General features: G+C 42.6%; 7 protein-coding genes across 11 annotated transcripts in view; 5 read left to right on the top strand and 2 right to left on the bottom strand.

Moving 5' to 3' along the window:
* The first annotated feature begins 15,042 nt into the window (after positions 1-15,042).
* LOC106571389 (discoidin, CUB and LCCL domain-containing protein 1) lies at positions 15,043-63,124 on the top strand. The gene is made up of 15 exons (XM_014144414.3): positions 15,043-15,330; positions 18,679-18,897; positions 23,325-23,468; positions 24,140-24,191; positions 26,170-26,242; positions 32,539-32,672; positions 34,857-34,897; positions 36,790-36,987; positions 50,879-51,000; positions 51,218-51,365; positions 53,409-53,504; positions 53,609-53,693; positions 59,279-59,328; positions 60,025-60,144; positions 61,234-63,124. Exons 1-15 carry the CDS (start codon positions 15,258-15,260, stop codon positions 61,800-61,802), a joined length of 2,124 nt encoding a protein of 707 aa, XP_013999889.2. The 5' UTR covers positions 15,043-15,257; the 3' UTR covers positions 61,803-63,124.
* A 1,902-nt stretch (positions 63,125-65,026) lies between these two features.
* Positions 65,027-87,246, bottom strand: LOC106571388 (Golgi-associated PDZ and coiled-coil motif-containing protein). 2 transcript variants are annotated; one of them, XM_014144411.3, is made up of 9 exons: positions 86,709-87,246; positions 72,109-72,273; positions 71,833-71,856; positions 70,377-70,552; positions 70,129-70,294; positions 69,929-70,024; positions 69,627-69,791; positions 68,908-69,082; positions 65,027-66,798 (listed from the first exon to the last, which is right to left on the bottom strand). In XM_014144411.3, the coding sequence occupies exons 1-9, from the start codon at positions 86,976-86,978 to the stop codon at positions 66,680-66,682; spliced, it is 1,356 nt and encodes a 451-aa protein (XP_013999886.3). In that variant the 5' UTR covers positions 86,979-87,246; the 3' UTR covers positions 65,027-66,679. The 2 variants fall into 2 exon arrangements, with proteins under 2 accessions (XP_013999886.3, XP_013999887.3); XM_014144412.3 differs by lacking the exon at positions 71,833-71,856.
* Positions 87,247-87,409: 163 nt separating this feature from the next.
* LOC106571387 (nephrocan) lies at positions 87,410-90,664 on the top strand. The gene is made up of 3 exons (XM_014144410.3): positions 87,410-88,375; positions 88,613-89,514; positions 89,826-90,664. Exons 1-3 carry the CDS (start codon positions 88,175-88,177, stop codon positions 90,232-90,234), a joined length of 1,512 nt encoding a protein of 503 aa, XP_013999885.1. The 5' UTR covers positions 87,410-88,174; the 3' UTR covers positions 90,235-90,664.
* Positions 90,665-94,038: 3,374 nt separating this feature from the next.
* Positions 94,039-104,294, top strand: ngbr (Nogo-B receptor). The gene is given in 5 exon segments (NM_001139769.1): positions 94,039-94,572; positions 96,055-96,189; positions 100,086-100,238; positions 101,284-101,383; positions 103,149-104,294. Coding segments are annotated over 5 exon segments (846 nt in total). The 5' UTR covers positions 94,039-94,205; the 3' UTR covers positions 103,240-104,294.
* Positions 104,295-113,045: 8,751 nt separating this feature from the next.
* LOC106571386 (solute carrier family 35 member F1) lies at positions 113,046-249,012 on the top strand. The gene is made up of 8 exons (XM_014144409.3): positions 113,046-113,499; positions 168,768-168,943; positions 202,282-202,409; positions 215,461-215,620; positions 216,632-216,788; positions 218,318-218,370; positions 230,709-230,863; positions 247,294-249,012. The coding sequence occupies exons 1-8, from the start codon at positions 113,375-113,377 to the stop codon at positions 247,516-247,518; spliced, it is 1,179 nt and encodes a 392-aa protein (XP_013999884.1). The 5' UTR covers positions 113,046-113,374; the 3' UTR covers positions 247,519-249,012.
* Positions 249,013-256,327: 7,315 nt separating this feature from the next.
* Positions 256,328-266,795, top strand: LOC106571384 (F-box protein). Of its 3 annotated transcripts, none has more exons than XM_014144406.3 (8): positions 256,328-256,627; positions 258,017-258,296; positions 258,565-258,705; positions 259,662-259,919; positions 260,345-260,436; positions 262,175-262,356; positions 263,524-263,693; positions 265,697-266,779. In XM_014144406.3, the coding sequence occupies exons 1-8, from the start codon at positions 256,370-256,372 to the stop codon at positions 265,876-265,878; spliced, it is 1,563 nt and encodes a 520-aa protein (XP_013999881.1). In that variant the 5' UTR covers positions 256,328-256,369; the 3' UTR covers positions 265,879-266,779. The 3 variants fall into 3 exon arrangements, with proteins under 3 accessions (XP_013999881.1, XP_013999882.1, XP_013999883.1); XM_014144407.3 differs by having other exon boundaries at positions 258,583-258,705; positions 265,697-266,772; XM_014144408.3 differs by lacking the exon at positions 256,328-256,627 and adding an exon at positions 257,426-257,880 and having other exon boundaries at positions 265,697-266,795.
* A 2,380-nt stretch (positions 266,796-269,175) lies between these two features.
* Positions 269,176-288,358, bottom strand: part of LOC106571383 (centrosomal protein of 85 kDa-like) — an 83,065-nt gene continuing 63,882 nt past the window's right edge. For both annotated transcript variants that reach the window (XM_045695691.2, XM_014144405.3), the window contains exons 4-13: positions 284,121-284,206; positions 279,996-280,113; positions 279,539-279,814; positions 279,207-279,359; positions 278,211-278,365; positions 277,953-278,070; positions 277,566-277,616; positions 276,204-276,305; positions 274,261-274,444; positions 269,176-271,844 (exon numbers count right to left, since the gene is read on the bottom strand). In XM_045695691.2, the coding sequence (XP_045551647.1) occupies positions 271,681-271,844; positions 274,261-274,444; positions 276,204-276,305; positions 277,566-277,616; positions 277,953-278,070; positions 278,211-278,365; positions 279,207-279,359; positions 279,539-279,814; positions 279,996-280,113; positions 284,121-284,206 (1,407 nt within the window). In that variant the 3' untranslated portion in view covers positions 269,176-271,680. The remainder of the gene's footprint in view (positions 271,845-274,260; positions 274,445-276,203; positions 276,306-277,565; positions 277,617-277,952; positions 278,071-278,210; positions 278,366-279,206; positions 279,360-279,538; positions 279,815-279,995; positions 280,114-284,120; positions 284,207-288,358) is intronic.

The raw sequence follows: 288,358 nt of genomic DNA, 5'->3' as shown, positions 1-288,358 counted from the left end.
CGTTCACACAGAGTTGATGGTTTATGGGAAGGGGGGGTCAGGGACGCTGATTAAATGTGTTTTTAATGTCAACCCAAACCATGCAACACAGTCACACCCCACTCTGTCTGTTACTGGGCAGCTCATTGGTACTGTAACTGTACGGAATTGGATTTGCAGTCTTCATTCATACATAGGGATTTTAAGTCTCGAGGTTGGGCTCATTCAGGAGAATCACCTTATGATCTTAGCAGCAAACATGGGACTCTGTTTTCTGTGTATGTCAAGTTCAGGGACTGTAACAACAGCCTGCTAAACATTTAATTCAATGGTATGATTTATACATGAACATTTATAACTGACTGGCCAAATATCAAAAACATGATCCGATTGGGCCATATCTCATGTAAGACAAAGGGCATTTTGTGAGTTATGTCGGCTGTTATGTACAACCTTTCCGTGCTAGAGCTATGCAGGTTGGAATTACAGCGACAGGGTTGAAAGTGAGAACACGTGGTGCAAAGTGAAGGAGTAAGACAACACAGGGGCAAGGATGATGCTGAAATGCTACTGGCTGTGACACACGTAGGCCCAGTGTTGGCCAGGACACAGCCGGGCCGCGGCCGGTTCTGATGAACAGGTGGGCATAGCGCCTGTCAGCCTGCTGGAGATTGATGCTGTGGGTTAGAGCGAGGCCGGGTATTCTCTTACAGCGTAGACAGCTGTGCTGGGCTCTGCCTCGATGTGTTGTCTTTTACCACAACGGGACACTCTGGAGCCTTGGGTAATGGGCCAGTTGAACTCTGAGGGCCTTCTGAGTCAGGGACGGATTGTTGCACCCTCTCTCTCGTAGTTTATTTGATTGTCTGAAGGTTGATATACAGTGTGAAGGGGATAGTTGCCATTGAGAGACAGACACTTCTAGAATAAAGGAGTCATACAATAATAGTCCTCATTATTCGCATGAAGATTAATTTCAACATGTGTTGTACCCAATAAACTGGGCCTATGTTACTAAACTAAACCAAACTAGCATTATAGAATATTTTGGTCACACTTTGCAGTACACAGGCCTTGTGCCAGAGGTACAGCAATAGAATATCCTATGTAATTACTGTGTTATATTACAGGAATGAAGCATGTAGTTACAGAATATCTATTGCATTTTTTTCTATATGTTATACAGAGCATTTTTGCTTTCAGTTGTTTGTATTTACTTGTTAAACCAAATTAGCAGAAGTAAGTTCTATGTAATCACATACTTGCTTTGGCTTACATTATTTTCTTTCTTTGACGATTTTTTTTCCTTCTATGATCTGGAAACAACATGGTCTGTCTGCTCTGCCATTCTACCTTTATGTGCTACAATGAATAACAAGAATATAATTGATTTTGTTTATTGGGAGTGCAACATTCTTAGAATTACTTGTCGTATTTGACAGCAAGGCAATTACAGTATAGAGGTACAGAACCATCAGAAACCCCATTTCGTGTCATAAATAAGTGAAAATAGGTTATCTTTTGAGTTTCTTCTATCAAAGCTTTGTAATTAAGAAACCTGAGCAAGTGAATTTGTGTGGCTGACTGGTAATGATCAACATGCTTTCATGTCCAGTTTGTGGGTTTGCAAGCTAGGGTGAATTAAAATTCCATATCCCTCAAATGTTTACAGTAGCTTGTTGCCTCCTGTCTCTACTGCAGAAATGAAGGTGTGCTGGGGACAGCTGTATTTAAACTCTCCTTTGGTGTTGTCCCATCTCAACAACAATATCTCAAAAGAGGATGCACTTGATTGTTGCACACAGAGGAAGGCTATACACAGGTCTGGGAGAAATAAATAATCCACTTATTTTTGTCAATGGAACCTATAGGAACACATATGAACCCCTGTAAGAGATGCCAGCATCACAGTAATTACACAAGTAACAGCTTCTCTATGGCATGGAATGTCTTTGTTGCCAGTTGAGGCCTTCACCCGTTTTCAGTCTGAAATGAAGAATTCAAGAATTCTAAAACCTCAGCCGTATTCGGCTGCAGTGGTGCCTCTCTCTGGTTCAGTCCCAAATGGCACCTTATTCCCTATATAGTGCACTACTTTTGACCAGAGCCCTAGGGCCCTGGCAGTCTCTACACAAATTAATACTGAAAATGAACAGAGGAAGATTTTCTGAAGAGTTCAGTGAACTACAATTCTACATGAAATCTTCCCCCACACATATTTTTTTAGCTATTCTATCTTTGCATTGATCTTGTAACTTGTAATGATAAAAGTTCATCACAGTTTACTACTCATATCTCAAATCCAGATCTCACAAACCAATGTGGCATTGTTGGAACACTGGTTTACAGGCTACAATATTACATTATTATTTCTGAGCTGCTGCTGCTAACAATGGGACAGCGTACCTTCAGACTACCTGTCCTATGTCAGCTCACGCTTCCTCCATCTCAAGGCTTTTATTGGTTAACACAAAATCCTTCTATCCTTCAGTCTTTTCCATATTCAACTATTGAAATCGTGTAAAATATATTGCTGCAGTATAGGGCTGAGTTCAAAGATGGAAGTGGATGTGGATGAAAGCATACAGCATTGTCCAATGCATCCCTTTCATCCCTGGAAGACAGTCCCTTCTCCTTCTGTTGGCTTTTAAAAAGCCTCATCTGAAAGTCCAAACAGATAGGAGAGTTGTACGACAGAACAGCACCAATCAGTATCTTATTCCTAATCGGCCATGTGATAACATGTGGTTTGTATTTTACTTACATCTGTCTTGTATTGTGTATTGACCTTTCTTCATCGTTATGCCTTTAATATCCGGTTTGATTCCAAACCGAACAAGACAACAAACAAGCACTGTCTTAATGATAACGGTAGTCGAAGTCTATATGAAAGATTTAGCTTACAGCTTTGACTTGCATTCCACCACATGGTGGTTTATGTAACAAGCACTTATCAAGTGGAAATATTTTCATTGCCAGTTAAGAGGACTTAGTGGGTAGTGTGAGATTGTTTACAGATCCCTGTAATTATCTGGTACAATAGCTGCATTTGTAAATTTTTCGGCCGATTTTCAACACAATGTGAGTGTGTGATGGCTTCAAGACAACGAAATGAATTAGGTGTAAGTAAATCGTTTTGTATGATAAAGGGGGGACCCTACCAGGTAAAATACTCACTCTGCCACCCTTCTTTTTCATGCCCACTCATCTGTCTAAAACAGAGATACTGTAGGAATTAAGTTAATGAGAGGTCAGTAAGAATAATGGCAAGGCTAAAAAGATATAACCCCTGATGCCCCTATCAGAGAAGTGAGCCCCACTCAGCCACCTCCAGCAATGACTGAAATGGCAAATGACTCTGTAAAGCCCAAAACCAGCGAGTCACGCCACAAATCTTCTTGTCAAGAAGCTGTTTTATGTCATGGACAGCTTTCGTGTTTCAACTACTGCCAGTCACATAGAAAGAGACATAACAACCAAGGTCTCAACAGCATTCCATCTTTGTTTTCAGAGAACTGATATATTGCAGCTTGGTCTGCAATCTTCTTGCTAATTAAGGGGAAAATGTGCTCAATATACCAATGTACAAACAACATTTAAAAAAGTAGAATTCAGAGGTGCTGGACAGTTCACTTGTAGATATGATATGGCATTTGTCCATGCATTTTTGTGCTTTGGAAGTTTTGTGCCATTCTATTTTCCATGGCTTAGCATATATAACCAATATAGCTATTCCCAAGTTGAATTTAAAATAAACTGGATTTGTGATTCATAGGGGCAATCTGCAGTTGCAATCTGCAGTTGCTGCATCCATTTCTGGACTCTTATTTTAATGATATATACCCATTGATTCTTGAAGGATATACACTGTACCTTACAAATGCCCATAGTCGCGGGAAGCAGGGGTGCTGATGGTTCTGCAGCACCCCCTGAAAAATCAGAATAAAAAAGTTAATAAAACAACAAAAATTGTTACAAAAAAATAAACAACAAAAAGTTGTGCACTGGGACCTTTACTAGTTCTGTATTAGCAGACTGATATAGCCATCTGTAGTGCACTCAACAACAACAACAAAAATATTCTGCCATTTCTCCAGCCCCATGCTTCAGCTATTTACCAAAACATTGGCTGGGCAACCGCTTTGTTGTATTTTGAACTGCAGATTGTCCCTTTAAGGGAAGTTTATGCAGTTGTCCCAAGATGGGTGGGCTTAATGCTTTAGGTGGTTTACCAGTATGAAATAAATTATATTGCAATTAGATTTGAGGATATTTCTTCAAAGAGTTCAGAAACTAATCAGATGGTGTCTTTTTTTAGATTTCTTTAAAATAATTTCAAAAATCTATTTCACTTACGAAGCACTGCTTTATGATCTATGGCTGTGGACTGCAGCCAAGGGTAAGAAACAGCGCAGCCTAGTGTGAAAATATGGAGGACACACATTTTCAATGGTACCAGCAAGTCAAGGACTTTCAGTAAACTATACTGTAGGTTCTCAACGTTTCATCATTCCTACATGAATTATATGGAAAGCAGACATTGTAACAGTTTCAAGTGTGTTTTGATATTGAAAATTATATCCATGATTTGTTTATCGAATGTAGGACTATTCATGTTTTTCATGTGGGCAAATTGTGAATGTCAAAAATATTCCATCAAATAATGCATGGAGAGTATGCACAGTAACAAGAACCAACGAATTCTTAGGCTCAAAATGTGGGTGAAGAAATTAGGTTTGTAAACAACTTCACTGCTGAAAAACAAGTGAACAGGTTAACCATTTTCTTAACTGGTGGATATAAAAACAAAATTAAACTCCTCTCCAAACAAATAAAATAGCAGACCATTGGATACAATTATAATTGTGTCGTGGAATTAACATTAAAAAGTGTTTTGGCTTTTGTATAATAAAAATGAAATGTAACCTTGAGCGAGACCATTGCAAAGAAAGCCTCAACCCTTCTTTTCATTAAAAGAGAGACACTTTAAATTGTGGTCTGAAAATGGGATATTGATTTAGCACAAGCCTTGAATAGCGAAGTGCCCTCACCTCTCTACTGAAACCTTGGAAAAAGTACTATTGTACTTTTGTCATTATAGGACAGACATTGGTGCCCTTGAACTTTAAAAACTACAACAACATGGACGTGTGTATTCTCTCCAATTCTATTCAGTTTAAACAAGTCATATGAAGACCCCTAAATCTAGTGTTAGAATAGCGAAATCAAATGCAATTTCTTCATTCATAGTGCTTCATTTCACCCACCATTTCTGCTCTCAGAGTCATAACATTAAGAATGCATGATAGAATGCGCAAGATGTGTAAAAAAAAAACTCACACGTGGAAAGATAACCAGCCTTGATTCAGTCTAACGAAAGAGAAAACAGGCACAGTATGACAAGAACTATAAGATAAATCTTCACCAAAGCTGTTGGTGCATGAAAGATAACCATAACCATCTAGACATTATTATCGTCATTATTTTTATTTTATTGATGGTAATTTCATTTTGTTATTGCAATCTGCTTTCAGCTGGCAATCGTTTTGGGATAATGGTGAATATGCTGCAAGCTTGGTGCATATTGAGAACCATTCAGCTGTAATTGGTGCATATTGAGAACCATTCAGCTGTAATTGGTGCATATTGAGAACCATTCAGCTGTAATTGGTGCATATTGAGAACCATTCAGCTGTAATTGGTGCATATTGAGAACATTCAGCTGTAATTGGTGCATACTGAGAACATTCAGCTGTAATTGGTGCATATTGAGAACATTCAGCTGTAATTGCAGGGATATAATCTAGTAAATCATCTTTGAGTTCCTCTTAGTTTTCTCCTTGTACATGTAAATACGCTGCATAGATCATCAGTAATGGAAAATCATTGCCTTCACTTATCAACAATGGCTCTACAACATACTGTCTGATTAGCATTAAGTGCAATATGAGCAGGTATATGAATATGTTCGGGGGGGGGGGGGTTAATCCTGCAAACGCATTTCTTTTTTTATTGTGGCATGGCGTCAGTGAGATTCAAAGCAATGATCTTCTGTTCTCTATCCATGGAATTAGTCCACTGCACCACCAGGATGGAGCATGGAATGTTTTTTTTTTACTCAAAGCTTGTCAGGAGCGTCGGAAAAAGTGGACCAAGGCGCAGCGGGTCTCGTGCTCATCTTCCTTTTTTATTTGGATAAACGTGAACACTTAACAAAAAAAACAGCCGACGAGTCCTGTAAGGCTACACAGCTATACATGGAACATAACTACCCACAAACACAGTGACAAAAACCCTCTACTTAAATATGGCCTCCAATTAGAAGCAACGAAGAACAGCCGCTTCCAATTGAAGGCCAAACCAAACCTGAACATAGAAATAGACTAAATAGACATTTAGAAATAGAAATAGACAACATAGAACATTACCCAAAAACCCAAGACACATAAATCAAACACACCCCTGCCACGTCTTGACCATACTATAATAACAAAATTACCCCTTACTGGTCAGGACGTGACAAAGCTGTTCATTTTTACGTTGTTTCTTAACATTCTCGGAACGTTCTGAGAACATAACTTTGAATAGAACATTGAGGAAACCTGTAGAAAACGTTATGCTGAAGTACTGAAATTCCCATAGTATTGAAACATATGGTTCTCAGAACATTATGTGCTAGCTGGGTATTGTGCATCATTCCCTGAATGTTGTGGGAAGGTTGAATGCAAAATAACCATAGGACAACCAAGCTCTTACCAAGCTCTAAGAAGCATATGGTACTCAGAACGTTATGGGCTAGCTGGGTTAAGATAGCCTACAATTAGGTGGGTTGGTCAGGGAAATGAGTCGGAAAACTCCACCCAAAAACTACATTTTGGTATTTGTTTCATTAGTCCATTGTTGACATAGTCCCAAAAATGTTTTCCTTGTCGCACTCATTTTTTTTTAAATATGTAACTTTCAAAATACAGACATCATCTCCATATGATGCATTTTGCATTTGCTGTGTTTGGAACATATTATGGCTGATTTAAGATGAAAGCGTTAACCCTGTTATGGTCAACCCTTTTACTGTCATGCCGGGATCTGTTTCACCTGTCCTTGCGATTGTCTCCAACCCCTCCAGGTGTCGCTGATTTTCCCCAGTGTATTTATCCCTGTGTTTCCTGTCTCTCTGTGCCAGTTCGTCTTGTATGTTTCCAAGTCAACCAGAGGTTTTTCCGTTCTCCTGCTTTTTGCATTCTCCTTTTTCTAGTCCTCCCGGTTTTGACCCTTGCCTGTTTCTGGACTTTCTACACGCCTGCCTGACCATTCTGCCTGCCTTGACCACGAGCCTGTCTGCCACTCTGTACCTCCTGGACTCTGATCTGGTTTTGACCTTTTGCCTGTCCCCGACCATTCTCTTGCCTACCCCTTTGGATTAATAAACATTGTAAGACTCCAACCATCTGCCTTCAGGGTCTGCATCTGAGTCTCGCCTTGTGGCTTGATATTTACTTTATTTGGCCCTTACTATAGTTCTCACCAAGGTACACTACTGACAAGGGACTCATTTAGTGGAACCATCTCCCCTGAGAGGACAGCACTGTGGCAGTGTGACAGTGGAACTCCTCTGTCTTAGGCAAGAGATCAGCAGGGGGACAATTTGGAGGTGGCCCTAACAGTAAAGTAGGCCTACTGTACAGTAAAGACATTGACTAAGGATCAAAAAGATCTTTGTTGAATTATCATTATCAATGACCGTCAGCTACACTGTACAACCACAGTAATGTGCATGTTCTATTCACATTTGTCTATAAACAAACAATTGAAAATAATCCAGACAAGATCTTGCCTGTCCCCTGTGAACACATTTACTGAATACTGTAGGTCAATGTCATTCGAAAATAAAATATAAACTTTCTGAGGACGGAGGAGAGTAACCAGCCTTATGGACTTTCATGAAATGTAGGCTACTGTAAATTACAGCCATAATCTATTGAGTCTGTTCTAGTGGCAACCAACGACTGTGCTATTTGTTCAGGCTTCTCCCTTTTATTTTATTTAGGTTCAATAGAATGTGCAGGTAATAAGCACTGAGACAAGAGTAGTCGCCAATGAAATGGGTGTTATTCCCTGTATAGAAAAGAGGAAGAGATCCCTTCCCAATCAACATCGCCATCTGCAGGCTGCTATATTCTATCCATATTTGTTTCAACATAGCGGGCCATTTAGCAGATTATTTTATCCAAAGTCAGTGATTCAATCAATTACAGATAGTGAATTTCCAGAGCGCTTTCAGAAGTGTGTTTGATTTGCACAGCAAGTGTAATGGGTGACACATGAAATAGTTGTGTAAAAAAAGGAAGTCGATGCTTTCTCTGCCTTCAGTACAGAAAGTCACATACTTCAGAGTGACCTCAAAATAACCTCAAACCATTTTCAGACTCAGTTCTGTAATAGGAACATCAACAGAATGAAATATTTGCTGTAGATCACTCCTGTAGAACCTCTCATGTCTCTCCTGTGCCTACAATTTTTGAAGTTTTCCCAACATGTAGTTCACAGAAACTCCACTAGGATGAGATATAGTTCCACTATTCAATTTATGGACCGAAGATAAACATTAAAGCACAATCTGTAAGATTCCTTGCTGTTTAATAATCAAAATAAAAAAGGAGAAAAATAGAGAAAAAGATACATCAAGGGGATGAAATATATGACTAACAAACGATGGTCCACAACATTAAGACAGTCTGCCCAGAGCCTTATGAGTCTGCCTATCTGGATACTTCCTTCTGTTTTAAGTCATTACTGCAGAATTCTGTCACTATACCACTTTATGTGCCTTTGGTCCCCGCACTTAGTTCCAGCCAGCTAGTGATTTACTCTGCTTGATGTGATCTATACCAGGTAGTAAGCCTAATCCCCAGCTGCATTTGCCATTATCAAAACCATAAATGTTTATGGATTCTCTGGTCAGTCTATGGCAGAAGTGTTTTGTCTCATAATTTATTGTGATATGATATGTGATAGGAGCCCATGTAATAGAGGCAGTGTCTAATGGAGCTCAGATGTAGACATGTCGACGGGTTTGTTGCAGCTAGCAGCAGGCCCAGAAACAGGGATAGGGGAGCTCCCACAGTCACTCATCATCTCCCCTGAGAGGACAGCACTGTGACTGTTTGACAGTGTATAACTGCTCTGTCTTTGGCAAGAGAGCAGCAGGGGGACAATTTGGAGATGGCCCTTACAGTAAAGTAAATCTTTGTTTAATTATCATTATCAATAACCCTCAGCTACACTGTACATCCACCAATAACAAATGTTCTAGTCACATTTTTGTATAAACAAGGGATAAAAAAAAAAAAATGGATTTCCCTAAAACGGCCCCAACAACAGTCAATCCAAACGGCATTTGAATGTCTGGATAAAGACTTACAGAGACAGGGCAAAAGAGAAGCATGCATAAGGGTATTTGAACTCTATGAGTGTGAGAGAAAACAATGTGTGACATTATTTGAAAAGTTAAACTTCATATAAACATGATCTAATCAACCCATTATATACAAAACATTAAGAACACCTTCCTAATACTGAGTTGCAATCCCCCCGCGAAAGCGTATCGAAAGAATTTTACAGGGATGCTGGCCCACGTTGACCCCAATGCTTCCCACAGTTGTGTCTAGTTGGCCTTTGGGTGGTGGACCATTCTAGATACACACAGGAAACTGTTGAGTGTAAAAACCTAATTGCAGTTCTTGACACACTCAAACTGGTGTGCCTGGCACCTACTACCATGCACCGTTCAAAGACACTTCCATTTTATGATCTTACCACATTCACCCTCTGAACGGCACACATACACAAACCATGTCTCAATTGTCTCGAGGCTTAAAAATCCTTCTTTAACCTGTCTCCTCCCCTTCATCTACACTGATTGAAAGGGATTTAACAAGTGACATCAATGAGGGATCATAGCTTTACCTTGTCAATTTATGGCATGAAAAGAGCAGGTGTTCTTAATGTTTTGTACACTCAGTGCATGTCTTTCACATATACTGCACAAAAATATAAATGTAACATGTCATATTGGTCCCATTGACATAAAAGTTCCCAGAAATGTTTAATACGCACTTCTCCATGAGCATTTCTCCGTTGCCAAGATAACCCATGTGACAGATGTGGCATATTAAGAAGCTGATTAAACAGCATCCTCATTACACAGGTGCACCTTATGCTGGGGGCAATAAAAGGCCACAAAAATTTGCAGTTTTGTCACACAACACAATGCCACAGATGTCTCAAGTTGAGGGAACGTGCAATTGGCATGCTGACTGCAGGAATGTCCACCAGAGCTGTTGCCAGATAATTGAATGTTCATTTCTCTACCATAAGCCACCTCCAATGTCGTTTTAGAGAATTTGGCAGTACATCCAACCGGTCTCAAAAACGCAGACCATGTGCAGACCACGTGTAACCACTCCAGCCCAGGACCTCCACATCAGGCTTCTTCACCTGCGGGATCGTCTGAGACCAGCCACCCAGGCAGCTGATGAAACTGTGGGTTTACACAACCATAGAACTTCTGCAGAAACCATCTCAGGGAAGTTCATCTGTATGCTCGTAGTCCTCACCAGTGTCTTGACCTGACTGCAGCTCGGCGTTGTAACCAACTTCAGTGGGCAAATGCTCACCTTCAATAACCACTGGCACACTGGAGAAGTGTGCTCTTCATGGATGAATCCTGCTTTCAACTGTACTGGGCAGATGGCAGACAGCATGTATGACATCATGTGGCCGAGCGGTTTGCTGATGTCAACATTGTGAACAGAGTGCCCCATGGTGGCGGTGGGGTTATGGTATGGGCAGGCATTAGCAGTGGTTGAAAAATTACTCAATTGCAATACTTGAGTAAAAGTAAAGGTACCTTAATAGAAAATAACTCAAGTAAATGTGAAAGTCACCCAGTAAAATACTTGACTAAAAGACTAAAAGTATTTGGTTTGAAATATACCTCACTGGGCCTCCCGAGTGGCACAGCGGTCTAAGGCACTGCATCGCAGTGCTTGAGGCGTCACTACAGACTACAGACTTGAGGCGTCACTACAGGCGTCACTCACAATCGGCCGTGACTGGGAGTCCCATAGGGCAGCGGCATCCGGGTTAGGGGAGATTTTTGGTTCCAAACGCTTTGTCTTTGTAAGATGCAGAGTAGGTGAACGGATAATCTCCGCATGTGTGGTTCCCACAACGAAGCATGGAGGAGGAGGTGTGATGGTGCTTTGCTGGTGACACTGTCTGTGATTTATTTAGAATAAAAGGCACAATTAACCATCATGGCTACCACAGCATTCTGCAGCGATACGCCATCCCATATGGTTTGCGCTTAGTGGGACTATCATTTATTTTTCAACAGGACAACAACCCAACACACCTCCAAGCTGTGTAAGGGCTATTTGACCAAGAAGGAGAATGTTGGAGTACTGCATCAAATGACCTGGCTTCCACAATCACCCGAACTCAACCCAGAGCGAAGGAAAAGCATTGACTGACCTTCTTTCATGTCTTAAAGTAATGATGGACTGTCGTTTCTCTTTGCTTATTTGAGCTGTTCTTGCCATAATATGGACTCGGTCTTTTACCAAATAAGGCTATCTTCTGTGTACCAACCCTACCTTGTCACAACACAACTGATTGGCTCAAACGCATTAAGAAGGAAAGAAATTCCACAAATTAACTTTTAACAAGGCACATCTGTTAATTGAAAAGCATTCCAGGTGACTACCTCATGAAGCTGGTTGAAAGAATGCCAAGCGTGTGCAAAGCTGTCATCATTTTGATTTGTTTAACACTTTTTTGGTTATAACATGATTCCATATAAGTTATTTCATGGTTTTGATGTCTTCACTATTATTCTACAATGTAGAAAATAGTCAGAATAAAGAAAAACCCTTGAATAAGTAGGTGTGTCCATGAGTAGGTGTGTATATGCAGTATCAAAAGTAAATGTAATTGCTAAAATATACTTAAGTATCAAAACTGATACTTATTTTTCATTTCATTTTATGGTTAGCCAGAGGCACACTCCAAAACTCAGACGTAATTTACAAACGAAGCATGTGTTTAGTGAGTCCATCAGATCAGAGGCAGTAGGGATAACCAGGGATGTTCTCTTGAAGTGTGTGAATTTGACAATTTTCCTGTCCTGCTAAACATTCAAAATGTAACGAGTACTTTTAGGTGTTAGTGAAAATGTATGGAGTAAAAAGTAGAGAATTTTCTTAAGGAATGTGGTGAAGTAAAAGTAAAAATCTAAATAGTAAAGTAAAGATAGATTGCCAAAAAAACAGCTTAGGTAGTACTTTTTTACTTAAGTACTGAACACCACTGGGGCTCCCGAGTGGCGCAGCGGTCTAACACGTTCCCAAACCGGCCACACGCATGCGCCATAGTGCGCAAAGTGCTTTTGTCCCACAACACCAAACGCAATCACGACAAAAAGGTTGAAATATCAAAAACAAACTCTGTACCAAATATATTAATTTGGGGACAGGTCGAAAAGCATTAAACATTTATGGCAATTTAGCTAGCTAGCTTGCAGTTGCTAGCTAATTTGTCCTATTTAGCTAGATTTCTGTTGCTAGATAATTTGTCCTGGGATATAAACGTTGAGTTGTTATTTTACCTGAAATGCACAAGGTCCCCTACTCCAACAACTAATCCACCCATAAAACGGTCAACCGAATCGTTTCTAGTTATCTCTCCTCCTTCCAGACTTTTTCTTCTTTGGACTTTGTATGGTGATTGGCATCCAACTTTCATAGGTGTATTACCACGACTGGCCGACCGAAGTTCATCTTTCAATCACCCACGTGGGTATAACCAATGAGGAGATGGCACGTGGGTATCTGCTTCTATAAACTAATGAGGAGATGGGAGAGGCAGGACTTGCACCACGCTCAGCTTCACAAATAGAACTGACTTCTATTTTAGCGCTTGGCAATGCAGTCGCTCGTTGGCGTTTGCAAGCAGTGTGGTCAGCATGTAAGGCACTGCATCTCAGTGCTAGAGGCGTCACTATAGACCCTGGTTCGATTTCAGGCTGTATCACAACCGGCCATGATTGGGAGTCCCATAGGGCAGCACACAATTGGCCCAGCATCGTCCGGGTTAGGGTTTGGCTGGGGTAGGCCGTCATTGTAAATAACAATTTGTCCTTAAAAAACGTATTCGGGATCGGTGTCCTGTCCACGGGACAGTTAAGCTAACATAGGCTAATGCGATTAGCATGAGGTTTTAAGTAACAATAACATTTCCCAGGAAATAGAAGTATCTGGTATTTGCAGAAAACTTAAATTCTTGTTAATCTAACTGCACTGTCCAATTTACAGTAGCTATTACAGTGAAAGAATACCATGCTATTGTTTGAGGAGAGTACACAATTTTGAACATGAAAAGTTATTAATAAACAAACTAAGCACATTTGGCCAGTCTTGATACAACATTTTGAACAGAAATGCAATGGTTCATTGGATCAGTCTAAAACTTTGCATATACACTGCTGCCATCTAGTGGCCAAAATCTACATTGCACCTGGGCTGGAATAATACATCATGGCCTTTCTCTTGCATTTCAAAGATGATGGTAAAAAAAAAATACAAAAGAACGGTTGTTTTTTTCTTTGTATTATCTTTTACCAGCTCTATTGTGTTATATTCTCCTACATTCCTTTCACATTTCCACAAACTTTAACGTGTTTCCTTTCAAATGGTACCAAGAATATGCATAACCTTGCTTCAGGGCCTGAGCTACAGATGTCATTTTAGGCAAAAATTGAAAAAAGGGGTGGATCCTGAAGAGGTTGACTTGCCTAGTTAAATCAAATAAAAATAATAAGCTACGAACACAATTGCATTGTATCGATGGCAATTTGGTCTTGCCATTCATCTGCTGCCATCACTTAATATTTCAGAATGATAATGTACGGTCCCATGTCGCAAGGATCTGTACACAAGTCCTGGAGGCTGAAAATGCCCCAGTTCTCCCATGGCCTGCATACTCACCAGACATGTCACCCATTGAGCATGTTTGGGATTCTGTGGATGAACCAGTACGACAACGTGTTTAAGTACCCGCCAAATATACAGCAACTTCGTACAGGCCACAATCAACAGCCTGATCAACTCTATGCTAAGGAGATGTGTCACACTGCATGAGGTAAATGATGGTCACACCAGAAACTGAATGGTTTTCCAATCCACGCCCCTACGTTTAAGGTATCTGTGACCAACAGATACATATCTGTATTCCCAGTCATGTGAAATCCATAGACTAGGGCCTAATGAATGTATTTCAATTGACTGATTTCCTCATATGAACTCTAATTCAGTAAAATCTTTGAAATTGTTTCATGTTGCATTTATATATTTTTTCAGTGTATATAAAATTGATCTAATCAACCCATTAACGGGGGTCTTCCACACCTCACTGCCCTATGATCACCTTAAATGTTAATGAAAACAAACATCAGCAATTAATCAGCTAGCCTAAAAACACCTCACCTGAGCCCGTTTTTATGTCATTAAATAAATAGCTAGAATAGCCAATGACCAATAGCATTGCAATTTATTACAGAATAGTAGGCCTGTATGAAGTAGGCCTACTAGTACCTCCTATTTGGCTGTTTTATCACTGCTGAAAGTCACCCATCTTCTTAGGGATTAGTTAAATTACATTTGGTATGTAGCCTATGTAAGCCTACAGGCTTCATGGTTAACTATTGAACTAAGTACTACTATACTTACTTTCAATATTCACCTTCTAAGATAAAACAGCTCAGAGTTAAGGAGTAATGTTTGAAAGACAACTGTAAAACATGACTGGTTCTATTTTAGTCTGAGTTCTCAGTACCTCCTATTTGGCTGATTTGAGTTAGTATAAAATATCATAGACCTATCTTTCAGCAGGGGTGTGCAGTTGAACTCAACAACAATTATTTTGATCAAGTGTTGCCTCTTGCCTGTCTTGGCTGCTCAACAAATATACTCCTCTCCCCAACGACACCGTGGCTGTCAGACTGGTTGGTCGACCTGAGCACTGGGTGCCGCCTGTGGATGAAACACGGAAGAGTTCATTCAAGGAATCTACTGTGGAGATACAGGCAGGATAGAAGCACACGGAGCGCATCGAGATCCTTTGATTTACAGCAAACCTTCCTAAAGACAATTATCCCATGAAGACGAGACTAATGTGTCTCCATATGCGATTTCGTTGCGTTACTTTGGATAAAATCTGAGATGTTGGGAAAGGAGAAACTTAATGGATTCTTTGTCGTTTGGACTATACTTTCCGCGTTTGGCGAAAAACTCGGTAAGTAAACTAACCGTCGTTAAAGCAACAACGATTTACACGATTACCCATAACTTATTTTTTTTTACTACAACAGATTGTAGGTAACAGGTCTCGCTACTTTATATTCGATGGAAACTGAATATTCTTTAATTCAGCATGGCACCGATAATTTGAAGTTTTACTAGACTTTGGTGTGCCATGTGTTGAAAGCACACCAGACGGTTTTTATGTGCCTTCAACACATGGCACATAAAGGGTTAATAACACATTGTGTGTTGCTTGTTCAATAAGCCTCGAAGGTTAATTAAGTACTTGTGTCATAACTGGTTTGCCAATAATCAAATGTAACAATAGTGTGTGTCGTGTAATTACAATGAATCATGTATTTGTTACATTGAATCACTGTTAGGCTACATTGAGTTGAGATCAAACATGCAGGACGTTGTGAGAACTCAGACTAAAATAGAACCAGTCATGTTTTACAGTTGTCTTTCAAACATTACTCCTTAACTCTGAGCTGTTTTATCTTAGAAGGTGAATATTGAAAGTAAGTATAGTAGTACTTAGTTGAATGGTGAACCATGAAGCCTGTAGGCTTACATAGGCTACATACCAAATGTAATTTAACTAATCCCTAAGAAGATGGGTGACTTTCACCAGTGATAAAACAGCCAAATAGGAGGTACTGGAGCTGAAACCATAATTGTTGTGTGATTATCATCCTCCTGTACCACCACACTAATGGACGGCATGGCTCGATGTTGTAGTATTTAGCCTGATAGGCTCATAGTAGGCTACGTGCATTATAATGACAATGGAGCAGGGCCATCCTTTTGTGCCTGTGCTCCTGTGGTATTGTCTCTCAGTACCAAGGAGGCACCACTGGCTGCTGAACAATGCCCTACAGCGCCACGCATGCCTTAGCACTCAGTTTAGGAGCCAAAGCTCTCCCACTGGCTGCCTTTGGGATCCTTGTATGGATCCATGCAGTGAACAGTTTTGGTCTGATGCACATTGTAGTCTGACAGAGCTGGGAAGAATTGATTCCTGTCATTATTTGATGGTGTTTCCCCCTCTACCTGGTATTACTGTATGTTGAGCCTCCCTGCCTGTCACATTGCATCTGCTCGCACCGCTCCCCCTCTGAGTGTGTGAAGTGAATATTTCATGGTTGTCCCGAGGGCAGGAGTCAGCCAGGTGTTCAGGAGAGACGATGAGAGATGCACTGGCATTTAAAATTGAAATAGCATAATTATATTCTCTGTAAGTAAAAATAAATGCATGTGTTTGCTGGTGTATGACAGAAGTGAAGAAAGGATGCATAAAGGTTTTACTCTAGTGAACTATGTGCACTGCATAGAGAGAAATGCAACCTTGCTATAAATGAGGAATCTTAAGGAACAAAAAAAAGGCAATAAGTGAAATCTGACTGAAACCTCCAACACATGAGCCCATATCTGAGAGGATCAGATAAATGTCTAGGACATTGAAGATATAAAAAAAAAATGTCTTATTAGGTCTATCTGCTGGGGACGCTGTCATGTAACCATTTTGTTGTACAGTAGGTATTTAAAGTGCATGTGGGCTGAACCTTGATTTTTATTGTTCCAAACAAACCACTACCTGAAAAGGCTCTTGAGTGGATCTTAAAGGGCCCACTTTGACCTTCTCCTACTTTACCGTTGTGTGTCGATGCCACCGCTCCTGCGCTTGCCCCCAGGTGAGTAGCTGCATCTTGTTTACATTTTTCCGTCCCGTGGTGGTGTCCGCCCAGCCTCACATCTGGACTGAGTCCAGCCTTGGACCACAAAGGCCGCTGTGTGTGCCTGCCCAGTGTGTGACGCTGACGTAACCATCGCTGCATGGCTGTGGACTGTCCAGTCAAGTCAAAGCTGCCATCATGTGTTTAATAGCCTCATTCATTTGTCCACAGGCCAACTAATGTTCTTTAAATGTTTTTCCATGAAATGTGATTTACCTTCCTTGGAAAGGAGAGATCCTTTAGAGATCCTTATCCAGAAACCAGTGTTATTTCATGAATGTTTTAGGCCTATGTGAAATGTTCCAGCACTGCACAGATCCTGCCATTGGTGTCTGGACTATGTGTTTCTATTCTACATACATCTAAATTCAAGGGCAGGTCCAAACACTAGCCCCTGCCTCCAAGCCCCAACCTGCTAGGCACTTCATGTAGGCTAGATCTGAAATAAATTGAATAGGTATGATGTATCGGGGATAGGTGTAAGCATAAGACGTGATAGCAGCGCAACCTTGACCTATGATAAGCTAGGTAGAATTTTCACCATATTGTTAATAAATATAGCTAATAATTTCACATCTACATGAAGTCTCTAGGGATTAGAGGGACAGGCTCTAGGTCTGTGGGAAGCAGTCCGTTGACTGGTCTCTAGGGGCCACAGCTGCCATGAAGCCCATGCAGGCCTGTTAGTGCTGTCACAGGTATTAATGCCACACCCAGGGGGACAGTGGATTAAACTCTCTGTAAACAGTGTCCACCGTGTCACCAGGGTGCTGAGCTAAGCCCGAGCCGTGGGAGCCACTGACACACCACACACACGAAAGGGAAGCCCCACACCTTCTGAAAGAGCCTGGAGTTGGCCTAGCCCAAGCAGCTGAGCATCTCAGACAGACACCACACCTCTCGTGCAACCCAATAGGAATCTCTAGAGAGCGAGAGCATTGCCTTTCTTTGGAGGTTGTGCTTTTTTTGCTTGGCTGTGTCTGCGTTCTTAAGCAGAAGTGCATCAGCCAGGTATTTCTGTGAAGTAACTCCTATTTGTTTTGACTTGTCTGTTTGAGAAGATGTCCGCTCATTGAGACATTGGCAAATTTTTACTGACTTTGATTGATGTAATTAAGACTGCCTTCCAATAGCTCTTATCAGAGCTTGTATTTGTCTGACACAATGCAATATGTACAGTGTCTTTTGTTTTGCTTGTCTTGACTTGTCTCCCTCCCTCAATGTCTACTTAACATAATTGATTCCTTTCATATGTACTGGCACATTCTCTATGTAGACCTGCTGCTTTCCTTGATTCATTTCAAACTGTTAGCTTAGTAAAATGAGTCATGTTGGCTAGCTAGCAAACTGAACAATATGTCTCATTTACTGGTGAGGTTGTTTGGCGTGTTTGTGGAGTGAAAGTTGAGCCTTGAATGGTGAATGTTCTTATTTGCCTTCCAGTTTGAGAGAGGTGGAGAAAAACACAAATTAACTCCACCATCACGTGTGTTCCTCATATCATGGTTTAACTAGTCTTAAACAATGTAACAGAAATACAACACCAAAATGGAGACGGAACTTCTTCTGATCTAACTTGACTTCTCTCCTATGGTTTTGTCCAGATGACGGTTGTGGCCACTCCGTGCTGGGCCCAGAGAGCGGAGTCCTCTCCTCCAAGAACTACCCGGGAACCTACCCCAACAACACCTGGTGCGAGTGGAAGATCCGCGTGCCAGAGGGCAACAGCCTGGTCCTCAGGTTCGGAGACCTGGACGTGGAGGCACGGGACTGCCAGTCGGACTACGTCAAGGTCCTCAAGGGTGTCTACGGAGGCGAGCATGGTGAGTCTGAGTCAGCCGCCCTGGCCTTGGCTATTGTCTCTCTGGTTCTATGTGGTGATGAAAGTGTGACCTAGCTAGCGGTGGTGCTGCCCAGACCACAGTCTTCATAACATACCTTCTCCACAGATGAAAAGCACATGTCAGACTGAGCTTCCCTATTCACTGAGTCAAGGACAGAGTTTCTACTGGGGGATTTTTGTATATATAAAGAGCCGGAGGAGAGGGCGGATGTCTTTGTTGTACTTGAGAATAGCCTCACACAAAGAGGAAGTTGTGGGTGATCCTGATGGTCCGAGGACATCCAAGCCAACAGAACGACATTGAGCTCCAAAAGTATTAGGACAGTGACATTTTTTGTTGTTGTTTTGTCTCTGTACTCCAGAACTTTGGTATTTTCATCCATATTGGGTAAACTGTTTACAGCACTTTTTGTACATAATCCCCCCATTTTAGGTGAACAAAAGTATTGGGACAAATCCACATATATGTGTATTAAAGTAGCAAAACATTACATATTTGGTCCCATATTCATAGCACACAACATGTAAAGTGTTGGTCCCATGTTTCATGAGCTGAAATAAAAGATCCCAGAAATGTTCCATAAGCCCAAAAAGCGTATTTCTCTCAAGTTGTGCACCTTTCTTTACATTGGCTAGTGAGCATTTCTCCTTTGCCAAGATAATCCATCCACCTGACACCTGGCAAATGCTTACCTTCGATGGCCACTGGCACGCTGGAGAAGTGTGCTCTTCATGGATCAATCCTGGTTTCAACTGTACCGGGCAGATGGCAGACAGCGTGTATGACGTTGTGTGGGCGAGTGGTTTGCTGATGTCAACGTTGTGTAAAGAATGTCCCATGGTGTCGGTGGGGCTACGGACAACGAACACAATAGCATTTTATTGATGGCAATTTTAATGCACAGAGATACCATGACAAGATCATGAGGCCCATTGTCGTGCCATTCATCAGCCACCATCACCTCATGTTTCAGCATCATAATGCACGGCCCCATGTCACAAGGATCTGTACACAATTCCTGGAAGCTGAAAATGTCCCAGTTCTTCCATGGCCTGCATACTCACCAGACATGTCACCCATTGAGCCTGCTTGGGATGCTCTGTATCGACGTGTACGAAAGCATGTTCCAGTTCCTGCCAATATGCAGCAACTTCGCACAGCCATTGAAGAGGAGCTGGACAACATTATACAGGCCGGGCCTCCCGAGTGGCGCAGTGGTCTAAGGCACTGCATCGCAGTGCTAGCTGTGCCACTAGAGATTCTGGGTTCGAGTCCAGGCTCTGTTGCAGCCGGCCGCGACTGGGAGACCCATGGGGCGGTGCACAATTGGCCCAGCATCATCCAGGTTAGTGGAGGGTTTGGCCGTCAGGGATGTCCTTGTCCCATCGCGCACTAGCAACTCCTGTGGCGGGCCGGGGCGCAGTGCACGCTGACACGGTCGCCAGGTGTACGGTGTTTTCTCCGACACATTGGTGCGGCTGGCTTCCGGGTTATGTGGGCAGTGTGTCAAGAAGCAGTACGGCTTGGTTGGGTCGTGTTTCAGAGGAAGCACGGCTCTCAACCTTCGCCTCTCCCGAGTCCGTACGGGAGTTGCAGCGACGAGACAAGACTGTAACTACCAATTGGAAACCATGAAATTGGGGAGAAAAAGGGGTAACAAATAAATAAATTATGAAAAAAATACAAAAACAAAAAAATACATTACACAGGTCACAATCAGCACCCTGATCAACTTTATGCAAAGGAGATGTGTCACGCTGTATGAGGCATATGGTAGTCACACCAGATACCGACTGGTTTTCTGATCCACACCCATATTTCTTTTAAGGTATCTGTCACCAACAGATGCATATCTGTATTCCCAGTCATATGAAATCCATAGATTAGGGCCTAATTAATTTATTTCAATTGACTGATTTCCTTATAAACTGTAACTCAGTAAAATCTTTGACATTTTTCGTTTATATTTTTGTTCAGTATACATCAAGCTTGTGACTACAAATTTGTTGGAGGCATTTGCTGTTTGTTTTGGTTGTCTTTCAGATTATTTTGTGCCCTATAGAAATGTATTGTGAATAATGTATTGTGTCATTTTGGAATCACTTATTGTAAATAAGAATATAATATGTTTCTAAACACATCTACATTAAATGTGGATGCTACCATGATTACCAATAATCGTGAATGAATCGTGAATAATGATAAGTGAGGAAGTTAGACGCACAAATATCATACACCCAAGACATGCTAACCTCTCATTATTACAATAACAGGGGAGGTTAGCATTTTTGGGGGGGTTATGATATTTGTGCGTCTGTAACTTTGTCACTCATTATTCCCGATTCATTCAGGATTATTAGTCATTGTATGCTATGAATATGGGATCAAATACTAAACCTTTTACAGCTAGTGAATTTGTCCCAATACTTTTGGTCCCCTAAAATATTATGTACAAAAAGTGCTGTAATTTGTAAACAGTTCACCTGATATGGATGAAAATTTCCCCAAATTAAAGCTGCCAGTCTGCACTTTAACCTCAGTCATTGTATCATTTTAAATCCAAAGTGCTGGAGTACAGAGTCAAAACAATCAAAAATGTGTCACTGTCCCAATACCTTTGGAGCTCACTGTATTCCATTATAGGCTCTCTTTTACCTTGAGATCTCTATGGGGTTTGACCATATTTGTTTGTGGGTTTGACAAGTGCTCAAAAAGCTCAAGAAAGTGGATTTCGACACCATCCATATCAGATTGTTCTGAAATCTTTTCTGTTGTTAGAAACAGATAATATTAGCATTCCTACAACATTATTTTGTTTCTAATATTATTTTTTCTTTGAGAAATTAAGCTAATTGATTGCATCTAAATTGGCAATTTTAATTTATAGGATTCATATAATATTACAAAAATATAGTACCTAACATTCGATTTGGACCAAGCCGTTTTCTAACAATGAGTTAGACCTGAGGAATCCAAAGGAATGGTCAAAAGCCACCTACAGACCCCCCACACCCCATGCCAATCCCACCTAACGAGTGTATATAGTATCAGTTCTCTGTATCTGACAAGTAGTATGGAGCTGCGGCTTGGAGTATTGTTTCTTTATCCTATGAAATGTATTCCCAGTTAATTTGGTGACGTTTTTTTTCCCCCTTTCAGAGAAATTAGTCATTGAATGTGTTAAGTTTATGTCCCATCCTACATCCTGATATCACCAGGTTCTGACCCCCCTTAGTCATAGTATTTCTGACAAGTAATGAGACGTCTTGGGTTTTCTCCATGTTAGCAGCGCGTAGCACCACACAGAAAGCATTTGTCATGCAGCACTATAGCAGGATGTCTCTCTTCCAGCCTGCCACTACTACTAAGAATTACTGGGCTGGAGGGAGGCTGGTGTGAAGAGCAGGATATGGGCTGAGGGTAGTGTTGAGCTGCTATATCCATCATGCTGTAGTGAATGATCATCATGCCCACTTTGCAACCCACCCACAGCTGAGGTTACCAATACAGAGGCCAGGGTGTCAGAGGCCCTTTGAAACCTCAGTGGTGAAACACTGCATGCCTTGGCTTCTCTCCTCAACAGCTTCCTGGTGAAAGTATTCCATCACTGACCAGGTTTCACAACATGTTTTGCTCATAAATATCCATAGGAATTAGTGATATTTACAGTATGCCATTCCCGGTCATACTTTGAAAGTTGTATTTTCACACTTCTTTGAAACTCCTTATATGACCCTTCAAATGTTCCGTAGGGCAATAGGACTGGGGAATGTAATTATTTGTTCATCATGAAATTCCTCAGTGTTGTTGACGTGTAGTTCAGTGAGGGAGTGGATATAGTGATTTCCACCCAGAGGATGTGGTTGCCATGGAGCTGACTGGTGGAGGCATCATGTTTCATCATGGTCGTCAGTTAAAAGCAAAGCCACACAGGCCATTGAGACCAAACATAACCAGCACTGGCTGCCTGGCTGAGACCCGGTCTTTGGAAAGGGCCCTGGGCACTGTGCTGGGTTTGAGCGTCTCTCTCTCTCTCTCTCCCCCTCCCTTTGTCTGCCCTGCAAATTATTTACAGTGAGATTCCTGTCACTGACAAAAGGGAAGCATTTTTTTCCTCTTGTGTGTGAAAGAGGAAGAGCGGTTCTGATGACATGATGTGGTTTGGGTTGTTGGGGCTGAAAATAGAGAGCCTGTCAGGGAGACCTGGAGGGACAAACAACCCCTGTGGGGTGGTGGGTAGGGGGGACCCTGTAGATGCCAGGTCAGAACCTGTCTGCCTCTCTGACCTCAGATATGGTCGCACCATCTTGTGTTGGTCATTTGGAATATGAAATGAGGTCACATTGCTGTCAAAATGCAGATGAATGGTGGTTATGATACACCTAATTCCATCTCTCCTGTTGCAGTGTATGGGACGTTCTGTGGCAGCCTGAAGTCCTACCCCAGAGAGGTACACACGGACTCCAATGAGGTCATCGTCCAGTTCCGCAGCGGGCGTCACATCTCGGGCCGAGGGTTCCTGTTCTCCTACTCCTCAGGGGACCACAGAGGTTTGAGCCTCTCCCTCTCTAGATCTACACCTAAACTAATAATTCAATGCTGTTTCATGCCAAAACAATGATCTTGATAAGAATACACCGTTGTCTGAATTCTACATGTGTGTTTTTATGTGCGGTCCTTTGGTTGGCCTTCTCTTTCCACTGAGGACAGTCAGTGCTACTGGTTAATCAATCAGCTGTGCCACCACTTTCCTGTCCTGTCCTGTCCTCTCCTTGGGGTGAACCCAGAAGGGTTGGGGCTGTTTCTACATGCAGAATTATCAAACACAGCATAGACTGCTGTAAGTCAGACCATATTGAATGACACACAGTCACGCTGTGTGTGTGATGATCCAGGAGTTTACAAACTGGTTTTGGTGGTTATGCCTGTTTCCACCATTATGATGTTGTTGACCAAAACATCATGTAGTTGATCACTAAGACCAATGAATGTGTGCGGTGCGTGTGTTCGTGTCTGTGCATGTGTCTGTGTCTGTGCGTGTGTTTGTGCGTGTGTGTGACATTAATGTTCATCCCAGAGGGAGTGAAGGAAGCAGGTTCTACATCCTGTTGTGGTCCTTTCTGCTCCACAGGGCTGGTTTCCTCTGTCTGCTCTACTACTGCTCACATGGTATTTTCTCCCCTCATTGTCTCTCGGCTCCTCCCCTGTTTTCTCCCCTCAGATCTGCTCACATGTTTGGATAAAGGCAGCCATTTCTCAGACTTAAAATACAGGTAAGGTTGTTTCGTATGTGGCTGTGTGTCTGAGACAAGTCAAATGTCTTGCTTTGAGTCCTTGATGAACTGTAATGGCAATAGATTCCTAGATTGATTATGGAACTTAATGAAAAATATGACCCCTCGTTATCTCTCAGATAGTCAATTAACTAATTTCCTCAATATGCTGATATTTACAGTTGAAGTCGGAGGTTTACATACACTTAGGTTGGATTCATTAAAACTTGTTTTTCAACCACTCCACACATTTCTTGTTAACAAACTATAGTTTTGGCAAGTCGGTTAGGACACCTACTTTGTGCATGATGCAAGTAATTTTTCCAACAATTGTTTTCAGACAGATTATTTCACTTATAATTCACTGTATCACTATTCCAGTGGGTCAGAAGTTTACATATACTAAGTTGACTGCCTTTAAACAGCTTGGAAAATTACAGAAAATTATGTCATGGCTTCAGAAGCTTCTGATAGGCTAATTGACATCATTTGAGTCAATTGGAGGTGTACCTGTGGATGTATTTCAAGGACTACCTTCAAACTCAGTGCCTCTTTGCTTGACATCATGGGTAAATCAGAAGAAATCAGCCAAGACCTCAGAAAAAAAATTGTAGACCTCCACAAGTCTGGTTAATCCTTGGGAGCAATTTCCAAATGCCTGAAGGTACCACGTTCATCTGTACAAACAATAGTACGCAAGTATAAACACCATGGGACCACGCAGCCGTCATACCGCTCAGGAAGGAGACGCGTTCTGTCTCCTAGAGATTAACGTACTTTGGTGCAAAAAGTGCAAATCAATCCCAGAACAACAGCAAATGACCTTGTGAAGATGCTGGAGGAAACAGGTACAAAAGTATCTATATCCACAGTAAAACAAGTCCTTTATCAACATATCCTGAAAGGCCGCTCAGCAAGGAAGAAGCCACTGTTCCAAAACCGCTGTTATAAAGCCAGACTATGGTTTGCAACTGCACATGGGGACAAAGATCATACTTTTTTGGAGAAATGTTCTCGGGTCTGATGAAAAAAAAAAAAAAAAAGGACTGTTTGGCCATAATGACCATCGTTGTGTTTGGAGGAAAAAGGGGGAGGCTTGCAAGCCGAAGAACACCATCCCAACCATGAAGCACGGGGGTGGCAGCATCAGGTTGTGGGGTTGCTTTGCTGCAGGAGGGATTGGTGGACTTCACAAAATAGATGGCATCATGTGAAGGAAAATTATGTGGATATATTGAAGTAACATCATTCAGGAAAGCTTGGTCGCAAATGGGTCTTCCAAATGGACAAAGACCCCAAGCATACTTCCAAAGTTTGTATTGGAGTGGCCATCACAAAGCCCTGACCCCAATCCTATAGAACATTTGTGGGCAGATTTGAAAGCGAGGAGGCCTACACACCTGACTCAGTTACACCAGCTCTGTCAGGAGGAATGGGCCAAAAGTCACCCAACTTATTGTGGGAAGCTTGTGGAAGGCTACCTGAAACGTTTGACCCAAGTTAAACAATTTAAAGGCAATGCTACCAAATACTAATTGAGTGTATGTAAACTTCTGACCCACTGGGAATGTGATGAAAGAAATAAAAGCTGAAATAAATCATTCTCTCTACTATTATTATGACATTTAACATTCTTAAAATAAATTGGTGATCCTAACTGACCTAAGACAGGGATTTTTTTACTAGGAATAAATGTCAGGAATTGTGAAAAACTGAGTTGAAATGTATTTGGCTAAGGTGTATGTAAACATCCGACTTCAACTGTATATATACAATTTAGATACAAGTATCTTATACGTCTCCATTAAGTCCATTTTGCCCCATTAGAGTGTAGTAATATTGATGGTGTCAGCAGAGACCATCTCTGGTGTGAAGAGATTACTTACCACTCCACTGAACCTTGTCCATCTGGGGAAATTGACAGGATGGGGCCAATGCGTTGTCAACAAGTGTGTTCTATTGTTGTCTACCCTCACAGGAAGTACTGTCCGGCAGGATGCAAAGCAGTGGCAGGCGACATATCCGGGGACATTTCCCAGGGTTACAGGCATGTAAGTAAAATTCTAGTCCTCCTCAAAGGTAGCCTATTCTCTGGCTTTTTTCCAGGTTTATAAAGCGGATAGAAATGCTGTTTGGTCTCTGCCTCCCCCCTGGGGAAAGTTGTTAACCACAGATGTTGGTTTGCAGAGCAGGTATTTACGAGGCATCGTTGTGTTGTTGGAAGCCTTGGCAGCAGTTCAATCCTAACAGGTTCTAGTCCCCTGAAGCAGCCAGCCAACGACTTGTTTGTTTACCCTTGATTACATTGTCCTGTCTTCTGTCAGAGGAACACGACTGCACCTCAGCCCACAGGTGCTTCAGAGTGGTAGTAGGTCTGAATGGGCCCTTGTTATGCGCAGAAACAGACACACCAAAAGCTGGACAGGAGAAGTTGTCCCCAGGCTAACCAGTTGTTGCTGGTGCTTTTGTCTGGCTGCTGCTGTGGAACACACAAAGTGGTTGTGGGGGTATATTGGATGGGTCATCTGTTTATGTAACTGTGGTGCATTTTTACTCAGCAGCAGAGCTGGGCTTTGCTGTTTGGTTGCATCACAGGGCAGCCAAACCACAGGGGCTAGGCAACTGTAAAACCTGGTCCAGTTGGGCTGTGTGAGTGTGTGTGTGTGTGTGTGTGTGTAACTCGGTCTGCTTTGTCTTAGGGCTTGTGTACTGTAGAATGCTTTGGGATCATTACACATAGTTAGAGCTAGAGATGTCCACCTCTCTTTGTAAGGCTGTTTCATTAGCTACTATTTCCAGGTATTACAATGTGTAATACCATAAGATGTGTAACACTCTGAGGTGAACAGCCAAACACACATACAGACTAAGCTCTGTGAGAAGATACTGGTCACTGTATTCACCAAAATAATCCAGAACTGTAGTTATACTAGTCCTCCTCTCTATGGGGCTCAGGATGCATTTCATGTGGGTCACCTGGATGGGTCAATCCCAGTGGTCCTCTGGCTCTGCTACCCTGGCCAGCCCTGCATGTGGTTCAGTATCTATAAAGAGAGGGGCTTTCCAGACCAGGGTCTTTCCAAGCCTCCTGAGGTTTTGCTCTCTCTGGGGTTTGATCAGGGCTACTGAGCGGCCGCCCGGTCAGTGTGACAGACAGCTCCAGGCTTAGGAAGCCCAGCAGGGAGCCCCAGCCCCACAACAATAGGCCTGGAGGAGCACAACAACAGAGAACCTCCCAACGCTCCACCGTCTGCTGGGAAGAAGGATGAGCGTTGGCTTGAGTGCATCCCAAATGGCACCCTATTCCCTTTATAGTGCACTGCTTTTGAACAGGGCCCATAGGGATCTGGTTAAAAGTATTGCACTATATAGGGAATAGGGTGCCATTTGGGAGATACTGGGCCAGAGCGATTGATTAGTCCGCGTAGGCTATTGTATAGGGAGGGTTTGGTGGAGGGCCTAGATTATGAGGAGATGATGCCTGTGGAACAGAAGGTGTTTATCTGTCCATTGTGTTTATCTGTCCATTGCACCCATTCAATAGACACACTCATTAGCATTTAGACCAACAACAGTTTGAATGAGTTCTGGGCGGTTTGTGGTATGGCATTAATGGTTCCTCAGAGTGTATTTATTATAACCATACAAGACCTCCACACATTGTGGCTATGTATTTGATACACTGTATATCTGTAATTAATGTGGTTATCATACCATATGTCATCATTCAGTGTTAATAAGCACTAAGTGAATTAATAATTTAGTCAAATATTTTGTTGGTTGAAATGTCTACTTAGTTAGTGCTTATGACCCTTGGGAAGTGACAGCAGGGAAGTAAGTGACAGCAGGGAAGTAAGTGACATTTTGATAGTTCCTCTCCTACTCTGTAGTATTTCACCCCCTGCTGCTAAGATGAAATAGTCCGCAGAGGTTTAGACAAGGAGGTTAACAGAGGCAGGACACATGGCCAATCTCAGTTAGAACCAGGCGGTCTTTGGCTGATGTATTCAAGCCATTATCTAGTCTAATACGCTCCTACTAGTAGCAGCAGCCTTGAACCCAGCCCTGCTCCAGCAACAATCCATGATTAGTCTCTAGCCATAACTCTGCCTGGGGCCATGATATCATATACAAACTACCAGAGCCTATCCATCTGCTCCACCGGCTGACAGACAGGCAGGGCAGAGTTCAATGTATTTACGGTGCGGTAGTCGGCCCACCCGGCAGTGTATAAATGATCAGGGTAATAATAATGAGACAGTTAAATCTGACCCAAGAGCAGCTGTTAGTCCAGATAAGCGACAGCCAGGCCTCTGTAAAGCAGCTCCTCAGGGCCCCAACCACTGGCCCCCGATCTGTACCATGGAGCTGTGGAGCAGCCTCTCCCCTTCCCACCCTCCCTCCCTCCCCCACTCAGAGGAGAATAGTGCTCACCTATAACACCTAGTCACCAGACCAGCCAGTCTGTAATGGCTTTTTACAGGGAAAGGGAGAAAATAGCTGCAGGCTGAAATGAGCTGTAACTGATTTTAACACTGAGCTTTCACCTTGTATCCGTGTTGAAGTTAGAAATATAAATATATAATCTTTCAGTCTTTTTTATCATGAATGAACAACAATACTTCTTCAGAAATTCAATTTTCACCTATATTAGTGTTTGAGTGCTTGTTTCAATAGATCCTTGATAGACTTTATGGAGAATGTTATCGGCAGAGCTACGGTTCATTTTTACAGCACTCCAGTGATTGCCATGTTAATTGTAAGGCATTTCACGTTGTCTTGTGGAGGAAATGCCTGTTTTTATACACTTATCCATCAAAGAGCTCCTTTTAACCTGTCCCAGCCCTTCATTTCAGCAGCAGGGTGGGGCAATCTCAGAGGTAGGCATCTAGCTAGTCCAAAGGTACTGAATGTTATGTGACAAAGTACTGCTTTCCTAAGTATCTGTCAAGGTTGTGCGCTACTGGTACGAAGTCAGGTGCAGGAGAGCAGTGAGTTGTGATCAGGCCCACTTTATTTGGCAGAAGCACAAATGACAGACGCAACTGCGTCCAAAATCCTCCAGCCACAGGTAAAAGTAAATAAGCGCGAAAACACTCACAAATATACAAATGTATGACAAATACATACAACGGGTCAAAATACGATACCCAGGGGAAAAACCAGTCTGGCGCATAACTAAACACGTAACAAAACAATTTCCCACAAAGACATGGGGGGGAACAGAGGAATAAATACATGCAGTGTGATTAGGGAATGTAAACCAGGTGTGCAGGGAACAAGACAAAACAAATGGAACAATGAAAAGGTGGAGCGGCGATGGCTAGAAATCCGGTGTCGTCGACCGCCGAACGCCGCCCGAACAAGGAGAGGAGCCGACTTCGGCGGAAGTCGTGACAGTACCCCCCCCCCCCATGACTGCGCGCCGGTGGAACTCCCGCAGCAGTTCAGGGTCCAACACATCCGCCACCGGAACCCAGCACCTCTCCTCCGGACCGTACCCCTCCCACTCCACGAGGTACTGAAGGCCCCTCGCCCGGCGCCTCGAATGCGGGATGGAACGAACGGAGTACGGCGGGGCCCCCTCGATGTCCAGAGAGGGCGGAGGAACCTCCCGTACCTCAGATTCCTGGAGCGGACCAACCACCACCGGCCTGAGGAGAGACACATGGAACGAGGGGTTAATTCGGTAATCGGGGGGTAGCTGTAACCTGTAACACACTTCGTTCACTCTCCTCAGGACTTTGAATGGCCCCACAAACCGCGGGCCCAGCTTCCGGCAGGGCAGGAGGAGGGGCAGGTTTTGGGTCGAGAGCCAGACCCGGTCCCCGGTGCGAACACCGGGGCCTCACTGCGGTGACGGTCCGCGCTAATTTTTTGGCGCAGCGCGGCTCGCTGGAGGTGAACATGGGCGGCTTCCCATGTCTCCTCCGCACGCCTGAACCAGTCGTCCACCGCAGGAGCCTCGATCTGACTCTGATGCCACGGTGCCAGAACCGGCTGGTACCCCAATAGGCACTGAAAGGGGGAGAGGTTAGTGGAGGAGTGGCGGAGCGAGTTCTGTGCCATCTCGGCCCAGAGCATGAACACCGCCCACTCCCCCGGCCGGTCCTGGCAATAGGACCGCAGAAACCTGCCCACATCCTGGTTTACTCTCTCCACCTGCCCATTACTCTCGGGGTGACACCCTGAAGTAAGGCTGATCGAGACCCCCAGACGTTCCATGAACGCCCTCCAGACTCTCGAAGTGAACTGGGGACCCCGATCAGACACTATATCCTCAGGCACCCCGTAGTGCCGGAAGACCTGTGTGTAAACAAGGCCTCCGCAGTCTGTAGGGCCGTAGGGAGACCGGGCAGAGGGAGGAGACGACAGGACTTAGAGAAACGATCCACAACGACCAGGATCGTGGTGTTTCCCTGTGAGGGAGGAAGATCGGTCAGAAAATCCACCGACAGGTGTGATCAAGGTCGTTGTGGAATGGGTAAGGGATGTAGCTTACCTCTGGGCAGGTGTCTAGGAGCCTTACACTGGGCACACACCGAGCAGGAGGAAACATAAACCCTCACGTCCTTTGCCAAGGTGGGCCACCAGTACTTCCCAGTCAGACAGCGCACCGTCCGACCGATCCCCGGATGACCAGAGGAGGGTGACGTGTGGGCCCAATAGATCAACTGGTCACGGACAGTAGATGGAACGTACAGACGCCAGACAGGACACTGGAGTGGAGCGGGCTCTGTACGCAACGCCTGCTCAATGTCCTCGTCTAGCTCCCACACGACCGGCGCTACCAGGCAGGAGTATGGGATTCTGATCCATGGGTCGCGCCTCTGTGTCATACAGCCGGGACAGTCTGCCTTCATATTCTGGGAACCTGGTCTGTAGGACAGGGTAAACACAAAACGGGTAAAGAACATGGCCCACCTTGCCTGACGAGGATTCAGTCTCCTCGCTGCCCGGAGGTACTCCAGGTTGTGGTGGTCAGTCCAGATGAGGGAAGGGTGTTTAGCCCCCTCAAGCCAATGTCTCCACGCCTTCAAAGCTTTAACCACAGCCAACAGCTCCCGGTCCCCACAATCATAGTTCCGCCCCGCCGGGCTGAGCTCTTCGAGAAGAATGCACAGGGGCGGAGCTTCGGTGGCGTGCCCGAGCGCTGAGAGAGTACGGCTCAATGAAAAGGTAGAGCGGCGATGGCTAGAAAGCCGTGACGTCGACCGCCGAACGCCGCCCGAACAAGGAGAGGAGCCGACTTCGGCGGAAGTCGTGACAGTAACGCACCACAGAGTAGTATGTTTGACATTCCTCCTACAGCTGCAATTACTGTAAATATCGACCCTGAATGCAATCACAATGTGCCTTTTTTTCCCACGTGTAAATGAAGTGTGACGTGATTGAGAATGCATGGGGCTTATATTAGATTAGCGTCTACTGTGGCTCCATGTCATGAGATTGCCTTTTTAATCTGGGATGAGATGCCTGCACTCCCACTGCTGACACAGATGAATGACGGGGAGCTGCATTGCTCTCCTATGTGCCATGTTGAAGGGAACCTCAGACATGAGAGGAATGGTGCACTGATGGAAGCAGTAGTCCAAGCTCATTCACTTTTGTTGAAAGTCCAAGTTTTATGTATGTATTTCGTGGCCCACACTCTCTTGGTGAAATGTTTTTTTTATTTTTTTTATGTCTGAATGGTAGCACCACACAGTTTGGCTAGCTCATTACAAGAGTGTCTGGAGTTTTACACTTCTCCTACCTTCTCTGTGTTCAGCTCTGGTTGTTATCTGAGCTGTGTCTGTCTGTGTAATAGCATATCAGTCTCTTGTTTCAGACCTCTATGATGTGTTTGTCTGTCTCTGTATCACACCTGTGGTTTCAGACCTCAGTTCTGTATGTCTAATATATCATATCTCTCTGTGGTTTCAGACGTCCGTTCTGTATGTCTAATATATTATATCTCTCTGTGGTTTCAGACCTCAGTTCTGTATGTCTAATATATTATATCTCTCTGTGGTTTCAGACCTCCGTTCTGTATGTCTAATATATTATATCTCTCTGTGGTTTCAGACCTCCGTTCTGTATGTCTAATATATTATATCTCTCTGTGGTTTCAGACCTCCGTTCTGTATGTCTAATATATTATATCTCTCTGTGGTTTCAGACCTCTGTTCTGTATGTCTAATATATTATATCTCTCTGTGGTTTCAGACCTCCGTTCTGTATGTCTAATATATTATATCTCTGTGGTTTCAGACCTCCGTTCTGTATGTCTAATATATTATATCTCTCTGTGGTTTCAGACCTCTGTTCTGTATGTCTAATATATTATATCTCTCTGTGGTTTCAGACGTCTGTGCTGTGTAAGGCTGCCGTCCATGCAGGGGTTATCCTGGATGAGTTAGGAGGCTGGGTATCCGTGGAGACCCACAAAGGCCTGAGTCACTACCACGCCACCAGAGCCAATGGGATCCAATCCAAAGAGTGAGTACTGGGGAATTACAGGCCATGATTCAGAGGATGGGCAGTGCAACAGCAGTAGACTTGAATGTTAGGCCTCACATGTTGCCCTTCACAGCACTATAGGTTTCCGTAAGCAGAGGTACCAATTGGTGTCCACAAACATTAGCCATTGGTTTAGGATTTATCTTTTTAACAGTCTGATGAAAGTTGTTGATAATAACTCTCCTAAGAGGAATAAACCTGCATGATGGGACAACTCTTATTTTTTGTGTCATCTCTGCTTCGAGTCTTAAATAAATGTCTGCTGCCCCAGACCTTGGCCAGGTTTACCTCGGTAGAAACCGGATTAATCAGGCAGGGCTAGCGGGCTAGCATTCCTGCACTGATTCAATGATAGATTAGCCGGCTTCTCACAAATGTCAGAGACAGTCAGTCTTGCCTATGGCATTCATAGAGATTTATGATGGAGTTCTGAGGTGGGGGAAGAGAGAATAATAGTGTCCATCAGTCATAATTCACTAAAGTGTGTAGTCGTATAGTCAGTTTTTATACATGTAACACAGTGATGCATCACTGATATTATGACAACAGAGTGAAGGCAAAGGGGCTTGAAATAATTTGATTTGATTCTTAAAGAAATGGCCATCACTCAAGCTGTCTTTAATGTTCAGTGGGGGAGGAGGATTTTGTCATTTGAAGTAATGCATGCAAACCTAACGTGATAAGTCGTTCATATCAAATAGGCTTCAGAGCCCCTAAGCCTAGCTATGTGAATGCATTGGTGCAGTGATGGCAAATCAAATTGTGACATTTAGAAATGTATAGGTTCGGTTTTCACAAATTACCCTGTATTGATTTGCCCTCTAAACATATCGAGCACTGCCCATCAATCAATCACTTTCTAAATGTGAACTCTTATTAAGTGTAGCAAATAAATCTTAATTGTAGCAGTACATAAACCTTTTGTCCTACTGAACCTGTGTATTAACATGTTGTACACTGACATTTTCTTTATAGCCATGTAACAACATTGTATGAGCTTTGCTAACATATTCTATACAAAGGAAACATGCATGGGGTCTTTACACATGTTATTCATTGCATTCACTGGCTGAACATGCACTGCTGAATTGAATATGTTCAGTGTTGTTCTCTGGCTCCTGATAGAACTTTCTCTTGAAAAAGAGCGGTATCATAAATGGACAACCCCAGCCTAATACAAGTCTAATTCTCCAAATACTTGGCCTTTGCTGAAGGGGATGAATACTTGGGTTGTGTTAGAACATGAAGTTAACCTACACTCCAACGGTATGTATAAAATGCAGCAAGGATTGGATGCTGTTAAGCCATTGTGATAATACAAGTTTGACTTAACTTGACTTCCTAATTGGATTCTGCTGGATTAAGACATGAACAATATTTACTCAGACAAGACCCATGCTCATACTTTTCTCTCAATCAACCACAGCACCATGCTTCCCACTCCCAGGAAGGCTGAACTTGATGATGTAACAGTCCCCTGAGCCAGTCTCTGTCCAATTTGGAAGAAAGGATCAATATCTGGTTTGATTATGACTCTGTTATTGGAAATGGATCAGCTCAAACCAAGATGGATACCTGTGTATGTTTTTATTCATGTTGTAGCAGGGACTGTTACTTTTTGACTGTTAGATAATAGATCATTTTGACACTCCCAGGTGCAGGTGAAAGTCAGTACCCACATTAAAGTGTTTGATCTTTTGTACTTTGACACACCTCTCTTATCGCCCATAAATAGAATTTAACCACCACGTCTGCTTTTCTGAACTGTTCAAAGAAAGAAAAATCTGATCCAGGAAGCTGGTGAAAATGATAGATTGTTGAGTGATGGTGGAGAAATAGAAAATTCTCCCAACTAGCCCCTTGTAATTAACACCAATCCTGGTGTCTCAATGTGTTCAGGTTTATCCCCCAGCTATAGGGCGCTAGGAGAGAAGAGACTACACAGGGAAGGGCAGGGGCAACAAAGCACAGGGTCCTCGGTGAAGGCTGATTTGGGAAGAGAAGGGGGGGGGGGGCAATCTGGTGATGCTTCTTTGTGGCCACAATGGGTGTTCCTCCACAATGGCAGGCCCTCCACAATGCCAGGCCCTCAATCTATCACTGTAATTGTAATGGTTGAAGCTAACGGCCCGCCATTGATGGATATTATTTTTCTTCTTCCAGCGGCTCTTTGTCCGAAGCTCTCTTCACGTTCCTCACTAATGGTAACATTTGTTTTGTTCTCTTTCTCTACTGATTTTATGCTCTTAAATTGTTGTTTCTCAAACTACAGTTTCTTAGGCCATTGTTTTTATCACGTAATAAAATGTGCTGCATTTTCACCAGGAAGGAATGTATCAAAGCCTACCACTTACTAAATGAAACATTTTATGGCAGCATTTCTGATGACTTACTGATAGTTGTTGAAAAAGGAAGTCATTCACAGTCAAACGGAGTAAAAGATCTGGTTTGGAAAATGAAAGCTGGTGTAGTCACACCTTATCTTGGCGTGACGCGTGGGAACCCTGTATCTCTTGTCTGTGTGATATTTTCATACAGCTGTTTGCAGTCTGGCACAGTTTCATCCAGTCAGTCGGCTATAGCTGTGGAGGTTCTGGCTATCTATATCACAGGCAGGCAGGCCTGGGAAAGCTCACAAATCAACTGTTGGTGTCACAGTACAGATGTGTTCAGACACTTGACGGTACAACAGCTGTGTCAGAAGACAGACTGCACTTATTAGGCTTATTTACTCTCAGTTACTCTGGACAACAATACACATTTTCAAAGAAGTTGTGATGTAAAATGTGTCTCGTTCCCAATTTACAGTTGTCATGTTTCTTGTAGACACTCTCACATAGGCCTTATGTGGTAAATTGTTTTGCTCAAAAGGACTGCTCTTTCTAAAAGATCAATAGTTGCACGAAGGGATCTTTGCTCTCCGATCAACTCAGACAGCATCAATGGTCACATGACAAATGATGCCATGACATGTCTGACATATATGTTCCCTAATCTGGACACTTCATGACCTCATCAACACTGTTGATGTCCTGCACTTTAATTAAGACTAGCTCCTTATTGACTTTCCTCAAAACTCCACTCTCATTATGTTGGAATGGTGAGGAGGACAAGAGTCATAGCTTCTTTACACAGGGTTTTAATTGGTTGCAGATTTAACGGATTTAGTCAGACTAGTTGCTCCTGGGGCTGTTCTGACAGGATGTCTCCTGTGGGGACGACGTCGTCGATGCACTTATTAATGAAGCCGGTGACTGATGTGGTAAACTCCTCAATGCCATCAGATGAGTCCCGGAACATATTCCAGTCTGTGCTAGCGCATCAGTCCTGCAGCTTAGCATTCGCTGATACTTCCTGTTTGGGTTTTTGTTTGAAAGCAGGAATCGGGAGAGTAAAGTTATGGTCAGATTTGCCAAATGGAGGGTGAGCAAGAGCGTTGTATGCGTCTGTGTGTGTGTGGAGTAAAGGTGATCTAGAGGGTTTGTTTGCCTCTAGTTGCACAGGTGACAGAAATGAGGTAAAACGGATTTCAGTTTTCCTGCATTAAATCACTGGCCACTAGGAGCCATTTTCTTGTTTGCCTATGGCCCTATACAGCTTGTTGAGTGTGGTCTTAGTGCCAGCATCGGTTTGTGGTGGTAAATAAACAACTACGAAAAATCTGGATGAAAACTTTCTTGGTGAATAGTATGGTTTACAGCCTTATCATGAGGTATTCTAACTCAGGTGAGCAGAACCTTGAGACTTCCTTATTATTTGAGATTGAACACCAGCTGTTGTTGACAAAGATGCACACTCCACCCCCCTTGAGCTTACCCAACGCTGCCATTCTGTTTTGCCGGTGCATAGAAAAAAAGAGCTAGAATATTATCCATGTTCTTGTTCAGCCAAGTTTCCGAGAAACATAGTATATTACAGTTCTTCAGATCCCGTTGATAGGAGTCTCGAACAGAGCTCTTCCCGTTTGTTCTCCAGTGATTATACATTTGCCAATAGAACAGAGGACAGAGGAAGTAGTGGGAATATTTTGGTAAAATCTTATTCAGTTAGAGCAGCAGAATTGTTGTTATTTACTTTTTCTTCTGTTGTTTTCTAGACTGTAAGAACCAGTCAGTGTTGCAGCATGTGTCTGTTAGTGCCAGTTCGTGGGGAGAAGCGATGGGTTGTCAGTCTGACTGGGCACCCAACAGCTCCCAGGCTGACCCAGGATCAAGGGGCTGCACCTGGGCTGCAGATCAGAACGACAGCCTGCAGTGGCTCCAGCTGGACCTGGGGGAGAAGAAAAGGATCACAGGTGAGATAAGAGCCCTACTCAGGGGAACCTGCCCTCAAACATAAAGCTTCCAAAACTACTCTCTACCTGACTCTACCAATAGAAGCTAAGTAGCACTCTGACTTTTTCCTCAGGGCTTATTCATTTATTTGGATCCCCATATTGTCTCCACACAATATTGGGGATGTCCGGCTTGCTGTACTTTCAGTGCCTTTATAAAGTATTCACACCCCTTGACATTTTCCACATTGATTAAATTGAGATTTTTTTGGGCCACTGGCCTACACACAACCCTGTAATGTCAAAGTGGAATTATGTTTTTCGAAATGTTTACAAATGAATTACAAATTAAAAGCTGAAATGTATTCAACCCCTTTGTAATGGCAAGCCTAAATAAGTTCAGGAGTAAAAATGTGCTTAACAAGTCACATATTAAGTTACATGTACTCACACTGTGTGCCACACATACAATTATCTGTAAGTTCCCTCAGTCGAACAATGAATTCCAAACATAGATTGAACCACAAAGACCAGGGAGGTTTTCCAATGCCTCGCAAATAATGGCACCTATTGTTAGATGGGTAAAAATAAAAAAGTAGACATTGAATATCCATTTGAGCATGGTGAAATTATTAATTACACTTTGGATGGTGTATCAATACACCCAGTCACTACAAAGATACGGGCATCCTTCCTTAGTTGCCAGAGAGGAAGGAAACCGCTCAGGGATTTCACCATGAGGCCAGTGGTGACTTTAAAGAACTTAGAGTTAAAAGGCTGTGATAAGAGAAAACTGAGGATGGATCAACGACATTGTAGTTACTCCACACTACTAACCTAATTGACAGAGTGAAAAGAAGGAAGCCTGTACAGAATACAAATATTCCAAAACATGAATCCTGTTTGCAACAAGGCACTAAAGTAAAAGTGCATAAAATATGGCAAAGCAATTCACTTTTTGTCCTGAATACAAAGTGTCATGTTTGGGGCAAATCCAATACATTACTGAGTACCACTCTATATTTTCAAGCATAGTGGTGGCTTTATCATGTTATGGGTATGCTTGTAATCGTTAAAGACTGGGGAGTTCTTCTGGATATAAAAGAAATGGAATGGAGCTAAGCACAGGAAAAATCGTAGTTGACATTGTGTTTATGAATGACATAACCAAGAAGTAGAATGTGTGTGTGTGTGTGTGTGTGTGTGTGTGTGTGTGTGTGTGTGTGTGTGTGTGTGTGTGTGTGTGTGTGTGTGTGTGTGTGTGTGTGTGTGATATATACAGTGGGGGGAAAAAGTATTTGATCCCCTGCTGATTTTGTACGTTTGCCCACTGACAAAGAAAGGATCAGTCTATAATTTTAATGGTAGGTTTATTTGAACAGTGAGAGACAGAAATACAACAAAAATATCCAGAAAAACACATGTCAAAAATGTTATAAATTGATTTGCATTTTAATGAGGGAAATAAGTATTTGACCCCCTCTCAATCAGAAAGATTTCTAGCTCCCAGGTGTCTTTTATACAGGTAACGAGCTGAGATTAGGAGCACACTCTTAAAGGGAGTGCTCCTAACCGCAGCTTGTTACCTGTAAAAAAGACACCTGTCCACAGAAGCCATCAATCAATCAGATTCCAAACTCTCCACCATGGCCAAGACCAAAGAGCTCTCCAAGGATGTCAGGGACAAGATTGTAGACCTACACAAGGCTGGAATGGGCTACAAGACCATCGCCAAGCAGCTTGGTGAGAAGGTGACAACATTTGGTGTGATTATACGCAAATGGAAGAAACACAAAAGAACTGTCAATATCCCTCGGCCTGGGGCTCCATGCAAGATCTCACCTCGTGGAGTTGCAATGATCATGAGAACGGTGAGGAATCAGCCCAGAACTACACGGGAGGATCTTGTCAATGATCTCAAGGCAGCTGGGACCATAGTCACCAAGAAAACAATTGGTAACCCACTACACCGTGAAGGACTGAAATCCTGCAGCGCCCACATGGTCCCCCTGCTCAAGAATACATATACAGGCCCGTCTGAAGTCTGCCAGTGAACATCTGAATGACTCAGAGGACAACTGGTGAAAGTGTTGTGGTCAGATGAGACCAAAATGGAGCTCTTTGACATCAACTCAACTCGCCGTGTTTGGAGGAGGAGGAATGCTGCCTATGACCCCAAGAACACCATCTCCACCGTCAAACATGGAGGTGGAAACATTATGCTTTGGGGGTGTTTTTCTGCTAAGGGGACAGGACAACTTCACTGCATCAAAGGGACGATGGAATCTTGGGTACTCATGTACCGTCAAATCTTGGGTGAGAACCTCCTTCCCTCAGCCAGGCCATTGAAAATGGGTCGTGGATGGGTATTCCAGCATGACAATGACCCAAAACACACAGCCAAGGCAACAAAGGAGTGGCTCAAGAAGAAGCACATTAAGGTCCTGGAGTGGCCTAGCCAGTCTCCAGACCTTAATCCCATAGAAAATCTGTGGAGGGAGCTGAAGGTTCGAGTTGCCAAACGTCAGCCTCGAAACCTTAATGACTTGGAGAAGATCTGCAAAGAGGAGTGGGACAAAATCCCTCCTGAGATTTGTGCAAACCTGGTGGCCAACTACAAGAAACGTCTGACCTCTGTGATTGCCAACAAGGGTTTTGCCACCAAGTACTAAGTCATGTTTTGCAGAGGGGTCAAATACTTATTTCTCTCATTAAAATGCAAATAATTTTATAACATTTTTGACATGCGTTTTTCTGGATTTTTTTGTTGTTCTGTCTCTCACTGTTCAAATAAACCTACTATTAAAATTATAGACTGATCATTTCTTTGTAAGTGGGCAAATGTACAAAATCAGCAGGGGATGAAATACTTTTCCCCCCACTGTATATGTGTGTGTATATATATATATATATATATATATATATATATACACACACACACACACACACACACACACACACACACACACACACACACATACAGTGGGGGGGAAAAAGTATTTGATCCCCTGCTGATTTTAATATATATATATTTATTAGAGGTCGACCGATTATGATTTTTCAACGCCGATACCGATTTATTGGGGCCACACAAAAAAAAAACGCTACCGATTAATTGGCCGATCTTTTTTTATATATATTTTTTTTTAATTATTATTATTTTATTTTTATTTTTTTATTATTTCATTTTTATTATTTTTTTATTTTATTTTTTTATTTATTTGTAATAATGACAATTACAACAATACTGAATGAACACTTATTTTAACTTAATATAGTACATCAATAAAATCAATTTAGCCTCAAATAAATAATGAAACATGTTCAATTTGGTTTAAATAATGCAAAAACAAAGTGTTGGAGAAGAAAGTAAAAGTGCAATATGTGCCATGTAAAAAAGCTAACGTTTAAGTTCCTTGCACAGAACATGAGAACATATGAAAGCTGGTGGTTCTTTTTAACATGAGTCTTCAATATTCCCAGGTAAGATGTTTTAGGTTGTAGTTATTACAGGACTATTTCTCTTTATACGATTTGTATTTCATATACCTTTGACTATTGGATGTTCTTATAGGCACTTTAGTATTGCCAGTGTAACAGTATAGCTTCCGTACCTCTCCTCGCTCCTACCTGGGCTCGAACCAGGAACACATCGACAACAGCCACCCTCGAAGCAGCGTTACCCACATAGAGGAAGGGAAGAAACTACTCCAAGTCTCAGAGCGAGTGACGTTTGAAACGCTATTAGCGCGCACCCCGCTAAATAGCTAGCCATTTCATATCGGTTACACCAGCCTAATCTCGGGAGTTGACAGGCTTGAAGTCATAAACAGCGCAATGCATTGCGAAGGGCTGCTGGCAAAACGCACGAAAGTGCTATTTTGAATGAATGCTTACGAGCCTGCTGGTGCCTACCATCGCTCAGTCAGACTGCTCTATCAAATCATAGACTTAATTATAACATAATAACACACAGAAACATGAGCCTTAGGTCATTAATATGGTCGAATCCGGAAACTATCATCTCGAAAACAAAACGTTATTCCTGTTACATTGCACAACCTTCAGTGTTATGTCATAATTACGTAAAATTCTGGCAAATTAGTTCGCAAGAGCCAGTTGGCCCAAACTGTTGCATTTACCCTGACTGCGTGCAATGAACGCAAAATGACACCATTTCACCTGGTTAATATTGCCTGCTAACCTGGATTTCTTTTAGCTAAATATGCAGATTTAAAAATATATACTTCTGTGTATTGTATTGATTTTAAGAAAGGCATTGATGTTTATGGTTAGTGCTTTTTTTGTGCTTTTTTCGCAAATGCGCTTTTGTTAAATCATCCCCGTTTGGCGAAGTTGGCTGTCTTTGTTAGGAAGAATAGTCTTCACAGTTCGCAACGAGCCAGGCGGCCCAAACTGCTGCATTTTCCCTGACTCTGTTTGCAAGAGAAGTGACACATTTTTCCCTAGTTAAAGGAAATTCATGTTAGCAGGCAATATTAACTAAATATGCAGGTTTAAAAATATATACTTGTGTATTGATTTTAAGAAAAGGCATTGATGTTTATGGTTGGAGCAACGTCTACCTAAGCGATTATATGCAACGCAGGACAGGCTAGATAAACTAGTAATATCATCAACCATGTGTAGTTAACTAGTGATTATGATTGATTGATTGTTTTTTATAAGATAAGTTTAATGCTAGCTAGCAACTTACCTTGGCTTCTTACTGCATTCGCGTAACAGGCAGGCTCCTCATGGAGTGCAATGTAAAGCAGGTGGTTAGAGCGTTGGACTAGTTAACCGTAAGGTTGCAAGATTGAATCCCTGAGCTGACAAGGTAAAAATCTGTCGTTCTGCCCCTGAACAAGGCAGTTAACCCACCGTTCCTAGGCCGTCATTGAAAATAAGAATGTGTTCTTAACTGACTTGCCTAGTTAAATAAAGGTCTAAAAAAAAGGGAAAAAATTATAATAAATCGGACAAATCGGCGTCCAAAAATACCGATTTACGATTGTTATGAAAACTTTAAATCAGCCCTAATTAATCGGCCATTCTGATTAATTGGTCGACCTCTAATATATATATATATATATATATATATATATATACTGCTCAAAACAATAAAGGGAACACTTAAACAACACATCCTAGATCTGAATGAAAGAAATAATCTTATAAAATACTTTTTCTTTACATAGTTGAATGTGCTGACAACAAAATCACACACAAATAATCAATGGAAATCCAATTTATCAACCCATGGAGGTCTGGATTTGGAGTCACACTCAAAATTAAAGTGGAAAACCACACTACAGGCTGATCCAACTTTGATGTAATGTCCTTAAAACAAGTCAAAATGAGGCTCAGTAGTGTGTGTGGCCTCCACGTGCCTGTATGACCTCCCTACAATGCCTGGGCATGCTCCTGATGAGGTGGCAGATGGTCTCCTGAGGGATCTCCTCCCAGACCTGGACTAAAGCATCCGCCAACTCCTGGACAGTCTGTGGTGCAATGTGGCGTTGGTGGATGGAGCGAGACATGATGTCCCAGATGTGCTCAATTGGATTCAGGTCTGGGGAACGGGCAGGCCAGTCCATAGCATCAATGCCTTCCTCTTGCAGGAACTGCTGACACACTCCAGCCACATGAGGTCTAGCATTGTCTTGCATTAGGAGGAACCCAGGGCCAACCGCACCAGCATGTGGTCTCACAAGGGGTCTGAGGATCTCATCTCGGTACCTAATGGCAGTCAGGCTACCTCTGGCGAGCACATGGAGGGCTGTGCGGCCCCCCAAAGAAATGCCACCCCACACCATGACTGACCCACCGCCAAACCGGTCATGCTGGAGGATGTTGCAGGCAGCAGAACGTTCTCCACAGCGTCTCCAGACTCTGTCACATCTGTTACGTGCTCAGTGTGAACCTGCTTTCATCTGTGAAGAGCACAGGGCGCCAGTGGCGAATTTGCCAATGTTGGTGTTCTCTGGCAAATGCCAAACGTCCTGCACGGTGTTGGGCTGTAAGCACAACCCCCACCTGTGGACGTCGGGCCCTCATAACACCCTCATGGAGTCTGTTTCTGACCGTTTGAGCAGACACATGCACATTTGTGGCCTGCTGGAGGTCATTTTGCAGGGCTCTGGCAGTGCTCCTCCTGCTCCTCCTTGCACAAAGGCGGAGGTAGCGGTCCTGCTGCTGGGTTGTTGCCCTCCTACGGCCTCCTCCACGTCTCCTGATGTACTGGCCTGTCTCCTGGTAGCGCCTCCATGCTCTGGACACTACGCTGACAGACACAGCAAACCTTCTTGCCACAGCTCGCATTGATGTGCCATCCTGGATGAGCTGCACTACCTGAGCCACTTGTGTGGGTTGTAGACTCCGTCTCATGCTACCACTAGAGTGAAAGCACCACCAGCATTCAAAAGTGACCAAAACATTATATATATATATATATATATATAATGCGATGACGGCTATTCATCGAATAATTACATACTAATTAAGTAGTAATCTGGGGCACCACGGCAAAAGTTTAACAAGTTACCATTTCCCAAATTAACTCAAATATCAGAATCTCGATATACTATCCGTCATCCATCAATCATTTGCTCCTATTTCAGTCTCATTCTGAACGTCGTAATATCCTGTAAATCTGCACGATCCCTAGTCTCCATGATGAATCAGTTTACACAAATTGTCTTAATTATTTATTTACTAACTAATGAAATAATCCCACAGAAATACATAAACACACACACAGGATAGATTATACACTGATTATTAACATGATGCGATGAAAGGTCCCTAGTGGACTAACTCAATATGACGGCTGGTTACACAATGATAGGGGGTGGGGAACGAAAGAGTGGGAGAAGGAGAGACAAAGGAATTCAACTATTGTACATACAGTTGAATAATACGCTCATCGTAAATATGGATATTTAGCACCCTAACAACCGCTCATTCAGAATTACAAAAAGCAATGTACATATTTACGCTTGTATGTCTTTGTCGTTTCTCTCTCTTAAAATCGCCCGGTCCATTTTCTGTGGAGTCAGTGGACAGAAAGTCTCTGGTTGTGTAAGTCTCCGGTTGTCCACCAGAGGTAACCATGTCCTTTGTAGTTGTAGCTTCTTGGTCTAGGAGTGTCTGTTAGAACAGATCTTCCTTAGGTGTACCACGCAGTGTTCAGTGGGCCTTGTCCTTCACTCAGTTTGTTTAGAATAAATACCACCTATAGTGGTGAGAGGAAATTGTTCTTTGTCTCTCGTCTTTGGTAAAGTTTCCTAGGCTAACAGTGCATAAACAGCTGCAGACTAAATGTTCCTGTGTAGTCTTCTTCGAGAGAGTTTCAGAGGGTCTTACCATATACTGGTATTGTAGTTCTTAAACCAGTTCGTAAAATATTCAGCTCACGCTGCACATATACTGGTCTTTAGTTTTAAACCATTTCCCAGCTGTGTAGCCACCGCTCCACGCTGTCTGGTCTCTAGAGATTCCAACCAATTCAACATGTGGATGATCCTCACATTCTCTGGTCTAATGTAAATTTCATTAGGAGTCCTTGTATAAACACTCTGGGGAAAAAGGGGCGTTCCCTCCTTTTGGCATAATGTCTGTACTCACGTGGGCCTGGTTACTGACTGGGTAAAACTTTGCAGGAAAAACAATTATCCAATTTAGAAGGCTAAAATCACATTTCGTCTTCTCACAAATAGTTTAATATTTAATCATGTAAGTTCCACAACATTTAGTTGTAAATCTGATAACTGGGACGTATACATTTTTGAGTTACCGTTATTTGGTTCAACCATCCTTAATGATATCACAAAACAACAACTTATTTGACAAGATTATTGTTTAGAGCCCCACCAACCATTTCCCACATTATTTACGTTACTCATCCACCTCTGGCCTGCTCGCCTCCCTACCTCTGAGGAAGCACAGTTCCCGCTCAGCTCAGTCAAAACTGTTCACTGCTCTGGCACCCCAATGGTGGAACAAGCTCCCTCACGACGCCAGGACAGCGGAGTCAATCACCACCTTCCGGAGACACCTGAAACCCCACCTCTTTAAGGAATACCTAGGATAGGATAAAGTAATCCTTCTACCCCCCCCCCCCCTAAAAGATTTAGATGCACTATTGTAAAGTGGTTGTTCCACTGGATATCATAAGGTGAATCCACCAATTCGTAAGTCGCTCTGGATAAGAGCGTCTGCTAAATTACTTAAATGTAAATGTTTCAATGTCCAACCTTTTGATGTTAAAGTTTTGGACAAGTGTCTACCTGTTGTAACACTCAGACATTCCATTCTCAATACTGCAGAGCCCAAAGGCAGAGTTTCTGCAAGGTATTCATGATCCGGTTGTTAACCTCTCTTGGGTATGTGGGACGTGACCGTCCCACCTGCGGGAAACACTATTCAACAGCCAGTGAAATAGCAGGGCGCCGAATTCAAAACAACAAAAATCTCATAATTCAAATTTCTCACACATACAAGTATTTTACACCATTTTAAAGATAATCTTCTCGTTAATCCAACCACATTGTCCAATTTCAAAAAGGCTTTACGGCGAAAGCATAGGATTAGATTATGTTAGGACGTCACCTTGACAAGAAAAACCACACAGTCATTTTCCAAGCAAGGAGAGGCGTCACAAAAACCAGAAATACAGCTAAAATGAATCACTAACCTTTGATGATCTTCATCAGATGGCACTCATAGGACTTAATGTTACACAATACATATATGTTTTGCTCGATAAAGTTCATATTTATATCCAAAAACCACATTTTACATTGGCGTGTAATGTTCCGAAATGTTTTGCCTCCCAAAACTTCTGGTGAATGAGCACATCAATTTACAGAAATACTCATCATAAACGTTGATAAAATATTAAACTGTAATTCAAAGAATTATAGATACACTTCTCCTTAATGCAACCACTGTGTCAGATTTAAAAAAAACTTTACAGCGAAAGCACACATTGCAATACTCTGAGTACAGCGTTCAGACACGAAACCAAACCCGCCATTTTGTGGAGTCAATAAAACTCTGAAATAATATTATAAATATTCACTTACCTTTGATGATCTTCATCAGAATGCACTCCCAGGGATCCCAGGTCCACAATAAATGTTTGTTTTGTTCGATAAAGTCCATCATTTATGTCCAAATACCTCCTTTTTGTTTGCGCGTTCAGTCCACTACTCCAAATGCAGGAAGCGCGTGAAAATGTCACGACGAAAAGTCAAAAAAAGTTCTATTTACGTTCGTAGAAATATGTCAAACGATGTATAGCATCAATCTTTAGGATGTTTTTAACATAAATCTTCAGTAATATTCCAACCGGACAAATCCAATGTCTTCAGAAAAGAAAAGGAACATAGCTCACACTCACGTGAGCACGCGCCTCTGAGCTCATGTCATTTCCTCACTCATCTGACTCCAGGCCCTCTTGTTTGCTCCATATTCACAGTAGAAGCATGAAACAACGTTCTAACGACTGTTGACATCTAGTGGAAGCCATAGGAAGTGCAAAATGAACCCTAAGTCACTGTGTACTGTATTGGCAATCACTTAAAAAACTACAAGCCTCAGATTTCCACACTTCCTGGTTGGATTTTTCTCAGGTTTTTGCCTGCCATATGAGTTCTGTTATACTCACAGACATCGTTCAAACAGTTTTAGAAACTTCAGAGCGTTTTCTATCCAAATCTACTAATACTATGCATATCCTACCTTCTGAGCCTGAGTAGCAGGCAGTTTAATTTGGGCACGCCTTTCATCCGGACGTCAAAATACTGCCCCCTACCCTAGAGAAGTTGTCATAAAACCAGGCCAAATTCATCCCTCTCCCCCTCTGCGGAAGAGAGAGGGTGCTGTAGAGCTGACCCACTGTAACCTGATCCTTCGGATCCTCACAGGAGAGTCATGACACTTTATTACTGCCACTTTTAGTGAGTTTGGTACACATCCGGTGGATAGGGAGCCATTTATTATGTTCAACATAGGAGGGCCAAGCACAAGAAGCAGCTCTTTCAGTAGTTTAGTTGGAATAGGGTCCAGAATGCAGCTTGACGGTTTAGAGGCCATGACTATTTTCATGAATGTCTCAAGAGATACAGGATTAAAAAACTTGAGTGTCTCCATTGATCCTAGGTCCTGGCAGTTCTGTGCAGACTCAGAACAACTGAGCTTTGGAGAAATACGCAGATTCAAAGTGGTCCGTAGTTTGCTTTCTAATGATCATGATCTTTTCATCTAAGAAGTTCATGAATTTATCACTGCTGAAGTGAAAGCTATCCTCTCTTGTTGGATGCTGCTTTTTAGTTAGCTTTGCAACAGTTTCAAAAATACATTTTGGATTGTTCTTATTCTCTTCAATTAGGTTGGAAAAATAGGATGATCGAGCAGCAGTGAGGGCTTTTTGATATGGCGCGGTACTGTCTTTCCAAGCTAGTCGGAAGACTTCCAGTTTGGTGGAGCGCCATTTCGGTTCGAATTTTCTGGAAGCTTCCTTCAGGGCTCGGGTATTTTCTGTATACCAGTGAGCAAATTTCTTGTGACAAATGTTTTTTGTTTTACTTTATTATGCAAGGTTAAATAAAGATCCTCGGTTAGGTGGTTAACCGATTTTTGTACTCCCGACGTCCTTGGGTAGGTGGAGGGAGTCTGGAAGGGCCTCTAGGATTCTTTTGGTTGTCTGAGAATTTATAGCACGGCTTTTGATGATCCATGTTGGACAAAACCCACTGAGTCAATGATGGTGCCGAAAGCCTTTTGGAGTGGGTCTGTGGACTTTTCCATGTGAATATTAAAGTCACCAAAAATGTGAATATTATCTGCCACGACTACAAGATCCAATAGGAATTCAGAGAACTCGGTGAGGAACGCTGAAAACGGCCCAGGAGGCCTGTAAACAGTAGCTATAAAAAGTGATTGAGTAGGCTGCATAGATTTCGTGACTAGAAGCTCAAAAGACGAAAACGCAGTCATTATTTTGTCATAAATGTTAGCAACACCTTCGCCTTTGCGGGATGCGCAGGGGATTTGGTCACTAGTGTAACCAGGAGGAGAAGCCTCATTTAACACAGTAAATTCATCAGGCTTGAGCCATGTTTCAGTCAGGCCAATCACATCAATATTATGATCAGTGATTAGTTCATTGACTATGACTGCCTTGGAAGTGAGGGATCGAACATTAAGTAGCCTTATTTTGAGATGTGACATATTACAATCTCTTTCAATAATGGCAGGAATGGAGGAGGTCTTTATTCCAGTGAGATTGCTAAGGCGAACACCGCCATGTTTTGTTTTGTTTTGCTCAACCTAGATCGAGGCACAGACACGGTCTCAATGGGGATAGCTGAGCTGACTACACTGACTGTGCTAGTGGCAGACTCCATTAAACTGGCAGCCTGGCTAACAGCCTGCTGCCTGTCCTGCCTGTACCCTATCTCATTGTGAAGCTAGAGGAGTTAGATAAGATGAGATCACCCCTCCAGCTAGGATGGAGTCCGTCACTCCTCATCTTTCTAGCTGATTTGTAAAACGTCTTTCAAGCTGATTTACACGCTGAAGCTATGTTGCGCTTTGGGACCGCGGGTAATGGAGTCGCCAATAACTAGGGTTTTCAATTTGTCAGAGCTAATGGTGGGAGGCTTCGGCGGCTCAGACCCCATAACGGGTGGAGGAGAGACCTGAGAAGGCTCGGTCTCTGACTCCGACTCGTTGCTTAGTTGAGCGAGAAAAAAACTAAGACGTTGATAAATATATTAAAAGTAAAAACCGAAGAGTTTGGCAGATAGTCAAGTAGCAACAAACAGCACGACAACAAATCTGGAAATTGAAGGGGGGGGGGCTTTACCTCTTAGTGCCTTCCCTCCAGGTCCTGACATCTCAGATAAATACTGTCTGTGTCTGAAATGGCACCCTATTCCTCATTCAGCGCACCACTTTTGACCAGAGCCCTATGGCGCACTAAATAGGGAATAGGGTGCCATAAGGGAAGTCCGGCACTGTGTCTATTCTTTATACCCGTGGACGGACGGACAGAGAGGAGGAGGAGGAGAAGTCAATTTGTTCCAACCATTCTTAGCAGTGTGTAAACTTTTTTTTTTTCTCTCTCTACACTGGAGTTTCTTACCAAGATGACAGGGAATGTGCCTGAGTGACCAAGTTACAGTTTTTACTTAAATCTGCTTGAAATTCTATGGCAAGACCTGCAAATGGTTGTCTAGCAGTGAGCAACAAGCAATTTGACAGAGCTTGAAGAATTGTAATACTTTCTGAAGGCACTGTACCTTTTAGTTTACCAGGCTAAGCTTATTTGAAGGTGTTTTTCACATCTGTAATTTCGAGATTTGGTTGTATTCTACTGGTACAGATTTCCACCGTTGCCAATCTCTCTCTCCTGATGAATGGCAATCCCTTCTTACTGGGCCTGCTCAATGCTCAGCATACTATTAACATTACAGTTAACTGTAATAAAGTAGAAGCCTTGGTGTTCTTGGCCAAGTCTTTTAGGATCAATGGCAATTTCCTCCCCCCGTGGTATCAATTAAAAACAGGCGTTTAGATTTAACCCTCTCCTACCTGGCTGCTAACCCCATTCGTAGCCCTCTGTAGAGGATGGTAATAGGATTAAGGCTCCACACACACACACACACACACACACACACACACACACACACACACACACACACACACACACACACACACACACACACACACACACACACACATCTGTCGGAAAAAGCTGAGAAGGGATAGAATGAGATCTGATCCAGGGGGTTGTTTAAAGGGGGTAATTTCTCTTATAAATGGGCCTTTCTTTTGATTTAACTCTGGAGGGCTCACCACTAAAACTGTAGCACACACACACACACACACACACACACACACACACACACACACACACACACACACACACACACACACACACACACACACACACACACACACACACACACACACACAGCATTAGACCAGTAATCTAATGTATTAGACCAGTTCTCAGTAATGCATGAAGGGAGAGAATGCCCCTCTGTGCTGCTCCTCCACAAACAAGAAAGTGACTTTCAAAGGCCTGTTTAAGTGTAGCACAATGCAATAGTTTATTTTGAGTGTGGTGTGTGAAGTCAGCAAGTCCCAAGTTAATTTCATGCTACTTTACAACACATTGGTTTCCAGTCAATGAAGAATGTCTAGCTTTGTCTGCTGGTTCAGAAATCCAGAGCTAAGGGGAACATCGTTTTGATTGGAATGCGGTTCCTTGAAAATGGAAGCACTGTTTGGAAGAATTGTTGTTGTGCAACAATCGTAAGACTCTATAGCCGGAAGAATACAACCCTTTCTTTCCTTAAGGATCCTGCCTTTCTGATACTCGTATTATGGCAGATTGGATCTCTGTTGTTGTCGGTGTCAACAATTGTGCATTGGAAACCCCTGTTGCTCTTTATGCAACAAAAGTCCATTTTAGCCGTGAAACCAAGAAATACCTTGAGAGTCTGCGATTCTGTCTTTGAAATATGACAGTCATTTCCTATAATGATAGGTTGCACTGTGTCTCCATATGAACCACAATGCCCTGTGTAATGACATGTTGCGGGTCCCCCGTCTGCCGCCATATTGTTCTGGCCCTGTGTCAGGCGCTCATTTGCCACAAAAATGCTCATCATGGCTGTCTGGGAGCTGCAAATGTCTGGGAGGGTTTCCCCTTGGTGTTTCAGTCACTGTTCTGCTCTCTGAGGTGATGTCTCCTTTCCCTGTTCCAGCACATTCCAGGGCTGACCAACGGGTGACATCACTGCCCTGGAGACAGACAGAGAAAAGGGGATGAAAAATGTTGAACAATAGAAAGTGAGATTTAGAGTTTTTACCTTCTCTATTTTTTGTTTTCCAGGGATTATCACGACTGGCTCTACTATGTTGGACTATCACTACTATGTGAGGAGCTTCAAGATAATTCACAAGGAGAGGAGTCGGTGGAGGACGTACACACAGAACAACAGCACACAATACATGGCGAGTACTCCAGATTCAATTATCTAATATCTGACTACAATAATGAATTGCCTGATCATGGAACAATATACATTTCGGTATGTGTTATTGGCCAACAATTTCTTTAAATGTAATCAATGAGTTATGTTGCCGATGAATCACAAGAATGCATGCCTTCCATTAAACCTTGTGACCACCTCCCCCTCACTCCCTCTGTCTCTCCCTTCCTCCCTGTCAGATATTTGAGGGGAACCAGGACAGTCTGCATCAGACCAGGAACACCTTCCACAATCCAATCATAGCCCGCTACCTGCGGATCATCCCTCAAACATGGCACCAGAGGATCGTCATGAGGGTAGAGCTGCTGGGCTGCACCCATCTCAGAGGTACACATCCTAACCCCCATCTCAGAGCTACACACCCGAACCCTAACCCCCATGTCAGAAGTACTCATCCTAACCCTAATACCTATGTCAGAGGTACTCATCCTAACCCCATGTCCAGAACACAGTACTGAGTGTGTGGGTCTGGCTACAATACCAGATAGTATTATCAGTGAGTTAGTAGATAGTGATTGATGACTACATGTACAGTTGAAGTCAGAAGTTTACATACACTTAGGTTGGAGTCATTAAAACTCGTTTTTCAACCACTCCACACATTTCTTGTTAACAAACTATAGTTTTGGCAAGTCGGTTAGGACATCTACTTTGTGCATGAAACAAGTCATTTTTCCAACAATTGTTTACAGACAGATTATTTCACTTATAATTCACTGTATCACAATTCCAGTGGGTCAGAAGTTTACATACACTAAGTTGACTGTGCCTTTAAACAGCTTGGGAAATTCCCAAAAATTATGTTATGGCTTTAGAAGCTTCTGATAGGCTAATTGACATCATTTGAGTCAATTGGAGGTGTACCTGTGGATGTATTTCGAGGCCTACCTTAAAACTCAGTGCCTCTTTGCTTGACATCAAGGAAATCAAAAGAAATCAGCCAAGACCTCAGAAAAGAAATTGTAGACCTCCACAAGTCTGATTCATCCTTGGGAGCAATTTTCAAACGCCTGAAGGTACTACGTTCATCTGTACAAACAATAGTACGCAAGTATAAACACCATGGGACCACGCAGCTGTCATACCGCTCAGGAAGGAGACACGTTCTGTCTCCTAGAGATGAACGTACTTTGGTGTGAAAAGTGCAAATCAATCCCAGAACAACAGCAAAGGACCTTGTGAAGATGCTGAAGGAAACAGGTACAAAAGTATCTATATCCACAGTAAAACGAGTCCTATATCGACATAACCTGAAAGGCCTCTCAGCAAGGAAGAAGCCACTGCTCCAAAATCGCCATAAAAAAGCCAGACTACGGTTTGCAACTGCACATGGGGACAAAGATCGTACTTTTTGGAGAAATGTCCTCTGGTCTGATGAAACAAAAATAGAACTGTTTGGCCATAATGACCATCGTTATGTTTAGAGGAAAAAGGGGGATGCTTGCAAGCTGAAGAACACCATCCCAACCATGAAGCACGGAGGTGGCAGCATCAAGTTGTGGGGGTGCTTTACTGCAGGAGGGACTGGTGCACTTCACAAAATATATGGCATCATGAAGAAGGAAAGGTATGTGGATATATTGAAGCAACATCTCAAGACATCATTCAGGAAGTTAAAGCTTGGTCGCAAATGGGTCTTCCAAATGGACAATGACCCCAAGCATACTTCCAAAAGTTGTGGAAAAATGGCTTAAGGACAACAAAGTCAAGGTATTGGAGTGGCCATCACAAAGCCCTGAGCTCAATCCCATAGAAAATGTGTGGGCAGACCTGAAAAAGTGTGTGCGAGGAAGGAGGCCTACACACTTGACTCAGTTACACCAGCTCTGTCAGGAGGAATGGGCCAAAATTCACCCAACTTATTGTGGGTAGCTTGTGGAAGGCTACCCGAAACGTTTGACCCAACTTAAACAATTTAAAGGCAATGCTACCAAATACTAATTGAGTGTATGTAAACTTCAGACCCACTGGGAATGTGATAAAATAAATAAAAGCTGAAATAAATCATTCTCTCTACTATTATTCTGACATTTCACATTCTTGAAATAAAGTGGTGATCCTAACTGACCTAAGACAGGGAATTTTTACTAGGATTAAATGTCAGGAATTGTGAAAACTGAGTTTAAATGTATTTGGCTAAGGTGTATGTAAACTTCCGACTTCATCTGTAGATAATCCTTCTGAGAGGACAATTATGAAACAGTTTCATATTAGATAACTACTGATCTGTTGTTTTACAGTACATTACAATAAAGTGGGGAAGTAAGTTAGTTCTGTTATTTTGGTTTTGGGCTGTATCAAGTTTTTGTCAAACCTGCTCACAGCTAATCCCCCCCGCTCTCTTCCTCTTCGCTCCCTCTCTCTCCTTAGTGAACATGTCGTCTCAGGTCACATTACCCACCAAACCCAAGCCTCCGGTGGGGGACGAAGAGATCACTGAGCCAGTGCTCTCCCAGGCAGACCGCGGTACCCATCTCATTAAAACACTGCATTAACCATCCACCAGATGCCTTCTGTTTGTTTATGTAATAGCTGGCTAACATGCTCGCTCCTCTCATCTCTATTCTCAGGGAAGCTGGCCATCATCATCGTACCCATAGTCTTATCTGTGGTGCTCCTGCTGGTTGGGATTTGTGTATTCAAGATGCTGCAGAAGTAAGCGACTTGTTCATGTCATTTGAATAGATAATGTAATGTTTTTAGAGAAGGTTGTGTAAGGAGAGCTTACACCTTCATAACTTGTGCATTTCCTGTCCCCATGACAACATGACTGACAAACTCAGATTAGCCTGACCTTATACGTCCCCATAGCAGCGGGTTATCTCTACCGTGTGCCTACTCCCTAAAGTATGTCTGTTACGTATGTGTGGGAGATGTTGTCTGTCTGCCTCTGTCAGTATGCATGAGAGGGAGATGTTTTCAGGAAATGGGAGAGTGGAAGAGAAGAAATAGATTAGAGTGAGGGAAGATATACTGTAGGACAATGAGGGTCAGGGAGATTCCTAGAACGGTCCTTTGGAATGGCTGCCTGTCTGTTGCTCAGATAGCATAACGAGCCTGACCTGACTACCAACACAACCACAGTCGTCAGAACACTATTTTTTTTATTTTACCTTTATTTAACTAGGCAAGTCAGTTGAGAACAAATTATATTTTCAATGATGGCCTAGGAACAGTGGGTTAAGGTACAGAATGACAGATTTTTACCTTGTCAGCTCGGGGATTCGATCTTGCAACCTTTCGGTTACTAGTCCAACGTTCTAACCACTAGGCTACCTGTCGCCCAAGGAGGAGGATACACCACACGTACCATGAATCTCTTTACTATCAGCCTTCATTGTCTTTGGTTATTATTTACCTTTAGTCTCAATATGACTTCCCTGTTGAAATAAAGTCTCTTTTGCAAATGAGCCCTGCACAATACAAAAGTGAACACGTCAATTAAAACAAACGCATTCTTCATTCTAAAATAATTGCCCTAGGGACACCAAAGCATCCAATCGAAGCTGCTGGTTGATGCTTATTTATAAAAGCCCTCATCCTCCACATACAACACCCGTTCTGCCAGTCACAATCTGTTAAAGGTCCCCAAAGCACACCCATCCCTGGGTCGCTCGTCTTTTCAGTTCATTGCAGCTAGCAACTGGAACGAGCTGCAACAAACACTCAAACTGGACAGTTTTATCTCAATCTCTTCATTCAGAGACTCAATCATGGACACTCTTACTGACAGTTGTGACTGCTTTGCGTGATGTATTGTTGTCTCTACCTTCTTGCCCTTTGTGCCGTTGTCTGTGCCCAATAATGTTTGTACCATGTTTTGTGCTTCTACCATGTTGTATATATTTATTTTTAAATCCCAGCCCCCGTAGGAGGCCTTTTGCCTTTTGGTAGGCCGTCATTGTAAATAAGAACGTGTTCTTAACTGACTTACCTAGTTAAATAAAGGTTAAATAAAAAAATATTCCTAACATAGAGTAGTGGCAGCTGCAATTTAATAAATAGTTTCACCGTAATCAAGAACCGATAAAAAGGTTGACTGCACAATCTGCTTCTTGTTGACTAGAGAGAGGCTAGATCTGTTTCTGTAAAAAAAAGCCCACTTTAAATGTTAGCTTCTTAACAAGCTCAATCGTATGTTTATTAAGCTTTAAATCATTGTCAGGGACTCGTTCGATTATAGAACCATCCGATGAGTGTCTCAGATGGATTACATCTTCAATCTTACAAGAACTTGAAAACAATATGTATTTAGTTTTGCCCCTGTTAAAACCTGTTACGGCTAGACGTTCCGCTAAATTAAATTATTAGAAATATTTAACTTTCATAAAATCACAGGTGCAATACACCAAAATAAAGCTTAACTTCTTGTTAATCCAGCCACCGTGTCAGATTTCAAAAAGGCTTTACGGCGAAAGCAAACCATGCGATTATCTGAGGACAGCACCCCACCATACAAACACATGAAAATCGTATTTCAACCAAGCAGGTGCGACACGAAAGTCAGAAATAACGATATAGTTCATGCCTTACCTTTGAAGATCTTCTTCTGTTGGCACTCCAATATGTCCCAGAAACATCACAAATGGTCCTTTTGTTCGATAGACTCCTTTTTTATATCCCCAAAATGTCCATTTATTTGGCGCGTTTGATTCAGAAAAACACCGGTTCCAACTCGCCCAACATGACTACAAATGATCTAATAACTTACCTGTAAACTTGGTCCAAACATTTCAAACAACTTTCCTAATCCATCCTTAGGTATCCTAAAACGTAAATAATCGATAAAATGTAAGATGGAATATACTGTGTTCAATAGCGGATAAAATCAAAGTGGAGCAAGCTCCAGGGCGCGCGCCCCAAACGAAAGAGTCCACTTGGCTTCACACTCATTCTGAATAGCCGTACTTCTTAATTTCTCAAAGGAAAAACATCAACCAATTTCTAAAGACTGTTGACATCTAGTGGAAGTAATAGGAACTGCAACCAGGTGCCTCATAAATCTAGTTTCCCATAGAAAACTAATAGAAAACACAGTGAACTCAATCTTTTTTTCCTGGATGGTTTGTCCTCGGAGTTTTGCCTGCCAAATAAGTTCTGTTATACTCACAGACATTATTTTAACAGTTTTAGAAACTTTAGTGTGTTTTCTATCCAAATCTACCAATTATATGCATATCCTAGCTTCTGGGCCTGAGTAGCAGGCAGTTTACTTTGGGCACGCTTTTCATCCAGATGTGAAAATACTGCCCCCTACCCAAGAGAGGTTAAGAAGCGCAGCTTGGCGGGTAATGTTTCGGAGGACGCATGATTCCACCTTCGTCTATGCCGAGCCCGTTGAGGAGTTGCAGCGATGAGACAAGATCGTAATCACGAAATTGGGGAGAAAAAAGGGGTAAAAATTACAACAACAAAAAATATAGGTATACAGTACCAGTCAAAAGTTTGGGCACACCTACTCATTCAAGGGTTTTTCTTTATTTTTTACTATTTTCTACATTTTCTACGTCAAAACTATGAAATAACACATATGGAAACATGTAGTAACCAAAAAAAGTGTTAAACAAATCTAAATACATTTTATATTCTTGAAGAAGTTCCCACATATGCTGAGCACTTGTTGGCTGCTTTTTCTTCACTCTGCGGTCCAACTCATCCCAAACCATCTCAATTTGGTTGAGGTTGGGTGATTGTGGAGGCCAGGTAATCTGATGCAGCACCATCACTCTCCTTCATGGTCAAATAGCCCTTACACAGCCTGGAGATGTGTTTTGGGTCATTGTCCTGTTGAAAAACAAATGATAGTCCCTAGGGATGCACAATATATCGGTCAACATATCAAAATCGGACGATATTAGCTAAAAATGCCAGCATCGGTACTGGCCCGATGTCTAGTTTAACGCCGATGTCAAAGCTGACGTGCATACCTATATAACGTAGGTACATGACATAATGACGCCATATAAAATTTAGTGCTACACGTGCAACACAGCATTCCTGACCTAGCCCACTATGTCTGCTGTGTGGATTGAGCAGTCATTTGAAAGAGTAAGAACATTTCAGCGAGACAACTCAAAGGCGAAATCCATTAATGCTAAGATAATGGAATTCATTGCCCTTGAGAATCAACCGTTCTCTGTCGTGGGTGATGTTGGCTTTCGCTGACTGGTCGAGCACCGGTACACACTACCAAGTGCGCTATTTTTCAGATGTTGCCCTACCGGAGTTACACAGTAATATCATCACTGCTATTAGCTTCACGACTGACATTTGGACCAGCGATATCAGCCCTATGAGCATACTGAGTTTGACAGCAGGGTGGGTCGTCGAGGATTTCGTACTGAGGAAAGTTGTATTGCCTGCTCATGATTATGCTGTTTGTCATACCGCTGCTGCCATTTCAATGGCATTTGAGAACTTATTTGAAACTTGGAAACATGAACACTCCTAGCTCCTTCAAACAACTGACTCGAGAAATAAGCTCATCAACTGCACCTGCAGTAGATGTGATACCCTTTGTCATGGCATTGAGACGCCCGCTCAACAAAACTGCCAACACAGGCTGTGAACAAGCAATTCGGTGGCATTTTCTCTTTACTGTGTCTCCACCATGCTCGATGCTATGTACAAGGACCGCTACTTCAATGCAGACAAGAAACAGGGTTTACGTGAAATGTTACATACACAGCTGGACAAGATGGAAATGGACACAATGACAGTGTGCTCCGAGGAAGAGAGGCAACGGACAGACAGAGCTGAAACTTCACTGCTTGACATGTATGATGAAATCCTGGTTGAGAATGAAACGACTGAACAAATGAACAACGAAACAGCACAGCAAGTGAAAGAAATAGGTTTTGATTAGGTTTTACTGGTAATGGAGACATGCGTAAATGCCAACAAAATAACTTTTTGGTGTGTGTGTGTGTGTGTGTGTGTGTGTGTGACGTTTATTTAACTAGGCAAGTCAGTTAAGAACAAATTCTTATTTACAATGACGGCCTACCCCGAACGACGCTGGGCCAATTGTGCATCGCCCTATGGGATTCCCAATCACGGCCGGATGTGATACAGCCTGGATTCAAACCAGGGACTGTAGTCACGCCTCTTGCACTGAGATGCAGTGCCTTAGACCACTTGTCCATCTGTGTGTGTTAACTATTTAACTGTACTAGAATGCTTAAAAGGCCGCTAAAAATGTTAATATCGGTACTGTTTTTTTGGCAAGGAAAATATCGGATATCAGTATAGGCCAAAAATGTCATATCGGTGCATCACTAATAGTCCTACTAAGCGCAAACCAGATGGGATGGCATATCATTGCAGAATGCTGTGGTAGCCATGCTAGTTAAGTGTGCCTTGAATTCTAAATAAATCACAGACAGTGTCACCATTAAAGCACCATCATACCTCCTCCATGCTTCATGGTGGGAACCACACATGCAGAGATCATCCGTTCATCTACTCTATGTCTCACAAAGACACAGCTGTTGGAACCAAAAATCTCAAATTTGGACTCATCATACCAAAGGACAGATTTCACCCGGTCTAATGTCCATTGCTCGTGTTTCTTGGCCCAAGCAAGTCTCTTCTTCTTATTGGTGTCCTTTAGTAGTGGTTTCTTTACAGCAATTTGACCACGAAGGCCTGATTCACGCAGTCTCCTCTGAACAGTTGATATTGAGATGTGACTGTTACTTGAACTCTGTGAAGCATTTATTTGGGCTGCAAATTCTGAGGCTGGTGACTCTAATGAACTTATCCTCTGCAGCAGAGGTAACTCTGGGTATTCCTTTCCTGTGGCGGTCCTCATGAGAGCCAGTTTCCTCATAGCTCTTGATGGTTTTTGCAACTGCAGTTCTTGAAATGTTCTGGATTGACTGACCTCCTTCATGTCTTGAAGTAATGATGGACTGTTGTTTCTCTTTGCTTATTTGAGTTCTTGCCATAATATGGACTTGGTCTTTTACCAAATAGGGCTATCTTCTGTATACCCCCCACCTTGTCACAACACAACTGATTGGCTCAAATGCAATAAGAAGGAAAGAAATTCCACAAATTAACTTTTAACAAGGCACACCTGTTAATTGAAATGCATTCCAGGTGACTACATCATGAAGCTGGTTGCGAGAATGCCAAGAGTGTGCAAAGCTGTCATCAAGGCAAAGGGTGACTACTTTGGAGAATCTCAAATATAAAATATATTTTTGGATTTGTTTAACACTTTCTTTCTGTCACAGGAAGAAGACAAAGGAGAACTCATACGGATCCTCTGATACCCAGATAACAGGTCAGTGAACAATCTCTCAACTCATCTCTTTGTCATAGCAATGAAGCCTAATGTTAGTCTTTGCTTTGTCAAAGATGTCACACGTACTGTACATCAAATGTAATCATTTATATGGTGAAGATGAGCCTTAGAAATAAGCCATAGGCAGGAAAATATAAGCAATAGAAAAATCCACGTTGTTATGCTAATACCCAGTCAGCTAACAGGTTGTATATTGTTCCTTATCATCATGACTGCTTTAATGAAACTGACAGATGCCAGCTTTATTGATCTGTGACAACATGTCTGTGCGGTGGGGGGTTGTGGGTAGTGAAAGCCGGTCAGGGCTTGTCTCTGAGAGCAGACAGATGCGCTCCAGCAAGCACACCGGGCCACATCCATAAGCATAGGTCCAACTGCCAGCTTCTCTCTCACCCCCCTTGCCCTACCCTCATCCACTTCTATCCTCCACATGACTAAAGCAGACAGAGAATTTGAAACAGAACCATATCTATAGTAGAGCATGACTCCCGTTCCTGGCGTCTTTAAAAGAATAGCTCACATATGGAAGCCTCAGCAGTTTAAGCAAGCCAGTCAGCTGTAATTTGGTGCTTATCTCTGTGCTGTCCTTGCTAGATTCCTGTCATTATGTCTGTCTGTCTGTGGAGTTAACCATTGTCTTTTTACTGTCTCTGCCTGCCTGCCCTCGGCGCTCAGGTTGCTGGAAGCAGATCAAGCAGCCGTTTGCCAGACACCAGTCCACAGAGTTCACCATCAGCTACAGCTCAGAGAAAGACCCCATGCAGAAACTAGACCTGGTCACCAGCACCATGGCAGGTGAGGACACATGCACACACAGTATGTCCATACACCCACACACCTCCTGTCATCCCAGCTCAAGAGCCTATGGAGGCACCACCACCTATTGAACTTCCATTTTCCTCCATGAGTATCTGAGTTACTTGTATTGATTCATAATAACTCCACAGCCCAGGCAGTGTGTCGTGAAGCTCTCCATTCTTTACAGACATAACTCCACTCACAGTAACCGTGAAACACTCTGTGGTGATTAGTTTACAGTTCTCTGCTCAGTCCATGGCCAAAGCAATCTAGAACGCATTGTAAGCTCCTGTCTCAGTGTCTGAACGAACCATACAAAGAAGACTTCATTAATCATCCCACAATGGCCTGAAAAACCAGTGACAATCCTCTCTTCTCTGGCTCGTATCAGTAATTCAATGTAATTCTGAGTGAGATGGAGAGGATTGATCATCAAAGCTGGAGCCGGCAGGAGGCTAGCTAGTGTAATCCTTGACTTTGGAAAGTCCTCTAGTAGTCTGTTGAACAGTTCCTGATGGGCTAAGAGTCAGCCAGATGAATAATGGCCTTCTGCTGCTGTTAATAATCCACAGCTTTCCTTTAGGGCACCAATTATTGATGATTCACATACTCTGCCAGGGTTGAATATTGAGATAGATCACTAAAAACCTGCTACCAGTAAATGCAGATCAATGAAAGGGATCATGTCTGTGTTGAAAGAAAATGGTGTCCTTTTGATATATAAAGGAGTCGTATTATTCATTATAGGTCGCAATTGTAAATGAGAACTTGTTCTCAACTTGCCTACCTGGTTAAATAAAGGTGAAATAAATAAATAAAATAACTTAGTGAAACAATGAAGTTGGTGTTTTAAAAGCTCTGACGAAGGCCGTGAGGCCGATACGTAGGGCTTGATAAAGAGCAGTGATACTATCAAGAGCAGTGTGCGGGCTTCTTCTTTTTTCTCATTTTGTTCAGCTGTTACTATGCACCTGCAAAAAAGGTAGCTCAGATGTGCAAGTGCCTTTTGAATTTTGAATATGCTTATTCCAAAACAGTCACGTTTGATCACCATGGCACTGGTAATAAAATTATTGTGTTCTCCAGAGTACCAGCAGCCTCTGATGATTGGGACGGGCACAGTGACCAGGAAGGGTTCTACGTTCAGGCCCATGGACAGCGAGACCAAGGAGGACCCTAGCGACCCGTCCACCCACTACAACTACCTGCACACAGCCAACCAGTACGCCCTGCCCCTCACCAACCAGGAGCCAGAGTACGCCACACCCATCATCGAGCGCCACACCTTCCACAAGGATGGCTTCCTGCCAGACCCGGCCAACTACTGCGTTCCAGGGGTTGTCCTCAGCAAGACTCCCTCCTTTAAAACCATGGACCGGAAGGCAGGGGTGGGCTCCTCCAGGGGCTACCAAACCCCCCAGGTCAAAACAGACCGGGGACACAGTAACTCTGAGGGGGTCTACGACAGCCCCAAGGTGAACAAGCCTGTGGCCCAGAGCAAGAGCAATGGTTGCTCAGACTACCAGAGACCCCAGGCCAAGCCAGCAGCACTGGAGAGCTACTCCACCCCCAGGGACTGTGTGAGGTTGGCCCCCACCATTGGCCACAGGCTGGACCATAGACCAGACCCTGAGGGCAGCTCTGGAGGAACCTGATGATGGAACATCTATGGGACTACAGGACAAACTGTCAAACTGTGATTTCTATCAGTTCACGGCCATTTTAGACTGACCTCACTGTAGCAAACACAACCAATCTCATCTAAATGGTCAAATATTTCTCAACTGACTTCCGGGCATGCAGGAGACAAGTGTTTGTGTTTGCTGTGTGAAACGGACCTACAGGATGAACTGGATGCATCTCTGAGGCTGTGCAAGCAGACATGAAAATACAGATGGTTACTTTTATTTTCCTCTTTATGAGGTGATTTATTAAAAAGCAAATAGTGATGGAGACAGGACATGTCCCTAAAAATGGGAAAATACCTCCCCTCATTCTCAACTGTGACTGATGTTTGTGACTGTAACATAAGATTGAGATAATGTGATTCGGTTCCTTAACTGTACAGTATATTTTGAGGTCATGATAAAGCTTTCAGAATCTCTCGGTCTGAGGTGAAGCTGTTTTCAGCTGGAAGACATAGAGGAAGCAGAGTGCTTGTTAAGTAAAGCAGCACCCAGTTTAAAGTGGCAGATTTGTGTGTCCCCAGCAGGTCCTACTATAGGGCGATTTATGCAGTCAGTGGAGTTGGCTCTTAACCGAGAACTGTAAGGACATACTGTGAATGAAGGGACTGAAAGGACTGGTGTCACCGCATGGGGTCCCCCACAATGGGGGTTCTGTTACCATGTTGCAGGTGGCTCTATGCTCTAAAGCCGAGCGGCTGCATCGCTGCTCTGTATCAAAGTCTGGAGGCAGATCTGGCCAGTGTGGGCAGAGAGCCCATGAATAGGCAATGGGAGAGAGTGTACAGTTAGTCTGGCATATTTAGAAACACCCAGCTGGGGATTTAGGGGAGTACAACTGGACTACAACACATCACAGAGCTGATTTTAGATGATCTGTTTAACTGAACTAGATCAAGAACTACTGTAAAGGCCTGTTCTTTTTTAAATGGATGTTGAACACAAAGCCATTTTAAATGGGACCATTACTACACTGTGTACACACGTGCATAGTTTGAACATGTTTGCCAAAAGTAAAGAAAAAAAGAAATAGAATTGCTGTCCTGTGCTGTCAACTATATTAAAAGCACCAGTGAGTGTGGTGTTGCTGCTGTGTACGAAAGACAGACCTTAGGATGTAACTAAGAACTCTTTCATTTCTGTGAAATATTTTGTGGAGATCTTTCGAGCGGGGTTGTATGTAAGTACAGTACTCCGTCTGATCATTGCAAAAAGTTTGTCACTCTCATTCAAAGTGTGTCTACTGACTGTTGGCTGTAAACTGAGCCCTGAATAAAAACACCAGCAGTTGACCTCCACATGTCAAGGTCTCTTTACTATGTGAAAATGTGTCTCAGCAGCCTCGGCCCTGGGACAACCGGCTTTCCAGTCCCAGCGCCCAGAGAAGCAGGAAGTCACAGGAACACCCCACCTCCACCACACTCCGACCTGTTTCTGTCTGCGGAGGAATGTGGTAGTTTGGTGTCAGTCTGGGAGCAGCAGCTGCTGCCCAGTCCTCCCAGCTCTGGGCCCAGCTGAGGAGAAGAGGGGGAGAGGGCTGATTTGGGGGTATGACAGCCTCACTGAGGGCCCTGATAACACATTACTGATCTCTCCATAAGCGGGGGTTAGAGTGATGGTCTGGTGGAGATAACCCTAGTCTGAGAAGAGACTGTTTGTGGCTATGATCCTTAGTGTGTGATGAGAGCGTGTGTGTGTGTGAGGTCATGTCTGCCAGTGGGCTGGGCCTAGTCCAGCGCGTTCACACAGGGGTGTGGAGCACCATTTACACCTCCAACCCAAAGCTACCTGAAAGCTCAGACTCAGAGCAGCTCTCTCTGTGACCACACTGCTCCTGGCTATTCAGTTTATCCCCACAAATTCCTGTCAATGCTCTTCTTGCGGACTGACGACTTTGTGGTTTTAGCTTTGTTCATGTGAGCTTTTTTCAGCAGGAAGACATAGAGGTATCAGTTTTGTACTGTGTCCCATTGGTAAATTCTAAATGGCAGGAAAAACGTTAACCTAAAAAAAACTCTGAATGCACTACCAGTGGTTCTAGTGTTTACATCTCCCCCTGGTGTTCATTGTAGTTCACTGAAAAAAAGCAATAGCATTAGTAACAGTACACATCAGAAAAATAACTTCCAGTTTCATCATTGCCTGCTTCTCATTGTCAGAAATGTGGATCTTCACATTTCAACCTAGTGAAGATGAAGATCTCCCTTTCATATATTGAAGGAAGGCTATACGCATACACTGTACAGACCAGATTGGGCAAATACATTGAAGTTTATTCAAAGGTTTAATGTTATACATTAACTACAGATAAGACATTTATACCAAATCGTCCAAGATTTCAGAAACACATTTTATGACAAAAATAAGTTTAGCAAAGAAAACAAGGTCAGGTAAAACCTGTGTCTAAAAAGGGAGCCTTTGTTTCTTCAGTCAAAAGCACTGGCAACAAGCGATGTGAACATTCTCTATGACATGCTGCGCCAGTGTTCCGATGACACACGATGTCTCAGTGTCTAGTGCCACTCTGTGTCTCATTTCACTAACGTTTAGCAGGGAACTGTCCTTGGCTTGGACACGTCCTTCATGAAGAGCATTTGAGTTTGATCAAAGTGCAATTTCTACTGACCAAATATATAAACGCAACATGCAACAATTTAAATGATTTTACTGAGTTGCAGTTCATATAAGGAAATTAGTCAATTGAAATAAATAAGGCCCTAATCTATGGATTTCACATGACTGTGCAGGGGAACAGCCATGGATGGGCCTGGGAGGGGATAGGTCCACCCATTTGGGAGCCACGCCCAACCAATCAGAATTAGTTTTTCCCCACAAAAGGACTTTATTACTGAAATAAATACTCCTCAGTTTCATCAGCTGGTCTCAGACGATCCCACTGGTGAAGAAACCGGATGTGGAGGTCCTGGGCTGGCATGGTTACACATGGTCTGCGGTTGTGAGGCTGGTTGAACGTACTGCGAAATTCTCGAATACGACGTTGAAGGTGGCTTATGGTAGAGAAATTAACATTCAAGTCCCTGGCAACAGCTCTGGTGGACATTCCTGCAGCTTCTTGATATGCCATACCTGTCAAGTGGATGGATTATCTTGGCAAAGGAGTAATGTTCACTAATAGGGATGTAAACAAAGTTGTGCACAACATTTTAGAGAAATACGTTTTTTGTGCATATGGAAAACTTTGAGGATATTTTATTTCAGCTCATGAAACATGGGACCAACACTTTACATGTTGCATTTACATTTTTGATTAGTGTAGATAAAAAATTAAATAAACAGTACTGCAGATTAGCTATGAATGAGGTCAAGATTGGAACACAAGGCTGCAGGTTGTCATGACCACCTCAACCCCTCAGTCCCTCTATGGGGGTACATTTGTAATGAGTACAGTAGAGATGCTAGCTACTACAGTAGCTAAATTCCAATATGATCTACAGAAATGCACTGATTTCATGTTTTAAAACAGCTAATACATTTATATAGTATACACAGAACTTTCTATAGTTTCAAAGATGAGTGTGGATTTTATTTTTTAAATTGATCTTCAGTGCATAAAAACCTGTTTGCATGTACACAAACCTTTTGTTTGTGTAAAATTCATAGATTAAAGCTGGAAACTCCCATCCCTCAGACAGGTTGATAACCATCTGACAGCTCTTAATATCAGAACACAGTGCAGCCGACACGCTGCGGTCAGTCATCTTTGGGTCCTAACGAGTCTGAAAACACAGCCACTGATACAAGATCACAGCACACCAGTAATAGAGAAGGGTGGGAAAACAATACAGCGAAGGACTTCGGGGACAAGCAAGATATGTACCTTGCGTGAAAAGGGACAAGAACAAAGGCGGTAAAGGAGAAACCCTAGTTGAGATTAAAGATATTGCACTTCTAAATTCTGGCAACGGAGCTTGTGGTAATATATATATTTGTGAAAGAAATACTTCCAGAGATACCAGTAACTTTGTCATACATATCTTGTTTTCAGAGAACATCAGTCAGTGAACAGTATGAAGACAATGAGGTAGCACACAAGATGCATTGCTCAGAGTGCCCCATCTTTAAATGAAAATGTTGTGTAATGAGGACTGTGATACATTGATCACAGATGGAACACCCTAATAGTTGAAATCCTTTGAATTCTGACAAGTCTTTCCCTGACTGTACATTCTGTTTTGACATCCAGTAGGTGAATGTGGCTGTTCTATATTCTGAACACTTGAGGGCTAAGCCTACTAGTAGGTGGATCTTAGAGCGGTGCAGGTTTGGGAATAAACATTGAGATCATAATCAGTGGTAGAAGATGAACATTACAGTTGAGGGAAACCCCTCTACACAAGCTACATGTGTAAGAGATAAATAAAAGCCAACATTTATGAAGGGAGAAGATTTCCTCAGCCTAGTAAAACAGTATTCATTACCAGCAGGGCAGTCTCACAGTAAGGAAGTGTAGTCTTAATGTGGGGGCAAATAGGATCAGTAACTATACACACAGAAAAATACCACTCAGTCCATCCATTCAATCATCTAGACCCATATCTTCTCCTCAATCTGTGGTCTTCTCTCATTGGTTCCTCACCGTTGCACAAAGATAGTAACATGAATTCAACAGAGCTTTGAGTGCGTTTCCATGACGACTTAATGAGGAGTCGACTTTATCCCCATTTCTCCCCTCATACATCCTCCAGTGGACTCTGATGCTGTCCAGTCTCTTAAATCTCATACAGTATAGTACAAAAATACATGTGCAGCCCAGTCTTTCAGCTCTTCTCCCTCCTCTGCACCCCCCATCACCCCTCCCCCCATTCCTCCAGATCCTCCCCGCCTCTCTAGGAGGTGCTCTTTCCGGACACAGCAGTCTTAGACGGGGTCTCCTCCGATGGCGTCTCACTGAAGATCCCTGTGTCTCCGTTCTCTGGGCCGTCACCCACGGACATCTTTTCCAGGGCTGCAGCAAGTACATAGAGAGACAAACATGAATCTCTCTCCTTACTGTTGCATCTTTCACTCTTGTACCAGCTGAAATGCCATATTTTCTGTTCATTCACATATGCTCATATGGTACTGTGGCTTGGGCGGTATACCGTATATCAGGGTATTTGGAAATAGCCACAGGAGGCTTCTTAACAGCTTCTACTAACCCCAAGCAATAAGACTCCTGAACAGCTAATCAAATGGCTACCCGGACTATTTGCATCGTCTCCCCCCCACCATCAATTTTACACTGCTGCTACTCTGTTTATTATCCAATGTACATATTACCTCAATTACCTCGACTAACCTGTGCCCCTGCATATTGACTCTGTACCGGTACCCCCTGTATATAGCCTCCCTACTGTTATTTTACTGTTGCTCTTTAATTATTTGTTATTTTTCCTTCTATATTTGTAATTTTTATTTTTTTACTACAAGATCTATTCTGTTGTATTCGGCCTATGTGACAAATAAAAATTGATTTGATGTTTTTTTAATACCGTCAAAATTTCTTTCAATTTTTTTTATACATTGAATATTTTTTTCCTGCTTTTTAAGTAAACACCTGTAGTCAACTTGTGCAATATGTTAGATGATAAAAAAGGTTGCGTTCATTTCACCTGTCACATTATTTTTCATTCTGAAGCTTACCAGTGTTCCCCAGTCATGTTGTGTTTGTTTACAAGCACACAACGATGAGAAATTGGAGACTTGTGAGTCACTCACTGTTGTGCAGCATACGCCAGTTGATCGAGTTACAACTAAATGTTTGCCAGCTAGTTATCTTATAACTATAAAGTTAACTGTCTAAAATGCTCCTCAGTTGTGCTAAGTGGTTAGCGTCTTCCAAAATCAAGTATTGCTTGGTAACAGCAGAGAATCCCTTCCTGGATCAAGAGCCTTAATGTCTAATATTTGATTTGCGCGTGCAGCCAACTGTGAGTAACATTTTTGAGTTACTTGTATAACTTTATGAGCTGCGATGTCTGTCCTGCAAATACTTTAGATCAGAGACTGTATAAAATGTTTGCAATGCACTTGTTAGCATTAAGTTAGCATTCTCTATGGGATGTTACATGTATATTGAACAAAAATATACATGTTTCATGAGCTGAAATAAAAAAAATCCAGAAATGTTCCATACACACAAAAAGCTTATTTCTCTCCAATTTTGTGCACAAATTTGTTTACATCCCTGTCAGTAAGCATTTCTCCTTTCTCCTGCCAACATAATCCATCCACATGACAGGTGTGGCATATCAAGAAGCTGATTAAACGGCATGATCATTACACAGGTGCAACTTGTGCTGGGGCCAATAAAAGGCAACTCTAAAATGTGCAGTTTGGTCACACAACACAATGCAACACAGATGTCTCAAGTTTTGAGGGAGCATGCAACAGGCATGCTGACTGCAGGAATGTCCACCAGAGCTGTTGCCAGATCATTTAATGTTCAGAAGCCAGCCCAGGACCTCAACATCTGGCTTCTTCACCTGTGGGATTGTCTGAGACCAGCCACCCAAACAGCTGATGAAACTGAGGAGTATTTCTGTCTGTAATAAAGCCCTTTTGTGGGGAAAAACTCATTCTGATTGGCTGGGCCTGGCTCCCCAGTGGGGGGGCCTATGCCCTCCCAGGCCCACCCATGGCTGTGCCCCTGCCCAGTCATGTGAAATCCATAGGTTAGGCCCTAATTTATTTATTTAAATTGACTGATTTCATTATATAAACTGTAACTCAGTAAAAATCGTTGAAATTGTTGCATGTTGCATTATATTTTTGTTCCGTACTCAAAGGCTCAATGGTGTTTCAAAATGGCACCCCATGTGCTTAGTGCAGGTACTACCGAATATCCGGGTATGGCACAAGGTCAGTATGAGTATGACAATCTGGATACCGCCCAAGCCTACCATTTACACATTAACACAAAGACTCCCATTTGTATAATGCAAGTGAATGTGAAGTAAAAACACTGTTTAAAATACACGTACATGAAAATAAAGCCCTACTGCTGTGAAAACTACGTGTGTGTTTTTTCTGATCAATGAAAGCCCAGGACTGAGGTACAGCAGAGATAACTTGCCTTGTAGTGATGCTGTGTCTGCTGTGCCATTGTCCCTGCTGGTGGCTGACCCCTCCTCCAGCTCATCCAGGTAGAGCCGGTAGCGATGGCCGCTGTCATCCTCATACTCCACGTTCTCATCGTCAGAGTCCACCTCCGGGGCCACGTACACCACCTCAAACTCTATCTCTCCCCTCTGGGGGACACAGAGGCAGACACACACAGACACACGCAGACACACACACACACGGACAAACACAGACACGCGCCCACAGATACACGCACACAGACACGCGCACACAGACGTGCACACAGCAGTGTGAGAGAAAACTTAACAATAGGTTACCTAAAAGCTTAGTTGGTTTGTTTGTCGAGGCATGATTAACTGTTTTCCCCAATCCACAGCAGCAGTCCCACAGGCTAAATTAACTAACCCCAGCATGAACCTCCATTCAATTACTCTATAGAGTGTGGGCTGACTAAAGTTAAGGAAAGACATGACTGACTCAGTAAAAATTGGAACCCCCAGGCTAAACACTAACTGGGTGTCACAGAGAGGGTGACAAAAGGCTTTTGAAATGTGGATCACAAAAGGAACGTATTCGCTTTTTACTATGGTTTTACTTAGCCTGGTCCCAAGCTGTATATGCTGTAGTCGACTCTTCCACTGTTGCTAGTCACGTCAGAATACATACAGTCATAAATTCAAGATGCAACCCTTCTCTCTTCCTGAGTCTGACCTGTTGTGAGAGGATGGTGACAGCCTCCTTGTGTTTGGCGTCCCTCAGGTTGATGCTGTTGACAGCCAGGATGGCATCGCCCACATGGAGCCCCCCACAGCGCTCCGCAGGCTGGGTAGGATGGATCTCTGAGATCAGGATGGGCACCCCGTGTTCCTTACCACCCTGTCCATCCAGACATAACACACAGATATGCACACAAATATTAGGGCATGGACCATTACAGATGAGCAACACACTATGGGTTGAGACATAGCATTTAACACTTTCTGGTTTGGCCAAAAATTGGTGGTGGAGTTTACCGTGATTGAAATTCCAAGTCCCTCGTGATCTTCTTTGGCCAACACTACTTTACGAATAGGACCAACTCCTTGGGTCTTCTTCAGTATATCTGTTTCCTGAGGGAGGGATCAAACAAGCAAACAATTAGCGATACATGAAGAGGAAACAAATATCTTCACTACATTGAGAATCAAACCCCTCTACTCTGATGTCCACTCACATGCCCCACTGGAGACGCTAGGGGTTTCTTGGGGTCGTTGCGCCCCCTGCAGGCCCGGATAACTGTTTTGTGGCGGTGGAGGTGGATCTCAGCCTCCAGCTGGTTCCACAGCTTGTCGTGAGCGGGCCCCTTCATGTCCCGACCAAGCAGCTGAATCTGCTGTACTCTGGAGATGATGGATCCAAAGACAACTAGTTACCACAGTCAGCATTATTGGTTATTTCAGTCTAAGCTAGGGTTAGGGTTACCTTCCAGCCAGCTCCTTGTCCAGGTACTTGGCTGCCAATCTGGCCCCATAGACCTCAGCCTGCAGTACAGCGACGTGCCTACGGAGGGCCTCATTCTCCTTCTTATGCAGCTTGACCTCTGCCTCCAGCTTCACCTCCTTCACCTTCTCCTTCTTGTTGGCCTGCAGCTCCCTCTCCTGTCACACACAGGCAGGTGGGAGGGCACGCACACACACACACACACACACGCACACGCACACACGCACACACGCACACGAAGATAAATGGTTGACTTAAACTCTACAGAGAGAGCGAGTGCTGTGGTACATCCACAAATACCATGTCAAAGACAAACATGAATACAGTAAACAGTAGAGATGAAAGTTAAATGAAATATCTACTTGAGGACAAGACACACACATGACACACAAGATATGTAACTGTGGCTTTGGCTATTATAAGTTCAAAACACTAACCCTTATGGTGACCATGATGAACAAGTTATCCATAGTGGTTAAGTTAGAGATTGAACAAAGGGTCAAAGATTTGAACTTAATCTTTAGAGCACAGGTACAGCCAGTTGGTTCATTCAGAACTTGGCATCAAATTGAACCCCAGAACAATTGGTAACTTCCTTTTAGGGAAAATCTGCTTACATTTTCTGATTTGTTATGATGAAAACATGACCACAATCACATATCAATTAAGCACAAAAACTGTTTTAAGTGAGAAGTAGGCATTGGTCTGAAGCCAAAAAAGGAAATTCATGTCACATGAGCACCACAATGCCTACTTCACCCATGCTCTACCAAGGTTTTAGAGCACACAGCTTTGACTTACTACAGTAGCGAAGTTGGTCTATTGTAATTCAAACAATGTGTAGGCAGGTTGCTTAGGATACAAACCTTCTCAAACAGCCTAATTCATATATAGGTGCTCCCACAATAATGTGATTCGTACCACAAACTTACAAAATAAAGTATTGAATGCTTTTCACCTCACACCAAGACATTATCCCATTCTACTACTTTTCAAACTTTTTAAATTATATGAAAGTAAGCTTTGCTTTTATACGACCATCTGGCTTGATTGAATGAGCTTTTTTGACTTGTAGTAATTTATGTGGTACCCATTTCCCTTTGCGCTTTGTTGACTATTGAGACAAAACTCTTTGCAAGTATCAAAACATGCATTTTCCTATCAAATCGGGCAACACGAATATACATGAATAGGCAATAACAAACAACAAAGCTACAATAATTCCATATCTGATATCACTGTCAGTCATTTCTAGCACAAGCCCCATAGAGGGCCTGTTGGACTTATTAATGAGCAACTGTTGTTAGCAAGAGCAGGAAAAGACCAAACTTGAGGTTAGGATGAGTACACAGACCAAGGCACAGACACATGCAAGACACAGACGCACAGCTATCACTTACCACAAAACCAGACACACAGACGACATGCACACACTTACCATCTCCTCCACTGAGGGAACAGGCTTAAGGTGAGAAGAACAGAGAAGGGGTCAAAGGTTAGAAAGGCAGAGTTAAAATCACAGCCAAGCAGTGGGGAAGAATACGACCATTTACCACTTTACAGACACACTGGAACCTCGGCAGGTATACCCAAAAAATATATTAGCAGTCGTGTGTGTGTGTGTGTGTGTGTGTGTGTGTGTGTGTGTGTGTGTGTGTGTGTGTGTGTGTGTGTGTGTGTGTGTGTGTGAGTGAGTGTGTGAGAGACGCCCTACCATCCTGTCTTTGATGGAGTCAGAGTCCACAGTCTGTCCAGCCTTGGCATGAAGCTGCAGCTGCATGGCATGAAGGTGGAGAAGCTGGTCGTGGACCTCCCTCTCCACCACCACCTTCTCCGCCTGCACGTCAGTCAGCTCCGAACGCAGGTCCACCAGCTGAGCCTGGAGGAGGGAGAGAGTTACATAATTGTTCACTTCTTCTGACTTCCAAGATTCTTAGGAACCCTCATCATTTATATATAGCGCAATCAGTGTGCCATGCCCATGCCATTGTCCCAGCACAGATCAAATTAGATTTTGGATTGGTCTGTTTTACATTCTCTCTCTGTTCTCTTTCAGATTTTTCAACAAAGTTTTTTCTTAGAAAGCACTAGAAAGCTACTATTTATTCAAGCCTGAATGAATTTTGCCAAAATGAATAGGCCTACAAATCCTGCGCTCAGGGTTGTCTATTGTATGCGAACAAAACCCCGAAAAAAATTCAATCACATTCGTGCTGGTCTCTGGAGCCTATTGAGCTTGGCAACATGGGAAGCAGACTTCGGTTCAGAGACAAATCATGTATTTATTTATGCCATTGAACTGGGGCCACCTGCCTGTCACAGCTGTGGGAATGAATTAGTCTATGATATGAATGAGGTTCATATTTTAGGATTCACTCCACCTATGATGATGATGAAAGAAGAGTGTGCTTATCATGCGAATCTGACTGAATACTAAACAGCCTCTGTCTCCTAAATGATTTATCATCATCCTCAGAGACTCATCTATCACTGTTATAGTCAGGCCTTCATTATAGGAGACCCAGTCTAAGTCAAATAGAATAATCTATAGTACGAATATTCTATAGCTTCTCAAATGTAAGATAGGTAGGAGAAAACAGTGACACACACACACACACACACACACACACACACACACACACACACACACACACACACACACACACACACACACACACACACACACACACACACACACACACACACACACACACACACCAAAAAGGGCAGGACATCCTGATTGTGACAGTGTGGAACGTGGGCATCTCGTGGCTGGAGGCTGAGTCACTGAGAGTGATCTTTATATTCAATTTAAGTTTCAATTTAAGGGCTTTATTGGCATGGGAAACATATTTTTTATTTAACTAGGCAAGTCAGTTAAGAACTACTTCTTATTTACAATGACAGCCTACACCGGCCAAACCCGGACGACGCTGGGTCAATTCTGCGCCGCCCTATGGGACTCCCAATCACGGCAGGTTGTGATACAGTCTGTATTCGAACCAGGGTGTCTGTAGTGACACCTCTAGCACTGAGATGCAGTGCCTTAGACCGCTGCGCCACTTGGGAGCACCAACCATTGCCAAAGCAAGTGAAAAAAAAAAATCAACAGTAGACATTACACTCACAAAAGTTCCAAAAGAATAAAGACATTTCAAATGTCATATGTCTATATATAGTGTTGTAATGATGTGCAAATACTTAAAGTACAAAAGGGAAAATAAAGTATTTAGTATTTACAATGGTGTTTGTTCTTCACTGGTTGCCCTTTTCTCGTGGCAACAGGTCACAAATCTTGCTGCTGTGATTGCACACTGTGGTATTTCACCCAATAGATATGGGAGTTTATCAAAATTGGATTTGTTTTCGAATTCTTTGTGGGTCTGTGTAATCTGAGGGAAAAATGTGTCTCTAATGTGGTCATCAATTTGGCAGGAGGTTAGGAAGTGCAGCTCAGTTTCCACCTCATTTTGTGGGCAGTGTGCACATAAGCCTGTCTTCTCTTGAGAGCCAGGTCTGCTTCGGCTGGCTTCCTCAATAGCAAGGCTATGCTCACGGAGTCTGTACATAGTCAAAGATTTCCTTCATTTTGGGTCAGTCACAGTGGTCAGGTATTGTGCCACTGTGTACTTTCTGTTTAGGGCCAAATAGCATTCTAGTTTGCTCTGTTTTTTTGTGTCTATATCCATGCTCTCTAATCTAATCAGAAAGGCTAAGACACGGGTCTGGCTGACCTGTCCTCTTCCTGATAAACTATGCCAGAGTAACAGTCCGGAGCCGAGGCTGAGGAATTCTTAATAGCTGAGTGATCACTTTATGTTTTGTTATTATTCTACAATCTATTCTGTTTGCATTAAAAAACCTTGCTCCCTCGACAAGAGACACAGTTTAGCTTTTTGCTCAAGTGTCAGCAACATAATGACAGAAAGCAATTCCCTGAAGCTTGGCTTCCCCGGCAGACTTACATCTTCCACAGTTAAGCTTTTTAAGTGATTCACACACATGCAAAACTGATTCATCTCACATAAGGGGATAAAGCCCCCATTGAGGTCTCAGTAGCTTTATGGAGAAAATAAAGAATAGTTTTAATAGATTTTTAACGGAGGGGGTAAAGTAGATTACACCAGCGGACCCCATCCTCATGGGGTCTGAAACAGGCACCAGTCAAGGCACTAAATGTCCTTAGCTGTAGAAACACTAAGTCACTGAACATCTGGGTACCAGAGAGAGGCCCCGGACCTGAAGACATTCTTCCTCTTCAGTCTTACGGTCTTCAGCAAATACAGATCCAAATATAAATCTAGCCGATTTACACTCGTATTCATATGGGTTCTGAGTTAGCCAAAATACTGAATCTAGAAATGGATGCCCACAATGGGTTCCAGTGGCTGGGCAGGAAAAACAGGCTTGACTCACCAATCTGAGCCTTCAAGGTCTAGAAAACCTTCTACTCTACTTTCATGAGTGTTTACTAGCTATTCTGACAGCACAGCAGCATTGCTAAGAATAACATGCCAACAGACCACATACAATGGGTTAAGGTGCAACTACACTAGGTCATTTTTAGCCAACACTAGTTTATATGCTGTTATAAACTGGGTGGTTCGAGCCCTGAATGCTGACTGGCTGACAATTGTGGTATATCAAACCGTATACCACAGGTATGACAAAACATTTGTTTTTAGTGCTCTAATTACATTGGTAACCAGTTTATAATAGCAATAAGGTACCTCAGGGGTTTGTGGTATATGGCCAATATACCACAGCTAAGGGCTGTGTCCAGGCACTCCACTTTGCGCCATGCTTGAGAACAGCCCTTAGCCATGGTATATTGGCCATATACCACACCCCCTCTGGCCTTATTTCTTAAGTAAGGTCCCAATGAGTAGAAGGCAGGGGTGTCAAACTCATTCCCTTGAGGGCCTAGAGTTTTGCTGGCTTTGGTTTTTCCTTTCAATTAAAGATCAAGACAACCAGGTGAGGGGAGTTCCTTAGTACTTAGGTTGCGGTCCAAACACGTAAAATACACACCCTATCCCCTCAGCCCTCAAATTAAGTGGACACTTCAGATGACGTATCATGACGTCTGACGAGTATACCCTTGCAGGGCAAGGGAGGAGGGAATGATTTTTAAATGGACTGCCCTTGTTCGGAAATTCGGCACTTGTTCATCCCGCGATGATTATGTTTTCAGCCACTGGTAGCTTGTGGGTGCTTTATATGTGCTACAGTCAATTATGATTGCATGTATACTTATATTAACTATATAATTATTAATATGCCTACTGTATGATAGCTAGCAAATTATATGGCCTGCCTAGCTACTTCTGAAGAAGGATAAAAAATATTTCTACAATTTCCAAAAGCTAATCAAACAAAAACATCTTACTTTTACGAGACGCGTTTGTGCATTAGTAGCACAATTTCTAAATTCTTTACATTCGTTTTTACTTACACTTGTACGTTGACTCCATATTGAGATTTAAAGTTTTTCCGGACTTTTCTTAGCGGATGTACAATCGTCACGAATTGAATTATGGGGCGTTTTAGGCCCCGGAGTGAACATAATTGTACACTCGCAAACTCGACTAAAAACGAGGGCTGAGGGAATTACGTTGCAAACTTCCCTTGCTTGGCTAATCATTTGGACCACCCTCCAAGATGGTGACGGGGATTCCCCCAAGAGCATAAGGCGATGGTAAGTGGACGAGGGTGTGTCTATTACGATTTTGAACCGCAGTCCTGGCGACCTTAATTCATCAATCAAGTACAAGGGAGGCAAGAAAACTCAGTGACACAGCCCTCCATGGAATGAGTTTGACACGTGATATAAAACCCTATTCGCACGGGAATAGTATTAGCAGAGAACATGGTTATGTATTTCGACAGGATTCTTTTTTTTTTTATTCAACAGATTGACAATTACAACAGAAACAGAGGTTTTTTATTTAACTAGGCAAGTCAGTTAAGAACAAATTCTTATTTACAATGACGGCCTACCAAAAGGCCTCCTGCGGGGACCGGGCCTGGGATAAAACTGTATTATTATTTTTTTTTTAAATACTATATAAATATAGGACAAAATACACATCACAACAAGACAACAACACAACACTACACAAAGAGAGAACTAAGACGACAACATTGCAAGGCAGCAACACATAACACAGCATGGTAGCAACACAACATATAGCAACACAACATACAGTTGAAGTCGGAAGTTTACATGCACTTAGGTTGGAGTCATTAAAACTCGTTTTCCAACTACTCCAAAAATTTCTCGTTAACAAACTATAGTTTTGGCAAGTCGGCTAGGACATCTTCTTTGTGCATGACACAAGTAATTTTTACAACAATTGTTTACAGACAGATTATTTCACTGTATCACAATTCCAGTGGGTCAGAAGTTTACATACACTAAATTGACAGCTTGGAAATTTACAGAAAATTATGTCATGGTTTTAGAAGCTTCTGATAGGCTAATTGACATCAATTGAGTCAATTGGAGGTATACCTGTGGATGTATTTCAAGGCCTACCTTCAAACTCAGTGCCTCTTTGCTTGACATCATGGGAAAATCAAAAGAAATCAGCCAAGACCTCAGAAAAACAATTGTAGACCTCCACAAGTCTAGTTCATCCTTGGGAGCAATTTCCAAACACCTGAAGGTACCACGCTCATCTGTACAAGCAATAGCACGCAAGTATAAACACTATGGGACCACGCAGCCGTCATACTGCTCAGGAAGGAGACACGTTCTGTCTCCTAGAGATGAACGTACTTTGGTGCGAAAAGTGCAAATCAATCCCAGAACAACAGCAAAGGACCTTGTGAAGATGCTGGAGGAAACAGGTACAAAAGTATCTATATCCACAGTAAAACAAGTCCTATATCGACATAACCTGAAAGGCCGCTCAGCAAGGAAGAAGCCACTGCTCCAAAACCGCCATAAAAAAGCCAGACTACGGTTTGCAACTGCACATGGGGACAAAGATCGTGCTTTTTGGTGAAATGTCCTCTGGTCTGATGAAACAAAAATATAACTTTTTGGTCATAATGACCATCGTTATGTTTGGAGGAAAAAGGGGGAAGCTTGCAAGCTGAAGAACACCATCCCAACCGGGAAGCACAGGGGTGGCAGCATCATGTTGTGGGGGTGCTTTGCTGCAGGAGGGACTGGTGCACTTCACAAAATACAGTGGGGGAAAAAAGTATTTAGTCAGCCACCAATTGTGCAAGTTCTCCCACTTAAAAAGATGAGAGAGGCCTGTCATTTTCATCATAGGTACACGTCAACTATGACAGACAAAATGAGAAAAAAAAATCCAGAAAATCACATTGTAGAATTTTTTATGAATTTATTTGCAAATTATGGTGGAAAATAAGTATTTGGTCAATAACAAAAGTTTATCTCAATACTTTGTTATATACCCTTTGTTGGCAATGACACAGGTCAAACATTTTCTGTAAGTCTTCACAAGGTTTTCACACACTGTTGCTGGTATTTTGGCCCATTCCTCCATGCAGATCTCCTCTAGAGCAGTGATGTTTTGGGGCTGTCGCTGGGCAACACGGACTTTCAACTCCCTCCAAAGATTTTCTATGGGGTTGAGATCTGGAGACTGGCTAGGCCACTCCAGGACCTTGAAATGCTTCTTACGAAGCCACTCCTTTGTTGCCCGGGCGGTGTGTTTGGGATTATTGTCATGCTGAAAGACCCAGCCACATTTCATCTTCAATGCCCTTGCTGATGGAAGGAGGTTTTCACTCAAAATCTCACGAATCATGGCCCCATTCATTCTTTCCTTTACACGGATCAGTCGACCTGGTCCCTTTGCAGAAAAACAGCCCCAAAGCATGATGTTTCCACCCCCATGCTTCACAGTAGGTATGGTGTTCTTTGGATGCAACTCAGCATTCTTTGTCCTCCAAACACGACGAGTTGAGTTTTTACCAAAAAGTTATATTTTGGTTTCATCTGACCATATGACATTCTCCCAATCCTCTTCTGGATCATCCAATGCTCTCTAGCAAACTTCAGACGGGCCTGGACATGTACTGGCTTAAGCAGGGGGACACATCTGGCACTGCAGGATTTGAGTCCCTGGCGGCGTAGTGTGTTACTGATGGTAGGCTTTGTTACTTTGGTCCCAGCTCTCTGCAGGTCATTCACTAGGTGCCCCCGTGTGCTTCTGGGATTTTTTCTCACCGTTCTTGTGATCATTTTGACCCCACGGGGTGAGATCTTGCGTGGAGCCCCAGATCGAGGGAGATTATCAGTGGTCTTGTATGTCTTCCATTTCCTAATAATAGCTCCCACAGTTGATTTCTTCAAACCAAGCTGCTTACCTATTGCAGATTCAGTCTTCCCAGCCTGGTGCAGGTCTACAATTTTGTTTCTGGTGTCCTTTGACAGCTCTTTGGTCTTGGCCATAGTGGAGTTTGGAGTGTGACTGTTAGAGGTTGTGGACAGGTGTCTTTTATACTGATAACAAGTTCAAACAGGTGCCATTAATACAGGTAATGAGTGGAGGACAGAGGAGCCTTTTAAAGAAGAAGTTACAGGTCTGTGAGAGCCAGAAATCTTGCTTGTTTGTAGGTGAGCAAATACTTATTTTCCACCATAATTTGCAAATAAATTAATAAAAAATCCTACAATGTGATTTTCTGGATTTTTTTTCTCATTTTGTCTGTCATAGTTGACGTGTACATATGATGAAAATTACAGGCCTCTCTCATCTTTTTAAGTGGGAGAACTTGCACAATTGGTGGCTGACTAAATACTTTTCTTCCCCACTGTAGATGACATCATGAGGAATGAAAATTATGTGGATATATTGAAGCAACATCTTAAGTCATCTGTCAGGAAGTTAAAGCTTGGTCGCAAATGGGTCTTCCAAATGGACAATGACCCCAAGCATACTTCCAAAGTTGTGGCAAAATGGCTTAAGGACAACAAAGTCAAGGTATTGGAGTGCCCATCACAAAGCCTTGACCTCAATCCTATACAAAGTTTGTGGGCAGAACTGAAAAAGTGTGTGCGAGCAAGGAGGCCTACAAACCTGACTCAGTTACACCAGCTCTGTCAGGAGAAACGGGCCAAAATTCACCAAACTTATTGTGGGAAGCTTGTGGAAGGCTACCCGAAACGTTTGACCAAAGTTAAACCGTTTAAAGGCAATGCTACCAAATACTAATTGAATGTATGTAAACTTCTGACCCACTGGGAATGTGATGAAAGAAATAAAAGCTGAATTAAATCATTCTCTCTACTATTATTCTTACATTTCACATTCTTAAAATAAAGTGGTGATCCTAACTGACCTAAGACAGGGAATTTTTACTAGGATTAAATGTCAGGAATTGTGAAAACTGAGTTTAAATGTATTTGGCTAAGGTGTATGTAAACTTCCGACTTCAACTGTAACAACATGGTTACAACACAACATGGTAGCAGCACAAAACATGGTACAATCATTATTGGTCTCAGACAACAGCTCAAAGGGCAAGAAGGTAGAAACAACAATACATCACACAAAGCAGCCACAACTGTCAGTAAGAGTGTCTATGATTTAGTCTTTGAATGAAGAGATTGAGATAAAACTGTCCAGTTTGAGTGTTTGTTGCAGCTCGTTCCAGTTGCCCTTGATTCTAAGCAATATTGTGCTGCTATTATTATTGACCTGGCCAAAGCTTTGGCAGCGAACTGAAAATAGGAGCGGCCCAGGGATGTGTGTGCTTTGGGGACCTTTAACAGAATGTGACTGGCAGAACGGGTGTTGTATGTGGAGGATGAGGGCTGCAGTAGATATCTCAGACAGGGGGGAGTGAGGCCTAAAAGGGTTTTATAAATAAGCATCAACCTGTGGGTCTTGCGACAGGTATACAGAGATGACCAGTTTACAGACTTGGGGTGGCAGGTAGCCTAGTGGTTAGAGCATTGGTCCAGAAACCGAAAGGATGCTGGATCGAATCCCCAAGCTGACAAGATAAAAATCTGTCATTCTGCCCCTGAACAAGGCAGTTAACCCACTGTTCCCCGGTAGGCCGTCATTGTAAATAAGAATTTGTTCTTAACGGACTTGCCTAGTTAAATAAAATGTTAACAGAGGAGTATAGAGTGCAGTGATGTGTCCTATAAGGAACATTGGTGGCAAATCTGATGGCCGAATGGTAAAGAACATCTTTAACTGCCGATCTATAAATTATGTCTCCTTAATCTAGCATGGGTAGGATGGTCATTTGAATCAGGGTTAGTTTAGCAGCTGGGGTGAAAGAGGAGCGATTACGATAGAGGAAACCAAGTCTAGATTTAACTTTAGCCTGCAGCTTTGATATGTGCTGAGAGAAGGACAGTGCACTGTCTAGCCATACTCCCAAGTACTTGTATGACGTGAATAGCTCAAGCTCTAAACCCTCAGAGGTAGTAATAACACCTGTGGGACGAGGGGCATTCTTCTTAACAAACCACATTTGTTGTAGAGCATTTAACACAAAATCCAGGGAGGGGCCAGCTGAGTATAAGACTGTATCATCAGCAAATAAATGGATGAGAGAGCTTCCTACTCCCTGAGCTATGTTGTTGATGTAAATTGAGAAGAGCGTGGGGCCTAGGATCGAGCCTTGGGGTACTCCCTTGGTGACAGGCAGTGGCTGAGACAGCAGATTTTCTGACTTTATACACTGCACTCTTTGAGAGAGGTAGTTAGCAAACCAGCCCAAATACCCCTCAGAGACACCAATACTCCTTAGCCGGCCCACAGAAATGGAATGGTCTACGGTATCAAAAGCTTTGGCCAGGTCAATAATAATAGCAGCACAATATTGCTTACAATCAAGGGCAATGGTGACATCATTGAGGACCTTTAAGGTTGCAGTGACACATCCTTGACCTGAGCGGACACCAGATTGCATATCCGAGAAAATACTATAGACATCAAGAAAGCCAGTCAGTTGATTATTGACAAGTTTTTGCAACACTTTTGATAAACACGGCAAAATAGAAATAGGCCTATAACAGTTAGGATCTTGGTTTCCAAATTTCTAAACCATACCAAACCACCTTTGGTATAGCGTCGCCATAATATTTGAATTTAGAAAGTGTGTTCATAATAGAGGTCGACCGATTATGATTTTTCAACGCCGATACCACTACCGATTATTGGAGGACCAAAAAAGGCCGATACTGATTAATCGGCCGATTTATAATAAAAAAAAAAAATTTCTTTGTAATAATGACAATTACAACAATACTGAACGAACACTTATTTTAACTTAATATAATACATCAATAAAATCAATTTAGCCTCAAATAAATAATGAAACATGTTCAATTTGGTTTAAATAATGCAAAAACAAAGTGTTGGAGAAGAAAGTAAAAGTGCAATATGTGCTAATGTAAAAAAGCTAACGTTTAAGTTCCTTGCTCAGAACATGAGAACATATGAAAGCTGGTGGTTCCTTTTAACATGAGTCTTCAATATTCCCAGGTAAGATGTTTTAGGTTGTAGTTATTACAGGACTATTTCTCTTTATACGATTTGTATTTCATATACCTTTGACTATTGGATGTTCTTATAGGCACTTTAGTATTGCCAGTGTAACAGTATAACTTCCATCCCTCTCCTCGCTCCTACCTGGGCTCGAACCAGGAACACATCGACAACAGCCACCCTCGAAGCAGCGTTACCGATGTAGAGCAAGGGGAACAACTACTCCAAGTCTCAGAGCGAGTGACGTTTGAAACGCTATTAGCGCGCACCCACTTACTAGCTAGCCATTTCACATCGGTTACACCAGCCTAATCTTGGGAGTTGATATGCTTGAAGTCATAAACAGCGCAATGCTTGAAGAATTGCGAAGAGCTGCTGGCAAAACGCACGAAGGTGCTATTTGAATGAATGCTTACGAGCCTGCTGCTGCCTACCATCGCTCAGTCAGACTGCTCTATCAAATATCAAATCATAGACTTAATTATAACATAATAACACACAGAAATACGAGTCTTTGGTCATTAATATGGACGAATCAGGAAACTATCATTTAGAAAATGAACCGTTACGTATTTTATCTAACGGGTGGCATCCCTAAGTCTAAATATTCCTGTTACATTGCACAACCTTCAATGTTATGTCATAATTATGTACAATTCTGGCAAATTAATTACGGCCTTTGTTAGGAATAAATGGACTTCACACAGTCCGCAATGAGCCAGGCGGCCCAAACTGGTGTATATACCCTGACTGCTTGCACGGAACGCTAGAGAACAAATTCATGTTAGCAGGCAATATTAACTAAATATGCAGGTTTAAAAATATATACTTGTGTATTGATTTTAAAGAAAGGCATTGATGTTTATGGTTAGGTACATTGGTGCAACGACAGTGCTTTTTTTCGCAAATGCACTTGTTAAATCATCACCTGTTTGTCGAAGTAGGCTGTGATTCGATGAGAAATGAACAGGCACCGCACTGATTATATGCAACGCAGGACACGTTAGATAAACTAGTAATATCATCAACCATGTGTAGTTAACTAGTGATTGTTAAGATTGATCGTTTTTTATAAGATAAGTTTAATGCTAGCTAGCAACTTACCTTGGCTTCTTGCTGCCCTCGCGTAACAGGTAGTCAGCCTGCAGGCTCCTCGTGGAGTGCAACGTAAGGCAGGTGGTTAGAACGTTTGACTAGTAACCGGAAGGTTGCAAAAACGAATCCCCCCTGAACAAGGCAGTTAACCCCCATTCCTAGGCCGTCATTGAAAATAAGAATGTGTTCTTAATCTGACTTGCCTAGTTAAATAAAGGTGTAAAAATAAAATAATAATAATAATAATTAAAAAAAATTAAAAAATTAAATTAAAAATTCGGCAAATCGGTGGCCAAAAATACCGATTACCGATTGTTATGAAAACTTGAAATCGGCCCTAATTAATCGGCTATTCCGATTAATCAGTCAACCTCTAGTTCATAATCATTAGGATATTTTAGCAATCCGCAATATAAAACGTCCTAAATATCCCTTAGCCTTCAGATGTGAGCAAAACAATGCACTTGCACTTGATATGCGTTTTTAGACAATGAATGAGGAAGTGAACTTATAATTTCCAAACATTTAGCTCTGTTGTATGCTGCTTTGCGATCTATTAAAACCAAGTGTTGCATTAAATATGCGCAATAGTTTTTATTGATGCATTTGGCAATGTTCAACTCATTCGCACATAACATATAAACAAAAGCATTCGCAGTGAAAGTTGATACATCTAGGCCCTTCATATATAGGCTATGCACAGCACTGTTCAATTTATCGAGTCAGTTAGTTTCCTTGCTCAAAGTGCGAGCAACACCTGACAAACTCAGACATTTCTCTCAAAACACAGGGATGTCGATTCACACGGGACTAGTATTATCAGATGATTTTGGAGTGTTCCAAAAAAAACAGTAGGTTATTCTGGCTGGAATTGTTACTCTCCTGCCATGTAAAAATGAGTGACATGACAGATTCAGACAGGACTAAAATTACAAAGACGTGGTGTTTTGTGTTCATGCACATATTTACCCTACCCGACCTTCCCAGTAAAACTAATCCAGTCCGAATAGGGTTTTGGGCAACCTAAAACTCTTCTTGAGCCCTATTCGCACGGGACTAGTATTACTAAAGAACATTGGTTATGTCTGGTCTTCTGTGTGAGAACCTAGATTAATATTGGGCGATTCCACGACAGCTGAAAATATTTTGGGCATCTCAGATCTGTTCTGGCAATTCTCACATAGGAACTTCATTCGGAGGAAGGATGTTTAACATGCTTTTTACATTTCTTTTTTTATCATGATGAAATTGTCGATTTTAGGCCCTTTTTAGACTTATACAGGCCTCCTGTAAAACCCTATGAACTGTGAATTGTACATGATACAGACATCTGGGTGTCATTATAGTCCTTATTGTGCTCCCTCAAATATGGAGTAGCCTATGTCCAGTTCATGAAAGACATTTTCAAATTCATTTATTCAACATAAAAAAAATCTCAAAACTACCCTTTTTGATTTTGCCTATTTTTAGACATATTGTTTCAAGGCTCTACAGTGCCACCATTTGACTTGCATATGCGCCTAAATATTTTGCTGTGCGACCTGGAATTTTAATTTAGGAGCACCGGTGCGCCTAGAAGAATTAAGGATTCTAGCTTTAATAACTCCGTTTTTATTGCGCTCCTAAATGTCTTTGTGTGCACCTACATTTTTCAAATGAGGCACAGAAGTGCTCCTCGTAAACTAAGGTTAGCATAGAGCCCTGTGTTTGTAACAATATACTCTTCAAACACATCACATTTACAGAGTGGGCTCTCTGCTACTTTTAAAGATATGACCCATTTTTTGTTCTTCTTCATAGAAATAGACATTACAGGTCATTAACCAATCACAGTCCTCCTTTAGGATTGCACATTCAGAAAGTCACCAGCAGTGGGAGAACCCTTTGAATCCATTTTCCCATTCACAGTGTTGGTGGTGCTCATAAAATTGATCACACCTTCAAAATTAGCAGAGAGCCCACTCTGGAAATGTGATGTACTTGTAGAGTATATTGTCCCAAACAATATGTCTTAAAATCAACAAGGGTAGTTGTGGTGCTGTAAACAGCAAACCCTCTTACCATGCCCTTCCAGCACCTTCCAAGTTAGGAGGCTAATAGAGCCCAGCTGAGGTTCATTAGTCAATCATGTGTGTGATTGTTCAGCCAATCAGACCAAACAGTTGAGTAGGCTGCTGCTGCTCACATTCGGGGGAGAAAGGACTGGAGACAATAGCAGACAGGTTGGGAGCTAAAATACTTTGAGAGACCTTAGTTACTGAAGTTTTGTATTAAGTAACTTAATCTTGAGCCTTTATGTTTGTAAAATGTATTAAATCTGACATTTTTACAGTTTACTCTTCCTCTACCCTGAGACCCCTTCTAGTTCTGGTCTGTGACATTGGCCCCTCCCATGGCTCTGCTGCAGTAGTTGAGATTCATATTTTTGAAATTGAATAAATTAAAATTGTATTAAAGAATGAAGAAACTTTATATTTAGAGAATAATAATACCAAGACGTCTGTATCATGTAGTCCTACAGTTCACCGATCAAAAGGGTCTCACAGGAGGCATGTATAGGCCTAAAATGGGAACTTACTTTCATGATATTCTCAATGGTTTGTGAAAAAAGCATTTCAAACATCCTTCCTCCCATTGACGTTTGAGAATTGCCAGAACAATCTGCAATACCAAAAATATGTTCTGCTCCTGCTGATGTGGAATCTAACAATTATTAGTGAACTTCCCATGCTCCAGTATTTGACATTTCTATGCTCTTACCTTGGTGCCTTTGATGTGTTTTATCATGGGCTTTTGACCTGCCCTTCCTGCTGTAATGTGACCATTGTGTCAACCTGTCATTAGCTCAAAGCTACCTTAGGTAGGTGGAAAACATGTAGGCCTAGTTAAATGTAACAATACAGATCTAACCTACTTTCTCTAAATAGATCTTAACATAATTCTAATTGGTCACACAGCAACGGCCGTAACCAGTGGACAGAAAACAGGTATTTCACAAATCCAATCATAGCTGATTTTCCACAGATTTGGTTTACTTTAGCAATGTCATATACCCTTAGGCCATGACTTTGTAGTGGGTGTTGTTGGGTGCCAACTGGTTGTGTAAAGCCAGAATTCCTGGTCTCAGCACTATACTGCGCTGAAGGTAGAGGCTGAAATGCAGTATCAATTTACATACAGGCAGTAATAGGAGCTCTACGGTAGTCTTAAGAATTGTTGGGAAGGTGTTGACTGAGTCAACTACACCACTGACCAAACAATGGCTATTGAGCATGGTGAGGTCATACATGGTGGAGTAAGGGTCAGGATGATCCTTGTTTCTCTCATCAATAGATTTTACAACGAAGTGGCTGTCAAATATTGTGTGTGTACTGTGGTCTAATTCTTATTCTGTCAATTGCCAGAGCAGAAATGCAGATTGTCAACACAAGTTACACAACAGATATTGATAGTGGGTGGTCAATTTCAAACTTTTAGGAAGGGACAAAGTACGGAAGTTGTTGTTTGAGATCATGTCGAGCCATCTACCCTCGACCTGTCACTCAACTGGATGTCCAGAGACGCACTGTCATGCATGGAGAGAGTTATGGAGGACATTCTAATTCTGACAGCTATTTAGCTAACTAGGAGCTAGCTTGTTGGCCTACACAGCATAAGTATACCATTAACATATCAAATGATCATGCGCATCCTTTTTAGCATTTATACAAGACAAGTTTGCGCTCACCTCTACTTTGTGATTAAGTTGAAAAATCGTCTGGGCTTTGTGGCAAAGCTGAGCAAAACAGGAGCTGAGACTTGTCATCTTTTGACGACCCTCGTATGTGATGTCAGCTTGATCTGGGTCGATTTCTCCAAGTAGTAAATCGACGTCAACAAACGCCTTGTCAAACTCCTTCTCCAGAACCTCAAGCCACCGAAACATAGACATCCCCGTGCCTGGACTGACCAGGGCCGTGGCCTGGGCTGACGGAGAGGCACCGGCCGAGGCAGACATGTCCAACAGTGCAGGCTAAAAGCTAAAGCTAGCTGACTAACCGATTCCCTTCACAAATAAAATCAGCGCTTTGTTTCCACCACCCTGTATAAGTTAACTGAGTCGTAATACCAGAGTTACACTGTACTCTAAATGCCCTAATCATACGAAACTGTTTCTTTTCAGAAAAGACTAGCAAAAATAAATGTATTTGGTTCTTTCCCAAAACCCTAATCCTACCAGGAAACCCGAAATAGGATACGGATCATAGCTATGAATCGACTACAACAGTCTGCCACACAACAGAGAAAAAGCAATCGATAGCATATCTAGTCAATCTTGTGTCGAGTTCTTGGGGGCAGTTTCCTGCCACTCCTTATACTGGCAGACAGTAGCACATATTATTGTACCTTTGTCGTTAACAATTGCAGTTAAATGCTTTGCTTTTCACTCTTGTTTTTGTTGGCCACTCCCTGTGTCTAAAATATCTTGTTGGAGAGTGTAAACATTTCTTATGTCATTGTAGACATGGTGTGAGTGGCTATGCAGACAGTATTACATATTTTACATAGCTACTTTTTGCATGAAATAAATTACTTTTAATTGTATTTGCTAACCTCTTATCTCACACCATTGTTGTTGGAATAATCAGACAAATATTGTATTTATTTCATGTTCATGAGAGATAAATATACATTCCCTGGGTGGCACTACAGAAGACTATCCTTCAGTTAAAAGACACGTGGTCGTTATTCATTAATCTGTATTAAATGTTACCAATAATATATGCCATTTAGCCAACGCTTTTATCCAAAGCGACTTAGTCACACGTGCATGCAGTAATCAGGGTAAGGTAGTTCATCTAACATATCTTAAAACATAACATGCAAATATATGGCAACTCCTTCAAGATAGTGGCAGACAGAGTATTCAAATAGACAGAGGAGGAAATTGTATTGTTTAACTGAATGGGTTGTAAATGGTTTATCAGCAAGTTTCTCACGTCCGCAAACAGAAGGGCTATCTATTACTGTTTGTGTCAGTTCCTTGTCGGTGTCAAATGTTGTTTTTTAACCAAGATAAACATCTCTGCCATTGTTCCAAATGAAACAGAGCACCTACTCTCTCCCACATAATCCTTGCTGAGGTATTTAAACCCCAGAGCAAGAGGGAGTGCTGTTCTTTTTCACTGAGATGCCCAACTTGGCTGGGTGTTCATGATGTGGTTTCTCATGATCTTGCTGGCAAGTATTACATTGCATACTCTCGTGTGCATCTGTAGCAATGTTTGTCCAAAGAAGTGTGTGTGTGATAGTGCAAAGTCAGTGCAGTGTTTCAGGTTGCAGTCTTTTCCCACTGGAATCACTAAAGATGTGAGGAAACTAAACCTGGGATACAACCACATCAAGCAACTAAAGGTAAGAGTGGAATTGCTAATTTGATAATAACCATCAATTATCAGTGACATTGGTAACAATAGATTCTCTATCAAACCATTTTCAGACCTTTCATCTTAGCAATCTTGTAATTAATCCTTAGAAATCACTTTGATTTAAACACTACTGAGTGATAAGTTACTTCTGATTAATAGCATATTGTTTGTATAATGGCGCACATTAGTTCATATCTTCTCCTGATATGTTTGTGTTTTCCAGGGTAGAGACATATCTGGCCTGACAGGGCTGGAGGAAGTGATCATTTCATCCTGTGGAGTGGAGGTGGTGGAGGCCAATGCTCTCAGGGCTCAGGGGCTACTAAGAAGCCTGGATCTACAGAAGAATAAACTGCATCAGATCCCCCGTGGTCTCCCACCCAGCCTGGAGACCCTCAACGTGGGCCACAACAGGATCACAGGCCTCCAGGAGTCTGTGTTTGAGGGGCTGAAGAAACTACGTCTGCTTGATCTTCAGAATAACCAGATCACCAACCTGCGTTCCAACACCCTCTCCACCCTGGTGAAGTTGGAGTGCCTTTACCTGGATGGAAATCAAATTGAGACAGTGCAAGGTGCTCTGAGACTCCCCCAACTGAATCTGTTGAGCTTGGGGAACAACAAGATCCGCTGTTTTCCCTCAGCCTTTTTCACACCACTACAGTCCTTGACGACACTGCGTTTACCAGGGAACCTCCTATCAAGAGTCCCACTCGATCTCCCTCACGCCCTGTCCTACCTGAACTTGGACAGGAACCAAATACGAGCACTGAGAAACCGAGAGATGGGCCAACTCCGCAACCTCACGTCTCTGTCTGCGTCCTACAATAGGTTGGTTTCTGTGGACGGTGGCCTTCGCTTGCCCAACCTCACAGTGCTGGAGCTGCCAGGAAACCACCTGAGGGTGCTGCCCAGTAGACTGAGCCCCAAACTGGAAAGACTGGACTGCAGACAGAACTCCATCCAGGAAGTCACCTTCCAGCACCTGTCTGGAATGAAACAGCTGAAGCATCTCTTCCTAGAGAATAACACCATCTGGAACTTTGAAGCTAATGCTCTGAGGAACAGCGTTCACATAACCAACCTGGCTCTGGAACAGAACCTCCTCTCCTCTATTCCAGGCGGGTATGTATTTCATCCCTTTATTAGCATGTTGTAGACTAACATTTGTGATCATATTTATGAATTCATGAAATACATTACAGATGTGTTGTACATTCAATTGAGTATTACTCATTTGTACAATAATCTTTGTACAATACATCGGTAGAATAGCGGCCTAACCACATTGTAGGTCTTTGGTTAAACATATTTGAGTATAAAACCACAAGATGATAGAGAAACACATCTTAACTGTAGATCCATGTTGCTCCTTTGGCCTTTTGGTGAGAGCAGACACCACTGTCCACTGTTCTGTTTACATGTCTCTCTGGCAGGCTTCCAGAGAGTCTGATCCGCCTGGACTTGAAAGGGAACCGCATCGAGGCCATCCAGGAGCAGGAGCTGAGATCCCTGAAGCGCCTGCAGGTGTTGAACTTGAGGAGAAACAAGCTGACCTCCCTCCCCCAGATCACCCTGGATCTGCTTCCCCGGCTGAGGACCGTCTACCTAGACGGGAACCCCTGGAACTGCAGCTGTGAGCTCCTGGGGGTCAAGAGGACCCTGTTGGCCAGGAGGGTGGAGATCCCTAAAGAGCTGTGTACCGAGCATATGAGTGCACCAGGGGACAGCTGGAGAGCGTACCTGATGGCCCAGGACAGATGTGAGGAGTACTTCATGGAAACCACACCTGAGGACCAAGTGGAGCAGACAGACACTGAGGAGTATTATGACTATGATTCGTAGATGGAGAAAATAAATGTAGCGGGGGAATTTCATGTTTAGCTGAACATACTGGGTATTTTGAATGTTTTAACATTTTACTGTAGTTTGGTAATTAATACTAAGGAAGTTACCTTTAGCTGTGTAGTCTATAGAAAAACATTGAACTACTGTATTAACAAACAGCCATTGCAATATACATTGGTGAATAGGTATATATAGAATATACCTTAAATACCTAATGTATAATAACATAATAATAAATAAACAAGTATATCATTACAGTTTTCATTTACTTGGCACAAACAGATGCAAATAATCTGCTATAGGATAAGCCACGTAATTACTTGTGTGTGTGTTTTGTTCTGAATTTAAATGGCATCTTAGTTGATACTGTAAAAAAGTGTTATGCACACTTTGCAAAAACAATAGACAAATAAATAATTGACCTGCACGGTTTCCACTAGTTACCACATCCACAAAGTCAAAATTGTCTATATCATAAAAATGTATCAAATCTAAAATGTGCTTTTAGATCTTCTTTTAAAGTTAGGGTTAAGGTTACGGGTAAGGTCTATACATATTTACCTCTATCACTACAGTATAGTATCCCTGCACATTGTACATTTGGTATTGGAACTGACCCTGTTTAAAGCTTCTTGCCTTCTCATATTCTTCTTATTTCTTATTTGTATTACACGTGTGTTTTTGTTCTACCTTATTTTCTAGTACTACATTGATATTGATCACTGTATTGCTGAGTTTAGAGTTTGCAAGAAAGGCAGTTCACTGTACTTGTGCACGTGACATTAAACTTGAAGGTCCCATTTTAGGAAGAGAAGTTCAAATCAAATTTTTTTGGTCACATACACATGGTTAGCAGATGTTAATGCGAGTGTAGCGAAATGCTTGTGCTTCTAGTTCCGACCGTGCAGTAATATCTAACAAGTAATCTAACAATTTCACAACAACTGCCTTATACACACACAAGTGTAAAGGAATTAATAAGAATATGTACATATAAATATATGGATGAGCGATGGCCGAACAGCATAGGCAAGATGCAGTAGATGGTATAGAGTACAGTATATACATATGAGATGAGTAATGTAGGGTATGTAAACATTATATAAAGTGGCATTGTTTAAAGTGACTAGTGATACATTTATTACATCCAATTTTGAATTATTAAAGTGGCTAGAGATTTGAGTCAGTATGTTGGCAGCAGCCACTCAGTGTTAGTGATGGCTGTTTAACAGTCTGATGGCCTTGAGATAGAAGCTGTTTTTCAGTCTCTCGGTCCCAGCTTTGATTCACCTGTACTGACCTGGCCTTCTGGATGATTGTGGGGTGAACAGGCAGTGGCTCGGGTGGTTGTTGTCCTCGATGATCTTTTGACCTTCCTGTGACATCGGGTGGTGTAGGTGTCCTGGAGTGCAGGTAGTTTGCCCCCGGTGATGCGTTGTGCAGACCACACTACCCTCTGGAGAGCCTTACGGTTGTGGGCGGAGCAGTTGCCGTACCAGGTGGTGATACAGCCCGACAGGATGCTCTCGATTGTGCATCTGTAAAAGTTGTGTGAGTGTTTTTGGTGACAAGCAACATTTCTTCAGCCTCCTGAGGTTGAAGATTCTTCACCATGATGTCTGTGTGGGTGGACCATTTCAGTTTGTCCGTGATGTGTACGCCGAGGAACTTAAAACTTACCACCTTCTCCACTACTGTCCCGTTGATTTGGATAGGGGGGTGCTCCCTCTGCTGTTTCCTGAAGTAGTAGGAATGGCAAGGTTTGTGACTTTGTATTTGTGGTAACTAATGACGACCTGCCTGCACTTTTACCTCTAGGTTCTGTCGTCACTAGTTATTACAGCCATAAAGTAATAAACCCCACATATTTCTACAATTTATCTTAAAATGTGATTTTAAACCTAACCCTAACCTTAAGCCTAACTTTAACCACACTGCTAGCCTTATTCCTAACTCTAACCTTAAATTAAGCACAAACAGCAAATGTTTTGTTTTCATGTTTGTTAATGAATGTTTACAATATAGCCAATTGTGACATTGTGGATGTGGTAACTAGTGGACACCTCTAGGTTCTGACAAAAAGAACAACCCAGAGTATCTCGGCATGCGTTTGAGGGGATGGGCGGACTGGCAGTGGGAAGATGGCGGAAGTGGATGCTGAGTTCGAATCCAGTAGCGTGTCGAGCAAATTTGGTGAAGATGAATGTTCTGAATGGACAACAGTAGTATCAAAAACTGGAACAAAAATGACATTTTCTAAAATTGCAGTGGATAATACATGTGTGAATGATAATGAATCGCTTCTTATTGGGATGCGTTTGTTGAGTAAGGATGCATATGTGGGAAACCCATTTGAGGTGTCGAAGATTGTGAAATATGGGCTTGGAAAAGTGGAGTCTGTCAGAGTGACCAGGAGTGGTCTTATTAATTGTATTTCTGAAGAACAGGGGAAGATTGCAGTGGGGCTCAAGAGAATCCGGACAACAGAAGTGTTGTGTTTTGAACTTGAATAGAGCACCCGTCAAAGGAGTCATCTCGGGCGACGAAGATCATTCCTGGTGTGGTTGGTGCCCTGCGTCTGACCCGCTGGGTGAATGGGAGAAAAAGAAGAAAGTCTGTCGGTCCTGTTGTTTTTTGATAAAGAGCAAATACCTATGCATGTGAAGCTTGGTTATGTGAGATAGGCTGTAAGAGCTTTCGTCTCCAAACCACCGCAGTGTAAGAATTGTAAAGGATTTGGCCATGTTTCAAGTGTGTGCAGACAAAACAGTATACTGAAAAAAATGTGTGTAGAAGGACGACAGTGTTGCAATTGTGGTGGGGATCATGATCCTGAGTTACTGGAGTGCCCTTTAAGGGTGAAGGAGATTGAGGTGGCAAAAGCTAGAGCGGTCAATCGAATCTCCTATGCGGAGGCGATTAAAATAGAGTGACTAGTGATGCTAGTGAATATATGGTAGTGGATACACCACAGCCTGTGGTAAATGTTTGCTGCCAGACAAAAGATACCCTGTGTGTTAAAAATGTGGATTTTGTTGCGTTCAATAACACATTTATAAACTGTACAGCACAAGTCTCAAAGAAGTCTATGAAACTGGACATTATTGTGGCTGCGGCAGAAAGGTTGTGGGGATTTAAGGATTTTACATCTGAAGACTTGCAAGGGCTACTGGCGCCAGAAGACCCGCCCTACCAGATTCGCCTTGAGCCTGTGTAGGTGTAACAGATTTTGCTTCCGTCCCTCTCCTGGCCCCAAGCAGGGACCCTTTGCACACATCAACAACTGCCTCCCACAAAACATCATTACCTATCGCTCCTTAAAAGCCGTGGCCCTTGCAGAGCAAGGGAAACCATTTTTTAAAATATATTTTTTATTTTTTTATTAACAATTATCAACAAACAAAAGAGGAATAGTCACATGCAAACAAGCATACAAACAAACAATTTACATTGCCAGGAATCCTAAACAAACAAATCATATTCATTAATAATACAACAAGTTTTAATTGTCTTTTTGTTTTTCATTTTAGTTAAAGTGGTGCCATATTGTTTAACTATTAAACTCATTTATAAAGTTAAAAAAGTGAGAAAAAAAACCCTACGTATATCGTCCAATCAGTGAGCTACGTGTATCCTTCGGTTCAGAGGGTAAAGGTTGGATGAAGATGGCAGCCGTGTAAACTGAGGCGTTGGACTGTTTCGTTACATAGAAGAAAAAAACAACCCTACGTAGATCTCGCGTGATTTCATATTTGCCGAATCGTCCAATCAGTGAGCTACGTGTATCCTTCGGTTCAGAGGGTAAAGGTTGGATGAAGATGGCAGCCGTGTAAACTGAGGTGTTGGCAGTAAGCTAAATGGCTCACAGGAGTAGATTAGTGTGCATCCATATCTAGACTTGAAATGCAGAGCTCGATAGATACCTGATAATTATTCAATTTCGAGATTTTGTCGAGGAGTGCGACATAATGGCAATAGTGTACGAGTTCGTGTGGCAAGTTCTGCATGTCCTTCTCCACATTCATAGAACGCTTATCACTTGGTTCCGAATCCGTCTTCGGAATTGGGATGGGAAACTGTGGTCACGAGCCTTAACAGCGCTTATTGTGCCATTAGCTATCTCGTTTCCTAACCAAAAAAATATTGTCCCAGCACCCGGTAAACGCGTTGGTCGTCGGTATCGCTGGGGGGCGGATGGGAAATCTCTGGAGAAGCTGCCTTACCATATCGGCTTATTGATAGCGGAAGAGGAGCCACGGTTCACAGATATAGCCAACCTTGTGGTGTGGTGCATGGCAGTCGGCATATCTTATGTCAGTGTGTACGATAATTACGGTAAGATTATTTAATTTCTTCGTTATTTTATTTAGAATAATTGACACCAGGAAGTGTTGCTAAATACAGCACCACCAGACAGTCACGTGCGCTGCAGTGCAGACCCTTGCCAGCCAGCCATATTTTGATTAGCTTGTAATCAGCGATTGTTGAACTTTCCTATTCATGGTACTTTGTTAGTTGCCTTGGATAACTGTTACCTAGCTATCTATTATCAATTCTCATAGTCAAATAGCTTTACCCAGCCTTCTTCCCTAATGTGTGCCATTTCTACTTAGGCCTCAGGTGCCTTATTTCTATTATAAACAGGTTACCCACGTAATTACAGCAGTGCAATTTAATGTTTTGTAATTACCAGTAAAAAATATATATTTTGTCATACTGTGGTGTATATGGTCTGATCTACAACGGTTGTCGGCCAATCAGCATTCAGGGCTCCAACCACCCAGTTTATAAATTGACTTTGGGCCCTGCCCTGGTTCCCAAATGGCATGTCTTGTCATTAGAGAAACCGCTGGAGTGTAATAGTTTATTTTCTATCAACTGTAACAATGTTGTATAGCTAGATTATAGAATATGATTTCAACTAGTGGAGTCCCGACTCTCAATAAGCTTTCAAGATTTTCCCTGTGGCTTTTTCACCTATTCTGTGAGCCTAGAGGGAATTAGCTTAACTGAAGGTTACACACACAGTATTTCTGTTCTTGCTTCCTGAGTGGCGCAGCGGTCTAAGGCCCTGCATTTCAGTGCAAGAGGTGTCACTACAGTCCCTGGTTCGAATCCAGGCTGAATCACATCCGGCTGTGATTGGGAGACCCAAAGGGCGGCGCTCAATTGGCCCAGCGTCGTCCGGGTTTGTCCGGTGTAGGTCGCCATGGTAAATAAGAATTTGTTCTTAACTGACTTGCCTAGTTAAATAAAAATAAAATTCACCACAGCCACTCTTACTGGGTCATGCTAGTTGTTTGAAAATATTGTTTACGCCTTCTTGAGTGCTTTCTCAGTGGTGTGGTTCCTCAATGTCTGCTGACTTGTGTCATCAGTCTCTCACAGCCAAATCTGGCATATGATGCATTATTTCCCCCTAATTGCTAGACTTATTATAGTATTATGTTAATTTTAGGTATCAGTTTTGACAGGTTGCAAATCTTCTTGTTTTTTCGTCTTTCAGTTAAGTTCGGATGTGCCCAATGTTCCTAAACCCCAGTGAGAGGTTGAAACTCCCCCCAACAGATAACATATCCATTTTGGTTGGTCATGGCTAGAAGGGATCCAGCTTTTGTGAAATGAATGTCAAAAGTAGATTTTATTTTATTTATTTTAGCTAGCCCTTTCCCTAACCTTAACCTAATTATCCTAACCTGCTATGTTAATTCTCCTAAACTGCTGCATAAGTTCTCCTAACCTGTTACAAAAAGTAAAATCTGACATTAATTTGACTAAAGATGGATCCCTTCTAGCCATGACCCTTTTGGTTCCCAGGTGTCTTCAGGAGGAACAATTCGAGGCTGATGGATGAGATCCTGAAGCAGCAGCAGGAGCTCCTAGATCTAGAAGGCTCCAAGCATCTCTCTGTGGAGTTCCTTAACAATGGCACTGACAAACAGGACCAACAAGGTGAGACACTTGAACACTGAACAGCAGGGGCTGTATGCATCTAGCATCTCAGATTGGGAGTGCTGGTCTAAAGCGGCACTCCACAAAAAAAAAAAATAATTACACACAAACAATCCTCCCCCAGTCTAAGGAAGCTGGCATAATGCTAATCGCGAACTAAATGCCAAACTTTAACTCTAATACGGGTTGCTACCAGTGGTGGTGTAGATCAGAATGTTTGTTCAAGGGAATGTTCTGAATCAACTGAGCAGATCTTCCTTTATGAGGAGATGTGCTTCAAATGTAAGTAGGATTCATATAGGCCTAATATAAGCTATATCCATCAATTTAATAATACATTTTTCTGGTGCTCTTAAATTTTATGTGGTGCTCCTAACTTTTCAAAATTAGGAGCACCAGTGCTACCAATAAAACATATTAATTTAGAGCCCTGAGCGCCAGGGCAAAAACTAAAATGTGCACCCCTTTCGGTCCCCGGGACCAGGATAAAGAAACACTGCACTAAACTGATCTTAAATCAGCACTCCTACTCGATACTTGATACATTCGGCCCCTCAACAGACATCTGGAACAATGGGACATGCCCTGTGGTTTCTCTGCTATTCTCCGTCCTTACTCATGTAGTGTGCCATAATCGGGTTAAACCAGAAGAACTAGACGGACTACAACCGAGAAGAGAACAGAGTCATTCAGAATTCTGCCATGTGTAGTATGAATAATCAATTCAATTCTATTGGATACTAAATAATATATGAAACCCTTTAGGGCAATTTTAGATTGCAAGGCTTAATTGGAGTAATATTCACAATTCATCATCACTTATTGAATGAAGTTTGAAATGGATTACGAATATTGTAGTTAACTGTATTTTTTTAGATGGATTCCAATTACAGCAGGCTTGAAAGCATGATTGCATCATCATCTGTGGCATTTGTTTATTGAAGAGCATGTGGACTGCAGCCAGCCTGTATTGACTGATTAAGATCTATTCTATTGTGTAGTCTTACTGGCCGTCTGCTGTTGGCAACTACACCATTATCCCCTGAGCAAATCAATCTGTTATGACACATGGTCACACACACACAGACCGTATAGAGTAGTAAAGGAACACAACCCAGAATAATTCTCTTCAAGGAATTCTTGTTTTTCCTGTTCATAGAACCTATAATTCACTTGTATAACTTACGAATTATAGGATCTCTATGTTCTCTTGTTGTTCAATTGTTTTGTAATCCATAAATGTCATATTAATATGGAACGCCGTTTGGGTCTTTGCGTGTCAAAAAAATACACAAGTCAAATAACACTAACGCCTCAAATAAGCTTGTTGGCCAATCAGGATCTGAATATGACTGCACGTCACGTAATAATTTAGCATATTCATACATTTTTTTACGTAGTTATGACACATTGATTACACTATCACTCGTATTTCATATGTCACAACGATTCACCTGTTATGTATCGTATGATGCTGGTAAAGTTGTCTCGTGCACCTTCTGCTGTCACACGTGTGCAGACACTTTCCCAAGCTCTGGACAGTGCTGGTCATAAAAAAAGCTAGCTAGCTGATGGATGCAAACAATGTTCTTTCCCAAAAACATAACAAAATGACAATCTGTTTCAGTAGCTATAGTTAGCTAGCTAACTATCTAGGCTAGGTGTCATCTAAAATACCCCTAATTTATAAGACAGTTCTTACATGCTGACCAGACCGCTCGCGCATGTTGATTTTTGTCCATCCACTCCAGATGCGATTAAGACACGCAGGTTGAAATATTAAAACTAACTCTGAAACGGCTATATTAATTTGGAGACAGGTCAAAAAGCATTAAACATTTATGGCAATTTAGCTAGCTAGCTTGCTGTTGCTTGCTAATTTGTCCTGGGATATAAACATTGAGTTCTTATTTTACCTGAAATGCACAAGGTCCTCTACTTCAACAATTAATCCACAGATCGAAGGGTAAACCGAGTTTGTTTCTAGTAATCTCTCCTCCTTCAGGCTTCTTCTTCTTTGGACTTTATACGTCGGTTGCCAACCAACTTTAAGGTGCATTACCACTACCGACTGGATTGTGGACCTCAGTTCATCCTTCAATCACCCATGTGGGTTTATGCTCCTTAAAACCAATGAGGAGATGGCACGTGGGTATATGCTCCTAAAAGGATTAGCCGCAATAGTGGAATTTTGTGGTTTGCCTTCAAAATAAAAGTCTGTAATTGACAGTGATGCAAATGAATACAAAATAGTGGAATTGTGCCATAATTTAATAGATCATGCTAAACAAGGTTGGGATGTTATATACATTTAACAAAAGGCAGTAATGTGACTAAAATATGTTTTAATCACACTGGATATATTAGACTAACAAATCAAATGTTATTGGTCACATAGACATGGTTAGATGTTATTGCGAGTGCTTGTGCTTCTAGTTCCAACCGTGCAGCAATATCTAACAAGTAATATCTAACAATTCCACAACAAATACCTAATACACACATATAAGTAAAGGGATGGAATAAGAATATCTAAATATATGGATGAGCAATGTCAGTGCGCATAGGCTAAGATGCAATAGATAGTATAGAATACAGTATATACATATGAGATGAGTAACGTAAGATATGTAAACATTATTAAAGTGACTAGTGTTCCAATTATTGAAGTGGCCAATGATTTCAAGTCTGTATGTAGGCAGCAGCATCTCTGTGCTAGTGATGGCTGTTTAACAGTCTGATGGCCTTGAGATAGAAGCTGTTTTTCAGTCCCTCGGTCCCAGCTTTGATGCACCTGTACTGACCTCGCCTTCTGGATGATAGCGGTGTGAACAGGCAGTGGCTCGAGTGGCTGTTGTCCTTGATGATCTTTTTGGCCTTCCTGTGACATCGGGTGCTGTAGGTGTCCTGGAGGGCAGGTAGTTTGCATTGGGGACATACCTATTTCACTATACAGCCTGACCTATGGATTGTGGATCAATGACATGGGGTATCAGTCTACTCAGTGACAACCACAGAACACAACTGTGAAGCGTGTACACAAATATTATCGCCATAGCTCTTATCGGGGACTTTGAGGGAAATCACCTGCCCAGTCAGCTTATTGTGCATACTGACAATCATATTTCACTGTACAGCCTTACCTATGGATTGTGGATCAATGACATAGGGTGTCAGTCTACTCATTGACACCCAGAGAACATTTGCGTTGTAGCTCTTATTGCGGGAATCTGAATTGAGCTACATTTATTGTATCAGTCATCCTACTATGTGTATTGAACATGCTTCCAGAGGAAAAACAAAACAACGTGGCTGTTTTGGAATCTGAGGAGGACGTTGGGGGGGGGAGCACTTGGGTACTGAGTACACTGCTAAAGCTAGCTAGCTACCGCAGAAGTTTCTAATAAAATCTGTATCAAAGATATTCGCAAGCATTTTTTTATCCTGCTCGTTTGCTCCTGACCTTATTTCAAATGCTCACACAAACGTTTTCCTATACGGTTGAACACATAATGCCTTATTACCCACGCGGTATTGTGAACACATCGTTCGTGGCCGGTGTGTGCTTGTTTGCAGACGTATTTTTTTGTACAGCTTTGACAGTGCTACTGATCGTGGTGGTGTAGCTTGGCTTGCTCGTGCAAATTCGTCACACCCAACCTTCTATAATAGAATTGTTTTATTTGACGTTTATAGTTTTTGACACCCAAGACCCAAACGGCGTTCCATATATTAAAGCGCAACAGCAGGATTGTAAAGCAGGCATTCCCACCCACTAACCTTCAGTCAAACAGACACCTGACATGTTTATCATTGATTGTTATTAGTGTGTGTGCCTGAGTACCGATATGTGTGTTTGTGGGGCGCATTATGACTGTATTCCTCTGTTTCCACAGTGCTGTCGTGTCAGTCTGTGTTGAAGGTGCTGTCTCCAGACGATGGGAAGCTGAGGATCGTGCAGGCAGCACAGCAGCTGTGTAGAGCTGTGGAGCAGAGGGAAAAGACATCCAAAGACATCAATGTCACTGTGTTGGACTCCCTACTCAGAGGTGAGGAGGCCCCAAGATCAGGAGGAGGACATGCCAGTGGTTCTTACCGGTCTTTAGTGTATTGTTATTCGTTGGCTGGGACAACACCTTTATTTAATTGCTTAATCGTCAGGATTAAACCCATAGACATTCTATTGATCATATCAGTATTAATCATAGACTGTAAATCATCTGGTATTAATCTGTGCTGCGCTATTACAAGCTGGAGTACAGTGACGCTTAGCTCACCAGCTCTCCTTTGGCATGATGTTCAGAGTAGCAATTTCACTCTATTTGAAGCTCAGGAAGGATGGAGGACAGAAATTGGGTAAAGGTCAAGGAGCCCCCTGTTAGAGCAGCTCCAACAGTGTTTGATCAAAAGATGAAGGGAAGATGAAGCACTCTGAGCCAGAGCTCCTCTCAATGTGTGTTTTTTGACCTGAGCCCTCTGCCCGCCCCGGCTCTGCCCGCCCCGGCTCTGCCCGCCCCGGCTCTGCCCGCCCCGGCTCTGCCCGCCCCGGCTCTGCCCATCGTTAGCCCCTGGCTAAGACTGATCACCCTCACTAGCTGTAAAGCACATCACCATTACTTTAGTGGAACACATCCGTTTGCACTCACAAATCAAAACTCTTGTAGAAGGTGATGGATGAGACCGAAGGCAGAAATGTGAACAACTGATGAGAAAGATGGTCTCCAGACAGAATATAAACTACAGGGGATAGCAGAGTTCACTTCAGTGCAGTTGAGTCGAATCCAATCAAATCCAGTGTAGTGTACAGTGAAGTTATTGTGTGTTTACTTCTCAGGGCCAGTGAGTGCAGCTGTTCCTCAGCACAGTCAGTGTCTATGGGGCTTGGCAAGCTGCTGCTGTAGCTCTCTAACACACCCCCCCACCCCACCCCACCCCACCCCAAAAAAAGAAAAGGCATTTCAGATGGTTATCTCTTAATCTTTTCCACAGTCCTTATGCAAACCAACCTCTGACATGCTTGAAAGGGTGCACTCTGAAATTTCCAGTGATTGGTTGTTCCATTGATCTCTCTCCATGCTGTCTCTGTATGTGCAGAGTCGAAGAGTACACCAGATCCAGACCTGGTTCTGAAGTTCGGCCCAGTAGAAAGCACCCTGGGATTCCTGCCCTGGCACATTAGACTGACAGAGTTCATGTGAGTATTGTACAGTGTCTGTCTGTGTGCACACGTTCGATAAGGCTGCCTCACTCATGTGGAAGACTGCTGGGATAGCCGCTGCTCTGAAGAGCTGGACATGAATGACAATGAGGTTCCTTTCTTATTCCTCATAACCACTCTGTGTGTGTGTGTGTGACAGAGAGGGAGAGTTTGTGTGTGCGTGCCTTTGCTTTACCTCCTGAGTAGAATTGATATGGGCCTGTTGTGCTTATCTGTGCAGATTAACTGGTAAACCTGCCTGCTGCCTAATTTGTCTCCTATCTTGACAGATTGACAAGGCTTTTTAAAATGCTGCTGTGAATCCAGTATAAATAGCAGTGCTGTTTTAATGGAAACGGAGAGGAAATGATGCAGTTCAGCCTTCGTAAGATGCGACTTTGACAGATGATGATGCATCACTAACAATTGCAGAAATCCTATTTCTAGACATTAGCTATGTTTCCATTAACTGGTCCAGTGATTTAAAAAAAAAAAAAAAAAAAATCATAGGAAATCGGCAATTGCCTGCTAGGCTGTGTTTCCATTTAACTACCTTGTGTTGCTAAAAATAGCTGGACGTGATGGCATTACTCTGAAGAAGAAAAAAAAACGAGTGTTGAATAAAAATGTAGTGGTTGAAGTGTTTCCATAACCCATGTAGGCAAATTGTGTATTAATAAGTTGGTGACAGCCTGTTTGATGTCTCAGGTAGGCCTATAGCCCGTGAAAGCCAGCATGTAGGCTATAGAATGCAATAATTGACTAATATTTGCTGGACATTCCTTTTGTCGAGTAAACTTGGGGTCAATGGAAACCTGACTATAAATGTATCGTTATTTGGCAGTCGTGAAGTTCAGTCAGAATGGCCCACATTATTGAATGTAGGTCTTTACAAAGCAACATTTATTTTTTCCAGAAAGACTATTTGCAACATGAGAGAAGACTTCTTTGTATCTGTCACATTATGGCATCTGGGAGCACACAGGCTCCATTTTGAAGTCGTCAATTTTCTTCTACTATTTCCATTTATTTTATTTTATTTTTATTTAACCTTTATTTAGCTAGGCAAGTCCAATAAGAACAAATTCTTATTTACAATGACGGCCTAGGAACAGTGAGTTAACGGCCTTGTTCAGGGGCAGAATGATCCATTTTTACCTTCGATCTAGCAACCTTTTTGTTGCTGGCCCAACGCTCTAACCACTAGGCTTCCTGCCGCCCAAAAAGTTGGTTAACAAACTGAAAGTTTGCATACTGCCACCTACAGTTATGGAATGTTTGCGCACAAGTTTAATTAATTGGCTGATCCCTCCTGATGACCTGGATGGAATTATGTGAACCTTCCTTAACCTATAGGCAGTCCCACCCCGTTGACTACTTCAAAATGGTGAAAGTCCTCAATGGCGCTGCCCATGCTTAAACAGGCTTTTGGGCACTAGAGTCCTCTATCATTGTCAATGATTTGCAAGGACATTTTGGGCCTTGACCGCCATCAAACACTAGATGGCCATATAGTGCTGTAACTGTTTTAGACATTAACTAAAGCAGCAGCTTTCAGGAATCACAGGAGATTATTTTAAGTAAGCCTTTTAACTAATGTAACATGGTGACATTTCTGTTCATCACTTATTGCTTGGTATCTATTTTACCAACATTATTTTATATTAATAGATTTTACTCTACTGCCCATAGCTACTGCCGTCTGAGGTAGGCTAGAAGTGTCTGTAGTATATCTCTGTAACATCCTCCCTCTCTCCTGCAGCTCCTTACCCTCCCATGTAGACGTCTCCTATGAGGACTTATTCAGCGCCTTGCAGCGCTATGCCTCCTGTGAGCAGCGGCTGGGGAAGTGAGTGATTGGCCCCGCCCCTCCAGAGGAAGGGGAACGACAAGGGTGTGGGGGTAGGGGTCCGCCCTAGCCCCTCTTCCTCCCGTGTCTCTCTGTTTGCAGTACAGGCACTAGAGAACAAGCAGCCAGCCAGACAGCGTACTGCCGCATCACATCGAATCTCACCTCCAACCCCCGCTCACTCGGACTCACTGCTCCTCCGCAACGTGAAAGGGTCACCAGACTGCCTCTGTGAGGCATGCTGGGTAGTACGGACCCTGACAAGGTAATGGCACGCACTGAACATCTGCGGGCTTGGAAGAGATCGGCCAATGCCCCCTCGTCAGCTGTATTAACGAGGAACCAACATTACCTGAAGGACATTGTTAGCCATATGGTGTAAATCTAGTGTTGCTTTGCTTCTCGCTCTCTCTCTCTGTTTGCTGTAGATCCTGCTGTGCCCCTGAGGTATGAATGAGGGTAATGGATAAAGCTTTCTGCTGCTCTGGAAGGGAGTGGCATGTTGGGAGGAATGTGCCAGGCAGAATGTTTAATGCTAAACAACATTGCTCTTCAGGTCTCGCCATCTCTGTGAAGGACTGCATGGACGACCTTGGGGTTTTTCTGGAAATATACTTTATATAAGTGTGCTTCAAATGTAGCGCTTGATCAATATGGTACGGGAGGATGTGGAACGAGAGCTCTGTGATACGTGACTATACTCTGCATGTTAAGGATGTCTGACTACATGGTTGTGCTGTCTTCATTCAGAGTTACTATTGGTGGACTGTGTGTGTCTGCTTTTGTACATGTGTGAAACTCAGCCAGCAAGTTACACAAAATCCAATCTTTGCCATCAATCAGGATGAAAAATAAAGCAGTTGTCTGTATACAATTTCCCCCATGACCAACACCAATTTTAGTTTTTGTTGAATTAATACGTTTTCACTCTGTTGTCCATAACATTAAGATTTTTGCATGTTGAGCCCCTTAATCCTCAATGGTGCTGTCTGTTGTTGTTAATCCATGTGAAGATTGACTGACTAACTCTTGTATTAAAGTGTTTTGCTATTTCTTTCATCTCATGAACTTGTTTAAAACCCAGATTCAAAATTGTATTTTCCTTTCTCTCTGGTTAGGTGGCATACAGTAGCATTTACACTGTAGGGATAGCCTAGATAGAAGACTCTAGTGCCCAATTTTAGCATGGGCAGTGCCATTGAGGACTTTAACCATTTTGGATGTAGTTAACTGGGTGGGACTTCCTATTAGTTAAGGAAGGATCGCATGATACCATCTTGGACTTCAGGAGGGATCAGCCAATGAATTATACTTGTACGCAAACATTCCATAACTGCAGGTGGCAGTAAATTGCCAACCTGGGCTTTATACCTGTTCAAACAACACTCCAGGTGGCAGTATGCATTTACACCATAATGCTAACTAGTTACCTGTGGGACCGAAACTCCCAATTCCTCACTAGTCAGTCGTTGGGTTGTCATAGGAAGGTTCATCAATAAATGTTACTGAAAACCCCATATATGCAGTACACCTATATGCTTTGTTTAGGTTGGATTCCCTCAGCATCTTCTAAAGGTAGACTGATCAGCTGATAATGTGTCTTCATAATCTTCCTGCGAGCTAAATTGAATCGATGTGAAAGGTTGATTTATTGAGTTGTTGTCTGATCTTGTTCTCTGCATGTCCCCTCACATGTAATGTGTTCTATGGTGAGGTGAATAAGTGTTTTACGTCCTGTAATGTATGCACCGAAAGGCCTGCTGGATTTAACCTCAAATGATCAACTATTGAACAATGGACTGAGAGTGAAGCTGTAGTAACTTTGGATGTGTTAGATATTAATTGAATGTTTTATTTGCACTGACACCGGTGGTTTGCAGTTCTCTGATCATTGCGTCCCAACCCATATAACCAAGTATGTGTTTCACCATCTGAAAGCTGTGTGCCTAGGGAGAGCCACTCGGATGCAGGGTTCAAGTCATTATGAATTGATATGCAGCAGTCATTCAAATGCATGATGGACTGCACCATCATTCAAAGGGAAAGCAACTTCAAACGCTTTGTAAATGCTTCATTTTAAATACTGTGTGTTGTGTTTTCGATACAGGCAGGCTTACACACCTGCAGCTGAGAGCAGCTCAAACCACTGTACTTCTACTCTCTCTGATACAGCACTTTACACAAGTCTTAACATCCCCCTCAAATGGAAGATGGTAGAGTGTAGTGTTGAGATGTGGCAGCTGCGTGTAAACATTGAGGCAGATTTTCTTTAAATCCGCGCTTAATGTCTGTCTTTTAGACCAAGTGAAGGCATATGGGCTGCAGAAATGGAGAACTACATGAAATTACGTTATGGTCATAACAGGGTTGGGCGACGTCAACCTTTTGTCCTTTCGCGATTATGTACCCATACAACATTGTGATATACGATGCTATCGCCCCCCCTATCGGCCAACCCAAAACATTTAAATACATGTTGAAAACGCCAGTCATTGAGAACAAAGTGAAATTGCATTATGTTGATAAAGCATCATTGCAAGGGAGAGGATTTTCCTCTAGTAAGCTTAGGAATTTTTTAACACTGACATTTTGGTGTCTCATTTATCCAAAATGCCATATTTACTTCTCTAACAACCCTAGCGATGCCTTTCGGAGATTTGATCCAGTGTAACATGAGAAAAGGTGACAGACTATGAGCTGCTCTCTCTCTCTCAAAACAATAAATTGGTTATTTTGTAGAGGTTTATTGTCTTAAAAGATTCCTTTCTATCCATGAGAATTTAGCTGTAAAAAAAATAGTGTCTTAAAGTGATGCTCCGGAACATTTCTATAATTTCAGTAGTTTTGAAAGTGGTGCTCACGAGCCAAAACGGGTGCCTGTTTTCAGTTCACTACTTCATCCAGTTAGTACAATATGTTAAGTCATGCAAACATTTGTTTTTGTGCTAAAGATTCCGGACTGCATCTTTAAGTAGGATATCAGTCAGATATGAAGGACGCATTGGGAGTAAAATTATTGACATTGACCCAAAGTATTCCCCTATGTGCTGTGCTGACATGGCCTCTTAACCTGAGGGGATGAAAAGAGAAGCCAAACTGAAAATATTCTCATACCCATTCTAGAACCAACCAGGAGTTGTGTGTGCTAGATTCATGCTCATTTCTGTTTTTATGCAATAGCATTGTGGGGCCACTGAACCACAGGAGGTTGGTGGCACATTAATTGGGGAGGACGGCTCGTGGTAATGTCTGGAGCGGAATAGGTGGAATGGTATCAAATACATCAAACAGGTGCTTTCCATGTGATTGATGCCATTCCATTCGCTCCATTCCAGCCATTATTATGAGCCGCCCTCCCCTCAGCAGCCTCCACTGCTCTGCAACAGAAAGTCTTATATGCGACATTAACATAGTTTTTACAGCTGATGTAGAATGACAAAAGCATATTTTAATTACTCCTTCCTTTCAGTTGACTGTTCTCCCTGCTGATTGATCAACAAGGGGATGCCAGAAAGCAGTGTCAGTTTCCAGTATGCTGGCTATAAGCAGCTAATAATAAATAGGGCTGTGAGTGCATTAATTAACAATTATGAACATGTGACCTTGTAGGAGGCTTGTACTTAATTTGTGAATGTTTATTTTAATCTTCATGTTCAGTCTGGTGGGGAAATAAACACATGCACAGACATGGGCTTGTAGTTGTAAACAGTGCCAAGCCACTGTGAGCTGGGGTAGGGCCTGGTAGGGGTTTTCACATTGTGAATAATGTTTCCTGTGTAGCGCTGAAGTAACCATGGCAACCATGTTGTTCATCTGTGTATGATTGTAAATAATATGTCAAACATTTCTTATTGATTTAGAAAAATGATATAGAAACCAATTACATGTGTACCTATTTTAAATGAAGATGGAATTTAAATGGAAAACTGGTTATAAACTGCTAATTTATGATGTGGGATCCTGCTGTCTTATTTGTTCACTTCTGTAGTTTCATCCTTTTAAGATAAATGACTCAATAGTTAAAGGCAGCATTAATATACCTTGGTCTACTACTACAATAAACAGCACTCCTTGTCTTTATCAGTGATAACCTGTGGCAGTCCCCCATTTTGACTCGATTCAGTATTAACAGTAAAACTGCAGTGAATATCCATTGGGTTTAAGTTGAGAAATATCACAGTATGTTGGTACTATGAATAGTATCAGATCAATCTATGGAAAGAGCAAAGCCCAACCCCAGTGTTGGTAAATCTACATGAATTATTCACAGCACATTGATTCAGAATAATATCTTGGTGGATTAGTCCAAGGCTAAATCATTTCAGGTCCCTTTATATACACACAAGCCCAGTCAGGACACATTAGGGAAGACATAAATACATGCAAGGACTATTGGGTTTTATTAAGACCTGCTAGTGGCCTCTGTTTTATTCATTTGAATGATTTAGCCTACTATATTTAGTGCCTACACAGTTGGGTCGTTATTTCTTTGCCTTCACAGGACGTCTGTCATGCTCCACTAACACACCAGATAAGATGAATACCCCTGATGGATCACTACACAGGGTTTGAAATTGGAAATAGGGTTTGGCTACTGATAGCCTTTCAGACAGCGCCACAATTATCTGGCAGTGACTGATTCCTCTGTGTGCTTATTCCTCTAATAATGCATCTCAGCTTACGAAATCGACAACGAGAACAAAAACAGATCCTGCTAACTGCCACACTGGCTGATTTGTTACTGTTTTATTAATGCCTAGTTATCATGAATAATCTATGAGTACCTTGAGGGCTGCCTCGAGGAATGCTAAAGAAAGACTGGCGCTCGAAAGGATTGTACTGAATATGAACAGACAAAGCAGCATAGTACCAAAACAACACGTTGAAAGAAATGATCAGTCCTTGAACATGCACAAGGCTGCACGTGTGTAGAGTACATGCCACAAAATAACCACGGACGTGGACTGGGAAGGGACCAGCTACTGTATCTCTGAGGATTCCTTCCTGTATTGTAAGTCACTCTTGAGTGGAGTAGACACACAGAGACCATAGAGAGTGTGTGTGCCTGTGCGTCTGGAGGTGTTGTGTGTGTGGCAGAAATACTACAACTCCCCCAGATCGTTGTATGTTTCCATGACAACTCTGATAGGTGATAGCTGGAGTATTGGTGCAGGACAATGTTTCGCAGTGCCTTTTCAACCTCCAGCGGATGGATGATTAGTGCTGTCTGGGAACATGTAATTGTAGGAAGCAGCCATTCCAAACATGTACCAGCAAACGTAAATAAACCACATCTGAATGACTACATAATAATAATGTAATATGTAGCCTAATTAAAGTGTGTGTTAGCAGATAATATCTAGAGTGTTCTAACTGGCATCGGTCCGTTTAACAAACAGTTGGATGGATTTATTAGCTCCACAGGTATATTGTTCGGAGCAACACAGGTCAATACATTGACGAGGTACATCCTTGACCGCACCCGTCTCTCGGTGTACTAACAACCTGCTAAGGTTCTGAGGGACTGAGACGGACAGTGGAAGAGTGTGTCATCAGTTCAGCCCATGAACAAGACTATGGCTATGTTTCCACACGCAGCCTAATTCTGATATTTTTCCACTAATTGGTATTTTGACCAATCAGGTCAGCTCTTTTGCCAATAATTGGGAAAAAGATCAGAATTGGGCTGCCTGTGTAGGACCCATCCCAATAAAATGACTACATTCATTTCACAAATCACATCATAAAACAGAATTAAACATAAATAGCTTACATTCTGAGTAATTACTGTTTTCTTCTGCATTTCATGCTGCGACCAAAATAGAGGAAGGAGAACACCCAGCATAGTTAAATATAGTCAGATATTTATAAAGTAATTTAAGTCCATTTGTACACATGGCCCCGGGAGTACCCCCCATATCAGGAATACAAGGCCAAAGCTGTTTCATTGTCTCTAAGTCCGAATAGGATGAGAAGCAGCGGTCTAGGACGGACTAAATCTTACAGACGGACTAAATCCTCTCACAAGTATTAGAGGTCTAGGATGGACTAAATCCATAGCTGCTATCAGCTACCCTGAGCGTTTTCCTCTGTTCCAGTGAAAAGAGATCTGTCCTCAGCTAATTCTGGTACTTCCAGCATACAAAGAATAGGTTACTGCAATATGCTATTGCGACAGAGATTCAATGGCCATTCACAACTTCCACAGCAGAATGTCTGTATTGTTACGCAGAAATATTTATACATACATGCAATACTCTCCTATCATGGCTGTGGTTCTGCTGACAGACTCAGCAACTAATATCGAAATAATCCTCTAACATTAGGAATTCCAGGTGAATTTGGCAGAATACTTTCTACTTAAATCCTGGGTTGGGGTCAAGTTGAATTTCAGTCAATTCAGGAAGTAATCTGAAATTCCAATTCCAATTCTTATCAATGCTTTTCAATGAGGGAAATTTGGAATTTGGTTCACTTTCTGAATTGACTGGAATTTAAATGGAATTGACCCCAACCCTGCTTAAAACTCTGCCTGGGTGAAACAATTTACTTAATCAATTTCCCTGTCAATTACCCTTTAATTATGTGTTTCATTCTGCCTAATTAACAAGAGGGGTGAGAATGAGTCATCCTGATTTGTGCAGCAGCCAGCAGGTTGACAGGAAAGTGCAGTTACTTTCCAGATGCACAGGTAGTAGAGAGACTTCCTCAAACTGTTAAAGGCTGTGGAGGCACTTGATGTGAGCCACAACGACCCCAAGAACCCCCTGCCATCTCCAGTGGGGCATGTGAGTGGGCTGTTGGAGCCAACACTAGGGATAATATACTGCTCAAAAAAATAAAGGGAACACTTAAACAACACAATGTAACTCCAAGTCAATCACATTTCTGTGAAATCAAACTGTCCACTTAGGAAACAACACTGATTGACAATAAATTTCACATGCTGTTGTGCAAATGGAATAGACAACAGGTGGAAATTATAGGCAATTAGCAAGACACCCCCAATAAAGGAGTGGTTCTGCAGGTGGTAACCACAGACCACTTCTCAGTTCCTATGCTTCCTGGCTGATGTTTTGGTCACTTTTGAATGCTGGCGGTGCTTTCACTCTAGTGGTAGCATGAGACGGAGTCTACAACCCACACAAGTGGCTCAGGTAGTGCAGCTCATCCAGGATGGCACATCAATGCGAGCTGTGGCAAGAAGGTTTGCTGTGTCTGTCAGCGTAGTGTCCAGAGCATGGAGGCACTACCTGGAGACAGGCCAGTACATCAGGAGACGTGGAGGAGGCCGTAGGAGGGCAACAACCCAGCAGCAGGACCGCTACCTCCGCCTTTGTGCAAGGAGGAGCATTGCCAGAGCCCTGCAAAATGACCTCCAGCAGGCCACAAATGTGCATGTGTCTGCTCAAACGGTCAGAAACAGACTCCATGAGGGTGTATGAGGGCCCGACGTCCACAGGTGGGGGTTGTGCTTACAGCCCAACACCGTGCAGGACGTTTGGCATTTGCCAGAGAACACCAAGATTGGCAAATTGGCCACTGGCGCCCTGTGCTCTTCACAGATGAAAGCAGGTTCACACTGAGCACATGTGACAGACGTGAGACAGTCTGGAGACGCCGTGGAGAACGTTCTGCTGCCTGAAACATCCTCCAGCATGACCGGTTTGGCGGTGGGTCAGTCATGGTGTGGGGTGGCATTTCTTTGGGGGGCCGCACAGCCCTCCATGTGCTCGCAAGAGGTAGCCTGACTGCCATTAGGTACCGAGATGAGATCCTCAGAACCCTTGTGAGACCATATGCTGGTGCGGTTGGCCCTGGGTTCCTCCTAATGCAAGACAATGCTAGACCTCATGTGGCTGGAGTGTGTCAGCAGTTCCTGCAAGAGGAAGGCATTGATGCTATGGACTGGCCCGCCTGTTCCCCAGACCTGAATCCAATTGAGCACATCTGGGACATCATGTCTCGCTCCATCCACCAACGCCACATTGCACCACAGACTGTCCAGGAGTTGGCGGATGCTTTAGTCCAGGTCTGGGAGGAGATCCCTCAGGAGACCATCCGCCACCTCATCAGGAGCATGCCCAGGCGTTGTAGGGAGGTCATACAGGCACGTGGAGGCCACACACACTACTGAGCCTCATTTTGACTTGTTTTAAGGACATTACATTAAAGTTGGATCAGCCGCTTTTCCACTTTAATTTTGAGTGTGACTCCAAATCCAGACCTCCATGGGTTGATAAATTGGATTTCCATTGATTATTTTTGTGTGATTTTGTTGGCAGCACATTCAACTATGTAAAGAAAAAGTATTTAATAAGATTATTTCATTCATTCAGATCTAGGATGTGTTATTTTAGTGTTCCCTTTATTTTTTTGAGCAGTCTATATTCATTGACATTCATTGTGGTTAAGGTATTTTTTCCACTGTTTGATTATCACTGATTATTTATTTGCCTGTTTGATCTCTCCCTCAGGAAACACATGTACTGAAGAAGACCCAAGGAGTTGGTCCTATTCGTAAAGTAGTGTTGGCCAAATAGGGACTTGGAATTTCAATCACGGTAAACTCCACCACCAATGTACCCCAAACCAAATCCTTTATATTACCATAATGTGTTGTTCACCTGTCATCGTTCATGGCCTCATGATGATGTGTGTGAGACAGGCTGACGGGTCCACAGGGTGTTCCAGGCTAGAAAACCCCCACAGTTCTCCAGGACATAGGGACTGCTGAGCTGAGCCATGAAAAAGGCTTAGAGGCTGTAGTAAGCCCTCTGACACGGTGTAACATGGCCATTTGAATGACAATAATGACACCCGATTATTCAACAGTATCTAGTTTCTCATACACTGTGCTGCTGTAGAATTACATCAGAGAGAAGAGGCCCTTCCCTCCCATTGCTGCTCAGATTACATTTCATCATTCATAATTTCATTATTCATGGGACATGCTGTTTTTCTCCCTGTAAACATTGTGATTGTCACTCTGAGTGACTCATGTGGTTTCCACCAGAAGATTGACAGCTCCAAAACAAGCCAGTCTTGACTATCTGTGAAAATGTCCCTGTGTGGGCAGAGCCAAGCAGAGAGATAAAAAAAAAAAAAGACTAGGTTATGTTGAGGTGTCTTTCTGACTAGAGGAAGCAAAGCTCAGCTCACTGTTTTTAGTTGTGCTTAAGTTCCAAACGGTCTCATCACCACAAACCCATCTGTTGTTTGTGACAGCTTTCCTTGACATTTGATCTTGTGACAGGTAGCTTCGGTACGGAGTTAGGGAGGGTGGCAACACGAGACTATGCAACAGCTAACTTGACTTCAAGGTAGAGAGATTTTAAGGTTTGGTGAATAAAGTAGACATATTCAAAGGCACTGGAAACATTGCTGTGATTCAACTGATATGGATGACATGACATTTATTTGAATGAATATACAAATATTTCCTTTCTTTTATCCATTAAAATAGAATCATTAGGTTATATCCCTATGGAATATTCAGCCAGTCCAGACCCTTTTGAAACTGAAAAAGTAAAAATTGGTTTACAGTATGGCATTACTGAAATGATGTTACATTTCCATAATGCTTATTTTCGCCAATGAACACCTGCATTGCTTATTTGTTATAACCCCACACCAGACTATTTGTAGGGACTATGTATATAGAGCACAACTATCTGCTTTATCTGCAGGCTATTTCCAATGCTGTATTCCAACAGTAGACCTAAATCAGTGGGTTTATTCCTCAGGTTCAACAGCACTAACTGTGGTGAAAGCACTCTCCCTGCTGGCTAATAAAGGTAGTTCACGTCCCTTCCAAAACCAGTCGCCTCTCATAATCACCGCACAGTCTGAAGCAGGGATTCAGAAAATGCACACTGACGAACCGGGGTACCTCTGCAAACATTTCACTAAGGAACAGGTGCATCTTTCATGAACTCCCCGCGTGTGTGGCCAACACACATTCTTCACTTTTTGTAAATACAGCAGCGTCATCATCTTCACCTGTGTGAACCATGGAATGAATGCTGAGGCTGTCCATCGCGCGCACCGATAATCGGATCTAGTCCCTCGTGGAGTACCCGAGCCCCTACGTCCTCTCCGTGCACGGAGCAGAATGCACCCTAGTTTCTGATCGTTAAATGTTTAGTTCAGAGATGATATCGTCGCAGCAGAATCATGTTGTCACCACCATTGAGACTATGCCTCCTGAAACCATCACGGCATCGCCGACCCTGGTTCAAAGGATAAGAAAAGTGTTTAGCAGGTAAGAATGAGAAATGTTAGGCTACTCCCGACTTGATTGGACCAATGTGATAAAATGCATACAATTCAAGCATAGGCTATGTATAATTATTCGTTTTTACATCAAACACTTGACATAGCGTATTATTGTTGCTTCATTCGTTTCTTTTGTAAAGCACCACTTGCCAAGTTTAAATTCTGCGCACGTTTATTAAAACGTCATTTTCTGAAACAGCGGAGCAATTGGTCAGAGCAAGAAAAACATATTTCAGCAGTGTGTGAATGCAGTTTTACATTAGCCTACAGTGTCGTATTTCAATAAATATTGAAATGCTGTTTTTGGTTATGTGTTTTTGATATTTGTATGGAAACAATAGTGTTGTAGCATGAAGATTCAGCAATCAACCACCTGCATAAATCACAATTACCTAAAGTAGTAGCCTAGTGGTTCCCAAATTGTGGTTTCCAGTTGGGTCGCGCGGGTAGCCCATTCATAGGCGCTGTCTTCTGCCATTGGGAGTACTGTTATCTTTTGGCCGGGGGACGCATATTTTTGCCGTGAGGCTTGGACTGAACTTTAAGCATCACTTCGGGGGTACGGTTTTGGAAACATACCTATATTTCATATCAGCAAGAAATCGTTTAAAAAAAATCTAAAGGTTAAATTACTGCACACCGTTATAGGGTTAGTGTTCCAACACATCTCCATGTTAAAGCGCTTGTTACTGATTAGCTACAGTATCTAGCGTGCTTGAACACCTGTTTGTAAGTGTAACTGTGTAGCGTAAGTGTAGTTAATCACCTGGAGAAGGCACCAGAAACCTGCTACAGTAAGTGTAACTTTCTTATTTGAAAGGTTATTTCTTGCTGATATGAAAGGTAAGTTCCATATGTTTCGAAAACCATATCGCAAGTGATGATTGACATTTCTAAACGTTAAAACAAAGCATTGGGATTGTCGTTCCCATGGTCCCACCTGTATGGCTGATAACCCTATAATGCAGAATGCCTTGGTCCGTTGTATATTTTTTTTTTGCATTGTAAATAAAACTTTAAAAAATAATTTCTATACATGTTCGAGATGACAAAAAAACGCTTTCAGTGTAAACTTAGACTAAAACAAAATAAAGTATAGAAAAGATAACGGACCCATATTTTGAAATAATAACCTAATAATACATATACAATCAACAAAATAAAAGCTACACAGTCAGGTCCCCATTGATTTTGTTACAATGTTTCAGCATAAGAACACATAATTGAGACATGCTTCGGGAACTTCGGGGGCGACTAAGTATTTTTGAAATCTCCCGCTTTGGGCTGGATGTGTCATTGTGTAGTTCATACATGCAGAATTACTATTCTACCTCAATTCAACACAAAATACCTAGTTTGAAAGCAGTTTATTATATGGAAGCTGTGCCATTTTTCCCACATGGGCCAGCCCCCTTGCAATTCGAGTTCTAGCCAATGAGGTTCAGGCCCTGGCCATTTGAGTGACAGCTAGCAAGATGCACACACAGCAGAGAGAGAAAAAGCAATGACGTGATGTACATATCTGCACACATGTGAATGTAGTATGCAATTTTCGAAGACTGCTTTTGGCTTGTTAGTGCTACTTTAAGAATGACTGGTTAAGAACTATACAAAAGTACTGGAAAATCTCTAGAATTTCTGTAGAATTTCAGGAAATTTGTTTAAACTGCAACATTTTATCTCAGCTCCATTTCAGAATGGATAGAATTGCAGAAAACTTGCCTTTAAAACTGCATCACTTTATTTCAGGTCCATAGCCAAATGTTCTCTCCGCTGCCAAGATTGTTTTTGACTTATTCTTTGGTCTGTGTTTGTTTTTCACCGCTGAACCCTTTTGGTGGGTTGCGAATCAAAAGACACCTCAATTGGCAGGTCACGAAGCAAAAGAGTTTGGGAACCCCCGATATAAACTTTTACAACCTATGGAAGAGTAATGTTTTGATTTTCATCCTGCTTATGTTATGCTTTTAAAAGGTGTTACTTTTCTCTCAAATTATGTCCAAAGCCCAAAACCAGCATTCCAGACTCTCTTAAGGGTTCATATTAGCGCCGTCCTATGGCGGCCTATGGCATGGTCCGGCCAAACCCGGACCACCCTATGGGACTCCCAATCACGGCCGGTTGTGATACAGCCTGGATTCAAACCAGGGTGTCTGTAGGGACGCCTCTAGCACTGAGATGCAGTGCCTTAGACCGCTGCGCCACTCGGGAGCCCAACATGGGTCTTATAGCAAAGCCTATCCAAACCAGTTGGAGACTCATTAATTGAAAACAAGGGTTATCTTGAGTCATCCAAACCCCAGGACCAGAGTTGTTAAATTAATACTCTGTTGCTTTTCTTTATTCCTCTCTCTGCTAAGATTTGGTTTGGATCAACAGTGTGTGTGTTTGCCAGTGCCATATCACCTTAAGAAGTGTGTTTGTGTGTACACTCTATACTCGAGCAAGTGGTGCTTTGTGTTGGTTCCTCTCTTGTGGAATGTCTGTGGCATGTGCTTGTGTATCTGCTTGTTGTGTGTGCCTCTGAGCCTCAGACAGGGGTAATGGAGGTCCAGCTGCGACAGTGAGAGGTGGGGGATGACAGCTGGTGGTCTTGCCTTGGTCTGCCTACTCTCTACTTTCTCCCTCTCCTTGCCATCTGCTGCTCCTCTTCATCCCTAGAACTCCCATATAGCCAGAGAACAATGTCCCGCAAGGTGTAATCTGTGCAGGCCCAGATCGGGCTGCCCACTCGGCTGCTTTGGGGCTATTGTTGTCCTGGAGGGATAGAATTCCACTCTCACTGTGAAAGTGACTCGCTGTTGTTTTTGTTATCAGGATGTTGCTAAGGGCTGCCCCAAAGAATCAGGCTTCAAGGTTTCTGTGACCAGCTGGGAGTTACTGTACTGAACTGTCCAAGAATACAATAACACTCTATGCCAAGAGATATGAAAAAGGCCATCTCTGAAATGGCTGGATGGATGCAGATAAATATGCTTCTGATGGATTGGAGCATCCTTGTATCAGGTTTGTGAAGTGTTGTGTTTGCGGAAGCTTGGATTAGCTGATGCCATGACGGAATATCAGAAAAGGGAGTCTGCTACACCACTAGATAGACTCACCGATGAGTAATCAATCAACTACTCCTGTTTTTTTCCCATCATCTCTCTAACCTTTTAGCTATAGGCTAATGGCAGCTTCAGGATCTATTTGTTTTGATAAGGCTAAAAGTTTACATGCAAATCAATATTTGAAACAGAAACATTCATCAGGTAGTGTAATGTAGTGAGCAGGTAAACAATAGCTTGTAAACTGCAGTATATAAATTATGTAAAGATGTACTCTATCCTAAAGGGGAATGGTGGACAATTACAAGCAATACAAGTTTCGGAACTGATTTTCCCTTTAGGGACTGTGCAGTTTTATTGTTTTGCAGCATGTCACAGACTAACTTGAGGGAGTTCATCAACACAACAACAGAGAACAACAGAGTAGCACCAGTGCACCAAACTTGATTTCTGTGCCTCTACTTTATTCAGTCGAAGCAGATCTTTGGCTCTGTGGTAATTTCCCACAACAATGCGTTTACTGCAATGATCCATCTTTTTTCGCAGCTTTTGAGCTTTTCTTGGCTGCCTGACACACGTTCTATTTTTTCTAAAATATTACAAGAACTGGAATAACAGTCATTGATTGCATGGTGGGTTGTAAGATGAATGAAAAGAGACATGTCCTCTGAATCCATTATCTTAAGGGTCATTTTTGTCCAGCCTGGCTTCAGGGCATAAACAAGACACATTTTATGCTTCACTGTAGAAAATGGAGGCTCCGTCTCCTTCAATGGAGCTCTTTTATTTCAATTACCAACCTTGTTGCGTTCTCTCACCTCATAAGATGTATTACTTTGACTATCTTGCAATGGTGCAACTGGGCAATGTACACTGAGTATACCAAGCATTAGGGCCACCTCCCTAATATTGATTTGCAAGCCCCCTTTTGCCCTCAGAACAGCCTCAGTTCATCAGGGCATGGACTCTACAAGGTGTCGAAAGCCCATGTTGAGTCAAATGCTTCCCACAGTTGTGCCAAGTTGTCTGGATATCCTTAGGGTCGTGGACCATTCTTGATACACACAGGAAACTGTTGAGTCAAAAACCCAGCAGTGTTGCAGTTCTTGACACAAACTGGTGCAACTGGCACCTACTACCATACCCCGTTCAAAGGCACTTAAATCTTTAGTCTTGCCCATTCACCTTCTGAATGGCACACATACACAATCCAAGGCTTAAAAATCCTTTAACCCGTCTCCTCTCCTTTATCTACACTGATTGAAGTGGATTTAACAAGTGACATCAATAAGGAATCATAGCTTTCACCTTGATTCACCTGGTCGGTCTGTCATGGAAAGAGCAGGTGTTCTTAATCTTTTGTATACTCAGTGTATATCTGTAATGACAGTACTTTAGGCTGAGATCGATAACACACAGGATTGCGAGTGATATAATCAGTTATGAATATAGTAGTAAGGACAGATTCTGCCAGACATAGGATCTCTTTTACTCATTAGTTGTTGTCATTCAACCTTGTGAAAGTCAAGCAGATGGAGCACTTCAATAGGGAGATTCATCGTTTCAACTCCTGAAAAGAGCTCCTGAGCAAATTTTAGGCAATGGCACTCTTCTTATCTGCAGCTGGAAACACAAACTTGTTCCACCTCTTCACACAACAATAATTAAACATGGATCAAGAAATGTGTGTGCTGAAGCAAAATTCTATTTTTTCCTGGTTCCTGCATTGCAAAAGAAAAGACTGTTTGATAGAAATAGCTAGAAATTAATGGTGGCTTTGAAAAGGTAGTGGCCTGCCGGTGGTTATTTTCATGGCTTTTAAACCAATGCTCTTTGGCAGGTTGTAATGTGTGATTGAGGCTCCAATAGGAGGGTTCCACTGCCAGGCAACCTGGGGTATAATACATGGAATCTGGGCGGCTGTCTGAGGAAACGGCAGGCGGCGAGCATTGTTCTGGTGCATCCAAGCCATTCACATGGCTAGGCAACACTTCCTGGGTCTCACAGCGCAACTTTGTTCCTCTTTCCTATGGCAGCATGACTAGGCACTGAACAACTGAAGTTAAAATGGTTAGAATGTCTGGAACTGTTAAAGGGAACCCCAGAATCTATCTGGCCCTTTAAGATGGAATGTGAAGACTGGTGCTTGGTTGAATCAAATACTTTCAAATATAAATTGATAACATTTTGTGAAATATTTGAAATACTTAACTCAGCATGATATAGATAGTAATACAGAGCTTGGTCTAACAAGCAATCCTAGTCACTGTCTCTGCAAGCAGAACATTAATACTAAAGCTCTTTGCTGATCCATGGTTGAATGTCACTTGCAGTTTTGTAGTTTAATTTCGGAGTGTAATTTCAATGTGAGTCAGGTCAAAGGGCCTTACATGGCTCATGAGCGTCACACTGACGTCAAATGGAACCATATAGAGTCAGACAAAAAGTTCACTCTGAGCAAAAGTTGAAACTGAAAATGGGGTATCCAGTCCCAGCAGGGCTAACCCTTGGCAAGTCTCAGATGGACAATGTCCTGTTTGTGTTTAGTTTAATACTGGCAAATGCTGCATTAGGGTGATTCCTCATGAAACTAGAACAAAAAAAGACCATGATTTTGGAGATTTTCACGAAATGTAATTAAAGGGTCCTTGTTAAAGGGGCAGTGCAGTTTTAAAATGTGATTTCCTGTTTTTTTAATGATATTTCCACACTGAGGTTGAAATAACACTGAAATTGTAAAAATGATAATAATGCTATTTTTGTGTAATTTCAGCCTGTTCAGGTGGGATGGTGTTTTTGGCCCAGATCATGGCATCACAATCTGATCTGATTATTCTGACCAATGACCAGTAATCTTTTATTTGCATATCTATCCTCCTCCTTTGAAGGGGTAAGCGGGGTAGGCTTTAGAGCAGGCGTATTCAACTCTTACCCTACAAGCTTTTTTTCAGTTCTTCCTGATAATTAATATTATCCACCTGGTGTCCCAGGTCTAAATCAGTGCCTGATTAGAGGGGAACAATGAAAAACCACAGTGGAACTGGCTTCTAGGTCCAGAGTTGAGTTTAAGGGCTTTAGACGATCCTATCCGCCAAGCAGGGCTGTGTATGTAAATATATTTATATTTGTATGAACAAGCCCACACTATCAGAATGAGCATTTCAATGGCAAAAGGAGGCTCAGAGAAATAAACACTCAGTGATGTATTAGACACACAGTGATTTAAAAAGTGCATGGGTGCTTTAACATATACACTGCTCAAAAAAAAAGGGAACACTTAAACAACACAATGTAACTCCAAGTCAATCACACTTCTGTGAAATCAAACTGTCCACTTAGGAAGCAACACTGATTGACAATAAATTTCACATGCTGTTGTGCAAATGGAATAGACAACAGGTGGAAATTATAGGCAATTAGCAAGACACCCCCAATAAAGGAGTGGTTCTGCAGGTGGGGACTACAGACCACTTCTCGCTTCCTGGCTGATGTTTTGGTCACTTTTGAGTGCTGGCGGTGCTTTCACTCTAGTGGTAGCATGAGACGGAGTCTACAACCCACACAAGTGGCTCAGGTAGTGCAGCTCATCCAGGATGGCACATCAATGCGAGCTGTGGCAAGAAGGTTTGCTGTGTCTGTCAGCGTAGTGTCCAGAGCATGGAGGCGCTACCAGGAGACAGGCCAGTACATCAGGAGACGTGGAGGAGGCAGTAGGAGGGCAACAACCCAGCAGCAGGACCGCTACCTCCGCCTTTGTGCAAGGAGGAGCAGGAGAAGCACTGCCAGAGCCCTGCAAAATGACCTCCAGCAGGCCACAAATGTGCATGTGTCTGCTCAAACGGTCAGAAACAGACTCCATGAGGGTGGTATGAGGGCCTGACGTCCACAGGTGGGGGTTGTGCTTACAGCCCAACACCGTGCAGGACGTTTGGCATTTGCCAGAGAACACCAAGATTAGCAAATTCACCACTGGCGCCCTGTGCTCTTCACAGATGAAAGCAGGTTCACACTGAGCACGTGACAGACGTGAGAGAGTCTGGAGATGCCGTGGAGAACGTTCTGCTGCCTGCAACATCCTCCAGCATGGCCGGTTGGGCGGTGGGTCAGTCAAGGTGTGGGGTGGCATTTCTTTGGGGGGCCGCACAGCCCTCCATGTGCTCGCCAGAGGTAGCCTGACTGCCATTAGGTACCGAGATGAGATCCTCAGACCCCTTGTGAGACCATATGCTGGTGCGGTTGGCCCTGGGTTCCTCCTAATGCAAGACAATGCTACACCTCATGTGGCTGGAGTGTGTCAGCAGTTCCTGCAAGAGGAAGGCATTGATGCTATGGACTGGCCCGCCCGTTCCCCAGACCTGAATCCAATTGAGCACATCTGGGACATCATGTCTCGCTCCATCCACCAACGCCACATTGCACCACAGACTGTCCAGGAGTTGGCGGATGCTTTAGTCCAGGTCTGGGAGGAGATCCCTCAGGAGACCATCCGCCACCTCATCAGGAGCATGCCCAGGCGTTGTAGGGAGGTCATACAGGCACGTGGAGGCCACACACACTACTGAGCCTCATTTTGACTTGTTTTAAGGACATTACATCAAAGTTGGATCAGCCTGTAGTGTGGTTTTCCACTTTAATTTTGAGTGTGACTCCAAATCCAGACCTCCATGGGTTGATAAATTGGATTTCCATTGATTCTTTTTGTGTGATTTTGTTGGCAGCACATTCAACTACGTAAAGAAAAAAGTATTTAATAAGATTATTTCTTTCATTCAGATCTAGGATGTGTTGTTTTAGTGTTCCCTTTATTTTTTTGAGCAGTATATTTAAAATGTGTATCTTAAAGCATGACTGAGAAATAATTAATTGTACATTGGAATATTTGTGATATTTTTCTTTAAAGAGATTCTGTTGTACATTTGTATACTTTTTAGCCAGTAATTCTGAAAGTAGCACTCACATGCCAAAAGTAGTTCCAGAAAATGGTGTATTAAGCCACATGTGCCAATATGTGCACCACGTCATTGCTCTCTCTCTCTCTCTGCTCTGTGGGCATCTTGCTAGCTGTCACTCAAATGACAAGGGGCTGAAGCTAGAACTTGAATTGCTAGGGGACTGGCCCACGTGAGGGAAAATGGTGCAGCACAGCTTGCAGTAAACAGACGCTTTCAAACTAGGGATTTCATGGTTAATTGAGGTAGATTATGCATGTATGAACTACACTTTATCTAGGTATCCATCCAATTGGCGACAGATTTTCAATCCAAATATTCAAAAATATGCATAAAGAAAATTGAAATGCGCCATTTCCCACCAGTGGTGTGTTTCCACCAAACTGACTTGTTGCGGGTAAAAATCAGTGCGTGATGACATAATAAAAATCTAAAGTTCAATGTGTTTCCATCACATTTTCCACTCTAGGCTAGGTAGGCTAGTCTACATAATGAGATCATTAAGGATAATATTTTTATTTGTCAAATGTCAGTCAAGCATTGATCATCATGTCAACAGGATAAGACCCTCTATTTATTGGAAAGGAGCATCAAGCTCATTACCGTGCACGTTTACTTCCCTGTGAAGTTCATCATAATTTATCGTAGTGGGAGGACCACACTCCAAAGTTTACTTTGATATGATGGATATTATATCAGTATTTCCACTGCCATTTCTCGTATAATTCATTTTACAGACACAAAAAGATCTCACCATGTTGAACGAACAAATTATCTGTCTGCATTTATAAAATTGCACCAAAACTTCCTGTTTCTATCACAGCTGTTGTGATTTTTTTTTTTTTTTTTTACTGTATGACTTTACTCACATGAAAACTGTGGATATTGACACATCCAGCCCAAAGCCAGAGGTTTAAAAAATACCAAAGTTTGAAAGCATTTTTTAAGACTCCATAATGTTTTATCTGTAGGTGCTGCAAAGAAAAACTTGGTGTCATATGAAGACTTACCGCTTGCTCTGTAGGCCTATGAATAGTATTTTGATGTCAATAATAACTTTCGTACATTAATTTACTAATATTGAAAATATAAACCTGAATATTGAAAATATTACATTTTTGATTTGGCTAATATTTCAGTTTAACATAATATACTCTACGGACATATCAAAGTTCCAGAGTGGGATCTCTGCTACTTTTTAGCGTTATGATCCAATTTGTAAACATTACCAACAGAGTGAAGGTGAAAATGGATTCAAAATGGTCGCCCTCTACTGGTGATTTGCAGGATTTGCAATGATATATACAGTAAGTGAAAGGAGGACTGTGATTGGTTACATTGTCTACTATGACAATGTCTATGTATAAAATGGGCCTGACTTTAAAACTAGTAGAGAACCCACTCTGGAACTTTAATATATGCCCGTAGAGTAGATTATGTTCAACAATATATGAAAACGTTAGCCAAATAATTTTTTACATATTTAAAATATTAATGTTCATATTTTTCAATATTCATTAATGAATGTAAGATAATGTATATTGAAATCAAAATTCTATATTTTCTTTGTAGCATTTACCGATGTAACAGTAGAGTCATCAAGGAGGCCTGGGTAAGGCCAGAATGTCACAAATATTTAAACTTCAATAAATTATTTCTAAATTATGCTTTAAGATACAAATGTCAAATACAGTATATGTCAACAATCCTTCCTCCAAAGGACCATTCTATGGATTCAATTACGTGAAAATCAAATAAATCATGGTGTTTTTTTTGTTCTCATTTCATGAGGAATCGCCCATTGCATCACGCTCTAGTGTGACCACTTCACTGCTCCTTTTGCAGTTAAATGTCATTATTCACAGGCTGCCACACTCCTCAAAATAAAATAATGAGTTAAGGAAAAGGCTGTCACAACTATGAGATTCATGGTCACGCCAGTGTTAGTTTGTTAAAAAATGAAGGATGCTGTCTGCCATTTACATCTGCATTTGTCTCTGAAAATAACCTTGTTGTCAGCCAAGAGTTACAATAGTTAATTGACTGTACAGTGCATTCTGAAAGTTTTCAGACCCCTTGACTTTTTCAACATTTTGTTACATTACAGCCTTTTTCTAAAATGGATTAAATAGTTTTTCCCCCCTCATCAATCCACACACAATACCCCATAATGACAAAGCAAAAACAGATTTTTAGAAAGTTTTGCAAATGTATTAAAAATTAAAAACCAAAATGTAACATTTACATACACTACCGTTGAAAAGTTTGGGGTCACTTAGAAATGTCCTTGTTTTTGAAAGAAAAGCACATTTTATGTCTATTAAAATAACATCAAATTGATCAGAAATACAGTGTAGACATTGTTAATGTTGTAAATGACTATTGTAGCTAGAAACGGCAGATTTAAAAAAAATGGAATACCTACATAGGCATACAGAGGCCCATTATCAGCAACCATCCCTCCTGTGTTCCAATGGCACGTTGTGTTAGCTAATCCAAGTTCATCATTTTAAAAGGCTAATTGAAAACCCTTTTGCCATTATGTTAGCACAGCTGAAAACGGTTGTTCTGATTAAAGAAGCAATAAAACTGGCCTTCCGACTAGTTGAGTATCTGGAGCATCAGCATTTGTGGGTTCGATTACGGGCCCAAAATGGCCAGAAATAAAGAACTTTCTTCTGAATCTCGTCAGTCTATTCTTGTTCTGAGAATTGAAGGCTATTCCATGTGAGAAATTGCCAAGAAACTGAAGATCTCGTACAACGCTGTATACTACTCCCTTCACAGAACAGCGCAAACTGTCTCTAACCAGAATAGAAAGAGCAGTGGGAGGCCCTGGGGCACAACTGAGCAAGAGGACAAGAATATTAGTGTCTAGTTTGAAAAACAGACACCTCACAAGTCCTCAACTGACAGCTTCATTAAATAGTAGACACAAAACACCAGTCTCAACGTCAACAGTGAAGAGGTGACTCCGGGTGCTGGCCTTCAAGGCAGAGTTCGTCTGTCGAGTGTCTGTGTTCTTTTGCCCATCTTAATCTTTTCTTTTTATTGGCCAGTCTGAGATATGGCTTTTTATTTGCAACTCTGCCCTAGAATGCCAGCATCCCGGAGTCGCCTCTTCACTGTTCACCTAAGAAGCTTCTAAGTGACCCCCTAAGAAGCTTGATGGGAGGCAGCTAAGGCAGTTATTTAACAAAACAAGTAAAAAATGAATCCAAGATTGTTTTGATGTGGTTATATTCTGCTAATCAGACATTGCAGTGCATTTCAACACTGCTGTATCGGATGCCTTGCAAATAGCTTGGGGCTATGGCTCAGTGAACTCGTGCTTTTTTCCCCAGTGGAGTAATTCTGCTTTTGTTCTGTTTCGCACCAATGGAATCAGGAGATTTTTTTCTGTTTGGAATTTCAACCCCTGCACATTTTTAAAAAGCATTCCTGCAGGCAACTCTTTTAAAACTACCCTTAAACAAGGCAACAGTAAACATTTAGTCCCCACGAATGATGCGGTGCACCTCCCCCCCATGGGCCAATTAGTGACAACAATTCAAATTTGACTGTTCTGAGAGTAACAAAACGTGCCCATTGCAGCGCCCCCGTCTAGCCAATATGAATGTTCTTGCATATGTTGAGTTTTGACAGTGTTTGCAACATGTATTGTAACAACATTTGGTATACAAATATCTGTAACTGACTTATATGAATGTATATGCCAGACCACTTCCATGTGAATGTTTATTGGTCATGGAGGCCATGTTGTTTTGGGTACTAGTCTGGAAAATATTGCGTTGAGACCTTTGTCCATAGATGCCACATATCAAGTTTCGGTCAGTTGGTTGCAGAGAAATAGTGTTTTAAGTGTTTTTTGCAAAATTAAAGATGGCGGAAAATCCATAATGGCGTACTTTATGGGTCCCTGAGGAAAATGTTTTCCTTGTGAGGAGAGGGACCTATAGTGCCTTCAGAAAGTACTCATACCCCTTGACTTATTCCACATTTTGTTGTTACAGCCTGAATTAAAAATGAATTAAATTAATCTACACACAATAACCCATAATGGCAAAGTAAAAACATGTTTTTAGAAATTGTTGCAAATTTATTGAAAATGAAAAATGAATATCTAATTTGCATAAGTATTCACAACCCTGAGTCAATACATGTTAGAATTATCTTTAGCAGCGATTACAGCTGTGAGTCTTTCACGGTAAGTCTCTAAGAGCTTTACACACCTGGATTGTACAATATTTTCACATTATTATTTTTGTAATTCTTTTAAGCTCTGTCGAGTTGGTTGTTGACAGCCATTTTTAAGTCCCGTTTTCAGGCAGATTTAAATCAAAACTGTAACTAGGCCACGTCTTGTATATTTGGCCTTGTGTTTTAGGTTATTGTCCTGCTGAAAGGTGAATTTTTCTCCAAATGTCTGTTGGAAAGCAGACTGAACCAGGTTTTCCTGCAGGATTTTGCCTTTGCTTAGCTCTATTCCGTTTCTTTTTATCCTAAAAAAACTCCCTAGTTCTTGCCGATGACAAGTATACCCATAACATGATGCATCCACCACCATGCTTGGAAATATGAAGAGTGGTACTCGGTGATGTGTTGGATTTGCCCCAAATATAACACTTTGTATTCAGGACATAAAGTTTTTGCAGTTTTACTGTAGTGACTTATTGCAAACAGGATGCGTGTTTTGGAATATTTATATTCTGTACAGGCTTCTTTTCACTCTCATTTACACTGAAAAATATATAAATGCAACATGCAACAATTTCAAAGATTTTACTAAGTTATAGTTCATATAAGGAAATCAGTCAATTGAAATAAATTCATTAGGCCCTAATCTATGGATTTCACATGACTGGGAATACATCTGTTGGTCACAGGTACCTTAAAAAAAGTGGATCACTAAACAAGTCAGTATCTGGTGTGACCCATCTGGGTGGCTGGTCTCAGACAATCTCACAGGTGAAGAAGCCGAATGTGGAGGTCCTGGGCTGGCATGGTTACATGGGGTCTGCGGTTGTGAGGCCGGTTGAACGTACTGCCAAATTCTCAGAAAAGACGTTGGAGATTTGTGGTAGAGAAATGAACATTCAATTCTCTAGCAACAGCTCTGGTGGACATTCCTGCAGTCAGCACGCCAATTGCACGATCCCTCAAAACTTGAGACGTCTGTGGCATTGTGTTGTGTGACAAAACTGCACATTTTAAAGTGTCCTTTTACTGTCCTCAGCACAAGGTGCACCAGTGTAATGATAATGCTGTTTAATCAGCTTCTTTTTATGCTGCACCTGTCAGGTGGATGGATTATCTTGGGAAAGGAGAAATGCTCACTAGCAGGGACGTAAACAAATTTGTTCACAAAAATGTAGAGAAATAAGCTTTTTGTGGGCATGGAACATTTCTGGGATCTTTTATTTTAGCTCTTGAAACATGGGACCAAACTTTACACGCAGCGTTTTATATTTTTGCTCAGTGTAGGTTCGTATTGTGCAGTAACTACAATGTTGTTGATCCATCCTCAGTTTTCTCCAATCATATCCATTAACTGTAACTGTTTTAAAGTCACCATTGGCCTCATGGTCAAATCCGTGAGCGGTTTCATTCTTCTCCGGAAACTGTAACTTTGTAGTGACTGGGTGACTGGGTGTATTGATGCACCATCCGAAGTGTAATAACTTCCCCATGCTCAAAGGGATATTCAGTGTCTGCTTTTTATTTTATTTTGACCCATCTACCAATAGGTGCCCTTCTTTGCAAGGCATTGGAAAACCTCCCTGGTCTTTGTGGTTGAATCTGTGTTTAAAATTCACTGCTCGACTGAGGGACCTTACAGATGCAGTGCATTACAAAAGTACTGAGAAAGTTACAGATGCATAAATATCATAGCCCCCCCCCCCAAAAAAAATGCTAACATCCCCTGTTATTGTAATGGTGAGAGGTTAGCATGTCTTTGGGGTATATTTGTGCGTCTAACTTTCTCACTCATCATTATTCACGATTCATTCAGGATTATGCGTAATCATGGTAGCATCCACATCAATGTAGAAGTGTTTAGAAACATATTCTATTCTTAGTTTGAGGGTTCTAGAGGATCTTACCAAAACACAGCGTTTTCTCATCATGTTTGAACGTGAGGGAGATAAGAGAAATGAAATGGCCTTTTTTTGTTGGCTGCTGTCTCCTGAATTTGAGACACAGTCCTCCCTGGTGTATTCAGCCACTCTCAAACTGCAACAAGGGAAGATTACAAAGATGGGGGCGTGGGTGGGGGGGACAACTTATCACAGCTCTGGGGTTAATTAAAATGGCAGAATCACTGTGCCTGTCTTGCTGGGGTTTGACTTTCAGGACCTTACTACTGTAGCGCATGCTCGGCATGGCAGTGATTTTCCATTTCTTGCTTCCACACCAGCCTGTGATAATGTGGCGTAGCTTAGATGGCAGGGACATTTCAGGGCCATGAGTCATTCCACAAGACACGTGCTACATATATTCTCAGGCTGGACATGGAAATCAACACACACAGTGAGAGTATGATGAGGGGGTGGTAAAGGCATGATCTTACCATCATGGAGGTCTTCTGTCAGTTCCTGTGTTGTATTGTACTAACTTGTGTTGGTACAGTACAGGATGTTGCTAGAGAACACTGTTTTCAGTGAAGGAAATATGAGGGCACCACTGTGCGAGTGCTTCAGCTTGTAGCATTAAGGAACTTATGCAACAAATTCAATTTCGATCAGGAACATTCTGAACTTTGAGGAAAATGCTTTAGGAAGTGCTGCTGCCGGAGGTTTGAGTAGGACCATTCTCTCAGGAGTGTCACAGTGACTCCTGAGGAATAGTGTGGAAAGTGTTGAGGAGGGACAATAACTAGGACCTCTCCGTCTTTATAATCAGTGGCACTAACAACAGAGAACAGACATTCATTTCTAGAAGATGGTAGATATAGTTTTATACTATCAAACCTCATTGACCGAGATTTGTAAAGAAAATTAGATGCTTGGAGACATCTATTCAATGCAATGATTTAATGTTGACTGTCATTTTATTGATGATAGGTTTCTATTGATCTCACTATGATTGAGCATGTGCCATACCGAATTGGCAACAACATACAATGTGCCACTTCACATTAAACATACCAGCCGGCATTTGGAGAGACATTTGTCAGAGTGAAACCTAACACTGCACGGATTCATCATGGCATATGCACTATTAAACCTTAAGTTCCCTTGGTGCCAGGCGTCACATAACACACTTATCTAATGGTGGAGAACAACGGTCGATTAACTGCTGAGGAAGTTTACATTTAAAAAAAAACATTTTGTTAGCAGACAGAGCAACAATTAAGGTTAAGTGCTTTGCTCAAGGGCACATGGACAGATTTTTCCTCGAGTCGTTTCTGTGATTCAAACCAGCTTCCTTTCGGTTACTGGCCCAACGCTCTTAAGCGCTAGACTACCTGCCACCCCTAAGTTTGCTTGATATTCCCATCCTGCCTGACAGTTTTTTTACATGCAGAGTGACAACTCACTCAGACAACCACACCAGGCCATCGACATTCCCCCAGGACCCAGGGAGTTTAGCAGGCTCCGAAAACACAGCCCCACGGATGAATAGGGATCTGTGGGCGAGAGAGCTGAGAGTGCTGGGTATAATCCTTGAATGTGACTGTCTGGATGTAACTAATTAGCTAGTGGTGCTAGCCAGGTCTACTCCGGCACACCACAGCGCTCCCCAACTATTGAGGCCAGGCTTAGTGAAGTAGGTCAGCCCTGTGAAACAAGCCGTCAACCACCATGGACCCAGCAAGTCCATCCCCTGTGACACTGGTGGAACAGCCTTCATTTGACCAGACAGGGTGAGACAAGGGGAGGATGATGAGAGAGAGGAAGAGGGAGAGAGAGGCAGAGAGAGAAAAAATACTTAGCATTTTGAGAAGAAATAGAGAGACAGAGCCTGAGACCGGAGGAAACAGAGAGAACACATTATCTTTCTTCCATGTCTCAATAAGGACTTTTCCCATGCAAGCTTCCTCACACAGAGGCGATGAATGGCCATGTGTGTGAAGAAGTGACCCCCCCCCCCCCCCCACCCCACAAAAATACTGGTTTACTCCTCCAGGGGTCATGAATTCGGGATAAGGGGGAACAAAGAGGGATTCTGTGGACCGCAATGATGAGATCACACACAGGACACACCAGCTCTGTCCCTGACTGTTATTCTTAAGGCACCGAGCAGTGAGGCGACTGAGTCACACGGCCTCAGGTCTAGAGTATAACCCGCAGCAATACAGGGGGCAGTGTAGCCTGATTCTGTCCGTCTGTCGGTTGGTCTATTAAGCAGTCACTTTCTGTGTTTTTCTGTCACTGTATCTGTCTGTCTGTCAGGCAGGCAGGAGAGAAGGTAGCTATCCTTTCCCTGGCTGATAGCTGATTGAGATAGCATTGGCAAAGTGCAATGAGGAGAGACTACAAATGGAAGGATTCTCTACACTGATAAGAAACCTCTGTCTTCAAATAAATCACTGAGCAGTGATTGCTCTGTGCTTGAATACTGCAGGCCACTAGTGTTTTACCTTATGTTCAGTGTGATATAAAGATATCTCATCCAGTAAGAATTGATATGTTTTATGTTTGAAATATAGGTGGATTCAAAGCTATTAACTGAGGTAATTTATCATACTGTGCATAGCTTTTATATTCAAAGTTTGGCACAGCATTGTGTTAGACTAAATCATAGCTCTGGTTAAAGACTTATTTTTACCATTATCACAATTATCAGACCCTCTCTCACATACCACTGAAATGTGGAAAGCCCTGCTGTGTTATGTGAATGTCTTCCTATAATGTCATCCTATGGGAGCCATTATTCTGGCTATTTTAGGGTAACACATTTTTGGAAGGGAACATTGCCTTGATTATTTCTGATGTTTGCATGCTTATACACATCAACACAAAACTTGATTGCAATCACGGCCCGGTTGATGACAATGCATTGCATTAGGAGGGACATCCTAATTACTTATTTATTTCTGCTGGTATCTCACAAATTCACTGCTCAGTTGATGACAATGCATTGCATTAGGAAGGACTCATAGTATGTTTGTGGCATGCATTCTTTCCTGGAACTGGGAGTGCTGTTTGTGTGGCAGAGTCTATTGATTACTGCCTTGGACTCTTTATTCATTCCCTTTTGAGTGTGAAGGTTTCTGAGGGGACTTGAAGTTATCGAAGGGTGTCAATACCCAATTCATTACCATATTACACTGAACAAAAATATAAACGCATCATGTAAAGTGTTGGTTTCATGAGCTGAAATAACTAGTCCCAGAAATGTTCCATACGCACAAAAAGCTTATTTGGTGCACAAATTTGTTTACATCCCTGTTAGTGAGCATTTCCCATTTGGTATATCAAGGAGCTGATTAAACAGCATGATCATTACACAGGTGTACCTTGTGCTGGGGACAATAAATGGCCACAGTAAAATGGGAAGTTTTGTCACATAACACAATGCCACAGATGTCTCAAGTTTTGAGGGAGCGTGCAATTGGCCTGCTGACTGCAGGAATGTCCACCAGAGTTGTTGCCAGATAATTGAATGTTAATTTCTCTACCTAAGCTGCCTCCTATGTAATTTTTTTCCCCCCAACCTGCCTCACAACCACAGACCACGTGTAACCATGCCAGCCCAGGACCTCCACATCCGGCCTCTTCGCATGCGGGATAGTCTGAGACCAGCCACCCGGACAGCTGATGAAACTGTGGGTTTGCACAACCAAAGAATTTCTGCACAAACTGTCAGAAGCGTCTTAGGGAAGCTCATCTGCATGCTCGTTGTCCTCACCAGGGTCTTGACCTGACTGCAGTTCAACGTCGTAATCGACTTCAGTGAGCAAATGCTCACATTCAATGGCCACTTGCACGCTGCAGAAGTGTACTGTGAGAAGTGTACACGCTGGAGAACTGTACCGGGCAGACGGCATATGGCGTGTGGGTGAGCGGTTTGCTGATGTTAACATTGTGAACAGAGTGCCATGGTGGCGGTGGGGTTATGGTTTGGGCAGGCTTAAGATATGGACAATGAACACAGTTGCATTTTATCGATGGCGATTTGAATGCACAGAGATACCATGACGAGATCCTGAGGCCCATTGTCGTGCCATTCATCCGCTGCCATCAGCTCATGTTTCAGCATGATGATGCACGGCCCCATGTCGCAAGGATCTGTACACAATTCCTGGAAGCTGAAATTGTCCCAGTTCTTCCATCACCTGAATACTCACCAGACATATCACCCATCGAGCATGTTTGGGATGCTCTGGATCAACGTGTACGAAAGCGTGTTCCAGTTCCCGCCAAATCCATCAGATAATTCCTGGGCTTCAATACCTCTTTTGCCAATTGGCCTGGACCCTTTGCTGCCGACATGGAGCCCCGCCGATCCATCACGACTGGTCTGCCGACGTAACCGTCCGAGGGGGTTTCAACAGGCTCTCCTGTTGCGATGTCCCCCTGAGGCCCATCTGCTAGCCTGCTGCTAGCCCCGGCCCGCCAACTGTCTGATCGCCATGCCTCCAGCTCGCCTAGCTACTCACTGGAGTAGCTAAAACAGAGCCTAAAGTGTCTTGTTCTGGAAAAAGCTACAAGACATAAATTATTGATCCATTCCGTCTATTTGCTTGTATTTTTTTGTACTTATAATTTTTATCCCAACACATTGAACCGGTTGAAGTACTGTGTAAATGTACGTTCCATAGAATTTGTAGACTAAGAATTTATAAAAAATGTAAACCATACTGAACAAAAATATGAATGCAACATGTAACGTGTTGGTCCATGTTTCATGAGCTGAAATAAAAGATCCCAGAAATGTTCAATGCTCACAAAAAGCTTTGATCTCTCCAATTTTGTGCACAAATGTGTTTACATCCCTGCTAGTGAGCATTTCTCCTTTGCCAAGATAAGTAATCCCCCTCTGTAGGTGTGGCATATCAAGAATCTAATTACACAGCATGATCATTACACAGGTGCACCCAGTGCTGGGGACAATAAAAGGCCACTCTAAAATGTGCGGTTTTGTGACACAACACAATGCCACAGATGTCTCAAGTTTTTAGGGACCGTGCAATTGGCATGCTGACCCAAGGAATGTACACCAGAGCTGTTGCCAGATAATTTTGTGTTTATTTCTCTACCATAAGCCGCCTCCAACAACGTTTTAGAGAATTTGGCAGTTCGTCCAACCAGCCTAACAACTACAGACCAGGTGTAACAATGCCAGCCCAGGACCTCCACATTTGTCTGAGACCAGCCACCCCGACAGCTGATGAAACTGAGGAGCATTTCTGTCTGTAATAAAGCCCTTTTGTGGAGAAAAACTCATTCTGATTGTCTGGGCCTGGCTCCCCAGTGTGTGGGCCTGGCTCCCAAGTGGATGGGCCTATGCCCTCCCAGGCACACCCTTGGCTGCGCCCCTGCCCAGTTATGTGAAGTTGATAAGAGAAGTATCTAATGAAGGTAAATGAATCAGTAATCCATCATTAATTAGTAGTTATGTAGCATGGGTAATTAATAATTAGTGTACTGAACGTTAGTCTCATAAAGGTCTAGTAGAGGCTGGAGAGGGAGAGAAATGTGTGTGAGATACCAGGAGTAGCCTTCAATGTTCTCCTAATCTATGGGGAAAGGAACAAGGAGTGCTGGAACAGTGGTAGGAGGTCAAGGAAGAGATACTGTTCACCTACTGTCTGTGCGTATGTGTGTGCATAGGTTATCTACTTTTGGGTGTGGATGTGTGTGTGTAAGCGGAGAGAGGATAAACTGAACATCTTTGTGTATGTTGGGCAGAACGTTCTCTGAATAAACTGTACAAGACCTTTTGCAGAAAGCTGAGTCCTTGCCTAATTATTAACCCAGTGTCTTACAAACCCTGGGGGTTAGTCAAGGCTTATTGATTGTTAATTATTAGCATTAGGATATAAAATTCCTTTGACAGATGTCCATAGATTAGGGCCTTATTAATTGATTTCAATTGACTGATTTCCTTATATGAACTGTAACTCAATAAAATCTTTGAGATTGTTACATGTTATTGTTCAGTATAGTTGCATGTTAGGTTTACATGACCTGTACCACATACTGAACCATGTGTCATAACTACCATTTACTCAAAGTAGCCTACTAATCTACAGTAGGTGATGGATGGAAAAGAACAAGCGATGGAAGCATGCCTGGCAGTTGAATATGCTAGAAATATGCACCATCATAGGCCTGCCCACCTGCTGTGTCTGGCTGCTGTGTCTGCTATTGGAACAGTGATGTATTTCAGAACTCATGGAGCTGCCAATGCATGGATTAAATATGCATCTCTTAAAGCAGGTAGAAAGATGAAGGGCTCTGCTCAACACTGGCTTCACTCGCCTGCCCATGTTTGACAGGAGGCCAGACTGATGGGACAGTGGAGAAGTGCTGAGGGCTGCTGACTTTCTATTTGAAAAGCTGCCATAGTCCTACTAGTCAGAGGTCCAAAGGCCTAGTGGCGCTGTCTGTAAAACCCTCTGAGGGGAGATACTGCATACATAGACATGGTGCACGGACCATTTTTTTATTCCTTTGTTCTAGTCATGTTTTCTCCACCGCATATGGCTTTGTGCTTTTAAAAACAGCTTGTCTCGGCAGTAGCTTGTTTGAACTAATGACTGATTCCTCTGCTTGCAGACTGATGAAACACTCGTGTGTGTTCTTTTTTTAGAATGGCTATCTGCTTTTTTATCTAGACAGTCCTGCTTGATGGTGCCTCTATCACTATGAGTAGAGATGTTGAAGGAAGACAACCAAAAAAAACTAGCTTTTTGGTAGCTTCTTTCATGATGAGAATAAAATGCATGGTTTCATTCTGCTTGCATGCTAGACGATGTGTACAACAGTCTTTGATGCTTTTGTCAGTCTTATCCCAAGTGCATGTGCTATTCCTTTTGACATGTTTAAATCAGAACATTCATTGCTTCAGGTGTCTATACATTTGTCAGCGCAAGACACAGTACATCTTTGAAAGAAAAAAAATGTCTGTCACACTAGCAAACAGCACACGTCTCCTGTCTAAGCACAGCTCTCCAGTGCCTTTCAGTGTTTGCTCTTCTCAGAGAAAGTGTCTTGGAGCCAAAATAATTTCCATTTGAACTATCTTGGCTACACCTCTGACGCCAAGGCTATGGGTTTTTGTTTATATATTTTTGGGATAAATATTTCAGGTTCGGCAGTCATCGTTTGTTTTATGTGCGCAGACAGTTGGGTGAACAGTCGAAAGGGAATGGGAGAGAGAGAGAAAGGGAGTCAATTGAAATGGAAACTGGTGTTCTTGCCTTCCGGGCCTCAGCAGGACAGTTCAGCTTCATCTGGATGGGGCTCAGAGAGCACCAGGGAACTCTGCATGTTAACTGTGTCTTTATCTTACACTACCTTCTGCTCTGAATTGATAGGTGCATACTAGAGCAGAAGCAATGGGGGAGACTGAGCTCTCTGAGATTCATTCCTTTCTTCCTGCTGGTGTCAGGAGATGCACTGTTGCAGTTCTTGACACAAACCGGTGCGCCTGGAACCTACTACCATAGCCTGTTCAAATAAAGGTTAAAACATTTTTTTAAAGTACCATACACTGTTCAAAGGCACTTAAATATTTATACTTTCCCAGTCACCCTCTGAATGGCACACATACACAATCCATGTCTCAATTGTCTTAAGGCTTAAGATGTCTTCTTCATCTACACTGATTGAAGTGGATTGCTTTTCTTCTTGTCTTTAACTCTGCATTGTTGGAAAAGGACCCGTAGGTAAGCATTTCACTGTTAATCTAAATCTGTTGTCTACGAAGCATGTGACAAATAAAATATGGTTTGATTTGAAGGAAATAAGCAACAACCCTGCCCTCACGACTGTGGAAGGAACGATACAGCGTGTCTACACGACACGCTGTATAATGTAAAACTCTAACAGATATCAACAACTCTTGACCAAGCAATGGACCTACATGGTAAGGGAGAGGGGGGACGGCATTTTATTTTCTGACAGAAATATTGAATATTTCTTACTGTAAACTCTACTTTCTTCCTGGAAATTTCATTTTGTGTACTCAAATAATTGACTCCTGACAGTACGTAAATAGTTTTATGTTTGTACAAAAGATTGTTAGTCTTGTCATGTCGGTTAATATGTGTAACGAGGTCCTGCGTTATGTGTTTTGTATAATGTGAAATCGAAATAAAATATTGATCACAAAAAAAAGGACTGGGACAATGTTTGAGGTTACACCGGAAAGTACAATAATATTTGCCAGCCGTATTTTTTTTTTTATAGCTAACTTGCTATGTTTTTAGCAAGGCGAAAGCCAGCTAACCAGGTTGCCAGTGTGGCTACCCAATGAGCTTGGGCTACATGCACAGGGTCCGTTGTTGCAAGGTTCTGTTGGACCCATAGTGACGAATGGGGTTGTTTTGATAGCTACGTTGCTCTATGTGGCTACATTAGCATCAACTATGTGTAGCTACCGCGAGAGTTTGAACTTCTGTTAATGTTACGACAAGGGAAGTAGCTAGCTTGCTAGGACACTGGTACACGGTGTTCTTCGCCCCCGCACCGGAAGTAGCAAGTCCACTTGTATACAAAAATGTTCTATAACAGCTAGCTATCTAGCTTCCTTAACCTTAAGGAAGTCATTCATCACTATGGAACCCGTGCAAATTAGGTAGCATGATCACGGAGACAGACACCCCAATACTACCCTATCCATACAAGGACATCCAATCAGTGGACGCCACTTGTGAAGCTCAGACCCCCTGACCAGTGCATCTGATTCAATAAAGGGACAATACTGCAGTTGCAAATACCTTCCACACAGTATTACAATTTCATTGATTCCCTACAGGTAAACAGAAATGAAACGAGCTTAGTTGCTGCCACTTCCCAGACCAGTCAGGAGGGAGTGTGTCAGTGTGTGCGGTGTAAGACTAGTGAGAGTGAGAAAAGCAGTCAGCCGCAGCCCAGGGGAGCTGGTTTGAGAGTGTGAGAGACACTCCAGCCCTCTCCCTCTGCCCTCGCAGGGAAAGAGTGTGTTCTGAGAAAAACAGAGGCAATGGAGAAACAAATGTAATGCGAGGGAGAGAGGCAGAGACTGATTTATTGAAATGGACCCGGCTCTTGACATCCCACGACCAGTAGTCCATTCATGATTCAGGCCTAACTTCTCCCTGATAAAAATATATGACACTTAACTTTTCTTGTACAAGTTTACATTCTCACATCAAACCCCAGATGTTCTTGTTATGCTCTACTCTCATACCAGAGTACTCATACCAGAGTAATTGCCAGACTTCAGAATTTAGGTACGGTATCCAGATAGGTACGGTATTCAGATAGGTACGCTATTCTCGGGTTCAAATATTCATGACAGTAGTTCACCTGAGTACCCTTTGATTACACTGTGGGAGCACATTAATTATTAATTGAGAGTTTCAGATTGTATCCACCAACCGATGGAGTGAAGTCTCTGATATATCGTGTCTGGTAGAAAACTTCTGAAAATTGAACCACAGGGCAATTATGAGAAACACAGATTCCTGGAGATGACTGAAACATGGTTCCTGTCTCCTCTGTCCTTGGTGCTCCGGACCTAGACAAAGATCAGGATAGTATAAGGTCACCTTAGGCCAGATACACTTGATCATCCCCTGACAGCCAGACCCTCTCCTCTCAGAGTTCCATCGGAGGCTGTGTTCTCATTCCCTGTTTGGGCAATCAATTCAGTGAAATCTGGTCCTGGGGGTCTGCGGTTATGTGGTAGTTACCCGTGTTTGAGAGAAGAGACGTGTTTGAGAAAAAAACTCCAGAGGCAGTAGCCCTTTGATTGCATTGACAGCTATTGATCTGATGGGGGCTTCTAGTGGCACACTTTTCACAGTCATTAACACCATAAGCTTTAATCAAACTGCTTTTAGCTCGAGGCTGAATACCATACTGTTGCTGAGAGATGTTCATTTATCTGAAGAAATGACACGTCCCGGACCCCTTCTCACCCTGTTGTCCTGCTGTTCTGTTCATATTGCAGCTACTTCATAATAGCTGCCTTGTTACTTCAGTCATTGTTATGTGGCACCAATCTTCTCAGCTTTCACACTTTCATTTTCTATAGAGACAGTGTTATTATGTTGACACGAGGTACTGTGTTTATCAGACCTCTATGCCTCCAGGGGAAACGTCTTGTGTGGCATGATTGCTGAATGGGATTTACCTAATTATTACTACAGTGCCCAGTGGAATTCTACACGTGTTATAGTCACAGTCCCCCAATTGCCAGGCATTGACACTGAAACAGAACAATGAGGATTTTCTGGTCAAATGTTATGCGCTGTGTGGCATCCTCCTCAGGGAGTGGGGTCAGTTCATCGGGCAATCAGCAGATGCTACATCCATTAAAGAATATATACAGTTGAAGTCAGAAGTTTACATGAACTTAGGTTGGAGTCATTAAAACTCTTTTTTCAACCACTCCACACGTTTCTTGTTAACAAACTATAGTTTTGGCAAGTCGGTTAGGACATCTACTTTGTGCATGACACAAGTAATTTTTCCAACAATTGTTTACAGCCAGATTATTTCACTTATAATTCACTTTATCACAATTCCAGTGTGTCAGAAGTTTACATACACTAAGTTGACTGTACCTTTAAACAGCTTGGAAAATTCCAGAAAATGATGTCATGGCTTTAGATGCTTCTGATAGGCTAATTGACATCATTTGAGTCAATTGGAGGTTTACCTGTGGATGTATTTCAAGGCCTACCTTAAAACTCAGTGCCTCTTTGCTTGACATCATGGGAAAATCAAAAGAAATCAACCAAGCCCTCATAAAAAATATTGTAGACCTCCCCAAGTCTGGTTAATCCGTGGGAGCAATTTCCAAACGCCTGAAGGTACCACATTCATCTGTACAAACAATAGTACGCAAGTATAAACACCATGGGACCACGCAGCCGTCATACCGCTCAGGAAGGAGACACATTCTGTCTCCTAGAGATGAACGTACTTTGGTGCGAAAAGTGCAAATCAATCCCAGAACAACAGCAAAGGACCTTGTGAAGATGCTGGAGGAAACGGGTACAAAAATATCTATATCCACAGTAAAACGAGTCCAATATCGACATAACCTGAAAGGCCGCTCAGCAAGGAAGAAGCCACACTTGACTCAGTTACACCAGCTCTGTCAGGAGGAATGGGCCAAAATTCGCCGAACTTATTGTGGGAAGCTTGTGGAAGGCTACCTGAAACGTTTGACCCAAGTTAAACAATTTAAAGGCAATGCTACCAAATACTAATTGAGTGTATGTGAACTTCAGACCCACTGGGAATGTGATAAAATAAATAAATGCTGAAATAAATCATTCTTTCTACTATTATTCTGACATTTCACATTCTTAAAATAAAGTGGTGATCCTAACTGACCTAAGACAGGGAATTTTTACTTGGACTAAATATCAGGAATTGTTAAACTGAGTTTAAATGTATTTGGCTAAGGTGTATGTAAACTTCCGACTTGAACTTTATATATATGATATGTTCTCATTGATTCTTCAATAATAAAACGTTTAAATGCCTTATGAGCTTAGTTCAACTGTCGTACCCCATCAGAACCCAAAATATAAGCATGGTTTACTTCAATCTCCGTAAGCAAAGTAAATATTAACAAACACTATATAGCCTGAAAACATGGTTAAAACTATAATTGTGATATGATGGATGGTTAGTCCTTGCATACATAGCTCTGTCTATGAATTTGGGAGTGGTTCAAATTCTCCATCCCCATCCCTTAGGTTTATACACAAATCGGCAGGGAGAGGTTTTGCTATTGTTTCAACTGCTGATTCCCACTTTAAAGGGTACATGTTCATTTTAGGGGAATAATTGACCATGCTTGTGATACCTTAGAGATCACCTTCCCCTCTCTCTCTTTCTCTTTGTCTTCATTCTGTTTTTAGATATGCTCAATGTATTTTAATGACAACCATGTCTTTTTTGACGCCTATTCATTTGGTTTGATGGTGCCTTTTACTGTCACAGTATCAGTGTGCTGCTGGGAGAGCACGTCTGTCCGTGGATGGCCTGTTTGTCTGTCTCTCCATCGCTTCATCCCAGCCTGCCGCTCAGACTGATACTTTTCACCTGTCATGTTGACAAGGTCATTACAGATCAACTCTATTAATGTGCCCTCAGGGGGTTTATTAAAGCAATTAACTGGAACAGCTACCAATTAAAGATAACAGCCAATAACAAATGTATCTCTGCAAAGCTTAATTGGCGACTGATGAGCATCACCTATATGTTAGCATTGTCAAAACAGGAAGAAGACGTTGAAGTGTGACAAGCTGTCGAAGACACACTACTTGGGGTTTATATGCTGTGCTGCTCTTCCAGTCATGTTTTTCTGGAGCTTCTCGAGAGGATATAGCATAGCTAAGAATATCCATATCACAGTATATGGACACCATTCTCCTCTGTTAGGGAAGCAGTACCTGCACTGTCTGACACATAGGCCTAGTTTGGTGTTTGGTGTTATTCAACTGTACATCTTTAATACCAGAAGGGTAATTTCAGAGCATTACTTTTTTAACAAGCAATTATGATGTTAATGCCATGAGCTTTTTAGAATGAATCACTGTGCTTCAAATAATCTTTTAATGTGATGAGCTGTGAAAAAGTGTGTGACTTCAGTGTAGTGTTTGATGAGCAGGACTAAGCCGAGCAGGACTAAGCCAGAGGAGCATCAATGTTACGCAATCAGAGGTGGTTATCTTTTCACAGTAAATTATCTTTATACCGCAAGTCCAATTACTCTTAAAAGTCATTGTCAGTTAACGTTTACTGACTTTTACTCTTTGAGTACCTGCTACAGTATAACCCTGGGCAATTTCATGATAATTGCGTTGAAACTCAGATTTTTCACTCACAAATGTATGCCAAACAAAAACCATTGATTTTCAGCTCTATGCACAAGGACAACTTAAAAATGTTATTATTATTTTTTTTTTACATGGACACATTTATTGGAACTGTGCAGACATAAAATTTGGTAACAGAATAAAACTGAGGGAGATGTGTCACGTCCTGACCAGTGAAAGAGGTAATTTGCCATAGTAGAATGGTCAGAGCGTGGCAGGGGGGGTTTGTTTTGTATGTATTTTGGGTTTTCTGTTTCTATGTGGGTTTGTTCTAGTTATCTATTTCTATGTGTTGATTTTCATGTTCGGCAGGGTAATGGTTTCCAATCAGAGGCAGGTGTCTTTCGTTGTCTCTGATTGGACGCCATACTTAGGCAGCCTGTTTTTCCTTTGGGATTGTGGGTAGTTGTTTTCCGTTTAGTTTAAGTGTACCTGACGGGACTGTGTTGGTCGGTTTGTTATTTTGTCAAGTGTCTTCATTAAAGTATTGAAAACGGAGCACTATCCACGCTGCGTCTTGGTCTCCATTTCACGACCCCTGTGACAAGATGTTACCATAATTCTCTTACCAAACTTTGCATCTGCACAGTGTTTCCAGTAAATGTTTAAAATGTTTTATTTACTGTGTAAATTGTTCAAAATAGTCATTGTGCATAGAGTTGTATGGTTTGTTAAACTTTTAAAGGTTTTTGTTTAGCATACATTTTAAAGGTCAAATGCAACCATTCTTATCTCAATATCAAATCATTTCTGGATAACAATTTAAGTACCTTACTAACCACATTTCCATCCCCAGTTTTTATGCAAGTAAAGTCATACCATCTAAAGCTGTGATGAAACGAGAGGTTTCGGTACAATTTTCTAACTGCTGACAGATCATTTGTTCGTTCGACATGGTGGGATCTTTTGTGTCTAAAATGTATTATGTGATGACATGGCGGTGGAAACGCCTTTATGCTCAAATATTTATATAATAACCATCATATCGAAGTAAACTTGGAGTCACACGATTATATGGTGTGTGTGTGGTCCTCCCACTACGACTCGTTTATTAGGCTACAGATGAAATAAGTTATGAACTTCACAGGGTGGTGAAAGTGCACGGTGATGAGCTTGATGCACCTTTCCAATGAATATCGAGGGTGTTATTCTGGTGACATGATCGATGCTTGACTGCCGTTTGACAAACAAAAATATTCTTGCTCTCATCCATAATAATCTCATAATGTAGACAGCCTACCCACACTGTATCTGCAAGCTGTTGGCCTGAGCACACGTGCCAAGCCCAGAGTAGGCACATTTGCTATTTAACGCTCCAGTTTTTGTGACAAAACTATCGGTAGAGTTGCAGCTACTATGATTGATTGTTTTCAATTAAAATAGTCAAAAAGAAACAAAGTCAGGAGGGCAAAACAGAAAAACAGCTGTTATTGGCAGAGAGGTTTGGAACTCCCTTTCTTTTTGGTCTATTACCAAATTTCAGGTGGCCTTTTCAAACACCTCTTAAACTAAAAGGGCATTATCATAATTTTCACAATTTCACAGTATTACACTGAGTATACCAAACAGTAGGAATACCTTCCTAATATTGAGTTGGGTGGTGGACCATTCTTGATACACATGGGAAAAACCCAACAGCGTTGCAGTTCTTAACATAAACCGGTGCTCCTGGCACCTACTACCATACCCCGTTCAATCTTTTGTCTTGCCCATTCACCCTTAAATGGCACACATACACAATCCATGTCTCAGTTGTCTCAAGGCTTAAAAATCCTTCTTTAACCTGTCTCCTTCCTTCATCTACACTGATTGAAGTGGATTTAGTGACATCAATAAGGGATCATAGCGTTCACCTGGATTCACTTGGTCAGTCTATGTTATATATGTTCTTAATGTTTTGTATACTCAGTGTATATAAAACACAGGAAAATCATGTTGTTGAATGCACTGGGCCTTTAAAGTAAAAAATCGGATTCTTATCAAAGATATCAGACACAGGCTCACAGTCCATTCTTGAACCACACATTATTCTCACCATGCATTGAAGGTTTGAATGAAATCTATTGAGTACGTGGTATTTATGTCAAGCAGACATGAAACACAAAGCCATGATGCCTAGAAAGGCTTTTGAGAAAGGTTAGCAATGTAATTGGAAGAAACACATGGGTTTGTCAATTTAAATTAAAATTCAATTAAAATGTAATTGTTCTGTCTTTGACTTTTCCAATGACCTGTTCTGCACCAGTCTACCCATATTAATGCCAGAGAGAGAGTTAGAAAGAGAGGGTGAGAGAGGTAGAGAGGGACAGACAGTGAGTCATCGGTGTAGTAATGATGTGGGTGGAAAAATCGCTAGAGTTACATATCGGGATATTATTTTTGTTATTTTCCTTTTTTCCACAAACAAACTAACAAATAAAAGTATGCAGTCAAATAGTATTTCACGAGCAACAATACAGAACTAAATGGGTTCACAAGCATCAGTAATCACCTCCCAGTCTTAGAAACATGACAAATAAAATGTGTCCAGCTTCTAGAATTGTTGTTTCTACCAATGCTCATAGCAAGCATTTGTAGAAGATAAGATGCTACCTCCAACAATGATTCTATCCTTTGTTTCAGAGTAGGAGTGGCATGACCCTTCGAAATTGTAAGGATTACTCTAGCTGCTGTAACGATACCAACAGTGATCAGTGCAAATCCCTAATTTGTTACATTAGGTAACTCTGTTCTATCGCCCAAGAGACATATTCTTTGTGAAACTGGCATTGTTAACCCCAACCATTCCTCCAGATATTTCAAAACATCCTTTCGGTAAGGTAGCACTAATGTACATTCCCATATTGCGTGTAAAAATGTCTGTGTTTTTTGCATTTCCAACACAGAGAAGTGTTGGTCAGACCCATCTTCTGAAGCCTTGTTGGGGTCTAATAAAATCTATGTATCTTATATTGAGTAAGTTTCCCCCTGGCTTCCCTTATGTTCCTCCCTGAGCTGGACAAGATCTTCAACCGGGTATCATCCTCAATTTCACACTTAAGGTCAATTTGCCAGATTGTTCTTAGGTTTTTATAGTCTTTACTCTGCAGATGACTAAATATTGATTAAAAAATGGCTGCTTTATGTTTTGGGTTATTCTAAATACTCAGCTATTGGGTTCTTTCCTGGATGTTGTTGTTAGCCAGTTGACAAACATTCTCTCAATTGTAAATATTTTTCTAGAAATATCCCTCGTCTCCCACATATTTTTGTTTCCCGAATCTGAGTATGACATTAAAACATCTTCATTGTACAGATCACGTATAGTATGAATTCCTTTCATTAGCCACTGTTTCCAGTACACCGACTTTTTTCCTATTCGTAGCCTAGGATTGTGCCACAGTGATGAGTATCCTTGTTTTAGATGTGAAATTCCACATATCTTGTGTACTGTTCTCCACATCTCTTTTGTGTTTCAACAGACCTCTCCCCTATAAGACTATGTGACAGAGTATCAACAGGGGTGAAAGGATAACTTAGTTCCTGTTCTATCAGTATCCAATCCAAGCCAGCATCCTTTTTGCCCCAGTGCTTTGCCAATTTAGCCATATCAAATGATAAATTGTACAATTTAACATCTGGTAAAGCCTCCTACATCCCTTGGTGAGCACATCTTCATATTAATCCTGGGTTTTTTCTTATCCCACAAAAAGTATTTAGTTAATTTGTCATATTGTTTAAAATACTGGTCTGGAATATTCATAGGTAACATTGCAGAGATCTAAATTAAATTGTGGGACAACAAGCATTTTAATCATCTTTCCCCATAAAGAAAGTTTTTTTTAAATATTTTTTTATATTTTCAATTTATCTAAATTGGTCTTAATCTTGACTAGTAGTGGCTCAAAATGTAGTCCCATCACTTCCTCCAAATTTGAGCTCAACTTAATACCCAAATATTCCATCCCAGTAGGAACCCATTTGAAATTAAATGGGGTAACGGTTTCAGAGTAACATATGGCATTAATTGGCATTGCTTCCAACTTATTCAAATTAATTTTGTAGCCTGACATACTAGAATAGGATTCAATACAAGTAAGTAATCATGGAACAGACTGAAGAGGATCAGAGACGGGCAGTACAATATCATCTGCATACATAAGCAGCTTGTGTTCTTTTCCTCCTCAATGTACTCCGCTAATTTCTGGATCTGTTCTTATCATTGTTGCAAGAGGCTCTAAAACTATGGTGAACAGGAGAGGGGAGAGCGAGCAACCCTTCCTTGTGCCTCTAGAATGACGACAAAAGGAGACATAATTCCACTCGTAAGTACTGTTGCTTTAGGACTGGAATAGAGGACCCCTATTAATTTACAAAAGTCAGGTCCAAAACCACATTTTCTCCAGGTTCTTAAGACAAAAGCCCACTACCCTATCAAATGCCTTCTCAGCATCTAAGGAGACAGCAACATTAGGAACTATATTTGAGCGGTTTAACCACATGAGATGTAAGAGCCTCCTCATATTATCAGTTGAGGTCCTGTTCTTAATCAATCCTACTTGGTCATGATGTATGATATTAGGTAGTGCCTTCTCTAAGCGTATCGCAAGTGTCTTCGTAAGAATCTTACAATCCACATTAAGGATAGCTCCCAGGTTCTGTAGTACTGTATCTTTATCCTTTTTAGGAATGAGCGATATCAAAGCCTCATTAAAGCTGTCCGAAAAGGAGACATTTTTCAATGTCTGCTGGTAAGCCATTGTCAGTACAGGTACAAGAATGTCAATATACTTTTTATAATATTCTACAGGAAGGCCATCCAGACCAGGTGATCTCCCTGCTTTCATAGATAAAATGGCGGCTCTAACCTCCTCTTCTGTTAAAGTACAGTCCAGGTTCTCTACCTGGCTATCTGAAAATCTAGGTAATTCTATACCAGACAAAAATGTAAAATATCTATGGGGCTCGCTGAACAGGAGGATGTATATAAATCTTAATAAAAATGTTGAAACACACTGTTTATCTCTTTGGATGAGGTTCACCATCTTATTGCCCTTCTTAATTGCTGGAATTACGTTAGAAGTGTTCTGCATTTTTAGTTGTCTTGCTAGTAGCCTGCCTGTCTTCTCACCTCCCTCATAAAAACTGGTTATAAGTCTAAACAGTGCCTATTCTGCATTTTTGTTATGCATTTCGTGCAACTGAAATTTGCAGGCAGTTTTAAATGTGCTATCTGTGATATGTCTTGCCAAATCCCTTTCCAAAACACATATCTCAGTTTCTAATATTTTTACTGCTTCATCCCCTTCTCTCTTTTTTTTCATGTGCTATTATTTTCCCTCTAATGTTTTAGAGGTTTCCCATACTGTGGAAATCTTTTCAGGTGAGCCTATGTTGATCTCAAAAAAGGATCTAAGATCATCTTCTAGTGATTGGCTAAGTATCTCATCTTGTAATAGCATGGTGTTGAGTCTAAATCTACACTTCCTCACATTTTCGGAGTCATCATGTAATTCTACTATAGCATGATCTGTGAGGGCAATGGGCCCAATCTTGCAGTCAATCACATTATTAACCATAAAATTAGATATCAAGAAGAATCTATTCTAAAGTGTGTCTTATGAGAGTGGGAGAAAAAAGTATATTCCCTATCATTAGGATGGACTAATCTCCATATGTCTGTAAGGCCAATATCTTCTACTAGCATATGTATTGCAAGTCTATCCTTGGAGTTACCTATAAATGTACTTAAATCAATCATATTGTCCATCACTTGGTTAAAGTCTACAGCAACGATGATCTGCCCCTCCATATTTCCCACTATAATGTTGACCTCATGAGAAAAATCAGGGTGCTCCTTGTTGGGAGCCTATGTGCTACATAACACTACCTTAATCCCATTTATAAGAGCCTTAATGCAGAAAAGCCTGCCAAACTCATCAGAGTGTTGCTTCAACATGGACAAAATTAAGTATTTTGCTATTCAGAATAATCACCACATTATGTTTGGAATTAAATGAGCTATGATAAACTTTTGCAACCCAGCCTCTACATTTCAGTGCCTCCTGTATCTGTTAACTGTGATTCCTGTATAAAGACAATATCTGCCTGTTTTGATTTTAAATATGTAAATATTTTTCCTCTTCACTTGGTTTTATTTGATTTATTTCACCTTTATTTAACCAGGTAGGCTAGTTGAGAACAAGTTCTCATTTACAACTGCGACCTGGCCAAGATAAAGCAAAGCAGTGCGACACAAACAACAACACAGACTTACACATGGAATAAACAAACATACAGTCAATAACTCAATGGAGAAAAAGTTTATATACATTGGGGGAAAAATGTATTTGATCCCCTGCTGATTTTGTACGTTTGCCCACTGACAAAGAAAGGATCAGTCTATAATTTTAATGGTAGGTTTATTTGAACAGTGACAGACAGAATAACAACAAAAATATCCAGAAAACCGCATGTCAAAAATGTTAGAAATTGATTTGCATTTTAATGAGGGAAATAAGTATTTGACCCCCTCTCAATCAGAAAGATTTCTGGCTCCCAGGTGTCTTTTATACAGGTAACGAGCTGAGATTAGGAGCACACTCTTAAAGGGAGTGCTCCTAACCGCAGCTTGTTACCTGTAAAAAAGACACCTGTCAACAGAAGCAATCAATCAATCAGATTCCAAACTCTCCACCATGGCCAAGACCAAAGAGCTCTCCAAGGATGTCAGGGACAAGATTGTAGACCTACACAAGGCTGGAATGGGCTACAAGACCATCGCCAAGCAGCTTGGTGAGAAGGTGACAACATTTGGTGCGATTATTCGCAAATGGAAGAAACACAAAAGAACTGTCAATATTTCTCGGCCTGGGGCTCCATGCAAGATCTCACCTCGATAAGAATGTGGTGAGTGACAGTCGAAAGCCTTGGCCAGGTTGATGAATACAGCTGCACAGTGTTGTTTCTTATCGATGGCAGTTATGATATCGTTTAGGACCTTGAGCGTGGCTGAGGTGCACCCATGACCAGCTCTGAAACCAGATTGCATAGCGGAGAAGGTACAGTTGGATTCGAAATGGTCGGTGATCTGTTTGTTAACTTGGCTTCCAAAGACCTTTAGAAAGGCAGGGTAGGATAGATATAGGTCTGTAGCAGTTTGGGTCTAGAGTGTCTCCCCCTTTGAAGAGGGGGATGACCGCGGCAGCTTTCCAATCTTTGGGAATCTCAGGTGTACGGTGTTTCCTCTGACACATTGGTGCGGCTGGCTTCCGGGTTGGATCGAATCGAATCAAATCAAATTTATTTATATAGCCCTTCTTACATCAGCTGATATCTCAAAGTGCTGTACAGAAACCCAGCCTAAAACCCCAAACAGCAAGCAATGCAGGTGTAGAAGCACGGTGGCTAGGAAAAACTCCCTAGAAAGGCCAAAACCTAGGAAGAAACCTAGAGAGGAACCAGGCTATGAGGGGTGGCCAGTCCTCTTCTGGCTGTGCCGGGTGGAGATTATAACAGCACATGGCCAAGGTGTTCAAATGTTCATAAATGACCAGCATCATCAAATAATAATAATCATAGTAGTTGTCGAGGGTGCAACAAGTCAGAAACTCAAGAGTAAGTGTCAGTTGGCTTTTTCATAGCCGATCTTTGAGAGTGTCTCTACCGCTCCTGCTGTCTCTAGAGAGTTGAAAACAGCAGGTCTGGGACAGGTAGCACGTCCGGTGAACAGGTCAGGGTTCCAGCAGGTCTGGGACAGGTAGCACATCCGGTGAACAGGTCAGGGATCCACAGCCGCAGGCAGAACAGTTGAAACTGGAGCAGCAGCACGGCCAGGTGGACTGGGGACAGCAAGGAGTCATCATGCCAGGTAGTCCTGAGGCATGGTCCTAGGGCTCAGGTCCTCTGAGAGAGAGAAAGAAAGAAGAGAGAAAGAGAGAATTAGAGAGAGCATATTTAAATTCACACAGGACAACGGATAAGACAAGAGAAATACTCCAGATGTAACAGACTGACCCTAGCCCCCCGACACAAACTACTGCAGCGTGTGTTAAGATGCAGTGCAGCTTGGTTGGGTTGTGTTTCGGAGGATGCATGGTTCTCGACCTTCGCCTCTCCCGAGTCCGTATGGGAGTTGCAGCGATGAGACAAGACAGTAACTACTAACAATTGGATACCACAAAAAAAGGGGGTAAAAAATAAATAAATAAAATTAAAATAAAAAGATTGTGAGGAAAGCACTTTTAAAGAATAACCAGGCATCTTCTACTCACGGAATGAGGTCAATATCCTTCCAGGATACCCGGGCCAGGTCAATTAGAAAGGCCTGCTCGCTGAAGTGTTTTAGGGAGTGTTTGACAGTGATGAGGGGTGGTCGTTTGACCGCAGACCCATTACGGACACAAGCAATGAGGCAGTGATCGCTGAGATCCTGGTTGAAGACAGCAGAGGTGTATTTGGAGGGCAGGTTGGTTAGGATGATATGTATGAGGGTGCCTGTGTTTACGGATTTGGGGTTGTAACTGGTAGATTCCTTGATCATTTGTGTGAGATTGAGGGCATCAAGCTTAGATTGTAGGATTGTGTTAAGCATGTCCCAGTTTAGGTCACCTAAAAGCACGAGCTCTGAAGATAGATGGGGGCGATTAATTCACATATGGTGTCCAGGGCACAGCTGGGGGCTGAAGGTGGTCTATAGCAAGCGGCAACAGTGAGAGACTTGTTTCTGGAAAGGTGGATTTTTAAAAGTAGAAGCTCGAATTGTTTGGGTACAGACCTGGATAGTAAGACAGAACACTGCAGGCTATCTCTGCAGTAGATTGCAACACGGCCCCCTTTGGCAGTTCTATCTTGTCGGAAAATGTTATAGTTAGGGATGGAAATTTCAGGGTTTTTGGTGGCCTTCCTAAGCCAGGATTCAGACACAGCTAGATCATCCAGGTGTGCTAAAGCAGTGAATAAAACAAACTTAGGGAGGAGGCTTCTGATGTTAACATGCATGAAACCAAGGCTTTTACGGTTACAGAAGTCAATAAATGAGAGGGCCTGAGGAATGGGAGTGGAGCTAGGCACTGCAGGGCCTGGATTAACCTCTACATCACCAGAGGAACAGAGGAGTAGGATAAGGGTACGGCTAAGAGCTATAAGAACTGGTGGTCTAGTGCGTTCAGAACAGAGAGTAAAAGGAGCAGATTTCTGGGCGCGGTATAATAGATTCAATGCATAATGTACAGACAAAGGTATGGTAGGATGTGAATACAGTTGAGGTAAACCTAGGCATTGAGTGACGATGAGAGAGGTGTTGTCCCTAGAGACATCAATTTAACCAGGTGAGGTCACCGCATGTGTGGGAGGTGGGACAAGAGGGTTAGCTGAAGCATATTGAGCAGGGCTGGGGGCTCTACAGTGAAATAAGACAATAATCACTAACCAAAACAGCAATGGACAAGGCATATTGACATTAGGGAGAGGCATGTGTAGCCGAGTGATCATAGGGTCCAATGAGTAGCTGGACGGGCTGGAGACACGGTGATTCAGACAGCTAGCGGGCCGGGGCTAGCAGGCTAGCAGAAGGGCCTTAGAGGGACGTCGCGACGGAAGAAGTCTGTTGTTGTAGCCCCCTTGTGCGGTTACATCGGCAGACCAGTCGTGATGGATCAGCAGGGGTCCGTGTGGTAAAAGGGTCCAGGCTAATTGGAAAAATAGGTATAGTAGCCCAAGAAATTGACTGATGGACCACTTCAGCTAACAGTCTGGTATGGTCTAGACGGCTAGCAGGATAGCAGATGACATTCAGGGGGCAACGCGACGAAGCAGCCTGTTGAAAAAACCCCTCGGGCGGATTACGTCGGTAGTCCAGTCGTGATGGATCGGCGGAGCTCCGTATTCGCAATAAAAGGGGTCCAGGCCAATTGGCAAAATAGGTATTGTAGCCCAAGGAGTGGCTGATGGACCTCTTCAGCTAGCCGGGAGATGGGCCTAGCATAGGCTAGCTCCAGGCTAATTGGTGCTTGCTTCGGGACAGGGACGTTAGCCAGGAGAAGCCAATCGGATAGCAGCTAGCTAGCAGCGATGATCCAGGTGATGAGGTTCAGAGCTTGCGGTAGGAATCCGGTGATATTGAGAAAAAGGAATCCGATAAGCTCTGGGTTGAAACACACTGTACAGACTGGCAGGAATTGTCCTGGCTAAAGGTTAGCTGATGACCGCTAGCAGTGGCTAGCTGTACAATAAAACTGTGTAAATAAATGGAGAAAAACTATTCCAAAATAAAACAAAGCAACTAGGAACGTAACGTTGCTTCTCGATGAGTCAATCATCACAGAACTGTCTTTGATGCTGCAGAAGATAACCTGCAGTCTCAACTTAAAATTCCTTATGGTCTGTGAGGCCCTTGAAAGCTTTTGTTAAATTAGCATCACTTACCCAGAGTCCCGCAAACACATAGGCTACCTTCATTTGTATAGTAAACACCACACAATTCAACTTGTATTTTACATTGTCTCGTCTTCTTATCTTGGCTAAACACCTTGCTCTAGCAAGAATCTCTCTGCCTCCACGTTGTCCTTGAAAATAATTTTCTTTCCCTTCCAAGTAAAGAGCAGGGTTGCTGGGATTGCCAGATGTTCTTCTTGTGTAGCGATTTATTCGCTGTTGCAAACTTCTTTCTCTTCATTGCCAGGTCCTTGGACAGGTCCGGGAAAAAAGACAGCCAGCGGCCTTCCCACCTTCTCCCGGGCTGTAGATCTTAGGCAGCGGATGAGAACTGTTTTCGGGGGCCCAGGCATGGTTAAACTGCGATTGGTTCGTTCAATTTCTAATTCGTGAATGTAGTCAAATCCATATCCTTCTGCAATGATTTTCTGTACACACGAGATTAGTCCATCACCAGCCTCACTTCCCTCTTTCAGATTAACCAATCTCACTGTGTTTCTCCTACCTCTGTTCTCAAGTTCTTCGCCACGATTCCTCAATATGTCCAGCTTTTTCTCGTGATTCTCATTACCCTTCTCCAGACGTGAGATGGCATCCTCCACTGTCGAAATCCATCCCACTGCCCCATCCATCCTTTCTTGTATCGTATCAACTTTTTCCGTTAGCTCGGTAGTTGTTGTTTTTATCGTGGAGACATCGGATGCAACATCCAACAAAATCGTGTTCATCTTTCCCATTTCATCAAATAGGTCCTCCAGATTTGCCAATTTGTCTGGGTTTACGTGTTTATCCATGTCTTGGTGAGGGGATTCGTAAGGACTTGCTGTTTGTTTGCTAGTCGTTGTGGCCTTCTGTGAATACCGCATTAGGCTTGAATAGGTTTTTAGCGCGTGTTGACATTCCAATAACACCACTTTAGCGAGATGTTTCAAAATGTCAATCAAATCAAATTTTATTTGTCACATGTGCTGACTTGCTGACTACAACAGGTATAGACCTTACTGTGAAATGCTTACTTACAAGCCTTTAACCAACAATGCAGTTCAAGAAATAGTTAAGAAAATATTGAATAAATGGAAAAAATAAATGAAATTAAAATGACATAACATTAACGAGACTATATACAATGGGTATGTGCGGGGATACAGGTTAGTCGAGGTCATTTGTAAAGTGACTATGCATAGATAATAAACAGCGAGTAGCAGCAGTGTTAAAACAAAGGGGGGGGGGGGGGGGTGTCAATGTAAATAGTCCGGGTGGCCATTTGATTAATTGTTCAGCAGTCTTATGACTTGGGGGTAGAAGCTGTAAATAGTAAATAGGTCGTGGATGTCAGGAAGCTTGGCAACAGTGATGTACTGGGCCGTACGCACTACCCTCTGTGGTGTTTTACGGTCAGATGCCGAGCAGTTGCCATACCAGGCGGTGATGCAACTGGCCAGGATGCTCTCGATGGTGCAGCTGTAGAAATTTTGAGGATCTGGGGTACCATGCCAAATCTTTTCAGTCTCCTGAGGGAGAAAAGGTGTTGTCGGGCCTTCTTCACAACTGTTTTGGTGTTTTTGGACCATGATAGTTTGTTGGACACCAAGGAATTCACAACTCTCGACCCACTCGATATTAATTGGGAATTAATCCTTAGGGTGTTTTTATCATAAATATTCAATAATGTTTCAACCGGACAATATTGTTTTCATTAGAAAGGAAAGGGAAACGAACTTGCGCTCACGGCCACGTGCATGACTAAACTAAAGGCTTTCACCTGAGCCATCTGCTTAGATCTGCTTAGAGTGCTCTTATTCACTCCCCTTTCACAATAGAAGCTTGAAACAACTTCTAAAGACGGTTGACATCTAGTGGAAGCCTTAGGAAGTGCAATCTGACCCCACAGACACTGGATATTCGATAGGCATTCACTTGAAAACTACAAACCTCAGAATTCCCACTTCCTGGTTGGATTTTTCTCAGGTTTTCGCCTGCCATATACGTTCTGTTATACTCACAGACATTATTTTAACAGTTTTGGAAACTTTAGAGTGTTTTCTATCCAAATCTACTCATTATATGCATATTCTAGCTTTTGGGCCTGAGTAACATGCAGTTTACTTTGGGCACGCTTTTCATCCAAACTTCCCAATGCTGCCCCCTATCCCTAAAGAGTTAAAGGTCTTGCTCACATCGGCTATGGCGAGCGTGATCACACAGTCATCCGGAGAAGCTGGTGCTCTCATACATGCTTCAGTGTTGCTTGCCTCGAAGCAAGCATAAAATACATTTTGCTCATCTGGTAGGCTCGCGTCACTGGGCAGCTCGCGCCTATGTTTCCCTTTGTATCCATAGTATTTTTATTTTGTAAGCCCTGCCACATCTGACGAGCGTCAGAGCCTGTGTAGTAGGATTCAATCTTAGTCCTGTATTGATGCATTGCCTGTTTGATGGTTCGTCTGAGGGCATAGCGGGATTTCTTATAAGCATCCGGATTAGTGTCCCACTCCTTGAAAGTGGCAGCTCTAGCCCTTTAGCTCGGTGCGGATGTTGCCTGTAATCCATGGCTTCTGGTTGGGAAATGTACGTACAAGTCACTGTGGGGATGACGTTGGTGACCAAGCTGGTGACCAACTCAGTCACCAGCTTCATCAATAAGTGGCCAGATGGTGCCCTGGGCCCCTTGGTGCCCTCCACTGCCACCCCCAGCCTTGTCTGCTATTCTCTGCTACCCAGCCCCATCTCTACCCCAACCCAGCCCGGTCTGCTCTGCTCCCCAGCCCTACCCCAGCCCTGTCTGCTCTGCTCCCCAGCCCTACACCCCCCCAGCCCAGTCTGCTCTGCTTCCGAGCTCCACCCCTACCCCAGCCGTGTCTGCTCTGCTCCCCAGCCCCACCCTGGACAGCCAGGCAGAGAAAGGGAGAGCAGCCATAGGGGAGCTGCTGCTACTGTAGCACAGAAATGTAATCTGCTTTATATGGCGATGAACCATCCATTCTACAAGCCCATTGAACACGGTTTTGTTCCCAGAAAACATTTATCTGTGCAATTGAGCTGGCTGTTACCAGTGGGAAGTGACCTAGTTTGGATTAAACAATCGTTCACCCCCCCCCCCCCGCCCCCATTCCCCGTCTAAATTTTAGATGTGCCTACGGTGACACCCATGGTGTAGCCACTATGGTGAACGTGAGGTACCCCACTCCGAGAAGGCCTACCAGGGTACCAGAGCTGGAGTAGGGAGTAAGCTGGACTAAGTTGTGGAGGTGTACTGCACTTCCTACTTTCATTCCCAGGAGGATGGCTCTCTCTCGCGCAGACATTTCATTGCTCCTCTCTACCTTTCCTGCAGTATCTCTTTCTCAATCTTTCTCTCCTGCTGTGGAGGTGGAGGTGTCTTTCAGTATTCTGCAGAGCAAGGCAGAGTGTATATTGAGAAGGAGCCTCTCTGCCCGTCTCAAACAGGAGGGATTTAAATTGTATATTTACTCCTGGAAGAAGATGGAGCCTTTTATAGGTCATCCCGCCGATTCCGATCGAAACGGACTCAAGTAATTTGGGGTAAAATGGTGTTTGATTGGGCTTTCAGAATGGAGTGGGAGAGAGGGAGGGTGGTGCACACACATGATGGTGAGAGGTCTGGATATGGAGGAGAGGGAGTAAGGGAGGGATGGTTAGAGGAAAATCATTGGTTGTGTAAACACACCATTGAGACCCATTTAAAACCACGTAGAATGTATGTGTTGCCACCCTAGGGTCATGCACTTCTCATGAAGGATATTTAAAACTTTTTTTATGAAAAAAATAAACAACAAAAATATTGTATGATTTTTTTTGGGGGGCCATATCGCCCAGCCCTTGCTGGGGAGGCTACTCTGGGGCTGGAGCTGAGGGGGCTACTCTGGGGCTGGAGCTGAGGGGGCTACTCTGGGGCTGGAGCTGAGGGGGCTACTCTGGGGCTGGAGCTGGGGGGGCTACTCTGGGGCTGGAGCTGGGGGGGCTATTCTGGGGCTGGAGCTGGGGGGGCTATTCTGGAGCTGGGGGGGCTACTCTGGAGCTGGGGGGGCTACTCTGGAGCTGGGGGGGCTACTCTGGGGCTGGAGCTGAGGGGGCTACTCTGGGGCTGGAGCTGAACAGTAATGAGCCTTTGTTGCTTCTAGATATGATTCAGGGAAAATTAATGGCCGGGGTGAATCACTTGAATGCACATTATTCCTTGATTTACCCATGAGTTTGAACTTTAATTGGTCTTTTTTTTTGGTGTTGAAGTCATCGCTATTTTCTTAATTACATGCACCCTCTCGCAATAACCTCTCACAGTGGTAAAATATCTGTGGTAAAATATCTCAAAGCAATCATTTTCAAATGCCCCTGACCTCCTTTCTTTTGTAGTCTTATACAAGCCCATCAAATCCACCTTGAAGCACTATTTCATATGCTCTTCGACTCATCTTTGAAACGCAGACAGGGTCATTTTCTCAGGAGAAATGTAATTTATTTCCCTTGTTAAATCCATCAAAAATGGTCTTATAAAACAATTCTCTCTCTCTGGAATCAGAGCTTTGCTGGTAAATGTTGTTAATCATAGATATGTGAATTACAGGGCACTCAAGATATGCTTGTAGTGATTTATGAATATGTTTGACATCCACATCAGCATAGTTGACACAATTAATTTCAGCATATTGTTAGATGTTCAGTTACAGGCATTCTGCCTCGTCACCGCTCCAAAGCTGACTACATAATGAAGTGGTAATGTAGGTCTTAGAACTCGACAGTAAGTCTGGGATAGTCCTTAAACTCTCTAACACTGCTTTTGGGTGTTGAAGCAGCAGTAGCTTCCTGAGTTTTCTCTTTTGTATCCTTAATCCTGTACATGTGCCTATTAAACAATCTGAATCTAATCCCATGTCTCCCACTCTGGGTGATTCAGCTGATGAAGTGTGTCCTCTCTGTTGTCCACATTCTTATTCTACCTGATTTGTCTCTGTGTGATCATAATTACTAAACTGAAGGCAAGAGGGGATTGACTACAGTGTTGTTGTTTTTGTCCAAGGACTTGCGATGCTGAAGGATGATTTTGCTTCTGTAGGGACTATGTTTGTGGAGAGGAAGTCAAAGGAAAACAAGGGTCTTCTAGAGAATATGTAGAGTGGGAGATGGACTTGGTAAATTGATGCCTCTTCTATAAGTGAGAACTCAGAGAGATGCAACCCTAATTAATTGGACAAAAATAAAAATATATCCATATTGAATATAATTGCCTTAGAGGAAATGAAATTGGTTACTATCTACAGTTGAAGTTGGAAGTTTACATACACTAAGGTTGCAGTTATTAAAACTCGTTTTTCAACCATTCCACAGATTTCTTGTTAACAAACTATAGTTTTGGCAAGTCGGTTAGGACATCTACTTTGTGCATGACACAAGTAATTTTTCCAACAATTGTTTACAGCCAGATTATTTCACTTACAATTCACTTTATCATAATTCCAGTGGGTCAGAAGTTTACATACACTAAGTTGTCTGTGCCTTTAAACAGCTTGGAAAATTCCAGAAAATGATGTCATGGCTTTAGAAGTTTCTGATAGGCTAATTGACATAATTTGAGTCAATTGGAGGTTTACCTGTGGATGTATTTCAAGGCCGACCTTCAAACTCAGTGCCTATTTGCTTGACATCATGGGAAAATCAAAAGAAATCAGCCAAGACCTCAGACAAATGTTTGTATACCTCCACAAGTCTGGTTAATCCTTGGGAGCAATTTCCAAACGCCTGAAGGTACCACGTTCATCTGTACAAACAATAGTACGCAAGTATAAACACCATGGGACCATGCAGCCGTCATACTGCTCAGGAAGGAGACGTGTTCTGTCTCCTAGAGATTAATCTACTTTGGTGCAAAAAATGCAAATCAATCCCAGAACAACAGCAAAGGACCTTGTGAAGATGCTGGAGGAAACGGGTACAAAAGTATCTATATCCACAGTAAAATGAGTTCTATATCGACATAACCTGAAAGGTCGCTCAGCAAGGAAGAAGCCACTGCTCCAAAACCGCCATAAAAAAGCCAGACTACGGTTTGCAACTGCACATGGGGACAAAGATCGTACTTTTTGGAGAAATGTCCTCTGGTCTGATGTAACAAAAATAGAACTGTTTGGCCATAATGACCATTGTTATGTTTGGAGGAGAAAGGGGGATGCTTGCAAGCCGAAGAACACCATCCCAACCGTGAAGCACGGGGGTGGCAGCATCATGTTGTGGGGGTGCTTTGCTGCAGGAGGGACTGGTGCACTGTGCAAAATAGATGGCATCATGAGGGAGGAAAATGATGTGGATATATTGAAGCAACATCTCAAGACATCAGTCAGGAAGTTAAAGCTTGGTCGCAATTGGGTCTTCCAAATGGACAATGACCCCAAGCATACTTCCAAAGTTGTGTCAAAATGGCTTAAGGACAACAAAGTCAAGGTATTGCAGTGGACATCACAAAGCCCTGTGCGAGCGTGTGTGTGCAAGGAGGCCTACAAACCTGACTCAGTTACATCAACTCTGTCAGGAGGAATGGGCCAAAATTCACCCAACTTATTGTGGGAAGCTTGTTGAAGGCTACCTGAAACGTTTGACCCAAGTTAAACAATTTAAAGGCAATGCTACCAAATACTAATTGAGTGTATGTAAATGTCTGACCCACTGGGAATGTGATGAATGAAATAGAAGATGAAATAAATAATTCTCTCAACTATTATTCTGACATTTCACATTCTTAAAATAAAGTGGTGATCCTGACTGACCTAAAACAGGGAATTTTTACTTGGATTAAATGTCAGGAATTGTGAAAATCTGAGTTTAAATGTATTTGGCTAAGGTGTATGTAAACTTCCGACTTCAACTGTAAATTAAAATGTCTGCATCTCTGTGTATTTAGTGCAATGAAACCATGCATAAATGTGCACCTATGGAATACGCTGTTTTCTGGTCATGTGATAGCTAGGTTTTGATATAGAGATGATTTATGTTTGACTGCTGCCAGTAACTGGGTGTACGTGTGTTATGGTGTTCCATCATATGCTATAGTTTGAACTAGTGATGCACGGATAATACATTTTTGGCAGATACCGATATCCAATATATTCATTGCCAAAAAAAACACTACGATAACCGATATTCACAATTTTAGCGGCCTTTTAAGCATTCTAGTACAGTTAAATAGTTAACACACACACATGGACACAGTGGTCTAAGGCACTGCATCTCAGTGCAAGAGGCGTCACTACAGTCCCTGGTTTGAATCCACAACCGGCCGTGATTGGGAGTCCCATAGTGTGGCGCACCATTTGCCCAGTGTCATCCGGGCCGTCATTGTAAAAAAGAATTTGTTCTTAACTGTCTTGCCTAGTTAAATAAAGGTCTCACACACACCACACTGACCAAAAAGTTATTTTGTTGAAACATAATCAAAACCTATTTCTTTCACTTTCTGTGCTGTTTCGTTGTTCATTTGTTCAGTCGTTTCATTCTCAACCAGGATTTCTATGAAACACCGTTTGGGTCTTTGCGTGGCAAAGAAGATACACGTCAAAAAACACAGCATCTGTTTCAGTAGCTATAGTTAGCTAGCTAACTATATAGCTAGGTGTCATCATCTAAAATAACCCTAATTTATAAGACAGTTCTTATTTGATTAATGGTGGTCGGACCCATCTATGTGAAGCTAGCCACAATAAGGATTAGCCACAATAGTGGACTTTGCGGTTAGCCTTCAAAATATAAATGTGGCATAATTCTACTATTTGTATTCATTTGCATTACTGTCAATTACATACTTTTATTTTGAAGGCAAACCGCAAATTCCCCTATTGTGCCTAATCCTTATTGTGGCTAGCTTCACAACACATAACCCGGTGTGGTCGAGCCCAACTGTCCAGATGAAGCAAGCTGGCTGCTTATAATGTCATCTTTGGGCAACAGGGTTAAGCTGCTGACTAGCTATTTATTTTGATGAACTGAAGTTCAATTTCAATAGGCGAACAACAAGTGGCAACCTAGCTAATACTTACAAGGATTCCTAAATCATTGCTAAGAATAATGAAAATTACTGCAGGTTCTACTGGTCATTGTTTTCAGGCTGGTTGTATTTGGTGCTAGCTAGGTACCAAGCTAAAGCTAGCTACCCAAGAAGTTGCAGTCGAACCAATGATGCTTTATTACAACGCGGAATTGTAAACACATTGTTCGTGGCCGGTGTTTGCTTGTTTGCAGACTTGTTTGTACAGCTTTGACAGTGCTACTGTATCTTTTTTGACACACAAAGACCCAAACGGCGTCTCATAGTATGTATGTTGTGAAGGTAATAGCAGTGACGCTGTTACTGTGTAACTCCGGTAGGGCAACATCTGAAAAATAGTGCACTTGGTAGTGTGTACCGGTGCTCGACCAGTCGGCGAAAGCCAACATCACCCACGACAGAGAACGGTTGATTGTCAAGGGCAATGAATTCCATTCACTTGGCTTAAATGGATTTCGCCTTTGAGTTGTCTCGCTGAAATTTTGGTACTCTTTCAAATGACTGCTCGACTTGCTGACTGCTCGATTCACACAGCAGACATTGTGGGCTAGTTTAGGAATGCTGTGTTGCACGTATAGCGCAACATTTTACGTGGCATCATTACGTCATGTACCAACATTATATAGGTATGCACGTCAGCTTTGCATCGGTTTTGCACATCGGGGCGTTAAACTATACAATGGCCGATACCGATGTTGGCACTTTTAGCTAATATCATGAAATTCCGATATGTTAACCGATATATCATGCATCCGTAGTATGCACTTCTCAATTTGCTCTTTAAAGTGAATACTGTGTACGTTTAGGTCCCTTAAACTCAACCCTGGACCCTTTTTCATTGTTCCCATCAGGGACTGATTTAGACCTGGGACACCAGGTGTCTGCAATTAATTATTAGGTAGAACGGAAAACTAACAGGCTCCAGACCTCGTAGGGTAAGTGTTGATTACCCCTGGTTTAGGTGTTCAGAGTGTAACTCTCAGGGCCTGTGTAGGCCTACCTGTGCATTTGCAGATTTAAGCCAATGTGACTTGAAATCCCATCATCAGCTGCTGCTAATGGCCTAGCAGTACAGTATGATCAGCACAGCAGTTTATGTACACTAAAGCCCTTTGACGCTCAGCTGGATAATGAAAGCTAACAAACATTACATTGCCCTCCCAGACTCTCATCTCTACTTCTCCTAGTGTTATGAATCTGGCTCCACACAGAAATGCTCACAGCCTACAGCTGTAATTAAAGGTTTCTGGGAGAAAATTGGAAAATAAACTCTCCACAATAGGCTTCTGTAGCTGCAGAGAGGAAGAAAGAGAGGCTTGGAGCAGTTGGATATCTCTGTTCCATCAGATAATGTTGTTATCTCAGAATTACCCACCAACACAGCCTTGGCAGAACCCGTGAAGAGTTGAGAAACTCTACATTACACATCAATTGATAGTAAACCAAATGTGGGAGTGGTGAGACTGCTTTGCATTTCAGCACAGAGAGATGAGTATTTGATGTTTAGGGTTTTTGGTCATATTTAACATGCCTGGGATTAACAGAGCAAGTATAGTCAATGATATCAACACCTTCAGTAGTGTGTCTCATAAGCAGCACCTCTGAATATTTACTAAGTTGAAAGACTCAGGTCAGGTCACTTTTGTGGCTTGTCCTTAGTGTCTCAATTTTTTAATATCAACTTGTCTGTGGCACTGGAAGCGTTGCATGCTAATTCCCTCCTGCTGAAATGATCAGTCCAGGCTCCAGGAGTAGCAGTGGATCTAATTGGTTTCCCTGAGTTGACTGTGCGTCTGTCTGGTTTACCTCTTCATGTTTGTATCATATTATTGTGTACCTTGTTTCTTTGGCCTTTTCCTCTATAAGGACGCACACACTTCCTATTATTTCCCAGTCATTCCTAATGAGATTTTAAATGAACTGAGTCAACGGAACGAATATTAATGTATATCGACTGGCTCGAGTGTATGCAGTGGTGACCTGTCATTCCGGGCAGGTGTTTTGAGCCCCACATTTCTACTAGAAATGTAAAATAAAAAACTTTTTTTGTGGGGGTTGCCTGTTTTGCATGTTATTTTGGCATTAATACACATATCAGTGTCACATATCAGCTTGCAAACAATATAAAAAATCATTGAGTTAATAAAGCCGCATACAAACATGGTCTTTTTTCTTTCTTGAGTAAGGCAGCTCCAAAATGCAGGTGCTTCAGTTGTTCTCTAGTTGTGTCATGATTGGGTAATGTTCTCTAGTTGTGCTGTGATTGGCTGTGTTCTGTTACTCTACGTCACCGTCAAATCTAAGGGTAGTCCTCGAAAATTCAAGCCCCTTGGGTGCTGCCATAGAGTTACATTAGAAGTGCCCATCCAAGAAGGCTCAAGGTCATTGGCAACAGATCAAATGATGTCAAATCACTTTATAAGTACAGTAATTTTGATTGGACTGATCATGTCAACATCATACTTTCAAAATCTTAGCTAGAAAGCTAGCAGGCATCATCATGACTCAAGTCGACAATCTACCGGCAAATGCTTTTTAACCTTTGTCATTATGAAAATAAATAATGAAGAGAAATTATAGGTAAAACTTATCGGTGCTCATTGGCCAGTGGACAAGTTGGAAATCGCAAATTCAACAATGAATGGTTTGGAAGGAATTAGTGGCTAACTGCAAACATGGCAAAGCAATCACTAGCCTGCTATTCAGTAGTGTGGCTGTGTGGTCCCAAGTAGGGTTTAAGGGTCTCTTTTCCAAGCTTAAAATGATAAACATTCAACATTGGCCATGCTGTCAATCCAGCATGATTTCTGCTGCACTCAAAAAACTGTTAACTGCGAACTGGGAAATTTGACTTCAGTGAGTTCAAGACAACTGTGAACTCGGGGGACAAAATGAGCTCCAACAGGGAAAATACGTTTTGAACGGTCATCCAACTCTGAATTTTAAGTCGGGAACTCAGGCTTCTTTCTAGAGCTACAACCTGAAGATCACTTACATCATCATGATTTGACCTTGTTTTTTTCCGAGATCCCAGTTGTTTTGAAAGTGCCATAAATCCAGAGAATGCCAGACTTTGACAAAGTTTCATGACAAAATTGGCCCTCGAAGGACCGCAGCGCCACCTTCCTGTTCAAGTGAGCACAACATAGCAAGGTGAGTGCAGAAATGTCTTGTATGCAGCTGCAGAAATTATGTAATATGCCAGGGAGATATGTATACTGTAGCTAAGAAAGTAATACTAACTTAACTGTATATTAAGTACCCTGTGTATATAGCCTTATTTATCTTAAAACTGCATTGTTGGTTAAGGGCTTGAAAGTAAGCATTTCACTGTAAGGTCTTACAGCTGTTTTATTAGGCACGTGACAAATAACATTTGATTTGATTTTGGTTTGATGTTGTGTAGTAACATTTTAGTAGCCTGTGTGCCTCACTCTAATAATTTGATATTTTTACCCCTCTTAATTTTGCCTACTGTTCTGACTTGGTGGAGCACATGTAGCATAGAACCTGTTTTTGAGAAATGTAATCATCAAATATTGTAAGAACTTCATTGTCTGCTTATATGCCCCCTTTATTTATTTTACAGTTCTGTCTTGGTGTACAGGGAGAACATTGTAAGAATGCTGTTATGTGATAAGCCAAAAAAGTATAGTCAGGCCTCCTGAGTGGCGTAGTGGTCTAAGGCACTGCATCGCAGTGCTAGCTGTGCCACTAGAGATCCTGGTTCAAGTCCAGGCTCTGTCGCAGCCGGCCGCGACCGGGAGACCCATGGGGCGGCGCACAATTGGCCCAGCATCATCCGGGTTAGGCGGGGATGTTCTTGTCCCATCGCACGCTAGCAACTCCTGTGGCGGTCGCCAGCTGTACAGTGTTTCCTCTGACACGTTGGTGCGGCTGGCTTCCGGGTAAAGCAAGCAGAGGGTCAAGAAGTAGTGTGGCTTGGCTGGGTTGTGTTTTGGAGGACGCACGGCTCTCGACCTTTGCCTCTTCCGAGTCCGTACGGCGTTGCAGCGATGGGACAAGACCAATTTGGATACCAATTTGGATACCACATAATTGGGGAGAAAAGGGGTTATACAAAAAATAAGTATAGTCAATGATATCAACACCGCCTCTTCATGTGTGTCTCATAAGCAGTACCTCTGAATATTTACTAAGATGAAACACTCAGATCAGGTTGATGCTTGGCCTTTTTTAATATCATAACTTCTCTGTGGCACTGAAAGTGTTGCATGCTAATTCCCTCCTGCTGAAATGATCAGTCCAGGCTCCAGGAGTAGCAGTGGATCTAATTGGTTTCCCTGAGCTGACTGCATCTGTCTGGTTTACCTCTTCATGTTTGTATCATATTATTGTGTACCTCGTTTCTTTGGCCTTTTCCTCTATAAGGACGCACACACTTCCTATTATTTCCCAGTCATTCCTAATGAGATTTTAAATGAACTGAGTCAACGGAACAAGTATTAATGTATATCGACTGGATTGCGTGTAAGCCTGTTTTTTGGTCCTTTACTACAGCTTAATACTGGATACTGGATATGCAGATATTGCGTTGGAGTTGCTTTACATTTGTGCATGTCTCTTCCAGTGTGTGCCCATGCGTGTTCTCACTGGTGCCTGTGTGTAGGTGTAGAGGGAGCAGTGAAGGGGCTGATTTGTGCACTGTGGTCTGTCTAGGGGGGAGAGGGTTGTGTGTGTGTGTGTGTGTGTGTGTGTGTGTGTTAGACTTGATTGACAGCTCTTTCTTAATCCCTTTCATCTCCAGCCAGGACTGACAGGTCCCACTACTGTATTTCACTACATACACAATCAAAGACTCCACAGGTGGCCTGAGAGGTGGTGTGTGTTCAGGCTTGGGCCAAAACAAGGGAATAGAGTGTTATAGCCAATAGTAGAGCACCATATGGGAATAAAGGAGGATGTCATTGGCCAGAAGTAGTACATTTTATGGAGAATGGGGGTTCATTTGAGACAGCACTGTACAGTAAGCCCCGTGAGGAAGCTCAGTGTCCCGAACCACCTGTTGAAGAAGGAGAGAAAGCCAGGCTAAGTGTCACAATGGCTGATGGTATAAGGGCACAAGACGAGACCCAGATGCAGACACAGGAGGCAGATGGTTAGAGTCTTTATGGTTTAATTACAATCCAAAAGGAGTAGGCAAGAAAATGGTCATGGACAGGCAAAAGGTCAAAACCAGATTCTGAGTCCAAGAGGTAAAGTGTGGCAGACAGGCTCGAGGTCAGGGCAGGCAGAAGGGTCAGGCAGGCGGGTACGGAGTCCAGAAAAAACAGGCAATGGTCAAAACCGGGAGGACTAGAGAAAGCGAATAGAAAACAGGAGCACGGGAAAACATGCTGGTTGACTTGAAAACATACAAGACGTACTGGCACAGAGAGACAGGAAACACTGGGATAAATAAGCGACACCTGGAGAAGGTGAAGCAATCACAAGAACAGGTGAAACAGATCAGGGTGTGACAGATGGAGGGTGTTTGGAAATCCTGTCCTAATATAAATCAGACTGGAAAACCTGGATGTGCCTCACACAGCTGGAGAGGATAGGTTGTAATGAGTTCAGAAGGTGACAACTCTGTGGGAGACAGTGGGATGGAGAGATGGGTCTGTGGTTGATATGGACACCTGTTGATCTGCTGTTGTAGCTAGGGCCATGGGTTTTGACCAGACCATGTCACCTGACCATGGAAGCCTAAATACACAGGCATAAGGAAGAATACACACTTTCAAATATTTGAAATGAAAGACCAGAACTTTCTGTTCACTGGCCATGCGGTTACAGTGCATTCGGAAAGTATTCAGACCCCTTGACTTTTTCCACATTTTGTTACGTTTTTGCCTTATACTAAAATGTATTAAATAAAAAAAATCCTTATCAACATACACACAATACCCCATAATGACAAAGCGAAAACAGGTTTTTAGCATCTTTGGGCTAGGGGGCAGTATTTTGACGTCTGGATGACAAGCGTGCCCAAAGTAAACTGCCTGTTACTCAGGCCCAGAAGCTAGGATATGCATTTAATTGGTAGATTTGGATAGAAAACACTCTAAAGTTTCTAAAACTGTTAAAATAATGTATGTGAGTATAACAGAACTGATATGGCAGGTGAAAACCCGAGGACAAACCATCCAGAGAAAACACATTTTCAGCCCACCATTGATTCCTATGACTGTCATTTTTAATATGAAGGGAAAACCTCCCAGATTGCAGTTCCTAGGGCTTCCACTATATGTCAACAGTCTTTAGAAAGAGTTTCAGGCTTGTCTTTGGAAAAATTAGCTAGAATTTGTAGTTTTTCTAAGTGGCTCCCATTTTGGATGTTGTGTTTATTACGCGTTCTGGTGAATGTGCGTACTTTGTTGACGCTAGCGTCCCACTGATCCGCAAGAAGTTAAATGTTAGGGTACATTCACCGCTAGGTTCACTTCTCCCTAAGGCCAAATCCACATGGGATTCCCGCTGGAGGCGGGACTGATTGACTGATTGATCTATTTTAATGATAAATCAAACCTGTATAGGCTATTTAGGAATTCTACTTTAAATTAACCTGAACCTTGTCGATGTAGGTTAATGTGAAAAGTTTAAATTGTCACATTGTAGAAACCCAATCAATTTGGATATTATTTAAAAGATCCACTTGAAAAGTAAATCTGGCAATTTCACTTGTTAGTTTAATTGAATGAGACATCGATATCCAGTCAATTGCGGTTGGCTGGATATCTTAACATGATCCACATTTGGGTGCCACCTAATTCTTTTTCATGAAATGTACTGGCAATTCTTCAACACCAGTGATCGCAGAAAGCTGAAATCAAACGGAAGTACAAAGGGCGGGACGTCCATCATGCAAGGCGGAGGAATTTCAGCGTGACACAGGAAAAAGAAAATACTGTTTCCCTTTGTTAGCTTAGCATCTCGTGCAAGCTTATCCTACTTTGTACAGAAATCTCACTTCCAAGCACAAAATAAGGTCCCCTCCACCATGGAAAGGGGGGTTTACTGGTGACGTCTCACATTAACCCATTCGGCATACTTTGCTAGCATTATGTTGACCGGAGCGTCACGGTACATAAATACAGATACGCCTGTGGCCTACTGGCTTAGCGCGGTAGGCAGACAGAACTTCGGCTCGGTCACCGAAGAGATCTATCTCATTTCTAACCTTACTGGCTCTAAGCCCTTGCTCTAGAAATTAATATTGACCGACAAAAATCGTACCGTTTGGCCTAACGGACTAAATCTGGAATTTACAACTCATTGCTCTGACTATCGACACATGACCGGAGGCACTCTCTGTAGCCTGTTCAAATGGAAACACACACACAACCAATTTGTATACAAAGCAGTCTGTTTCTACAATTCTGTTTGCACAATTGATTATATATATATATGTGTGTAATTCAACAGCGAAGTCCAATTCTATCTTAGATTCCTCACACGGGGCACCATAATATGTTGTGTCTTTGGCATCATTAAAGTGAAGACTGTTATTTTATCAAAACAAATCTTTCACATTAAAGGTTTAACATCATATTACATCATTTCACAAATAGTTTCATCTTTACTCATTCGTTTTATACAAGAATTAGATGCAAACCCCATAATTGAAAAATATTCAGAGATATAGTCATGTGTGTTTCCTGTCCTCTCTGAGGTCACCAAATGAAACACACTCGTCATACGCGTCCCTTAAATACCTTATTTACATAAGTATTCAGACCCTTTGCTATTAGACTCGAAATTGAGCTCAGGTGCATCCTGTTTCCATTGTTCATCCTTGAGATGTTTCTACAACTTGATTGGAGGCCACCTGTGGTAAATTCAATTGATTGGACATGATTTGGAAAGGCACAAACCTGTCTATATAAGGTCCCACAGTTGACAGTGCATGTCAGAGAAAAACCAAGCCATGAGGTTGAAGGAATTGTCCGTAGAGTGCCGAGACAGGATTGTGTCGAGGCACAGATCTGGGGAAGGGTACCAAAAATGTTTTGCAGCATTGACGGTCCCCAAGAACACACTGGCCTCCATCATTCTTAAATTGAAAAAACATTTTAATGGAAGAACTGAGAAATCGGGGGAGAAGGGCCTTGGTAAGGAAGGTGGCCAAGAAACCTGATGGTCACTCCAGAGCTCCAGAGTTCCTCTGTGGAGATGGGAGAACCTTCCAGAAGGACAACCATCTTTGCAGCACTCCACCAATCAGGCCTTTATGATAGAGTGGCCGGACGGAAGCCACTCCTCAGTCAAATGCACATGACAGCCCGCTTGGTGTTTGACAAAAGGCACCTAAAAGACTCTGACCATGAGAAACAAGATTCTCTGGTCTGATGAAACCAAGATGGAACTCTTTGGCCTGAATGCCAAGTGTCACATCTGGAGGAAACCTGGCACCACCCCCACGGTGAATCAAGGTGGTGGCAGCATGTGGGGAAGTTTTTCAGCGGCAGGGACTGGGAGACTAGTCAGGATTGAGGGAAAGATGAACGGAGTAAAGTACAGAGAGATCCTTGATGAAAACCTGCTCCAGAGCGCTCAGGACCTCAGACTGGGTCGAAGGTTCACCTTCCAACAGGACAATGACCCTAAGCACAGAGCCAAGACAACGCAGGAGTGGCTTCAGAACAAGTCTCTGAATGTCCTTGAGTGGCCCAGCTTGAACCCGATCGCGCATCTCTGGAGAGACCTGAAAATAACTGTGCAGCGACGCTCCCCATCCAACCTGACAGAGCTTGAGAGGATCTGCAGAGAAGAATGGGAGAAACACTCCAAATATAGGTGTGCCAAGCTTGTAGCGTGTCGTAGAATTACAACATTATGTTAATCACATTACTTTTATATTAGAATGTATTCCTGTATGAGTACATTCACACTGTCTGTTTTTCTGAGGGGAGCCTCTGAGGTTTAACGCTGAAAGTAGTTTTACGATGGCTTGGTGATAACCTGAAGACTGCATTCCATTCTATGCTTAGTGTCTGTGTGCCTGTCTGCTGGTGCCAGGCAGAACCTCTCCCACATGGCAGATGAATACTGGACTCCATTATTCTGAGGGAAGGGCCTAGTATCCTATGTTACATTAGTATTTCTGTATAAACAAGCAGTAAATGAACTAGAAACAGATATTTGGTGTCATTTAAATCTTGATGTCTGTTGAATGAGAGGACAATGTACCTTTTTTGTATAATTTCTACATATGTTCTTCATCACAAGGACTCTGGAAGACTATAAAGAGTTGTAACCTAACTCTGTTTATTTGGGCTTTAACTTTACATCATTGGGTGAACGTTAACGCTCCATTACTGCAGTAATTATTAATAAAGTTTGCTAGTTTTGAAGAAATCTAAAAGTCTCTCCTTTGATTAGAATAATTACCACGACAAGCGTCATACCCAAGAAGATTCGAGGCTGTAATCGCTGCCAAAGGTGCTTCAACAAAGTACTGAGTAAAGGGTCTGAATACTTATGTAAATGTGATATTTTTTAATGTTTTTATGAATTTGTTAACACTTCTAAAAACCTGTTTTTGATATTTTCATTATGTGGTATTGTGTGGATTGAAGTAAGAAAACAATTTAATACGTTTTCGAATAAGGCTGTAACGTAACAAAATGTGGAAAAAGTCAAGGGGTCTGAATACTTTCCGAATGCACTCTATGTGAATGTACTGTAGTACACAAGCTGTGTTCCAATGCCCTTTCCAGTCTGTGGTTTAGTAGCTGTGCTGTAATGCCAGTGTGTAGTAACACTGTCTTCTTTCCTGCCTCTCCTCTCCAGGGAACTTCTGGTAACTCTGGCTCTGGGCCAGGTCCTGTCTCTGCTCGTCTGTGGCATCGGACTGACCAGCAAGTACCTGGCTCATGAATACCACGCCAACACGCCTGTGTTCCAGAGCTTTCTCAACTACATCCTGCTGTTCCTAGTCTACACCACCACGCTCGCCGTCAGGCAAGGTACGACACTGGACACTAGAGGTCGACCGATTATGATTTTTCAGGTTATTGGAGGACCAAAAAAAGCCGATACCGATTAATCTGCCGTTTTTTAAAATGTATTTGTAATAATGACAATTACAACAATACTGAATGAACACTTATTTTAACTTAATATAAAACATCAATAAAATCAATTTAGCCTCAAATAAATAATGAAACATGTTCAATTTGGCTTAAATAATGCAAAAACAAAGTGTTGGAGAAGAAAGTAAAAGTGCAATATGTGCTAACATTTAAGTTCCTTGCTCAGAACATGAGATCATATGAAAGCTGGTGGTTCCTTTTAACATGAGTCTTCAATATTCCCAGGTAAGAAGTTTTAGGTTGTAGTTATTATAGAAATTATAGGACTATTTCTCTCTATACAATTTGTATTTCATATACCTTTGACTATTGGATGTTCTTATAGGCACTTTAGTATTGCCAGTGTAACAGTATAGCTTCCGTCCCTCTTCTTGCTCCTACCTGGGCTCGAACCAGGAACACATCGTCAACAGCCGCCCTCAAAGTAGCGTTACCCATGCAGAGCAAGGGGAACAACTACTCCAAGTCTCAGAGCGAGTGACGTTTGAAACGCTATTAGCGCGCACCCCGCTAACTAGCTAGCCATTTCACATCGGTTACACCAGCCTAATCTTGGGAGTTGATAGGCTTGAAGTCATAAACAGCACAATAGTTGAAGCATTGCGAAGAGCTGCTGGCAAACACACAAAAGTGCTGTTTGAATGAATGCTTACGAGCCTGCTGCTGCCAAACATCGCTAGGTCAAACTGCTCTATCAAATATCAAATCATAGACTTAATTATAACATAATAACACACAGAAATACAAGCCTTTGGTCATTAAAATGGTTGATTCCGGAAACTATCATTTCGAAAACAAAACGTTTATTCTTTCAGTGAAATACGGAACCGTTACGTATTTTATCTAACGGGTGGCATCGATAAGTCTAAATATTGCTGTTACATTGCACAACCTTCAATGTTATGACATAATTATGTACAATTCTGGCAAATTAATTACGGCCTTTTTTAGGAATAAATGGACTTCACACAGTTCGCAATGAGCCAGGTGGCCCAAACTGCTGCATATAGCCTGACTGCTTGCACGGAACGCAAGAGAAGTGACACAATTTCCCTAGTTATAAGAAATTCATGTTAGCAGGCAATATTAACTAAATATGCAGGTTTAAAAATACTTGTGTATTGATTTTAAAGAAAGGCATTGATGTTTATGGTTAGGTACATTGGTGCAACGACAGTGCTTTTTTCGCAAAAGCGCTTGTTAAATCATCACCCGTATGTCGTTGTAGGCTGTGATTCAATGACAAATTAACAGGCACCGCATCGATTATATGCAACGCAGGACACGCTAGATAAACTAGTAATATCATCAACCATGTGTAGTTAACTAGTGATTATGTTAAGATTGATTGTTTTTTATAAGATAAGTTTAATGCTAGCTAGCAACTTACCTTGGCTTCTTGCTGCCCTTGCGTAACAGTAAGTCAGCCTGCCACGCAGGCTCCTCATGGAGTGCAATGTAAGGCAGGTGGTTAGAGCATTGGACTAGTAACCGGAAGGTTGCAAAAACGAATCCCCGAGCTGACAAGGTAAAAATCTGTCGTTCTGTCCCTGAACAAGGCAGTTAACCCACCGTTCCTAGGCCGTCATTGAAAATAAGAATGTGTTCTTAACCTCTTACATCTAGACGTTCCGCTAGCGGAACACCTGCTCCAATATCCAATGATGGGCGTGGCGCGAAATACAAACTCCTCTAAAATCCGAAAACTTCCATTTTTCAAACATATGACTATTTTACAGCATTTTAAAGACAAGACTCTCGTTAATTTAACCACACTGTCCGATTTCAAAAAGGCTTTACAGCGAAAGCAAAACATTAGATTATGTCAGCAGAGTACCCAGCCAGAAATAATCAGACACCCATTTTTCAAGCTAGCATATAATGTCACAAAAAACAAAACCACAGCTAAATGCAGCACTAACCTTTGATGATCTTCATCAGATGACAACCCTAGGACATTATGTTATACAATGCATGCATGTTTTGTCAGTGTTGTTAGATTAACGAGAGTCTTGTCTTTATATAGCTGTAAAATAGTCATATGTTTGAGAAATTGAAGTAATAGGATTTTTAAGGTATTTGAAAATCGCGCCACTGGATTACACTGGCTGTTACGTAGGTGGGACGAATTCGTCCCGCCTAGCCCAGAGAGGTTAAAGTAGAATTATGTTTTTTGAAATTTATACAAATTAATAAAAAATGAAACGCTGAAGTGTCTTGAGTCAAAAAGTATTCAACCCCTTTGTTAAGGCAAGCCTAAATAAGTTCAGGAGTAGAAATGTGCTTAACAATAATTAGTTGCATGGACTCACTCTGTATGCAATAATAGTGTTTAACATGATTTTTGAATGACTACCTCATCTCTGTACCCCACACATACAATTAGCTGAAAGGTCCCTCAGTCAAGCATTGAATTTCAAACAATCACAAAGACCTGGAGGTTTTCCAATGCCTAGCAAAGAAGGACACCCATTGGTAGATGGGAATATAAAAAAACGCAGACATTGAATATTCCTTTGAGCATGGTGAAGTTATTAATTACACTTTGCATGGTGTATCAATGCACCCAGTCACTACAAAGATACAGGCGTCCTTCCAAACTGAGGATGGAATCTTCTCAGGGATTTCACCATGAGGCCAATGGTGACTTTAAAACAGTTACAGAATTTAATGACTGTGATAGGGGAAAACTGAATAGATCAACAGCATTGTAGGTAGTTACTCCACAAAACTAACCAAATTTACAGAGTGAAAAGAAGGAAGCCTGTACAGAATACAAATATTCCAAAACATGCATCCTTTTTGCATTAAAGCACTAAAGTAAAACTGCAAAAAAATGTAACAAAGAAATTAACGTTATGCACTCAATACAAAATTATGTTTGGAGCAAATCCAACACAACACAACACTGAGTACCAATCTTCATATTGCCAAGCATGGTGATGGCTGCATCATGTTATGGGTATGCTTGTCATCAGCAAGGACTAGGGAGTTTTTTTGGATAGAAATACATGGAATAGAGCTAAGCACAGGCCAAATCCTAGAGGAAAACCAGGTTGTCTGTTTTCCAACAGACACTGGGAGACAAATTCAAATTTCAGCAGGACAACAATAACCTAAAACACTAGGCCAAATATACACTGGAGTTGCTTACCAATACGACTATGGCAAGACTTGAAAATGGCTATCTAGCAATGATCAACAACCAATTTGACAGAGCTTGAATAATTATTTTAAGGATAATGTTTAAATATTGTACAATCCAGTGGTACAAAGCTCCTAGAGACTTACCCAGAAAGACTCACCGAAGTAATCGCTGCCGAAGGTGATTCTAAGATGTATTGACTCAGGGGTGTGAACACTCGTATAAATGAGAATTCTGCATTTCATTCATTTATTTTTTTATTTTATTTTAGCATTTTCCAATTAAGAACATTCAAAACAAAAATAAAAAGATATTAGACAATATAACAGTGACAATAACCTTACAAGACAACAGACGAGTGTAAAAAAATAGAATATATATATTATACAATAAATGAAAGTTATAATAAAAAAAATGATGAGACATTGGATCGTATGGTCACCTGCCGTAGGCTACATATTATACATTAAGTGTGAAACATTACATGAGGATTATTTAGAGATACAATCAATATATGATGTGAGGGGAGATTCTCCATATAGTCAAAAGGTTGCCAAATTCTGTCAAATATCTTTAACTTATTCCTCAAGCAGTAAGGGATTTTCTCCGGTGGGATACAACTTTTAACTTCTGATAGCCACATTGCAACTGGCAGGGGGAATCCGATTTCCATTTCAAGGCTATACATTTCTTGGCAATCGCTAGCAATATTTCTCTTAGCTTTATAGTATGGCTTTGCCTAAGATTGGAATTAGTAAAGTTACCCTGTAGACAGACCTCTGGGACTAAAGGGAATGGAACCCCATGAATTGAGGATATGGTATTGCATACCCCCTGCCAGAAACTGTGTAGTTTTGAACACTGCCAAGTGGAACGGAGGAATGTTCCTTCATCTGAGCCACATCTTAAACATCAGGGTTGAACTTGTGCAATCTAGATAGGGTGATGTAGAGCTGATGGAGGAAACTGTATTTCATTTTTAATAAATGTCTAAAACATGTTTACACTTTATCTTTATGGGGTATTGTGTGTGGATGGGTGAGGAAAAAAAGTATATTTAATCCATTTTGAATTCAGTCTGTAACACAACAAAATGTGGAATAAGTCAAGGGGTATGAATACTTTCTGAAGGCACTGTAGATATCAAGAAAGCAGCGCTTTATCATGGACAGACCTCTTAGATTTCGATAGAATTTTGATTAACCACATGACAATGCTTTTGAGATACGAAGACATTATTATAAATTAAATTTAAATGTTCCATGAAAATGTGCATTTGAAAACCATAACTGGCACGCAGATCGGTAGAAGTTGTAAAATAAATTGGTATTCCACATTAGAAAGGTTGCAGACTCCAATTGTAGCCTATTACCGGCAACATCAGGAAGGTAAAGGCAGAATCTGCGAAAGTCAGCAGGAGTGGGAGGAGGATCTTTGGGGGAGGTTGTTTTTTAGTTTTTTTCATCTGTACAGGATTGCTTTCTCAGTTTTCTCCTATCACTGCCATTAAAGTCATTATTTTACTCCTGAACATATTTAGGCTTGCCAAATAACAAAGGGGTTGAATACTTATTGACTCGAGACATTTCAGGTCTACATTTTTTATGTAATTTGTCAAAACATAATTCCACTTTGAGATTATGGGGTATTTATTGTGTAGGCCAGTGACAAAATCTCTATTTAATACATTTTAAATTTGGGCTGTAACACAACAAAATGTGGAAAAATTCAAGGGTTGTGAATACTTTCTGAAGGCACTGTTTATTGTAAAAACCCCTGTCCTCTCGGTGCATCTAATCAAGCTAGATGACATAATATATTTGCTATGCTTTATGGGATACGAGCTGGAGATGAATTGGACAGGAAAGGACTTGTATAAACTGGAGACAGTTTGCAGCTGGGTTTGTGTTATCTACTGACTTTCTGGGTGACCTCGTGGAGTGCTCACAGGGAACATTTCAAAACAAAGCAGCAGGTTACTGTGTGGAGAGTGTGTGTGTGTGTGTGTACACCCATTGAAAGGCTGTCTGAGTGGAACACCTGTGGGGGGTGTCAATGCTTCAGTGCTACTCTCAGCATTGCCTGTTGTGCTTGAGTGGCAATTGTCACACTGTTTATCTGAAGAACTGTAGATTGTAGCCTCCAGATCAAGAAGAGTGGAAAAGTGAGCTGATTGGTTTTAGTCAACAGACTGACAGAGGAAGAGGTTTCCTATGGGGTAGTTTAGATGTACTCCTAGTTTGGAGTTTTTTGCTTTTTGTCCTCATTACCATTTCATGCTGAATTAAGTTACGTTTTCTTCCACCCACATGTCCAGGCTTAAGCAACATAAGCGTTCGCATAGGGCCCCCCCCCAATTTTTTTTTTAACTTACTGTTGAGAGTTAGAATAGTAGATGGTGCAAGTTCGACATTTGGTTGTGCATTAGCAATGTTTCTCTTATGTCAGTCACTGACAGTCACTCAATTAGCCATATCAGCTAACTATTTTTAGATTGGTAAATTAGTCTAGCCAGCTATCTAAACTTGTAGTACTCATGGCTGAATACTGACCAGTCGCGCATGGCACGTGCCCAGGGGCCCTGACCTCCAGGAAGCTCCCATTTGATTTTGTTAGTCACTCTCACTCAGATGTCATTAATATGGCATAGGCCAGGGCAAAATGTGTAGAACTGCAGGAAAATTGTTTTTAAAATGGAAAAACATTCTCCCCAACCCACCCCAACCAAATCTCGCTTAGGGCCTGTCATGCCAAATAATGTCCCCCTCTGCGTCACAATGGGATTCAATTAACTATTAGCGTCTGTTGCTATATCAATGGTGTGATGACCCAATGATTAGAATTTAGATTATTACAGCTTAAATTATGTTCTTTTCATCATCACTATGCAAATCACTATGTAAGTGACAATGTCACTGTTTTAACAAGTTTTGTTTAGCTAATAAAATGAAAACATTACTTCGAACTACTTTTGGGTACATTGTTGACAATTACAACATGAAATCCATGTCTTTAAATGTTATGTTTTGGAAATTTGATGGATCAATGCAGTGTTACAAGCATTTTGCTGCACCCGCAATAACATCTGCATGTGACCAATACATTTGATTTGAAATGGCAAAAATGTGTAATCTGCTTGACACTTTAAAGTTACTCCTCTTACAGAACACAAAGTCAGCTAATTTCCACTCCATTCATACGCAAATCCATTTGATTCATACATTGGTTTGTCTGGCTGTCATGTTTTTATTTTAACCTGCCCTTCCCTTATCTACACTGAAATAATATCATTTCACTAGTCCTCTATTATGATTCATTCCTTTCTATCTCGCATAGCACATTAATACACCCTTGTGGATGAATATACATGTATCTAGTAGGTCCTAGGACACAACAATGAATAATGTGGAGCAAATAAATACAATCAAAGGATAACGTACAATAATGAACACCTTGTGAAACTGAGAAAAAAAAACTGCAATATTTAAGATTTTAATACATAAACCTTAGTTCTTGGTACAGTTGTGTCATTAATTTATTTTCACAGATTTGTTCTACACTCACATGGCAATCAGACTAAAATACTGAATTCTGGTGTGTGGAGTATAGGGCAGGAGGTTGCTGTGTGGGTGGGAGGTTCTGCCTGTCACTTGTTCTCATCGGGCAGCCAGTCTCAGAAGGGGGATTTGAAGATGGACACTGCAGTGTTTATATGTGTATCTCACATTATGTGCCTAGTATGATAGAGCATAAACCTTCTTATTAGATGACAACATGACAATGACAGTAGCTGTAGATGATGTAATGAAAAGTTGGAGGGTGGTTGGTAATGGAGGACATCAGGTGGATCCACGTCTGGGTGTTGGGCAGAACCCCTAGCTCCTGGAGAACAGGAGCAGAGTTAAAGGGAACAGGGTAGAAGACAGACGTAAACAAGCAAACACAGGTTTACTGTGAGAAGATTTGATTTGATTAGTGCAGTGTTATAAATGGGAGATATGTACTTTTCAACACTTTTGGAAGGTATAGCCACCTCAAGCTTGTCCACATCCGACCAAGAAGACCAGACAATCAGACTAACCCGAACTCACTGCTTCTGGTGGATGGGATACCTCCTGGGGGGCTCAGACAGTTGATGGTCCTAAAGTCATTTGGAGAGGTAAATTGAAGAGGTACATTTTTATAAGCTCAGCATAACTACCATTTCTTGCCTTCTCAAATGTCAACCAAAGCTTAACTAACTTTATCTATTGGGCTTCACTGAAGTGTAGGGCATCATAAAATATATCAGTGTTAGGAAAACTAAAACTAGCTTCAGGTTATTTTGTGTGCAAATGCAAATAGTTATGATAATTTTTATATTCACTTTAACCGATGGTGACCTCAGCTAGGAGCGAGAGAGCAGCAAGGTTTCCCAGGTCTTGCCTTCCTTTTGTCCTTCTTCCAAACCAAGTAATTCGCCCGGATGTCGTAGCACTTGGTCCCCTTCTTGATTCTGCTCCGGTTGCTCTCCATCGGTTTCTCCTGCGCCTTGTCGATGTTCAGTCTCAACTTGATTGATAACAGGAATAAATGCAATTATAGTTCATATTACAAATACATTTCTTACATATCTCTTGGAGGGCCAGAAAATATATTAACAGCGGACAATCATTTTTACCTGGTCAAAAACCTCCACATCCTTCTCAGTCCGTGCCTGAAGGTGGTCCTCCAAGGTGTTCTGATCTGGTTCCACAACTTCCACCACATCCGGTGGGGTTTCAGTGATCTGAAAGTACGTTATACAAAAATAGCAATAGACAAACAGCAACACTAAGTCAATCACACATTTGAAAGACTACAGTATATGCAATAATTGTATATACAATGGCATTGTTTATCTCAGTCAACAGCTGTGGCTCCTGTCCGTACTTGGTGAAGACCTTCTGCTGTTGTCTGGAAAGAGAATTACCTTCAGGTTGTTCTCCCACCCTTCCTGGTACCAATCAAATGACTTGCCCACGGCAGTCTTGAGGGTCTGGATGGTCCATTCACTAAACCTGGAGGAGGGGGTAGGAAAGCAATATCTATTGACAATGTAAGATATTAAAATGTCGGATTATGTACCATGGAATAATAATTGTAAAAAAAATGATTAAACAAACCATTGGTGACAGAATATAACCTAATAACATCCATACCTTGTTCTAGCGTTCGTGACCTCGTTCACTCAAGATGTCTTCAGGAGAACCGCGGGTTTTGAAGATGGCCACCTCCAAGGCGATGGTGGACTCACCAGTCTTGTCCTTGATGGGTATCATACAAAACTAAAATCTACATTTGGTTCCAAGCACCCTTTTTAAATGGGTTACAGAAGGGAATTTAGAGTTAAGCACGTACTCTTCCTTTACTGACCTTAATGGGTATTGCCTCCACCCACTTGGTAAAGTGATCGGTCACCATCAGACACCAGCTGTTGCCATTCCTGGATTTAGTGAATGGTCCGAGGAGGTCCACCCCTAACATTTAAAGTGTTAGAGAATATTACTTTATTCTTACCAGTATCTGTCATACAGTATGCAGATTTTCATATTTGTAAGGATAGTCACACACACACACACACACACACACACACACACACACACACACACACACACACACACACACACACACACACACACTCACTCTCTCTCTCTCTATATAATATTGAACTCTGCTGTGGTCAAATAAAGCAACCATTACAAAGCAACTTATTATTTTAAAATTGGAATTGGGACACTTACCGATCATGTGCCATGGTGAAACAACTTTGATAGGCTTCGCCACAGTCTTCGTCCTGGCAGGCTAGACAGGGTACTGACCTTTAAGTAAAAAGTGACACATTGAAACATTGTATGCTCTTTGAGATGACATTGATTGAAATCATAAGAATTTCAGATATAATGGTATCACGTTTCAGGTATGACCCAGATGCAGACAGTGTCAACACAACAAAACAGTTTATTTCTAATACAGGGGCATGCAAATGACAGGTCAAAGGCAGGCAGGGGTAAAGGGTCCAAAACGGCCGGCAGTTTCAGGGTCAGGGCAGGCAGGGGTCAATAATACAGTGAGGTGGGGCAAGGTATAAAATGGCAGGCAGGCAGGGGTCAATAATACAGTGAGGTGGGGCAAGGTATAAAATGGCAGGCAGGCAGAAGGGTCAAAAGGAGGGGTCAAAAGGACTAGGATAGAGGAGCAAGAAACAGACAGGCACAAGGGAACAAACGCTGGTAGGTTTCACAAGCAAAACGAACAGGCAACAGACAAACAGAGAACATAGGTATAAATAGATGGGCGACACCTGGAGGGGGGTGGAGACAAGCACAAAGACAGGTGAAACAGATCAGGGTGTGACAAATAGAATGTGATTGATAAACTAAAAGTTATTTAACTTGCCCAGGTGTCCACCTCCTTGACAATTCCCTGTCAGAAGAAGTGTAGGTTGATTTTGGCAGTCATGTGCTTCACTCCAAAATGACCAGCATGGATCTTGGTCAGCACGGCCTCCTTCTCAATAGTAGAAATCCCCCTCCTATGTGGCTGGCCATCCTTTCCCTGTAGGTACATATGATTGCCCAACAAGTTGTAAGAGAAGAGTTGTTGAAATACTCAAGTCTAAGTTCCTAGGCTGTCACTGTAAATAAGAATTTGTTCTTAACTGACTTGCCTAGTTAAATAAAATACATTTGCACTGCTGTCTTTCTCTATCTCCATCTCTCTCTCTGTCTTCCACTCTCTTCCCACCTCTCTCCCACTTTCATCCTTTTTTTAAACTTTCTCCCCCCTCCCATCTCTCTCTCTGTCTAGTGAAGACACCAAGTTAAGGACATTTGGAATTACCATAATTGCTTACACCTATCCATTTGATTGATCAGGTTTAACTTCTAGCTAGATACCTCAATATGACAGACATATAACTCCATCAGTGGAGGCTGCTGAGGGGATGGCTGGAATGGAGTCAATTGAATGGTATCAACCACATGGAAACCACGTGTTTGATACCATTCTATTTACTCCATTCCATATATTATGAGACATCCTCCCCTCAGCAGCCTCCACTGAACTATATATATAGCTAGCAACATGTACTGTAGATTACCAACTAGCTAGATGAAAAATGGTTGTACAAAGTTAAATCCGTCCAGATATCTAATAGAAGTTAACTGCTTAACGTTACCCTGAATTGTGAATTCCTCTGAATGTTGCGTATCTTGTTGAGATCAGTGGTGCCTTCATAGTACTTCGCCTGGTTGGAAAGTGTGCGAGCATTGCAAAATAAATTTAGAAATCTATGCTATTCAATTATTGCACCCACACTGCTCGCGTGCGTCAACGAGCGTCTGCGTTGCCAAGGGCTAAAATGGAAGTCCTTTCTATTTGTGACACAGATCGCGCTGAAAGTCCTGCCTCTCCCATCTCCTCATTGGTTTGTAGAAGCAGGTACCCACGTGCCATCTCCTCCTTGGTTATACCCACGTGGGTGATTGCCGTTCGTTGTGGTAACACTATGAAAGTTTAGATGCCAATCACCATATAAGTTCAAAGACGAAAAAGCCTGGAAGGAGAAGAGATAACTAGAAACAATTCGGTTGACCGTTTTATGTGTGGATTAATTGTCGGAGTAGAGGACCTTGTGCATTTCAGGTAAAATAACAACTCAATGTTTATATCCCAGGACAAATGAACTAGCAACAGCAAGCTAGCTAAATATGACAAATTAGCTAACAAGTGCAAGCTAACTAGCTAAATTGCCATTAATGCTTTTTGACTTGTCCCCAAATTAATGTAATTGGTTCAGAGTTTGTTATGACATTTTAACCTGCGTGTCGTGATCGTGTTTGGTGTAGGGGGACAAAATAAATGTATGCAAGATGGCACACGCTCGCAGCCGGTTTGGGTTCCGTGTAAGACGTTGAGTCGCAAGCTAGCGCAAGGACGCGCTCTTTGAAAGGAGGGAGTAGTGTAACAACCCTGGGTTTATAAGCGCAGATATTGACCATGCCGCTCAAGCATGCTTTTGCGGCACAGTCGATAGCGCGCTGGGCTAAAAGGTCAATGATTCGAGACCTGCTCCCTGCCTGTTTCATTACATTGGTTTCAGAAGTGATCGGACCTTGCATCTATGACAGTGCGTGTTCTTGGCCGGTGAGCGCGTTCCTATAACAGGCTGACTACACCGCTCACGTCGCGTGCGCGAGTGTTGCAAAATAAATGTAGAAATCTATATTATTCAATTATTGCACCCACACTGCTCGCGCGTGCCAAGAGTGTGCAAAGCTGTCATCAAGGCAAAGGATGGCTACTTTGAAGAATCTAAAATATATTTTGAACACTTTTTTTGGTTAATGCATGATTCCATATGTGTTATTTCATAGTTTTGATGTCTTCACTACTATTCTACAATGTAGAAAATATTAAAGAAAAACCCCTTGAATGAGTAGGTGTGTCCAAACTTTTTACTGGTACTGTATGCAGTTGTCTATAACGACACAAGGCGAGATGCAGACGCAGGAGGCAGATGGTTTGAGCTCTGGTATTTTTACAATCCAAGGGATAGACAAAAGGCAGGTCGGGGACAGGCAAGCATTCATAACCAGGGCAGAGTCCAAAACGGTACAGGGCCGCAGGCAGGCTCAAGGTGAGACAAAAACGCTGGTTGACTTGGCAAACAAGACGAACTGGCACAGACAGACAGAAATCATAGAGGATAAGTGGGGGGGGGGACAAGGACAGGTGAAACAGATCAGGGTGTGACATTGTCAGTAGTTATAATATACCTAATTATAAATATACACGCATATTATTTCCGAGCAAGCTGTTCACTGTTAGACAGTGTGGCTACTTTTCCAAGAGGCACCTCTGCCAAATTGGTCCCGTTCTTTGTTGTGTAAGTCCATAGACAGAGTCTGGCTGTAATAGGGAGCAGCGGTAAGCATGACCATGCACAGAATGAATAGTGATGGTTGAGTGCCTTACTGGAAGGGAGACTACAACAGGAGCAGCTGCCTACCCTGGCTCTGCAGCTAACAGCCCAACAGTTCTGTTGTCTCACTCACTTGTAACTAAAGTTATTAGAGTAACAGATCAGTAATATGAATAAATTAATAACCCTCTCATAACAAACAATGCTTTTTGATCAAGCCACCAGTTTATTCTGAGCTGCGCTGAAAAACAAAACATCGACAACAAACGTATCGCCTAACCAACAGTGCTTAAACTGCAACCACTTATTTGCTTTGACCCCACCGTCCCACTGGTTTGTTTGGGATTAACAGAATTCACTACACTAGTCCACAGGTTTCCTCCTAACCTTTGGCTCTGACCACCACCTACTGTAAGGGTAAGCAGCAGCAGCGCCTCTACTCTATTACTCCTGGCTTGTGAAATGAATTGGTGCTCAGCTCCTCTCCGCCGGCAGCTAGGTAGCTTTTCACTGTCCTTCATCCCTGCTCCCAATAAGGCTTCCTGACCCCCTCGTCCCCACTCAAATTCGATTTACGCTGTGGCCTAGTTGAATTGGGGTCAGCAGGAAGGCCGAGCTGGCACTCCCCCAAGGCTTCTCTCTCTCTTTCTTCGCCTCTCTCTCCTTCCCCCACTCTCTCAATTGCATCACTTATCACAGGAAGTGAGGCGAGGTGATTATTCATATTAATACGCTGAGCTGGTTATTAATTAATGCTGATGGTTGATAGCAGGTTTTTCTCAGGCTGCACCATCAGTGGTGGCTGCCTCTCCCTCTTAATTTTACAGCAATTACCCAGCACTGAACCCCACTGATTGGGAAGGATATTAAATACACACAGACAGAGCTAGCTCTGATGTGCCAAAGAATGCGTTTAGCATTTTATTAACTCGAGTAACTGATGACGATCTAGAGCAGAAGTTTTTTTTTAAATGTCATCCAATGTCAAATTGATTTTACAATGAGATTTTGTGGTAGAGATGTTTTGTGCTCATTGTAGATGAAAACAGAACAGGTCTTGGCGAGCACAGTAAGTAACCGAATTTACATTTTTCAGATTTTTATTTCACCTTTATTTAACCAGGTAGGCTAGTTGAGAACAATTTCTCATTTGCAACTGCGACCTGCCCAAGATAAAGCAAAGCAGTTTGACATATACAACAACAGAGTTACACATGGAATAAACAGACATACAGTCAATAATACAGTAGAAAAAGTCTACAGTGGGGGAAAAGTATTTGATCCCCTGCTGAATTTGTACGTTTGCCCACTTACAAAGAAATGATCAGTCTATAATTTTAATGGTAGGTTTATTTGAACAGTGAGAGACAGAATAACAACAACAAAAAAATCCAGAAAAACGCATGTCAAAAATGTTATAAAAAGATTTGCATTTTAATGAGGGAAATAAGTATTTGACCCCTCTGCAAAACATGACTTAGTACTTGGTGGCAAAACCCTTGTTGGCAATCACAGAGGTCAGACGTTTCTTGTATTGGCCACCAGGTTTGCACACATCTCAGGAGGGATTTTGTCCCACTCCTCTTTGCAGATCTTCTCCAAGTCATTAAGGTTTCGATGCTGACGTTTGGCAACTCGAACCTTCAGCTCGCTCCACAGATTTTCTATGGGATTAAGGTCTGGAGACTGGCTAGGCCACTCCAGGACCTTAATGTGCTTCTTCTTGAGCCACTCCTTTGTTGCCTTGGCCGTGTGTTTTGGGTCATTGTCATGCTGGAATACCCATCCACGACCCATTTTCAATGCCCTGGCTGAGGGAAGGAGGTTCTCACCCAAGATTTGACAGTACATGGCCCCGTCAAATGATACGGTGAAGTTGTCCTGTCACCTTAGCAGAAAAACACCCCCAAAGCATAATGTTTCCACCTCCATGTTTGACGGTGGAGATGGTGTTCTTAGGGTCATAGGCAGCATTCCTCCTCCTCCAAACACGGCGAGTTGAGTTGATGCCAAAGAGCTCCATTTTGGTCTCATCTGACCACAACACTTTCACCAGTTGTCCTCTGAATCATTCAGATGTTCATTGGAAAACTTCAGACGGGCATGTATATGTATTCTTGAGCAGGGGGACCTTGCGGGCGCTGCAGGATTTCAGTCCTTCACGGCGTAGTGTGTTACAAATTGTTTTCTTGGTGACTATGGTCCCAGCTGCCTTGAGATCATTGACAAGATCCTCCCGTGTAGTTCTGGGCTGATTCCTCACCGTTCTCATGATCATTGCAACTCCACGAGGTGAGATCTTGCATGGAGCCCCAGGCCGAGGGATATTGACAGTTCTTTTGTGTTTCTTCCATTTGCGAATAATCACACCAAATGTTGTCACCTTCTCACCAAGCTGCTTGGCGATGGTCTTGTAGCCCATTCCAGCCTTGTGTAGGTCTACAATCCTGTCCCTGACATCCTTGGAGAGCTCTTTGGTCTTGGCCATGGTGGAGAGTTTGGAATCTGATTGATTGATTGCTTCTGTGGACAGGTGTCTCTTATACAGGTAACAAGCTGCGGTTAGGAGCACTCCCTTTAAGAGTGTGCTCCTAATCTCAGCTCGTTACCTGTATAAAAGACACCTGGGAGCCAGAAATCTTTCTGATTGAGAGGGGGGTCAAATACTTATTTCCCTCATTAAAATACAAATCAATTTATAACATTTTTGACATGCGTTTTTCTCGATATTTTTGTTGTTATTCTGTCTCTCACTGTTCAAATAAACCTAACATTAAAATTATAGACTGATCATTTCTTTGTCAGTGGGCAAACATACAAAATCAGCAGGGGATCAAATACTTTTTTCCCCCCACTGTAGGTCTGTAGCAGTTTGGGTCTAGAGTGTCTCCCCCTTTGAAGAGGGGGATGACCGCGGCAGCTTTCCAATCTTTGGGAATCTCAGATGATACAAAAGAGAGGTTGAACAGGGTAGTAATAGGGGTTGCAACAATTCCAGCAGATAATTTTAGAAAGAGAGGGTCCAGATTGTCTAGCCCGGCTGATTTGTAGGGGTCCAGATTTTGCAGCTCTTTCAGAACATCAGCTATCCGGATTCGGGTGAAGGAGAAATGGGGGAGGCTTGGGTGAGTTGCTGTGGGGGGTGGAGGGCTGTTGATCGGGGTAGGGGACCCCAGGTGGAAAGCATGGCCAGCCGTAGAAAAATGCTTATTGAAATTCTCAATTATAGTGTATTTATCGGTGGTGACAGTGTTTCCTAGCCTCAGTGCAGTCGGCAGCTGGGAGGAGGTGCTCTTATTCTCCATGGACTTTACAGTGTCCCAGAACTTGAGTTTGTGCTACAGGATGCAAATTTCTGCTTGAAAAAACTAGCCTTAGCTTTCCTAACTGCCTGTGTGTATTGGTTCCTAACTTCCCTGAAAAGTTGCATATCACGGGGTCTATTCAATGCTAATGCAGAACACCACAGGATGTTTTTATGCTGGTCAAGGGCAGTCAGGTCTGGAGAGAACCTAAGGCTATATCTGTTCCAGGTCCTACATTTTTTGAATGGGGCATGCTTATTTAAGATGGTGAGGAAGGCACTTTTAAAGAATAACCAGGCATCCTCTACTGACGGGATGTGGTCAATATCCTTCCAGGATACCCGGGCCAGGATGATTGGAAAGGCCTGCTTGCTGAAGTGTTTTAGGGAGCGTTTGACAGTGATGAGGGGTGGTCGTTTGACCGCAGACCCATTACGGATGCAGGCAATGAGGCAGTGATCGCTGAGATCTTGGTTGAAAACAGCAGAGGTGTATTTGGAGGGCAAGTTGGTTTGGATGATATCTATGAGGGTGCCCATGTTTACGGATTTGGGGTTGTACCTGGTGGGTTCGTTGATAATTTGTGTGAGATTGAGGTCATCAAGCTTAGATTATAGGATGGCCGGGGTGTTAAGCATGCCCCAGTTTAGGTCACCTAGCAGCACGAGCTCTGAAGATAGATGGGGGGAAATCAATTCACATATGGTGTCCAGGCCACAGCTGGGGGCAGAAGGTGGTCTATAGCAAGCGGCAACGGTGAGAGACTTGTTTCTGGAAAGGTGGATTTTTTAAAAGTAGAAGCTTGAATTGTTTGGGTACAGACCTGGATAGTAAGACGGAACTCTGCAGGCTATCTCTGCAGTAGATTGCAACTTTATTTAACTAGGCAAGTCAGTTAAGAACAAATTGTTATTTTCAATGATGGCCTAGGAACAGTGGGTTAACTGCCTTGTTCAGGGGTAGAACAACAGATTTGTACCTTGTCAGCTCGGGGATTTGAACTTGCAACCTTTCAGTTACTAGTCCAACGCTCTAACCACTACGGCGACCAGACACGGCGATTCAGACAGCTAGCAGGCCGGGGCTAGCAGAAGGGCCTTAGAGGGACGTCTCGACAGTGGGAAGTCTGTTTTAGCCTCCACGTGCGGTGACGTCGATTGACCAGTCGTGATGGATTAGTAGGGTTCCGAGTAGCAGAGGGGTCCAAGTCCAATTGGCAAAATAGGTATAGTGGCCCAAGAAATTGGCCAATGGATCTATTCAGCTAAAAGTCCAATATGCTCTAGACAGCTAGTGGGCCATGGCTAGCAGCTAGCGGGTGAATTATCTAATATCTGAAGGACTGAAACCATCCATGGGTGCTAATGTGACTTACACAAAGACCTTTCTTGTCAAATTGAATGGGCTTTTTATTTTGCTTAAGTGTCCAGGTGGCAATTATTATGTTGGAAAGTCTGAGAGAGAATTCAAAGTTTGAATTACAGAGCAACATCAGAACTGGTGATGAGAAGGCCCCTGTGTCCAGACACTTTAATGCGGTGGGACATGATGTGTGCCAACTGAGGTTCCAGGGCATAGAAGTTGTACAGCCACTTAACAGGTATTACATGCTGACCAGACCGCGTACAAGTTGATTTTGTCCACCCACACCAGATACGATCAGGACACGCAGGTTGAAATATCAAAACAAACTCTGAACCAATTATATTAATTTGGGGACAGGTCAAAGTGCATTAAACATTTATGGCAATTTAGCAAGCTAGCTTGCTGTTACTAGCTAATTTCTCATGGTATATAAACATTGGTTTGTCATTTTACCTGAAATGCACAACGTCCTCTAATCCGACAATTAATCCACAGGTAAAATGGTAAACCGAGTTCGTTTCTAGTAATCTCTCCTCCTTCGGGCTTCTTCTTCTTTGGACTTTATATGGAGGTTGGCAACCAACTTTAAGGTGCATTACCACTGCCAACTGGATTTGGAGTGTGGACCTCAGTTCATCTTTCAATCACACACGTGGGTATATGCTCCTAAAAACCAATGAGGAGATGGCACGTTGGTGTATGCTCCTAAAAACCAATGAGGAGATGGGAGAGGCAGGACTTGCAGCGAGTTGAACGTCACAAATAGAACCAAGTTCTATTTTAGTGCCTGGCTACGCAGACGCTTGTTGACGTGCGTGAGCAGTGTGGGTGCTATGATTGAATAATATGTACAGTTGACGTCGGAAGTTTACATACACTTAGGTCGAAGTCATTAAAACTCGTTTTTCAACTAGTCCACAAACTTCTCGTTAACAAACTATAGTTTTGGCAATTCACGGCAATTTACTGTATCACAATTCCAGTGGGTCAGAAGTTTACATACAATACACTAAGTTGACTGTGCCTTTATACAGCTTGGAAAATTTCAGAAAATGATGTCATGGCTTTAGAAGCTTCTGATAGGCTAATTGACATAATTTGAGTCAATTGGAGGTGTACCTGTGGATGTATTTCAAGGCCTACCTTCAAACTCAGTGCCTCTTTGCTTGACATCATGGGAAAATCAAAAATAATCAGCCAAGACCTCAGAAAAGAAATTTTAGACCTCCACGTCTGGTTCATCCTTCGGAGCAATTTCCAAATGCCTGAAGGTACAACGTTCATCTGTACAAACAATAGTACACACGTATAAACACCATGGGACCACGCAGCCGTCATACCGCTCAGGAAGGAGATATGTTCTGTCTCCTAGAGATGAACGTACTTTGGTGCAAAAAATGCAAATCAATCCCAGAACAACAGCAAAGGACCTTGTGAAGATGCTGGAGGAAACGGGTACAAAAGTATCTATATCCAAAGTAAAATGAGTCCTATATCGACATAACCTGAAAGGCCGCTCAGCAAGGAAGAAGCCACTGCTCCAAAACCGCCATTAAAAAAAGCCAGACTACGGTTTGCAACTGCACATGGGGACAAAGATCGTACTTTTTGGAGAAATGTCCTCTGGTCTGATGAAACAAAAATAGAACTGTTTGGCCATAATGGCCATTGTTATGTTTGGAGGAAAAGGGGGGAGGCTTGCAAGCCGAATAATACTATCCCAACTGTGAAACACGGGGGTGGCAGCATCATGTTGTGGGGGTGCTTTGTTGTAGGAGGGACTGGTGCACTTCACAAAATAGATTGCATCATGAGGAATGAAAAATTAAGTGGATAAATTGAAGCAACATCTCAAGACATCAGTCAGGAAGTTAAAGCTTGTCGCAAATGGGTCTTCCAAATGGACAATGACCCCAAGCATACTTCCAAAAGTTGTGGCAAAATGGCTTAAGGACAACAAAGTCAAGGTATTGGAGTGGCCATCACAAAGCCCTGACCTCAATCCCATAGAAAATGTGTGGGCAGAACTGAAAAAGCCTGTGCGAGCAAGGAGGCCTGCAAACCTGACTCAGTTACACCAGCTCTGTCAGGAGGAATGGGCCAAAATTCACCAACTTATTTTGGGAAGCTTGTGGAAGGCTACCCGAAATGTTTGACCCAAGTTAAACAATTTAAAGGCAACACTATCAAATACAAATTGAGTGTATGTAAACTTCTGACTCACTGGGAATGTGATGAAAGAAATAAAAGCTGAAATAAATAATTCTCTCTACTATTATTATGACATTTCACATTCTTAAAATAAAGTGGGGATCCTAACTGACCTAAGACAGGGAATTTTTACTAGGATTAAATGTCAGGAATTGTGAAAAACTGGGTTTAAATGTATTTGGCTAAGGTGTAAGTAAACTTCCGACTTCAACTGTATCTGTAAATTTATTTTGCAATGCACGCGACTCGAGCGGTGTGGTCAGCATGTTCGATAGTAGGTGATAAATTGCTGTTACAGAGGGAGATATTAAATCCATGTCTTACAGAGAGCCCTAGAGTCCTGAATGAAGAACTTCTGTTAAGTTGCTTCCTGTGAGCAACAAGGTACCTATTTCTTTGTTTATTCTCATTTTTATTTTGAAGCTCTTGAGGAAAATAGTAGAAAATGTCTGTAAATAATGTATGTAAATAATGATTGTGAAAAAAGAAAGAAGCAGTACTGCAATGTGACATCATCTATAAATATTGGCGAATGCCTATTGTCTGTTTTTGACCTCTGAGGCAAAAAAAAGACCTTAACTTAAATATTTCAGTGAGTGAGTTTTTTCCTTTCTTCAAGTATATGTTTTTTGAACCTGGCACCCGAAGACCTTTTGTCACTACAAACATTTGAGCTAAGCACGCCAATTTCTCCTTCTATGATTACACAGAGACCCAACACAGCAAATGCCACCTTGTGTCAGAATCTCCCATCTGCCACCATGGGGACCAACATGCCTGGCAGGCTCTCTCTCTCTCTTCTCTAACACAATAATGTCTCCCAAGCATATGGCCCAGCAGGTTAAGCCATTGTTTTTCAGGATTCACAGATTAATGGGAATGGCTGCCAGCATTCGTCTGTACCAATCTGTCAGAGCAGAGAGAGCGGGACAGTCTTTGCCAGGTGGAGCCTGTCCAAAAGAAATGACTGAACAGCCATAATGGTTAGAATCACTGAAACTCTCAAAACCGTTGCAGAGCGGAGAACCTGAGGACTGGGTTGGGGTGGGGGGAGAAATGTGCAGAAACAATATTTCTATTTGTGTTTGCCCTGTCTCGTCCATCTGTGCTTAACTGCTTGAACTGGTGCCCAGAAAAAAAGCAGTCAGGGAACTATAAGCATCAACCTCTTCTCTGTTAATAGTTCACAGATATATTCATGATGGAAACCAAGAATATTCATTTTTTTGTATTCATTTTTTTTATTCATGTGGACCTTTATCTAATTAATCACCTCTAAGTGAAATTCAATGCATAGATTTTGAATTGAAATAGATTTATTTACCATGAAGGCTAAAAAGCTGGGAAAGCCTACACTAATGGTCTCTTCTATAGAAACACAGACAGAGATGAAATGTCAAGGTCGTAATGGATTCACTAATATTCCCCAGTATACTGCATACTGTATGGTGACCAGGTGATAGTGCGTGTTATCTGTGGGGTAGACTATTCTCTAACAGCTATCCAGTTGCCACATTTTCACAGACATAGAGGGACTATAATGACATGGCTGCTAGGGTAGAGATGTTAGCTCTCTTCAGAAATAGCCTTAACACAGCATTATTCACTCTGTGTGTACCGTAATAAAGTGTTAGAAGGGAAAAAAACGGACTTTGCAGGCTGAATGATGCAATACACCCGCAATGACTTAATGCCCTTCTATTACAATGTGGCAATACCCACAGCCTACCTCTTTTTTTCAATCAATGTTTTAACTTTATTTCTCTATGGAATGTTCAAGCAATCAATTGGACAAATAGCCTTCATCAACATCTCCTTATCTCCCCCGACTGTCCTTGACTGTCGACTCTGACTTTGGTTTTTGTCAGTCACTTTATCAGGCATTATACGCTTGTGCGTTTAGTTGTATTCACACATTTGGTTAGATTACAGTCTTATTCTAAAATTGATGAAATTGATGAGGGAAAAAAAACTATCTGCACACGATAATGACAAAGCAAAAAGAGGATTTTAGAAATGTTGCTAATTTATTAAAAAAAAATAAAAAAATGTATGAAATATCACATTTATAAAAGTATTCAGACCCTTTACTCAGTACTTTGTTGAAGAAACTTTGGCAGCTATTACATCTTCAAGTCTTCTTGGGTATGACGCTACAAGCTTGGCACACCTGTAATTGGGGAGTTTCTCCCATTCTTCTCTGCAGATCCTCTCAAGCTCTGTTAGGTTGGATGCGGAGCGTCTCTGCACAGCTTTTGTCAGGTCTCTCCAGGGATGATCGATTGGGTTCAAGTCCGGGCTCTGGTTGGGCCACTCAAGGACATTCAGAGACTTGTCCCGAAGCCACTCCTGCGTTGTCTTGGCTGTGTGCTTTGCCCCCAGGTTAAGGTCCTGATTGCTCTGGAGCAGGTTTTCATCAAGGATCTCTCTGTACTTTGCTCCGTTCATCTTTCCCTCAATCCAGACTAGTCTCCCAGTCCCTGCCGCTGAAAAACATGGATGGTGCCAGGTTTCTTCCAGAAGTGGCACTTGGCATTCAGGCCAAAGAGTTCAATCTTAGTTTCCTCAGACCAGAGAGTCTTTAGGTGCCTTTTGGCAAACTCCAAGCGGGCTGTCATGTGTCTTTTACTGAGGAGTGTCAGATTGTTGTCCTTCTGGAATGTTCTCCCATCTCCACAGAGTAACTCTCGAGCTCTGTCAGAGGGATCATCGGGTTCTTGGTCACCTCCTTGCCACAGCTCGCATTGATGTGCTATCCTGGATGAGCTGCACTACCTGAGCCACTTGTGTGGGTTGTAGACTCCGTCTCATGCTACCACTAGAGTGAAAGCACCGCCAGCATTCAAAAGTGACCAAAACACACGCCAGGAAGCATAGGAACTGAGAAGTGGTCTGTTGTCGCCACCTGCAGAACCACTCCTTTATTGGGGGTGTCTTGCTAATTGCCTATAATTTCCACCTGTTGTTTATTCCATTTGCACAACAGCATGTGAAATTTATTGTTAATCAGTGTTGCTTCCTAAGTGGACAGTTTGATTTCACAGAAGTGTGATTGACTTGGAGTTACATTGTGTTGTTTAAGTGTTCCCTTTATTTTTTTGAGCAGTATATTTTATATTTGAGATTCTTCAAAGTAGCCACCCTTTGCCTTGATGACAGCTTTGCAAACTCTCGGCATTTTCTCAACAAGCTTCACCTGGAATGCTTTTCCAACAGTCTTGAAGGAGTTCCCACATATGCTGAGCACTTGTTGGCTGCTTTTCCTTCAATCTGCGGTCTGACTCATCCCAAACCATCTCAATTTGGTTGAGGTTGGGGATTGTGGAGACCAGGTCATCTGATGCAGCATTCCATCACTCTCCTTTTTGGTAAAATAGCCCTTTCACAGCCTGGAGGTGTGTTGGGTCATTGTCCTGTTGAAAAACAAATGATAGTCCTTCTAAGCCCAAACCAGATGGGATGACATATCTCTGCAGAATGCTGTGCTAGCCATGCTGGTTAAGTGTGCCTTGAATTCTAAATAAATCACAGTGTCGCCAGCAAAGCACCCCCACACCATAACACCACCTCTTCCATGCTTTACGGTGGGAACTACACATGCGGAGATCATCCATTCACCGACAATGCGTCTCACAAAGACACAGCGGCTGAAACCAAGAATCTCCAATTTGGACTCCAGACCAAAGGACACATTTCCACTGGTCTATTGTCCATTGCTCGTATATCTTGGCCCAAGCAAGTCTCTTCTTCTTATTGGTGTCCTTTTTAGTAGTGGTTTCTTTGCAGCAATTTGACCATGAAGGCCTGATTCACACAGTCTCATCTGAACAGTTGATGTTGAGATGTGTCTGTTACTTGAACTCTGAGAAGCATTTATTTGGACTGCAATTTCTGAGGCTGGTAACGCTAATGAACTTATCCTCTGCAGCAGAGGTATCTCTGGGTCTTCAATTCCTGTGGCGGTCCTCATGAGAGCCATTTTGATCGTAGCGCTTGATGGTTTTTGTGACTGCGGTTGAAGATTTCAAAATTATTGATATTTTCCGTGGTGACTGACCTTCATGTCTTAAAGTAATGGACTGTCGTTTCTATTTACTTTTTTGAGCTGTTCTTTGCCAGAATATGGATCTGGTAGTTTACCAAATAGGGCTATCTTCTGTATACCACCCCTACCACAACACTGATTGGCTCAAACGCATTAAGAAGGAAAGAAATACCACAAATAAAAATGCATTCCAGGTGACTATCTCATGAAGCTGGTTGAGAGAATGCCAAGAGTGTGCAAAGCTGTCATCAAGGCAAAGGGTGACTACTTTGAAGAATCTAAACTATATTTTGATTTGTTTAACACTTTTTGGGTTACTACATGATTCCATATGTGTTATTTCATAGTTTTGATGTCTTCACTATTATTCTACAATGTAGAAAATAGTCAAAATAAAGAAAAACCCTTGAATGAGTAGGTGTGTGCAAACTTTTGACTGATACTGTGTGCGTGTGTGTGTTTTGGTGACAGTTTGCTGAAGTTGTCTTGAGTCAGTACTCTTCAATATCTCCTGTGGTATTTTCCTTCAGGAGCCTGCAGGTACTTGGTCAGGTCAATACCTTTGTCCTCCCAGTTGGTGATTGCCTCTCAGAGCTCTTTTATTGTTTTTTAGGAGGGAGGGAGGCTCTGCCCATCTCAGCATATTGACAGCAGAGGAGACTCACTGAGCTACAGGACCTTGCTGCAGGGATGGTCAGAACAGAATTCTTACCGCTGATGTACATGCGTTGGATTGTGCTTCTGTTCCAATAGGCACATAATCAATAATGTAATAAGGTATGTCTGTACTAGGGTTGAGGGAGGAGGTAGGGGAGGCGGAGAGCAACTAGCCTACCCTCGCCTATCAAACCACACACGTGGCTATATTGAGAGTTTTGAGAGCTATGAGGCTGTAAAGAAAATAGGAGTCTTGATTTAGAATTAGGTCTATGAAGAAAGCCCTACACCAATGAGATCAATGATTCCATTAAGTCTGGATCGAGTGGTATTGTATAGGGGTGGCAGGTAGCCTAAAAGGGACGGCAGGTAGCCTGGCGGGTAGGAGCGTTAAGCCATTAACCGAAAGTTTGCTAGATCAAATCCCAGAGCTGACAAGGTAAAAATGTCATTCTGCCCCTGAACAAGGCAGTTAACCTCCACACCTCCCTGATTTAGAGGAGTTAGGTTAAATGCAGAAGACACATTTCAGTTGAATGCATTCAGTTGCACAACTGACTAGGTATCCCCCTTTCCCGTTCCCCATTTCAGACACCGAAAAGCAATTTAAATGTATCCGGGGAAATCAGAAAACATCTCCAGACCTGATTAGAGATGCAGAGGAGATGAGTATATGAGGCAGGATATGTAGCAGTCAGCAGCTTTTAACAAGGCCAGAATAAGAGAACATTAGCCTGTCTGGGTAGTGACAGAGTGCAAATGAAGCTAGCTAGCACAGGTCCCCTGGAGCTTCTCTGGGTACACACACACTGATTGCCCATGTAAAACAATGAATAATGCTACTATAGGAATAGATCCTGCAGTGCTCTGCATTTAACTTACTCTACCACTTAAAGCACTGCCAGTCCTATAATTGGATGAGGAATAATGAGACCATTGGATGTTAATGTTTCATTCAGGCCCCCTGCATCTGCCAAGGGTACTTAGAATAGAAGGAACTTCTAGTACTAGCTCAAGTGTTAAAGAAAACGAACACATCCAAGATTAGAGGTGTCTTTCTGCTTAGTGTTAGAGTGTGGTTTATCGTCATGAAGAGGGTTGCACCGGTGAACCGCTGACTGTCTCAAAACGGAGGAGAGAGAGATTGGGCCGCCCATGCTGTCCTTTTAAACACTGGAAGTCCCACTTAATGAAGGCGCTGCTCTTTGCCCGAGGTGTGCAAATAAACTCTCATTGCTTACGCACAGAGCCATAGGAGGGAGAGAGCCCATCAAATTCACACAGATCATTGGCATCCAATCACCTGGCCTTCTGTTTGCATTGTGTCTGATGTGATGTTTGTTGTCTCTAGTCTAACAGACACAGATCAGAAGGTAAATGGAGGAAGAAGGCTGGGACACACACACACAGTGCCCTTGAGGATTTCCATTTCACCTGAACTACCTCAGTTACATCACACAGTATGTGAGACAATCCAGTGAAAGTCAAACAGACGTGTCGGCCAAGCTAATAAATAATCTGATTATGACACCCCGCCCGCCGTACCCCCACACCTCTAAGATTAATATATGGCCTAGTGGTGATACACACACCCAGGCTGAACTAACACACAGAGAGGGTATAATGTCACGCCCAGGCTGAACTAACACACACAGAGAGGGTATAATGTCACGCCCAGGCTGAACTAACACACACAGAGAGGGTATAATGTCACGCCCAGGCTGAACTAACACACAGAGAGGGTATAATGTCACGCCCAGGCTGAACTAACACACAGAGAGGGTATAATGTCACGCCCAGGCTGAACTAACACACAGAGAGGGATAATGTCACGCCCAGGCTGAACTAACACACAGAGAGGGTATAATGTCACGCCCAGGCTGAACTAACACACAGAGAGGGTATAATGTCACGCCCAGGCTGAACTAACACACAGAGAGGGTATAATGTCACGCCCAGGCTGAACTAACACACAGAGAGGGTATAATGTCACACCCAGGCTGAACTAACACACAGAGAGGGTATAATGTCACGCCCAGGCTTAACTAACACACAGAGAGGGTATAATGTCACGCCCAGGCTGAACTAACACACAGAGAGGGTATAATGTCACACCCAGGCTGAACTAACACACAGAGAGGGTATAATGTCACACCCAGGCTGAACTAACACACAGAGAGGGTATAATGTCACGCCCAGGCTGAACTAACACACAGAGAGGGTATAATGTCACACCCAGGCTGAACTAACACACAGAGAGGGTATAATGTCACGCCCAGGCTGAACTAACACACAGAGGGTATAATGTCACGCCCAGGCTGAACTAACACACAGAGAGGGTATAATGTCACGCCCAGGCTGAACTAACACACAGAGAGGGTATAATGTCACGCCCAGGCTGAACTAACACACAGAGAGGGTATAATGTCACGCCCAGGCTGAACTAACACACAGAGGGTATAATGTCACGCCCAGGCTGAACTAACACACAGAGAGGGTATAATGTCACACCCAGGCTGAACTAACACACAGAGAGGGTATAATGTCACACTCAGGCTGAACTAACACACAGTGAGGGTATAATGTCACGCCCAGGCTGAACTAACACACAGAGAGGGTATAATGTCACACCCAGGCTGAACTAACACACAGAGAGGGTATAATGTCACACTCAGGCTGAACTAACACAGAGAGAGGGTATAATGTCACACCCAGGCTGAACTAACACACAGAGAGGGTATAATGTTAAAATAATCTATCAGCAAGTAGCCTAGCCTACAATTACAAGGTAATAAATTCAGTAAATGAATGAAGCCAATAGGCTAGTGGTTTCAGCTATATTGTTGTTGAAACGATGTAGGCCTTTTTAACCAATAAGAGAATATGTCAAATTACTTGAATAGCCTATGTAAAGTGTATTCGCATCAGTAGGCTAAGTGACTGAAATGCATCAGGTAAGTATTGGAAGGTTCATGAAAACATCAGGGAAGCTCATCAGGTAGGCTAGAGGCCAAATGTGTGTGTAGAGAAGATGTGCATTGCTTTCAATTGCTAGACTAATGATCATGAGCACTCACCTCAACTTAGCTAACATTTCCCATTATAATTGTAACCAAATATTCAAACGGAGATTCAGTGAAAAGAAAAATCTGACATTGATTTATCAAGAGAAGCTCCAGTGCTTGTGTCAAAGCAGCAATGACTCTGTCCCAATCAAAAGGGAGCTGGAATTAGCAGTTGACACATGGCAATTGCTTTACATTTATTATAACCAGTGGTGTAGTGCTATCTTTTTAGGTAGCCTACCGGAGCACCATTTATTATATTATTACATCATCATTTCTGAATGAAACTTGGTACCTACATGTAGCCTATTGAAGACTATACAATAGGTCAGAATATAGAGTGGCAAGAAAAAGTATTTGAACCTTTTGGAATTACCTGGATTTCTGCATAAATTGGTCATCAAATTTGATCTGATCTTCATCTAAGTCACAACAATAGACAAACACAGTGTGTGTCACGGTTGTCGTTGGAATGAGCGGACCAAAGTGCAGCTTGTGTGTCATTCCAAATTGTATTTATACTGTGAAACTATGCAATCCATAAATAAACTGAATAAACAAAACAAACCGTGAAACATACACTACTCAAAATTCATCTCCCACAAACCTACGTGAGACAAACACCAACTTAAATATGACCTCCAATTAGAGACAATGATGACCAGCTGCCTCTAATTGGAGATCATCTCAAACAAAGCCCAACATAGAAATACAAAAACTAGAACAACCCAACATCGAAATACAAAACTAGAACATAACATAGAAAAAACTAAACTAGAACACCCCCCTGTCACACCCTGACCTACTCTACCATAGAAAATAACAGCTTACCATGGTCAGGACGTGACAGTACCCCCCCCAAAGGTGCAGACTCCGAATGCAACTAAACAACAACAAAAAACAAAAGGGAGGGTAGGGAGGGTAACAAGTGTCTATGGCGGCTCTGGTGCAGTACACAGAACCTTATCATCCAGCGAATTCTCCAGTAGAGGAGACGGCTCTGGTTCGGGGCGTAACCCGCGCTCCGCTCGCTGATCCCTACGCTTTTTCATCACCGGAGGCTCCGGACTGGAGGCCGTCTCAGGAGGCTCCGGACTGGAGGCCGTCTCAGGAGGCCTGATGCGTGGGGCTGACATAGGTGGCGCCAGACTAGTAACATGCACCTCAGGGCAAGTGCGGTGAGCAGCAACAGGACACCCTGGACTGGGCAGGCGCACTGGAGGCCTGATGCGTGGGGCTGGCATAGGTGGCGCCAGACTGGTAACACGCACCCCAGGGCAAGTGTGGGGAGCAGTAACAGGGCGTACCAGGCTGGATAGACTCACTGGAGGCCGGGTACGTGGGGCAGGCACAGGATATACTGGACCATGGAGGCGCACTGGAGGTCTCGAGCATAGAGCTGGCACAACCCGTCCTGGCTGGATGCTTACTTTCGGGGCGCGGGCACAGGACGCACTGGGCTGTGAATACGCACTGGTGACACAGTGCGCAGCGCCGACGCAGGATATCCTTGACCGAGAAGGCAAACTGGAGACCAGGAGAGCTGAGCTGGCACCACCCTTCCTGGCTGAATGCTCAACTTAGCTCGGCAAATGAGGGGCGCGGGCACAGATCGCACCGGACTGTGAATGCGCACTGGCGACTCAGTGCGCATCACCACATAACACGGTGCTTGCTTCTTCACTTGCTCCCCACGGTCAGCACGGGGAGTTGGCTCAGGTCTCCAACCTGACTGCCAATCTCCCCGTGTGCCCCCCCAAAAAAACTTTTGGGGGGGGCTGCCTCTCGCACTTCCGTCGTTGCCATGACTGTTCCTCGTAACGTTGCCGTTTCTCCCTCGCTGTCTCCACCTGCTTCCATGGCAGGGTCTTGTCCCCTGCCATTACCTCCTCCCATGTCCAGGACATCCTCCACTCTCTCCTTTCCCTGGCCCAGGATCCCTGCTCCTCCTGGGCACGCTGCTTGGTCCTTTTGTGGTGGGAGATTCTGTCACGGTTGTCGTAGGAATGAGCGGACCAAAGTGCAGCGTGTGTGTCGTTCCACATTTTATTTATACTGTGAAACTATGCAGTACATAAACTGAATAAACAAAACAACAAACCGTGACACAGAGGTGAAACACACTACTCAAAATGAATCTCCCATAAACCCAGGTGAGACAAACACCAACTTAAATATGACCTCCAATTAGAGACAACGATGACCAGCTGCCTCTAATTGGAGATCATCTCAAACAAAGCCCAACATAGAAATACAAAAAGTAGAACAACCCAACATAGAAATACAAAAACTAGAACAACCCAACATAGAAATACAAAACTAGAACACCCCCTGTCACGCCCTGACCTACTCTACCATAGAAAATAACAGCTTACCATGGTCAGGACGTGACAGTGTGCTTAAATTAATAACACAAATTATTGTATTTTTCTTGTCTATATTGAATACATAATTTAAACATTCACAGTGTAGGTTGGGAAAAGTATGTGAACCCCTAGTCTAATTACTTCTCCAACCTAGAGTCCAATCAATGAGACGAGATTGGAGATGTTGGTTAGAACCTTCTTGCCCTATAAAAAAACACTCACAAAATTTGAGTTTGCTATTCACAAGAAGAATTGCCTGATGTGAACCATGTCTCGAACAAAAGAGATCTCAGAAGACCTAAGATTAAGAATTGTTGACTTGCATAAAGCTGGAAAGGGTTACAAAAGTATCTCTAAAAGCCTTAATTTTCATCAGTCCAAGGTAAGACATATTGTCTATAAATGGAGAAAGTTCAGCACTGTTGCTACTCTCCCTAGGAGTGGCCGTCCTGCAAAAATGACTGCAAGAGCACAGCGCAGAATGCTCAATGAGGTTAAGAAGAATCCTAGAGTGTCAGCTAAAGACTTACAGAAATCTTTGGAACATGCTAACATCTCTGTTGATGAGTCTACGATACGTAAAACACTAAATAAGAATGGTGTTAATGGGAGGACACCACAGAAGAAGCTACTGCTGTCCAAAAAAAACATTGCTGCATGTCTGAAGTAGGCAAAAGTGCACCTGGATGTTCCACAGCGCTACTGGAAAAATATTCTGTGGACAGATGAATCTACAGTTGAGTTGTTTGGAAGAAACACACAACACTATGTTTGGAGAAAAAAAGGCACAGCACACTAACATCAAAACCTCATCCCAACTGTCAAGTATGGTGGAGGGAGCATCATGGTTTGGGGCTGCTTTACTGCCTCGGGGCTTGGACAGCTTGCTATCATCGACGGAAAAATGTATTCCCAGATGAAGATCAGATTAAATGTTATGACCAATTTATGCAGAAATCCAGTTATTTCCAAAGGGCTCACATACTTTTTCTTCCCACTGTACATACAATAGGCCTATATCATCCAAGTTGCATGATTGCCTGTGCTTACACATAAGTGTCTCAATGAAAATGTTCTATGTTTAAAATCCTAAAAAAACTAATTAGACCTGCCTTGTTATAAATTAGGTCTACCTTTATTATAAATTAGGCCTACCTTATTATAAATTAGGCCATCATCACTGTCAATTGTGAATGATAATTCTTCATGTTTTACAGGTGAAACGTCCATGCTGCATGCATGCCGACCATTTGATCCCAATTTCAGTTTCATGGTAATATGCATTTCAATCTTCTTAAATGACGTAGGCTAAGTAGCATAGCTGTTTAATCTCATTTTAGAGCAGATGGAGTTAAACACAGCCACCTGGATTTTGTTTCAATCAAAGCATATTTTAGCCCATGGCACCTGCTGTTGAGGTCTGTCCACATGAGAAAAAAAAAACATTTCAGCACAATCATCCTAAATTGTCATCAGAAATGATGTGGTGTTTTCTGGTATGACAGTAGCCTAACATTATCTATGCTATTATATTCGGTTTGTTATCTAGAATACTAATGAATCATAAAGTGATCTTGCAAGACATGGCACCATTCTGGAAGTGGCGGAGCATGGAAGTGGCACTACACCCCTGATTTATAACGGTTGGATGACTTCTGGGTGTTTTATCTCAAACCACTTTTTACACCATCGCAGCAGGACAAAAGATTTGGGAATGACCCAAAATCATGTTGGACTAAAGCCCCGAAAGCCAGATCCTGGTGACTTCCCTGGTCCTTAGACATATGTATAGAGAAAGAACACACAGTGACATCCCTGTTTAAACTAACAGATAACCTGCTCTTGAAGCTGGACGCTAAGCTACGGACATAAAACTAGGTAAATACACCTGTACTTTTAGGAAAAAACCTTTCTCCGTGAACAGTGGCAGGCTGGCTGTTTTTTGTGCTGTGTGACCGTTACCCGGTGATTGTAATGGCCTGTAGTAGAGCACAGAACCATTCAGAGTCTGGGAAAGGAAACCCATCACAGCACTGCACTCTGCAATCCCACCAGTCAAGGAAAGGAAGCCATTTTGATCCTTTTCCCTACAAATGTTTAACTCCAGGAATCTGTACAACTGGTGGCATATCTCTGTGTGCTTAGAAAGACTGTCAATATATGCAAATGCATAGTAATTAGACTATTTAATTCAGTGCATCTGTTCCAAGTTTATGTAATTATTCAAGCACTGCAAAATGGGTTACGTCAACTGTTTAACAAACACAGCCTCTTCGCTCATAGCTACAGTATTAGCTTAGATTTCTCATAAAGTACCAGCACATTTATCAGTGCTCTAGCGGTATCAGTGTACAAGACTATACTGTAGCTACTGTAGTAATAACCCCACCGACCTGTTTGACAGTTTGATGTTTTTGAGCATGAATGAATAATTAGCTTTTGGATGCCTCCTACCTGCTCCTCTGTAAATAGTGTTGTCTCCAATTATTCCTCCCCTCCGGCCTGACTCTCTTTCTCTCTCACTCTACCCACACTCTGATCCCAGAGAGCTTTCTTTTACCAATTATGGTCATTAAAAAAAAGCAGACATTTTAGAATGCTCTCATGTTGGGCTTGTTGTGCTAAGAGATTACTGCACACAATGCTAGCTATAATAACTGAAAACAAATAACTAGCTAGCCGCGTTGTTCTATTGAGATTGCAGGAAGTTTTTTTTCCTCCCATGATCCTTGGGAAGAGGCTGACTTCTCTCAAGGGTGGTTTTTTTCATCTGTTTGTTTTTGTCAGGTTAATTGCTTCCCTTGTTGTATCTGTCTTGTAATTAATTTTGAAATGTTAGCCATGCACTGAAGCTGAAAGGGAAATCTTATATACGGTAGTTTCAGCTTGTTAAGGCTTAAAAGAAGTTTACGCACTTAACTCTAGTCAATGCTACATGACCAAAAGTATATGGACACCTGCTCGTCAAACATCTCATTCCAAAATCATGGGCATAAATATGGAGTTGGTCCCCCCTTTGCTGCTATAACAAAAAGGTTTTCAACTAGAACACTGCTGTGGGGACTTGCTTCCATTCAGCCACAAGAGCATTAGGGCACTGATGTTGGGCGATTAGGCCTGGCTCGCAATCGGCGTTTCAATTCATCCCAAAGGTGTTCGATGGGGTTGAGGTCAGGGCTCCATGTAGGCCAGTCAAGTTCTTCCACACCGATCTCGACAAACCATTTCTGTATAGAACTCGCTTTGTGCATGGGGCATTGTCATGCTGAAACAGGAAAGGGCCTTCCCCAAACTGTTCCCACAAAGTTGGAAGCACAGAATCATTTAGAATGTCATTGTATGCTGTAGCGTTAAGATTTCCCTTCACTGGAACTAAGGAGCCTGAACCATTAAAAACAGCCACAGACCATTATTCCGCAACAAAACTTTACAGTTGGCACTATGCATTCGGGCAGGTAGCGTTCTCCTGGCATTCGCCAAACTCAGACTTGTTGGACTTCCAGATGGTGAAGCGGGATTCCACTGCTTCAAAGTTCAATGGAGGCGATCTTATCACCAATCCAGCCGACACTTGGCATTGCACATGGTGATCTTAGGCTTGTGTGTGGCTGCTCAGCCATGGAAGCCCATTTCATGAAGCTCCCGACTTACATTTTTTGTGCTGACGTTGCTTCCAGAGGTAGTTTGGAATTTGGTAGTGAGTGTTACAACCGAGGACAGACAATTTTTGTTGCTCCTAGACGTTTCCACTTCACAATAATAGCACTTACAGTTGACCGGGGCAGCTCTAGCAGGGCAGCAATTTGACGAACTGACTTGTTGGAAAGGTGTCATCCTATGACGGTGCTACGTTGAAAGTCAATGAGCTCTTCAGTAAAGCCATTCTGCTGCCAATGTTTGTCGATGGAGATTGCATGGCTGTGTGCTCGATTTTATACACCTGTCAGCAACGGGTGTGCCTGAAATAGCCAAATCCACTAATTTGAAGGGGTGTCCACATACTTTTGGATATATAGTGTATATCCACCCACAATATCTGATGAGCGTACAATTATATTCCCTGTGGGAACAGACGTTGTTAGAACATGTCTCTCTCATTCTCTTCACAGGTGAGGAGAATCTGCTGGCTATACTGAAGAGGCGATGGTGGAAGTACATGATTCTGGGATTAATAGACATCGAGGCTAACTACCTGGTTATCAAAGCCTACCAATACACCACACTAACAAGTGTACAGGTGAGTCTGTTTACATATATCACATCTGAACCCATAGGTGTGTGTGTGTGTGTGCAATGGGTGCGTGGATACAAACGTGTGTGTGTGTAGGTGTTTGTGTCTACTATAATATTCTGCCGGTCCCTAGACATCCCCCTGACTGGTCAACCATAAGACGGTAAGACAGCAATGGCCTTTGAGTCCAGAGGCGTAGGTAGAAATTGCCGTGTGGCTGGGCCTGAGTAAAAGTGACTGGGCCAACATTTTCCTGCAAAAATACACAGACATCAGTGGTGTAGTTGTGGTGCATGGAAAACATTTTCCAAATTTTTCCCAAATGGCCTGCCTGGCGAATGAATAGGCACTCTGTGTAAAGAAAATCAATGAAAAACAGATGTAGGCTACTCTGAATGACCTAAAATCATGGCAATACCCAGAATTAAATAAAAGGCTTAGCCCTTATGGCTGATATGTTAGGCTAAGAGGCCAGATAAGCGGATGCTAGTCGCTGCTGATTCATCTCTGTATTGTATGTTTTGCTAGAGGACATTTATGGGTTAAAAAAAAGGCTTAGGCTACATTAAATTTCATACACCATGGTTTCCACATATTTCTACCTTAATATTTATATTTTTGTATAACTTTTTTATGCTTTAGTCTTTGCCACATGATTTCTGTAGGCCTAGGCTATTTCGTGTATGGGGAACTGATGATCGCTACTGGATCGAGTCTGGTCCTCTGGCCTAAACCTCATAAACTGTCCCTAAAGTTCTTCTACCGAGAAGCAAAATAAAGAGGCTAAACTGTAGAACTTTTGAGACATTAATAAATGCCCAATTCTCATTGTGAATGTGAATAATTCTCATTGTGAATGTGAATAATTCTCATTGTGAATGCGAATAATTCTCATTGTGAATGTGAATAATTCTCATTGTGAATGTGAATAATTCTCATTGTGAATGCGAATAATTCTCATTGTGAATGCGAATAATTCTCATTGTGAATGCGAATAACTTTCATTGTGAATAATTCTCATTGTGAATGCGAATAATTCTCATTGTGAATGCGAATAATTCTCATTGTGAATGCGAATAATTCTCATTGTGAATGCGAATAATTCTCATTGTGAATGTGAATAATTCTCATTGTGAATGCGAATATCAGGAGTCAGAGAACAGAGCGGAGGGCGGAGCTGTCTGGTGCTGAAATCTTTGATTTGACATTTGCGGGCTCAGCATTACCTGCCCGTGTGGTGCTCAAAAGCCCAAAAGTGCCCACTTTTTGCCATATGAAAACAGCCAGACACAACACAATACAAACACTTAAGCCTATATCTTGAACTGTACGGCTATGAAACTTATGGGTATGAAATGAATAGCTCACTTTGAATAAGCAAACGCTACTCTATAGGCATTCAGACATGAAATCATTATGCATAATACCACAGCAGGTATGAGTACAACAGCTCACTTGAATCCGCAAACATAAACCTGGCCTACCAAGGCAGGCATTAAAACATGAACTCATCATAAATAGCCTAATATCACGGTGGGTATGAATACAGTAACTCACTTTGAATCAAACACATAGGCCTGACCTACCAAGACAGGCATGAAAACATTAGGCTAAATTGAAAATAAACAGTATCCAGACTTAACTTTCTTGTTTCACATTTTACAGCACAAGTGTAGATGCCTAGGCATGGTGTTGAAGGTGGAGATTATATCATCATAGTCCAAAGAGTCTCTGAGTTCCGTTTCAAAGGACAACCAGGCTATAATTGTTGAGACGTGCAGTCAGCATGCAAGATCTGATGGTTGTTTTGATACGGCCTGTAGCGAAAAAATGGCCTGCCCACTTGCACTACATTCTTCCACTGCTCTGTCGTTTGCTTCATACTTTAGTCTGAGACTGCCATCATTGAAGTCGTTTGTGGTGAAGAGGGGCAGGAGGGGTGTTGTACAAAACGAAGTCATCAGTGATTGGATTGGCTCTAACCAATCAGAATATCAAAGCTAATGACACATTTTTAAACTGCCACTTTACCCACATGTGTTCTGGCTCTGGCCCAACCAGACTGCCCTGAATGTGTTCACATTCGGTACTCAGATCCAGACTCTTTGCGGAGAAGAAACTAAGGTTTGTTGGTGTGGCGTTTGGCCGGAGCAAGGAGTCTGCATAGCCAGGCAAGTGGAGAAGTCTCTCAACCGTAAGTCATAGGAAGTGTGATGATGGCCCTTAGTTGTCTATTGATATTAGGAGAAATGTCAGGGTTACAGCTGTCTAAACCTTCAATAAGGGATGGGAATTCCTGACCTCATAAACACGCTTCATTCAGCATCTTCAGCAGAGATATGGTAGTGACCACATGGGACCACCAGTGATTATTTCAGTGGAAAAGTCCTAGACCCTGGCAGACAGGGCGCTGCTGCTTTCATTTAGGTCTGACCCCAATTAGGTGACTGGCAAATTGTTTGGTCATAAGGCTGTTGGTCGACCTTGGTTGTTGTCATCGTGCAGTAACAAATATATATATATTTGCGCCCATCTCAGTGAACGAATCCATTGTGGAGGCCTAGACTAAAAGCGAATTTATGTTTGATCTGAAAAAAATGTAGTCGGATGCTCCATAGGGATGGTGTGATGCAAATGCGGAGCCTCCAGAGGCATGCAGAGGCCAAATCAAGCTCCGTACCGCATGGGCTTATGCCTCCCAAATTTTGTAACAATGCGGAGGGCTCTGTATAGCTCCGCATTGGCATAATTAGTTGACGGTAGGTTGGGGCAGTAGATCCTGTATAAACACAAACTCACTACCTTGAAAACAGCTCTGCACTGCTCAGCGAAGCGCAATAAGTATGAATGCCTTGACTTCTGCTGAGGCCATATCACCATAAATGCTGCATGGCCAATGCAGACGTGGGATTGATCATGCGCCCAGATGCACAATGCACTTCTCTCTCCAGCCAATTTGTGCACATTCATTGTTTCATAACTTCATTGTGTGAATTGTTTGCTTTACTTGTTAGTGTAGATCAATTCCCCATTACATATATCGCCATTAGTACATTTACCGTTAATTCCCATAATTTCTAATCTACAATGTTGTTTATTTGGTTATGGTAATTTATTTTAATGCATTCAATATTATTATTCAAGTATTCCTGTTCTCATTGTTTGAGTGGACATTTATAACCAATGCTACACTTGTGAGAGATAAGTTTTGGTTTATTTCATTCCATTTACGAGGTGTCAATTTAGTCTTGGCCTTTTGTTTGGAGCACTCCTGTCAATGTTGAGTAAGGACGCGTACGCATAGAAGTAGGCCTATAGGCCACCTGGCCTGCGCACAAATGTAGGCATATAAATGTGCTCATTTGGGGATCTGATAGTATTTCTGATTGGCTTAACGCACCACAACTAATGACCTATGGAGCTTCTCAAATTCATGTTTTCTTCACCTCAAACAGCAAGCAAAGTCTGTTTTTACATCCATTGAGAATAACAATAGTCCCTCAATGTATTTGAAAAATCTTTCCAGCTCTCTCCCTTTCGATAACCACTCAGCGTGAAAGGGAAAAATGTCATGCTCTGATCCAGTAGAAACGTCATAAAATAGGCCTACCTCATAAATTCTTATCAGTGCTTGACTTGGACTGAACTATATACTCATTTTGGGTGCTGGTACTGTTTATATTTAGGTGTAGGAGCTCCACAATACTGTAGAGCTAATATTCTATGAGGAACAGGAGCTCAAACAGTAGAAAATTTGAGGTGCTGGTACTCAGCTCCGGTGTGTTTCTTATCTCTTGCACAAATAGCCTACAACTGTGTCTGTCCTGAGCTCACTGGCGCTGGAAGTTCTAAGGGCCCAGAATATTTTATTCAATGCTAGCGCAAGCTTCAGCCGGACCCAAGTTAATGGTTGATACAATATTTCAAGTTCGTTGCAGACAGGCCATGCGTAGCCAATGTGATTTATAGGATATTTATTTTTATTTTGATATTTTCTACCTGCAGGCTGCAATGTTATGTGTTGGCTTTATGTAGGCAAATTTTACATAGTTGGCAATAGAATTTACTTTTTAGGTTTGTATAATTTTCATTTAGATTTGGATAGAATTTTGATTAACCACAACACAATTTTTGAGATATGAAGACTTTATTATAAATTAAATGGAACCGTTTCATGAAAATATACATATATTAAAAACTGGCATGCAGATTGGTAGAAATGGGAAGATAAATTGGCATTCAACATGAGAAAGTTTGCAGACTCCTCATGTAGCCTATTATTGGCAACTTCAGGAGAGTAATGGCAGAATCTGCAAGAGGTGAATAGTTAGGTCAGGTTTTTTATTCTGGTTATCTAGATCTCTGGCGCCCTCTTGAGGCATTTGTCTTATTTCATCAAACCGTAAGCTTTAAGCATCAGACAAGCTCAATGCATACAGTGGCAAGAAAAAGTATGTGAACCCTTTGGAATTACCTGGATTTCTGCATAAATTGCTCATCAAATTTGATCTGATCTTCATCTAAGTCACAACAATAGACACACATAGTGTGCCTAAACTAATAACACACAAATTATTGAATTTTCCTGTCTATATTGAAAATATAATTTAAACATTAAAGGTTGGAAAAAGTATGTGAACCCCTAGGCTAATGACTACTCCAAAAGCGAATTGGAGTCAGGAGTCAGCTAACATGGAGTCCAATCAATGAGACGAGATTGGAGATGTTGGTTAGAGCTGCCTTGCCCTATAAAAAACATAAAAAAATGTGTGTTTGCTATTCACAAGAAGCATTGCCTGATGTGAACCATGCCTCGGACAAAAGAGATCTCAGAAGACCTAAGATTAAGAATTGTTGACTTGCATGATGTCGGAAAGGGTTACAAAAATATTTCTAAAGCCTTGATGTTCATCAGTCCACGGTAAGACAAATTGTCTATAAATGGAGAAAGTTCAGCACAATTGCTACTCTCCATAGGAGTGGCCGTCCTGCAAAGATGACTGCAAGAGCACAGCGCAGAATGCTTAATGAGGTTAAGAAGAATCCTAGAGTGTCAGCTAAAGACTTACAGAAATCTCTGGAACATGCAAACATCTCTGTTGATGAGTCTACGATACATAAAACACTAAACAAGAATGGTGTTCATGGAGGACACCACGGAAGAAGCCACTGCTGTCCAAAAAAAACAAAAAGTGCACCTAGATGTTCCACAGTGCTACTGGCAAAATATTCTGTGGACAGATGAAACTACAGTTGAGTTGTTTGGAAGGAACACACAACACTATGTGTGGAGAAAAAAAAGGCACAGCACACCAACATCAAAACCTCATCCCAACTGTAATGTATTGTGGGCCTGGACAGCTGGCTATCATTGACGGAAAAATGTATGTGTTGGGTGCCGCAACAGGACAACGACCCAAAACACAGAAGTAAATCAACGACAGAAAGGCTTCAACTGAAGAAAATACGCCTTCTGGAGTGGCCCTGTCAGAGTCCTGACCTCAACCCGATTTTGAGATGCTGTGGCATAACCTCAAGAGAGCAGTTCACACCAGACATCCCAAGAATATTGCTGAACTGAAACAGTTTTGTAAAGAGGAAGTCTGATCCGCAACTACAGAAAATGTTTGGTTGAGGTTATTGCTGCCAAAGGAGGGTCAACAAGTTATTAAATCCAAGGGTTCACATACTTTTCCCACCCTGCACTGTGAATGTTTACACAGTGTTTTCAATAAAGACATGAAAACGTATAATTGTTTGTGTGTTAATAGTTTAAGCAGACTGTGTTTGTCTATTGTTGTGACCTAGATGAAGACAGCCCTACTCTCATTATTCCATATTGATCCTCCTGGAACCTGGTATGCAGCTCAGTCAGCTGTCTGTCCAGGACCATGAGTCTAGCTCAGTCAGCTGTCTGTCCAGGACCATGAGTCTAGCTCAGTCAGCTGTCTGTCCAGGACCATGAGTCTAGCGTTTTTGGGCAGCTGTTATAGACGATTTAGATTTTTTGTTGTTGTCATATTTGGTTATATATGTAGAAATGTTCAAAAAGTTTCACTTTTTAAGGGCCTCTTCACTTGTCTATGTAGTGCTATGAACTTGCGGTTAAGTTGATTTAAAACATTACCCTGGCTTTGATTTGTGATGGCTTTGATGATGGCCTTCACATTTATCCAGTGCAAAAGAGTGGGGTTTGCTAGCCAGGTGTTGAAGCATGCCTCGCAAAGATGCTTCCAATCTTTATATATGTCTCTAACCAATGAGCCTTCCATAGTGGCCTTGGAGAAATGTCTACACAGCTTTACAGAAAAGAGCGTGCTTTGTCGAACTGTATGCCAGCCAATAAAACTGGCCATACCGAGTGGTGCAGCGGTCTAAGGCATTGCAATCTCAGTGCTTGAGGCGTCACTACAGACCTGGTTCGATTCCAGGCTGTATCACAACCGGCCGTGATTGGGAGTCCCATAGGGCGGCGCACAATCACCCCAGCGTCGTCCGGGTTACGGCTTGGCCGGGGTAGGCCGTCATTGTAAATAAGAATTTGTTCTTAATTGACTTGTTAAATAAAGGTAAAAAAAATATCATTCCAAAACGGGGAATGTGGAAGTCTGGAAGTCAAAGCAGTAGCTAACCTCGTGGGCTGACGATGACTCTGACAGATTTGGTTTAGCCAATGGAGGTAGTGGAGCAGGTGTTGTCTTCATCCTCCATCTGTGGCTTTTTGAAAAAGTGCATGAGTGAACTTTGTTTTGCCATAACTTGTGACTAGCTGGCTAGCGCTAGTTCGCATTAGCAAAGAATTGCAGAGGGTCTAAACAATTTTCCCACAGTTAGCATGCTAGTAGGTACGTGTGTGTGTGGGGGGGTAGTGGTACCATATGATTGCGATAAAACAAATTAGCCTCCTACTGCATTTTTCAACATTTCTGTTTAGTCAGGAGACAATACAAACTACAAATCAAATTAATGTACTTAATGTTATGTGTATATATAAAATGAAATAAATTAATTTGATTTGTTGTTTGTAATATATATAAATAAGGCCATCGTGATTGGCTGGCCCTCTGCCTGGCCTGGCCCTGCCATGAATCCACTTCTGGTTGAGCCTGCATGATAAGGGGGCTAATTAAAGGTGCACTGGCTGACTCTCATTCCATGTGTCAGTTTATCTTCATTAAAATGTGGTTAGTGCCAAAGGAGCCTTACTCATATCCACCCGAAAGGCATCAGTTTGCTAGTGGAGGAAGGGATGGAGAGAGGGAAGATTAGAGGAGAGTCCTGCTGAGAGCAGGATAGATTTCTTTTTCTCACCCTCTTCATTTCCTCTGTGACGTGCTCAGTTTTTTGGCGGCATGAAGCTTTCATTAGACCAATGAAATTGCCGAACGGGTTAAGGTCAAACAGTGACGAGAGCGACAATGAAAACGATCCAATATCGGATGAAGCAATTCTGAGGCTATTCAACTCCGACACCGAAGGAGATGACTTCAGTGGTTTTCAGTGCACAGGAGGAGGAAGATAGTGACCAATGACTTTCTTGGTAGGCTACTGTTTACTGCTAATTTTTTATTTTTTGTTACAAGCCGTGTTTCGTTAAAAACCTATTTATTTTTGTTACAAGCCGTGTTTCCTTAAAACCTGTGTAAAGTTCATTTGTTTCAATGTACCGGTAGGCACCTGCGGCTTATAGACATGTGCGGCTTATTTATGTTCAAAATAATACTTTTAAAAAATTCTGTGGGTGCGGCTTATATTCAGGTGCGCTCAATAGTCCGGAAATTACGGTAATAGTTTTTTTTATTATACCCCAAATTACGGCGTGCCGTGTAAGGGCACGTGGACGAAGACCAAACAAACACGTAGCAAAAACACAGGGTTGAAACCCAAACAAAAGAGCGAGGAGCACCTCGAATAAATAACACAAGCGCACAATGATTATCACACAGGACGAGACCCGTAATCATCTGCGCGATCCACAAAGGCACGGAAGCCCAAAACGCACAGCACAGGTACTCACACCCACCAACAGACATAGTAACAATAATCGGCAGCACCATGGTGAACAAAGGGCACATAAATACAATCAGTGGGAATAGGGGCCAGGTGTGCGCAATGAAAGTTCCAGAGGGATCTGTGACATCATGGGATTCTGTCTTTGTCTCTTCCTCTACTTCTGCGTCTGTCACTGCCTCCGCCTCTACTCAGCCAGACAGAAAACAGATGGTGCGTCAGGGTCTGTCTCCATCAGGTACCGCTCTGCTTACATCATCCCCCGTCCGCCACTCGAGACCACTCCGCCTCATCGTTGTTTCAAGAAGGGCAATCGATGACAAGCACGGAACCTCGGTCTCACAGAGTGTCAGGGCCAGTGGTGTGGAGCGTTGATTGTTCTGCTGAAGTGAAGTGGTGGAAGTTGAGTGTAAAAGGTAACAGAATCCCCTCATTGGTGGTCTGACCCTGTGACAGACAGACAGACAGACAGACAGACAGTGATGATGCATGGACAAGTTTATCAGTACCTCCATGCCTTACTGACCCAGAGTCAGCCCAAGGTACTGATGTGACAAGCACACGGCTGGCCTGCAGCAACTGTTCACACAGGGATGTATCTATCTATCCGCATGGTGTGACTGTCACTGAGTGACTAGGCCAGAAGGTGAGGAGAGTGATAGGGTGACTCTCTTCACCAGTGAAGAGATGGATATTTGAGAGTAGCAGTCTACAGCAGTAGCTCTCTCTTCAAAGTAAACCCAGTCTGAGGATATTGTGAAGGTGATTAAACATTCAGAGGAAGGTGTGCCCAAGGAATCACTGTAAATATTGACTCAGTAAACAGCTATAACTCAAACTGGTACAAATATTTTGAAATAAATAGATTTTTTTCCAGATCTGTTGTGCAAGTTGGTTTGATAATGAGCAGTGTTTCCCCTACGATTTTTCTTCTGCAGTGGTGGCAAAGTCAGCGTGGGGGGGGTTGGCTGGTAGTGGGCGGGGCTATTGGCGCAGTCTCCGACCGGAAAATTTTAGAGGACCTCGTCTTTGCCGCAGAGACAATATCTTTGTTTTAAAGCAAATTTCCTGCAATTCTACACATTTTGCTATGGGGTGGAGAGAACAGTTTAATAGTTTCTTTCTATTCTACACGTTTTGTCATAGCATATGAACACGACATAAGCCATCTGAATGACTTAAACATTATAACAAAATCCATGAGGGCCTCATGACAGCTCGATGATGAGAGGTCTAAGGAGAATGGCAAGAATCTTGCAAGCTAACAGGTGGGCCACAAACAGGCAAATAGCAGCACAGTACAACAGTGGTGTGCAGAATGGCATCTTGGAACGCACAACTCGTCGGTCCTTGTCACGGATACGCTATTGCAGCGGACGACCACACCGGGTTCCACTCCTATCAGCTAAAAACAAGAAGTGGCTCCAGTGGGAAAAAAATATAGCCTGGTCCGACGAATCCTGGTTCCTGTTGCATCATGCTGATGACAAAGTCTGGATTTGGCAAAAGCAGTCCATGGCCCATCCTGCCTGGTTGTTTACGCTACTGGGTGGTGGTGGTGTAATGTTGTGGGGAATGTTTTCCTGGCACATGTTACCAATTGAGCAACGTGCCCATGCCCCAAAGAATTCAGGCTGTTCTGGAGGCAAAGGGGGGGGTCCAACCCAGTACTAGATGGGTGTACCTAATAAACTGAACACTGAGTCTATAGCTCCATTATCATTTCTACATACTTTTTATGGTTTTAGTCGTTTAAGTTATATTTGTTATTTTGGGGGGGAGTGGGGGCAACTATAATAGATAAAATATATATTATCATTTTGTAATATAATAAATTAAATAGAGTTAAGCAGAGGCTAAATGAATATAGGGGAAACACTGAAAAAGAGAGCAGCTCAGGTCAAGTGAACTCAAATGAAGTAAGTTTGGTGTTAGTTGGAGACTTGATCAATGGACCCTCTCACTCTAAGGCCAAGTCAGACACTTCTCTTGTTCCTCTGTGCAGGGTATGTTGGCATTTAATTTAATTGGCTCTCCCACTGATTCTTTAGGGAGAGCGGAGGAAAGAAATAGGCACAACAATTCTCAACAGTTTTTTATAAACTATAACGAGGTTAGACAATGCCTCATCAATATTAATATTTCCGCCATGAAGAGAACGAGGCATAAAACAGTGCTATAAAGGACTTTCCCATTAAGGGGGAAATGATTAGTTGTTATGAATGGTCATGGAGTCTGGCTAGGCTCCAGTATGAGGAGATCAGTGGGTACATCTGGAGAAAACCCCTCTTCATCAACTCATTATAACAGCTGGCTAGGGACATTATCTTCACTGCTATTCACACTCCTCCAGTTAGAGATATGCAGGTAGCCAGCCTGGGGACATAACACTTTAAAACTGAGGAATAAAATGAAGATTTATTCGGTAGAGTTAAGCACAGAGTCTTATTAGGACTGACTAAATAGCCAGGGGTTTCATTTGTTTGCTGGATTTGTAAAGAGGAGCAGAGAATTTCATTACCAAGTCATGTCTATTATTTTGCCAATAACTCACTGTTGTTTCCTGCCATAGCTGTTACACAGATAGCACTGAGAGAACAGATGAGAGTAACACAGAACTCAACCTCAATCATTCACTCACTTTCAGGGTTCTCTCATGGTTATTGTTACCCTACATCAGGGTTCCCCAACTGGCGGTCTGTGGCCCGAATTTGACCCACAGTTTTATTTGGCCCCCCCAAGTTTTGAGAAACAGTTTTATTTTTATTGTTGGACATAAAATACTGTAAAAACACAAGGAAATCAGCTCCAATTGATTTTTATTTTGGAAATCTGTTACCAAGTTTTCCCACACATAGTAGAGAGACAGACACGTGATCGTATACAAATATAAGCAAGGTTTGAAATTATTGTTTTAGTCAAATGTTTGGGCTTCTTGCGGTCAGTTTGCATGCCCGTCCACCCGACCATCCGCCTTTGTGCTCCTTTTCCTCTCTTCCTTGTTCCTTCTTTCTTTATTTTTCTCTCTCCTGCTCTGTTACTTCTATCTTTCTTTCCTTCTCTCCCTCTCTCTCAAGGGCATGCTACAGGAACAGACCGGTTAATATAACCAAGCGGTGAAAAAGCCTTCCATTAGAAACACACTGGCCTGATGAGAGAGGAGAGACTGAGACATGCTGGCCTGATGAGAGAGGAGAGACTGAGACATGCTGGTCTGAGGAGAGACTGAGACATGCTGGCCTGATGAGAGAGGAGAGACTGAGACATGCTGGTCTGAGGAGAGACTGAGACATGCTGGCCTGATGAGAGAGGAGAGACTGAGACATGCTGGCCTGATGAGAGAGGAGAGACTGAGACATGCTGGTCTGATGACAGACTGAGACATGCTGGCCTGATGAGAGAGGAGAGACTGAGACATGCTGGCCTGATGAGAGAGGAGAGACTGAGACATGCTGGCCTGATGAGAGAGGAGAGACTGAGACATACTGGCCTGATGAGAGACTGAGACATGCTGGCCTGATGAGAGACTGAGACATGCTGGCCTGATGAGAGAGGAGAGACTGAGACATGCTGGCCTGATGAGAGAGGAGAGACTGAGACATACTGGCCTGAGGAGAGACTGAGACATGCTGGCCTGATGAGAGACTGAGACATGCTGGCCTGATGAGAGAGGAGAGACTGAGACATGCTGGCCTGATGAGAGAGGAGAGACTGAGACATACTGGCCTGATGAGAGAGGAGAGACTGAGACATACTGGTCTGAGGAGAGACTGAGACATACTGGTCTGAGGAGAGACTGAGACATACTGGTCTGAGGAGAGACTGAGACATACTGGTCTGAGGAGAGACTGAGACATACTGGTCTGAGGAGAGACTGAGACATACTGGTCTGAGGAGAGACTGAGACATACTGGTCTGAGGAGAGACTGAGACATACTGGTCTGAGGAGAGACTGAGACATACTGGTCTGAGGAGAGACTGAGACATACTGGTCTGAGGAGAGACTGAGACATAGTGGTCTGATGAGAGACTGAGACATACTGAGCTGGCGTTTAGACAAATCGATAAAACCACACATTATTATGCCAGGGTTGTCCTAGGTGTCAAAACTTTAATTGCGCACATCAATGTTGTGAGCTGTCAGGAAGGCCACTCCACCACCTCTTCTCTTCTCCTCTGTGTACTCTGCCTGTGATGGGCAGTGATGTGGGGGGCATTTTGCTGTCCTACGGTTCAATTTAGCACTTTGTTCTCCTGTGCACTACTTGTCCCCGAGGGTGAGCCCATACTGCTACCACTAAGTGCCAGAAAGGCTTCCCGGAATGGAGGCCTGATGGTCCCCTAGGCAATCATAAACCTTACCTCTCCTCCCTCCCGTATGACCCCTTCTCCTGCCTGACGCAAAATCTTCCATCACCCCTAATTCTCCATCCTCATTCTTTCTCATCACCGTTAGTGTTGGACTGTCCTCTGACCTTGTCCTCTAGTACAGTGTGTCCTATGTGTCAGCCCCTGGCCTCTGTGTGAGGGTGGTTTTTAGGCCTACTGTGATACTATCCCCCTAGGTGTGTCTATGTGGCATACAGTATCTTGGAACTCCATTTAAACCAGTAATGGGCAACTTTGACGGGGGTGATATCTGAGTGAGAGTGACTAATAAAATCAATGGGGGCCTCCCGGTCAGTAATTCTACCATGATTACTACAAGTTTAGATAGCTGTCTAGACTTACTTACCAATCGAAAAAATGTTAGCTGACATGCGGTAATTGAGTGACTGTCTGTGAGTGACATAACAAGATAGAAACTGATGATGCTCAACCAAATTTCAAAATTGCACCTTGGATATTCTAACTCTCAACATTAAGTTGAGACCCCGACTGAGTTCCTAAAAAATGATGTTGGGGGAGGCGTCATTGATCCGGGGGCCTACAAAGGGCGGCCAGTTGCCCATCCCTGATTTTAAATCATGTTCTCTCTGTTGTGTCTGTATTAACCACAGTTCATTGTGTCCGTTCTAACCCTGTATGTCTGTTCTCTGCCTCTCAGCTCTTAGACTGTTTCACCATCCCCGTGGTGCTGCTGCTGTCCTGGTTCTTCCTGCTGGTGAGGTACAAGGCCGTGCATTTTGTGGGCGTTGGGGTGTGTCTGCTGGGCATCGGCTGCATGGTGGGGGCAGATGTCCTGGTGGGAAGACAGCAGGGCCTAGGTAAGGCACACACACACACACACACACACACACACACACACACACACACACACACACACACACAATACCCTTACTGCCCCAAGGGCCAGTAACAGTGTTATTGAATAAGCATTTACAAAGACTCATAATAAATGTGTACTGCTCTGACTCATTGGAGACCTTCAGTCTGCTGTGTCCTTCACGCAAATACCCCGATCACCCCAACACACGGTATCCTTACTCTGCAGTTCACCATCACTGTCTCATTGCATTTAAACCTCAGTACCTTTAGCAACAACACAGTCAGCTCCCCGGTGTTATCTCTGGTGCGGTGTGCCTTTCACATCTATGGACAGCTTCCCCCTCTCATTATTCCATGAATTACCCCCTGGATTTCCAGTAGATAGAATTTTGCTTCACTATGAATAATAAATGTTCATATTACATGTTCTGGATCCGAGGAGTTTAGAGTTTCATTAAAAACAAACTGCTAGAGTTTCATTTCTGTCTCAGAATTGACAGAATAGTTATATTATATCTCAAATGTGTGCTGAGTATCTGTAAGATCTTTGTTTGATCGGGCACAGTTGATCCCTACATGACTGAAACCCATTGCTGCGTTCAGTATGCACTAAACATGCAGGGATAAAGGGATAATGCAATACTTTGGTATCAGGTTCCAATCAATAATGGCCATTTGTCTTTCCAGCTACCAGTAGTGTTACGGAGAAGAGCGTCATTTCAAACCCAATAAAGTGAACAGTATCTTAAATTTGCTTAATTTATTAACTCCAATTAAGGAAAGTTGCTGCAGCCCAGTTGCTGTCTGTACATCAGCCAATGTCTTTCACTGCCTTGTTGTCATCCATTACTAATGGGTTTTTATAGGCTAGCCACTTAGTCTGATATTACAGAAGAGCGTTTCATATGATAACCTATGTGTCATGGATAACTCAAGGATAGCTCTTTCATATGATAGGCTATTGTAATGTTGTGCTCTAGTAATTTCCTCCTCGCTCTCTATCTGCCTAGGGGACCATAAGCTCCTGGGGGACCTGCTGGTTCTGGGAGGGGCCATGCTCTATGGAATCTCTAACGTGTGTGAGGAGTTCATCGTTAAGAACCTGAGCAGGGTGGAGTTCCTGGGCATGATGGGACTGTTCGGCTCTTTCTTCAGCGGCATTCAGCTGTGAGTGTGTTTGTGTGTGTCAGACCTGGCTTCAAATACTGTTTGAAATCATTTCATATATATTTAGCTTGTTTGAGCTTGTCTGGTACAAAGGAACCAATAGAATAGTCCCAAAATGGCAAACTCTGAAACTCTGTCACTCAAGGCAGGCAAACGTTCAAAGATTTCAAACTGTATTTGAACTCAGGTCTAGTGTGTCATTCCTCACTGATACTATACTGGACAGAGCATCCCTCTTCACCAATACCACAAGAGCAGCCAGTAGAAACTCAGAGCTGTAGTGCTATATCTTTAACACCCCAACACTAACATTAGCAAGCTGGAAACCTTAAGTTAACCTCATCTACACTGAGTATACTAAACATTAGGAACACCTTCCTAATATTGAGTTTGCGTTCAGAACAGCTTCAATTCGTTGGGGCATGGACCCTACAAGGTGTCGAAGGCATTCCACAGGGATGCTGGCCATGTTGACCCCAAAGCTTCCCACAGTTTTGTCAAGTTGGCTGGATGTTCTTTTGGTGGTGGATCATTGTTGATACACAAAGGAAAGTGTTGAGCGTGGAAAACCCAACAGCGTTGCAGTTCTTGACACAAACCGGTGCGCCTGGCACCTACTACCATATCCCGTTCAAAGGCACTTAAATATTTTGTCTTGCCCAATTACCCTCTGAATGGCACACATACACAATCCATGTATCAATTGTCTCAAGGCTTGAAAATCATTCTTTAACCTGTCTCCTCCCCTTCATCTACACTGATTTGAAGTTGATTTAACAAGTGACGTCAATAAGGGATCATGGATTCACCTGGATTCACCTGGTCAGTCTGTCATAGAAAGAGCAGGTGTTCCTAATGTTTTGAAACCTTAGTGTATACATTCTGTAGCACTTGCCATCTGATCTTTTACAGCCGTTGATGCCAGCTTCATATCTACAGACATGCCCCATTTTCAACATATACTCCCACCAGCAGGTTCTATAGTATTACGCCTCTCTCACTCCAGATCAGATTGTGACTCTTTAACTTTTTAATAAGCTCAAAGAGGAATGATGAAACCGCCTGGTTATGAGACATCGCCTGTCTTCCCTCCACTTATTTCTTATTTCTTTATATATGAAATGATCCCAACCAGGGAAGACAGTGGATGCATGGGGACCTGTCTCTGTCTCTTGCTGGTGTTCTTTTTAGACCGGGGGGTGGGGGGGTGGGGGGGTGGGGGGGGTGAATGATCTGCCATGTTGTTTCTATTGTAACTGCCCCTCTGGAGTCAGATGATTCCGTCTATAGAATTCCCAAGATCCATTCCATAGGGTCAGAGGGTTGTACCCCCACATCGCTCTGAAAGGACGGATTTGTCCCTCGTCAGAATCACAGGTGCTGAGTTGTCAAAACTGAGCTTTCTGTCAAGAGACTTTTGATCCTCCTGTCTTACTTTCCTCCCTCCATCACTCACACTGTTTTATCCCCCCATCTCACAAATCTCACCTGTGCCTGACAGGAATTGTGTAATTTTCTTTCTGTTTCAGGGCCATCATGGAACACAAGGAGCTGTTAAAGGTGCAGTGGGACTGGCAGATTGGTAAGCTACTGTTACTGTGTGTGTGTATTTGTGTGAGGAAGGGAAGTTGTGCATGTGGGAAGGAAGTAAGTGGCAGTGGGTGATACAGGGATGATTAAACATTGGCAAAGGGGGAATTGATTGTCCTGTCTAGCGGAGATGCCCTCCCACACCTCCTCCTCCCCTCCACTGCAGTGTCAGATCCTCCTCACACAATCAGTTAGGCTGTAAGGGGTGTCACTGGAAGATCACTCTGCAAATGAAGTGGGGGTGACAAAGAGATGGGTCACTGAGCTAAGATGGATGGGCCACTGCTGTACAGTAAATGTGTACAGGCCGGCTAAGGGGTGGTGTCAACCTTTACGAAGGTCTTATTGTGCTGCATGAATTACAGGTAGGAGATGAAGGTGTCTAACTGATATATGGATGCACTTTATTTACTTATAACATCAACGGTTCACAATATTTGATTTGCCACAAACAAGCCAGACGGGGTGCTATTGTACAGCATACAGCAGCTGTTGGTTAGCTAGTAGGAGTAAGCCAGCAGGGTGCTATTGTACAGCATACAGCAGCTGTTGGTTAGCTAGTAGGAGTAAGCCAGCAGGGTGCTATTGTACAGCATACAGCAGCTGTTGGTTAGCTAGTAGGAGTAAGCCAGCAGGGTGCTATTGTACAGCATACAGCAGCTGTTGGTTAGCTAGTAGGAGTAAGCCAGCAGGGGTGTACAAGGGACTATGCTAAAAGCCTGCCCGCTGTAGAAGTGATTAAAACATTTGGGGCTGATACAGACTAAAGAAATCACAAGATATTGTCAGATGATAAGTTGACTTTATTCATAGTGGCAAAATATTTTTTTTAAAACAATAGGACTCGGTATGATGTGGGTCTGTACCGTCTTATGTGGACAGTGGCTTCACTCCTGTAGTGCTCCTCTGTACTTTTTCCCAATGCTTTTCCGACATGACTTCTGTCAAAGTCATATGATGTATTGGGACTTTTAGTTCAGACACAAATCAGAATATTTAACAGCAACCTAATTCTAGAATCTTCCCTTGAAGTTGTCTAAGTTTCAGTTAATTGGTTAAAGAATATTTCAAATACAATAAATTGTCATGACAACATGATATATATAGTAGCCCATGAAGATGCCCGATTTTCAATGACTTTCTTAGGAACTAAATCTATGACGTGCAATTCGCCGCTCTCCAAAAGCAATGCAGGTGACTAGGTCCTTAATCCACTCCAATTCACCCATTTCCTTTGATTGAGCAAGCCAGGGCGTGTGGTGCTGATGCCAATAGTGGGGTTTGGATAGTGTCCCAGGAGATGCTGGCTCGTCACAGAGGCATTAGCCAGTCTGTGGTGGCTTGAGGGGCACGTCATTAACTGTCACGGCCATGGCGGGCAACACAGCAGGTGCCAGAAGGAGAGAGATCTGCTCAGCCAAGATTGTGCTACCCTAGAAAAATTATGAGGACTTGGTCATGTAAAATGTATTGGAGGAATTTGTGCGTCCTCCAAAGACTTGGTGGCATTATATACACTGCTCAAAAAAATAAAGGGAACACTTTAACAACACAATGTAACTCCAAGTCAATCGCACTTCTGTGAAATCAAACTGTCCACTTAGGAAGCAACACTGATTGACAATAAATTTCACATGCTGTTGTGCAAATGGAATAGACAACAGGTTGAAATTATAGGCAATTAGCAAGACACCCCCAATAAAGGAGTAGTTCGGCAGGTGGGGACCACAGACCACTTCTCAGTTCCTATGCTTCCTGGCTGATGTTTTGGTCACTTTTGAATGCTGGCGGTGCTTTCACTCTAGTGGTAGCATGAGACGGAGTCTACAACCCACACAAGTGGCTCAGGTAGTGCAGCTCATCCAGGATGGCACATCAATGCAAGCTGTGGCAAGAAGGTTTGCTGTGTCTGTCAGCGTAGTGTCCAGAGCATGGAGGCGCTACCAGGGGACAGGCCAGTACATCAGGAGACGTGGAGGAGGCCGTAGGAGGGCAACAACCCAGCAGCAGGACCGCTACCTCCGCCTTTGTGCAAGGAGGAGCAGGAGAAGCACTGCCAGAGCCCTGCAAAATGACCTCCAGCAGGCCACAAATGTGCATGTGTCTGCTCAAACGGTCAGAAACAGACTCCATGAGGGTGGTATGAGGGCCCGACGTCCACAGGTGGTGGTTGTGCTTACAGCCCAACACCGTGCAGGACGTTTGGCATTTGCCAGAGAACACCAAGATTGGCAAATTCGCCACTGGCGCCCTGTGATCTTCACAGATGAAAGCAGGTTCACACTGAGCACGTGACAGACGTGACAGAGTCTGGAGACGCCGTGGAGAGCGTTCTGCTGCCTGCAACATCCTCCAGCATGACCGGTTTGGTGGTGGGTCAGTCATGGTGTGGGGTGGCATTTCTTTGGGGGGCCGCACAGCCCTCCATGTGCTCGTCAGAGGTAGCCTGACTGCCATTAGGTACCGAGATGAGATCCTCAGACCCCTTGTGATATGCTGGTGCGGTTGGCCCTGGGTTCCTCCTAATGCAAGACAATGCTAGACCTCATGTGGCTGGAGTGTGTCAGCAGTTCCTGCAAGAGGAAGGCATTGATGCTATGGACTGGCCCGCCCGTTCCCCAGACCTGAAACCAATTGAGCACATCTGGGACATCATGTCTCGCTCTATCCACCAACGCCACGTTGCACCACAGACTGTCCAGGAGTTGGCGGATGCTTTAGTCCAGGTCTGGGAGGAGATCCCTCAGGAGACCATCCGCCACCTCATCAGGAGCATGCCCAGGCGTTGTAGGGAGGTCATACAGGCACGTGGAGGCCACACACACTACTGAGCCTCATTTTGACTTGTTTTAAGGACATTACATCAAAGTTGGATCAGCCTGTAGTGTGGTTTTCCACTTTAATGTTGAGTGTGACTCCAAATTCAGACCTACATGGGTTGATAAATTGGATTTCCATTGATTATTTTTGTGTGATTTTGTTGTCAGCACATTCAACTATGTAAAGAAAAAAGTATTTAATAAGATTATTTATTTCATTCAGATCTAGGATGTGTTGTTTAAGTGTTCCCTTTATTTTTTTGAGCAGTATATATAACAAAGCATCCTTCACTCATGCTGCCAAACATACCCTCGTAAAACTGACCATCTTACTGATCCTCTACTTTGGCGATGTCATTTACAAAATAGCCTCCAACACCCTACTCAACAAATTGGATGCAGTCTATCACAGTGCCATCCGTTTTGTCACCAAAGCCCCATACACTACCCACCACTGCGACCTGTACGCTCTCGTTGGCTGGCCCTCGCTTCATACTCGTCGCCAAACCCACTGGCTCCAGGTCATCTACAAGACCCTGCTAGGTAAAGTCCCGCCTTATCTCAGCTCGCTGGTCACCATAGCTGCACCCACCCGTAGCACGCGTTCCAGCAAGTATATCTCACTTGTTACCCCCAAAGCCAATTCCTACCTTTGGCTGCCTCTCCTTCCAGTTCTCTGCTGCCAATGACTGGAACGAACTACAAAAATCTCTGAAAACTGGAAACACTTATCTCCCTCACTAGCTTTAAGCACCAGCTGTCAGAGCAGCTCACAAATCACTGCACATGTACATAGCCCATCTATAAATAGCCCAAACAACTACCTCTTCCCCTACTGTATTTATTTATTTATTTTGCTCCTTTGCACCCCAGTATTTCTACTTTGCACACTCATCGACTGTCAAATCTACCATTCCAGTGTTTTAATTGCTCTATTGTATTTACTTTGCCACCATGGCCTATTTATTGCCTTTACCTCCCTTATCTCACCTCATTTGCTCACATTGTATATAGACTCATTTTCTACTGTATTATTGATTGTATGTTTGTTTTACTCCATGTGTAACTCTGTGTTGTTATATGTGTTGAACTGCTTTGCTTTATCTTGGCCAGGTCGCAGTTGTAAATGAGAACTTGTTCTCAACTTGCCTACCTGGTTAAATAAAGGTGAAATAAATAAATAAAATAAAATAAAATATTGTTTCTTCCATCCTCAAGCTTACCACATGGAGAGTTGTGTGTTTTAATAATCAGTTATTGGTCATAAGGAAGGTGAAAACAAAGGTTCATATTACAGGTCGGCCAATTATGATTTTTCAACGCCGATACCGATTATTGGCGGACCGAAAACCGCCGATACCGATTAATCGAACGATTATTATTATGATTTTTTTAAATATATATATATACACACACACACACACACACACACACACACACACAGCTCTGAAGTGACAACGATACTGAAGAGTCTGCTTAGGAGACAAATACTCTCAACTGTTTGAATAATAAAAATAGAGTTTAAGTTACCTGTGATGAATGCTGAAAACAAAAACTGTAATTTCTATATGCAGGAAATCCTATTTTAATATTGGGCATGGTAAGAATTGACTACCAAAGTGCGAGTCACAATTCCCATGACACCTTCTAGCAAAATCTGAAAAGCGGTTCCTTCATTTATTCCATAGGATATTTTTAGATTAATTTAAAATAAGGTCTGTGTTTGGTTTAGGCTTACACCACCTTGCCAATTTTATAACTGTGTAGATATCCATAGGATATAACTCTGATCAATATAAGCGAAGATATTTTCATAAATCCACTCTACAAAAAAAATATGTTGACAAACGTTAGCTAGTGAGATTTACACGGGTATCAAAACGCCGTGGCGGTTTAAGCACAAAACACAGACCTTATTTGAAGTAGATCAAGACATTCTCTATGGAAGACATGAACGGTAAAATAACGAAGGAACCCCTTTCAAGTTCAGCCGCAAGTTATTACAGGAATTATGACGCGTCGACTATTTCTCTCTAAACCATATATCTTTACGAGCCTGCTGCTGCCTACCACCGCTCAGTCAGACTGCTCTATCAAATATCAAATCATAGACTTAACTATAATATAATAAACCTTAGGTCATTCATATGGTCAAATCCGTAAACTATCATCTCGAAAACATTATTCTTTCAGTGACATACGGAACCGTTCCGTATTTTATCTAACGGGTGGCATCCATAAGTCTAAATATTCCTGTTACATCGCACAACCTACAATGTTATTTCATAGTTCCATAAAATTCTGGCAAATTAGTTCGCAACGAGACAGATTCTGTATACCCTGATTCTGCGTGCAACAAACGCAAGAGAACTGACACAATTTCACCTGGTTAATATTGCCTGCTAACCTGGATTTCTTTTAGCTAAATATGCAGGTTTAAAAATATATACTTCTGTGTATTGATTTTAAGAAAGGCATTGATCTTTATGTCTAGGTACAGTCGTGCAACGATTGTGCTTTTTTCGCAAATGCGCTTTTGTTAAATCATCCCCCGTTTGGCGAAGTCGGCTGTCTTTGTTAGGAAGAAATAGTCTTCACAGTTCGCAATGAGCCAGGCGGCCCAAACTGCTGCATATACCCTGACTCTGTTTGCAAGAGAAGTGACACATTTTCCCTAGTTAAAATAAATTCATGTTAGCAGGCAATATTAACTAAATATGCAGGTTTAAAAATATATACTTGTGTATTGATTTTAAGAAAGACATTGATGTTTATGGTTAGGTACACGTCGGAGCAAAGACAGTCATTTTTCGCGAATGCGCACCACATCGATTATATGCAAAGCAGGACAGGCTAGATAAACTAGTAATATCATCAACCATGTGTAGTTAACTAGTGTTTATGATTGATTGATAGTTTTTTTTATAAGATAAGTTTAATGCTAGCTAGCAACTTACCTTGGCAACATAAAGCAGGTGGTTAGAGCGTTGGGCTAGTTAACGTAAGGTTGCATCCCCAAGCTGACAAGGTAAAAATCTGTCGTTCTGCCCCTGAACAAGGCAGTTAACCCACCGTTCCTAGGCCGTCATTGAAAATAAGAATGTGTTCTTAACTGACTTGCCTAGTTAAATAAAGGCTTAAAAAATATATATATAATAATAAAATCGGCAAATCGGTGGCCAAAAATACCGATTAACGATTGTTATAAAAACTTGAAATCGGCCCTAATTAATCGGCCATTCCGATTAATCGGTCGACCTCTAGTTCATATACAGTGCCTTCAGAAAGTATTCATACCCCTTTGACTTATTCCACATTTTGTTGTGTTACAGACTGAATTCAAAATGGATTAAATTGATTTTTTTCCCTCACCCATCTACACACAATACCCCATAATGGCACAGTCAAAACATGTTTTTAGAAAATGTAGCAAATTTGTTGAAAATTAAATACAGAAATATCTAATTTACATAAGTATTCACAACCCCTGAGTCAATTATTTGTAGAATAACCTTTTGGCAGTGATTAAAACTGTGAGTCTTTCTGGGTAAGTCTCTAAGACTTTTCCACACCTGGATTGTGCATCATTTGCCCATTTATTCTTTTAAAAATTCTTCAAGCTTTGTCAAGTTGGTTGTTGATCATTGCTAGACAACCATTTTCAGGTTTTGCCATAGATTTTCAAGTAGATTTAAGCAACTCCAGTGTAGATTTGGCCTTTTTTTAGGTTATAGTCCTGCTGAAAGGTGAATTAATCTCCCAGTGTCTGGTGGATTTTGCCTGTGCTTATCTACATTCTGTTTCTTTTTTATCCTGAAAAACTCCCCAGTCCTCAACGATTACAAGCATACGCATAACATGATACAGCCACCACTATACTTCAAAATATGGAGAGTGGTACTCAGTAATGTGTTGTATTGGATTTTCCCTTAACATAACACTTTGTATTCAGGACAACAAGTTAGTTGCTTTGCCACATTGTTTGCAGTATTACGTTAGTGTCTTGTTGCAAACAGGATTCAGGTTTTGGAATATTTTTATTCTGTACAGGCTTCCTTCTTTTCACTCGGTCAAATAGGTTAGTATTATGGATTAACTACAATGTTGTTGATCTATCCTCAGTTTTCTCGTATCACAGCCATTAAACTCTGTAACTGTTTTGAAGTCACCATTGGCCTCATGGTGAAATCCCTTAGCAGTCTCCTTCCTCACCGACAACTGAGTTAGGAAGGACGCCTGTATCTTTGTAGTGACTGGGTGTTTTGATAGACCATCCAAAGTGTAATTAATAACTTCACCATGCTCAAAGGGATATTTAATGTCTGATTTGTTTACCCAGCTACCAATAGGTGCCCTTCTTTGTGAGGCATTGGAAAGTGTTTGTGGTTGAATCTGTGTTTGAAATTCACTGCTCGAATGAGGGACCTTACAATTATCTGTATGTGTGGGATACAGAGATGAGGTAGTTATTCAATAATCATGTTAAACACTACTGTTGAACACAGAGTGAGTCCATGGAACTTATGTGACTTGTTAAGCACATTTCTACTCTTGAACGTATTTTGGCTTGCCATAACAAAGGGGTTGACTATTTATTGACTCAAGACATTGCAGCTTTTCATTTTTATTAATTTGTAAAAGTTTAGAAAAACATCATTCCACTTTGACATTATTGTTAAGATTGTGTAGGCTAATGACAGAATCTTAATTTAATTATTTTAAATTCAGGCAGTAACAAAAAAATGTGGAAGAAGTCAAGGGTTGTGAATACTTTCTGAAGGCAAAATGTGGGAATAATGCTCTTGGGGTGGTAATCATACAGATATAGCTCTTCCTTCCTAATAACAGGGATTTCAATATTCATGGTTTCAGATTGCTGATGTGTTTCTAAAATCATCATCCTACTACACCATGAAAACTTAGCCCGGAGATACACTTCAACTTAGTTAAGAAAAGCAGGTGATGGCCATATTTATCTCTGGTGTGTATGCTGCCAGACATAGTAAACAAGTCATTTGAATAACGCATGAGGTCCTCTGTTCAGCTATTCAACCGACTACCAACAGTGTCTGGAGAAAACCATGTGAGCCTGTGAGGAAGTCAAGTGAAACTTCAAGGGTTAGGAAGTCTGTGTGCTTGCCCATTGCAAAAAATGTACTATGTTTGCTTGAGTGGATTGGATTCAAAAAAGCATACTGAATACAGTGAGTGCATTGTAACCAACCGCCAGAATGTAGCGCTTAGTGTAGTTCTTAGTAGCCTACCAAACTTGCTAATTGCCTGGTACTCAGCACTCTATTGTCCCTCTAATCACTCTGACATCAATACAAATGTGATCGAAAACACTTCATGAGAGCCCAGGAGCTCATGTTGCGCAACATTTATATATGCTATGCAATTGTATGATAAAACAGAGATTTAATGTCCTCTATTAAAAAGTTGAAAAGAAGAGGATCCCATCAGCTTTCTATAGGCTAGGTCTACTCTATTTATTTATCAACTTTCTAATATTAAGCACATTGCTTCTCTTCACAACAGGAGTATAGCCTATCTGGCTGGCATGACAAGGAACCATGGGAAAAGCGTCCTCCATTCGCTATTTAAGTGCATAGATGATGTTGTTTTTTTTCTTCCATGCCTTTGTTCCGAGACCGGTGCATGATAATGGTCCATCCCAAATCAAACTATTATCACACATAAAGTACCAATCAAAAGTTTGGACACACCTACTCATTTCAGGGTTTTTATTTTTACTATTTTCTACATTGTAGAATAATAGTGAAGACATCAATACTATGAAATAACACATGGAATCATGTAGTAACCAAACAAGTGTTAAACAAATCAAAATAATTGTATATTTGAGATTCTTCAAAGTAGCCACCCTTTGCCTTGATGACAGCTTTGCACACGTTTGGCATTCTCTCAACCGGCTTCACCTGGAATGCTTTTCCAACAGTCTTGAAGGAGTTCCCACAAGCTGAGCACTTGTTGGCTGCTTTTCCATCACTCTGTGGTCCAACTCATCCCAAACCATCTCAGTTGGGTTGAGGTCGGGTGATTGTGGAGGCCAGGTCATCTGATGCAGCACTCCATCACTCTCCTTCTTGGTCAATGACCCAACACACCTCCAGGCTGTGTAAGGGCTATTTGACCAAGAAGAAGAGTGATGGAGTGCTGCATCAGATGACCTGGCCTCCACAATCACCCGACGTCAACCCAATTGAGATGGTTTGGCATGAGTACCACTTTCATGGTACTGGTTATCCCGAGTTGAACTCAGAGTTGACCAAAGTTACCTCGCTAACTCCTCAAACCTGATTTATAGTGTAGGGCTCAGATCTTCAATATTTGAGGTTTTAATATTGCATAGTACATCTTCGGTAGTCAGATTCTGATATATGCAATGGCTTGGGACTGTCATGGTGAGTGCTGCCTCATTATCTATGATGATTCAAACTCCCTTTAGACAGCTCTGCAAGCATCATAATGTCAAAATGCCTTCGTTACTCACCAGATATGGAGTTTCACTGAGCAACTATCTTCATTTACTCCCGTTACGGCCGGTATGTACTTCCGAAAAAATGACTCTCCGGCAAGACAATGTATTGCGCTGTTGTTGACTTCTGACCTATCTGTGACAGTAATGAGTAATTTCTTCTGGGTTTTATTTGTTTGTTTTATTTTATTATAAATGCTTGTACATTTTTTGGAAGTACATACCGGCCGTAATGGGAGTAATTGAAGATAGTTGCTCAGCGATAGCTGGAACAGTATAGCTGGAGCAGTGAACTGGAGCAGTGAAGAGACTACTATGAATTGGGATTGGTGATTTACACTGCATTTAAACAGTGTTTGAACTTATCCACTCTTCAACTATCAGCTGTCCTTCAGTACTTTCTCACTGCAGAGAAGCAGGTGGATATTTTTGCCTTCTCTCCTGAGGACTACTCCCCTGATATGTAATGTATCTATGACAATGAAAAGCCATTGAATAGGATCCTGATTTCTTTTAGTGGAATGAGCGAGACGGAAATTACCCTGGCAGCATTCATAACATCTCTGAGAGCAGAATCTGCCAGATAAGTGCTGTTTACGTTTTGTTTTGAGACAAATTACCATTATCTGTCTGTGTTGTCATTTCATCTGAGGCCGTAAAAGTCGTGTCCTTCATAAATACATTTTTTTAAATGAACCTGAAACTAGATGAGCAGGTAATTTAATTTTATAGTAACACTAAATCCCATTACTGTGTTTCTGCATGACAAAATATAATCAGAATGTCCCTAGTCCCTACATGACAACTATCTCCCTGAAATACCCATCATTATGTCATGATTTTCTGTCTAAGCCTCCCACTTTCTCCTCAATGTCTGTTGTTTGATAGTCATTGACCTTTACAGTGACCTTATATGGCATATATTTAATGATATTTGCATCCTCCTCCTCTCCCTTTTTTGGTTAAAGGTGAAGGAGGAAATGCTGCCATGACTATGTTCCCATTTATATCAGTTTGGTGTGCAGGAAGAATGTCACAGGATCCAACAAAATATTAGGTCATTGGACAAATCACTGCTGTCGTGTCTTTGGGTCACCATTAAACTGAAGACATGTTAATCAAAATAACTCCCTGTAATTATTATCACGCGATTAAACTGATTAATCGTTTAACTATAATTAACTAGGAGATCGGGGCACCAAGGAAAATATTCAGATTACAAAGTTAGAATTTTCCTAATATAACTTTCCTATATTATAATATTATATTATAGTATAAGCCGATTATCTTCTGGTTTAAATGGTGTATTTTACCTCGCGTCCAGTCTCATTCCAAACGTCGTAAATTGTTGTATCTGCACGAACCCAGCCTTTACTAAGAGTCATCCATACATCAATTGTCTTAAAATCATTTATTTACTAAACTAAGTAATTCACAGAAAGCATACAAACAGTAATTATCGTCACAAAGAATTGATAGAGTAATGTGCCCTAGTGGGCTAAACAGGCATGGCTGGTGTCTTGTTAACAAAGGGTCATAAATGGTTAGCTGAGGAGGCACACCGAGTTCATTAATATTAACAATTGATATGCTAACCCTTTGCACATGAACGCTCACTCATTCGGGAACAATTGCAATCAATATATATTTACGCTCAGTGTGTCGTCAGGATCCTTGTTGGAGAGTCGTTCTGTTGGAGAGTTCTCTCTCTCTCTCTCTCTCTCTCTCTCTCTCTCTCGGTTAGAATGGATCTTTCAAAGCGGCATTCATTAATGTCGTTATAGAATGGATGTTTTGTTGGTCTTCGCGTTCGATGATATAATTTACTTAGCTGCAGACTAATAATTAATATCAAAGACTTGTTCTTATTCTGTCGGTATCGATAGTCTAAAAGTTAACCACGTGGTATAGTTCACTTTCAGTAGAGGAATTGGATGGTCAAACCTATTGGCCAACTCGTAATGGAGTGGAGACCTGGTCTGAAGAAAGTAAATCAGGGTGGGGTTTTATAGTGAACATAGAACAGGCTTGTCACATGACGCCTGGTCCTGTCTGTGTCCCTGGGGGCGTGCCGATGACTGATTTAATCTTTGAACATAAATACATTCTATCACATTAACATCAGTACACAGCATCTCAATGTATTACAAACTAGCTTTATCCTTATTAATACATTCTATACAACCATTTGGATGCAAGTCCCATAGCCGAGGCTATTATATAAACAGTGTTATGGTAATACGGCTATATTGTCTCTTCTGAGTATCACAAAATTGTACCAAGCGGACCAGTTCGTTGCTGGATTCTTCACCAATCTTCCATACCTTCTCCAGAACATAAATGTCGTTCAGTTCCCCAATTCTGTGAGTTGGAAGAATTTCCTGTGTCTCTCTATGAACCATGTGGCAGGAGATTCTCCTCTAGAATTTTACCACCCCTTCACACAGGGCCTGGGTGGGGGAGGTAGGTTGGGGGATGGTGCAAGGGGGGAGGGGTCAACTGTCCTCCCTGTACTCAAAGAGGGCAACGTCATGACACTGCACATGTAAAGATGTAGGATATTAATTTGAGTCAGTTTGCTACAGCAGGAAAATTATCTTGCAGCAACAGGAAATGTGATTATAAGTAATGGACATTTGATACATTTTTCAAAAGTGGAAATCAAGTCTGAAATTTCAAAGTGGAAAGTTCTCCTGGAAAGTTCTCCTGCAACAAGGTGATCAAATTAAGATCCACCACCTGTAATAGGCAAATGTGTTGATGAATGGAGAAGATGAGCCCTTCCCTACTCTGTCATCAAGGTCCTTCTATCTTTACATGGACACAAGAAGAAAACTCTCCTATATAAGCCTTGATAGACCGGCAGGTGAACGATTTTTTTGCTGGCTAGTTGGTATTCTGGGGAGCATTCTGCTATTAATTAGGTCCAGTCTGCCCCTGCAGCTCTGTCACTCATTGTGTGTGTGCGTATGTGTGTCTTCTATGTGGGTGTGTGTGTATGTCTTTCACCAGGGTTGCTGTATATCGGCTTCAGTGCCTGCATGTTTGGCCTGTACAGCTTCATGCCCGTGGTCATTAGAAGGACCAGCGCCACGTCGGTCAATCTCTCTTTGCTGACCGCTGACCTCTACAGCCTGTTCTGCGGCCTCTTTCTGTTCCAGTACAAGGTGAGTACCACACACACACACCCTCATTCTTAAGCTCTTTCATCTATCATAATGATTCAGATTGTAAGAGATTGTACATCGCTATTACCTCAGACAATCCTATTCCACATATTGCCTTTTAGTTTTTCTGCCTATTATTTGCCGTTTTCTTCCTGCATGCTGCGCGCTAGTGATCGATCGCAGCTTTCACGCTGCTCTGAAAGGCTCTTCAGTTACCTCGGCGCGGAGCAGTCTGTATTTCTGCAGGCCAAAGACACCATGCGGGCCTTCATTTTCCTCCGTCCCGACTGGGCGGGTGGGCGAGCAGGCAGACCACAATCATTACTGTTAAAGCAGCTAGACCACCAAACACTGCCCATTAGTCATGCGTTACAATAAATAAAGCCCTCTAATCGCTTACCCAGATTTGACTCATGTAGTGCAGATTACCGCCTGCTGCAAAAGAAAGAGAGAAAGAGAGAGAGATTAAATTGGATGACTTTATGCCGTGTAATCTTGTAACTGCACATCTGCAAACCTCTGCATTCTCTCTCCCACCCCAGCAAACCTTAACTGTGTTGACTCTAATTGAGGAGGGCATTTGGGCATTGCTAATATTTTACTGGTATGTCTTAGTCACTCCTGTCTTTGTTACCTTTTAAAATGTAGCTTTTTCAAAGTGAATCATGGTTTATAATGCCATCGACAATGGCTGGCAGATTGCAGTCAACAACGCTGGCAGATCACACTTTATTTTAAGGTTACTACTGTATATGTCCATGTTAGGTCTGTAAGTAACCTGGAAGGGAGTCAGAGACCACCATGAATAAGGTCCTTTCTTCAAAGAAAACCCACCACTGCTTTTATTTCTACTGTGCTCCTTCGGGTGGCAATCTCCTGAATAAATACAGTACAATGAGCATGGCGGGGTGTGAGACAGCCTCCTTCAGCCCAGAAATGCCATTAAGTCCTGGGGTCTGTGTCACGGTATCCAGCCTGCCCTGTGATTGGAGAATGTGAAGTGGAGCGCAGGGTCTATAGTAGCTAGCACTCTCAGCAGCTCAAGGCTGTTCCCTCTCCGCTGTTTTAATCAGGCCCTTGTGCTGTCACTAAGGGGCCTCGTTTCCATCCTCACCACAATCACTTTGCCCCAATCACACTCAAGAGATGCTGTCTGCTGATTGGGTGGCCAACTCACACAGTTGGACATGACCAGGGTAGCTCTGAGATGAGCAGATGACGTTGGTAAAGGTTCTTGTATCATCACTCTGAAGGGGTAAGACAAGAGGGAGTCGACCTTGCAATATTTATCTATGAAATCACAGGGCAGAGAGAGGCTTTTTTTGTTCTAGAAATTTATTGGGAAAGTTGTGATAAAACAGCTATTGTGGGCCATTGTCTAATGTCGGTTATCAATCCAAGAGGAAAACGGAGTATTCAATGGAACGTTCTGTGGTGTACTTGGCTAAATCATTCACTCCGATCATTTTAAATTGTACAACTGGAGCTTAAACCTGTAGTTTGTTCTGTTGTGAGTTCTTTTGTGTTAACTCTGTAGTATTACTGAACCTGAGAATAATAAATGATATTCTTGTCCATGTTTTGGGTAAAACAGCTTCATTGTGTCATGTTCAGAAAGGCTGGACAGATTATTACCAAATGCTACGAGTGGTAGCAGAATTCAGGAAGTATCCATTATGGTCTGTACATGAAATGAATGCTTAAACCATTCCTAATATAATAAAGGCCTTCTCTCTACCTTGTCGTACATGTTATGTTGGGCCAGCAGCAGACAGTGCAATGGAGAAGTATAAGCAGTACACACACCCATTGTAAGCCTTCCCTGTAGCTCAGTTGGTAGAGCATGGTGTTTGCAACACCAGGGTTGTGGGTTCGATTCCCACGGGGGGCCAGCACAGAAAAAAATGTATGAAATTGTATGAAATGTATGCATTCACTACTGTAAGTCGCTCTGGATAAGAGCGTCTGCTAAATGACTAAAATGTAAAAATGTACTTTATCTTTGTGGCGACATGCAGCGTGAGAGAACAGATACACAGTATTTTGTTCAAATCTCTCCCTCTCTTTTTCTGTCTCACACCACCTCTCTGTCTCTATTATTCTCTCTCGCTTTCCCTTCTCTCTCCCCCCTCCCTCTCTCTGTAAGCTTCCTCAAGTTGGTCCTGCGTTGACAAATAGCCATGTCTACTGCAGACCACCACCCCAATCAGCCCATTGCTGATCCCTCTCTATAATACATGTTCCCCTACCCACTGTGCATGGATGACTTCTTCTGCACCTGTAATCCATTGCATTTCAACACATATTGCCATGGGTCAGAGAGAAAAATTAGCAATTTTATAATGCTATTCTACCCATTTTGTTATAATGCAGAGAGAAAATGTGGCAGTTTTATAGCTAAGTTCCTTCTACACATTTGGCTATTGCTTATAACGTGTTAATATGCTATTTGGGGGGCCCCTGACCTAAAAATATGTTTTTATTCTGGGGGGGTTGGTGGCCCCCTGGAAGTCATGGACCCCGGGGCACGTGCCATGCATGCATGTTCGGTAATCTAGCCCTGCAGGCAGTTATTGTGGGAAGAAAGAGAAGGGAACTTCAGATTGTCTTGGCCTCTGGATGCATTTTTACAATGTCTGTGCTGCTTTGAAGGTAAGAGCTATTACCGACCAGACAGAACCAATCTACAAAGAATAAGAAAGTGATTGAGTTGTACTTTGGACAATATGTCTGTCATGGCTGCACTGAAAGAGTAAATATCTCAAGGTAGCCAGTCTTTGTAGAGAAGAAAGCATTCCATTCAACACCTGAGACAACTGTACTAACCCAATGTATATGGCCATTATTCAAAGATGAATCATAGCAGTTTTCAGAATTTGATTGAAACACAGATTCATACTCATCTGATGTCCTTATTGTAGCTGCAGTGAGTCAGTGTAACGAGGTGCGCTGAGAGTCGGGAAGCAAGTTCGGGAGTGAGTGTTTTAATAAATAAACGCAACATAATACAAAACACGAACAACACACAGACATGAAACTGAAACAGAAACAATAACACCTGGGGAAGGAACCAAAGGCAGTGACATATATAGGGAAGGTAATCAGGGAAGTGATGGAGTCCAGGTGAGTCTGACGCTGTCACGGGTGTCATATTGATTAGACCAAAATGCAGCGGGAGTCTGTATACTCATCTTCTTTTTTATTTGGCAGAAAGAAGGAAAACCAAAACAAAACACACGTATACAAAAATAACGATGACAAACAGTCCTGTAAGGCATACAGCTATACACGAAACAACTACTCACAAAATCCCATAGAAAAACACCTCTTAAATAGGACCTTCAATTAGAAGCAACTAGGAGCAGCTGCTTCCAATTGAAGGTCAACCCAACAAACACCACATAGAAATAGACATACTAGAACTAACATAGAAATAGACTAACAAGAACATAACCCAACAAACCCCGAAACACTCTAAACAAACACCCCTCTTAAATCAGAACATAGCCCAACAAACCCCGAAACACTCTAAACAAATACCCCCCTGCCACGTCCTGACCAAACTACAATAACAAATAACCCCTTATACTGGTCAGGACGTGACAGACGCGCGAGTGCGCGTAACGAAGGTGACAGGTGTGCGCCATAATGAGCAGCCTGGTGACCTAGAGGCCGGAGAGGGTGCACACGTGACAGTCAACATTAATACTTGTTCAAATGAAATTGCCTAGGAACAGTGGCAATTTTAGCATGTAAATCTTGGTGGGCAAACTCAACCAATTTTTTTTTAGATGCATGCCAGCAAAGCCACAACAGAATGAGTTTTTTCCCCACAGAGGGCTTTATTACAGACAGAAATACTCCTCTGCATCGCCTCAGACGATCCTGCAGGTGATGAAGCCGGATGTGGAGGCCCTGGGCTGGCGTGGTTACATGTAGTCTGGTTGTGAGGGTGGTGGGACATACTGCCAAATTCTCTAAAACGACGTTGGAGGCAGCTTATAGTAGAGAAATTAACATTAAATTATCTGGCAACAGCTCTGGTGGACATTCCTGCAGTCAGCATGCTAATTATACACTCCCTCAACTTGACACCTGTGGTATTGTGTTGTGTGACAAAACTGCACATTTTAGTGGCTTTTTATTGTCCCCAGCACATGGAGCGCCTGTGTAATGATCATGCTGTTTAATCAGCTTCTTGATGTGCCACACCTGTCAGGTGGGTGGATTATCTTGGCAAAGGAGAAATTCGCACTAACAGAGAGGTAAAAAAATTGGTACACAACATTTTTGAAAAAATAAGCTTTTTGTGCGTATGGAAAATTTCTGGGATTTTTTATTTCAGCTCATGAAACATGGGACCAACACTTTACGTGTCACATTTATATTTGGTTCAGTGTACATGGGTTTACTGAACTTTTTGTTGAAAAAAAACATGGTTACAGACCCATCAACATTATATAGTATCCCCTCCTCGTGAAGAAAGGCACATGAGCTAATTATAATACACAAATTCATCAAAAATATGAAATGTACCATTCCAACATTGCCTAAAATGATGAATAAGATACTAATGAGAGAGACCTATATAAGCAATGTAACAATTGAGATGTACAAACTATGGCATAAGGGAACAATGAACGGGTAAGAGGCAAGCCATAATTTCGATTAAGAAATTAAGCTAAAATGGACAAATATGTACACCAAGACAGTCGTGAAGAGGGCACAACAAAGCCTATTCCCCCTCAGGAGACTGAAAAGATTTGGCATGGGTCCTCAGATCCTCAAAAAGTTCTACAGCTGCACCATTGAGAGCATCCTAACTGGTTGCATCGCTGCCTGGTATGGCAACTGCTCGGCCTCCGACCGCAAGGCACTACAGAGGGTAATGCGCACATTTTACATTTACATTTGCGCACGGCCCAGTACATCACTGGGGCCAAGCTTGCTCCCATCCAGGACCTCTATACCAGGAGGAGTCGGAGGAAGGCCCAAAAAATTGTCAAAGACTCCAGCCACCCAAGTCATAGACCGTTCTCTCTGCTACCGCACGGCAAGCGGTACCGGAGCGTCTAGGTCCAAAAGGCTTCTTAACAGCTCTACCCTCAAGCCATAAGACTGCTGAACAGCTAATCAAATGGCTACCCAGACTATTTGTATTGCCCCCCCCCCCCCCCCCTCCCCAATCACCGCGACTAACCGGTGCCCCCGCACATTGACTCTGTACCAGTAACCCCTTGCTATTGTTATTTTACTGCAGCTCTTTAATTATTTGTTACTTTTATTTTTTACAGAAGAGTAGGCTAAGTTCTTAGTGGGAGAGGGACCAAATTCTTAGGGTGAGACACACCCTAAGTGTAGTAAGCTACTAACAGCTTACTTCACAACATACATTTAGTATTACTGTCTTAGCTACAGTATTCATACAGTTTAATCGGAAAGTATTCAGACCCACATTTTGTTACATTACAGCCTTGTTCTAAAATGTATTTAATAGTTTTTTTCTTCATCAATCTACACACAATACCCCATAATGACAAAGCAAAAACTATTTTTATTTTTTTTTGCTAACATTTTTGTATTTTTACAAAGAAAAAAATATAAATGGTACATTTACATAAGTATTCAGACCCTTTACTCAGTACTTTGTTGACGCACTTTTAGTGGCCATTACAGTCTCGAGTCTTCTTGGGTTTGACGCTACAAGCTTGGCACACATGTATTTGGGGAGTTTCTCCCATTCTTCTCTGCAGATCCTCTCAAGCACTGTCAGGAGCAGGTTTGGAGCAGGTTTTCATCAAGGATGTCTCTGTACTTTGCGCCGTTCATCTTTCCCTCGATCCTGACTAGTCTCCCAGTCCCTGCCGCTGAAAAACATCCCCACATGCTGCCACCACCATACTTCACTGTAGGGATGGTGCCAGGTTTCCTCCAGACGTGACGCTTGGAATTCATGCCAAAGAGTTCAATCTTGGTTTCATCAGACCAGAGAATATTTTTTCTCATGGTGTGAGAGTCTTTAGGTGCCTTTTGGCAAACTCTGAGCGGGCTGTCATGGGCCTTTTACTGAGGAGTGGCTTCCGTCTGGCCACTCCACCATAAAGGCCTGATTGGTGGAGTGCTGCAGAGATTGTTGTCCTTCTGGAAGGTTATCTGATCTCCACAGAGGAACTCTGGAGCTCTGTCAACGAGACCATTGGGTTCTTGGTCACCTCCCTGACCAAGGCCTTTCTCTTCTCCCCCGATTGCTCAGTTTGGCAGGACGGCCAGCTCGAGGAAGAGTCTTGGTAATTACAAACTTCTTCAATTTAAGAATGATGGAGGCCACGGTGTTCTTGAGGACCTTCAGTGCCTCAGACATTTTTTGGTACCCTTTCCTAGATCTGTGCCTCGACACAATCCTGTCTCGGAGCTCTATGGACAATACCTTCGACCTCATGTTTAGTTTTTTTTCTCTGAAATGCACTGTCAACTGTGGGACTTTATATAGACAGGTGTGTGCCTTTCCAAATCATGTCCAATCAATTGAATTTACCACAGGTGGAGTCCAATCAAGTTGTAGAAACAAGGATGACTAATGGAAACAGGATACACCTGAGCTCACTTTTGAGTCTCAAAGCAAAGGGTCTGAATAGTTTCTCGAAACCTGTTTTCGCTTTGTCATTATGGGGTATTGTGTGTAGATTAAGGAAACATTTTTTATTTAATCCGTTTGAGAATAAGGCAGTAATGTAGCAAAATGTGGAAAAAGTGAAGGTCTGAATACTTTCTGAATGCACTGTGTCTGCCTGGCAAATTACATCATTTATGCAGCAGCATACAAGACATATTTTTAGACTCACTGTTGTGCTGTGTTCACTTGAACAGGAAGGTGGCTCAGCGGTCCATCTTGTGGGCAAACTTTGTCATAAATCTTTGTCATCAAGGTCTGGCATTCTCTGGATGTATGGTACTTTCAAGGATTGAATAGGATTTGCAAGTATATTGTTGATGTGATCCATGGTGATGACTGCTTGTCTAGTTAGCTAGCTTGCTAGCTAAGACTTTGAAAGTATGATATTGACATGATCAGTCCAATCAAAGCTACAGTAGATATAACATGATTTGATGTAATTTTATCTGTGGCCGATACTTCTAATGTAAATATATGGCAGCACCCAATGGGGCTTGAACTGCCTAGCTCTCCCTGTACATTTTGTGGTGACATAGTGTCCCCATGAGTGACAGAACACTGAGCAGATCACGGCGCAACTAGAGAAGATTACCAACACTTACGCTCTGTATTTTCGCTGGCTGCCCCACCACCACAGAGAGCACTGAGCTAGGCTGAAACACCTGCATTTTGGAACTGCCTTACTCAAGAAAGAGACCAGGTTTGTATGCAGCTTTATTAACTCAAGGATTTATTTGTATTTATTTGCAAATATTTGCAAATTGAAGTGACACGAATGAATGCCAAAATAACATTTTATTTTTTGCTAAACAGGGGGGGCTCAAAACAGTTCTGCCCCACCTGCCCTGAATGATGGGTCGCCACTGCCTAGGAACAACACAAACATTTATTTTCCTCACTAGAACTAATTGCTTTTGAACTCCTAAGGGGAGATGCAGGGAGTTGTGTACTATTATTGACAGTTGCGGATGAATTAATATTAATAGCGTTATACTGTAAACTAGAGAGAATCAAGAGGGGAGTAGATATTACAAATGTCTCCAGTTAGTTTTAGTATTGATGGAATATTCTGAAATAAGATCTTTCACAATGCCTTGGCTGGTTTTTTGGCTAAAACCTTTGCAGCATTTAGCTGAGCCACTTTGAATGAATATGCCATATCATTCTCCTTCCAGATATTAACAACAGCTATACTGTATATCTAATGGTTGGTTGGTTTATCAATGCTGTAGTTTTAAATCGAAAGGTGAGGGAACAGGGAAGTAGTTGGCTTTTTACTCGGTCTTACCTCCCTGACCACTATTACCACAACTGTACTCTTTGCCTCCAACCAGACCAGCATGAGGAATGCATCTGAATGCCTGTGTCAGCAGTTCACAACACAGTGTACTTTACGGTACAAGTGCTTACAATACCATTCTCAGTAGCGCATGCTGTCCAATGTTGAAATGATAGTGGTATCCTGGAATTACTTTTAGAAAAGCTATGTTTGTCCTCAGAACAAATCACATCAATAGTACCAACCCCACACCTTAAATTATCTTTCCTTAGTGATCAGTGATTTGTCTTGGGTTAAAATCATCAATCATGACAAAGTCCTAATACTAAGCATGCAGTGCTAATGGTTTGGTTTAACCGGGCTCTGAGCAGCAGGAGCATTAAACCCAGATCCTCGACCTCTATCATCAGACAGTCATATTTGATTCATATTCTCTAAATGGCTCCTGTCCTCACATTATCAAATCAAATCAAATGTTTTTGGTCACATGCTCTGAATACAACTGCTTACTTACAAGCCCTTAACCAACAATTAAGTTTGAAGAAAAATAGCAAAGAAAATAAAAATAAAGTAACAAATACTTAAGAGCAGCAGTAAAATAACAATAGTGAGGCTATATACAGGGGGTACCGGTACAGAGTCAATGTGAGGGGGCACCTGTTAGTCAAGGTAATTTAGGTAATATATACATGTGGGTAGAGTTATTAAAGTGACTTATGCATAGATAATAACAGAGAGTAGCAGCAGTATAAAAGAGGGCAATCCAAATAGTCTGGGTATACATTTGACTAGATGTTCAGGAGTCTTATGGCTTGGGGGAGAAGCTGTTTAGATGCCTCTTGGACCTAGACTTGGTGCTCCGGTACCGCTTGACGTGCGGTAGCAGAGAGAACAGTCTATGACTTGGGTGGCTGGAATCTTTGACTATTTTTTGGGGCCTTCCTCTGACACCGCCTGGTATAGAGGTCCTGGATGGCAGGAAGCTTGGCCCCAGTGATGTACTGGGCCATACACACTACCCTCTGTAGTGCCATGCACTCGGAGGCCGAGCAGTTGCCATACCAGGCAGTGATGCAACCAGTCAGGATGCTCTCGATGATGCAGCTGTAGAACCTTTTGAGGATCTGAGGACCCATTCCAAATCTTTTCAGTTTCCTGATGGGGAATAGGTTTTGTCATGCCCTCTTCATGACTGTCTTGGTGTGCTTGGACCATGTTAGTTTGTTGGTGATGTGGACACCAAGGAACTTGAAGCTCTCAACCTGCTCCACTACAGCCCTGTTGATGAGAATGGGGGCATGCTTGGTCCTCCTTTTCCTGTAGTCCACAATCATCTCCTTAATCTTGATCACGTTGAGGGAGAGGTTGTTGTCCTGGCACCACTTGGCCAGGGTACTATGGTGTTGAACGCTGAACTGTAGTCAATAAATAGCATTCTCACATAAGTGTTCCTTTTGTTCAGGTGTGAAAGGGCAGTGTGGAGTGCAATAGAGATTGCATCATCTGTGGATCTGTTGGGGTGGTATGCAAGTTGGAGTGGGTCTAAGGTTTCTGGGATAATGGTGTTGATGTGAGCCATGACCAGCCTTTCAATGTACTTCATGGCTACAGACGTGAGTGCTACGGGTCGGTAGTCATTTAGGCACGTTTCCTTAATGTTCTTGGGCACAGAGACTAGGGTGGTCTGCTTGAAACATTTTGCTATTACAGACTCGGGCAAGGAGAGGTTGTAAAAGGTCAGTGAAGACACTTGCCAGTTGGTCAGCGCATGCTCAGAGTACATGTCCTGGTCATCTGTCTGGCCCTGCGGCCTTGTGAATGTTGTCCTGTTTAAAGGTCTTACTCATATCGGCTGCGAAGAGCGTGATCACACAGTCGTCCGGAACACCTGGTGCTCTCATGCATGTTTCAGTGTTACTTGCCTCGAAGCGAGCATAGAAGTAATTTAGCTCGTCTGGTAGGTTTGTGTCACTGGGCAGCTCTCTGCTGGGCTTCCCTTTGTAGTCTGTAATAGTTTGCAATCCCTGCCACATCTGACGAGCGTCGGAGCTGGTGTAGTATGATTTGATCTTAGTCCTGTATTGATGCATTGTCTGTTTGATGGTTCGTCGGAAGGCATAGCAGGATTTCTTATACACTTCCAGTTTAGAGTCCCGCTCCTTGAAAGCGACAGCTCTACCCTTTAGCTCAGTGTGGATGTTGCCTGTAATCCATGGCTTCTGGTTGGGGTATGTACAGTCACTGTGGGGACGAAGTCATCAATCCACTTATTGATGAAGCCAGTGACAATGTGGTGTATTCCACAATGCCATCGGAAGAATCCCGGAACATATTCCAGTTTGTGCTAGCAAAACAGTCCTGTAGCTTAGCATCTGCTTCATCTGACCACTTTTTTATTGACTGAGTCACTGGTGCTTCCTGCTTTAATTTTTGCTTGTAAGCAGGAATCAGGAGGATATAATTATGGTCAGATTTGCCAAATGGAGGGTGAGGGAGAGCTTTTTTACGCGTCTCTGTGTGTGGAGGTGGTCTTGAGTTTTGTTTTCCCTCTGGTTGCACGTTTAACATGCTGATATAAATTAGGTAAAACAGAATTAAGTTTCCCTGCATTAAAGTCCCCGGCCACTGTAGTGGTATGTAGACAGCTACGAAAAATACAGATGAAAACTCTCTAGGTATATAGTGTGGTCTACAGCTTATCTTGAGATACTCTACCTCAGGTGAGCAAAACCTAGAGACTTCCTTAGATATCGTGCACCAGCAGTTGTTTATAAATATACATAGACCCCCACCCCTAGTCTTACCAGAGGCTCCTGTTCTATCCTGCCAATGCAGTGTGGAACCCACCAGCTGATGTTAATCATGTCGTCGTTCAGCCACGACTCGGTGAAGCATAAGATATTACAGTTTTTAATGTCCCATTGATAGGATATACTTGCATTTAGCTTGTCCAATTTATTTTCCAGCAATTGTGCATTGGCCAGTAGTATGGATGGCCAGGGCAGATTAGCCACTCGTCGGCGGATCCTCACAAGGCACCCCGATCTCTTTCCGCAATATCTTTTCCGTCTCTTTCTCCTGTGAATGATGGGGATGAGGGCCTGTTCGGGTGTCTGGAGTAAATTCTTCTTGTCTGACTCATTAAAGAGAAATTCTTCATCTAGTTCAAGGTGAGCAATCGCTGGTCTGATGTGCAGAAGCTCTTTCCAGTCATAGGAAACTGTAGCAGCTACATTATGTACAAAATAAGTTACAAAAAATGCGAAAAAACTAACAAAATAGTATGGTTGGTTAAGAGCCGATGAAACGGCAGCCATCCTCTCCGGCGCCATTATAGCTCATTGAAATTAGCTGTAGCTGATGTAATGTAATGCTATCTCTACCTGCCATGACCATAGTAGGAAGAAACCATGACCTGGTAGGAATCTAATCAGAACAGAGCAACAAGCCATAGCACACCATCTGCTTAAAAGAAAACGGCTACATTTTCATTCTCCTCAAAGGTTTTCCTACAGTAGATTAGGAACAGTGGTGGTGAAAGTCTCCTCCTTAGGCGGCTGACGTTCTATCATGGTTTGCAGGGCTCTAGCCGTGGCTCCTGTAGAGAATGTAAATGAGTATGTGGAGATGTCGCCATGCTAAGTAGAATGTATTCCTCTCAGTTTCCCAGTTATTGCTTTTTCCTCTCATATATTCTCCCTCGCTGCAATAGCACTTTCTTCGGCCCATTACTCCACATGTTAATAAAAGTCTCCTTGACAGAGCTATCTGCCTAATTTGTTTCCCGTGTTCTACATTGATATTGCTCTCAGGAGTGTTTACTTTAGCAAACGCTAAATTGAAACACTGCGTGTGAGGTATTGCAGCTCTACAATAGGGGCATGTGTGTGTGCCTCCAGAGAGAGAGAATACCGGGTTGTCGCGGCAATGATTCATATTTCAGTGGGACGAAGTGCGAAGTTTCATTTATGCCCAGTATTGTTTTTGTAATCCCTTTATCCCTGTGACTGTGATATCCATGTGACATTCATGTGTTAGGTGATGTACAGGTAACTGCCAAAAATAAAAGGAAACATTGAGTAAAGAATCAAATCAAATGTTAAAATACAGTTGTGTTTGTCACATACTTCGTAAACAGGTGTAGACTAACAGGGAAATGCTTACTTACGGATCCTTTTTCAATGCACAGTGAAAGATGATAAAAAAATCTAATAGAAATGGTGACACGAGGAATAAATACACAGTGAATAACGAATAACAATGGCGAGTAAAAATAACATGGCTATATACAGAAAGTACCAGTACTGAGTCGATATGCAGGTGTACTAGGTAAATGAGGTAGCTATGTACATATACTGTAGGTAGGATTAAAGTGACTAGGCAACAGGACATATAACAGACCGTAGCAGGAGTGGGTAGCCATTTGATTAGCTATTTAGCAGTCTTGTTGTGCAGTCTTATGGCTTGGGTGTAGAAGCTGTTCAGGGTCCGCTGGTTCCAGACTTGGTGCAATGGTACCGCTTGCTGTGCAGTAGCGGAGAGAACAGTCTATGATTTGGGTGGCTGGAGTCTTTGAAAAATGCCTTGCAGTTGCCGTACCGAGCGGTGATGCTGCCATTCAAGATGCTCTCAATGGTGCAGCTGTAGAACTTGTTGAGGAACTGAGGGCCCATGCCAAATCCTTTCAGCCTCCTGGGGGGGAAGAGGCACTGTCGTGCCCTCTTCACAACTGTGTGTGTGGACCATGTTAGTTCCTTAGTGATGTGGGCACCGAGGAACTTGAAGCACTCGACCCGCTCCACTACAGCCCCGTCGATGTGGATGGTGGTATGCTAGTAAATGTTCGTAAATGAGGAGTACAAAGTACTGTATATTGAAAGCAGTTGTGGTTCTGGAGTTAATTAAGCAATTAACATCCTCATCATGCTTAGGGTCATGTATAAAATGCCCAGTTGCCATTATTTTGGCTACCATGGCTAGAAGAGATCTGTGACTTTGAAAGAGGGGTCTCAAATGAGCATAGGAGGTTTAAAGAGTGTGTGTGTGTGTGTGCGTGTGTGTGTGCGTGTGTGTGTGCGTGTGTGTGTGTGTGTGTGTGTGTGTGTGTGTGTGTGTGTGTGTGTGTGTGTGTCTCAGTCACCAGATCTCAACCCAATTGAACACTTATGGGAGATTCTGGAGTGGTGCCTGAGACGGTGTTTTCCACCCTCAACAAAACACCAAATTATGGAATTTAACGTGGAAGAATGGTGTCACATCCCTACAATAGAGTTCCTAACACTTGTAGAATCTATGCCAAGGCACATTGAAGCTGTTCTGGCGGCTCGTGGTGGCCCAATGCCCTATTAAGACAGTTTATGTTGGTGTTATACCTGCAGGTATTTTGTGTTGTTTCTGTAAATGCATGGTCAAAATTCAAGCTCTATTCTTGATGTTCTCTGTGTAGTCCTGTTAGTGTGCCGAGACAGAAACTGTTTTGTTCCTTGATTGACTGTACTTTGACTATCTTTTCTAGTTGTTTTATTTTCTGGTCACCGGACCGATTGCTCCGTATTGCTGCAGCATAAGGCACATCTAGACATCTTCAGGCCAACGGCAACAGAGAGGCTTAATAAAACCTGCATGGGCTTTACTAATTAATACACATTCCTCAAAAGCTTGGAACACATTCACCGAGCGGCGGTGGCGTGAGAGAGTAGAGGGCTCCCTCACTCTCCCTGCTTCCCTCCCTCACTCTCCCTGCTTCCCTCCCTCACTCTCCCTGCTTCCCTCCCTCACTCTCCCTGCTTCCCTCAATCACTCCCCCTGCTTCCCTCAATCACTCTCCCTGCTTCCGTCGCTCCTCTCTCCCTGCTTCCCTCTCTCCTCTCTCCCTGCTTCCCTCTCTCCTCTCTCCCTGCTTCCCTCTCTCCTCTCTCCCTGCTTCCCTCTCTCCTCTCTCCCTGCTTCCCTCTCTCCTCTCTCCCTGCTTCTCGAACTCCTTTCCCTCCTCTCTCCCTGCTTCTCTCGCTCCTCTCTCCCTGCTTGTCTCTCTCTCGCTCCTCACTCCCTCCCTCACTCACTATTTCTCTCTCTGCATCTCTTTCCATCTCTCTCTCTCTCTCTCTGCATGGCCTGCCTATGCTACAGCTAGGACATTGTCAGATAGACAGTCACAGAGACAGTCTCAGGGGTTGTCCACCTGTAGCTCAGCCCACCAATAAGGGGAGCAGAAATAATTAACATCCCATAACACCATGTCTCCCTGCGCCGTCTTACAACATCCCTGCCGTCCCACATCCCTAATGGCAGCTAGCTTCAGCACCCAGGGACATGTGTAATTTGGTAACGGTGTGGTAATCGTGTTAACCCAGGGGAGGAGATGCCACCCACTGCACGCTGCCCATCGATAGGGGACCGACATGGGCATCATGAACGCCCAGGCACTGGAGACTGACATTGTGCCTACTTCGGCACCCTGCTTTTGTGTCCTGAGGGGCCGCCCTGAGAGGAAAGGAATCTACCGTATGTCTGTTCTGTTTCTCTGCAGTGGTCTGAATGTGCCAAAAACCATCTTACAACTCAAAAGCATGCAAATCTTAAACAGACGTTTAATAATACATAATATGTTTGTTTTGAGATCAGAAGACTGATCGTGATAACGAGGCTGTTATGACTAGAGGCACTGGGGATGTTATTCCTACTACTCCCATGAGGCTCAGCCTCTTAGCATATTTAAGAAGGCCCCATATCCACCCCCTGGGGCCAAACATAAAACTCAGCCTAAATTGCAGCAAAACACAGACTCCTATGTTATCCCAGAGGCATTGGATTTTAAATGTCAACCAGTGCCTTACCTTTTGATGTTAGCAGGTTCTTCTTATGATTTTAAACAAATAATGTTTACAGCTGGGAAGTTTTAGATTTAGGATGATGCGCCATACTATTGTTTATTATTGCACTGCAGCAATCTTACAGTAGCTGTAACTTTAATCTCTTATCAGGGATGTAGACCTGGGAAACAGGCCAATAGAGTCATTGGTCAATCATTACATTACAGGTTACAATACATTACCAGTAATCAATCAATTAACTTCCAAGGAAAAAGTAAAGAGAACCAGCTGTACTGTGGTGCAAACTTCAAGGCTAGTATTTGAGTACCCTTGCAACAGTCCACAGAGTGAGGGGCATATAATCAAGGAGACTACTACAGTAGACCATGTCTCATTTTAATACCTCAAAACATTGCCCATTCAAAGTTACAGTTGAGTTATTAGTTGATTTCAACAACAGCCCCCTTCAATACACCAATCAGAACACACCGTCAGGGGCCTTATTTGACAGTACCCAGTCAATGTGCAGGGGTACGAGGTAATACCATCTTGTGATTGAGTTGATTGAATGAGGACAAACAACCATATATATATTTTGGGGGGAGAGATACACATTAAAAATGTCTTCCTAGACAGGATTGATGGGGTAAATAAACATAAATGTTTTTTCTGCGCTAAGTATGAGAGTAAAACAGATTCTGGAATAATCCCTGTTATGATACATACAAAACCAAGCAAGATGCTACAAACATGGCTTCACAGACATGGATTTACAGACAAACATGGGTATTGACCCTAGATCTTGTGAGAGACGGAAAGTGACACTCAAGTACCAACCAGTCATTTGTGTTGACACAGCAGTACACAGTGGATAGGAAAATAGGCCAAATGCACACAGTACATCTAAGAACGTAAAGGCCCGAAGCTCCAATGAGAATGTTCCATTACTCAGTCTGCATGTCAATGGAGCTTTATGTGATTCATACGTTCTATTCACACATATCAGTATGATAACACGACACATCAGGTCACAGTACAGTGTTCCAATGAGAATTAGACAGAATTAGTGGCACAAGCTCAAATCTTGTATATAGCCTCCTTATTGTTATTGTGTTACTATTTCCTTTTTTTCCCCCTTTGGCTAATTGTTTTTATTTTATTTTTTAGAACTTTTTAACTCTGAGTTGTTGGGAAAGGTCTCGTAAGTAAGCGTTTCACTGGAGAGTCTACACCTGTTGTATTCGGCGCATGTGACCAATACAGTTGGATTTGATTTTGATTATCACCCTGTCTTTGGGGATTCTAGTTTTTACTTGTCACATGATAGGTTCCCGCTTTGCCAAGGATGTGACGTCAGTGTGACTCGTAATAGATGTTCACTAAAAATAGAAAAACAAATGTAGACATTCTGTTCTAAAAAGGCTCATTACCTCGTGCATTTCATTACTACTCATTCCTATTTCCTAACTTCAGTTTCTAGACATAGTCATCACTATGCAAACTCACTGCTTCAACATTTTCTAGAATTGTGCCATGAGTAGCCCACAAGGCAGCCTCTTGGAAACTCTGCTTGGTCTGCTATTACAATGCCCTCTGTTACATCTCATCAGACAGAGATATTTCCCTATTTCTTAGTTTACGGAGAGTGTTTGTGTGTCTGTTCCAGTTTTCAGGGCTCTACCTCCTGTCCTTCGTCATCATCATCCTGGGTCTGGTGTTCTACACCTCCTCCTCCACCTACGTGGCACAGGACCCGCGCGTCTACAAGCATTTCCGCAACGCCGGCCACCCCATCACGGACACGCCCACTCTGGGGCCCCTGGAACCCTCGGTGACCTATACCAGCCTAAGGCAGGAGATAGAGGAAGAGCCTCGCATCAGGGTGGCCTGAGAGGGTGGGGCCTAATCATCCACTGCCCCACCTCCCCAGATTCTGTACAAAGAGAAGGATCACTGAATGATTAAAAAAATGATCGAAAACATGTAGCAAACAAGCAAAAGTACACTGTGATAGCAAACTGTGAATAGATAGCAGTGGCTATTTCTGATTTTGAAGATTTGTTTCATGTATAGAAATATACTGTTACCCCATCACATTCCCTCGTACTGTACATTTGACATGTTTAAAGGTTTTGTGCTTAAGACTTGTGTAAATGCTCAATTGTGACTGTTTCCTTTTTTACATGAGCACAAATCGTTAATGCATTTTAAGCTTTGAGTTTGCGCTGTGGGTTATTTCAGTGTTTAATTGTTCCTTCAAATCAATCTCTTTTTGGAAAACTCCCCCGTTAAAGTAACATGTCCAGAGGTACGATAAAGTAATACACAGACTTAACATGAGTCAGTGCCTTACTATGTATTACTGTTGTGTGTTAGAGCTGCACATTATAAATGGCCCCTTCCCTGTCCAGCATTGTCTGAGGACATTGGATACTGATGTAGCCCCTCCAGTTATATTCATTTATAAACTGGGTGGTTCGAGCCCTGAATGCTGATTGGTTGACAGCCGTGGTATATCAGACCATATACCACGGGTATGACAAAACGTTTATTTTTACTGCTCTAATTATGTTAGTAACCAGTTCATAATCGCAATAAGGCACCTCGGGAGTTTGTGGTATATGGCCAATATACCACGGCTAAGGGCTGTATCCAGGCACTCCGCGTTGTGTCGTGCTTAAGAACAGTCCTTAGCCGTAGTATATTGGCCATATACCATACCTCCTTGTGCCTTATTGCATAGGGTGGCGCACAATTAGCCCAGTGTTGTCCGGGTTAGGGTTTGGCTGGGGTAGGCCGTCTTTGTAAATAAGACTTTGTTCTTAACTGACTTGCCTAGTTAAATAAGGTTAAATAAAAAATATAAATAAAATTGCTTAAATAAACTCTACTTAGAACACTGTGGATTGCTTCTCTGCAGTACATTTAGTCTGACCTTACAACTACTTACCCACAGATATAACAACTTTCCATGTTGGAACCATTATCTCCTGAGGCAAATGGGTATAAAGACAAATATATCAGGATTGCTAATGGAGTGACGTGATTATTGTACATTTGGTTCATTGTTCATATGTACTGTACACTGAACTCTAGTTGATAGAAAAATAACAACTGGTTGTAAAAATGTGATGATTACAATGCACTTGTCATTCCAGAATTGTGCTGTTCTCTTTTATTGATTGTCCAGCTGTTGGACTGTATTTTAAGTGTGTTGCTTTTTATTCCCTGCTGGATTTTATCCAAAGCACATTAATGAAATGATTTGGAACAGATTTCTTTCAAAGTATTATTATTCCCAGTTTTTTGTATTATATTTGATTTTGGTGTATTGGAGCACTTGCTGTCAGAAACGTTGTCGAAAATAAAGTATCTTTGTCTGAAACGCTGAGAATTCAGTTAAGAAAAATCACACCACTCAAAACATGTTACCAGGAACACTCAAAAAATTATTCATAGTATTTTCATAGCAATTTGGGGTTTCGGTGAAGATTAGCGCAAAGAAACACAGAAACAAGAGCACTATTTGCAACTGAATATTGTTGAGTGAATGGTTGGGCAGATACAGATAACCTCATCCACAATTGATGATGGAGCTCATCACTGTGCAGGTCCACAACTGAAACAGCAGAAGAGCAGGTCATGTTGAAACAGGCAACTGCTCATTTAGTTGTTCATTTCTATTATATTCTGGAATACAGTATGTAGAACATTGTAACATTCCTTTTGGAAGTCCGAGCAAATGCGCTTTGGTCATAGGGACTTCAGATTGCAATATTGTTTTTATATACAGTACCAGTCAAAAGTTTGGACACCTACTCATTCAAGGTTTTTTCTTTATTTTTGCTATTTTCTACATTGGAGAATAATAGTGAAGACATCAAAACTATGAAATAACACATGGAATCATGTAGTAAAAAACAAGTGTTAAACAAATCAAAATATATTTTAGCTTTTAGGTTCTTCAAAGTAGCCACCCTTTGCCTTGATGACAGCTTTGCACACTCTTGGCATTCTCTCAACTAGCTTCATGAGGAAGGAGTTCCCACATATCAGCACTTGTTGGAGAACTGGTTGGCTGCTTTTCCTTCACTCTGCGGTCCAACTCATCCCAAGCCATCTCAATTGGGTTGAGGTCAGGTGATTGTGGAGGCAATCTGATGCAGCACTCCATCACTATCCTTGGTAAAATAGCCCTTACACAGCCTGGAGGTGTGTTTTGGTTCATTGTCCTGTTGAAAAACAAATGATAGTCCCACTAAGCGCAAACCAGATGGGATGGTGTATCGCTGAGGAATGCTGTGGTAGCCATGCTGCTAAGTGTGCCTTGAATTCTAAATAAATCACTGACAGTGTCACCAGCAAAGCACCCCACACCATCACACCTCCTCCTCCATGCTTCACAATGGGAACCACAGATGCGGAGATCATCCGTTCACCTACTCTGCATCTCACAAAGACACGCTGGTTGGAACCAGATTTCCACCGGTCTAATGTCCATTTCTCGTGTTTCTTGGATCAAGCAAGCCTCTTCTTATTGGTGTCCTTTAGTTTTACATTTAAGTCATTTAGCAGACGCTCTTATCCAGAGCGACTTACAAATTGGTGGATTCACCTTATGATATCCAGTGGAACAACCACTTTACAATAGTGCATCTAAATCTTTTAAGGGGGGGGGGGGGGTTAGAAGGATTACTTTATCCTATGTATTCCTTAAAGAGGTGGGGTTTCAGGTGTCTCCGGAAGGTGGTGATTGACTCCGCTGTCCTGGCGTCGTGAGGGAGCTTGTTCCACCATTGGGGTGCCAGAGCAGCGAACAGTTTTGACTGGGCTTAGCGGGAACTGTGCTTCCTCAGAGGTAGGGAGGCGAGCAGGCCAGAGGTGGATGAACGCAGTGCCCTTGTTTGGGTGTAGGGCCTGATCAGAGCCTGAAGGTACGGAGGTGCCGTTCCCCTCACAGCTCCGTAGGCAAGCACCATGGTCTTGTAGCGGATGCGAGCTTCAACAGGAAGCCAGTGGAGAGAGCGGAGGAGCGGGGTGACGTGAGAGAACTTGGGAAGGTTGAACACCAGACGGGCTGCGGCGTTCTGGATGAGTTGTAGGGGTTTAATGGCACAGGCAGGGAGCCCAGCCAACAGCGAGTTGCAGTAATCCAGACGGGAGATGACAAGTGCCTGGATTAGGACCTGCGCCGCTTCCTGTGTGAGGCAGGGTCGTACTCTGCGAATGTTGTAGAGCATGAACCTACAGGATCGGGTCACCGCCTTGATGTTAGTAGAGAACGACAGGGTGTTGTCCAGGGTCACGCCAAGGTTCTTAGCACTCTGGGAGGAGGACACAATGGAGTTGTCAACCGTGATGGCGAGATCATGGAACGGGCAGTCCTTCCCCGGGAGGAAGAGCAGCTCCGTCTTGCCGAGGTTCAGCTTGAGGTGGTGATCCGTCATCCACACTGATATGTCTGCCAGACATTCAGAGATGCGATTCGCCACCTGGTTATCAGAAGGGGGAAAGGAGAAGATTAATTGTGTGTCGTCTGCATAGCAATGATAGGAGAGACCATGTGAGGATATGACAGAGCCAAGTGACTTGGTGTATAGCGAGAATAGGAGAGGGCCTAGAACAGAGCCCTGGGGGACACCAGTGGTGAGAGCGCGTGGTGCGGAGACAGATTCTCGCCACGCCACCTGGTAGGAGCGACCTGTCAGGTAGGACGCAATCCAAGCGTGGGCCGCGCCGGAGATGCCCAACTCGGAGAGGGTGGAGAGGAGGATCTGATGGTTCACCGTATCAAAGGCAGCAGATAGGTCTAGGAGGATGAGAGCAGAGGAGAGAGAGTTAGCTTTAGCAGTGCGGAGAGCCTCCGTGACACAGAGAAGAGCAGTCTCGGTTGAATGACCAGCCTTGAAACCTGACTAATTTGGATCAAGAAGGTCATTCTGAGAGAGATAGCAGGAGAGCTGGCCAAGGACGGCACGTTCAAGAGTTTTGGAGAGAAAAGAAAGGGATACTGGTCTGTAGTTGTTGACTTCGGAGGGATCGAGTGTAGGTTTTTTCAGAAGGGGTGCAACTCTCGCTCTCTTGAAGACGGAAGGGACGTAGCCAGCGGTCAAGTATGAGTTGATGAGCGAGGTGACGTAAGGGAGAAGGTCTCCGGAAATGGTCTGGAGAAGAGAGGAGGGGATAGGGTCAAGCGGGCAGGTTGTTGGGCGGCCGGCCGTCACAAGACGCGAGATTTCATCTGGAGAGAGAGGGGAGAAAGAGGTCAAAGCACAGGGTAGGGCAGTGTGAGCAGGACCAGCGGTGTCGTTTGACTTAGCAAACAAGGATCGGATGTCGTCAACCTTCTTTTCAAAATGGTTGACGAAGTCATCCGCAGAGAGGGAGGAGGGGGGGGGAGGGGAGGAGGATTCAGGAGGGAGGAGAAGGTGGCAAAGAGCTTCCTAGGGTTAGAGGCAGATGCTTGGAATTTAGAGTGGTAGAAAGTGGCTTTAGCAGCAGAGACAGAAGAGGAAAATGTAGAGAGGAGGGAGTGAAAGGACGCCAGGTCCGCAGGGAGGCGAGTTTTCCTCCATTTCCGCTCGGCTGCCCGGAGCCCTGTTCTTTAGTAGTGGTTTCTTTGCAGAAATTCGACCATGAAGACCTGATTCACGCAGCCTCCTCTGAACAGTTGACGTTGAGATGTGTCTGTTACTTGAACTCTGAAGCATTTACAGTTGAAGTCGGAAGTTTACATACACTTAGGTTGGAGATATTAAAACTCGATTTTCAACCACTCCACACATTTCTTGTTAACAAACTAGTTTTGGCAAGTCGGTTAGGACATCTACTTTGTGCATGACACAAGTAATTTTTCCAACAATTGTTTACGGACAGATTATTTCACTGTATCACAATTTCAGTGGTTGTGAAGTTTACATACACTATGTTGACTGTGCTTTTAAACAGCTTAGAACATTTCAGAAAATGAAGTCATGGCTTTAGAAGCTTCTGATAGGCTAATTGACTTCATTTGAGTCAATTGGAGGTGTACCTGAGGATGTATTTCAAGGCCTACCTTCAAACTCAGTGCCTTTTTGCTTGACATCATGCGGCATGGTCCCAAAATCAAAAGAAATCAGCCAAGACCTCAGAAAAGAAATTGTAGACCTCCACAAGTCTGGTGCATCCTTGGGAGCAATTTCCAAACGCCTGAAAGTACCACGTTCATCTGTACAAACAATAGTACGCAAGTATAAACACCATGGGACCACGCAGCCGTCATATCGCTCAGGAAAGAGACGCGTTCTGTCTCCTAGAGATGAACGTACTTTGGTGCGAAAGTGCAAATCAATCCCAGAACAACAGCAAAGGACCTACTGAAGATGCCGGAGGAAACGGGTACAAAAGTATTTATATCCACAGAAAAACGAGTCCTATATCGACATAACCTGAAAGACCGTTCAGCAAGGAAGAAGCCACTGCTCCAAAACCGGCATAAAAAAGCCAGACTACGGTTTGCAACTGCACATGGGGACAAAGATCGTACTTTTTGGAGAAATGTCCTCTGGTCTGATGAAACAAAAATAGAACTGTTTGGCCATAATTGTCACATGAGTCGATGCTGGAGCGACGAAGCAGGTACGGGGAGTAAAACATTTAATATTGAACGAGACAAGAACAGCGTCAGTATACAAGAAAACAAAGACAAAAAATCAATGCATCAGCAGGGAACAGAGCAAAGGAACTGACAAATATATGGGATGGAAATAAACAGATGATGAGTGAGTCCAGGTGAGTCCAATATTGCTGATGTGCATGACGAGGGAAGGCAGGTGTGCGTAATAGATGATAGGAGTGAGTGAAGCAGGGCAGCCTGGCGCCCTCAAGTGCCGGGGGGGGGGGCAGATGTGACAGTAGGGGGGCCACCCAGCGGGGGCCACCCGGCGTCCCACCTGGGTGAACTGGCCGAGACATGGGCACTGGGCAAGCCGGTTGGGGCATGGGAGCCCAACGAACCGGCAGGAGCGTGAGAGCCTGGTGAGCCGGCTGAGGCATGGAAGCCCGACGATCCGGCTGAGGCAAGATGCCTGTCGAGGAGGCCTACACACCTGACTCAGTTACACCAGCTCTGTCCGGAGGAATGGGCCAAAATTCGCCCAACTTATTGTGGGATGCTTGTGGAAGGCTACCTGAAACGTTTGACCCAAGTTAAACAATTTAAAGGCAATGCTACCAAATACTAATTGAGTGTATGTAAACTTCTGACCCACTGGGAATGTGATGAAAGAAATAAAAGCTGAAATAAATAATTCTCTCAACTATTATTCTGACATTTCACATTCTTAAAATAAAGTGTTGATCCTAACTGACCTAAGACAGGGAATTTTTACTTGGATGATTAAATGTCAGGAATTGCGAAAAACTGAGTTTAAATGTATTTGGCTAAGGTGTATGTAAACTTCTGACTTCAACTGTATTTAGGCTGCAATCTGAGGTGCAGTTAACTCTAATGAATTTATCCTCTGCAGCAGAGGTAACTTGTGAGTCTTCCTTTCCGGTGGCAGTTCTCATGAGAGCCAGTTTCATCATATCGCTTGATGGGTTTTGCGACTGCACTTGAAGAAACGTTCAACGTTCTTGAAATCTTCCGCATTTACTGACCTTCATGTCTTACAGTAATGATGGACTGTCATTTCTCTTTGCTTATTTGAGTTGTTCTTGTCATAATACGGACTTGGTCTTTTACCAAATCTTCTGTATACCACCCCTACCTTGTCAGAACACAACTGATTGGCTCAAACGCATTAAGAAGGAAAGAAATTCCACAAATTAACTTTTAACAAGGCACACCTGTTAATTGAAATGCATTCCAGGTGACTACCCCATGAACCTGGTTGAGAGAATGCCAAGAGTGTGCAAAGCTGTCATCAAGGCAAAGGGTGGCTACTTTCAAGAATGTATTTCATTTTTGGTTACCACATGATTCCATATGTGTTATTTCATAGTTTTGATGTCTTCGCTATTATTCTACAATGTAGAAAATAGTAAAAATAAAGAAAAAACACTGAATGAGTAGGTGTGTCCAAACTTTTGACTGGTACTGTAGGTTTTTTCAAAACGTTATATGATATGCTAAAGTGGGTCCGCATATATGCAGCAGGATGTTAAAACAATATCAGTCTACAGGTAACTGACAAAATAATGGAAACACAAACGTAGTGTCATAATAGGGAGTTGAGCCGCTAGAACAGCTTCAATGTGCCTTGGCATAGATTCTACAAGTATCTGGAACTCTTTATTTGGCGTTTGGTTGATAGCGGTGGAAAACCCTTGTCTCAGGCACTGCTCCAGAATCTCCCATAAGTGTTTAATTGGGTTGAGATCTGGTGACAGAAAGACAGACACACACACACACACACACACACACACACACACACACACACACACACACACACACACACACACACACACTTTAAAACCCCTATGCTCCTTTGAGACCCATTTTTCACTGAGATGTAGCCAAAATAATGGGCAACTGGGCATTTTTATACATGACTCTAAGTATGATGGTATGTCAATTGCTTAATTAACTCAGAAAACCACACCTGTGTGGAAGAACCTGCTTTCAATATACTTTCTAACCCTCATTTACTCGTGTTTCCTTTATTTTGGCACTTACCTGTATATGGAATATCAGAGAAAGCCCATCATTTATCTCTTACTTTGCATAGTGCATTGCACTTCAGATACAATACACAATCTTAACATTGCCTAACGTTTAAAGGAAAGGTTGCTGTCTTATGTTAGGTCTATAAAGTGCTATCAATATTCTGTGACAGAACACTGAGCCAATCACGGCGCAACTAGAGAACATTACCAACCCCTACGCTCTGTATTTTCCGCTGGCTGCCTCTCCACCACAGACATTTTTCAATAATTATTATTTATTTATTTAACCTTTAGTTAACTAGGCAAGTCAGTTAAGAACAAATTCTTATTTACAATGACAGCCTACCCCGGCGACTCTGGGCCAACTGTGCACCGCCCTATGGATCTCCCAATCATGGCCAGATGTGATGCAGCCTGGATTCGAACCAGGGACTGCAGTGACACCTCTTAGCACTGAGATGCAGTGCCTTATACTGCTGTGCCACTCGGAAAGCACTGAGCTAGGCTGAAACACCTGCATTTTGGAGCTGCCTTATTCGAAAAGCAAAAAAAGAGACCATGTTTGTATGCGGTTTATGAACTCAATTATTTATGAATTTTTTTACATTGTTTGCAAACTGATATGTGACACACATTCAATCCAAAATAACATGCAAAACAGCCAACATCCTCTTATATTTTGCTAAAAATGTGGGGCTCAAAACGGGTCACCACTGGGAAGGAGTTAAATTACCATTTGATATTTGCATTTTCTAAATGGATTGGCTGTGGTAATGTATTAACTGTAAAATCCTGATGATCACCACGCAATTAGATGGAAAGTCCAATTTACCTAATGTAATGGTAGGCTACCTAGATACATAATTGAATGGTACAACCTGAATAGGTGCGCTTGATTTAGATCGCACCGGGTTAGTTTGCTCTTTGGAAAAGCCTATTCATCATTTGATAACTCACTAGGCAAGCTCAATCAATCGTCCCTCATGCCCAGGTGTAAAAGTCCCTGGTGATTTCCCGTTTGACTGCAACAATGGTACGTTCCTAAACCTTAAATCCCTCTCAAGCATGGCAGACTTTTGCAGGTGGCAAATATGGCACTTCCTGAGGGTAGTTGGGAGGATGAGTTGCAGGGACAGTTCTCGCTTTTATCCGCCACTTTGTTCGAAGTCAAAGAAGAAAGTGAGGACACACATGGAAGCTCCAACACGGGGATACTAGACTTAAGTGACGAAGTCTTTATTCTCATCCTACGACGGCTGGATCCCACGTCTCTCTTGAGAGTTGGGAGCACCTGCCGAACCCTGTTTCGAGTTTGTTCCTGCAACTCACTGTGGACAAGACACTTCCAGGTAATGTAAATTGAATTAGACTTTAGTAAAACATTTTTTTTAGGTAGGCCGAAATTTGCTGATCCTCTTTTGAATGAAGATGGTAGGTTATGCATTGCCCCAACTATAGACTTACACAAGGTAATGTAAGTTAACCAGCTTTTTTTTAATTTTTAAGTAATCTAACAATCAATATATGTTGCGATGTTTTTTTCAAGTCTTCTGTCATTGATAGACAGTGTCTAGCCCAATATCGGACTGAAGGCCTTTGCCGTTAACGTTACTCCTTATTGTTCAAGGTCCTTACATATTCTAACGGTGAATTGGCTCAGGAAGCCAATACAAATACGTCAATCGATCATCTATGTACAGTTTTAATAACATAAATCCTTTCTACTTTTCGATCACATTAAAATAATTTCACAATTATTTAACTTGCAGCGGACAGTAGTGTTCAGTGACCACACGTTTGTGGGGTCGTACTAATGATCCATCTGCGTCCTTTTGGATAAGCAGATGGCTAATTAGCACAGGTAGTCTGTTTTCTGTAAACCAAGTGCCCTAACATGGAAATATGGCCGCGTGGGAACCCTAACCCTGTAAAGGTGTCAGTTGAACCGTTTTGGGAAAATGATTTCTCTCTGATATGAAATAAGGTTCTTATGTTTCCCAAACCTTACTGCATGCAATGTCTGTTAATGTTCAGACCCAGCGTCAGGGGTCTTAAAACTGCAACTTGTAATTTTTTGCACTGACTAAATTCACAAATGTTATAGAGCTGTCTTTCTTATTAAAAGCAAGTATAAGAAGTGGTAGATCTTTTCTGTGCCATTTCTATGCTTTCCATTAAGTTTAGTTTGTCTTAAACTACAATATTTTGGCGTATGGAAAAGATTTCACAGCGGTTTAGTGTGTAGAGAATCATTGGACCATCTTGCTTGTTTGTAGCAAAACATTAGTTTCAGCAACCAGGAAGTGGCGGTGTGAATTTTGCATAGTGCATCTTTAACAAAAATCCCCTGTACAGAAGACACCATGGTCCAGTGACTTATGTTTAATGTAATGGAACTGAGCCATGATCAAGGGCTAGTGGGTGTCCTCCACGATGTGCTGCATGTCATGAGACGCCTTTCTCGATCAAAGAGAAGATTTACACGTTTTTGGATTACTTCGTGCAAAATGTATATTTTTTTTTACATTTTCTCAATGCGAACTGGACATGGCCATTTTGAGACTCTTGTTTCCATGAATTGAGAATGAAGACTATTGCTAAGGTTAGTCAAATTCTGTGCTACACCAAACAGTATGTTTACTGTAAATGGATACAAAATCTTTGGTTAAATCATATCTGGTCTAACAATCTGTAGCTAGCATTGCACATTCACTAGACTTTTTCTTCTTTCTATGCAGACCTCATTTGGCGTCCCGTTTGCCACCGCCACCTGCTCTATCTCTGCCAAGAGTGCCTTCCGTTTGATCTTCATGTGGCGGACTCTCTTTAGAAACCTGCACTGTAACCGGTCTCTTCAGGAGAAGCTCTTTGCAGAGATCCCATTCCCACCACACAAGTACTGGGTCCAGTGGCTGGTTCTGGAAGAGACTGTTCCTCTGCCCTCTGTGAGACTGCCTTGCACTGACATAGAGAGCTTATGGGGAATTGAGAAGGAAGTGTTGGAAGCTAAAGTCCAAGGTGAGCTCATTTATTTTAGGAAGATGTAAAGCTGTATTTATATTAGCAGTTTGGCTCCTAGGAATTGCCACCCCTTGTCTTAATATTAAAATTGCCCCCCCAGTTGAATATGTATATTTTTGTTCTGCCCTTTGACCTGCACTGTTGGAGCTCGGTGCTTAGGCTCTTCACTGTAGCCTGCATGTACATCTGCAACCCTGTGCATGAATCTAAGTGACGTTTGTAAGGTAGTGGAGGAATGTTGCTCACAATGTTAATATTGCAACAGTGTTTTGTTCTTTGGCAGAGAAAGATGAGGATGAGGGCAGAATGCTGAAGTTCGACTGGAAGGAGCTGTATGCCTTGGCTCTTGAGCACCATGGAAGCATTGCCAAGGTTTTCCAGCATGTTCTCAACCAACAGAGCAATGGTAGGTTGTATGGGCCATACCACTTTTAGCTTTCCATTAATGCTTTGTTCAGTAAATACTCTGTTAATTGGCTGAAGGTGGGGTGTTGCTGGGATAATTAAGATTTGTCTGCTTTCTACAACCAGTTATGAATTGTAATCTCTTTACGGTGACTGCAATGTGACTCAAAGGTGGTAATGTCCTTTATTGCCAGCTATGAGCCTGCTGCCATATTGTTATTCAGATTGACTTTTTGGCAGTGCAGATGAAGGCTCCTGACTGTTGTGCTGTATCTATGGCCAACTTATTTGTGAATTCTGGCCAGGAACATGGCTGTTCCCAATGGGTAAAGAGAATGTTCTGTTATTTTAGAAGTTGACACCACACCTATAAGCAATGACTTTATTTCATCTTCAAAACAGAGCTCTGATCTTACTCATCATACCCAATCTCTTGAATGTTGTACTGGGAAGCACCAAATTGCCTTTTTACTCTGGAAAACCTTTTTGAGCCATATCCCCTTGCTGGATTTTGGTTTGATGGAAGACATCAAGGTAAAAAAGTATATCTTTTTTTGCTCTGCTGAGCTGCTTCAAAGTGTTTTTATCAGCTGATATGGGGAGCAGAAACTAGACGCATGGTTTCAGTCTGAGCTGTCTCCCTCTGGATTATACATCATGTTTTACCCTCTGGACTGAAGCCCTGCCCTTCCTATGCCATCAAACTAACAGCCTAAGCCTATAGGTAGGGCAGCTACTGGCCTTCAGGCCTCCCTTACTTGTATCTTATGATACCAAAGTAATTACCAACTCTACTGTAAGTGGCAGACGGGCATTGATCTGTCCATCGATAAATGAGTCATGTTTCTGGGCTCAGCTCGCTTTAGATGTATTGGAACATAAATGCAACTTTACCCCTCGACACTGCATCCACTTGAGCTAAAGGTTTCTACCGCGATGTGGACTTCTACCCTACAGACCACTATGAGCTGGAGGCCATGTTCAGTCAGTACAGCCAGTGTCGCTTCCAGTGGCTCTTCACCTACTGGTTGTTCCGCCAGCCAGCGCCCTTCGCTAGGCAGCTCAGGGCCATCTACCTGCAGTGGCAGAAGCACAGCAAGAGGAAGGTGGTGTCCTGGGGAGGCACGTTGTGTGACATCAGGTACCTGGCCTCATTGCATCACATCACCAGCGACTACTGGCGGGGCAAGCTGGCCCAGGGTGACGAGACTGTGGGTAAGTAGCGCTTTCAGATATTGCTCCTCGCCCCACTTTTATTCTGCTTTGTGTTAATGTTATGCCCCGTCATGGCACACGCTCTTATTTGGCGTGGATTAAATCTTTAGTTCTGGATTTGTTTTAGAACGGTGCCCCCTCAAGCCATAAATATACTTCAGTCATTATGGTTATATTCATTTTCTATGCCTCAAGAATATCATACCATTTTGATTTATAACTATTAATGGTGTCGTTTCTTTAAATTATTAATTGGACCAGTGAGTATAGGTCAATGAATAAGCCTCTCCATGCAATGAGGCTCTTCAATAGAGTGGTGCCCTGTACAGACACGTCTTGTACAAGGCCTCCTGTGATCGAATGGCTCAGCATGGAGCTCTCAGGGCTGCCGGCTTTTGTCAAGTATCTATTCTCCTTCCTCCCAGGAATTCAGACGGTGGAAAACTATTTCTCCATGTGCAAATCCCTGGTGGCCTGGATTTTAGGGCGTGACTGGGGCAGATTGAAACGCAAAAAGGTATAGTAAAGGACTTTTTATTCTGCCCTTTAATAACTTGGTGTCAGGCAAAGTGAGTAGTCTACCTACTGAAATGAGCACACAAGCTGTGTTTTTGCCCACACTCAGTGTTTTTAGCACCATGCTGAAAATCTATACAAGTCATAGGTGAGACGCCTTCAGACTGCTTGTATACAAATTACATTTTGGCATCTCTTCAGTAGTCATTAGTATTCCATCAGTATGCATATCCTTCCATTAAGCATCTCCAGAGCATTAGATCTGTGCTGGTGATTTCACAAGGCAGATTGAACCGGAAGCTCGCAGTCTTATGTAATGGGCTGCTAAATGTATTATAGACATATCGGTGATGTCCTGCTCAATTACACTTCATGTGTGAATCCAGCTAAGCTGCTACAATGCAATAGTCGAGGACGGTGTTACCAAGAGAATTGATAACATCAGATTGGCACATAAACTGCTTATGTAAGCAATTATGACAAATTATTTTCTCATCTGGTTGTACTTAACGTATAGAATGGAAAAGCACTTGTGAGGTAGACTCGGTGTTGCCATGAGCAGCACGTCAGATTGAGATGAGCGTGATGCAAGACGTTGCTCTGTCACACAGTATCTGCTCATGTGCACAGATTCGCCTCACATGTTACAGCATGGCTGCCACGGGAAGTTGAGCCCCACGCTTCAACGCTCTTAGTAGTTGTGAAAATTGACACAATGCTGTTTACCGTCTGTCATATTGCAGAGTCTGTAATTTTTGCATGACCGTAGCCTCAATGACATTATCCTTTCAAAACTGGTTTCAACTCCCCTGGTCCATAATCCCTTCATGATGTGATCACTTTTTTATTAGCCTGTTATATTGAATTGTTGCCTGCTCAGTGTTTACTGTCAAATGTTATTTGACTGCTTTCTCTTAAAAAATGGATATTTTATCTCTGAGACTAACCTGGTAAAATAAAGGGGGTAATATGTGGACACCCCTTCAAATTATTGTATTCGGCTATTTCAGTCACACCTGTTGCTGACCGGTGTATAAAATTGAGCGCACAGCCATGCAATCTCCATAGACAAACTTTGGCAGTAGAATGGCCATACTCAAGAGCTCAGTGATTTTCAACGTGGCACTGTCATAGGAGTGGTGTAAAGCTCACCACCATAAGACTCTGGCGTGATGACTCACACTTCCCCATTGGAGTACGATAGACTAATCTGGGTTTGGCGGATGCCAGGGAAATGCTACCTGCCCCAATGCATAGTGCCAATTAACATTTGGTAGAATAACGGTATGGGCTGTTTTTCATGGTTTGAGCTAGGCCCCTTAGTTCCAGTGAAGGGAAATTAACTCTACAGCATACAATGACTTTCTAGACAATTCTGTGCTTCTACACAGAGCCCTGACCTCAACTGAATCAAACTCCTTTGGAATGCCAACTACGAGCCAGGCCTATTCGCCGACCTCACTAATGCTCTTGTGGCTGAATGGAAGCAATCCTCGCAGCAATGTTCCAACGTCTAGTGGAAAGCCTTCCCAGAAGAGTGGAAGCTGTTAAAGCAGGAAGGGGGGGGGGGGGGGGAGACCAACTCCATATAAATGCCCATGATTTTGGAATGCGATGTTTGCAATTGTCCACAAACTTTCAGTTTGGTCATGTGTTGTATTTCAGCTTCTGGCTGAAATAAACGTAACATGTAGTGTTGGCTGCTCTTAAGTGTTACAGTATGTGTTGACTGAGTGTAGGTGTATGAGGACACGCTGGAGGGTGTGTACCTGCTGCTGAGGAGGGAGATGCAGGAGACCCTGGTGGAGCACGAGAGGTTCTGGCAGGTGGCCAAGGTCCAGATGACCCGAGTGTGCACCCTGGAGGAGACTGCTGTAAACTACGTCAACTGGAAGATGATTGCAACGCTGCCCTACTACAAGTATGTGTCTAAAGTTTGGGCTGCATAATCGTGATTTCAGATTCTTGAGGGAATATGGGATTACTGGTTGGGTTTGAAGAATTGTTAACTAGAAAAGCCTCTTGACTGTTTAGCAGTCACTGCTTGACTTTGATAACCTTCCCAGTTTTAAGACTCATTGTGTTTGGCTGATCCTGGGCTACCTGATGTGAATTTGGCCGGTGAGGTTGTGATTAGCTAGATGGTGATTCCACTCTATTAAAAGTGAGTTTCACTACTTGAGGGGTGTGCTGCTGGTATGCTCTTTGACAGGGCTTTGAAGCTGGGGGAAAAAGCAGTGAGTATTGGGGCACTGCTGGTAGCTTCAAACACAGTGCCCGCAGCGCAGAACCCAGCGCTATCCACTGTCAGTCGATGATCTGTTTGAACTTCAAGACCGCTCATCCCCTTGACCTATACAGTGAAGTTCATCAGAAGCACTCAAACCCAGAGCTAGAATCTTTTACCCCAGAGATGAATGACATTTTTCCAAGTGGTGTTTTTCCCTGCCTTAGGATGAGGAGCTGAAAAAGCCCTGACTGGCTGCAGGACAATTTAATGACTGTTTGAGAATAAAAAGCCTTTCACAATGGTATTATCAATGTAATATTTAAAATGCCCTTAGTATTCAGAGCCTGGCTGGGTGAGTCATTTAATATTCTGATAATCTGCTCCCAAATGTAAGACTTTGGAGAGAATAGGTTGTTAGCATAACTTGCGTTCTCTGAAAGTTACTTTGGCCACAGCACTTTCCTCTGACATCGCAGTAGATGTCCCTAGTGATTTGGGTGTTCTTGAATATAATGAACAGTTCATTGTTCTAAGATGAGAAATTGCCTTCATGGCACTACTTCACTGTTCTTGCACATGTTGTTTTCCAGCCCCTATGTGGTTTGATCACATAAAATGTGTCCCTGCTTCTAAAAGAATGATGCTCAAACTAAATACTCTCTCCTTGTTACTCCAAGGGGTCTCAATTCAGGGCCACCCACCTATTAATATCTCCCTTATGTTTCACTCTTCATTTTGTTAAATTTATATCAGGAACATTAGGAATTATATGCCTTCTGTCATTCATTAATATGCATTTAATTTTAGCGTGATGCCCATTAGAAATGGCTGAAGTGTGTAACTCTGGCCATCCCTCAGGCTGTACATGGTGTCAGGCAACATGGTGTACTTAGACCATGTGCAGGGCTTCCTCCACAGGAAGAGGCTGGTCCATGACTGGTTCTTCATGAAGGAGAACACCTGGGTCAGACAGCTGCTGCCTGGTGACCTCTACCCTCTGCTGGAGTTTGACACCAAGATCTCCCAAGGTATAGTAGGACCTTTGTTCCCCTGTATATATCCATCTGATCAGCCACAAGGTTGTGTTCTCAGTATACCCTGAGTGTAATCCTAATATTGAGTTGCACCCCCTTTTATCAAAAGCGTTCCACAGGAATGCTAGCCCATGTTGACTCACCGCTTCCTTCAGTTTTGTCAAGTTGTCTGGATGTCCTTTGGGTGGTGGACCATTCTTGATACACACAGGAAACTGTTGAGCGTGGAAAACCCAGCAGCATTGCAGTTCTTGACCCAAACTGGTGCGCCTGGCACCTACATAACCCGTTCAAAGGCACTTAAATATTTATTGTCTTGCCCGTACACACTGACTGGCACACATTCACAAACCTTTCTCTAGGCTTAAATCCTCCTTTATCCTGTCCTTCCCTTCATCTACGCTGATTTGAAGTGAATTTAACAAGTGACATCAATAAGAGGTCATAGCTGTCAGTCTGTCATGGCAGGTGTTATGTTTTGTACACTGTATACCCCCCACCACTGAATCGGCCACAATGTTCTCTGGAGACTAGACGCTTAGATTTCCCTCTTTCTATTGAGTTCAACGCTGTCCTTTCTCATTTAGGTTCTTACTATACTTAGTATAATCATTGCATTTATATTTTAAGTTACAGTTCATAAAAGGAAATCAGTCAATAGAAATAAATTCATTAGGGCCTAATCTATGGATTTCACATGACTGGGCAGTGGTGCAGCCATGGATGGGCCTGGGAGGGCATAGGCCCACCCAATCAGAGTAAGTTATTTTACAACAAAAGGGCTTTATTAGACATAAATAATCAGTTCCTTGATATGCCACACCTGTCAGGTGGCTGGATTATCTTGGCAAAGGAGAAATGCTCACTAACAGGGGTTTCTAACAGATTTGTACACAATTTGAGAAATAAGCATTTTGTGTATTGAATGCTATGTTGTCTTAGGTCTCTCGTGTAGTGTTGTGATTTGTTTTTGTCTTTTTAATCCCTGTCCCCGCAGGAGGACGTTTGCCTTTGGTAGGCTGCCATTGTAAATAAGAACTTGTTCTTAACTGACATGCCTAGTTGAACCATGGGACCAACATTTTATTTTTTTCAGTATAGTTTAACTTGTAGCGTTGAGGCATGTTTTTCAGCCTTGAAGGACTTTTCAATCCGCATTAGAAGTTCAGGTTTACAGCCTGATTGCCTTTTAAATTGAAATGTTCCTGCTTTAGACCACATTCATGTTAAACGCTGCATGTCAGCTCAATCTGAAGTAATTTCTATTGTGGAATCTGTAATGCTTTAGACTGAATAGAGCAGTACGTGACGATATTGGTCGTAATCAGTATTTGATAGTGTTAAAACAAATCTTCTTGGTTGGCATGCATTTCTCCTGTACATCAGGGGGAAATCCCCCTCCAGGCATTCAGGGTGGGAGGTATTGACTGCAAATGGTTTGACATTTAACCTGGGCTGTGCTACAGCCATCCATCACTGGCCCTGGCCAGGACAGGTTGTCAAAACACTGTAAAAAGCCTTAATTAGGATTTAGTACCTGGGCCTGCCCTTGGCGGTCTGACCCATGGGCCAGATCATAGATTGACACACTCAAAGGGGCCATTTGTGTTGTTTACAAGCTTAAAATAATGGCTTTGCAGGTCTGTTCCTTATGCTGCACCTGTAGTTCAAATGCACACAGCAGCTAACCTTTGTTTTTACACTACTCACTCTATTAGTGTTCCTAGGAGGGTTTCCTGTAGTGGATAGCTGCACAAGCGTTCATTTATTTATTTTCCTCATGCACACAAAGGTGTGGATCTGCCAATATGGTCCTACTGTATCCTGGTTTGGTTTGAAGATCTGGTGTTTGCATGGCTTTCAGTGTGGTTGACTTGTGGTTTGTGGGGCTGTTGTCTTATGTTGCTGTGGTTTGAGGGTATAGTTTGATGCTCTTCACTTTTGTGATGTGGTCTACTGACTGCAGGGCTATTGTCTGATACGGTGTCTCTTTACAGACAGCCTGCACGGAGACTCCATGCCAGCCCAGCTGAGCAGGGTGATCTGGCTGTACCTCCACTCTGGACGGCAGCTCTACCTGGAGGCAGTGAAAGGCCTGGTGCTGCAGTGTGCTCAGGCCAGTCTGGGCCACTTCTGCAGCCTCTCCCCTGGCGCCTCTGTTCAGCCCGTTGTCAGCTAGCTGGCTAACAGATTGACCACTCTGTTTTTAGAGCCTCGACGAGATGTACAGTACCCCTTTTTTTTTCTTCACTGGATCCAATGTCCACAGTGCTTTTTATCACTTTTTACTGTATTTTATCACCACTCAGATTTTAGCTGGTGGGCTGGAATTAATCTAGATTTTTAACTTTTTAATCTTTATCAATAGTTAATGAAATGTAGGCTATTGATGTACATTGTAGAAACCTTGTTTGCTGTCATGTAATTACTCTACAGCCAACATTTGGGGCAAACCATTGAAGTGTTGGCATTGATCAATCATTCTCAAATGGTGGTACATTTTTTCAAAGCCTAACAATTCTTGGCCGATTAACAAAGGCTAGAAACTTAACAGTGCTGGGTTGCTGTATAATGAATAAACAACTCTGACAAACTTTCTTCTGATTTGTCTGATTCCAAGTAGTGCGTAATAGAGGCTGACCGATATTTTTTATTTTTTTAATGACTTTTCAACGCCCATACTGATTATTGGAGGACCAAAAAGCCGATACCGATTTTTAAATCTGCTTTTTTCTTTTATATATATTTGTAAAAATTACAATTACAACAATACTGAATGAACACTGATTTTAATTTCCTGATCAAAAAAATAAAGGGAACACTTAAACACATCCTAGATCTGAATGAAATAAATAATCTTATTAAATACTTTTTTCTTTACATAGTTGAATGTGCTGACAACAAAATCACACAAATAATCAATGGAAATCCAATTTATCAACCCATGGAGTTCTGGATTTGGAGTCCCACTCAAAATTAAAGTGGAAAATCACACTACAGGCTGATCCAACTTTGATGTAATGTCCTTAAAACAAGTCAAAATGAGGCTCAGTAGTGTGTGTGGCCTCCACGTGCCTGTATGACCTCCCTACAACGCCTGGGCATGCTCCTGATGAGGTGGCGGATGGTCTCCTGAGGGATCTCCTCCCAGACCTGGACTAAAGCATCCGCCAACTCCTGGACAGTTTGTGGTGCAACGTGGCGTTGGTGGATGGAGCGAGACATGATGTCCCAGATGTGCTCAATTGGATTCAGGTCTGGGGAACGAGCGGGCCAGTCCATAGCATCAATGCCTTCCTCTTGCAGGAACTGCTGACACACTCCAGCCACATGAGGTCTAGCGTTTTGTCTTGCATTCTGAGGAACCCAGGGCCAACTGCACCAGCATATGATCTCACAAGGGGTCTGAGGATCTCGGTACCTAATGGCAGTCAGGCTACCTCTGGCGAGCACATGGAGGGCTGTGCGGCCCCCCCCAAAGAAATGCCACCCCACACCATGACTGACCCACCACCAAACCGGTCATGCTGGAGGATGTTGCAGGCAGCAGAACGTTCTCCACGGCATCTCCAGACTCTGTCACGTCTGTCACGTGCTCAGTGTGAACCTGCTTTCATCTGTGAAGAGCACAGGGCGCCAGTGGCGAATTTGCCAATCTTGGTGGTCTCTGGCAAATGCCAAACGTCCTGCACGATGTTGGGCTGTAAGCACAACCCCCACCTGTGGACGTCGGGCCCTCATACCACCCTCATGGAGTCTGTTTCTGACCGTTCGAGCAGACACATGCACATTTGTGGCCTGCTGGAGGTCATTTTTGAGGGGCTCTGGCAGTGCTTCTCCTGCTCCTCCTTGCACAAATGCGGAGGTAGCGGTCCTGCTGCTGGGTTGTTGGCCTCCTCCACGTCTCCTGATGTACTGGCCTGTCTCCTGGTAGCGCCTCCATGCTCTGGACACTACGCTGACAGACACAGCAAACCTTCTTGCCACAGCTCGCATTGATGTGCCATCCTGGATGAGCTGCACTACCTGAGCCACTTGTGTGGGTTGTAGACGCCGTCTCATGCTACCACTAGAGTGAAGGCACCGCCAGCATTCAAAAGTGACCAAAACATCAGCCAGGAAGCATAGGAACTGAGAAGTGGTCTGTGGTCACCACCTGCAGAACCACTCCTTTATTGGGGTGTCTTGCTAATTGCCTATAATTTCCACCTGTTGTCTATTCCATTTGCACAACAGCATGTGAAATGTATTATCAATAAGTGTTGCTTCCTAAGTGGACAGTTTGATTTCAGTGTGATTGACTTGGAGTTACATTGTGTTGTTTAACTGTTCCCTTTATTTTTTGAGCAGTGTATAATACATCAATAAAATCAATTTGGTCTCAAATAAATAATGAAATGTGTTCAATTTGGTTTAAGTAACGCAGGAAGAAAGTGCAATATGTGCCATGTAAAAAATGCTCGTGTTTAAGTTCCTTGCTCAGAACATATGAAAGCTGGAGGTTCCTTTTAACATGAGTCTTCAATATTCCCAGGTAAGAAGTTTTAGGTTGTAGTTATTATAGGATTATTTCTCTCTATACCATTTGTATTTCATATACCTTTGACTATTAGATGTTCTAATAGGTACTTTAGTATTGCTAGCCTAATCTCAGAGTTGATAGGCTTGAAGTTATAAATCAGCACAATGCTTTAGCTGCTGGCAAATGCAGGAAAGTGCTGTTTGAATGAATGCTTACAAGCCTGCTGCTGCCTACCACCGCTCAATCTAATTATAATAACACACAGAAATACGAGCCTTTGGTCATTAATATTGTCAAATCTGCAAACTATATAATTTCAAAAACAAAACATTTTCTTTCGGTGAAATACAGAATATGCACAACCTTCAATGTTATGTCATAATGTACAATTCTGGCAAATGAATTACGGTCTTTGTTAGGAAGAAATGGTCTAGACACAGTTCAACGAGCCAGGCGCCCAAACTACCGCATATACCCTGACTCTGCTTGCGCAGAACGCAAGAGAAGTGACAATTTCCCTAGTTAAAAGAGATTCATGTTAGTAGGCAATATTAACGAAAATATATACTTGTGTATTGATTAAGAAAGGCATTGATGTTTATGGTTAGGTACACTGGTGCAACGACAGTGCTTTATTCACGAATGCGCTTGTTAAATTACCCGTTTGGCGACGTAGGCTGATTCAATGATAAATGAACAGGCACTGCATCGATTATATGCAATGCAGGATAAACTAGTAATATCATCAATTATGTTAAGATTAGTTAAAAAAAAAAAAAAAAGTAGTTTAATGCTAGTAACTTAGCTCCTTGCGGCACTCGTAACAGGTAGTCAGCCTGCCACACAGTCTCCTTTTGGAGTGACACAATCGGTGTCCAAAAATGCTGAATACCCATTATGATTAATCGGTAGACTTCTAGTGTGTGATAGTTTGTGTTCTCGGCCAATATACACTGTTATAGAAAAATATTTTATTTGCATTCTGTACAAATGACAATCACACCTTAAATGGAAAAATACTTAACACTTTTAGGAACATAGTATATAAATAAACTTTTGGCATTCATAAAATCTAGCTGCAAAACTAAGAGCATAACATTAAACAAATTCCTATGTACAGTAAAGCCAACCAGTGGCTCCTAGTCCGGTACAGACAGCCATGACAACCACACCTGTTTCCCTTTAGATGAGCACTATACTCGCACAGACCTACACATCACAATGGATGCTGTGCATCAAAGTACATTCTTCAGGTTTCACAAGAGCCTGTTATGGCCTTAATTTACCTGAGTGGCTATATTTTGTGGCTATGGCTTAGCATAATTGTGTAATCATACAGTGACGGGTAGCCTTTTATTTACACGATGCAGAATAGTTGTCTCCAGACCCTGTCAATAGGGAGAAACAGGAGCTCTTATCTGCTGCATACATTAAAAGGCACAGAAGAACAATAACATTTCAGATCTGCTACTGAATGGGAGGCGCTAGCTGGTGCATGTCACATTGCATATTAGTTTCCATGCATATTAGTTTCCATGTAATGCTTAGGACTAGATTCAATCGATGTTGCTGAAGACCTGTGCAATTTTTAAAGGCAATGTTCGGAGACTGCAATCATGGTAAATGTTGCATGTCGGCCCAATCGGAAATTACCTTTCAATGCTGCTATTACTCGGCTCTTCAGTGGTATGGTTTGAATCTAGGCCCGAATCAACCTTTGTTCTTTATCTTAACCTGCCAAAACATTTTACATAGCCCATGTTTCCTTTCTAAGATTGGTAATACAACAATATAATAGAATATCCTACAACTACATTAGTCTAAATTGAGACATGCAAAATATACTTGGCTCTAAACTGATGACCATTTTGAACCACTTGTTACCAGGATATATTACAATCTGTAAAAATGTATAACATCACCTTATAGCAGGTTTTTATTTTGCACCAGCTGATTCAAATAATCAAGCTTGATCATTTGAATCCGCTGTTGTAGCGTTAGGGCAAAACAAAACGGGGGTCCCGAGGATAGTTAGAAACCCTGCCTTATAGCAAACAGTAATGTGTTGGTTGTCATGACCGGCTCGCTAAAATTCACGTTCCAATTAGTTTGAGATGAAGCAAGTTCCTATGACATAGTGGGAACAGCAGTCAAAGTAAAACAGAAGAATGTGAACCAACGATTACTCCATGGATGCATTCATCTAGAGCCCCCTCTGTGTGGTAGAGGTTGGAGGAATATTTCTCAGTCAACTCAATGTTTAACTGGTGCCTATATTGACAATGGATTTATACAAATGAGTCAAGTCCCAGTAGGTAATGTGGGCCTATACTGTAGAAGTGCTGCTGTGGTGGTTTTGCATTAGTTCTAGTCTCAATCAAATGGTGTCTATGGCTGTATTTACACAAGCAGCCCAATTTATTTTTCTTTCAATAATTCATCTTTTGACTAATCAGCTCACCAATTAGTGGAAAAATGATCAGAATTGTGCTGCCGATGTAAATGCAGCCTATTGAAGTCATGGGAGGCAGTATTAAGCCCTGACCTTACCAGTCAATCTGAACTTGTAAAAACAATTCCTGAATTTAACTGTTAGAAAAACACCTGAATATTACCTGATGCTATTATGTTCAACACAACAGCAAATAATACGAAAGGGGTTATTGCCATGCTATTTCATTTTCATTAAAAATATCTATCCAAATAACCAGTATGGGGCGATCCACATCACTGAAATCTTCCATTGAAAACCATTCATATCCCAAATAGCGAACCACTTACACACACAGAAGAAATACTGAAATGGAACAGAAGCAGCTCTCTTGGTTGGCCAGTTTTGTTGTGGAGCCAAGGGAAGTGCCACTAGGCAGTCTCGACTATAGACTATGGGCAGCTGCTGAGAGTTCGGGGAGTTCGTCTTTGGATAACACATGTGGCGATGTGATGGGTTGCCATTGGAGACAATTTAGGAAGAGGACAGCTGATTAGTGGAGAAGCTATCACACACAGAGGCACTTGACAGAGCAGCAGTGAGTCAGTTTCCTACTGGCCGGTGAGATTGTGTGGGAGGGGCCAAACACTCATACTCCCTTCTGTGAGGGCAGGGTCTCCAGGTATGAGTACGTCTCTGTGCATGAAGCAATGTACATGATCATGCAGGAATTCATTCTATTACACAGGAAGCGCAATTGACATTTGAAAAATCAAAACATCCTATTTTAAGACTTCCTTGTAAACTTGATTCACAGCTTGATCCTACATTCAGAAAGCTGGAGCTAGATATCTCCATCACGTAAAACTGGATATAAATAAAATACAGCATTTTGACAAAGTACCTAGTTTCTTATTCAATTTTTAACGCTGTTCTTCCTCCAATCAGGATTTTTCCTACCCTTACTGGCTGTGAAACGGGAGTGGGCATGCCGTCGCTGGGCGTCAGTGCCCCTCATGGCGGGTGTGTCATTGCGTCACACAGTTTTCGCCCATGTCCTGTGCGTAGCGGTCAGAGATGGCGGTGCGCAGGTCCTCAATATCCTTCCTCAGCTGGCCAACCTCCAGTAGCTTGGCCCGCAAGCTGTCCTCCACCAGGGAGTTGTCGTTCTCCTCCCCTGACATGCTCATCGCTACAGGGGTCAGAGAGAGAAGTACACCGTCAACCTGATGGGGCTTTAGCTCAAATCTACCATGGCAAGACTTCAAATTCTGTCAATGAGCATCGTGTGACAGTGTGAAATACGCTAGGTTTTGAGATGGTGAGTGTGTATCTTCTGTCAGATGTTTTTTTTTCATGCTGTGCGAAAGATCCTGTGTGTGTGTGTGTGTGTGTGTGTGTGTGTGGGGGGGGGGGGGGTACTCCAGTGAGGTTGAAGGGGGAAAGTGACAGCTCTTATCTAGTTCAGAGTGAAAAGTGTACAGTCCTGCCCAAAAGTTTTGAGAATGACAAATATTAATTTTCACAAAGTCTGCTGCCTCAGTGTCTTTAGATATTTTTGTCAGATGTTACTATGGAATACTGAAATATAATTACAAGCATTTCATAAGTGTCAAAGGCTTTTATTGACAATTACATGAAGTTGATGCAAAAAGTCAATATTTGCAGTGTTGACCCTTCTTTTTCAAGACCTCTGCAATCCGCCCTGGCACTCTGTCAATTAACTTCTGGGCCACATCCTGACTGATGGCAGCCCATTCTTGCATAATCAATGCTTGGAGTTTGTCAGAATTTGTGGGTTTTTGTTTGTTCACCCGCCTCTTGAGGATTGACCACAAGTTCTTAATGGGATTAAGGTCTGGGGAGTTTCCTGGCTATGGACCGAAAATATCTATGTTTTGTTCCCTGAGCCACTTAGTTATTACTTTTGCCTTATGGCAAGGTGCTCCATCATGCTGGAAAAGGCATTGTTCGTCACCAAACCTTTCCTGGATGGTTGGGAGAAGTTGCTCTCGGAGGATGTGTTGGTACCATTCTTTATTCATGGCTGTGTTCTTAGGCAAAATTGTGAGTGAGCCCACTCCCTTGGCTGAGAAGCAACCCCACACATGAATGGTCTCAGGATGCTTTACTGTTGGCATGACACAGGACTGATGGTAGCGCTCACCTTGTCTTCTCCGGACTAGCTTTTTTTCCGGATGCCCCAGACAATCGGAAAGGGGGATTTAGAGAAAATGACTGTACCCCAGTCCTCAGCAGTCCAATCCCTGTACCTTTTGCAGAATATCAGTCTGTCCCTGATGTTTTTCCTGGAGAGAAGTGGCTTCTTTGCTGCCCTTCTTGACAGCAGGCCATCCTCCAAAAGTCTTCTCCTCACTGTGCGTGCAGATGCACTCACACATGCCTGCTGCCATTCCTGAGCAAGCTCTGTACTGGTGGTGCCCCGATCCCACAGCTGAATCAACTATAGGAGAGGGTCCTGGCACTTTCTGGACTTTCTTGGGCTCCCTGAAGCCTTCTTCACAACAATTGAACCGCTCTCCTTGAAGTTCTTGATGATCTGATAAATGGTTGATTTAGGTGCAATCTTACTGGCAGCAATATCCTTGCCTGTGAAGCTCTCTTTGTGCAAAGCAATGATGACGGCATGTGTTTCCTTCCAGGTAACCATGGTTGACAGAGGAAGAACAATGATTCCAAGCACCACCCTCCTTTTTGAAGCTTCTAGTCTTTTTTGAACTCAATCAGCATAACAGAGCCATCTCCAGCCTTGTCCTCATCAACACTCACACCTGTGTTAACAAGAGAATCACTGACATGTCAGCTGGTCCTTTTGTTGCAGGGCTGTAATGCAGTGGAAATGTTTTTGGGGGATTCAGCACATTTGCATGACAAAGAGAGACTTTGCAATTCATCTGATCACTCTTCATAACATTCTGGAGTATATGCAAATTGCAATCATACAAACTGAGGCAGCGGACTTTGAAAATTCATATTTGTGTCATTCTCAACTTTTGGCCACAACTGTACATGTATTCAGAGGAGCTTGTTGTGAGCTGACAGCCTAATTCCCCCTCTGTTTCTTAGGGAAAAGAAGTGCATCCTACTGCTGACGGAGGTGGACAGAAAGCAGAATAGAATAAGGAAAACAATTAAGAATAGGTGGGACCAAACATCAATTTCAAAAGGAGTTCAAGTAATTTGACATCAAAGACGGTTGAGAAGTCTTTAACTGTAAGGTAGCTAGTGAAGTAACGTCTTCCTCAGTGGAAAAACCCAATTACTGTTGATGCCCGAAAACTATGAAGTAGATATTCAGAAGCCTATAACTGAGTAGATAGGCTAGTCCAAGGAGCTAATGTTGGGTTTGCATATGGCAGTAGTTCACTGTGTGTGTGCAGATAGGAGAGGCCGGGATTCAATCCGATCGCTCTGTCGGCAATATGGGTTTTAAAGGCAATGTCTCTGCGTTTGTGGAGACCACATTCGCTGTAAAATGCTGCATTGTCGGCTCAATTGGAAATTACCTTTTAAATGCTGCATTGTCCAAAGCCGCAATCGGATTTGAACCCCAGCTTAAGAGGATTAAACCAGATGTATCTACTTACATTTGATGCCCAGTAGCAGTGCCAGGTTGGGCTCCTGGCCCTGGGCCCTCTGGGTGAGGATATTACAGAGGGCCTTGAGGTCAAGCAGACACAGGGACATCTCCTTCAGCAGGGGCCCTGCCTCTAGCCCCTGGCCCCCGCAGCCCTGACGAATCACCACGCCATCCTCCACCTGCCTTTGGTTCTGTAGAAACACACGTAGCTTAGAGACCAACACTGGGTTTATTATCAAACACCACGCTAATGCAGCAGAGCTCAGGAGTGTTCAGTAAAACACAAAATCCCCCAAATATTAAATCCGATTTTTGTGCAAGTTCAGAGTAGATCAAGTGTTGCTGAATTGAGACATACATTGGCTAAATCCTTTTGTGCTGAAAAGCTTTGTTATTATTCTGTCACTGCCAGATTGCATTTATTAATAAATACACATTGTAAAACGCTGGAGGGAGTATTGCCACACTCAATAAAGATTATTTTGAGTTATAACATGACAGCCATACTGTTATTTCTGAACAGAAGTGGATTTGTCCATTAGGGCTTGGAGTGTATTTTTTAAATGAAAACTGAACTTGAGAGGGAGAGCTGCCGCTGGCATCTAAAGCTCAGTGTGTCTCCCTGTGTGGATCAACACCTCAACACCCTCTCCAGGGCTGGGCTTTGAAACGAGTTAACATATACACTTTCAAATGAGTCTCAATGTCTAGCAGAATACCAAGGAGAAAATTAGAATAATAATCACCATCATAACAAGGTCTCATAGCAACACTAACACCCACAGAGGTGGCCGAAAGTCCTTTTCGGACCGATTATCCAACTTCCTGCTCTCCCAAGATGGAGGCCATTTCACCACTAAAAGCTTTGACTTTCACCTCAGTATCATCTCCATGTAACTAAAGGCGCCCACCCATGTGGCTGAGTTGGTAGAGCATGGTGCTTGCAACACCAGGGTTGTGGGTTCGATTCCCACGGGGGACCAGTATGAAATGAATGCACTCACTACTGTAAGTCGCTCTGGATAAGAGCGTCTGCTAAATTACATGAATGTAAAAATGTAACGCTGGCAATCAAATCTCTCTTCTCCCCTCTCAATTGCTCTACACAGTGCTGGAGGGAACATAGAGTGTGTGTGCAGATAAATACCCAGCCTCCAACATTCAACAGCCACACAGAGCAGTGGAGAGCACGGTCAAATTAAAACCAGTGATCCTAGACAGGGCGCTGTGTAGACTACCTCATCTCGTCATATCTCTCTGTCCCTTCAGACACGAGCTGCCTGGGAGTCACTGCAGAGCCAGGCAAGGTCAGCCAACAAACACTCCCCCATCCCTCTCTCCAAACCAGTGACCTTCCCTTGTGGGAGCCAGGCGGAGGAATCTTCCAGCTGATAATTGCCTTTTGTGTCCCTGTCAGAGGGATAATGTATGGTTCTGGGGCGTCAGCTGTCTGTGTGTGTGTGTACTCTACCTCTCCTATGTACAGGACACACACATTACCGCCTGCATGAATTCAGACCTTTTATCACCAGGCTCATCCTCACCTTGAGACGGGCGGGAGAGTTGAAAAATGACACCATGAATTCTAATTGGGTCCATGTGGTAGTGGGGGTGCTGAAGGGGGCATATTGGGTTATTCATGACTCTGCTGCTATGAAAAGATCTGAGGACAGAAAGGGCCTGTAGAGGAACAGAATGGTGGTGAATGGACTTCTCCATCACCAGCTAAACCTGGGACAGAGATAACTGTCTGTCAGGATGTAGGGTGGAGAGAGAGAGGAAGCTACCAGCTACTGTGGATACTAGCTAGCTACACCACTCTAGCCCTGGGTTGGAAAATCTGAGAAATAAAAAAATGTCTGCTCCCAGGAATAGTACTTTCTGTGGGAGTAGTCCTGTGTAGCCTTCTTTATTTGAACATGTTTGAAGAGGCAGCGTGGGGCTGGTTACCTGGTGGAGGGTGTCGGCGAGTGAAGCCAGGTCTTCGCCCTGCAGCTGTTGCTGGAGCTCTTGGGAGAGACATCGCTCCATCTGCAGCCTCTGCTCCACAGCCTGCAGCAGAACAATAAGACAGCCGTCACATACTGTATAATGCTCTGATGACTCATCATCATCCCCACCACTGACAGACACAAGAACACACACACAACATGACAACTACTACAACAGCGGCTGATTGAAGCATACAGTTGACCCAAATTAAGTCTATTAACAGGTAAGGATGTAACGGTCCACATATTTGTACCAAAACCGTTCGGTATCGGGACCTCGGTTCGGTCCGCACTGTGACCCCGGAAATCAAAGCACTAGGCCTATAGGTTATGCCTACACCGCGTTGTATGCCTCTTGAGTAAATCTGAGCTGAATTTCTTTAAAGCTATTCCGTTAAAACAAGATCCTATGCGCACGTTGTAATCAAAAGTCAAATCTTAATTGGTGCATTTCAAACTGTCCGGGACGTAGTTCTGTACGATGCTGAGTGGTGGAGTCGATGAACCAGGAGGATTCTCCATAGTTTAAATCTCCAGTTTGGGAACATTTTATCTTCCCAGTAGGTTACAACGGTGATGGACAGAGAGAGTATGTCTCCACTGCCCAGTGAGAATAGCCTATGCAGCTGCCAACACCTCAGACATCCCCCCCAGTATTCCTACCACCGGAGCAAGATGGAAACGCAAAAAAAGAACACAACTTCGGTCTCCCCTCTGCATTCAAGCAGCCCTTCGCAGCTGATTTTGACCAGGCCAAAGACGTGATGAGCGATAGGTATGTTTACAGCCGCGGATATGAGCCTATTCTCTGTGGTTAAGAAGAATAGGGGGTTTCAGCACCTCGTGAAAGTGAGCGACGTTAACCACTTTGCCCCCTCGCTCTATACTAGCAAGCTAAAGCCAAAGTTGTCAATGAATTGGTCAACGCACCCCGTGTTGCGCTTCGTACAGATGGATGGACCTCCAGGGCTACAGAGAGCTACTTAACAGTGACAGCCCATCACATTACCCCGCAGTGTACCGTACTACAGACACGCCCCCTTTATGAGTCACACAAGTGCACATATTTTTGTCTTTGTCAGAAAACATAGCTCAGACATTGTATAGGCCTATGTTATGTTTACACGCATATTGCACTTTATTTTAGTGTCGTTGATGAGTAATCGGGTGTTTTCATTTAAGAAAATCCAAGTTGTTGTTATTTCAGATGGTGATCTCATCAGGGATTATGAATCAGAAACGGAACCGTGACTCCAAAACCGCAATATGTACTGAACTGTGGGTTTGGTGAACTGTTACACCCCTAATAGCTGGGTCTTACCGTCAGCTCAAGGGTGAGTTTTTCAATCTGGTTCTTCTGATTGTCTATCAGCTGAAAAAGAGCAGAGGGGCATTGTAAAGGTCTGGTAGCAGCCTGGCTCATCTCTCTGAGTGACCCTGTGTGTGTTGTTTGTGTTTGTGTGTTGTGGTGTAGACAAGGAGATACATTAATTGTCAGTCTTTTAAAAATGACCAGATATGTCAACAAATGTCAAAGCTTGAGATTAAGCTTGAGAATGTTAAAACCTTCTGCCAGTTGGGAATAACAGTATAGTAGGTAAGACAGTCGGGTTGTTACTGATACACTAGATGAGGTTTTGCCTTAGCATTAAGTGTGTGTGTGTGTGTCTGCATGCATCCCTGCGTTTGTATGCATTCTGCGTCTCACCTCGGTGGTGGTGGCTTGCTGCTCCTGTAACCGTGCGTTCTCCATCTCCAGCTCCTTCAGGTCCAGCATGGGGAGCCGGACCCCGTCCTCAAGACACTGCTCCACCTTCTCCTGCAGACTGGGGGAACCAGGGAGAGACAACGTTAAGGCATCGTCTGTCATCAACACAACCACAACTTACCAGCTCTGACTGTTTTAACAACACACTGTTACAACTAGAAGGAGGAGTTGCAGAGGAAGATTGTATTTCCGACCCACCTCTGTACAGCAGCCACCAGCTCCTTCTCCCTCTTGCACTGGGTCTCAATCAGGTCCTCTTTCGCCTGCAGCACGGCGCAGCCCTCCTCCAGACTCTTCTCCAGACAAGCCACTGTGTCCTGCAGACCCTGGGCCTTCCCCTGACCCTCCTCCAGCTGATGGACACATACAGGAACAGAAAATTAGGACTATACACACACTGTCTGTGACTGTCCCAACCACATCTCAGAGAACACCACAGGAACATATGTACAAAGACCACTAACTAAGACTGACCTGGCCAAAGGAATATCAGTACACACTACACACAAACCACTAAATAAAGTTGACACCGTTTGGTTCTTATTGACCTCTGGTGGCAAGATGGTGTATTACATGATTACCATTAGACAACAATGAGATTCAATTTGACGATGATTTAATTATCATTACAGTAAAGATAGACAGGGCAAACACAATAGGAGACATATTATCTTAAGGTTGACCGGAGGCTGTTAATAGCCACTCTGAACTCCCATCCCACTCTACCACTACCACTAATGCAGCCTGACATGGCTGATCTAATCAGGTCTAATGAGATTACAGAGCTGTAATGAAGAGACGCCCCCGCTCCATTACCAGGTGTTAGCTTAGCACTGAGACGCTAACTAGGAGATACGCTAGCAGGGTCTCACTATCTGGCCACGCTAGAGAGGGCAGAAATAAGGAGCTTTCTGACCAGTGACCACAAATCCAATGGACCACTAACCTTAAACTTTAACCCTCACCAGAACCCTGACTTTAATCTTAACCCTAAATCAAGATCATACAGGCTAGCTCGTGTACTTTCTCATAATAAAAAAATACAAAAATAATTCTAACATGGCCATCAAATAACTAAGAAGCTTTAGCAGAGATACTAGCAGAGATGTCAGTAGAGATGCTAGCAGAACCCCTGTGGTGAGCCAGCCAGACGGGACCCCCTGAGCTGGTCCTGTGGCTGGGGAGACAAACTACCTGCTGGGCCTGGGTCTGGACCTCATCGAGGGAGGGCAGGTCAGCTAGGTACTTCTCCAGGGTCTCTATCCTCTGCTGCTTTTCCTTGTTCTGCTCACTCTCCCTCAGACACTTCTTCTTCAGGCTGCTGATGTAGCGGTCACGCGTCTTCATCTGAAAGGCAGGACAAATGGTTGATTACATTCATTAGGGTTAGGATTTTGACTGGGTTGATCCGGGGTGTGGACATGAACTACATTAGAGTTAGGGTTAGGATTAGGGTTGTGGTGAGGCTGGTGTTTGTGGTTGAGGCTAGTGCTAAGGTTGATCTGTGTAATGTGCCCTTTGGTCACCTTTTCCTCCAGCTTCTTGGTGTCCTCTGTGTATTTCTGGGTGTTCTGTTTGAGGAACTCGTTGAGGTGGATGACCTCCAGCTCTGCAGCGGCCAGCTTCCGGCCCAGCTCCCCGTTATCACAGCACAGAGGACTCACCCTATCTGGGACCTGCAGCTGGGGGTGGAGCTGGGGGTGGGGCTGGGGGTGGGGGTGGAGCTGGGGGTGGGGCTGGGGCTGGAGCTGCGGGTGGGGCTGGGGGTGGGACTGTGCTACAGGACTGTCATATGGAGACTCCTGGGAAAGAGACAAGGAGACACATTAGTTGTCAGTCTTTTAAAAATGACCAGAAATGTCAACAAATGTCAAAGCTTGAGACTAAGCTTGAGAATGTTAAAACCTTCTGCCAGTTGGGAATAACAGTATAGTAGGTAAGACGGTTGGGTTGTTACTGATACACTAGATGAGGTTTTATTACCTTAGCGTTAAGTAGATAGGGGTCGTCACAGCGCCCCTTCTGGCTCTGGAGGACCTGTTGCGCTCTCAGCTCATTGTCCCTGATCCGGGCATGGAGCTGTAGGATCTGCTGCTTCTGTCTGGAAAACACACATCAGAAATAACATGTCAGTGACGCATCACCATTGATTACAGAAGCAGGTATACTGATATCCAAGTCATACTAACATGGGAAAACATCTTATGAGGTACACAGTAAAATAAGCAGTGCCAGCTCTCTCCATTATCCATATTACACAGACAACAGGCCAATGAATGCCCACTCTGTGTGGATCATGTAGGACGATATATAATAACAATATATAATAACATTCATCTTAATGCCACTAGAGTTTATAGCATACATATCTAGCCCTGGGTACTTCTGAGTCAGTGTTGTGGACAGGTGGTAATATACGGTGCTTTCTACTGGGCCCTGGTTGGCCAGTAAAACATGAAGATTAAGGCTGTGTGACAGAATCTCCACTCAGTATAAATCACTTGTCTAATATTTCTCTCTAGTGGAGGGTGGGCCAGCTGCCTGCATGCTATCCTGATGAGGCAAGCACAATTTCACTCCCCTAAACCCCCCGCCCTGAAAGAATGTCATATTTATAATCAGCTCATAATGCTTGTGTGTAACTCTTACCTTGTCATTTTCTGCCTTTCAGCAAAATAAAAGGGGAGTGTTGATTAATGCTACTGGATCAAGGTAGGAATACTAAATGCTGTGTACCGATATACTATATTAAATAAATTGTAGTGTATTCAAGGATTAAAAAACCTTCTAAAGTTTGTAATTCCCACTTTAAAATGTCAGATTTATCGTGGCTAAAAATGTATCAACCTCTACAAACTGCACATTCATTATAATCCACATAATAATTTACATTTCCTGTTGCTGCAGGTATATTTTCCTGCTGTGAGAAACTGGTCAAATTAAGATACTACACATGTACACTGAGTTTACAAAACATTAGGAACACCTGCTCTTTCCATGACAAAGACTGACCAGGTGAATCCATGATCCCTTATTGATGTCACCTGTTAAATCCACTTCAATCAGTGTAGATGAAGGGGAGGAGACAGGTTAAAGAAGGATTTTTAAGCCTTGAGACAAATGAGACATGGATTGTGTATGTGTGCTATTCAGAGAGTGAACGGGCAAGACAAAAGATGTGTCTTTGAACGGGGTATGGTAGTAGGTGCCAGGCGCACCGGTTTGTGTCAAGAACTGCAAGGCTGCTGGGTTTTTCACATTGAACAGTTTCATTTGTGTAGCAAGAATGGTGCACCACCCAAAGGACATCCAACTTGACACAACTGTGGGAAGCATTGGAGTCAACATGGCCCAGCATCCCTGCGCTTTAGACACCTTACAGAGTCCAAGCCCTGACGAATTAAGGCTTTTCTGAAGGGGGGGGGGGGGGGGGAACAACTCAATATTAGCAAGGTGTTCTTAATGTTTGGTATAATCAGTGTATGTAGGTTTGGTTAAGACTGCCACCTGGTGGTGAAATTAGCTTTTTTTCTCATTCATTTGCTCACATTGAGGGAGATAATCAATAAAAGGGAAAGTGAACTGAATGCATTCAACTGAAATGTGTCTTGCGCATTTAACCCAACCCCTCTGAAGGAGGCATACACTTGAGAAAGTCAAACCTTGAACACCCTGAACACCCTACTATTAACCCAACTCATGGCTAGAAACATAATGGTAAGAAACCGTTAATCCCATATCTAATGCACATAGCATCTTGTCTAATTCACTATAACACCTAGGTACCAACAATTGACCAGTCTCAAGAATGAGCAGGCTGGGCTGGGTTCAAATATGTATATAAACCCTGGATTGCAGATGCTATGTGTTGGAAATTGAGGGGCTTTGAAGCCATCGGTCGGCCATATTGTCACTCCCCAGTAGGGACAGTCCTCCATAGGAATGAATGGAATTATACAGTATTTCAATTCAATGTTTCAAGGACAAAATTATATGTATTTAAGTATTTTGTTGTAGCGGGGCCAGTAACATTAGGTTAATTATACTTTAAGGAAGATGTTTTTATATATACAGTACCAGTCAAAAGTTTGGACACGCCAATTTATTTCAGGGTATTTCTTTATTTTTACTATTTTCTACATTGTAGAATAAGAGTGAACACGTCAAAACTATGAAATAACAAATGGAATCATGTAATAACCAAAAAAGTGTTAAACAAATCAAACTATATAGATTCTTCAAAGTAGCCACCCTTTGCCTTGACTGCTTTGCACACTTGGCATTCTCTCAAACAGCTTCACCTGGAATGCTTTTCCAACACTCTTGAAGGAGTTCCCACATATGCTGAGCACTTGTTGAATGAGTAGGTGTGTCCAAACTTTTGACTGGTACTGTATATACATTTCAATTTTTCTGTTTAGCTCACATAATACACTGAACAAAAATATATATATATATTATTATTTTTTTCATGTTTCATGAGCTAAAATAGAATATCCCAGACATTTTCCAGACCCACAAAAAGCTTATTTCTCAACAAAAAAAAATGCAAAAATGTGTTTACATCCCTGTTAGTGAGCATTTCACCTTTAAATGGTATATCAAGAAGCTGATTAAACAGCATGATCATTACACAGGTGCATCTTGTGTTGGGGACAATAAAAAACACTAAATGTGCAGTTTTGTCACACAACACAATGCCCCAGATGTCTCAAGTTTTGAGGGAGCGTGCAATTGGCATGCTGACTGCAGGAATGTCCCCCAGAGCTGTTGCCAGAGATTTTAATGTTTATTTCTCTACCACAAGCCACCTTCAACATCGTTTTAGAGAATTTGGCAGTACGTCCAACCGGCCTCACAACCACAGACCACGTGTATGGCGTCATGTGGGCGAGCGGTTTGCTGATGTCAACATTGTGAAGAGAGTGGCCCATGGTGGCAGTGGCGTTATGGCATGGGCAGGCATAAGCTACATACACAATTGCATTTTATGAATGGCAATTGGATTGCACAAAGATATTTTGCCGAAATCCTGAGGCCCATTTTTTTTAAGGTATCTGTGACCAACAGATGCATATCTGTATTTTCAGTCATGTGAAATCCATAGATAAGGGCCTGATGAATATATTTCAATTGACTGATTTCCTCATATGAACTGTAACTCAGTAAAATCAATGAAATTGTTGCATGTTGCATTTATATTTTTGTTCAGTATATCATTTTAAAGTATACATTAATGTGTCTGTAATAGAATAAGTGTGGCAAAAATGAATGTAGACATTAATAAATGCATTTCTATAGTTTCCAATATATATTTTTTTTTACACTGGTGGGGGAGTTCCAAGATGGTGGCACAGTGACTTCAACACAGTCATTCAACACAGTCCTCCGAATCAGTCATCTAGTGTATATATAAATCAATGGCTGGGTTACACACTGATCCCTCCAATTCAAAGCCGGCCCAACCTTTCATGTTAAGGCCAGTCTATGTGTCGGTGCGGCAGGGTAAGTCTCTGTGCTGTGTGTCTGCTGTGTCTCTGCCTGTATTTCCTACAGTAATCTATGGGTGGGTGGTGATAGGTGACCCTGTCCTGTCCACTCCCCTCCCCTGGCACTGCCCAGCCTGTCCTGTCAGCGCCAGCCTGCCACTCTGCAAGGGGACACCTCGGACGTGTGTGGCCGCATGCCGCCACACTGACATCTGCTCAAGGTCATTGAAAAAATGTGTGTCTGTGTGCCTCGAGGGGGTGACAGTGACAGTGTGTGGCCCATAGAAAAATGAATGCAGTACTGCCCCATCATATCAGAGACTACAGTGCACTAACCTTCCCCTGGGCAATGGCACCCCGAAGGGAAGGGACACTTTCTCTCACAGTGCTTTTCCTACTGCGACGAACAGAGTCAGACACAGTGGTGGAATATAATGAGGTGCATAGAGACTCAGTCAGACATGTTTGCTGCTCCAGCACAATAAGACTGATTTTGGTGTGGTCCTCCTAGAATTGTTCTGGTGTGTTTTTCTCCAGGCTTAATTAATTCCCCTGCTTTGCCCAATGATTCAGTGCAGCCCTGCTCGTTTAAATGGCCTCCCTCCTCTGTATTACTGACCTGTCAATCTCCAGCTCTCTCTGTCGCAGCAGGCCCTCTTTGATCTTCACCAGAGTGTTCACAGGAAGTGAGGCTCCGCCCAGCATCTGCACAAGAAACATACAAGTCGATCAGCACATTTACAATAACATCTAGTAAACAGGCCAATCCACATCATCATCAACAATATAAAGGTTTAACTAAGAGACACCCAAGCAAGCGACTCAACTAGCCAAAAGCCATTTTGCATTCATTAACTTAATGTAGTCCCTGATCTACTGTAGTCCCTATCCAAACACATGAGCCACAGCTTAATTAAAACGTTCCATCTGTCTTCAAAGCCCACGTACAACTCCACACACGGTGCCTTCACACATTCCTACAGTATATGCTGTATAACCTAGCCCTCTTCTATGCAGGCATGTGGGAGAGGGTGTTGCGGCCAGGCAGGCGGGTGTCTCTTGAACATTGCATCAGTGGGTGACTAATCTCTTGTAGCATGACAAGGCTATATAGCACAAGACCACAGTGCATTCAGAAAGTATTCAGACGCCCTGATTTTTTCCCACATTTTCTGACCGCTTTATTCTAAAATTGATTAAATAAATGTTTTTTCCTCATCAATCTACACACAATACCCCATTATGACAAAGCGAAAACAGGTTTTTAGAAATGTTTGCAAATGTATTAAAAATAGAAAACCAAAATATCTTATTTACATAAGTATTCAGACCCTTTGCTATGAGACTCGAAATTGAGCTCAGGTGCATCCTGTTTCCATTGATCATCCTTGAGATGTTTCTACAACTTGATTAGACTCCACCTGTGGTAAATTCAATTGATTGGGCATGATTTGGAAAGGCACACACCTGTCTATATAAGGTCCCACAGTTGACAGTGCATGTCAGAGCAAAAACCAGGCAATGAAGTCCAAGGAATTTTCCATAGAGCTCCGAGACAGGATTGTGTCGAGGCACAGACCTGGGGAAGGGTACCAAAAAAAGGCTGCAGCATTGAAGGTTCCCAAGAACACAGTGGCCTCCATCATTCTTAAATTGAAGAAGTTTGGATCTACCAAGACTTCTAGAGCTGGCCGTCCTGCCAAACTGAGCAATCGGGGGAGAAGGGCCTTGGTCAGGGAGGTTATCAAGAACCCAATGGTCACTCTGACAGAGCTCTAAAGTTCCTCTGTGGAGATGGGAGAACCTTCCAAAAGGACAACCATCTCTGCAGCACTCCACCAATCAGACCTTTATGGTAGAGTGGCCAGACGGAAGCCACTCCTCAGCAAAAGGCTAATGACAGCCCACTTGGAGTTTGCAATAAGGCACCGAAAGGACTCTCAGACACTGAGAAACAAGATTCTCTGGTCTGACGAAACCAAGATTAAACTTTTTGGCGTGAATGTCAAGCGTCACGTCTGGAGGAAACCTGGCATCATTGCTACGGTGAAGCATGGTGGTGGCAACATCAAGCTGTGGGGATGTTTTTCAGCGGCAAGGACTAGGAGACTAGTCAGGACCGAGTGAAAGATGAACGGAGCAAAGTACAGAGAGATCTGCTCCAGAGCGCTCAGGACCTCATACTGGGGTGAAGGTACACCTTCCAACAGGACAATGACCCTAAGCAAACAGCCAAGACAACACAGGAGTGGCTTCGGGACAAGTCTTTGAATGTCCCTGAGTGGCCCAGCCAGAGCCCGGACTTGAACCTGATCAAACATCTCTGCAGCGACGCTCCCCATCGAACCTGACAGAGCTTGAGAGGATCTGCAGAGAAAAATGGGAGAAACTTCCCAAATACAGGTGTGCCCAGCAATCGCTGCCAAAGGTGCTTCAACAAAGAATTGAGTAAAGGGTCTGAATACTTATGTAAATGTGATATTTCAGTATTTAATTTTTTATTAATTTTCAAAAATGTCTAAAAACCTGTTTTGGCTTTGTCATTATGGGGTATTGTGTGTAGATTGATATATATTTTAGAATAAGTTGTGGCTGCTTTGCGTGATGTATTGTTGTCTCTACCTTCTTTCCCATTGTGCTGTTGTCTGTGCCCAACAATGTTTATACCCTGTTTTGTGCTTCTACCATGTTGTGTTCCTACCATGTTGTTGTTATGTTGTGTTGCTACCATGCTGTGTTATGTGTTGCTGCCTTGCTATGTTGTTGTCTTAGGTCTCTCTTTATGTAGTGTTGTGTTGTCTCGTCGTGATGTGTGTTTTGTCCTATATTTTCATTTATGTTTATTTTGAATCCCAGCCCCCATCCCCGCAGGAGGCCTTTTGGGAGGCCGTCATTGTAAATAAGAATTCGTTCTTAACTGACTTGCCTAGTTAAATAAAGGTTAAATAAAATAAAAAATAACAAGACTATATAGCATAACAAGACTATATAGCATAACAAGATATATGTGCCAGATGGCTGGGCTTAAGCAGGGCTCTGGTGAGGAGCTGTCAAAGAGATCACGCTATGCCCCTCTAACAGGGTGCTGAAAAGGTCCCATTATAAGGTCAGGTATGTCCTCGCTACCAGCTACTGCAGGAGCACAGGGCAGAGATTTGATTGTATTTGATTTTATTAGGATCTCTTTTCGTCCTCATTTGGACTAATCTTCCAAGAGTCCTTAAACATTAAAATACAATTTATAATATGAACACATTTTCACATATAACACACTGTTACAAACAGACATACTACAATGACATATTGACCAGATAAATACTCTAACAGTCTAAAAGCTTGATTTTTCAGAGAGCTGAGTCATGTTCAGAGGCATGATCGTCTTTTTAAACGGAAAGACAAAAATGAGTTTTCGTATGGAGAAATTCAGTTACTACCGCCTCTGTTTTATATGGGTCTCTGCAGTTTTCTGCCTGCTGATCGTGACCCTTCATATTATAAGCTGGTCTCAGTCTCCATAAAGGGATGAATGGATTGTATGGGAGGCTGCTACATCTAAGCTGTAACATACACTGAGTCTACAAAACATTAAGGACACCTGCTCTTTCCATGACACAGGCTGATCAGGTGAATCCAGGTGAAAGCTATGATCCCTTATTGATTGTTTCTTGACTGGATGGTCGGGGCGCTGGAACAGAATTACAAATCATTTGTAGACTGCAAACTGATCGCAAGAACCCCAAACAGATATAATATTTGACTAAACATAATTATTTCAAACATTGCTTACATTTGTATACGATCACATGTATCTCTCTATTATGCGTGGGAATACTTTGGAAAAGATTTTTATAATTACAATATCTTGGAGCTACAGTCTTTTATGTCCAACAATAAAAAATAAAAAAAAGTAGTGATGCACCGATATGACATTTTTGGCCGATACCAATATCCGATATCTTCATTGGCAAAAAAAAAAAACTGATACTGATAACCGATATTTAACATTTTAGCGGCCTTTTAAGCATTCTAGTACAGTTAAATAGTTAACACACACATGGACGCAGCGGTCTAAGGCACTGCATCTGAGTGCAGAGTCGTCACTACAGTCCCTGGTTCGAATCCAGGCTATATCACATCAGGCCGTGATTGGGAATCCCATAGGGCGGCGCACAATTGGCCCAGCGTCGTCCGGGCCGTCATTGTAAATAAGAATATGTTTTTAACTGACTTGCCGAGTTAAATAAAGGTTACACCAATTACCAGTAAAACAAAATCAAAACCTATTTCTTTCACTTACTTTCTGTGCTGTTTCATTGTTCATTTGTTCAGTAGTTTCATTCTCAACCAGGATTTCTATGGAACGCCGTTTGGGTCTTTGCGTGTCAAAGAAGATACACGTCAAATAACAAAATTTTTCATGTCAAATAAGCTTGTTGACCAATCATGACCTGAATATGACTGCACGTCAAATAATAATTTAACGTGTTCATACATTTTTTACGTAGTTGTTACACATTGATTACACTATCACTCGTATTTCATATGTCACAACGATTCATCGATACGTATGCTATGATGCTGGTAAAGTTGTCTCGCGCACCTACAGTGCTGGTCATTAAAAAAAAAAGCTAGCTCATGCAAACAATGTAGTTCTTCCCCCAAAACATAGCAAAACGACATAATCTGTTTCAGTAGCTATAGTTAACTAGCTAACTATATAGCTAGGTGTCATCATTTAAAATAACCCTAATTTTTAAGACAGTTCTTATTTGATTAATGGTGGTCGGACCCAACTATGTGAAGCTAGCCACAATAAGGATTAGCCACAATAGTGGACTTTGCGGTTAGCCTTCAAAA

The sequence above is a fragment of the Salmo salar genome, chromosome 15 (assembly GCF_965601325.2).
Source record: "Salmo salar chromosome 15, fSalSal1, whole genome shotgun sequence".
Classification (NCBI taxonomy): domain Eukaryota; kingdom Metazoa; phylum Chordata; class Actinopteri; order Salmoniformes; family Salmonidae; genus Salmo; species Salmo salar.
Note: the sequence above shows the minus strand (reverse complement) of the source record. Positions and strands in the feature narration are given on the sequence as shown.

Bases quoted from the DNA above. Each gene is read 5' to 3' on its own strand.
- LOC106571389 (XM_014144414.3), top strand. From the start codon at position 15,258: ATGTTGGGAAAGGAGAAACTTAATGGATTCTTTGTCGTTTGGACTATA. The intron at 18,898-23,324 runs GTGAGTCTGAGT...CTCCTGTTGCAG, and splicing joins TGTCTACGGAGGCGAGCATG to TGTATGGGACGTTCTGTGGC. The intron at 60,145-61,233 runs GTGAGGACACAT...TGTGTTCTCCAG, and splicing joins GGTCACCAGCACCATGGCAG to AGTACCAGCAGCCTCTGATG.
- LOC106571388 (XM_014144411.3), bottom strand. From the start codon at position 86,978: ATGTCTGCCTCGGCCGGTGCCTCTCCGTCAGCCCAGGCCACGGCCCTG. The intron at 69,083-69,626 runs GTCAGACTCAGG...TGTGTCCCCCAG, and splicing joins TCACCATCCTCTCACAACAG to AGGGGAGAGATAGAGTTTGA. The intron at 66,799-68,907 runs GCAAGTTATCTC...TACTTGCTGCAG, and splicing joins AGACACAGCATCACTACAAG to CCCTGGAAAAGATGTCCGTG.
- LOC106571387 (XM_014144410.3), top strand. From the start codon at position 88,175: ATGATGTGGTTTCTCATGATCTTGCTGGCAAGTATTACATTGCATACT. The intron at 88,376-88,612 runs GTAAGAGTGGAA...TGTGTTTTCCAG, and splicing joins ACCACATCAAGCAACTAAAG to GGTAGAGACATATCTGGCCT. The intron at 89,515-89,825 runs GTATGTATTTCA...TCTCTCTGGCAG, and splicing joins CTCTCCTCTATTCCAGGCGG to GCTTCCAGAGAGTCTGATCC.
- LOC106571386 (XM_014144409.3), top strand. From the start codon at position 113,375: ATGTTTAGTTCAGAGATGATATCGTCGCAGCAGAATCATGTTGTCACC. The intron at 113,500-168,767 runs GTAAGAATGAGA...TCTCCTCTCCAG, and splicing joins ATAAGAAAAGTGTTTAGCAG to GGAACTTCTGGTAACTCTGG. The intron at 218,371-230,708 runs GTAAGCTACTGT...GTCTTTCACCAG, and splicing joins GCAGTGGGACTGGCAGATTG to GGTTGCTGTATATCGGCTTC.
- LOC106571384 (XM_014144406.3), top strand. From the start codon at position 256,370: ATGGCACTTCCTGAGGGTAGTTGGGAGGATGAGTTGCAGGGACAGTTC. The intron at 258,706-259,661 runs GTAGGTTGTATG...TCTACCCTACAG, and splicing joins TCTCAACCAACAGAGCAATG to ACCACTATGAGCTGGAGGCC. The intron at 260,437-262,174 runs GTATAGTAAAGG...GACTGAGTGTAG, and splicing joins GCAGATTGAAACGCAAAAAG to GTGTATGAGGACACGCTGGA.